Source organism: Macaca nemestrina, chromosome 9 (assembly GCF_043159975.1).
Source record: "Macaca nemestrina isolate mMacNem1 chromosome 9, mMacNem.hap1, whole genome shotgun sequence".
In the NCBI taxonomy this organism is placed as follows: domain Eukaryota; kingdom Metazoa; phylum Chordata; class Mammalia; order Primates; family Cercopithecidae; genus Macaca; species Macaca nemestrina.
Genome location: NC_092133.1, coordinates 117,357,609 through 117,578,545, shown reverse-complemented (window position 1 = coordinate 117,578,545; position 220,937 = coordinate 117,357,609). Strand labels below are relative to the sequence as shown.

At 41.1% G+C, this 220,937-nt stretch overlaps 1 protein-coding gene and 1 long non-coding RNA gene across 4 annotated transcripts; one reads left to right on the top strand and one right to left on the bottom strand.

Moving 5' to 3' along the window:
- Positions 1–78,189: 78,189 nt before the first annotated feature.
- On the bottom strand, positions 78,190–89,307 carry LOC105480005 (uncharacterized). Its single transcript, XR_986224.3, has 3 exons — positions 89,178–89,307; positions 79,267–79,395; positions 78,190–78,626 (listed from the first exon to the last, which is right to left on the bottom strand). It is a non-coding gene; the product is annotated as an uncharacterized lncRNA (long non-coding RNA).
- Positions 89,308–89,402: 95 nt separating this feature from the next.
- LOC105480006 (amyloid beta A4 precursor protein-binding family B member 1-interacting protein) lies at positions 89,403–218,815 on the top strand. Of its 3 annotated transcripts, none has more exons than XM_071070343.1 (15): positions 89,403–89,524; positions 89,721–89,922; positions 143,799–143,870; positions 146,770–146,857; positions 152,159–152,451; positions 154,550–154,627; positions 162,991–163,150; positions 165,102–165,223; positions 184,730–184,816; positions 187,201–187,344; positions 193,216–193,326; positions 210,900–210,998; positions 211,828–211,942; positions 213,341–213,444; positions 217,957–218,815. In XM_071070343.1, the coding sequence occupies exons 3-15, from the start codon at positions 143,799–143,801 to the stop codon at positions 218,494–218,496; spliced, it is 2,013 nt and encodes a 670-aa protein (XP_070926444.1). In that variant the 5' UTR covers positions 89,403–89,524; positions 89,721–89,922; the 3' UTR covers positions 218,497–218,815. The 3 variants fall into 3 exon arrangements, with proteins under 3 accessions (XP_070926444.1, XP_024648028.2, XP_070926445.1); XM_024792260.2 differs by having other exon boundaries at positions 89,408–89,524; positions 217,981–218,815; XM_071070344.1 differs by lacking the exons at positions 89,403–89,524; positions 89,721–89,922 and adding an exon at positions 143,269–143,387.
- The last annotated feature ends 2,122 nt before the right edge of the window (positions 218,816–220,937 follow it).

Here is a 220,937-nt window from a genome sequence, read left to right as displayed (position 1 = left end):
ATGAAGTAACACACCAGATAATTTTTAAATTATTATTATTGCTGTTATGGCTGATGTTTATTGAGTACCTACTATATGTCAGGTCCTATTCTAAGATGACCAAATCGATGCCCAGGAATAAAAGAGGAAAACTTGCTTCTGCCACAAGGAGGATGAGAAGAGAAGAGACAGGAGAATAGAAAAGGGTGAGGGGAAAGGGAGGCCCTCTGGCTAGGGCTACATGAGTAGTGGAGACAGTGACATGGCTCAGGGTCAGCCCTGTCCTCCCTCTTTTTCCACATTTGTCTTTTCTTCACTTTCCTCCCTAGCGCAAAAACAATTATTTTTTTCTTTTTTCAGGCACAGAAACTTAGTCAATCTTAAGTTTTGTCAATGTCCTCTTTTTTTATGGCTAGAGAGGACTTTTTGTTTTTGCTTTTATTACTTATGTATGTATGTATGTATTTATGTATGTATGTATGTATGTATTTTGAGACGGGGTCTTGCTCTGTTGCCCAGCCTGGAGTGCAGTGGCACAATCTTGGCTCACTGCAACCTCCGCCTCCCGGGTTCAAGCGATTCTCCTGCCTCAGCCTCCCGAGTAACTGGGACTACAGGTGCGTGCCACCATGTCCAGCTAATTTTTGTATTTTAGTAGAGATGGGGTTTCATCATGTTGTCCAGGATAGTCTCGATCTCTCGACCTCGTGATCTGCCTGCCTCGGCCTCCCAAAGTGCTGGGATTACAGGCATGAGCCACCACTCCCGGCTGCTTTTATTTTTTGTTTTGATTGTTGGTTTTCTTTTCACCATAAAAAAGCTTAAATTTTCACACAAGCATATTTATTAGCATTTTCCTTATGGATTCTGGTTTTATGCCTACTCGTAAAGACCTTCCATATCCCAAGATTATAAAAACAATTTTTATTCATGCTTTCTATTAGTACTTCTGTGATTGTATTTCTTACATTTAAGTCTTCACTGTAACCAAAAATTGTTGTGAGCTATAATATCATGCAAGTGTGTTAATAAAATGCAGTGTAAGTAATATAAGAATCCATGTTTAATGACTAACCACTTGGTCCAACATTATTAGTAATTCACCTTTCCTACTGATTTGAAATGCTACTTTTATTTATATACTGTAATCCTATTAGTTCTTGCATTTTTTTCTGAATTCTCTGTTCCTTTCCATTGATTAAACCATCTATTACAATGCAAATATCCTATGTTATTAATTGAGGTCACTCCATAATGGCAATGGTTAAGGTTTGTTGAATACTTATTATATACAGGTACGATTTTACATGTTTTACAAGTAGAACATAGGCATGGAGAATTTCAGTAATTTACCTAAGTGCACACACATATTAAGTGGAATAGTAAAGATTCGAACCTAGATTGTCTGGCCCTAGAGAATATCCCTTTGCCATTACATGAAACTGCCTCATAACACAGCCTAATATTATAAGGCTGTTCTACTCTTGTGACTCTTCTCTTTCCAAATTTTCCTTAATATTATTTTATACTTATTTTTATACATGAACTTTGGAATTATTGTTGATAAATGCCACCCCAAATCTAATTTTACATGGGGATCCTAAAGAATGTACACATTGGGCTGGGCGTGATGGCTCATGGCTATAACCCAGCACTTTGGGAGGCTGAGGCAGGTGGATGACTTGGGGTCAGGAGTCTGAGACCAGACTGGCCAACATTGTGAAACTTCATCTCTACTAAAAATTAAAAAATGTGCAGAGAGTAATGGCAGGCACCTGTAATCCCAGCTACTCAGGAAGCTGAGGCAGGAGAATTGCTTGAAACCAGGAAGCAGAGGTTGCAGTGAGCTGAGATTGTGCCACTGCAATCTGGGTGACAGAGCGAGACTCCACCTGAAAAAAAAAAAAAAGAAGAAGAAGAAGTAGAAGAATGTACACATTGATTTAGGAAGAACTGGTATGTCCAATAAGCCTTCCTATCCCTGAATAGAGAATACCTATTTGTCTTACTTTAAATCCCTCTGTAGGAATATTTGCAAAAATATTTATGGTGAGAAGACTTGATCTGTTCATTTTATTTCCTCACTAATTACTGCTGATATAAGAAAAGATTAACTTTTGTAAATTAATGTCAAATAGTGGTAGTAATAGTGGCATCTTAGCCTTATTTGTGATTTTAATGTGACTACTTCCAGTATTTTGCCATAAGTATAATCCTACACTTTGGTTGGAAGAGGTACTTTTATCATATTAAAGGAGTATTCCTCTATTCCTATTTTACCATGATTTCTTTAAAGTCTGGAATTGACTTTTATCAAATGCCTCTTCTGTACCTGTCAATGTGATTATATATTTTTATCTTTTGACCTATATATATGGTGAGTTACATTAATAAATATCCTAATATTAAACCTTTCTTAAAGTCTCAGAATAAACCCATTTGGCTTTGTGTACTCTCTTAGTCTATTGTTGGATTCTATTTGCCTTGTCATTTAGGATTTTTGCATAGATAGTCACATGTGAGAGAAGTCTATAATTTTCTTTTTGTGCTATTTTTGTCAAAATGTATATGCTGGTTTTATAAAAGTTTTTTCATGCTGTATGCTCTGGTACAGTTTTAAAATCATCATAATTATCTTAATTTCTTGAACATTTGAAAGAATTCACTTAGGAAAAAACATCAGAGCTCAGCACTTCTTAAAGGCACAACTTTCAGAAAACCTGAAGGGATCAAATACATAAATAAAGAAAGCTGATACCATGTTGACGCATGTCTATATTGGCTCAAATCTCCACAGTTTAGGAAGAGATTGACCTAGGTAAGTAAAAAAGGTTATTCATAGAAAGGACACAGAGTAAATTCATGACACATGGCAGAGAGATCAGCAATGTCATCCAGGACAGCTGGAGATGCAAGCTTCTCTTCTGGACTCCAAAACCCCTGACCAGCGGATGTACAACTGCAGATGGCCCTAGAAGCCTAACTCCCTCCTCCCAGGCTGTCCTCATCTGGAGTGTGTTAGAGATCACCTCACCTGTGCTGGGGCACCTTATTCATCATAGTTATACACGCAACAATACAACCTCAAGGACCAACACACTATCTTCCTCCTCCCCAGGCTCTCCCAGTGTGGTTCAAGTTCACTTCTGACTCTGTGTGAGAACCAGAATAAAGGTTAGTTTTCCAGAAGCCTCTGGGTCTCAAGCCAGCAACCTGTAGAACAGCCTGGGGTGTGTGTACTTCTACCTATCAAAGATAAAGAAAATACACTGTATTGTAAAATGCACTATTGTGGACAAAGTAATCATTGCATACTTGCCAGATCATAATCTTCTTGAGATTGACTCCAGGTCTCATATAATTGTAAAAGCTTCATAGTGGACTTGATAACCTAAAAATAATTTTCTAATATCCTTTAGACTTTTGTCCACCTTTCCGAATCTCACATAAAAATCCTCAACAAAGATGCACTTTAGCAATAATAACAACATTCTCAGATGACATCTATACCCACCCTTGCTCTGTGCTCTATGATCTAATAAAATTTTCTTCTTCCTGAGCTTGAAGGAGACTAGAAGTTGCATAGAAAATGTGTGGTAGGAAATATACTTCACAGCAAAGGATATAGAATGAATTAGGAAGGGAGACAAGAAAACAGAAAGCAAGTCCAATGAAAAGTTAATGGATTTGCGAGGTTTGGTTTGGAGAATGACGGGATATAAGTCCAAGTAATAAATTAGGGCCAGAAGGTGCAGAGCTTTGAATCCAGGCTTGCTTTATTTCATGCTTTCTTTTCATCAGGGAGTGACATAGATGGATTTACATTTTGAAAAGCCCTTTCTGACATGTTGCGGGAAGTCAGGGACCCCGAATGGAGGGACCAGCTGGAGTCGCATCAGAGGAACATAAATTGTGAAGATTTCATTTTAACATGGACATTTATCAGTTCCCAAATAATACTTTTATAATTTCTTAAGCCTGTCTTTACTTTAATCTCTTAATCCTGTTACTTTTGTAAGCTGAGGATGTACGTCACCTCAGGACCACCATGATAATTGTGTTAACTGTACAAATTGATTGTAAAACATGTGTGTTTGAACAATATGAAGTCAGTGCACCTTGAAAAAGAACAGAATAACAGCAATTTTTAGGGAACAAGGGAAGACAACCATAAGGTCTGACTGCCTGTGGGGTTGGGCAGAAAGAGACATGTTTTTCTTCTTGCAGAGAGCCTATAAATGAACGTGCAAGTAGGAGAGATACTGATAAATTCTTTTCCTAGCAAGGAATATCAATATCAATACCCTGGGAAAGGAATGCATTCCTAGGCGGAGGTCTATAAACGGCTGCTCTGGGAATGTCTATCTTATGTGGTTGAGGTAAGGACTGAGGTATGCCCTGGTCTCCTGCAGTACCCTCAGGCTTACTAGGGTGGGGAAAAACCCCGTCCTGGTAAATTTGGGATCAGACCAGTTCTCTGCTCTCAAACCCTGTTTTCTGTTGTTTAAGATGTTTATCAAGACAATATGTGCACCGCCGAACATAGACCCTTATCAGTTCTGCTTTTGCCCTTTGCCTTGTGATCTTTGTTGGACCCTTATCAGTAGTTCTGCTTTTGCCCTTTGTCCTGTTTCCTCAGAAGCATGTGATCTTTGTTCCATTTTTTTGCCCTTTGAAGCATGTGATCTTTGTACCTACTCTCTGTTCTTAGACCCCCTCCCCTTTTGAAACTCTTAATAAAAAATTTGCTGGTTTGAGGCTCAGCTGGGCATCACGGTCCTACCAATATGTGATGTCACCCCAGGTGGCCCAGCTGTAAAATTCCTCTCTTTGTACTCTTTCTCTTTATTTCTCAGCTGGCCAACACTTATGGAAAACAGAAATAATCTACGTTGAAATATTGGGGGTGGGTTCCCCCACTACTGGCAACTATAGGAAATGTGTATGAGGGATGGAAGAGATGAGAGGTGGGGAGACCAGAAATAACAAACAGTTCAGGAGAGGGATGGAAAAGACTGGGGAGAAAACAGCAGGCAGTAGGAATAGAGGAAGGAGAGGGAGCCCAGACTTAAGATGTACTAAGAGGAAAAATCAGTAGAACCTAGAGACGAGTTAGATGTAGGGAGCTAAAGAGACAAGGGTGCCAGAGTATATCCCAGTTTTATGAGACTCATTGAAATAAGAACAGGATGAGGAACTAGGCAGCTTGGAGTTCCATTGTGGTGACTTTAAGGTGACTGTGGACACCATGTGGAAATGTTTACCTAGGAATTCTGCTTAGAAATTTGGATTATTTTGTTGCTGAACAAAAAGGAACAGAAAAATCTCAAGGAAAGGGGAGATTCTTTCAAAGGACATGGGAAGCTGAGGCACACCAGAAGTAAAAGCTAGCAGGAATTTACTCTCTCCATTACCCACCTCTCAACCCTCATGGGCTTTGAGAGCCACAGGTGTCCACCCTCTACTCACTGCAGCAGATTTTCCACTCTGCACCCAGAGAGAACTTTCAAGAACAAATCTATTCAGGTCACTTTGGATTCATATCTTCCAGGACCCTGAGGATAAAGTTCAAAATCCTAAATTTAGCTTTTGTCCACCTTTACAGTCAAGCCCTAGTGTATCCCTCTGCCTCATCTCCCATAACCCTGTCCCTTGCAACTGATGAATGGTGGAAGATTGAAGGCAGAGTAAAGGAATGAAGTGGCTGGAGAGATGATCTCTCATCTTTTTCTTTCTGTGGATCAGATCCACTTCCATGAGCCTCTAAATTCCTGCTCTTCTTTAACTTTCTTGCATGTGGCTCTGTCTTATCATGGAACTTACCTTTATTCCTGACATCATGTCTCAGTAATATATACATACATATATATATATGTGTGTGTGTGTGTATATATATACGTGTGTGTATATATATATAGAGAGAGAGAGAGTTGGTTTTTTGTTGTTGTTTTATTTTGTTTTGTTTTTGAGACAGAGTCTCACTCTGTCACCCAGGCTGGAGTGCAGTGGCCCGATCTCAGCTCATTGCAAGCTCCACCTCCCAGGTTCATGCCATTCTCCCACCTCAGCCTCCCGAGTAGCTGGGACTACAGGTGCCTGCCACCATGCCTGGCTAATTTTTTGTATTTTTAGTAGAGACGGGATTTCACCTTGTTAGCCAGGATGGTCTCAATCTCCTGACCTCGTGATCCACCTGCCTTGGCCTCCCAAAGTTCTGGGATTACAGGCATGAGCCACCGCACCTGGTCAATTTGTTTATTTTTTGAGAGGAGTCTTGCTCTGTCACCCAGGCTGGAGTGCAGTGGTGTGACCTTGGCTCACTGCAACCTCCACCTCTTGGGTTCAAGAGATTCTCCTGCCTCAGCCTCCCGAGTAGCTGGGATTACATGTGCGTGCCACCACACTTGGCTAATTTTTGTATTTTTAGTAGAGATGGGAGTTTCATCATGTTGGCCATGCTGGTCTTGAACTCCTGACCCCTTGATCTGCCTGCCTCAGCCTCCCAAAGTGCTGGGATTACAGTGGTGAGCCACTGCATGCCTCTGTAATATTTTTTAACAGCATAATGCAAACCTCCCTTAGTCTTTATACTGCGGTTCCAGATTCCCATAAGAGATACTCTGATTGACTCATTTTGAGGGTCAGGTGACCACCTTTATTCTGATCAGCTTGGACAAGGGTCAATGTCACAGAGAAAGGAGGAGAGCCTCCTCAGGGAGAGGGGAACAAGCAGGCTTTCAGAGATGGAGGTGTAGGCATCAAATCAGTGATTAGCTCTTCTATCCCAAATTCTCTCCTTTTTGTTATGTGACCATATTTCTAATTTTTCAATTCATATTTAAATTTTGTTCTAATATCACAAAGAATCAGTGCAGTCCACCCTCTGTATCTGTAGGGAATTGGTTCCAGGACCTCTCAGATACCAAAATCCAAAGATGTTGAAGTCCCTTATGTAAAATGGCATAGTATTTGCGTATAACCCCTACACACATCCGTGTGTGTGTGTGTGTGTGTGTGTGTGTGTATACACACACACATATATATATATATATATATATATATATTTTTTTTTTTTTTTGTAGAGACAGGGGTCTTACTATGTTCTCAAGCTGGTCTCAAACTCCCAGCAATCCTCCCACCTTGGCCTCCCAAAGCATTGCTATTACAGGCATGAGCCACCAAAGCCTGGTCCTCTCTTATATTTTAAATAATCTCTAGATTCCTTAGAATACTTAATACAATGTAAATGATGCATAAATAATTGTTATATTGTATTTTTTTATTGTTTTATTGTTATTCTTATTAGATTTCTTTCCCAACTTTTTTCTATGTGTATTTGATGGAATCTGTGGATTTGGAGGGCCGACTGTTATAACTAAGGTAGTTTTAAAATTTCAGCTAATTCAGTGTCATCTGATAGGCATGTTCTTTCTTTTATCAGATTACTTGTAGAAATCCTATAATTTAAACAGAAATTTGGCTTTCTACAGTAGTCACAGAAGGCTCAGGGCTCTTCCAAAAAAAAAATTAGGTTTAGAATAAAAACATTTTTATAAATCAGGAAGCCAAAAAGCACAAGGTTATTGACTACATCTGTCTTTAGTAACAGATGGTAGTACTAATTGTTATTCAGGAGTGGCATATTGTTTTAATTTCTCAGGGTAAAATATGAAAGTAAATGTGCATAGATGTTTAGCTTTGAAAATGTTGTGACTCCCTTAAAACAATTCAAAAATAAGAAATAAAATGTGTTGTCTTTTTTGGGGGGGAAATGATGTGGCCTTTTTTAAGCAGAAACATTTTTAGAAAAGATCAGAAAATATCCCAACTTAGAAAAACTCATTTGAAATTAAGTTGTATATTTGCATTTGAATGAGGTGCTATTTCTGTTCATTTTGATAAAATCAGCATTCTGCTTCCAGTAATACTCAGAGATTTGTGTCAGGCCTCTGAGCCCAAGCTAAGCCATCATATCCCCTGTGACTTGCACGTATACATCCAGATGGCCTGAAGCAACTGAAGAATCACAAAAGAAGTGAAAAATGGCCGGTTCCTGCCTTAACTGATGACATTCCACCATTGTGATTTGTTCCTGCCCCACCTTAACTGATCGATTAACCTTGTGAAATTCCTTCTCCCGGCTCTGAACCTCCTGCACTGAGCACCTTGTGACCTCTGCCCCTGCCCGCAAGAGAAAAACCTCCTTTGACTCTAATTTTCCACTACCCACCCAAATCCTATAAAACAGCCCCACCCCTATTTTCCTTGCTGACTCACTTTTCGGACTCAGCCTGCCCGCACCCAGGTGATTAAAAAGCTTTATTGCTCACACAAAGCCTGTTTGGTGGTCTCTTCACACGGACGCACGTAACAATTTGACTATCAAACTTTCATTGCAAGTCACGGTGATGAAGAAGTTCTACACTTCTCACAATTCCAGAAGATTCAGAACTGACACCTTGTTCATGGGCTCCTTTAGTGCAGATAGGGATTTTATTAATAGTTGGAAAGATAAAGCATCTCCTTCTACCCATGGCAGCTGGATCATTCTCACTACACACAGCTAAAAATGTAAATAAATAAAGGAGAGTAAGATGGAGGTGTGCATGGACATTTCACAGTTCATCAGACTGAATGCTAACAGTATATAGCTGTATGTTTAACAAAGAGGAACTCTTGAGTTTTGAATTTGACACTTGCCAAACTTAAGCATCACCTTTGAAAGAACAGCTTTGAAATCTCCAGTTACATATTCAAATTCTATTCTATCTTGGGCATAAAATAAGGCCACTGGACACCCACCTACGTAGTCTGCTTTAGGATGGAATTTCCTGCCGATCACACTCCAAAATATTTCATCCTGTGCTGTGTCCTTTCAAGGTGCAGGTAAATTTAGCATTAAACGGCTACCCTTTCGGATTAAGCATTGGGCTTCGCAGGGGACCAATTTGAAAATGTCAGTTTTTCTGAGAGAGATCATATAGAACATCACTGGGATCTGCACCTGTAAGGATTTATCAAATAGCTGTGTAGAGTGTGGAGTAACAAGAGGGAGAACAAGAGACCAAAAACGAACCAGAGAGAGAGAGAGAGAGAAAGAAAGAAAGAGAGAAAGAGAAAATGCTATTCGTCAGCCCAGCATGAATTCAGTGATTACGCTGATGTTTCCCTCAGTGAAATATCTCTAACAACTAACAAAACTGTTGCAAGCTTGGCTCCTGCTTTGTTAGACTTATTTAAATCACAAAACTACCCCAATTAGATAGCCTCTGTGATTTGAATTATATTGTATCCGAAGGCTTGTCTGCCACATTAAATGAAGTCATTTCTATGACCTTCACTACACAACTACATGAAGAACACAAATAGCCTCTAATTTGCAACTCAATCACAATCCTGTTCTCATTTTCCAAACTGACAGAGCTAATTTGTAAAATGTATAGACACTTAGCGCAGTACCTGGCAGTGCTATTCGAGAACTTGGCATCAAATGAAACTGGCTTTATCAGATTTTTTTTTCTTCCCCAAAATTTGTGATTAGCGAGCCAGAAAGAGGAGATAGAGATCCCCCATGGCTGGGATTGAGAGATGTAATTGGAGAAGATAGGGTGGCCTGTTCTTCCCTTTGAACTCAAGAAGCAAGAGAAAAAGTCAGACTATTGAAAGAGAAAGGAGGACACAGTGAGTATACAGAGAGAGTCTAGACAGCTTGACAGTTCCTAGTTCCAGTTCCTTACTGAGTCTGACTTCACTTCTGATCCTGGGGTCTAGAAGACCCCTTGTGCCCACAAAGTAAATTCCCTTCTGCTACCTGTTTATTTTTGCTTTCAGTCAACCTAAATGGAATTCTGTGCTCGACAGAGTTGCAATTAATATGGTACTTGGGATGGTTCTGTAGACACACCCTAATCTGTAACTGTACCACGTCAGAGAGAATTTCCAAGAAGACTTCCAACAGAGGCTTCCTTGTTTTAATGAAAGGTCAAGATGCATTTCAGAAGAATGCCCTACATACCACTGAGAAGATCAAGCAGTTGGCCACTCCTATCATCAGTATATCGAGAGCATAAAAAGTAGTCAAATGGGATTGTCCTCTGAGAAGGCAACAGAAATGCTTCTTCCATTGCCAACTGCATATCTATGTGTGCACAGATTTTCTTCATATGCTTCCACTGAGGCAACAGATTACAACAGATCAATGGCTGAAGTGTATAGGTAAATCTAGCTTAAGGATATATATTTTATATGGATACAACTTTGTATTCTCCTCATCTGATGAATGAATATGTGGTTGATTTATGATCTGATGTTCCTCAGAGAAAAATCTATTTGGAGTACTCTTACATGGAGTGATCCTATAGTTATGACTTCTCTAAGCTTTAACAAGAACTTATATTTGAGAAGAAGCAGAGTATTCCTAAGTGTTGTGGGAAGTCAGGGACCCTGGATGGAGGGACCGGCTGGAGCTGTGGCAGAGGAACATAAATTGTGAAGATTTCACTTTAATATGGACATTTATATAATACTTTTATAATTTCTTATGCCTGTCTTTAATCTCTTAATCCTGTTATCTTCAGAAGCTGAAGATGTATGTCACCTCAGGACCACTGTGATAATTGTGTTAACTGTACAAATTGATTGTAAAACATGTGTGTTTGAACAACATGAAATCAGTGCACCTTGAAAAAGAACAGAATAACAGCAGTTTTTAGGGAACAAGGGAAGACAACCATAAGGTCTGATTGCCTGCAGGGTTGGGCAAAAAGAGCCGTATTTTTCTTCTTGCAGAGAGCCTGTGAATGGACGTGGAAGTAGGGAAGATATCACTCAATTCTTTTCCTAGCAAGGAATATTAATATTAATACCCTCGGAAAGGAATGCATTCCTGGGGGAGGTCTATAAGTGGTTGCTCTGGGAGTGTCTGTCTTATGTGGTTGAGATAAGGACTGAGGTATGCCCTGGTCTCCTCCAGTACCCTCAGGCTTACTAGGGTGGGGAAAAACCCTGTCCTGGTAAATTTGTGGTCAGACCAGTTCTCTGCTCTCAAACCCTGTTTCCTGTTGTTTAAGATGTTTATCAAGACAATATGCACACCACTGAACATAGACCCTTATCAGTTCTGCTTTTGCCTTTTGCCTTGTGATCTTTGTTGGACCCTTATCAGTAGTTCTCCTTTTTGCCCTTTGAAGCATGTGATCTACTCCCTGTTCTTACACTCCCTCCTCTTTTGAAACCCTTAATAAAAACTTGCTGGTTTGAAGCTCAGGTGGACATCAAGCTCCTACCGATATGTGATGTCACCCCAGGTGGCCCAGCTGTAAAATTCCTCTCTTTGTACTCTTTGTCTTTATTTCTCAGCCGGCCAACACTTATGGAAAATAGAAATAACCTATGTTGAAATATTGGGAACGGGTTCCCCTGACACCTAAGGCAATATTTTTGGGGTGAGAAATGAGTGTTAGGATCCGCAGATGAGTCCAAGAAGTCCCAGAGATGAAGCAATTGTCTAATTGGTAAAGAAAAGGGCCCTTTCTCTCAGAAGAAAAAAAAAGCACACTGTTATTCTTTGCTCTTGGATGTATTGTTCTGGTTTTTGGAGGGAAAATAGGTGTCTTAAATCAAGAGCTCTGTTATGTGTAAAAGTTTCTTTCAAAAGGATGGGGGCTGGAAGATCTTCTGGGGATATAAAATCTATCTTTAGGATGATGGAAAATGGAAACGTAAGAGAGATTTTTCAAGTAGTTGGTGAACACATCTGAGTTGAGAGCTTTGAGAAAGCAAGTGTCTTGTGTCCTTCAACAAGGTGGTTTCAGGGGAAGGTCTTGTGATGAGGAATTTCTCCTGTCTTTCTATCTCCACTTTTCTGCTTCACAGAATCCCTCTCCCAGACATCCACCTGTCTTTAGGTGGGAGTGCATGAGTTTGAAAGCAATGAGCATCAATCCTCTCTTTCTGGAAGACCTTAACTAATAACAAGTCTCTAATATATAGAAAATAAAACTATTTGGTATGATGAAGCAGAAAATACCTCTACACATGGACAAAACAAAATGGCCAATCTCACCATAACCAATGTTGAAAATTGGAAAAATGATAAGCATTTCTTACCATTCTGCATTTTTATGAGCTCTTTGTGACACAGACCTATCCAGGAGAAATATTCCTCAGAGAATTTATGAGATGAAAAGTCATAAAAAAAATCCTCTATGGTTTCTCTTTATCTTGCTATTTGAAACCCTTGTAAACATTTATGTGGGGTTTTCAGGAGACTTAAACCCCTGGTTCAATTTGAATTCAAGGTCTTTGAAGATAGTCATCAGTTTCTGCTTCCTTTAAAACTTCTAATTACACAAGCACAGCCTTTCCTGATATATGGCTATTGGTCTGATTTAAAACTTGCTCATTTCAGTTTGTACCTTCAGTCTTATAGCAGCCTGAATTCTAAATATAACCCACTTCGTCGCAGCCTGAATTCTAAATATAACCCACTTTTCTTGAAGACATGAACCCAGTGGAGGGTGAATTCTACATAGAATTTCACACAACTGTAAATATTAGTACTACATTTACTGCCTTGGTCCTAAATCTCTTAAAATATGAATTTTTAAATATACAATTAAGTCAATAAAGCAGTTTACTCTTAATGACTACTGCACTTACATGGTCAGAGACAACTATTTTTAAATCTCATCTTAGTGACAAAAAGTTTCCAATGGATTCATTTCAACAAGGATCGATACCCAACTTCCAGGAGAAGTAATACTCCATGGAAGACTGTCTAAATATGCTCTTATTTTGGATGCCATATTTTCCACCCTGTTAGCTACTTTCACATGCAGGCTCAGCCCTTGGTTTAGTTCCTGACTCCAGAGGAGTATATAAGAGGCCCCCAGTCTTCTGGTCTTCCTTTCTCTTGTTCTGTTTTGTTTTTGTTTGTTTGTTTGTTTGTTTTCTGTTTCTTCTTGGCATTTTATGCTCTTCGATTTTTTTCCCAGCTTTTTTCCTCTTTTGCCGTCACCAGCTTTTCTGTTACAACCAAAGCTTTAACCTAAATACTTGCCAGGCAATGAGCGTTGCCAAGTTTGTGGCTTTGAATCAGTAGACCCCATATCTGAGCCTTCTCTCTGGGAAACTGAGAACATACCAGACATTCCCAATGGTTTCGAATTAAGTGAGGTTTGCTGCAACCTACTATGAAGTGATCTTGCACCAGCATCCTAGGTTATTCTCTGGGCCTCTACACATCTCTGTTCTGATTCTCCATGAAAACCTCATTGGCCCTCGATACTGGAAACTTCCATGCAGGGAAGCACAGAGCCTGACTTCATGCCGCTGAATTCATATTAGTAATATCACTTCCTCAGTTATGCAAACTATTTTCCTTTTATACGTTTACTGTTTGGGACTGAGCTACTCTTGGTACATCTAATGCTACATCTATTTTTCCAAAGCTTGCAGAACTTTTAAAATGGCAATTCCATGCTGAATTATGAAAAAGAGGGTAGCATTCTAAAATGAAAACATTTTACATATATAATTCAGTTCTGAAAATCCTTGAGAAAAAGATTCACGGCAATTTGTTTTAGTGTGAAACTTATAGTAGCATTGTGGCAAGGCTATTCTAAGGTACCTAATATACACATGAGTATCCTTAGATGTACAGGGAAATGATTCTGTAGTTTTTGCGCCAAATTTTGCCAGTCAAGAAAAATGACCTTATAAAGAAATTCAAGAAGCAGAGAGTAGCCATGACCCTCCCTTCCACTAAGGTGGTACCAGCTTTTCAGAAGGAGGAATGTTTCAGCCCATAACTACCTGCCACTGAAAATATGCTTAGACTGTTCCACAATATCTCAATTTCTAGATAAAAATCCAGTGTGGAAAGAATTTGTAGCATCATAGGCAGAAGTGATAATCAAAATATTTAGTGTCTGGTAGGGTGGGGATACGGGCTGCTCAGAAAGGTAGCCTAACCAATCAGACTAGATGCCATAGTACATACCTGTCAATATCAACTCTGGTTTTGGAAATCTAAGGAACAATGAATCCAAGAGACTAAGAGTATCAATATTTTGTATTGCATGCGTTTTCAGTATGCCTTTTGCTCATTTGAAAGAAAGAGATGCTTTGGGTAAGTGGAAATTTGGAAAGCCTCATTTCTTAAAGTAAAACTGAGTTGCACATTACGTCATCATGCAAGAGTTTCCTCCTAAGTTGAAGGTGCTGGACACAGTGCCTGAACAGGCAAAATAGGTAGTTAAAATAGTACTATTTGTATTGTATGGTTTTTTTTCAACAAATGCTTATCCAGAATTTTTTGAAAATCCGTGACCACCCTGAGGACCTGTCTAGGTAATTTAGAGGCTTCACAGCAATAACTGACTATACAAAAAAAAATCAGTTGAATGCTCACAGAAAATGATAATAAGGAAGAGAAAATTGATAACTGTATAAAGTAGAAGATACCAGTGGATAGGAGACAAAGAAAAGAAAGTCAACATAGAACTGCCAAAATAGAAGAGGAAGTAAAAAGGGAGCTGGAAAAACAAGGTAGTCTAAAAATAGGCTTTGTGAAAACGCATAGCACTAGGATGGGAAGTAAACAAGTTTGGGCACACGAATGTAAGAACTACAGTGACTTAGATGATAGAAAGCTGTACTCAGAGCACCTTTCCTTTTCTTCTCTTGTCATTCAGGACAAGAGGAGTCTTTTTTGTTTTTATTTTTATTTTTTAATTTTTTGAGACAGAGTCTTGCTCTGTCACCCAGGCAGGAGTGCAGTGGTATGATCTTGGCTCACTGCAACCTCCGCCTCCTGGGTTCAAGTCATTCTCCTGCCTCAGCCTCCCCAGTAGCTGGGATTCCAGGTGCGCACCACCATGCCCAGCTAATTTTTGTGTTTTAGTAGAGACAGGGTTTCACCATGTTGGCCAGGTTGGTCTAGAACTCCTGACCTCATGATCCACCCACCTCGGCCTCCCAAAGTGCTGAGATTACAGGCATGAGCCCCCACACCTGGCCAAAAGGAGTCTCTTAAAAAGCCAAATGAGCAGGGCCTCCAGGAGCCTTGGGTAGGCTCAACAAATGTATGGATCTTGAAGCCCTTTCTCCACCACTCACACCCACACTCTAGCCCTGGGATTTAGCTAGTACCAGGAGTCTGTGGTCCTTTGTTAGCGTTAGATGATGAATAATAAAGTGAAAAGAGACAGCATTTAAAAATAACTGTAGCTACCAAGAAAGAAAGTTTTGCCCTGTGGGAAGAGGAGGGAGAAAGGGAAGAGAGGAGGAATGAGCCTCTTGTAACCACAGTGCCATGCTATACTTACAGCAAAGGACGTTTTCTAACAAAGATGTTCAGTCAACTTGAATACATAAATGTTGAAGGATGTGTATGCAGTAGTCAAAAGTCTACCTGTAAATCGTGTTTCATTTTTTAACCTAGTTACATATATACGTAAGTCACAGGTGATTAAAACATCTTTTAATTGAACAATGTTGATTTTTTTTCACTCTCATGTTCCATTAAAAAATTGTATTCAAACTGGGGGTGGTGGCCCATGCCTGTAATCCCAGCACTTTGGGAGGCCAAGACAGGCAGATCAACTGAAGTCAGGAGTTCGAGACTGGCCTGGCCAACATGGTGAAACCCCGTCTCAACTAAAAATACCAAAAAACTTAGCTGGGCTTGGTGGCAGGCACCTGTAATCCCAGCTACTCAGGAGGCTGAGGCAGGAGAATCACCTGGACCCGGGAGGTGGAGGCTGCAGTGAGCTGAGATTACACCACTGCACTCTAGCCTGGGTGACAGAGTGAGACTCCATCTCAAAAAAATTTATTTAAATTTGTATTTAAATTATCCACATGTACGTCTGACATCACTGTTGTCACCATCACTTTGGAATCGCTGAGCACAGTGTCTACATTTTATATGTATGATTCTGGCTCTGCAATCTTTATTCTAAGCCACAAATAAGCATTCATGAAATATTATCAGTTAGTTACTTCATTCATCTTTTAGATGCTTTCCTTTTTTTTTTTTTTTTTTTTTTTTTTGGAAACAGGATCTCACTCTGCCACGTAGGCTGGAGTACAGTGGCATGATCACAGCTCACTGCAGCCTCAACTTCCCAGGCTCAAGCAATTCTCCCATCTCAACCTCCTGAGTAGTTGGGACCACAGATACACATCACCACACCCAGGTAATTTTTGTATTTTTTATAGCGTCGGGGTCTTGCCATGTTTCCCAGGCTACTGTCAAACTCCTGTGCTCAGCGATCCACCCACATTGGCCTCCCAAAATGCTGAGATTCCAGGCATGAGACAACACGCCTAGCCCATTGATGCATATTCTTGATGTCTAAACATTACCACTCGATGCATGATTCTTCAGAGAATATAGTAAATATTGAATCAATACAAAATGTTTATAATATGTGAATGAGTTATAAGTCAAAAGAACTTATAAGTCAAAAGGACTCATAAGTCAAAAGAAAAATAACTTATGCATCCTATGCTTAGCTTAAGACATGAACATTACCTGTCTTCTGAAGCTCTCTGTGGGCTTCTTCCTAATCTCATTGCCCGTCCTGCTCATCCATTTCATTCCCACTGGTAATTTATCCTTTTAAAATTTGTGTTTATCATTCCTTTGCTTATAGTTTTTTTTTCTTTTTTCTTTCTTTCTTTTTTTTTTTGAGAAAGAGTCTCGCTCTGTCGCCCAGGCTGGAGTGCAGTGGCGCGATCTCCACTCACTGCAAGCTCCGCCTCCCGGGTTCACGCCCTTCTCCTGCCTCAGCCTCCCGAGTAGCTGGGACTACAGGCACCCGCCACCACGCCCAGCTAATTTTTTGTATTTTCAGTAGAGACGGGGTTTCACTGTATTAGCCAGGATGGTCTCCATTTCCTGACCTCGTGATCTGCCCGCCTCAGCCTCCTAAGGTGCTGGGATTACAGGCGTAAGCCATCGCCCCCGGCCGCTTATAGCTATTTTTAAAGCATTATCATTGTATCCCTGTACAATATATAGTTTCATTTTGCACATGCTTTATCTCTTTAAAAAAGATACCATGCATATCCCAAAGCTGCCTTTTTGGGCTTAACATTTTGTTTATGAAATTCATTTATGTTGGGTGCACATGACCGTAGCCCTTGGTTTTAGTTGTTGTGCAGTATTCTATTACGATTATATCAGCATGTATTTATCCTTTCTACTATGGATAGCCATTCAGGTTGTTTCCAATTTCTGCCATTACAAACAATGCTTTTATCAAATATTCTTTTGGTATTTATTGGTGTACATTTGAGGGATTTCCTCGAGAGTATTTTATTGGTTTAGGTAGAGTTGCAGAAAGCAGAATTGATTCTATAAAATTTAAATGCAAATGTGTTTATTACCAAATAAGAAATATTATAAGTTAAATTTCCTATTACAACTGACACAACTATTTTAAAAAAATAGGGATTACCTTTATACACTACTGTGAAGTGATCATCAAAATATAACGTTAGGTGAAAAAAAGTAAGATGAGGAAAAATATATACAGGTCGAGCATCTCTAATCTGAAAATTCAAAATGCTCCAAAATCTAACTTTTGGAGTGCTGGCATGACACTCAAAAGAAGTGCTCATTGGAACATTTAGGATTTTGAATTTTTGGATTAGGGATGCCTAACTGGTATACATTCTGCAAATATTCCAAAATCTGAAAAAATCCAAAATTTGAAACACTTCTGGTCCCAGGCATTTTGGATAAGGGTTACTCAAGCTGTAGAGTATTTGTCTAATCAGGGAGAATATAAAAATAAATAAATATGTACATACACGCTCACTCACATACACACTTATACTCTTTTTATTTTGTTTTTATTTTTTGAGGCGGAGTCTCACTCTGTTGCCCAGGCTGGAGTGCAGTGTCGCTATCTCGGCTCACTGCAAGCTCTGCCTCCTGGGTTCACACCATTCTCCTGCCTCAGCCTCCCGAGTAGCTGGGACTACAGGCGCCCACCACCACGCCCAGCTAATTTTTTGTGTTTTTAGTAGAGACGGGTTTCACCGTGTTAGCCAGGATGGTCTCGATCTCCTGACCTGGTGATACGCCCACCTCAGCCTCCCAAAGTGCTGGGATTATGGGTGTGAGCCGCGGCAACCGGCCCACACTTATACTCTTAAAAGATAAACCATAAAACAAATTAAAGGATTCTCTGCAATGGGAAAGAAAAACCAGAAATAGGAACTAGACTTTCTTGAATATAAGCTGTGTTGTAGACTTGACTTTGGAATAAGTGAATATTTTACATATCTTTAAAACAAATTAAAAGGAAAATAAAGCAACCCTAAAATTTCAAAAGTAAAATGAAACAAATGAAGACATTTGTGTATAAAATTGGTGGCTTAACCACATGGAGTGAAATTATTTGAGAGATTTTAAAATACAGTGATACGGCCATATATCAAATCACTCATGAGACAACTTGAAGAGGCTCCCATTGGCCAAAGATGGAGCAATTTGACTAGCAATAAAAATAATAATACATACGCCGGGCGTGGTGGCTCACGCCTGTAATCCCAGCACTTTGGGAGGCTGAGGCAGACGGATCACGAGGTCAGGAGATACAGACCATCCTGGCTAACACGGCGAAACTCCGTCTCTACTAAAAATACAAAAAATTAGCCAGGCATGGTGACGCGCACCTGTGGTTCCAACTACTCAGGAGGCTAAGGCAGGAGAATTGCTTGAACCCGGGAGGCAGAGGTTGAAATGAGCCGAGATCGTGCTACTGCACTCCAGCCTGGGCGACAGAGAGAGATTCCGTCTAAATGATAATAATAATAATACATAAACAATATTTAAAACCCATTTATTCATAATGATACTAAAATAACTGATCTAAACCTACGTGTGAATTTAACAAAACATCCAAGAGACAATTAGGGAATGCCAAATGTTGACTGAATAGTTGATGGTATTAAGAAATTGTTGGCTGGGCATGGTGGCTTAACCCTGTAATCCCAGCACTTTGGGAGGCCGAGGTGGGCAGATCACCTGAGGTCAGGAGTTCAAGACCAGCCTGGTCAACATGTTGAAACCCCGTCTCTACTAAAAATACAAAAACTAGCTGGGCGTGGTGGTGTGTGCCTGTAATCCCAGCTACTCGTGAGGCTGAGGCAGGAGAAACGCTTGAACTCAGGAGGCAGAGGTTGCAGTGAGCCAAGATCACAACGCTGCACTCCAGCATGGGCGACAGAGCAAGACACTGTTTCAAAAAAAAAAGAGAGAGAGAGAAATTACTGTTATTTCTTTCAGATGTGACAAGAGTATTTTAGTCATACTGCTTTGTAGAAATACTCACTGAAATATTTATGGATAAAATAATATGATGTTATCTAAATCATTTTCCAAATGAGACCAAAATTCAGGAAACTCTATCTAGAAAAACAATATGACCATTAAAAATACACATTAGTTTGAAAAGTTCCACCATCAGATAAGATTTAAAATTAAAACAATGTGTTCTGGACATGAGTACTGATTATAAACAGCTTAATTGTTTGTTTGTTTTGAGAACTGGCCTCCCTCTGTCGCCCAGGCTGGAATGTGGTGCCACAATTATAGCTCACTATAACCTCCAGCTCCTGGGTTCAAGCAATTCTCGCACCTCAGCTTCCACAGTAGCTGAGACTACAGTCATGCACAACCACACCTGGTTAATTTTTTAATTTTATATTGTGGAGATGGGGTCTTCCTATGTTGTGCAGGCTGGTCTAGAACTTCTGGCCTCCATCAATCCTCCCACCTCTGCCTCCTGAAGCCCTGGCATTATAGGCATGAGCCCAGAGAGCTTGCTTATATTTTAAGTACAACTGGTAAAACTTATCAACACACAAAAATAAAAACATATAAATGATCAAGGACAATTTCTAAAAGAGGCGAAATGCAGTCATGCAAAGTTACCATGAAGAAATTTAATTGATAATTCATTAGCAATGTGCTTACCCATTGATGTGCCAAAAACCAGAAAACCATCTTTTTCAGATAAGATTGGTGTGGATGACCTTCCAAGAGAACATCTCACAGTGCTCTCTGGAATCAATGAGTTACAGCATGAGTAGAGAGGCATGGTGTTCAAACACATCAGCAATGGCTCAATAACAAACCAACTAGAAGAACATGTTCCAGACCTGGTTCTGGAGGCTCCTCATTGGCCAGGCAGGACCTATTTATTCACTGACCAAGAAGAAGCCCTGGGTTGAGCAAGGAAGTGCCAAAATGCAGCAGGAGTCACTTAGAAGCTCTGTGTAACAGCTCTTAATGAACCAGTACAGAATTTGTTTGATATTTCAACACCTAGAGGATCCCTAGAAGATATTTGGGTTGGCTAAACATTAACTCTGTGAGTAGAAACACTCATATCATAATCATATCCAATATTATTAAAGTGAGGACTAAGCAACATTGTTTCTCACTCACAATGCTAGCTCACCTTCTATGTGTGACTGGGAGTAGCTCTGTGGCTAGCAAGCTTTGACTCTTAAATCTGTCTGTTTATATCTGTGTATTCATATGTATCTCATATATATGTGCATATATGTGTAGATACTTTTAGGCAAAAATCAACATACATAACAGAAATTCATTCTGCTCCTCTACCCACACTTATTGCTATGTTCAGCCAAAATTTTAGACTCCATTTAGTTTGAGACTCTTATCAGAATGACCTTGCCAGCCAGCCTTGTCTTGTAAATTCTACATACAAGATACTTTGTGGTGATATGACTCCCTAGCTACATTTTCAGCATTTTATCTTGCCATGACACTCTATGTTCTTGCCACATTAAATTATGTATAGATCCTTGAACAAGTCCTTTATTATTAATAAGATTTTTCTCTCCTTGGAATGTCTCTCAGGCCCCCTTCATTTATAGGTTATTTCAGGGGTCAATTCAGATTTTTAGCACTTCCTGAAAGTCTCTAAGGTCACAAGTATAGCATTATAGAAAGTTCTGGAGAGCTTACTTTTCCAAACAAGAAAACTTTCTTCCAGATCAATTAGTCAAAATCACCATTCACTACTCTCCCAAATTCTTAGCATCGCAGAGTCAATAATTTAACGGATTTATCTCCAACAGTCTGTTTATTCTGCTTACACCTATGTTCCTCCATTTCCACTGGCCCTTTCCTCATCTGGTTCAGAATTAGTGGGAGTAATTAGAAATCACTAGCAGCCAGGTATTGGGAAAATCTTCCTTACCACGGAAGGTGAAGGGATGGTTCAGCACCAAGGACAGAGGCATATGCACAGGCTTACTTTCCTGCCCTCTCCACCTCATGCATATTTTAGTCATGCTGTGTGATTATGTCTTAGATTAAGTACCCTTCCTCATTGCTGAGTCTAACTGTATTATCGTTTTCACTTTATGCTGAAATTTGTTTCTTATTTATCTCCTTTATCATTCCTTCTCCTTACCCTCACTTAGTACAATTCCTGGGGCATAGTAGGTTAAATAAATTTTAGATTAATTAATAATGAATCAATCACTCAATAAATTAACAAATATATTTCAGAAAAAGACTAAAATCCAAAGAGACACAAATAAAACAATTATGCCAGGAAGCAAAAATAATATATTTGTTATTACTCCTTCAGACATCACTTCTCACCCTGGTTTTGCATCAGAATGATCTGAAGAGATTATTGACAATGCAAAGTCCAACCTGGGGGACATAGGAAGACCCTGTCTCTACAGAATATTTTAAAACTTAGCCGGGCATAATGGTAAGGGAAGCGGAGGCAGGAGGATTTCTTGAGCCCAGGAGTTCAGAGCTACAGTGAGCTATGATCGCACCACTGCACTCCAGCCTGGGCAACAGAGCAAAAACCGTGACTCAAAAAAAAAAAAAAAAAAAAAAAAAGCAAAAGCAAACTCAAAGGTGCTTCCCCAGAAATACTAGAAATACAGAAAGTAAGAGAATTCTGATGGCGTGGACTTGGCATGTGTATAGAAGTAGGGGGACAGCTTCCACAGGTGATTTCCAAAGGCATGAAATAATTCTATAAATAATAGTTATAAGTTGTGCTATATTCCTAAGGAGAAATTAAGCATGTGGGAGGGAAAGAAAGCTCCAGCTGTCCTGCTTCATATGAGCAACAGGACCCAATCTTTTCAGCTGGATGAAATGAAAATCAGCAGGAGATGCATCTTTATTCTGATACCTGCTGGTCTCCCACTCATGATGTAATAGTACAGGCAAAGTTATTCTTTGATTAAGTTCCTTAATCAAAGTACAATCACTTAATAAAATTCTGGATATTAGACCTTTGTCAGATACATAGTTTGTGGATATTTTCCTTTCATTCTGTGGGTTGTCTGTTTACTCTGTTAGTAGTTTCTCTTGCTGTGCAGAAGCTCTTTGGTTTAATTAGGTCCCACTTGTCAATTTTTGTTTTCATTGCAATTGCTTTTGGGACTTAGTCAAAAATTATTTGCCAAGGCTGATGTCAAAAAGGCTATTTCCTAGGTTTTCTTCTAGGATTTTTATAGTTTAAGGTCTTACATTTAAATCTTTAATATATATTGAATTAATTTTTATATATGCTGAAAAGTAAGGGTCTAATTTCATTCTTCTGCATATGACTAGCCAGATATTCCAGCACCATTTATTGAATAGGGAGTCCTTTCCCCATTGCTTGTTTTTGTCAGCCTTGTCAAAGATCTGAAGATTGTAGGTGTGTAGCCTTATTTCTCAATTCCTATTCTGTTCCATTGGTCTATATGTCTGTTTTTGTACCAGTACCATGCTATTTTGGTTACTGTGGCCTAATAGTATAGTTTGAAGTCAAGCAGTATGATCTCTCCATCTTTGTTCTTTTTGCTTCAGATTGCTTTGGCTGTTTTGGGTCTTTTTGGTCTCATATAAATTTTAGAATTTTTTTTCTCTAATTCTACAAAGAATGACATTGGTAGTTTGATAGAAATAGCATTGAATTTGTAAGTTGCTTTGGGCAATATGGTCATTTTAATGATATTGATTCTTCCAATCCATAGGTATGGAATGGCTTTCCATTTATTTGTATTATCTCTGATTTATTTCAGCAGAGTTTTGTAGTTTTTGTAGAGATCTTTCACCTCCTTTGTTAGGTGTATTTTCAGTGTTTCATTTTCTTTGTGGCTATTGTAAATGGAATCGTGTTCTTGATTTGACTCTCAGCCTGAGCACTATTGGCGTATAGAAATACTATTGGTTTTTGTACATTAATTTTATCTCCAGAAACCTTGCTAAAATCGTTTATCAGTTCTGTTAGCCCTTTGGCAGAGTCTTTAGGGCTTTCCAATTATAGAATCATGTTGTCAATGAAGAGAGAGAGTTTGACTTCTTTTCCTCTTTGGATGCCTTTTATTTCTTTCTCTTGCCTAATTGCTCTGGCCAGGACTTCCAATACTATACGAATGATATAGTATAGGAGTGGTGAGAGTGGATATCCTTGTCTTGTTCCAGTTCTCAAGGGGAATGGTTCTGGCTTTTGTCTGTTCTGTAAGATGGCAGCTATGGGTTTATCATAAGTGGCTCTTATTATTGTGAGGTATGTTCCTTTTCTTGCCAAGTCTGTTGAAGGTTTTATCATGAAGAGATGTTGGATTCAATAAAAAGTTTTTTCTGCATCTATCGAGATAATCATATGGTTTTCACTTTTAATTGTTTATGTGGTTAATTACATTTATAGACTTGCATATGGTGAACCAACATTGCACTCCAGGAATAAAGTCCACTTGGTTATGGTGAATGAATGTTTTAATGTGCTGTTGGATTCAGTTTACTAGTGTTTTGTTGAAGACTTTTGGGTCTATTAACATAGATCAGGGATATTGGCCTGAACTTTTCTTTCATCGTATCTATGCTGGATTTTTGTAGTAGGCTGATACTGGCTTCATAGAATGAGTTGGGAAGGAGTCCCTCCTCCTCATTTTTTTGGAATAGTCTCAATAGGATTGGTGGCAGTTCTTTATACATCTGATAGAATTCAGCAGTTAATCCATCTGGTCCAGAGATTTATTTGGTTGGTAGGTTTTTTGTTTGTTTGTTTGTTTTGTTTTTTGTTTTTTGTTTTTTGTTTTTTTACTGATTCAATTTTATTGCTTGATATTGGTCTATTCAGGGTTTCAATGTCTTCCTGATTCAATCTTGGGAGATTGTGTGCTTCCAGGAATTTATCTATTTCTGCTAGACTTTCTAGTTTGTATAAATAGAGTGGTTCACAGTATTCTCTGAGGATCTTTTGTATCTCTGTGGGATCAGTTGTAATGTCATCTTTGTCATTTCTGATTGTACTGATTTGGATATTGTCTTTGTTCTGTGTTAATTTAGCTAGCAGCCTATCAATCTTGTTTGTTGTTTTAAAGAACCAACTTTTGGTTTCATTGCTCTTTATGGATTTTTGTATCTGAATTTTATTTAATTCTCTAATTTTAGTAATTTATTTTCTTCTGATAGCTTTGGAGTTCGTTTGTTCTTTTTTCTAGTTCTATTAAGTGAAAAGTTAGATTGTTAATTTGATATTTTTTAACTTTTTGATGAAGGCATTTAGGGCTTATTAATATTTTTGAATCCCTAGTTAATATGGTATGAAGTTGTTTTCTTGCAGGACGGTGATCAAACTCTAAAAATTATAATTGGTTTTAAAAATAACATTTGGTGATACACTGAAAATTTCAGTGTATTTGACACCATGTTGGAAAAGATAAAAATTATTTTAAAGTATATCTCTACTTTAGTTAGTACAAAATTTATATTTTCTTCCTTTAAAATGAAAAATAATATTTTCCATATTCCTGATCTTTCCAGAAAGTTTAATCTTCAAAATATAACAAAAGATCTTTGTTAGTTAAGGTATTCCCATTGTTTAAGGAAGAAAATCCTCTCTTAAATACAACTAGAAGCAATCTGTTTAGAGTAATATTACTAAGGATTGTGACATATGGCTTCCATGTCCTGTTTTGTCAAAATAGAAAGAAACAACGCTGGAAGAGAAATGAAAATGAGAAAGACCATTACAAATCATCTATGGATAAACATAAAATTTATAGCTAAACAATTTGGGGTGTAAATTATCAAAGACAGAAAAGCTATTCAAGGTCTAATCCAGAATCACTTCTGTACTGGTTTATGTCTTAGGAGTTTAAAATGTAAGGCATTGCAAGAGTTGTACGTGTGAGCAATGGAGTTTCTTTTGTATTAAGAAAGGAGTCTATACTTATCGAAACTCAAAAACTTCCTGGTAATTTAATTCAAAATGCTTTGTACAACCCATCAGCCATCCCTTCATCTTCAGACTGGTAAGATATTTTCCAACCAACTGTTTTTCATAACTGGGTCTGAGGTCATGTTCACATCCAGACCTGTATTTTTCACCTTGCTGGATACTTTGCCCCGTTTAACACTTCTAAATCAGAAATAAATAAGTTCTGCCACACCATTCTCAGAGAGTGTCTCTCTGAGGTTGTTAGAAAGTTTTCCTAGAGACTTCCTTGAAATTGTATTGTCCTGTACAACAAATAATAGACTAGGAGTCAGGAAAACCACATGCTGAGCAACTCACCTAACATCTCTAGGCTTCAGATATTTTCATCAGCTTCCGTAGAAAAAAATTTAACAAAGTAAAATTGCTACATTATTGTCCATTTTTTGAGATTTTTGAGATTTTTGCCAGTTATCAATTTATTGCCTCTCAGTTCCAAATCCACCCTTTTTTAATTAAAAAAAATTTTTGTAACACTGCATTGAGATGTAATTCACAAACCATACAATTCACCCTCTTAAAATATTCAATTTCATAGTTTTTAATACTCACAGAGTTGGCAATTATTACCACAATCAACTTTAGAACTTTTTTATCAACCCAAAGAAATCCCATACCTTTCAGTAACACCTCTCAATTCTTCATCCTCTTCCCATCAGCCCTCAGCAATTGCTAATCTACTTTCTGTCTCTACAGTTTTGCTCATCCTGGACATTTCATCTAAATGGAACCATACAATATTTAGTCTTTTGCGACTGGCTTCTTGCACTTGGCATCATGGTTTTGACTTTTACCCATGTTGTAGCATACATCAGTACTTCATTTCTTTTATTGCCAAATAGCATTCCATTGTATGGATATGCCCCATTACATTTATTCTACCAGTTGATAGACATTTGTGTTGTTTCAACTTTGTAGCTGTTAGGAATAATGCTGCTGGGAACATTTCTGTAGAGGTGTTTATGTGGACATGTGTTTTCATTTCTCTTTTTTGTTTTTATTTTTATCCCTGGGAGTGAAACTGTTGAATCATATGCTAACTGTATGTTTTAACCATTTGAAGACCTCCCAGACTATTTTCCAAAGCAGCTATACCACTTTCCCTTCCCATAAGCAGTGTATGGGCACCAACTGCTCCACACCCTCACCTTCACTTGTTACCTGTCTTTTTGACATCTTTTGGACAGTAACAGCTATCTTAGTACATGTGAAGTGGTATCTTATTGTGGCATCCACCCTTCTTTGCAGTGCTCCATGAAAGAGAGCATTTTTTTTTCTTTGCTGCCACAAAGTGAAACTTCCTGTATAGGCTGTGGAAGGGATGCCACAAGAGGTAGGAGCTTCTTCCTGATTCTGGTATGCTTTTCTTCTCTTTCCTAAGACAAGGCTGCCAGTGGCATGCAGGAGACCTACTGATGTCCACCTTCCTCCACGTTTGGCTGACTGCTAGGCAGGCAACTTCCTTCTTACCAGCCCCAGCCCACCTACTGCAGACCAGCTCTGGTCAGAGACAGCTCAGGAACCTCATTGACATAGGCTACCAGTGCTTTACGCCAGAGCTGGTCCGCAGCAGGTGGGGAACCCTCTTCCAGTTTGTCCTTCCTTGGATTCTCTTTCCCTTAGCCCTAAAGGGTATAACTGTCCCCTATCCTTGCTATTGCTGTGTCATTTGGGATTTTCCTTTTTCCCTTTTACTAATTGTAATTCCTAGTTAATAATATTTGTTTTTAAGAGATGGGGTCTCACTCTGTTGCCCAGACTAAAGTGCAGTGGCACAATCATAGCACACTACAACCTCAAACTCCTGGGTTCAAGCAATCCTCCCATCTCAACCTCCTGAGTAGCTGAGACTACAGGCACGAGCCACCTTGTTAGGCCCTAGTTAATCATCTTTCTCTTAAATAGTCCTTTGTGTGTATTACTGATGTGATCTCTGTTACCTGTCTGGACCCTGACAAATATAAGATTCACCATCTTTTAATGCAACTAGATATATTGAATATTTTTTTAAATTAATCATATCAGCACTACTCTAAAACAGAGTTTAATTATATTTTAGAAACTTAGGTGCATTAAACTACCATTGTAATGCAGTCTAAATGACTTTTACAAATTTTCCACAGGATTATAATGTAAAAATATCTAGTAAACAAATGTAAAAAGAAAATTATAAAGGAAATTCTAAAACTGCTGAATTGTTATCATTTCAATGAAAAAACTATAGTTTTATATGATATTTTACTTTCAAATTTTCATCAGCTATCATTTGAAACAAATGCAAACACATGTGTCCAACATGAAAACAAAAGTTGGAATCAGTTGCTTCATATATTTGCAATATGTGTGTCCCTTTAGCAGCTACTTTCTATCACATTCAGTCTAAAGGTTATGATCTGTCTTCAAATTACAGGTGAAATGAGAGCACTTGCTTATGATACAGAAGAAAATGGACTAAGGAGAACTTTCTCTGGCCATTAAGATCAAATTACAATGGAAACTAAGGAAGTGGTTCTGCATTGTCATCAGTTAGAACTGCCAAGTTTATAGCGAGCCAGTCTGGCATAGGCACAGCCCCAAACTGGGTGGAACTCTATTCATACTTCTCTAATCTATTTTTATCTTGCTACTTCCTTAAAGCTGCCTTAAATCATGTCAGAAGTCCACATCCATGCTCAATACCCAGCGTTTGTTCTGGCACCTGCTGACCTCTTGCTGCTATGACCTCTTGCTTCATTTGACACTTTCTACTCAACATATAACTGTTGATAAATCCTGATGTGAATGTCCATGCTACAGCATTGTGGCCCTGAGATACTACCAGATACCAGAAAAAAACTGACTTTAAATATTAAGAAGCCATTAACCTGGGCCACTCAAGTGAAAAATAAAGCACCAATATTTTACTCTCAGGTCAATGTGAACGTGGCTATCAAGGCATTCAAACTAAGCTCCAGATTGCTCTGCAGAAATACAGCCTGACCTTCATTACCATGATGCTATCATTGAAGTTCTACACAGGCTACAATTATCAAGATGGCTCCTCGAAAATTTTTAAAAATTTCTTTTTAAAATTTATCTAGAATAACAGTGTTGGGCATCTGTTAAATAGAGCAGTCTTATGGCTCTCCCAAACAGTTAACAGGAACAAGGCTATACAGCCCAGAATCCCAAAGTAGGAGAATCCCAATGCAGTACTTCCTTTTGTTCCATTACATCCCCAGACATATAATACTTCCCCATGAGACTAAGAAAAGGGCACAGACTTTGAGATGGCCAAACAGGGTTCAAATCAGGCCTCTACCAGAACAAGCACCATGAGTTTGCCAAATCATTGACTTCTCTAGACCACCATAAAGAGGGCAAAATACTACCTACCTAACACAGTTATCATACAGATTGAAATAAGGAAAATAAAAATTGTAGGTAATTCCTGGCACATGCGAACTATTGAATAAATGGTTATTAGGAGTGTGAAGAGAAGAAATGAGATAGCACTCTTTTTAAAGTTGGTTAGCTCACGCACAGTGAAAGAATGGCATTGATATTACTGCATTTGGTGTAAATGGCTAAAAAATAAAAGCAACTTCATATAAATTTGTGGCATGTCTCTGCCATCATTCAAACATCAAGTATGACACTGTCTCATAAGTCAATGTTCCCAACTATACGTGAAAGTTCCAGACAGCAGTCATATAGGGTAATTTGCCTTCTGTAGGTGAACCTGCAGATTATCAATTATTATTAACTAAATATCTATCACCTCTTGTCCTCCCAAAATGTATATGTTGAATCCCTAACCCCTAGTATGACTACATTTGGAGACAGGGACTTTAAGGAAGTAATTAAAGTAAAATGAGGTCAAAAGGGTGGGGCACTGATCTGATAGAATTAGTGTCCTTAGATGAAGAGACACCTGAAAGCTTCCTGTCTTTCCTCCCCTTCCAATGATTTGTGCACCTGAGAAACGGCCCTGTGAGGACACAGTAAGAAGGCAGCCACCAGCAAGCCAGGAAGAGAGCCCTCACCATAAACCAATTCAGCCAAAACCTTGATCTTGAACTTTCTAGCCTCCATAACTGCAAGAAATTCAGCCCAAGCTGATTGAGATACCAGTCAGTTCCTAAAGTGTGCTTGAAAGAATGACAAGTCTCAGAAAAAATTATGTATTCCTTGAACGTCTTAAATTCTTATGTATAGGGGTTGAGCTCACTTAAATGCATAACATGCACAACTTAGCATTCCTGATGTTTCAACAGATAATTTACTGTTTATAACCCTAATAGATTCCTCTTATTACTAAAAGGCTAGAAATATTGAAATATATTTAATCAGAAACTGCTTGATGGCAAACTAGCTTTTATAAGATTAAATACATGAATAGGAGGCGTTGCATTAAAACCACTGAGAAATATTTAAATGTAAGAATTTAAATAGCCAGTTTCAAGACAATGATTATGTATTTTGAATAAAAATGCCCTAGAGTAGACTACTTCCGGTACATCCTATATTCCTATCTTTGATATTTCAAAACGTGTAGTTTTTTAGTGACTTTAATATTCACGGATTGAGTGTGCTAGTTGATGTCAAACGTGACTGGCAGGCACATTGCCACTGAATGTGGCGGAAAATAAGCCACACGGAGAGCCAACAGCATCATCATCAGCGGGCTTAAGAATCACAGCACCACAGATCAGAGATTGACTTCTTATCAACCCTCCAGCTCCATCTCAAGGCTTTATTTCACAGCCACATCCGGGACACAAGCCCTCCCGTATATGTCCGTAGTGTTCAGTCCAGAGTTACTGCACAGTGTTGAAATTTTGCTTATTCATGGGTGAAACCAGGAATAATTTTTTAACTTGGCTTTGGTACCGAACATTTTAGTTTGGCATATAAAGCTCCTTTATTATTCTGCGGATATGAAGTCTGCCTTTTTTTGCTCATTATCTGACTTAAAGGCTAGGGGGGAAAAGGCACTTTGCTGATTCTCTAAGTATCAGTATAACAATAAACAAGTCAGAGTTTGTAGACACAAACAGGAATGCTCACACACTACTGCGAAAACATCAGTAATAAGTAACCACCATCTTTCAAATAATCTGATCTATGCACAGCTAAGCTGGATACTACAGTTTCTCCATAGTGCCAGTCTTATGACAACTTTGCAAGTTTCATGAATTTTAAAGAAACAGTGGAATGCTATAGGGCAGATTCAATAGAAAGAAAAAAGCATGGCAATTATTATAACCACCTGTATACTATAAACTAGCTATCGAAGACTGACTTGCAGGAAGGAAAAAATGCAAAGAAAACAATAAAGGTAAGTGGCAAAAGGCAAGAGTCCTTGAGAATTCTACAAATAAGCAAATAATAAAAGTATAACCAACTGTTTGAAAGAAAGCCCAAAATACTCTTAAAAAGTAGAGAAGGATTGAGAGTATAAATAAATGTGATAAAAAGTAAATAAAAGTCAGCAAAACAAATATCAGTAGTTTCAGCATTTAGATGTTGAACTTCATTGTTAAATACAACCATAGTTTATAAAAAGCCTTATCATTGGTATTAATACGGTAGTTAACAAGTGAGAAGTATACACTTGTCTTACAGCTAAAGTGTTCTTACGAGGTTTGCTTAAACAAATAGAAGTAGATGTTGGCTTGACTTGAAGTTAGGTGAACATAATTTCTGTGGCATTTATTTAGTAACATATATTTTTGTCCAGTAAATGTAAGAAAGTCCTGAATTTACTGTACTAGTTGAAGTTAGAGCTTATGTTTAATCCAAATCTCTTTAGCTGTAATGCTCGGGAAATAAGACCACATTTTGTATAGATTTCTTAAAAGAGACCGGTCTTTTTATGGAGTGGATCCCACTGACAATGACTCAAATATATTTCAAAAGCCCAGTCCTATTAAGTGTTGATTTCACAATATGTAAACATCAGGTAGTGCTCTTTTGGGACAATTCAAAATATTTCAGTAGGGTTTTACTAGTCTCCCAGGACATTGGGTAGCAATCCGTATAATAGACATGCTAGTCCCATGTCCTGAGCAAACTGATAGGTTCTTCCAAGAACACAACCAGGAAAAGCAGCGATCATGGTGTAGTTGTGAGTCTCAAAAGAAGAAAGAAGGCTTACATCATCGTCCAGGCTTCCCTTGGGCATCTGGCCACATTTGCTGAGCAATTGCAACTGGCTGGATGTCATCACGAGCCAACTGATTTAAAGCAATGTGAACTATATTACACTAATGGATCAACTATGTTAACAACACGCTTTGCAGAAAATCTAACATACTTCAAAGCAAATCAACCAGAACAGACCAGATGTGTCTGTTTCTCATGAGATTTAAGTAGATAAGGAAATTGAAACACAAGAATTTGTCAGGACATAGTCCAGTAGGTAATTCTGTCTTGGAAACAGTGGCTAAAAGAGCCATAGAAATTGCTGATGGGATCCAGATGAGATTAAACATCTCACATCAGAGCTGTCTCCAAAACGCACACAAGACCCTGAGCAGGGGAGAGAATCTCAACGTCCATCAGTTCTCCGGCCTGGACCCCAAGCTGCTCCAAAAGTAGAAAGTGCTGTGGCTCAGTAATTGACACCTGATTGCATATGTTCATCAGTTTTACATTTGTACCATCCCTGCTGATATAAGAGATCAAGGGAAACCCTTCATGGACACCAGAGGCACCTATGGAATAGAAAATCTTGTAGAAACAAACTTGTTATTGGCAAGCTTCCATGAACCATACAGCCCACCCAACATGGAATAGGCTGGTCTTGTGTGGGTAAGATATGGTTCATTTTAAACTAGGATGGTAGTTACTGACACTGCATTGCTGTTGAAATCTGTGCATTCATGTTCACCGCTCTATGTCATGAGACATCCAAAACAAGCTGAATAGGTATGTGAAGACAAACCAATGGCAGTCTTTGCTTTGGCTGCAAAGCTGATGAGGACTTCTGAGGCCTACTTAGAGGACATGGCCAGGCCTCACTTGGGCAAGCTGCTGACACCAGTGCTCCAAGAGTGCCTCCCCGCAGGGGGCTTAATCCCAGCTCCACTGAGCTCAGATACCTCCTCACTGTAACTTAACTTTAAGAAGAACTAGAGAGAGTTTCTGCAGTTGTGTTTTACAGCGTAATTGAGGTCAGCCCATAGTAAACAGCTTTGCCTGAATGCCATCCTCACTGGATGCTACAAAACCAGCTTCCTTTCCTTTTACTTTGAGTTTTAGCCCAGGATAGGTTTAAGGAGAAGATCTGGCTGAGGGTAACTCAACAGCTGCAGCCAAGGTCTTGGCAAGCTGATTTTCCACCAGGTTCTGAATAAGCCATGCCTGACAAGCCTGACATTCTCGTACTTCTTTATTGAAGAAATAGCCACCACCACCCCATCCCAGTAGAGCATCTTTCTCAGCAACACCCAGGCACTGGAAGCCACCTATTTAGAAAGGAAATAATATGCATAGTATCTATACTTTTAAATAAGTTTCAAGATAATAGTTCAGTTAGATTAAAAGGCTTACTACCATTTATGTGAGAGGAAATAAAATATTTTAAAAAACAAGTGGTCTATAAACAGCCTTGCTTGCAGAAAGTATTAAAATATATTAGAAAAAAAGAAGAATTTAGATAGAAGGCATAAAGAAGTCGTAGGGTTTGGAAGAATTGGAGATTATATTTCTGCAAAAATTCAGAGAGAAAAGTTAAGAAAAACCTACCAGGACCTGAATACTGCACTTTTTTCTGTTGTTGATAAGAAAAAAGTGCTTGAGAAAACTGATGGTGCCACGTCACAATATTGTGCTAGATTCTGCTCTGCTTTGGCAGGGAATTTCCAGGGAATCATTACTCTGTGTCCTGTGGGAAGGGGTGGGGGTAACATCCCCAGGCCTATCTGAAAGCTCCCTCTGAGCTACGCAGCATGGATATGTGAGATAATACAAAGCCTTTTTTAGCTTAGTCACTGAAAATGCTCTTGCCCACTCAAGGTAAAAATAGTCACTTCCTGTTTGAAACTTTGGGTAAATAGTCATTTCAAGACAGTCTCCCTCCCTCCCTCTTCCTCCTCTTTCTCAGTCTTTTCTTCCCAGAGATGATATAAGTTCCTGAGGGACCTGGGTGGCCCTGACCCTAAACATTCCTCTATGTCCGATCACAAGAATGACATTAAAGTTGTAGTCTAACATCAGAAGAGAATAAATGTAGATTTGAAGCCCTGCCAGACAGAAACAGTTGATTCATATTCTACAGATATTTATCAGGTACCTCCCATGTGCCAGATGCTGTCTGGGTACTAGACTCCGCAGTGATTAAAATAGATAAAAACCTGCATTTGTTGAGCTTTCATTCTAGTGGGAGGGAAAGCAGAAAGTAAATAACATGAGAACGTATTTAATTTTCTCAATCAAATTATCTTATATGTCTAAACACAACTTGACTAATTGTAACCAAGCCACTTTCATTGTTGCCACCAGATAGCTCATGACAGAGAGACATTCAGTCCAAATGCCATTTTTTTTTTTTTTTTTTTTTTTTTTTTTTTTGAGACGGAGTCTCGCTCTGCCACCCAGGCTGGAGTGCAGTGGCCGGATCTCAGCTCACTGCAAGCTCCGCCTCCCGGGTTCACGCCATTCTCCTGCCTCAGCCTCCCGAGTAGCTGGGACTACAGGCGCCCGCCACCTCGCCCGGCTAGTTTTTTGTAGTTTTTAGTAGAGACGGGGTTTCACAGTGTCAGCCAGGATGGTCTCGATCTCCTGACCTCGTGATCCGCCCGTCTCGGCCTCCCAAAGTGCTGGGATTACAGGCTTGAGCCACCGCGCCCGGCCCCAAATGCCATTATTACTATTAATTCTCCAAGGCCCTTCTCCTCTGAGCCCAGATACTACCTAAGGATCCTTCTTAGCACAATTCTCCAGGTATTTCTTACCAATAAGAGCAGTCATCCAAGAAATAATTGTATTCTTTTGACATCCAGAATATAGCTCAAACTAGCTGCTATGGTCTTAATGTTTGTGTTATCCCAACATTTTCATGTTGATACCTAATCCCCAATGCAATAATATTAAGCGGTGGGACTTTGGGGAGGTGATTAGATCATAAGAGTTCCACCCTTGTGAATGGGATTAGTGCCCTTATAAAAAAATCTCAAGGGAACTTGTTTGCTCTATCTTTCTGCCTTGCTAGGACACAGCTCAGAAGGTGCCATCTTTGAAGCAAAGTGGGAGCCCTCACCAGACACCAAATCTGCTAGTGCCTTTTTCTTGGACTCTCCAGCCTCCAGAACTGTGAGCAAGAAATGTCTGTTATTTATAAATTATCCAGTTGATAGGGTTTGGCTCTGTGTGCCCACCCAAATCTCATGTTGAATTGTAATCCCTAGTGTTGGGGGAAGGGACCTGGTGGGAGGTAATTGGATGATAGTGGTGGTTTCTCCTTGTTGTTCTCTTAATAGTCAGGGAGTTCTCACAAGATCTGATGGTTTAAAAGTGTGTGGCCCTTCCCCCGTGTATTAGTCAAGGCTCTCTAGAAGGACAGAAATAATAGGATAGATGTATATATAAAGGAGAGTTTATTAAAGAGGATTGACTCACACAATCACAATCACAAAGTGAGGTCCCACAATAGTCCATCTGCAAGCTGAGGAGCAAGGAAGCCAGTCCAAGTCCCAAAACCTCAAAAGTAGGGAAGACAACAGTACAGCCTTTAGTCTGTGGTCAAAGGTCCAAAAGTCCCAAAGCTGTAGAACTTGGAGTCCAATGTTTGAGGGCAGGAAGCATCCAGGACAGGAGAAAGATGGAGGCCAGAAGACTAAGCCAGTCTAGTTCTTCTGCCTGCCCACCCAGATTGAGGGTGGGTCTGCATCTCCCAGTCCACTGACTCAAATGTTAATCTCCTTTAGCCACACCCTCACAGACACACCCAAGAGCAATACTTTGCATCCTTCAATCCAATCAAGTTGACACTCAATATTAACCATCACATCCCCTCACTCTCTCCTTGTGAAGAAACTGCTTGCTTCCCCTTCACCTTACATCAAATTTGTAAGTTTCCTGAGGCCTCCCTGTTAAGCCTGTGAAACTATGAGTCCCTTAAACCTCTTTTCTTCATAAATTACCCAGTCTCAGGTAGTTCTTTACAGCAGTGCGAGAACAGATGAATACATGGTATTTTGTTACAGCAGCCTAAATGGACTAAGACACTAAGGTTCAAGCTTAATTCTCCAATGTACCATCCCCCAGATTTTCACAGTTATCTTGAAAGGTAATGACTCTCTTGACCCTGATAATTTTCAATCACTGGCTAGGCAACTTTATGATAAAAATATTTTGGAAGAACTTTTGGATAGAGTAGAAATTCAGAAAAAAAAGACCTTGTCATTTCTTTCTAAATTTAAGATACTATTCTACTATTAAACACTGAAAGCCAGATGTATACATCTTGATATACAAGCGTACATATGTGCTTTATGTATGTTATGCTCATATGTGTTTTATATGAGTATGCAAGGGAAAGAGTTGAAAAAAAGGCTGAATCAATGATTTCCGATACTGTAAAATAGAGACATTATACATTAATTCAAATTCTCTGAGTTAACATAAAATTATCTAAATCTGCATAATGAAAGCTAAAGCATTATCTAACCCTAACCCACTACAATTCAATTTAGGGAAAAATAAACAAATCTGAGAAAAAGGTATTATCCTGAGGGGGTTAATTATTAGCCTTCAGAAGTTCAACACAGGTTTTTTTTTTTTTTTTTGAGACGGAGTCTTGCTCTTTCACCCAGGCTGGAGTGGCTGATCTTGATCAGCCACTGGAGTGGCTGCATGATCTTGGCTCACTGCAACCTCTGCCTCCCGGGTTCAAGCAATTCTCCTGCCTCAGCCTCCTGAGTAGCTGGGATTATAGGCATGTGCCACCTTGCCTGGCTAATTTTTGTATTTTTAGTAAAGATGGGGTTTCACCATGTTGGTCAGGCTCGTCTCGATCTCCTGACCTTGTGAGACACCCTCCTTGGCCTCTCAAAGTGCTGGGATTACAGGTGTGAGCCACTGCACCCGGCTCAACATAGTTTTATAGAAGGGCTACATAATACAGTCATTATCTTTCTGAGCAAATCGTATCCATAGAGACTCATATGTTTAACATTTTTCTATCATAACTCAGAGGTTAAGGGTCCTACTTTAAATTTAAAAGTATTGGATGTGACTGTAACCACAATGGCTGACCACTATAAAAAATTTAATATTCCTATTCATTAAAAAAGATAAAACAACATTTGGAAGCAAAGCTTGTCAGGAGAGATGTTTCTTAACCTTACCCTGACCCCCCTAATAATTGAGTACACTAGATGCCCACATCCCCATTTGTATTTTATTCATTACTTCTGGTCTCTTCTTCGTGGCTCCTTTCACCATCAATGGGAGGTAGGCCTGGGCTTGGCAGATGATGAGGGAACTGATCTAACTCCTCTCTAAATAATAAACAGCATCCCTTCAGAACATATCAAGTCCTTTACTCGTTGGCCTCTATCCTTTATTAAATATTTATAAAAAGTACAATAGTTGAATTACCAAGATCTAGCCTTTCTCTCCTTTTTTGAGTTTTTTTAACCAAAAGATTCTAAAGCTACTAACTAGCCTGAAAGACAGCAAGCCCAAAGACAGGGAAAGAAAACAAACAACAAAGTTTAAAACAAAAACAACAAAGCTTCTGAAGCATAAAACGCCAGTCTCTTTTATGCAAAAAAATTTGTGAGCTAACCATATTGTAAATTCTAGAGAACTCTTCTAAATGTATCCTGATTCCAAGTAAATATGCTTCCAAATTCAGGCAAGACTCCAAAAATGGCAGACACAGACCACTGGACAACTTCATCGAATCAGACAATAGGCTTAAACAGTAACAGCTGTCCACTCCCAGACTGGGCTTGTACGGTCAGGTAATTCACAGGTCTTTTGTTGATCAATGGGAAAAGAATCACAGGAAGTTCAAGGCATTAATCAGTCTATACTCACTGCAAGCCCTAGTCAGCCTTCTCTCTAATGGAAATGCACTCCTCTCTCACATTTGTGGTTTTCTACCTTGCTTCCTAGCAACTAACCATGGGCTAGAGTGATGGCAGGCAGAGACCTTTGCACTAGTCCATGAAGTAAGATGGGGAAGCAGAATCCTCCTGTCTCTTTCATCAGCTCAATGAGCTCATTCTGCAAAGGGAGGGGAACCAGGACCACACTCATTCACTCTCCTTTACTGTTGCTGAGAACCGGACTCCGCCCCAGGGAGAAAATACTAATAGCACAGACATTTAACCCTGTTAATGAATTCTTGCTATCTACCAAGAGGGAGTTCCCACTTAATCACAGAACTAATCCTGACCTGGCCGGGTGCTGTGGCTTATCCCTGCAATCCCAGCACTTTGGGAGGTCGAGGCGGGTGGATCACTTGAGCTCAAGAGTTCAAGACCAGTCAGGCCAACATGGTGAAACTCCGTCTCTATGAAAAATACAAAAACTAGCTGGGCATAGTGGCATGCCTGTGATCCCAGCTAGTCAGGAGGCTGAGGCAGTAGGATCACTTGAACCTGGGAGGCAGAGGTTGCAGTGAGTCAAGACTGAGCTACTGCACTCCACCCTGGGCAACAGAGCGAGACTCCGTCTCAAAAAAAAAAAAAAAAAAAAAAGAACTAGTCCTAACTTTTTGACCTGGGTCAGTCACCTACATTTATTAAAAGAAACCTCAAGGAATAAAAATAAAAATTAAAAATTTTTTAAAAACCCTAACTCCTTTTTTTTGACTTTCAAATGCACTATTAAATTCCTTTGACCCCAATTTATTTTCTGAGCTGCATTCTGACTTGATAACTCTTAAAACATCTTTAGATTTCCTAAGAAGTCACAGGCAGATGATAGGGGAACTCCTAAAGGAATTCTCAGAGGTGTCTGGGTTTTTTTTGTTTGTTTTATTTTGTTTTGTTTTGAGACAGTCTCACTCCATCACCCAAGCTGGAGTGCAGTGATGCGATCTCGGCTCACTGAAACCTCCGCCTCCTGGGTTCAAGTGATTCTCCTGCCTCAGCCTCCCAAGTAGCTGGGATTACAGGTGCCCACCGCCACACCTGGTTAATTTTTTTTGAGACCCAGGCTTGTTTTGTCGCCCAGGCTAGAGTGCAGTGGCACAATCTCGGCTCACTGCAACCTCCACCTCCTGGGTTCAAGCAATTCTTGTGCCTCAGCCTCCCTAGGAGCTGGGATTACGGACTTGTGCCACCACGCACCTGGCTAATTCTTTTGTATTTTTAGTAGAGATGGAGTTTCACCATGCTGGTCAGGCTGGTCTCAAATTCCTGGCCTCATGTGATTCACCCCCCTTGGCCTCCCAAATCAGCCCTCGGAAGTTAAAGGAAGTTAATTTGCAACAAGAGTTTTCCCCTAGAAAGTCCAGAAATTTACTAACCAGCACAGAAATAAGTAAGGGTTAACTGCTTACATGTTTGAGTTCATGTGAGTATGTATGTGTTTGAAAAGACCTTCAGTGATCAAATCCAGGCCTATTATCCTTTCTCACATTTTTATAAAAAATAGACACTTCTTCAATATATTACACAGGCTATTGAGATATTTTATCTTTTTACCACATATATTTGGAGATTTAATGCATTTATTTCTATCCTGAAAAGTATAATCACGTTGTGAGTCATGAAAACAGAAATTATAGAAAGACACTATAATGTTGATTGGATCACCTTGTTTGGAGGAAATTGTGTACCTTCCTTGTTAAATTATGGAAAGATACACTTAGAATTGGAAACACTAGGGGAGTTTAGAAACATTCTGTTTGCAAATATGAATATAAGAGGTTATTTAGGTTACACCAGTTTGACCACTATATTTTTGGCAAATAAAAATGTTAAAATTGCTCATTATATATCATTTAAACATTAACGCAATAGATTTTACTTTTGCTTTTTAAAAATCGCATATAAAATTGAACTTAAGAGTCATAATTACTTCACAGCGCAGCCCACCACCTTACAGAGGTATTTTTAAATCACTAAGTATAAAAGTTACAATATTTGACCAGACAAATCCAATCTGCATTTGTGGAACATTCAGACATGTGATGGGGCGGGGTTGGCAGGGGCAGCCCTGCAGGGCACAAAGTATATTTTTCTTTTCTTTTTCTTTTTTTTTTTGTTTTTGAGACAGAGTCTCCATCTGTCACCCAGGTTGGAGTACAGTGGCGCGATCTCGGCTCACTGCAAGCTCCATCTCCGGGGTTCATGCCATTCTCCTGCTTTAGCCTCCCGAGTAGCTGGGACTACAGGCACCCACCACTACCCCCGGCTAATTTTTTGTATTTTTTTTTTTATTAGAGACGGGGTTTCACTGTGTTAGTCAGGATGGTCTCGATCTCCTGACCTCGTGATCTGCCAGCCTCGGCTTCCCAAAGTGCTGGGATGACAGGTGTGAGCCACCACGCCCGTCCACATTTTTCACACTGTGATAGTCTCTTTTGGAAACTGCAAAATTCATCAGTTTCACAAAGGCCATAGTCTAGGGAGCTTGCTCCATCATTAATCACTTTCACATCACCTTCAGCTTTCTGCACAGTGTATGACTTCTAGAGATGACTTTCAGACCCGGTTTTGTGGTCCATTAACAGGAGTTTCAAAAATCACACTGAACGTCCTCCCACAAGCTACAGAAGACATATACTCTTCACAGTATCAAAGAGTATACTCTACCGGATTTTCTTTCAATTCATTTGCTCATATATTTTCTTTTGCTGGTCTAGAATAGCTTGTTACTAGCTAATCAATATTTGCTATATTTCTGTGAGTTTTTGCTGCAAATCAGCAATAACTGTGTGCTGACTCTTTCGTATCTCAACCAGTTTTTCTTATTCCTTTGCAAGTTCCAGATATAGGACTAGTGCATCCCAGATGGGTCTTCATCTTCTATAACATCACAGGAACAACAAAGATGTCTCCAGGCCGGGCATGGCAGCTCACATCTGTAATCCCAACACTTTAGGAGGCTGAGGTGGGCAGATCCCTTGAGCCCAGGAGTTTGAGACCAGCCTGGGAAACATGGTGGTCTCACAAAAAAAAAAATAGCCCGTGGTGGCATGTGCCACGTAGTCCAGATACTCGGGAGGCTGAGGTGGGAGGATTGCCTGAGACCAGGAGGTCGAGGCAGTGAGTCCTGTTAACGCCACTGCACTCCAGCCTGAAGGACAGAGTGAGACCCTGTCTCCAAAAACAAACCAAAATAAAAAAAGATGTTTCCAGTATAACAATTCTTCATCTTCCATTCCATCTTCAACACTGTAAAACGCTTTATGTTAAATTTAAAATGACCATGTTAATAACATAACTTCCTATTTCAGAAACTTTAATCTTAAAGAAATCTTAAGACCGGGCGCGGTGGCTCACGCCTGTAATCCCAGCACTTTGGGAGGCCGAGGCAGGCAGATTACGAGGTCAGGAGATCGAGATCATCCTGGCTAACACAGTGAAACCCCTTCTCTACTAAAAATACAAAAGATTTAGCCAGGCGCCTATAGTCCCAGCTACTCGGGAGGCTGAGGCAGGAGAATGGCGTGAACTTGGGAGGCGGAGCTTGCAGTGAGCCGAGATCGCGCCACTGCACTCCAACCTGGGTGACAGAGCAAGACTCCTCTCAAAGAAAAAAAAAAAAAAAAAGAAAGGAAATCTTAAGCATTTCACCCGTGCGCCAACATGAAAGTTTAGGCTCTCTGCTTAATTGCATGTACAACAATCTTAGATTACTTACGGCTTTAGAGCATCAAAATTTAATAGATGCTTCCTAAAATCAAAGGTAATCGACTTTTTGATACAAAAATTGTCTGGTTGTGTGTTTTTTTAAATTTCACACAAAACCACAGTCAAAGCACAATGCCATTTAGCCTGTGAGTCCCCAAAGCTATGCACAGAATTGAATTATTATGGAGAAAATGTCAACTTTGTAGTTAACCCTACGCAGCCTTTAGAGGAGAAGGATAGTAGGATCATAGCTTTTGCATGTGTTTATTTGTGTGCCCATGAGTGGTAGTGTGTGTGTGTGTGTGTGCTTTTCACTGAAGCACTCCTCCAGAGAGTGACCCATCTGATAAGACATCCTCTGCTCATTTGTTATTCGTAAATAAATGGCTTATTTCTGGAATTCTTATTTAAGCACACAGCTACTGGATGCTAAAAACAACCTAGAAAGGAGTTAGGAAGTTAAACTAAAAAGATGAATTTAATGTAATAACCATAACATACTACCATTCCCTCTTTTTTCTACCCACGACTTTTATTTGTGCGACTAGATGGCTAGCCATTTGATTGCTAACATTTCAGACCATTATGGCCAAAATGAATCACTCTATTTCAGAAAAGAGAGAGATTGTGCCTAATACTTATGATGTAAAGTAACCAGTAACTATACTTACAAACCAATTCTCCAGAAATATCAGGAAATAACTAAGTGGGCCTAACAACAGAACTAATGTTCAGAGATTTAATAGGCCTTTTACGGGAAGGAAAACGACAATATGAGAGCCTACTATGTGTCCCAATAAAAGTCTCATTATCCCACCCATAGATTTATTTTAAATAAAAAGCCTACCTGAGGAGTTTTGTACATAAGTTTTTCTATAAAACATTTTATGGAACCACTTAGCCAGCCCTGAGACGCTGAAAGAAATTATATAATAACATCTGGGGTAACAAATCTCTATCCTCAAAGCTGCCATTTGATAGCACAAAAAGCACTCACTTAAATAGTAGAAGACAATAAAAAGTGCCAGAGTTCCTATCAGCAATACTTTTAAGTTTCTCTGATGAACATTTCTTTAAAGGTTTTCTCTTCACACTAAGGAGATGATTATACTTTGCTAAAATTCAGTGACGTTTTTGCACACAGTACTCGGCCCTCTGCATCTGTGGATTCAACCAACCTCAGAAAATATAGTATAAAAAATGGATGGTTATATCTGTACTAAACACGTACAGACTTTATTTCTGGCTATTATTTCCTAAACAATACAGAATAACACCTATTTACATTTAGAATATATCTAAAAATGCTTAAACAAAAAGTCATCAATAAGTCAACTGTCCCTATACAAATGGCCAATGGGTATATGAAAACGTAGCCAACATCACTAATCATCAGGGAAATGCAACTCAAAACCACAGTAAGGGATCGTCTTACCCCAGTTAGAATGACTATTACTAAAAAGATGAAAGATAACAGGTGCTGGCAAGGATGCAGTAAAAAGGGAAGTCTCATACACTGTTGGTGGGAAGATATATTAGCGCAGCCACTATGGCAAACAGTGTGGAGAGTTTTCAAAAAACTAAAAACAGAACTACCATAACGATCCAGCAATTCCACTATTGAACGTTTATCCAAAGGAAAGGAAATCAGTATATACCTGCACTTTCTTGTTTATTGCAGCACTACTCACAATGGCAAAGACAGGGAATCAGCCTAAGTGTCTATCAACAGACAGATGGATAAAGAAAATACAGTATATATACATAATAGAATACTTATTCAGCCACGAAAAAAAAAAATGAAATCAGCCAGGCATGGTGGCTCACGTCTCATAAGGTCAGGAGATAGAGACCAGCCTGGCCAATATGATGAAACCCTGTCTCTACTAAAAGTATGAAAATTTGCCAGACGTGGTGGCGGGCACTTGTAGTACCAGCTGCTCGGGAGGCTGAAGTAGGAGAATCGCTTGAACCCGGGAGACAGAGGTTGCAGTGAGCCAAGATCGCACCACTGCACTCCACCTGGGTGACACAGTAAGACTCTATCTCAAAAAAAAAAAATGAAATCCTGTCATATGCAGCAATGTGGATGGGATTATGTTATTATGGAATTATGGGTGGAATTAGATCATTATGCTAATGAAATAAGCCAAGACAAATATCACATGTTCTCACTCATATATGGGAGCAAAAAAGTTGATCTCATGGAGGTAGAGAGTAGAATGATAGATACCAGAGGCCAGGAAGGGTGTGTAGGTTGATAGAGGGGATGAAGAGAGGTTGGTTAATGGGTACAAACATACAGTTAAAAGGAGTAACTACAGACATACAGATAGATGGAATAAATCCTAATGTTCAATAGCAGAGAAAGGTGACTATAGTTAACAACAGTGTATCATATATTTTAAAATAGCTAGAAAAGAGGACTCAAAATGTTCCCAACACATAGGAATGATAAATACTGAGGTGACAGATACCCCAGATACCCTGACCTGATCATTACACATTCTATGCATGTAACAAAATGTCACATGTACCCCACACATATCTTCAAATATTACATATCAATTTTAAAACTAGGCCTGGCAAGGTGGCTCATGCCTGTAATCACAGCACTTTGGGAGGCTGAGGTGGGAGGATCACTTGAGGCCAGGAGTTCGAGACCAGCCTGGTCACCATAGTGAGACCCCCATCTCTACAAAAATAAAAAAAAAAAAAATAGCCAGGCATGGTGGCACATGCCAGTAGTACCACCTACTCGGGAGGCTGAAGCAGGAGGATCACTTGGGCTGAGGAGTTCAAGGCTACAGTGAGTTATGATTGCACCAGGGCACTCCAGCCTGGGCAAGACAGTGAGACCCTGTTTCAAAAAAAAATTTTTTTTTAATAAGTCAACTGTCCACACAAAATAATCCCTTAGACAACTTTCAGCTTCTTAAAAGTGGTCTATCCTGGGCATCCCCTTTGGCTAATTTAACACAAGCCAGCTTGCCTTGAACAGCGCGGAGGTCATACTCACAACGTTTTCTTTATTCTTATGCTTATTGGAGTCATGACATAAAATTCTCCTTTGCTTAGAGAAAAAATAACTAAAACCCCCATCCAAAGGCAATTGACTCGGGAGAGGTCTCTGATGACCTAGAACCCATGGGAAAATGCAGACCCCATCAGGTCCAGCTGAAGACAACCGGGTAGTTTTTGTTTTTTAACAGCTTTATGGCAGTGTAATTGACATACAGGGAAACAAACAAACAAACAAACAAAACCCTGCATATGTTGAATGTATACAATTTGATGAGTTTAAACACCGGACAGATATTTTAAACTCGTTTGCCAGTTGAATGTGCCGCGCGCCGAGGTTTGGAAACCACCAGTGAACTTCTATCCCAATCCACCCGAACGTAAGGGAGCTGATGGCCCAGGCCCGCGCCTTGCAGCTGGGCAGGCCCAGCGGGGACCAGTTTGGCTGGCGCCTCCTCCAAGTTGTAGGAGACCCGCTGGAAAGCTCGCAACAGCGCCCGCTCCCAGTCCTGGGCAGACCCAGGCTCCTCAAGACGCCGCGGCTACCTCTGCGGAGCGCGGCTGATCCGCCACCAGCCCCTTCCTGCCCCCGCAGCTCCGCTGCACTGGGGGCCCCGGGCGGTGCTGTGCGTCCCTGGAGCGCGCGACACTCTCGGGCCCTAGGGACCCCCGGAGGCCGGGATCTGGCCTGGGGTGGAGGGCGAGGCCAGCCGGCCTCCACCTGCTCGCCGGGCCGACTCTACCCGGGAAATGGCTCCCCGAGCCCCGGCTTTTTGCGCGAAGTCCCCTGCAGGCAAATTCGGCGTAGCGCGTGTTGGCTGGCGCGCTGCGGTCTCCGAGCCCCTGGAAGCAGAGGCCTAGGTAGCCAAACCCACCGCCTGATGGCGTCAGCTCATGTGGGCCTTGAGTCCAGCATCGCGGCCACATGAAAGAGGATGGCAGTGAGTCCTGGGCAGCGCTGACCACCAGGTGCCGGAAACCAGGGGTATTCCTGTCTCCAAACGCCCACGCAGGAATCCCTTTAGCTCTTGGTTCAGCCAAGAAAGCTACTAAGCCGTGTGGCTCGGAAGCAGCGCCTCGTGGGTCACTTTCTGCAGGCTCTGCTGGGGAAACCGAATTCTTGGGGCCCGGAGATGTCTCTCCAGGACGACACACCCCTCTCAGGGGAGCCGTTTGGGGAAGCACCCTCCCCATCGCTCCTTCCTGTGTGTTCACCCACAGTCTGGAAACTTCTCTAGTTCCTCTGATGTCCCTCCATCCCAGCCGAGGCTCTCTGGGGAACGGAGCGGTGTCTGTAGGGGTGCGAGTTCCTCCCCTGCAGCCCTGACTACTCAGCCTAGAGGTGCTTACTGAGGGATAGAAATCCGAATTTGCACCCAAGGCAGCCGCGGCCGTGTGAGCAACCTCCTCTGAAAGCTTCTGGAAGAATGTCTCACTTGTGTAACATTCCTGAGACTTCCCTTTTTTCTTTCGTTCTTTTTTTAGAAATGGGGTCTGGCTGTGCAGACCAGGCTGGTCTAGAACTATTGAGCTCAAGCAATCCTCGAGTCTCAGCCTCCCCGGTAGCTAGGACTACAGACATGCACCATCATGTCCAGCTAATTTTTAAAAATGTTTTGGTAGAGAAAGGGTGTCACTATATTGCCCAGGCTGGGCTTGAACTCCTGGCCTCAAGCAGTCCTCCCACCTGGGCCTCTCAAAGTGCTAAGATAACAGGCGTGATGAGCCACCCCGCCTGGCCCTTTAAGACTTTGTTAGCATCAGATTTCCAAAGCACCTCTCTTCAAGCCTTAGAAGATTTGCGAGAAGCCCAAAGAAGCACAATGCCACCATGATGAACGGGAAAACGGGGCTGCAGTGAGACCGCCTCAAATTCCAGTGTAGTTCTAATTTTGAGGCCAACCTATATAGATCCATAAATGATGCCCACTACTTTGCCCACCACACACATTATTTTTTTTATTTTTATTTTTTTTTATTTGTTGATGACAGAGTCTCGCTCTGTCATCCAGGCTGGAGTGCGGTGACATGATCTTGGCTCACTGCAACCTCTGCCTCCCGGGTCCAAGCAATTCTCCTGCCTCAGCCTCCCAAGCAGCTGAGATTACAGAAGCCCACTACCAGGCCCGGCTAATTTTGTATTTTTAGTCGAGACGGGATTTCACTCTGTATTTTTCTTTTCTCAATTCTGTTATGGTAAAATCCATCAAGATACGCTAAAAATCAATCAAGCTGTGCTAAAAAAAAAAAAAAAAATCAATCAAGTTATGCTGTTACTGCTCTCTGGGAAATACTTATGTCAAAAAAAAAAAAACTAAATATATACTTTCTTTTTTTTTTTTTTTTTTTTTTTTGAGACAGAGTCTCCCTCTGTGGCCCAGGCTGCAGTGTAGTGGTGGGATCTGGGCTCACTGCAAGCTCCGCCTCCCGGGTTCACGCCATTCTCCTGCCTCAGCCTCTCGAGAAGCTGGGACTATAGGTGCCCGCCACCACGCTCAGCTAATTTTTTGTACTTTTAATAGAGACGAGGTTTCACCGTGTTAGCCAGGATGGTCTCGAACTCCTGACCTCGTGATCCACCCGCCTCCGCCTCCCAAAGTGCTGGGATTACAGGCGTGAGCCACCGCGCCCGGCCTAAACATATACTTTCTGACTGCCAAATCCCTGACTCTAATTGTGTAGGTCACCTAAACCAGAACATCTTATACCTTGCATTTCATGAAAATAGAACAACTTATAGGAAGAATGTTTTTGCTACATTTCAGGCAGTGACAATCCAAGTGCTTTTCAAAGGATTTTTGCCAGTTAAAAGCTTAAACTTTTGTAATCATAGCTGAGCACATGCTCTCTCTCTCCTCTCTAACACACACACACACACACACACACACACACACGATGAATCTCATTAAGCACTTTTTCTCTAGCTACCTTTATTGTTCATTAATAGCACCCAAACTGAAAGCACCTTTGATGTCTTACTTAAAACTAAACATTAGTGCTATGGTGTTAATGTTTGTTTCCCCGCCTCCAAATTCATATATTGGAACATAATCTAGAATGCAATAGTATGAAGAAGTGGGGTCTTTGGGAGGTGTATTAGTCGGTTTTTACACTGCTATAAAGAACTGCCTGAGACCAGGTAATTTATAAAGGAAGGAGGTTTATTTGATTCACAGTTGAGCATGGCTGGGGAGACCTCAGGAAACTTACAATCATGGCAGAAAGCAAAGGAGAAGCAAGGCACCTTCTTCACAAGGTGGCAGGAAGGAGAATGAATGGAGGAGGAACTACTGAACACTTATAAAACCATCAGATCTTCTGAGAACTCACTCACTGTCAGGAGAACAGCACAGGGGAAGCCGCCCCCATGATTCAATTACCTCCACCTGGTCTCTTTCTTGACACGTGGAGATTATGGGGATTGCAATTCAAGATGAGATTTTGGATGTGGACACAGTCAAAGCATATCAGGAGGTCATTAGGATATAAGGGCTTTGCTCTCACCAATGGGATAAGTGTCCTTATAAAAGAGGCTGGAGGGAGCTCATTAGTCCTTTCCACCATGTGAAGACACATAGAAGGTGCCACCTCTGAGGAACAGGTACTCACCAGATGCCGAATCTGCTGGTGCCTTTGATATACGAGTTAAGAAGAAATTATTTAGGCAGAGAGGGTAGGAAGTCTTTGGTAAGGTTTTCATTTTAATGAAAAGCAGCCCCCAAATCATGTTCTTTTCTAACAAAGAGCAGCCCGTAAAATCAAGCTTGAGACATAGAAAGGCAAGCTAGAAGCTTGCACAGGTAAATACCGGCCACTGTGCCAATAGGGAAGGGGCTACCTAGGGGCTAGGCATGTTCAAAATGGGGACTCCATCTTCCTTTTCCTTGACAACCACGTGTGCAGTCAGGAGCAGACAACATTGCCCCCAGGCAAAGACCCTATTTGCATATAAGATTAGGGTGGGTGGCTAGCTTCCCCGCGAGCTGGTAAATGTCACACCTCGTCCAACCAATCTTTGGGTCCTATGTAAACCAAACACCACCTCCTCAAGCCTGCCTACAAAACCCTGTGCTCTCCACTGCGGGCTGGAAGTCCCCTTTGGGCACCCCTCTCTCCCACAGGAGACAGAGTTGTTCTCTTTCTCTTTTTTTGCCTATTACACCTCCACTTAGAAACCCACTTTTTGTGTGTTCAAATACTTTATTTCCTTGGCACGAGATGACAAACCTCAGGTATATATCCCAGACAACAACACTGCTTCACCTTGATCTTCTACTTCCCATCCTCCAGAGTCATAAGCAATAGAAATTTCTGTTGTTTATAAATTACCCAGTCTATGGTATTTTGTTATACAGCCAAACAAAGACAATTAGGAACAGGAAAAAGAGTCAGTATTTTCTCCTATTTTGGATTATAGTTATGTAATAACCACCGTTTATTAAACAGCAATTATGTACCAACTATTTTACATAACTTTCCTTCAAGTCAAACTGTAACCTTATGATGCTATTGTTTATTGTGTGTGTGTGGTTTTTTTTGAGACAGAGTCTCGCTCTGTTGCCCAGGCTAGAGTGCAGTGGCGCCATCTCAACTCACTGCAAGCTCTGCCTCCAGGGTAAACGCCATTCTCCTGCCTCAGCCTCCCGAGCAGCTGGGACTACAGGTGCCCACCACCACACCCGGCTAAGTTTTAAAAAAATATTTTTAGTAGAGACGGGGTTTCAGCATGTTAACCAGGATGGTCTCGATCTTCTGACCTTGTGATCCGCCCACCCCAGCCTCCCAAAGTGCTGGGATTACAGGCGAGAGCCACCGCACCTGGCCATTTATTGTATATTATGTTTGCTATGTGCCGGGCACTGTACTAATTTATATACAGTATACTACCTGACTTTTTCATCATAATAGCTTTAGCAGACAGCTATTCTTATCCCTACTTTATAAAGAAAATGAACTTTCAATTAATAATTTGGCCTAACACCTATTATGTGGAAGTTCTGGAATTTAAACCCTGATCTGCCTGAATCTGAACTCAGTTCTATCAGGATCTAAAAGTCTGAGTTTTTTCTAGAATATCATCCTTTCTCTCAATGTTGCCCAATTTTTAGTTGCTTAGGAGGGTTATAAATAAATATCCAGCTTACACTACATTTGCTTTATCCCCTGAGGAAATTTTTTTAAAAAGCTGCTACTTGCTAAACACCAGAATGAGGAAATGTAGTGGAGGCAAACTATGTCCTTCTGTAAGTTGGGAGCAGAGTAAATGTAGGCTGATGTTCAATACAGATTCTGTCTTAACTATTCTGTGTTTTCATTTAATCTGTTATTGTACTGCCCAGTTTACAAATTACACTGTAATTTGGTTTGTCACACAACTTTGTAATACAAGTGTGAATTACCCATTCAGGGCTACTAAGAACCTCAACAAGATCTCGTGACTTGAGCCAGGTTACAGGTGGCAGAGCTGATTCCAAACAGGACTTCAGGCACCAAAACCTGGGTCTTCTTCACCAATTAGAATGGCGATCATTAAAAAGTCAGGAAACAACAGGTACTGGAGAGGATGTGGAGAAATAGGAACACTTTTACACTGTTGGTCGGGCTGTAAACTAGTTCAACCATTGTGGAAGACAGTGTGGCAATTCCTCAAGGATCTAGAACTAGAAATACCATCTGACCCAGCCATCCCATTACTGGGAATATACCCAAAGGATTATAAATCATGCTGCTGTAAAGACACATGCACACATATGTTTATTGCGGCACTATTCACAATAGCAAAGATTTGGAACCAACCCAAACGTCCATCAGTGATAGACTGGATTAAGAAAATGTGGCACATATACACCATAGAATACTATGCAGCCATAAAAAAGGATGAGTTTGTGTCCTTTGTAGGGACATGGATGAAGCTGGAAACCATCATTCTGAGCAAACTATCGCAAGGACAGAAAACCAAACACGGCATGTTCTCACTCATAGGTGGGAATTGAACAATGAGAACAGTTGGACACAGGAAGGGGAACATCACACAGTGGGGCGTGTCATGGGGTGGAGGGAGAGGGGAGGGATGGCATTAGGAGATATACCTAATGTAAATGACGAGTTATTGGGTGCATCACACCAATATGGTACATGTATACATGTATACATATGTAACAAACCTGCACATTGTGCACATGTACCCTGGAACTTAAAGTATATTTTAAAAAAAACAAACCTGGGTTTTCTTATTTGAATTCCCTGCTTATTGATACCACTTCTTATCATTTCCTCTTATTTATACTGGGTTTTTTTTTCCTTTACTGAAAAATTACCAAGCTTTGAATTATCCTGAAAGCTACTCTTTCAGATTCTTTTTTTCTTTTTCTTCTTCCTTTTTTTTTTTTTTTTTTTTTGTGGTGGAGTCTGGCTCTATTGCCCAGGTTGGAATGCAGTGGAATGATCTCAGCTCACTGCAAACTTTGCCTCCCAAATTCAAATGATTCTCCTGTCTCAGCCTCCTGAGTAGCTGGGACTACAGGTGCCCACCACCACGCCCTGCTAATTTTTGTATTTTTAGTAGAGACGGGGTTTCACCATGTTGGCCAGGCTGGTCTTGAACTCCTGACCTCAGTTGATCTGCCCAACTTGGCCTCCCAAAGTGTTGGGATTACAGGCATGAGCCACGGTGCCTGACCCTCTTTCAGACTCTGATTCAAATAACATTTATTTAACACCTCTGAGATCCCGTGCCAAATATTCTTGTGTGCATTCTTATCCCTACCTTATGATAACCATTTAAGGTAAGTATTGTTCATCTTATAAACTATTAGTTCTCACAAAAAAAGAATCTTTTCAAAATAAGAATCCTTGGCCTCCAGGACTTTACAGTGTGGGAGGCTGACAGTAAAAGCCATGCTGATTAGAGGTGATGATATTCCCTTGGGACGCACCAAGTGTCCGTGCCGTCTCTCAACCTGTCAGCTCCCTCTTCTCTTTGCTTCATCCTGCAAACCCCATCAGCCATCATGTCTACATCACTCCTCCTGAAATTCTCAAATCCCTCAGCCCTCCGTCCTCTCCATGAGCCCCTAAGCAAATGCACCCCCGGGGCTGCGGAGCACACAGCCACTCACACAGGTGCCAGTCATCATTCAGTTTCCACGTCCACTGGGCCCGTCTAAGTCCCCACTCCCAGTTCTCTACATGGTTCTCCACAGCAGCTTTCTGAAACTTCTGACCTCTCAGAAGTTGATCCCTCAGTTCCTCATTGATCAGGTCCCAACTCCCTCAGCATTCAGCCATTGCAAAGGCATGTGTACCTGTGTTCATCCCTGCCTTTGTCCTCATTACCAGGGTTTGGCATCTCTTTCCCCAGAGCTCCGGAATCCATCCTTTTCTGCCCCTATGCACCATCTCCCTGTCCCTTTTAAGTAGCTCCTTTTATAAACACGCATTCTCTATTCTCTGCCCACCCACCACCCCTACTTGAAAGGGTCTGATCCTGTCACCAGGCTGGAGTGCATAGGCACAATCATAACTCGCTGCAGCTTCAAACTCTTAACTCAAGCGATCCTCCTGCCTCAGCCTCCTGAGTAGCTGAGACCACAGGTGTGCACCACCGCACTTAACTGATTTTAACATGCTTTTGTAAGGACGAGGTCTCTCTATGTTGCCTAGGCTGATCTTGAACCCCTGGCCTCAAGTGAACTCCTGCTTCAGCTTTCCAAAGTGCTGGGATTATAGGCATGAGCCACCGCACTGCAACCTCTGTTCTCTCTCATAGTAAATAACAACAACCTAAAAAGGGCTCTTCTTTAACTCTCTACCTGTTTCTAGCTAAAGTCCCTGCATTCTACCCCATCACTCCACTGAAACTTCTCTTGCCCAAGTCATTCATGATTTTCCTGTTTCTAAAACTAACAGATGCTTTTAAACCCTCCTCTTTCTTGATCCTACTGGAGCATTTGATACCATTCCTCACTCTATTCATTTTCTTTCCGAAGCTTGAATGGCATTTTTCTCTGACTTCTCGGGTTGGAGGAAAACATCCCTCATGAACTCATCTTCCTCTGCCCATCTGTTAGTGTTTGGTGTTTCCGAGTCTCATGCTTGGTCCCTAGCACTGTACTGCAGGCTCACACAACTATCTATGATGGTCCCTAAGCTCACCTCCTGCCATGCACTCCCATAAATTTCATCCCTGGCTATGGTTTCAATTACTGTATATGCACTGACAACTCCCAAATCTATATCTCCAGTGCTAGGATTCCTGTTAACCTGCAAACCCATCATCTTGAATATCTCAAGTAAACAGCGCCCTCTTCATCTGGCTCCACATCAAATATTCGCTCTCTCTCAAGGAAAGGTACTATCAAGGATAGCATCCTTGTCACTCATAAGGTCCTTCCAAAGCATCAGTTGCATTTAGCAACAGACACCCAATTCTGATGATTGGGTATGGGGATAGAATTTCCCCATATTTCTCAAGTACCTGAGACACTCCTCCACAAGTGCATTTTCTTCCCACTCTACAATCCCAGTCCACCAAACATGACTATTGCTTTTCTACCTTGTGTCAGGAACTACCTGTTCTCCACTACCACCAGCGATGGGGTTCTCATTTCAACACACCTGGCAGGTGAGCCCGTTCAACAATCTCATTTTAGCCTCTACTTTCTTCGCCTTTCCTGTCACCAGTGGTTGTAGGTTGAGTTACCTGGAAGCAGAGACTGGGATGGAGATTAGAGTTCAGGAAGTTTATCAGAGAATGGTTTCTAGGTAAATACTTTGGAAGAGGATGAAACAGGACTGGACAGGGGGAGAAGCTGTTCTACTACGCAGTCTCAAAAAAGTCTCAGCCAACCCCACAGGGAGCAATTGGGATGGCCCTTCAGAGTTGTCCCAGGTTGCAGCAAAGGGGCCAGAACTTTCTGCTCACATATGGACCAGTTATTGGATGTAGCCAGTCCTCTGAAGTGGGCGGTGATCTTAGGCCAGATGGCTCTCTCCAGATGAGGGCAATTTCCAGAAAGAGCTGCTGGCTGCTGGCTATTCACTGGCAGCACTCCAACCTGCTGGGGACCTGGGCATCTTAGCGACCACTACACCACTGTACTATTGAGGAAGGTACTTGATTTCTCTGTTTCCTTGTCTGCGAATTGGAGAGGAATAATTGTATTATCTAATAGGGGTAAGAATTAAGGGGGAAAAAAAAAACAATGCAGTACCTGGTGGGGCACATGCTAAGCCCTCAATAAATGTTAAGCTATCATTGTGATTATCATTACTTTATAGGTATATTTTATTATAATATTTTATTAGTTTCATTTTTCACACCTCATTCATTCAGAAGCACCTAAGATTTGGTTATAAGTTACTCTCTTTTTTTGTTTTGTTTTTTGAGACGGAGTCTTGCTATGTTGCCCAGGCTGGAGTGCAGTGGCGTGATCTCCGTTCACCGCAACCTCCACCTCCCGAGTAGCTGGGACTACAGGTGCGTGCCACCATGGCCGGCTAATTTTTTGTGTTTTTAGTAGAGACAGGGTTTCACCGAGTTAGCCAGGATGGTCTTGATCTCCTGACCTCATGATCTGCCTGCCTCAACCTCCCAAAGTGCTGGAATTACAGGCATGAGCCACCGCGCCCGGCCTAAAAGTTACTCTTGTATGCTCTCATAGCACCCTACACTTAACATACTGTATTATTATTGCCTTCTCATCTGTGTCCCTTACTAGAGTATAAATTCCTTGGAAGCATTCACCTCTTAGCCTTACCTACCACCTGGTTGGTCTTGCAGCACGCCCAACCATGGCTACCCATTCTCTCCTACCTCACACAACTCTGCACAAGGCTCTGCCATCTTTTCCCCTCCTTGCCGCTGTCATCCACCAGCCAGCCTCCAGCCCATCCCACTCACTCACTGAAGGTTTGAACGACTGGCTCACAGTCACCTTACATCTCATTTCCTGCCATCATGTGATGTGACCTTAGTGTCCACAAGGACAATCCAGACAAAATCCTGATCCCTCAGTTCCTTGATCTCCTTACCTCTAATGGTCATTATCTCAACTCCTCCTCTCCTGCCCATTCCCGTATCAGGTGTGCAATTCAGGCTGCACCCACCTGTGTGGCAAACTGAGTGTTCTGTGCCAATTGACCAGGCGTCATTCCAACTTCTAGTGATCTAGACATCATTCTGATTGGTAGCACCTTTTTTTTTTTTACAGTCATTAAATATTTTTAATATTACCCCCACCCATGAGCATAACCTAAAACATGTTCAACTTTTTCCACTATTATTCAGTCTCACTGAAGCCAATTCATTGACTGCTCTGGTTTCCCCAAATTGTTGTCCTCTTTCCTTCCTTTTTATACTAAATCAGTTTAGAGCTAATGGTCTTTCAGTAAGATGTTCAAAAAAAAAAAAAAAAAAGCTTTAACTCTGTGTCTTTTTGTAGCACCGTTTAGGGCTTGTAAGATGCTGCTTTCTCCATGGCTCAGGAAAGCCCTGCTAGAGAGAGTCCCATGCCAAGGTTTATTGGTTGTCTCCATTAATTCATGATCCCCATCTTCAAATGGTCCCTCAATATGTCCTCAAAATTCCTTACGTTTCCTAGTCAAATTGCGCCCTGGCTCTTTGCAGTCTCCCAACGTGCTTCTCAAAATCTCAAATTCCTTCCTCCTGTCTTCCCTCAGTGAGCAAATAAATGAGCCTTTTAACGAATCTTATGAAAAAATGAGTTAAAATAATACATGCCTATTATAATAGGGGAACATCCGAGATACATAAAGAAGAGATGACATAATATCTCTGATATTATCCAACTATAGGCCCATTGCTCTGAGGAAATCAATGTTAAGAAGCAGGTGGGAGTTTCTTGGCAAATTCCTTCAAACTCGTATGAACAAATGCAAATACATGGAGACAAGTATATGGGGCATGTATCTGTTCTGACAACAGTGGGATCATGTTATAGCTATTGCTCAGCAGTTTGCTTTTCATAGTTAACCATAACAATGGACATTTCCCACCTTTGCCAATACTTATCATATATATATGTATATATATGATATATATCTCATGTCTATATCAAATATATTGTGATATATAGATGCATGTCAATATGTCAATTATATCTTAATACATATAAATATATTATAGAGATAAACCACCCCTGTTTAGCCTGTGCAAAACTCCAGGATAATTTAGCTGCATAGCTACTCAAAACTCCCTCTATCACAAAGAATTTCCAAACTGCATACCAAGCAAGGCAGAACAGATTATGATTAACTCAAACACTTAAATGCGTTCATGTCTAGAGAACTCAAAGAACTAGACCTTATAGGATCTAGAACCAGAAATGCCATTTGACCCAGCAATCCCATTACGGGGCATATTTCCAAAGGATTATAAATCATTCTGCTATAAAGACACATACACACGTATGTTTATTGCAGTACCATTTACAATAGCAAAGACTTGGAATCAACCCAAATGACCATAAATGATAGACTGGATAAAGAAAATGTGGCACATATACACCATGGAATACTATGCAGCCATAAAAAAGAATGAAGTCATGTCCTTTGCAGGGACATGGATGAAGCTGAAAGCCATCATCCTCAGCAAACTAACACAAGAGCAGAAAAACAAACGCTGCATGTACTCACTCATAAGTGAGAGTTGAACAGTGAGAACACATGGACATAGGGAGGGGAACATCACACACCCACACACTGAGGCCTATCGGGGGCTGAAGGGGCAAGGAGAGGGAAAGCATTAGGACAAATCTAATGCAGGCGGGGCTTAAAACCTAGGTGACGGGTTGATAGGTGCAGCAAACCACCATGGCACATGTATACCTATGTAACAAACCTGCACATTCTGCACATGTATCCCAGAACTTTAAACTAAAATAAAAATTAAAAAAGTAAAAATTAAATAAATAAATACATAAATTAAAACTAGATCTTGTAAAATATTGAAGTTAGAGTCAGGGCACTTCCACCCGGAACAATTTCTGCTGCACTAGCAAGGTCACACGACATGGATCCCTATTAGTATCTTTTTATGAAGGGATTTGTCTTTGGCATGTTGACATTATTCTAATTCAGTCATTCACTACTTGATAGACAGCTTATTCATTTTCAGTTTTCTTGCCGTGACAAACAAAGCTGTAATAAATATCCTGGAACATATGGTTTTTCATAATGCTGCTGTTATTTTCACAGGAAAGATTTCCAAACTGAAATTCCTGTGCCAAAGAGAATGGATTTTTTTTATTTCATAGAGATGTTCAGATTACATCCAGAGAGGATGCAGCAATTCACTGCTTCAGAAGCCAGGTAACAGAACACCTGCTTCCCCACACTCCTGACAGCACAAAATGGGATCTCTCCCCACTTCGTTTCTTTTTAGTTTTTTCTTCTGTCAATTTGATGATTAAAAATGTATTTTCTAGAGAAATAGGAATGCTTTTATATTGCTGGTGGGAATTTAAATTAGTTCAACCGTTGTGGAAGACAGTGTGGTGATTCTTCAGGTATCTAGAACCAGAAATACCATTTGACCCAGCAACCCCATTACTGGGTATATACCCAAAGGAATATAAATCATTTTACTATAAAGACACCTACACACGTATGTTTATTGCAGCACTATTTACATTACCAAAGACATGGAATCAACCCAAATACCCATCAATGATAGACTGGATAAAGAAAATGTGGCACATATATACCATGGAATGCTATGCAGCCATAAAAAGGAATGAGGCCATGTCCTTTGCAGGGACATGGATGAAACTGGAAGCCATCATCCTCAGCAAACACACACAGAAGCAGAAAGCCAAACACTGCATATTCTCACTCATTAGTGGGAGGTGAAAAATTAGAACACATGGACACAGGGAGGGGAACAACACACACCAGCACCAGTCAGGGGGTGGGGGGTGAGGGGAGGGAGAGAAACAGGACAAATGGCTCATGCATGTGGGGCTTAACACTTAGATGACGGGTTGATAGGTGCAGCAAACCACCATGGCACACATACACCTATATAACAAACCTGCACGTTCTGCACTTGTATCCCAGAACTTAAAGTTAAAAAAAAAAAAAAAAAAAGGATTCTCCTGGTTTAATTTTACTTACTTGACTTCTAGAAAGTGTGAGTATCTTTTTATATGTTTATTGGATATTTAAATTGTATCGTCTATGAATCACTTCTGCCCTTTTTCTTATGTGTTTTCTCTTACTGATTTAGAGAAATTCTTTCTATTGTGAATATTAATAGTTTTGTCTGTCATATCTGTTGAAAATATATTTCCCATTTCTTAGTATTTTTATTTACTGTTTGTTCATTTGTTTGCCATGAATTTTTAAAAGTATTTATGTACCAAGACAAATATATCTTTCTGATTTCTGAGTTTACTGGTTTGTTTGAGAGCACTTCACCATTCAAAATTTGCTCTCCAAAGTTTTATTCTAATCATTTGTTGTTTTCTGATATTAAATATTTGTTATTTTTGTATATGGTAGGAGAAAGGGCTCTAGCTTTGAGTTTCTTATCATTCGTCTCCATATATATATAATATATTAATTTGATCTATATTTAAATATATACTTCTACCTATATTCATCTGTCTATCAATCAATCAATCTATCTATCTATCTATCTGTAGATAGAGTGAAAATGCCATCTATCTTAGTCTGTTTTCTATTGCTGTAAGAGAAGACCATAGACTTGTTTTCTAAGAAAAGTTATTTCATCACGTTTCTGGAGACTGGGAAGTTCAAGAGCATGGTTCAGGTACCTGGTGAGGACTTTCTTGCTGCATCATAGCAGAGCAGAGTGCATCACATGGCAAGAGGGCAGAAGCAAGAGAGTCAGAGAGTGCTCGCTTTTATAAGAAAGCCACTCCTGCAATAATGAACCCACTCCTGTGACAGCAGCATTAATCTATACATAAGAGCAGGGAGATTAAGTTTCCAACACAGGAATCTTTGGGAGATACATTCAAACTATAACACCATTTTTGCCATGGGTCAAAGTGTCATATATATTTAGATCTGTTTCTGAATTCTTCAGGCTGTTCCACTAATCACTTTATTTCTGTCACCAATTAAAATCTTAGGAAAGCTTTAATAGCCAATAAGCCAGGTTTTTACTTATTAGTATTCTTTATTTTTTCATTATGTTCTTAGATTATTTTGGATATCTATGCTTCAATACTAATTTTTAAATTATTTTTATCCAGTTTATTACCAAAAAGTTAACATTCTAATTGGAATTTTGCTAATTTTGAAGTATTGACCTATTTATGATACCATGTCTTCCCATCTAGCCCCTGATTTACTTGTTCCTTATTATTTATCAAGAAGATATTAAGGTTTTTTTTTTTTTTTAAATAAAGGTCCTGTGCCTTTTTGTTAACTTTTTGGATACAACTATGAAAAAAAAAAAATGTATTCTATTTTAAAGTCTATTTGTAGCTGTCTGTTACCAGAAGGAAAAAACTACTGGGCTTTGTATGGTTACCTTACATCCAGCTGCCTCGCCAAATAATGTTAGTAATTCTAGATGTTTCTTAAGTTTACTGCTTATACTATTTGTATGTATAATTTTGCTTCTTTCATGTTCATACTAACTATTGAGTTATTGTTTTTTCATATTTTATATTTATTATTATATCAGCTATAATGATTACTGTGTTATAACTTCAAGAACAATATTGACTAGTTGCACTAGGAGTGGGCATATCTGTCTTATTAAATTTAAAATGGCTTCAGCATTTCACAATTTAGTATCATTTGTCAATTGGGTTTTGTGACTTTATTTTATTACGTTTAAACAATGTATTTCCATTCCTACATTACTAAAAATTTATAAAATTTATGTTAGGAATGACGGCTGTGTTTTATTAAATGAATTTATGAGATTTGGAGCTAAAAACATGTACTTGTCTTTTCCTGCATTGATATACGGAATTATGTTACTAGGTCTTCTAACACTAAACCATCCTTGCATTGCTAGAATGAATTCTTCTGAGCATGACACAGTCTTCTTTCAATATACAGCTAGATTTGATTTTCAATATTTTATTATTTTATATCTAGATTTAAAATAGAAATGCATTTGTAGTTCTTGTATCTTTTATACTATCTTTTCAGAGTTTGATATTGGAGTTATTCTAAGATAAACTGCATTAGAGACATCTCCATGATTTCTGTGGATTAGAGTGGATTAACATAGGAATAGCCAATTTTTTAGAAGTTTGAGTTAATTCAATTATAACAGCATCTGAGTCTGAACCTTTGTGTTAAGTATAGAAATCAGCATCTCCCATATCATCCATGACAAATAACCTCTTAAGGTTTTCTGCACCCTCATGGAGTAATTTTAAGAGTTAATATATTGGTAATCCATTTTCTTTTGATTGCCAGAAGTATTTGATGGAATTATTTATTATATTCTAATGTACTTAATTTCTTCCAAATCTCATTTCAAATATTATTTTTTTGTCTCTTTTTTTCCCCTAAATCAGGATTGTCAAGGTTTTATTTTTACTTATTTGAGGGTTTTGGTTGGTTTTTAAAAAAGTAAAACCTGTTGTCCCAGCTACTTGGGAGGCTGAGGCAGGAGGATCACTTGAGCCCAGGAGTTAGAGTCTGTAGTGTGTTATAATCACACCCGTGAGTAGCCACGCCATTCCAGCCTGTGCAACATAGCAAGACTCTCTCTAAAAAAATAAATAATTAACTAAAAGTAAATTAAGAAACAAGTATTTGTTGTAATTTACATTTTCTAAAAAATATTTATTTTTATTAATTTCAACTACCCTTATCCATCAGCCTACTTTCTTTTGGTCCATTTTCCTGATGTTTTAACATTTCTTAATGTTGGACTGTTGCGCCAGCTGAATATGTGGAAGGCAGGAGCCTGGAGGCCAAGCTTAGCTGCCCTCCATGCTCCCTTTACGTCTTCCCTCTGTGTGCCTATCCACAGTGAATCACGCATGAGAAGGCAGACTGAAGAGAGCAGAGGACCCAGCCTGGAGGAATAGAGTCTAGAAGGGATCCCATGATCAGTTAGTCATCATCAAAGGTCCCTGCAAGTCACACATTCTAATTGATGTTTTTAGTAATGGCTCACTAGCAACCCTTCCCCTGACAACTAGTAAAAAGCAAACAAAATATTTTTGAAAGCTTTTACAGACATAGAAGGCACAGAAACAGTACAAAAGTAACAAGCACTTGAGAATGCAAGATTGCAGAAAGAAGGGACGCATAGAATTCCATATTCAAGCAATTATTCCTCTTGAGGGATTTGCTGATTAACAAACTGCAATTAGGTCAGAAGCTGAGAAACTGACACTCTTACTGAGGTGGGAGACCAAATTGGAGTTGAGAACCCAGCAAACAAGAGAGATTGAAAGGGATATTTCAGATTCTTCATGGGACTCCCCAAGATTCCTAAAGGACTGCATCCAGGAATGGATTAGAAATAAATCAGAACTCAAAGGACTATGACGTCACCTAAAGGCTCAAATGATATCTACAGCTTTTTTTTTTTTTTTGCAACGCCCATCATTCAATCAATTACCTCTCATACCACAAATAAGACCACATGACCCCCAAAAGTGTGAGCATTAAACAGACCCACAGGAAATTACAGATATTAGAGGCATAAGACAGTTTTTAAAGTAATTATGATTAATATGTTCAAGAAATGAGATAGCATGTTGAAGAAACTCAGTAGAGAACTGGAAACTGATCTTTAAAAAAACAAGAGAAAGGAGGGGAAAATGTAAAAGTCAGTCGTAACAGTTTTTGCAGTACCTCTTATTTGCAGACCACGGGGTTTATATTATTGCACTCTTGGTGCGACTTATCCTATGTAGGTAATAGTTTTTATGAATTGTTTGAGTTGTGAATTTCTATACCTTCTATTAAAATGGACCTAATTTTTTAAATGAATTATAGAACTGGAATTATAAACAAAATCAATTGGGTTTAACAGTAGATTACAGAGCTGAAAGGATGAATGAAGATCAAAGCATAGGAAGGTAAAAAAGAATTTAGAACTACAGAAAGGAGCCAGAGAAACATTTAACACAGTAAAACCTTTTAATATACATGCAATCTGGATCCCAGAAAGAGAGGAGTGAGGGAGCAGGGCAAGAGTAATTTCTGATGAACTAAAAGCTCAGAATTTGGCCGGGCACGGTGACTAACAGCTGTAATCCCAGCACTTTGGGAGGCTGAAGTGGGCAGATCACTTGAGGTCAGGAGTTTGAGACCAGCTTGGCCAAAGCTGTGAAACCCTGTCTTTACTAAAAATACAAAAATTAGCTGGGCGTGGTGGTGTGTACCTGTAATCCCAGCTACTGGGGAGGCTGGGGCAGGAGAATCACCTAAACCCGGGAGGTAGAGCCTGCAGCAAGCCAAGACCACATCACTGCCCTCCAGCCTGGGCGACAGAGTGAGACTCCATCTAAAAAAAAAAAAAAAAAAAAATTAAAATATTTTAAAAATAATAAAATCTCAGAATTTGTTCTGAAATTGACAAAAGACATGAAACCACAGATTCACTTCCTCACTCATCTCTCACTGGGGGCATTAGCTCACCCAACATCCTCTTTCCCATTCTCAGGTAGGCTTGCCCTGAGGTCGGCTCGCCCTGAGGTCAGCTTTGTTCTGCCCTCTCCTCTCCACCCTGAGGAAACAGATCCGCCTTTGTAATGATCAAGCTCCATGGTCCTCAGCCTCGGAGGTTCTCAGTACTCACTGAGAATCATTTAGGACACTTTCTAAAAATACAGATCCCCAAACCCCTTCTCCACCCCTGAGATTATGATTCACCTGGTCGGGAGGTGGGGCTCTGAGTATCTGGTATTTTTTAAAGATCCCAAGATAATTCTAATGTGTAGACAGCAGCTGCTCAGCCTGGTACCAGATGAGTCCAACTCTGTGGGAAACATTAGAAAGATATTTTTTCCCCAAGTCAAGCTGAATTCTACAATTCAGACTTGCTAATTATAGAGCTGCTGTTTTTATCTCCATCTGTCTGATTCCTACTATTCTTCATTCAGCTTAGAATTCAAGAGAGAGAGAAAGGGGTATTATTTATTGGCAGTGAAAAACTTAAGGATTCACTAGTTAAAGATCCTAATCATAATTCATTTAATATGAAGAATTACTTCAATCTGACATTTTAGTCCTTAGTCTGTGTCAATGTATGTCTATTTTGATTAAAATTGTAATTCATGGCCAGGCACGGTGGCTCACACCTGTAATCCCAGCACTTTGGGAAGCCAAGGCAGGCAGATCACTTGAGGTCAGGTATTCGAGACCAGCCTAGTCAACATAGTGAAACCTCGTCTGTACTAAAAAAGATACCAAAATTAGCTAAGGGTGGTAGTGGGCACTTGTGATCCCAGCTACTCAAGAGGCTGAAGCAGGAGAATTGCTTGAACCCAGGAGATGGAAGTTGCAGTGAGCTGAGATCACACCACTGCACTCCAGCCTGGATAACAGAGCGAGACTCCATCCCTCAAAAAATACAATAAAATAAATACAAATAAAAAAATTGTATTTTACCAATTATTTTTTAATTGGTATTTGTCAAGAATGTGTAAAAATTATGAGGCCTCTGTGAAAATGGTACATAAAAAGACCAAGGGTGTCCCCATGGTGGTCCCTGTGAACTTTGTGTTCCTCTCTCTTGAGTTTTACCTGCTTTTCCTGAAAAAGAAGTCAACCACAGTAGATTAGTGGCTCTAACTGGCTGTAAAAGTATGTGGAAGATTTAGGGGGTGACCCTAGGAGACAAAAGGAAGAAGCACCACTGTATGACTACTCGACTGGGATCTACTGCTATCTCCTCCACAAAATGATAAATGTATAATGAGGATGAATGCCTCAGAATGCAGACAGATGAGCTAAACAGCAAACAAGGGCAGTGAAGAATGAGTGATAACTGAAGTGGCCCCTGGCCTAGGAGACAAGGAGACTCACTTGGCCCTGGCCCAGGCATCACTAGAAAGACAAAGTAAAAGCGATAAAGAGGGTGAAAGGTTGGAGACATGCTGGTCAAAGGGTACAAAACGTCAGACAAGAGTGCTATGGTACAACATGATGACTACAGCTAACAACAGTGTAAATTAGCCAGGTGTGGTGGCACGCACCTGTGGTCCTGGCTACTAGGGAGGCTGAGGTGGGAGGATAGCTTAAGCCCAGGAGTTTGAGGCTGCAGTGAGCCATGAGTGTGCCACTGTACTCCAGCCTGGGTGGCAAAGCAAGATCCTGTCTCAAAAAAGAAAAACAAAATGTAGTGTATACTTGAAAATCACTAACAGAGTAAATTTTAAGTGATCTCACCACACATAAAAATAAGCTCGTGAGGTAAGATGTATGATAATTAGTTCAATTTAGCCATTTAATAATGTAAACGTATTTCAAAACATCATGTTGTCCATCATAAACATGTACAAATTTGTCAATTTAAAATTTATTATTATTATTATTATTATTTGACTCACTCCATCACCCAGGCTGGAGTGCAGTGGCACAATCTCGGCTCACTGTAACCTCCACCTCCCAGGTTCAAGTGATTCCCACCTTCCAGGTTCAAGTAATTCTCCTGCCTCAACCTCCTGATTAGCTGGGATTACAGGTGCCCGCTACCACCCCCAGCTATTTTTGTATTTTTAGTAGAGATGGGGTTTCACCATGTTGGCCAGGCTGGTCTCAAACCCCTGAACTCAACTGATGCCCCTGCCTTGGCCTCCCAAAGTGCTGGGATTACAGGCATGAGCCACCATGCCTGGCCAATTTAAAATTTTTTTAAAAAAGAAAGAAATAGATGGAAAGAAGTTAAAATTAAAATCCTACTAAACTTTTTTTAACTATAAATTTCTTTCTTAGCAGTCAGTGAAAGTAAACTGGCTCAAAGCTGTGCCACAGGGGACTCCGTAGTGCCCATCCATACTTGTTAGCACCAGGATGTCACTGCAGAAGGAGCTGCTGAAACCCCACTCTTTGTGGCTCCCCATTAGCTCTCCTCTCTGGATTGTCGTGACCACTGAACAGTAGCAACCAGGATTCCCAGGAGAAAGTGAAAGATTAGGGTAAAGGAAGTGTTAAAGAATTAAGGATAGAAAATATTGTTTTGTAAATAAACAGATCTTCCCTCTGGAAAGAGTAGAGTGTATGTTGGGGTGTCATTATTTAGCAAGTATTTGGGTACCTACTGAGTGTTTTATGTAGATGTGTTATCTCAGCTCATCTTTGTGGTTACCATATACTAAAAGTGTAAATAGGTCAGGTACGGTGTCTTACACCTATAATCCCAGCACTTTGGGAGACTGAGCAAGGAGGATCACTTGAGTCCAGGAGTTTGAGACAAGCCTGAGCAAGAAGGTGAGACTCCATCTCTACAAAAAAAAAAAATTTAAAGATTGGCTGGGCATGGTGGTGTGTATCTGTGGTCCCAGCTACTTGGAAGGGTGAAGTGGGAAGATCACTTGAGCCCAGGAGGTGGAGGCTGCAGTGAGCTATATTTGCACCACCACATTCCAGTGCAGTGCTCTGGATGACAGAGCAAGACCTAGTCTCAGAAAATAAAATAATGTGTAAATAACAATATAACACTCTAATGTAGGCTATACCTGATTCTATTTAGTGACTTTCCTTTCAGTTTTCATGATAAATTAAATTACTTCAACTGAATGTTACAGTAACAAATGTTGTTGAGTTCTGCTTAGATAAAAAGCATCACATACCAGGAGCCTATAAGATCACATACATTTCATCATTTACCTGCATTTGACAAGAATGACTCTTTAAAGATAATGTCTTTTTAGCTACCAACTGGAATCATCAAGTTCATTTGCCAAAGAAGAGAGAACATTTACTTTCAAGATGTCAATCAAGATCCTTTAGCACGGATCTAAACATATAGATGCAGTGAATAACAAGTCAAGTATGTGAGTCTCGCAGCTTCACTGTGCAAAGACTCCGTTAACTTGCATGTGTAGGGGCTGCTTTTCCTTGCTTCATGGTTGCTTCCAGAACAATTCAAAAGAAACATACTCTGACACCCAAACGCCTTGGCAAGTGACATAGGTCTTTCCTGAGGATTTCTTGTGGACACCAGGGAAAGATAACACAGCAGGACTTTCCCAGTAAATCTGAAGACCCAACATCTTAGTTTGTTAGATTCAAAAGTCGAGATCCAGGTGTCAGATACAAGTTATCTACAAGTATATATAATCAAGATTAGAAAATAGACAAGTCAAATTCTTGTCCCTTAAGCTTAAAAAATGAAGATCCCTGGGTATATTAGATAACAATCATGTTTGTGTGTAACAGAAATCTTAAAATTAGAGATTTAATCGCACAAGGGTTGATTCTCACACATACAAACAATCTATAAGTAGCTAGTCCAGGGCTAATGAGGCTATTCCACAGAGCCTTCAAATGCCAGCCATCTTCCACTTTGCTGCTCTGATGTCCAAAGCTTCTAAACTCAAGGTCATCTCATGGTCCAAGAGGGCGGTAATTGGGCTTGCATTCCAACCAGCAGGAAGGAGGATATGAAAAAAAGGCACATTTCAAGGGCACTTCCTGAAAGTTCCAAATAGTACTTTCATTTATCTCTCTTTGGGCCAAAATTTATTCACATGGTTGCAAGTAGCTACAAGGGAGGCTGGGACACAGACCCGCTAGCTAGACACATTATCCAAGATTCTGTGTTAAGGAAGAAGACAATGGATTTGAAGTAATATGCAATTGAGCAGAATTCATTTTTCCCACCTATACTTTCAGCTTCCAATCAAAGCTTGGGATGGGAAGAGAGCCTTTGAGAGAAGAGGATCGGAAAGGGAAGTTGGCATGGATTTCCCAGCCTTTTGGCCAACTCTACAGGGATCAGAGTTCTGAGTCAGGTGGACTCATGCCCTGATGCTCATCTGGATGCCCTTGGAGGATACCAGTGTCCCCCATACCCTCACAGCTGGTAAATATAGTTGCATGGCAAACTGAAGCCAGTAGGCTGGAAAATGCCATTCACAGTCCCCGAGCCCCAACATGACGTGGAAAGCCCCAGCACGACATGTTTCTCCTCTGTGTCCAGAATAATGAAGAAAAGACACTGAGAGCTGAAGTCAAGACACTTAGAGATGCTAAGACCAAGGAGGTTTGCTGGGATTAACTTCATAAGATTCAAATGCAAGAGAATTATATCACCATGAAAGATAGTCTGAAAAAATTTGATAAAGATTCCTTTTGAAAGAATAACAGAAATAACTTAGAATCAGTTGAGATTTTAAAAAATGAAAGCTGAAATCATGGAGGACTGCTGACAGAAACGAAGATTTGACTAAATATTATCTCATTGACTAATTGTAAATGTGGTTCCAGGAGAGAACAACAAGATGGTTTCATTGAGAACAAATTACAGTTAAGAAGTGGAGAAATATTTTTATATGGGTCTAGCTAAAAAGTTAAACTTTTAGTAATGAATGATTTTATACTTTTACCTGAAGTTGTTGGATATAAAACTGAATTAAGCAAACCAAATGAGAAGTAACTGAGGTAGCGTTTTTGGGGTCTGCTTGGTGTCATTCAATTACACCAACACCTTCTAATATCGTTCATGGTTAATATTGAAAATATCTACTACCACATATTTTTCTGTGCTTGAAATTCATTTACTCATATGGAGTTTTCCACTTTGACCAGATTCCTTCTTTAATCTTAGCAAAGATGGGAGGGAATGAACAAGGGGAGGGTGGGAGGAATGAGAGAAGGTAGGGAGAGAGGAGAGGAAGGCAGAGAAATATACTAAAGAATAGAGGGTAGAAGGGAATTCTAGACTGATGTAAACTAGAGAAAAGTTTCTCATTTAAAGTGTATTTCTGGGCCAGGTGTGGTGGCTCACACCTGTAATTCCAGCACTTTGAGAAGATGAGGTGGGTGGATCACCTCAGTGCTCTGGGAGGCTGATGTAGGAGGATCATTTTAGGCCAAGAGTTTGAGACCAGCCTGAGCAACATAGCGAGATCCCAGCTCAGCAAAACATTAGAAGAATTAGCTGGGCATGGTAGCATATACCTGTAGTCCCAGCTACTAAAGAGGCTGAGGTGGGAGGGTCGTTTGAGTCTGGGAGTTCAAGGTTACAATAAGCTATAATCGGGCCACTGCACTCCAGCCTGGGTGACAGAGCAAGACTCTGTCTCAAAATAACAATAATAATAATAAAATAAAATGTATTTATTTGCTATGTTCATTGGAAGAATATTGCATAGTGTCTGAAGATTGCTGCCATGAGCAGAAATAGATTGCAGAGCCTTTGAGGTCCCCAGAACGGGACAGTGACATGCTCATAGAGGTCTTCTCTAAGCATGTTGGCCTCACTGCCTGGTCCTGGGCACAGTTCACAAGAGAAGGCACCACTAGAGTGTGAAGATCACATTCGCCTGAAGTTACTCACATCTGTTCCTGTTTACCGTTGTCAAAGCAGTCTTGAATATGTTGCCATCTGCACACCAACCTTGTGATGAGGGCGGGAAGGCATTGTGATCGGCGTCATTTTCCAGTTCAGGTGCGGGTAAGACCACAGAGTCATCTTCTGACCTCTTTCTCCTTGTGTTTCACAGTCTGATCTGGGTGTTTAAATTGACTACTTCAGACTACCTCTCTTAGAAAAGGAAGAACCAGTTTAGAACAATGTGCTCGGAGAAATGAAGACTCCCTATGTTCCCTCAGCTCTCTACCTCCCACACACCCACTAACCCCTACTACAGCTATGCCCCGGTGTCTTCAGGGAGCTTACCCAACAGGAGCAAGAGACCTTCTTTAAGCTGAGACCGAAAAGGTCAGAGACACCGCTCAGCAAAGAGTCAGGAGGTATGCATTCTAAGCAGCAAAGAGGTTCCCAATATTCAGGAAAAGGTCAGATGTGGGGGCTCATGCCTGTAATCCAAGCTCTCTGGGAGGCCAAAGTGGGAGGATCGCTTGAGGTCTGAAGTTTGAGGCTGCAGTGAGCTATGATGGCGCCCCTGCACTCCAGCCTGGGCAACAGAGCAAGATTCTGTCTCTACATAAATAAATACTCAGGAACAGAGAAGAAAATGCCAGTACGGCTTGAATTTTGTTTGTTATGGGGAGAGACAGCTACGAGATGAGGTTGGAGAGGTGGAGTTGGCATCAGATCTTGTAAGTCTGGCAAGGAGACCAAGTTTTATTCTAAGCACAAGGGCAAGTTGAAATTTAATGTAAGCAAGGAATGACAAATCTAACTTGTTCAGTGAAGCAGGACATACAGTGGTTAATAGTCCAAGCTCCAGAATCAGACGACCTAGATTTAAATATCATTGCTACCGTTTATTAAATGGGTGAGTGTAGGCATATTATTTAAAATCCACATATCAGTTTTTTCATTTATAAAAGAAAGAGAGCAACAATAATAGCCCAGCATAAGGCTGTTTTAAAATGATTTATTTGCCAAGCATGGTGACTTACCCCTGTCATTGCAGCACTTCGGGAAGCTGAGGAGGGAAGATGGCTTGAGCCCAGGAGTTTGAGATCTGCCTGGGCAACATAGTGGGACCTTGTCTCTACAAAAGCATTGGTAAATGTTACTTGTCTATATTTTTTAAAGCTAATGCAGCCTGCTGTGTGGAAAATGGATCGAGGGTGAGAGGGTAAGGGACAAGACCAGCTGAGAAGTTATTGAAGCGGCCCAAGGAATAGTTCATGGGGCTTTGTCTAAGTAAGTGAGGATAGAGACAAAGAAAAGGGTATATATAAAGCCCTGCTAATTCATTAGATGAGGAACAGGAAATAATCAATGATGGTTCATGGGTTTCGGACTGAAGAGATGCCTTCTACTGAGATGAGAAAAACTGGGGGTAGAATTGGCTTAAGAAAAAAATCAAAAGTTTTGTTTTATCCATATTCAGTTTGAGATGCCTCTTAAATACTCAAGTGGAAAAGTCAAGAAGGCAATTAAAAAAAACTAAGTAAATGTAACTGTAGCTGGCTAGACTTCTTGTAGCAGAGAACAGGACTAAGCTCATCATGTGAAGCTGGGTGAGGGTAGAAAGTGTCAGGAAAAATTACAAAAGACTTCGAAATGGATAAAAAAGATTAGTGGGTGTCCTGTCTAGCTTTACCATCCTGGTTATCTCCATCTTTCACTATCTTTGGGAGGCTTTGCACCTCTCAAAGACAGTAAATTCTAAAAAACCAGTAATAATGCAAATGATTCTTGCTCACAAAAATGCAATTGACTTGTGTCTGGTGAAATGTAATGGATTATGGTATTGGAGATAAACCAGTTTTTTTATCTGTTTGTAAATTCATTTCAACATTTCTTTATTGCATATAAACATGTGCTTCTTTGAAACAACTGTAACATCTTTCTCGTTCCCTCATTAGTTAATGAATCAAATAAAATCTTCGACGAGCATGGATTTTATATTTGCATGAGAATTGTAGTTTATTATTTTTAAAACTTATCTGTTAACAAGGACATTTTCCAATGAAAAGAAGATGAAGGGGAAAAAAGTGCTTCAACCAAACACTACGTAGAGCTGTGGCCTGTATGTAACTTAACAACCCAAGGAGGAAGAAGGCAACAGAAACATCGTGGAGCCTGGACCTGTAACTAGTTAGCCTCTGGCTTTGAACCTGGGCCCCTTCATGGGAGGGGTTGTAAGTAGCATCTCGCTTCCCCACCTGAGTTCTGAATATATTGAACAAAAGACAAGTGAATGATTATTGGAAACCAAAATATCACCTTCTTAATCATAAAAGCTAGACTAGAGGTGGGGTGTGTAGCTTTGTGTGAGAGCCAGCTGGGCTTTCTATCACTGAACTCTAGAATTAGACCAACTCACCCAAGCCACAGCACTGCTAAACCAGAGAAATCCTTTCAACAAATGATGCTTGGACAACTGAATAAATGCATGAAAATAGATTGAATCTCAACCTCTACCTCCCACCACTCATAGAAATAATTCAGGATTGATCTTAGGCATAAATTTAAACTATAGCTAAAACTATAAAAGTTCTAGAAGAAAACAAAAGAAAATCTTTGTGATCCTGCAGACAGCAAAGATTTCATAGGTAGGACACACACAAAAAACAACCATAAAAGAAAAAATTGATAACTTGAACTTCATCAAAATTAAAAACATCATCAAAGGGGAAAAACCTTCAGTAAATTGTACACTTAAAAAAGATGCACTTCTCAGTATGTAAATTAAAACTTAAAATCTTCTATTAAGAATAGATTTATTGTAAAAATGAAAAAATCATAATTCATAAAGTTAATGTTCACAGAAGGAAAATAATAATCAATAATAGTTACTGTTACATGCAGAGCCAAACTATTATATCATAAATTTGCAACACAAATCTACCAATATCTTCTTCTACAAGCCTCTCATTGAAATAGAAATTTATTTCATTTTATTTATTTATTATTTATTTTTTTATTTTTTTCAGATGGAGCCTCGCTCTGTTATCCAGCCTGGAGTGCAGTGGCGTGATCTTGGCTCACTGCAACCTCCACTTTCTGGGTTCAAGCGATTCTCCTGCCTTAGCCTGCCCAGTAGCTGGGATTACAAGTGTGTGCCACTAAGCCCAGCTAATTTTTGTATTTTTAGTAGAGATGGGGTTTTGCCATGTTGGCCAGGTGGGTCTCGAACTCCTGACCTCAGGTGATCCACCCACCTCAGCCTCCCAAAGTACTGGGATTACAGGTGTGAGCCACCATGTCTGGCTGAAATAGAGATTTCTTTTAAAATGCAGGAATTTTCTCAAACTAGTTTTCTTTCATTTCTAAGAAAGATAAGTAAAATAGTTTAAGGTAATGAAAATCATAATTTAAACACTTTAATTGAATAAGACCTGCTGATAACATTAAGTGCCTTAGGGAAATAGTTTGTATTGACTTGTATCCAACTCGACAGTGTTTGTGGCCAACATTTGAAAATGACTCGGTCCCCATTAAAAGCTATCAAATACTAATTTGAGGTTCTAAATTAGTGAACAGACCTAATATTCAGGAGGCTGAGGCAGGAGGATTGTTTGAGTCCAGACATTCAAGAATAGCTCGGGCAGCTTAGTGAGACCCCCATCTCATTAGATAAATAAATAAACAAATAAATGAAATATGAAACAGGGTCAGTATTGCAGCATTGCAATACATTCTCATGCACATTTCTTTCTTACGTTAATCAAACTATGACAATCTTGACATACACACATACAGAAAAGTATTTAAATTGGAACTGGTAGGAACTCTCCTATTATTGATGGAGTTTCACTAGACAGTCTGAGGAGTTTGTATGCTTTGGCTTCTGTTACCAGAAGTCGTAGAGATCTAGCAAAGAAGACAATACAGGTACTTTAAGTTGGTTGGATGAAAAAGCCCTCTAATAAAACTTGTGTTCTAAACTTTTTAAATAGGTAACATTAGCATTTCTTAAATCTTCTCCTTTTTTGTTGTATTCAATTCCGATACAAAAACCTCTTTGCTGTAGTAAAGCATGTATGATTACTTCAACACCCTCCTACAGTAGGTATAAGGCAGCAAGTCTCCACAACATCCCACTGCCTTTTGTAGCCTACGGTATTGGACTGAACTTCCAGAAAATTCATAGTATTTGATTTCACATTTCTTCCAATACAGTTTTGACTTTTCACTCCTTTTCTCTCTCTTTGATTTATATTTCAGATGAAGGCTTTCAACAACAAAATGTTAAGTTATAAAAAGTCTAGGCCAGTGCAGTGGCTCATAGCTATAATCCCAACACTTCGGGAGGCTGAGGGGGGCGGATCGCTTGAGGCCAGAAGTTTGGTACCAGCCTGGGCAATATAACAAGATCCCATTTCTACAAAAAAATAAAAAATTAACCAGGCAAGGTGGTACACACCTGTGATCCCAGGTACTTGCAAGGCTGAGGCAGGAGAAGTGCTTGAGCCCAGGAGGTAGGGGATTTAAGTGAGTTACGTTTGCACTACTGCACTCCAGCCTGGGCAACAGAGCAAGACCCTGTCTCAAAAATTAAATTAAATTAAATTAATTAATCTATACCATAGATTCTTCTCTATTTATGAATATGTGTGAAAAATATTAATATTAAAGAGTTTTTTCTTTTTCACCTTTTATTTTAGATTCCAGGGATATATGTGCAGAATTGCTACAAAGGTATATTATATGATGCTGAGGCTTGGGGTCCAATCGAACCTGTCACCCAGACAATGAGCATAGTACCCAATAGATAGTTTTTCAACCCTTTTCCCCCCTCCCTCCCTACTCCTGTAGTGCCCAGGATCTTTCATTCCCATCTTTATAATCATGTGTACCCAATGTTCCATCCCACTTTTATGTGAGAACATGAAGTGATATTGCAGATTTTTAAATTCTCCCTTATTGTTGATAAATAAGATTGTAACTAAAATTTAGCTTATAGATTTAAAACATTAGATTTTTTTGACAGCATGAATTGGATAACAGGTCAAGGTACAAAAATATATTACACAGTTTTATTGAGGTCCAATTGACATTTAGTAAACTGCACATATGAAAAGTGTCCGGTTTGGTCAGTTTTGACATATGTACACCTGAGCAGGTGGGACCACAGGTACACATCACCACACCTGACTTGATCAATGTTTTTTATTGTAGCCATTCAAGTGGATATGCAGTAGTGTCTGATATGGTTTTAGCTGATGTTGAAGTCTTGATATCAAGATCCCTGGAAACCATCACAAAAAAACGAGATAATGAACATGTTCATTACTTCTAAGCCCTCTTGTGGCCCTTTGTCATCCTTTTTTTTTCCCTCATCTCTCCCCTTCCCAGTGCTTTCTGTTACTATAGATTAGTTTAAATTTTCAAAAATTTTATATAAATGTGATCACATATTTATGTCACGCATGTGTAATTTATATAAAATCGCACATGATCCTCTTACGAACTGGCGTTTTTCATGCAGCCTAATTATTTTGAGATTCATCCACGTTGTATCAGAAGTTTACTTCTTATTATTGCAGAGTAGCATTTCACCATATGAATATCACACACTTTGTTCATCCATTTGCCTATTGATGAACACTTGGGTTGATTCCAATTTAGGGCTCTTACAAATAATGCTGCCATGAACATTCACGTACAAGTCTTTGTGTCAATGTGTGTTTTTCTTTCTCTTGGATAGATACCTAGAATTGGAATGGCTAGGTCATATACTGGGTGTATGTTCAACTTTTTAATAAACTGCTAAACTGTATTCTGAAGTTGCACCATTTCCATTCCCACCAGCCTGGATGAGAGTTCCAGTTCCTCCATATCCTTTTACAACACTTTGTGTGATCAATATTTTTTTAATTAGACAAGGTCTTGCTGTGTTTGCTATGTTGCCTAGGCTGGTCTCAAACTCCTGGGCTCAAGGAATTCTCCTACCTCAGCCTCCTGAGCAGGTAGGACCACAGGTACACAACACCACACCTGACTTGATCAATGATTTTTATTGTAGCCATTTAAGTGGATATGTAGCAGTGTCTAATATGGTTTTAGTTGATGTTGAAGTATTGATATCAACAATTATTTTAAGATATTGGGCTGGGTGATATGACTTGCACCTCTAATCCCAGCACTTTGGGAGACTGAAGTAGCGGGATCGCTTGAGGCCAGGAGTTTGAGACCAGCCTTGGCAATATAGGGAAAATTCCATCTCTACAAAAAATAAAATAATAAAATAAAGTAAAATAAGCCAGACCTGGTGGTCAGGAGGCTGAGGCAGGAATATTGCTTGAGCTCAGGAGTTCAAGGCTGCAGTGAGCTATGACGGTGCCACTGCACTCTACCCTAGGTAACAGAACAAGACTCTATCTCTAAAAAAGAAAAAATTATAAATAAAAAATTTTAAGATATTGGCTAGGACATCAGTATTTTTAATAGTTACCCCGGTGGTCCTAATGTGCACCCAGAGTTGAGAACCACACTGGATGAAACCAATGGTCCCTTTAATAGAGGAGGTATTTTAAGTAAAGATGTTATAGCCTGCCTTTTCACACGTTTTACAGCCCTAAACCACCTTTTACCAAATCTGGTCTTTCATACAAAAGCTAACTGATGGTAGCTGCCATTTGCCACCACTGTGTGAAAGGAAATGAGGGTGGGAGAAGAAGCTTTTCAGGCCTTGCAGGGTTAATTCTAAGTAAGCAGGAATCAAATAGCAAAAATCCAGTCATCTCAAAATATCCAAAGAACTCTTACAAACTCATCAATAATACAATAAAGCCAAGTAAAAATGGGCGAAAGATCTACAGATAGCAATTAAGCACAAGAAGAGATGCTCAATATCATTTGTCATTAGGGAAATGCAAATTAAAGCAACAATGAGATACCACTGCATACCCATTAGAATGGCTTAAATCTGAAAAAAGCCACAACAGCAATTGCTGGTAACAGCACAGAGCAACAGGAGCTCTCATTTATTGTTGCTGGGGATGCAAAATGGTACAGCCACTTGGGAAGACAGTTTGGCAGCTTCTTACAAAACTAACCATAGTCTCCTTATATGATCCATGTAGAAAGTAAAAGTTCCTCTTCAAAGTTTCCCTTCTTGTTAAAGAATAAATCATAAGAGTTAAAAATAATAGTTTCTTTTAAAAACTAACTTCCTTCAGGCCTCCTTGCTTTGTGCTAATAACTCTTTGTTAAGCCTATCCTATGTAGCTGTTAAACATGCTCGCAGGCATGTAGTACGTTCTATGTCCTTGTACCTTAACCAAGATATTTGTGCTGGACACGCTCACAGGTATGTTCTAGCTTGCAGCCTATGCCCCTTCCTTTTTTGACATAAGCAACTTCCTCTTTTCCTTTGTCTTTCCATTACTTTCACCTATTTAGAAAAGTTTTAAACTGTTAACCAATCGGGTTTTAGTTTAGATTGTGAGGTCTGGCTCCAGCCAATGGAGACAGGACACAGTAGCAGAGACAAACTGCATAAGGGATAAAAATCACTTCCTTCCTTTGTTCAGGTGTGCTGTAGCCACTGTTAATCTGCGATGAGCACCCTTTCTGCAGAAAGTAAAATTGGCCTTGCTGAGAGAATTAAATTTATGTTAAAGTGCTATATATTTGCAGCACCAGGGAACAAGCATTCTGTTTCTAAATAAACATTTTACATATAACAATCCAGCAATCACACTCCTAGGAATTTACCCAGCTGATCTGAAAACTTATGTCCACACAAAATCCTGTGTGTGATTTCTTATAGCAGTTTTATTCATAATGACCAAAAGCTGTGAGTAACCAAGATGTATTTCTGTTAGGGAAGCAGGAGCCTAGGATGACACCTTTTCTTTTCTTTTTCAGAGAGTCGCCCAGGCTGGAGTGCAACGGTGCACGATGTTGGCTTACTGCAACCTCCACCTCCTGGATTCAAGCGATTCTGCTGCCTCAGCCTCCTAAGTAGCTGGGATTATAGGCGTGCACCACCACATCAGGCTAATTTTTGTATTTTTAGTAGAGATGGGGTTTCACCATGTTGTTCAGGCTGGTCTCGAACTCCTGACCTCATGATCCACCCGCCTCAGCCTCCCAAAGTGCTGGGATTACAGGCATGAGCCACAGCTCCTGGCCGACACCATTTTTAAATCACCTCCATCTTAAAACTAGGAGGATGATACCATTTTAAAATCTCCTTCATCTTAAAACTAGCATTGCTTACCAGTCACTTACAAAGCTAAGGAGGTACCTTGGTAATGCCTGCAAGAACAAACTCCTACAGCAAGAGAAAGTCCAGATGTTCCAATAGCCATAACGAGATATGCTTTCAAGATAACTATAGTTATGCTTTGATGTACTTACACACTAAACTGTCAAGATAGTTTTCTTTCAATCAATCAAATAATAAATTCTGTCATGCTGTCAACCCACCCACACATAGGCACAGCTTAGTTTAGTCTCGTCATAGACAAGACCTCTACATAAGAAAAATCTCAAACAAAGATGGTGCATTCTTCTGTTTGCTTTCTGAGACACCCTACTCTGTATCTAGGTAGCTTTCAATAAACCAACTCTTCTCACTGCATTCTGCAACTTGCCTTGAATTCCTTTTTGTGCAAGATCCAAGAACCCTCTCTTGGAGTCTAGCTCGAGACCCCTTTTCTGGCTTTCTATAGATGAATGGATAAACTAGCTGCAATATATTTATATAACCAAATATTATTCAGTAGTAAAAAGGAATGAGCTATCAAGCCGCACAAAGACGTGATAAATCCTCAATGCACATTGCTAAGTGAATTAAGCCAGTCTGAAATGGTGACATGCTGTATGATTCCAACTCCACGGCATTCCGGAAAAGGCAAAACTAAAGATGTTGTAAACAAAAGGGTAAAATATGCTGTTAAAAGGTAAATATTAGCCAGGCCCAGTGACTCACGCCACTCTGAGATCCCAGCACTTTGGAATCCCAGCACTTCGGCAGGCCAAGGCAGGCAGATGACTTGAGGTCAGGAGTTCAAGACCAGCCTGGCCAACATGGCAAAACCTCATCTCTACTAAAAATACAAAAATTAGCCAGGTGTGGTGGTGTGCCTGTAATCCCAGCTACACGAGAGGTTGAGGCATGAGAATCGCTTGAACTTGAGAGACAGAGGTTGCTGTGAACCGAGATCATGCTACTGAACTCCAGCCTGGGTGACAGAGCAAGACTGTCTCAAAAAATAAATAAATAAATAAATAATAAAAGAATTAATAATAAAGATAAGTATTCACTTGTCTTCTGGATAAATGTGGGCTTGCTTGTTTTTACATGACTTATCACCCCACCTATCTGACTTTTCAAAATCATATTTTTCTGAATGTTTGCCACCATTTCAATGTTTGCCACTATTTCAAAAAAGTCATAGCTGCTCTTGAACGAAAAATGTTAATAAAGTAATATCTGCCCTAAAAACTGATTATCCAACCTCTGCTGACTTGCATTTATTATTAAAAGACAAATCTGCATTTATCATCAAAGACAAATTGTTTTTGCTAATTGATTATTAGCAAATGTGTTAGTTAATACCCAGTGGGTAATGTGTCTCGTGACCTGACTTTCAGGGCGAGAGCTTATCAGAACAGGAAAAAGACACCTAATCCAGTGAGATGCTCATGGGAATTTGGAAGTGGAACACAGGGACTCCCTTCAGTCTCAGTTGGTGTTTGAGATGAGACATGAGGTCAAGCTGGGCTGGGCAGCTGAATGATGAACCCAGGGCTCATCATCCCCCTTGCAAGGGTGCTAGCTACTGACTATTCATAGCAGAGATTCTCCCCAGAAATCACCCTTGACCAAAGGGATTCACTTTGTCTAAAGATATGTCCCTCTAGCCAGGGACAGCCAGCATCCAATGGCTGGTCAACGGGAGCAGTTAAAAGGTATGGCCTAGAACTCCCTGAAGAATTGGCTGGGGACTCCGTTGCTGCTGCACCATAGTTTAATTTCTCCCAGGATGCAATCCTTCTTCCTGCCCTACGTTACAGATATTTTTCCTGAAAGCTCTCCTAGGGAACTTTCTGCACCATCTCCATCTCCACAAGTCTGGAGTCCAGGAAACCTGATCCAGGGCAATGGCTGTGGTAGACCAGAGAAAGCTGATCTGCAGAAAAAGGATAAAAAGGTTGGGCAGAGAATATTAGAGAATATTAGATATCAATCATGTAAGCACACAAAGAAAGAGAGATGGAGAGACTCCCTGGGGGTCCTGGAGTTCTTGGTCTTGTCCCTCAAGACCTGGCTATCCTTCCTGCTGTTCCATGAGCTATCAGAGCTTCTCTCCAATAACTTCCCTTTTGGCTTGAGCCCATTTGAACGGATTTTGATCCTTGCAAATCAAACAATCCCCATGTGTTTTGTACTTTTAATCAATTATACTAGGTAGTCATGATAACTGGTTTACAGACACATGCTCTAGGGAGAGACAGTGTATGCATATACAGTTGACCCTTGAACAACATGCCTTCGAACTGCATGGGTCCATTTACACGTGCATTTTCTTTTCTTTTCTTTTCTTTTCTTTTCTTTTCTTTTCTTTTCTTTTCTTTTCTTTTCTTTTCTTTTCTTTTCTTTTCGAGACGAGTCTCGCTGTGTCACCCAGGCTGGAGTTCCGTGGTGCGATCTCAGCTCACTGCAAGCTCCGCCTCCCAGGTTTACGCCGTTCTCCTGCCTCAGCCTCCCGAGTAGCTGGGACTACAAGCGCCCGCCACCCTACCCGGCTACTTTTTGTGTTTTTAGTAGAGACGGGGTTTCACCATGTTGGCCAGAATGGTCTCGATCTCTTGACCTCGTGATCCACCTGCCACAGCTTCCCAAAGTGCTGGGATTACAGGTGTGAGCCACTGCACCCAGCCTTATACATGAATTTTCTTCTGCCTCTGCCACCCCTGAAACAACAAGACCTCTTCCTCCTCCTCAGCCTGCTCAACGTGAGGATGATGAGGATGAAGACCTTTATGATGGTCCACTTCCACTTGATGAACCTAATAAAGGTTGGATAATCAGCTTCTAGGGCAGATATTATTTTATTAACATTTTTTTCAAGAGCAGATATCATTTTATTGAAATGGTGGCAAACATTCAGAAAATATAATTTCCAAAAGTTAGAATATTTGTGCATATAGAGATGGGTGGAGTGGCTAAGTCATGTAAATATATTTTCTCTTCCTTATGATTTTCTTAACATTTTCCTTTCCCTAGCTTACTTTATTGTAAGAATACAGTATGTCATACATATAACATACAAAATATGTGTTAATTAACTCTTTATGTTATCGGTAAGGCTTCTGATCAACAGTAGGCTGTTAGCAGTGGAGATTTGGGGGAGTTAAAAGTTACGTGTGGAATTTTCAACTGCACAGAGGTCGGTTCACCTAACCCCTGCCTTGTTCAAGCACCAAATGTTTATCTCAGAGTTTCACGAATTTAATGCTTATTTAGTGCCCTGACTAACACTGGGCCCCCTCCCATGGGCACAGCCTCTGTGCAGTGTCTGTGCAAAGAAACCAGCAGCCAATTTAATTTTAGACCAAGTCCATACTTCTTAAAACCCCCTTCCTCCCTTTCTTCTCACCTCCACCCTTCTCATATCCTGCAGTTTCCCTCGAACCCTTTTCTCCTCACCTTGCTCTTAGCTCCCCATCAAAGATTCTCTCCTAAGCCTTCTTGAACTCTCTCATGTCTTCTCCACTCCTCTCATCCTGCTGCTGGTCTTCATCCTTTCTTTTCTCGTTCTCCTCCCGCTGACTACCTCTGGAGTGTGTGAGAGAAAGAAGAGTTGGCTTCAAACAAAGGTCAGGGACAAGTAGCAGGTAAGGAGGCAGGTAGAGGGAGGATCTTGTTAACAGGCAAGAGAAAATATATTCACTATATGTAAAACATGTAATTAGTAAAAATATACTAATTATATATCCCTGATGTGGTTAAAATCGAAATCATGAGCAGAGTTATTTTTTATTGCCAGTTTATAATATTTAAAAAGTTAAAGCATTGAAACTTGACTGTGACAGAAAAAGTGAGACGCACAAATACCCAGGATGGTGTCTTGGGTGTCTACTTCTGTGAAGAAACCAACACTTAGAGCAGGGGTCCCCAAGCCCCAGGCCACAAACTGGTACCCATCCGTGGCCTCTTAGGAACCAGGCCACACAGCAGGAGGTGAGCAGTGGATAAACGAGTGAAGCTTCATCTGTATTTACAGCTGCCCCCCATCACTCACTGTATTAGTCCATTTTCATATTGCCCTTAAGAAATACCTGAGACAGGGTAATTTATAAAGAAAAAGAGGTTTAATGGACTCATGATTCCACGTGGCTGGGGAAGCCTTGCAATCATGGTAGAAGGCGAAGGAGGAGCAAAGGCACATCTTACATGGTGGCAGGCAAGAGAGCATGTGCAGGGGAACTGCCCCTTATAAAACCATCAGATCTCATGAGACTTATTCACTATCATGAGAACAGCACGGGAAAAACCCACCTGCATGATTCAGTTACCTCCTACCAGGTCCCTCCCATGACATGTGGGGATTATGGGAGCTACAATTCAAGATGAAATTTGGATGGGGACACAGCCAAACCATATCACTTGCATTACTGCATGAGCTCTGACTCCTGTCAGATCAGCGGCAGCGTTAGATTCTCATAGGAGCACAAACCCTATTGTGAACTGTGCATGTGAGGGATTTGGTTGTGAGTTCCTAATGAGAATCTAATGTCTGATGATCTGTCACTGTCTCCCAACACCCCCAGATGGGACCATCTAGTTGCAGGAAAAGCCTAGAGCTGCCACTGATACTACATTATGGTGAGTTGTATAATTATTTCATTATAAATTACAATGTAATAATAATAAAGTGCACAACAAATGTAACGCACTTGAATCATCCTGAAACCATCCCCCCCACCCCCCACCAATCTGGAAAAATTATCTTCCACGAACCCAGTCCCTGGTGCCATGAACTTAGTCCCTGGGAGACCATTGACTTAGAGGCTTATGACAGCCATTTATCATCAGCTCTCAGGGATATGAGGCTCAGCAGGATGGTTCTCCCTTGGTCTCTTATGCAGTTGTATTTAGAGAACAGCTGGCACTGGAATCATCTGAAGTCTTCCTGGGGCTGGGTGTTGAAAATGGTGTCTTCACTTCACATCTGATGCCTCCATGCCCCACCATGTGGCTTCATTGCCAACGTAGTAGTCAGGACTTCTTCATGACTGCTCAAGGCCAGAAGAGGCAGGATTTAAGTGCTATGTTCACCATCACTTCTACTCTATTCTATCAGTCAAAGTACATTCAAGGGAGAGGGAGAGAAATAGATCCTACCTCTTAATGGGAAAGGAAGATGTGGCCACGGCTATCTTTGGGAAATACAGTCTACTCCAGATGGCATACAAGTTAAATTTTTAAAAATAAGCTAGATATTTAAATCAGAAACTAATATCAACTACAATTGAGGTCAAGTCAAATAAAATAAATGGACAAAGCTTTATAAAATGCTAAACTAAAGAAAAAGTATCTGTTAAAAAAAAAAAAAAGAAGAAGAAGAAGAAGAAGAAAGAAAAAGAAAAAGGTTGCAGGATTCTGATTTCAAGTCAACCCAGGTCCCCTTACAGAAGGTGAATGTTATCTGGCCAGGAAGAGATTGACCAGAATACATGTTGGATTTGATGGTCTTGCCAACAGAATGAGGTAGTGAGACAGTCAAATTCCAACTCAATGTAGACTGAGTTTCTTTACAGTTCCATAGCACACATCTTTTAGCCACTAGCCATCTTCTTCCAAGATACCTAAGGAATTCTGCTTTTATTTTCTTGAGACAGAGTCTTGCTCTGTCACCCAGGCTGGAGTGCAGTGATGCAATCTCAGCTCACTGCAACCTCTGCCTCCTGGGCTCAAGAGATTCTCCTGCCTCAACCTCCTGAGTAGCTGCAATTACAGGCATGCACTACCACGCTAATTTTTGTATTTTTAATAGAGATAGGATTTCACCATGTTGGCAAAGCTGGTCTCAAACTCCTGACCTCAAGTGATCTGGCTGTCTCAGCCTCTCACAGTGCTGGGATCACAGATGTGAGCCACTGCGTCTGACTGAAGTCTGTTTTCATTGGTCACTCTCCAAATAGAAAGTCACCTGGGGGTTTTTCCCCCACACCCTCATCTTTATGATGGGCTCTTCATCTGTGTTCATGGCCCCATGGGTCATTCTCTTCCCCACCTCCCAAACTCTTTCTTGCCACTCCTGTATCTTGAAGCTATTTCTGGAGTGTTCTGCTAACCTCAGGCTTTAACTCTGCCCTGAGGACACCATTTCCACTGCAGCTTTCTCAAAACAAAGTGGTTTATTCTCTTAAATTCCAGCCACCTTAAGTTTGGAAGGTGGGTTTGTTGTTCTCCATGTTCCTCACTGCTACTTGCAAATCATAATTGACTAATCTTTTTATTAAAAACAAAACTAAAAGCAAACGAAAAAAGCTTTCCCTTTTGAGGCTCATGCCACTTAGCTAAACAATCCATTTCTGCTTTCTTATTTCAAAACCCTGACACGTGACTCCCTGTCACCCTTTAAGATGACCTTAAATCCTGTCATCATTCTGTTTGCCTGAGACAGTCATGAATTATAACTGTTTCTGTCTTTTTTTTTTTTTTTTCTTGACAGGGTCTTGCTCTGTCACCTAGGGTGACTGCAGTGGCATGAACACAGCTCACTGCAGACTCAGACTTCCAGGCTGAAGCCATCCTCCCACCTCAACCTCCTGAGTAGCTGGGACTACAGGCACACACACCACACCCAGCTAATTTCTTATTTTGTGTAGAGATAGTCTTGTTGTGTTGTCCAGGCTGGTCTCAAACTCCTGGACTCAAGCGATCCTCCTGCCTTGAACTCCCAAAGTGCTGGAATTACAGGTGTGAGCCACTGCACGTGGCCTACAACTGTTTCTTAGCTTCCTATCCAGTTGGAGATTTGGTACTCTCAAAAGTGTCCCAGTCTTGAGATAATAAATGATGTGGCCACCCCAATACTGACTGACTTAAACAGTTAGCTGGGATTATGCGCATAGCCCCTTAGCCTCTCATTTCCTTGGTCATCTCAGCCACGCAGGCCCACGGTCACCCCTGGACTACGTCAGCACCCGTTATCTCACTACCTCCAGAAGCAAGTTCACCCTGCCTACCTTCTGACCACAATTTCCCATCCTTCCATCTGGTTTGTTTGGCCACTCCCGTGGCGGCCACACTTTCTCCAAACCTAGCCCTGCAGGAGAGAGGCACAACCGAGCAGATGGCTTCCACCTTAATTCATGATCGCCAGTTTCAAACGGACGCGCAGTCTGCCTGGAAATCCCATAACATGTTTCTGATCATCTCTCTCTCCCATTCTCTGCAATGACCTTATCAAACTTTCTCCATCTCCCCAAATTCATGCCTGGCCTACCTCATAGTTCACTCTCAGCAGATGACCCTGCTTCTCACAGGGAAAACAGAGGCTTTAGATTAGAATTTCCTTATCTTACAGCCATATGAAAGAAAATCCTTATCTACTCCAAACCCACCCTTCTGCCTTTCCAGTAAAATGAAGGAGGTCTCCTTTCTCTTATCTAGGGGCCCATTCATTTACCTACATTTGGACTCAACCCACTTCCTCCATCTTGAAAACTTTTCACCATCAATTATTTCTACTCTCTTGTTAATGTCAACTCCTCACTCTCATCTCAATTCTTCCTGTTTGAAAATCATTTTAAAAAATACATAAACGGCTGGGTACAGTGGGGCTCATGCTTATAATCCCAGCATTTTGGGATGCTGAGGTGAGAGGATCGCTTGAGCCCAGGACTTAGAAGCTGCAGTGAGCTGTGATCGCACCACTGCACTCCAGCCTGGTCAACAGAGCAAGACCCTGTCTCTAAAAATAAAATAAAATAAAATAAAATAAAATAAAATAAAATAAAATAAAATAAAATAAAAATAAAGTAAGTAAATAAATAAAATCTTTCTCAATTTCATATCCCCCAACCACTGCCTCCCTGTCCCCTTTCCCCTCTTCATAGGTGGTATGGTTTGGCTGTGTCCCCACCCAAATCTCACCTTGAATTGTAATAATCTACACGTGTCAAGGGCAGGTCCAGGTGGAGATAACTGAATAATGGCAACCATTTCTTCCATACTGTTCTCATGATAGTGAATAAGTGTCATGAGATCTGATGGTTCTATAAATGGGAGTTACTCTGCACATGCTCTCTTGCTTGCTGCCATGTAAGACGTAACTTTGCTCCTCATTTCCCTTCCACCATGATTGTGAGGGCTCCCTTGCCATGATGAACTATGAGTCAATTAAACTTCCTTTCTTTATAAATTACCCAGTCTCAGGTATGTCTTTATTAGCAGTGTGAGAACAGATCAATACAATAGGCAAACTATTGACAAGTGTTGCTTTGCTCACCATCTTCATTTTTTCACACCCTATTCACTCCTCAACCCACTTTGGCCTCCAGCCCCATCACGCTATTACAATTGGTTTCTGAGGTCACTAACATTGCTAAAGCCAATTACCATGTTGCCGTCTTGTCCAACTTGTCCTTGCAACATCTCTGGATATGGCTGACCACATCCTCCCACATTGTGGCTTCCACAGCACTTTGCCCTGGTTTTCCATCCACCCCTTTAACGCTCTTCCCTCTGTGTTCTTTGTGGGCTCTGTGTCCTTTGCTTTGGACAGTGGAGTTCCTTAAGGCTTAGCCTGAGGCCTCTGTTCCGTCCCACACCATCGTCTCTCTATGCAAACTCATAAATCACCACCTATATGATGATTACTTAAAATGTATATCTCTAACTCTGAACCACACTTCTCTGGGCAAAGGATTCTTATATACAATTCTCTACTTGAAGTCTCCCCTTGGATGTCCTAAAGATTTGTCAAATTCAACTTGCAAGCAATAAAACTCACTATCTTCCCCTGCCCAAATGCTCCTCTTCCAGAGTTCCCCATCTTGATGATGGGACTGTCAGCCACCATCACATAAACCTGATTCTTAGGAGTCATCCTTGCCTCCCCCACTCTTCTCCCTCTGCCTATATCCAGTCCTCTTAATCTCTGGCCAACTACCTTCTAAATATCTCTCAGGTTCACCCATTTCTTCCCATTTCCACTGCTGCCAACCTAGTCAAAACCATTATACAGTTGATCCTTGAACAACATGGGTTTGAACTGCATGGGTCCATTTATACTTGGATTTCCTTCTGCTTCTGCCACCCCTGAAACAGCAAGATCAGCCTCTCCTCTTCCTCCTCCTAAAGTTGAGTAACGTGAAGAAGATGAGGATGAAGACCTTTATGATGATCCACTTTCACTAAATAAATGGTAAATATGAGGTCAGTCACAGTGGTTCATGCCTGTAATCCCAGCACTTTGGGAGACGGAGGCAGGAAGATCGCTTGAGGCTGGGAATTTGAGACAAGCCTGGGAAACATAGCAAGACCTCATCTTACAAAAAATTATTTAAAATTAAATTAAATTAAATTAACTGGACATGATGGTGCATGCCTATAGTCCCAGCTGCTCAGGAGGCTGAGGCAGGAGGATCCCTTGAGCCCTGGAGTTTGAGGTTACAAGGAGCTACGATCTCACCGCTGCGCTCTAGTCCAGGAAAAGAGTGAGACTGACTCTGAAAATAAATAAAAAATAAATAAATAGAAAATCTATTTTCTCTTATGATTTTGTTAATAACAGTTTCTCTAGCTTACTTTATTGTAAAAATACAGTACTTAATACATATGATATGTGTTAGTCGACTGTATGTTATCAGTAAGGCTTCTGGTCAACAGTAGGCAATTGGTAATTAAGTTTTGGGGGAGTCAAAAGTTTTACATGGATTTTCAACTGTGCAGCACTTTGGTACCCCTAAAACCTAGCATTGTTCTGTTACAGTAGGTAGCTAGTCAGGCATGAGCAGGGTAGGAGAGGGCTCCCCTCACCCCCTACCAGGAATGTCAGGCGACTATGAGGTGATGGTCAGGGGATTGTTAACTGTCTCTCTAAAATAATAATTGATCGCAGACGGCACCAGGGAAAGGCAGTCTCCCGATAGATAGAAACACCTGAAACTGGTGATCAGCATCTTCTGGATAAGATCTCAGGAGATGGGCGAGTGGGCTCAAGCATGTGCACTAAGAGGTAAAATGGTGGAGTTTAACTGGCAAATGACCTTCCAGGAACATTTGACTGGTAAGGGAAGAACATGTCAAGTGAGCATGCATACAACTCCAGTAAACACACTGCGCATGCTCATCTCCCAAGTGCTGGCAGGCCACTGCTTACGTGGACAGCCCACCCCATGGGAATAATCGGGAGGAGGAACACAAGACCCTGAAGCATGTCAGTGTGTAACGCCCCAAGTCAAAAGTCAAACAGCGCGCTTCTCTCAAGTCACCCGCTTGGCCCTCTTCCAAGGGTACTTTACTTTCTTTTGTTACTGCTCTAAAGTTTTCTAATAAACTTTCACTCCTGCTCTAAAGCTTGCCTCAATCTCTTCAGTTGCCTTATGCCCCTCAGTTGAATTCTTGCTTTTGAGGAGGCAAGAAATCAGGTCGCTACAGACCCATAGGGTTTCACCAAAGCTAACATACTCTGGTGCCATGTCTCAGATATATTCTGCTGCTAGTAGCTCAAAGGCCAATTGTATTTTCTTTCCCAACTTAGCTCAGAAGTCTTCCTGCACCCATTCTTTTCTTCAGCTGATCAGTTCCCCAAATTATAGCCAGAGTGATTTTCCTGAAGCATAAATCCCATCATTTGCCAGCTTAAAATATTATTTAATATATTCTCATTGTTCTTAGGATGAGAAAATAATTCTTGACGTACTCCACATGACCCAACATGGTTTGCCCCTACTGACCTTACCTCTAACCAGACCTTCCATAACTCCATTCATACCGGTTTCCATTCAGTTTCCAATCCCTCTGCCACTCCCTTACTCCCACCCCATTTCCCAGCCCACTCATCAGCAAAAGCTATTGGTTCTACTGTGCTAGGTGTTTTTTCTGTTTGTTTTTTTTTTTTTTAAATAGTCTTGCTCTGTTGCCCAGGCTGGAGTACAGTGGCATCATCATAGCTCACTGCAGATTTGAACTCCTGGGCTCAAGCAATCCTCCTGCCTCAGTCTCCCAAGCAACTGGAACCACAGGCATAAGCCACCATGCCCAGCTAATTTTTTCACCCATTTTTGTAGAGACAGGGTCTTGCTACGTTGCCCAGGCTAGTCTTGAACTCATGGCCTCAAGTAATCCTCCCATCTTGGCCTCCCAAAGCACTGATATTACAGGCACGAGCAACTGTGCCAAGCCTTGGTTTTATTTTGAAAACTATATCTTGATTCCAAACTCTTCTCACCATCTCTACTGTTAGAATATTAATAAAGCTACTATCATCTTTTATCTGGACTATGACCACAGCCTCTGAGCAATCTCTCTTCTCTTGCTTCAATCGATTTTCCGAACAATCACCAACTGGCAGGATGGCTTATTGCTTAAGTCAAATCCTGCACTCAGTTGCTAAATACATTCCAGTAGCCCCCCATTGCAATTAGAATAAAACCTGAAGTTCTCAACGCTGGCTACAAGGTTCTGCTTGTTCTGGTACCTGCTTACCTGTCTGTCCCCATCCACTATCGCTGCCCTACTCTTTAAGAACATTCCAGGCACACTGGCCTGCCTTCTTTTGAACTTCCTGTGTTCCTATCTCAACCCCTCTTCTTGCTCTTCCTTCTCTTAGAATCCTTTCCCAAGTTTCTGAATGGCTGCCCCTTCTCATTACTTTGTAAAGAGGTGATCTGATCCTTGACCACTTTCCCTGCCCCACGAAAGTCATTCTCATTGTTTGATTTTACATTCTATGTGGCACTTACAACTCTGCTCAGAACCTTCCACTGGCTTTCCATCTCACTCACATCAAATTCTCTTCCACAGCTCCCAAATAACACAAAATCTGGGCACCATTTCCTCTTTGATCCCATCTCCTATCTGTCCCTCCCATCTCACTCTGCTCAGCCGTACTAACTTTCTTGGTGTTTTTCCAATATCTTAAGTGCTCTTCTAACTCAGGGTCTTTGAATGTGCTGTTCCTTCGGCCTGGAATATTCCCATCTAAGAACCCAATGTGGATTAATCTCTCATGCCATTTAGATCTAGCTCAAGTGTCACTTATCAGACAGAAACACCAGTTTCAGGTGTTTCTATCTATTGGGAGACTGCCTTTCCCTGGTGCTATATTAATTAGGATAAATAAATAATATATTTTCTCTCCTTATGATTTTATTAATAATAGTTTCTTTTCTCTAACTTATTTTATTATGAAAATACAGTATTTAATACATATAATATGTGTTAATCGACTATGTTATCTGTAAGGCTAATAATTGGCTATGTCCAATTATTATTTTAGCGATAACAACCGCTTGATCATCACCTGATGGTCACCTGACATTCCTGGTAGGGGATGAGGGGAGCCCTCTCCTGCCCTGCTCATGCCTGACTAGCTACCTACTGTAACAGAACAATGCCAGGTTTCAGGAGTACCAAACTACCGCTCAGTTGAAAATTCATGTATAATTTTGACTCCCCCAAAACTTAACCACGAATAGCCTACTGTTGACCAGAAGCCTTACTGATAGCATAAACAGTCACTTAACACATATTATATGTATTTAAATAAATACTGTATTTTTACAATAAAGAAAGCTAGAGAAAAGAAACTTATCAAGAAAATCATAAATTTTATATTCTATTTATTTATCGTTTATTTACCCTAATATAGCCACTCCATCACCATGCCCATCACTCTCTGTCCCTCAGCTTTTAACTTTCCTCAAAAACACTTACATTCCTTGACATGTTAAATATTAATTTGTTTATTGTCTGCTGTCTACCAAATAGAACGCACCATGCATGAGAGCAGAAATTGTTCCCTCTATTTTCATTGTTCTTAGAAGTGTAGGTGCTTAGGAAATAGTTTCTCATTAAATAAATGACAGAACTATTTGAAATTGCCTAATTAACACATGCGTCTAATTTCTTTCTTTGTATCTCCACCACCTTCCCCGACATATAAGCCTTTGAAAACACAGCTGTAAAGGAGAAGAGGAGGGTTATTCAACCGCATTTACAAATCATAACTGATTTTAACTTCCGTATTTTCAGATCTCTCCAGCAACTTTCTCTCAGGAAACTCCACTCCCAACTGACAGGTGCTATTTCCAGCCAGTCCTTTGCTATTGCAAATAGTGAGTCCATGAGTGCCCTGTGCCGTGTGCGTTACTTATTTTCATCAGCAGATCTTCGTTTTTACACTCTTGGAAGTGGGATGACGGGGTCAAAAGGCGAATCCATACATAAGTTAAATAGATACTGCTCAATTCTCTTCCACGAGGTTCAGACCATTTTGGATTTCTACGAGCAATGCATGATAGTGCCATTCCTCTACACCCCGGCCCGCCAACTGAGCGTGTTTAAACGTGGGGAGGACGGAAGAGGGTGAGGTTACCAACCTGATGGCTGAGAAAGGGCCTCTGCCCAGTGTGCCCTTCCTCCACTCCCACCCGAGAGACAGCTGAACTCCGGGCCGGGACGCGCGTGTTGCCAGTCTAGCCCTGCACCACGTCCCCTGAGGGCGGGCTGCAGGCGGCCGGGAAGCCTTGCACAAGCGGCCCAAAAGAGGAAGCCCAGAAAGTGCTAAAGTAAACACTTAGGCAGACCGTTGCAACATAAATCGGCCTCTCAGTCTTTGGTGGAACCATCACTTGGCCCCAAGTCCCTTAGTCCCTCTTGCATCTAGGCTGCAAAATGGGTCCATTCGCCAGGAGACGCTCCTGAGAGAAGGGCGCGCGCGGCTCAGGTAGGGGAGGGATGAGAGAGGAAGGCGCAACGTTTCCCAGAATTAAAAAAAAAAAAAAAATCCCTTCAAAGTTGTTGTGTAGTAGGGGTGGGCTGGGGGATAGAAAATCAGGCGCAGACTCCAAGAGTTGGAGAAAGCAGCCCCTAACTCGGAGTCCTGTACACGAATGCTTGTCTGTCCCACCGTCTCTAACCAGGGGCCCTCCTTGCACCTCGGAGCAAAGCAGCTCGGATAGCGCCACACGTCTGCGCGCTGCGTGGGAAGGGCAGGGCTGACAGCACTTCCTCCCCGGGGTAGCGACCTGGAGCCCGGGTGCGGCCGCCTGCACCGCACTTCGCTTTCCCAGCCAGAGTCCCGCCGCCTTCCCGCGCCCCGCCGCGCCTGGCAGAGCAGTCGAGGTAAGTGGCGCTCCGGGTCCCGGGAGCCCTGGGAGCGCCAGCACGGGCCCCTCGGGGCTGTAAGGAACCCGTTCGTCAAGCCCATGGGGTCCGATGCCGGGCGCTGCTCCAGGCTCTGGCCTCGTGAACGCGCGCCCCCCGGCGTGGCCCTCGAGCACAGCGGGTCCCCAGGGTCCCCTCCGCTGATCTCCACACTGGACTCGGCTCGCGAGGGTCGGGGTGTGGGGGTTTGGGGTTCGGGCTTGCCTTTTCCCGAGCTATTGCATCAGATTTGACAGATTTCCTGCCCAGGAAATTGCTGCAAGGTCAAACGGGGAACTGCTATGAGCTCTTGCACGTCCAGCAGGTCAGCAGGTCAGCAGGTCCAGGAGCCCTAATCTACCCTAATCTGGAGGGATTCTTGAGGGGCCTTTTCGGGCACTGTAGATTAAATGCCAGCCGTGTGAGAATTTGAGTGTGGCTCGCCGTCTGATGCATTTTAGAGAGTTTCCTTCCTCTAAAACTTTTGGACAACTCTTTCTTCTTTTTAAAAACAACGTTTTCCCCTGAATTATTCTCGTTTTCATTTTAAAATACCATAAAGGTAGATTTGGACACAAGGCATAAGTTTCGTAATTTGGCTTGAAATGGATATTCAGAGGGCCTTTTATAGAATGAAGGAAACTAACTAGGGTGTCCCGTTGGCTCCAAGAATCTCTGCGCAGGTGTTCCGCCAAAGACCTAGCCTGGTGTACCTCTTACTTTCCTTCCAGGAAGATATTTCTTAGCATTCAAACCTCTGTGGAACGTGAAATGTGTTTCCTAGAGCCACTCAGGGCACAGCGGTACAAAATGAACTTTTCATGCGATCCTTAACGAGACGGAGTACTAGAGGAAAGTAACGCAAGAAAAAGGCCCCTTAGTTTATTACGCCTCGAGATGTTTTTTTCTGGTGGCATAACGTGGTTTAAACAAAGGCGCTGGTACTAGCTAGTATTCTTTTTAAAATCTGGGTCTCCAGACAGAAATTTCAGAAAAGAAAAGTTTGTCGTTTTTCATAAACCTAGAGCAGCGATTTTCCCTCTGGCCTCACTGGAATAATGGATGGCACATGGGCCAGGACGATGATGCTGGCTGGCGAAATTAGCAAGGATCTGCTGAGAAATACTTTGTAACGTCTTCTAGTGGCATTTCCTGTCTGCTCAACATGTGTTGTGAAAGGTCTAAGAAATTTAACTTCATCCTTAAACTATTAATAATGTGTGTCCTTAAACTATTAATAATGACTTAAACTATTAATTCCTGAACTATTAATAATTACTCATATTTGTGTCTTTTCTTAGCACTTGGGAGACCTGGGTTCTGGCTCTTATATCTGCCCCAACTAGATAAGGATTATCTTGATTAACTTGCATGACTTCTCCCTGGACTTCAGATAACATCAGTAAAATGAGATGATTGGACTACATTATGTCTGTCCTTAAAATAGCAATTGAGGAGTTGCTATAATTCTTTGAACTGGTCCCAACTGGAATACTGGCAACATTAGAATTGCTGATAATGAATTTTTTTTTAATGGAGAAAATAATTATAATCGTGATAACAGATTTTCTTACATTCTGAAATATCAACATCTTTGAGATCTTTTGTTTCTGAGAAGTTCCTGTAAAAGCACAGTCAATATCTGGCCTATAGATAAAAAGGCAAACTTTCGTCTTATTTGAAAACTGAGATAAGAAAGAGCCCAAACTTGAACAGGTCAATATAATATTTTGAAATCCTTCAATTGCCATTTCTCAAGAAATATAACTTTGTAATAAGAATTACTTTATGGCATTACTTTAAATCTTAAACACAATACTTACTAGATTTTATAGTATTTATTACATTTTTTGTATTTTTATATCCTAAGAATGTTCTCCAGTTATCCATTATTGATTTGCCCTTTTTCACTCATCAATGAAAGTTTTAAATAGTTCCATATTAATATTAGAATGAGCTACTTCTAAAGTTCATTGCCATAAATGTCTGTTTGATATGCCACTTTGAATTTTCTTTAAGCCATCTTACTTTCAAAGAGCATTATTATTTTCATTTACTTCTAATTCTCTTCAATTTTATTTTAATTATTTTTAATTAATTATTTTAATTAAAACATTTTAGTGAGTCCACAAATCTTATAATAAATTGTCTGCCTGCCAGAGCCTATTGGACCACAATCATTACAATTTTATAGGACCTCATGAGTTTATTTTATGGGGACTAGAGTGATCTTAGGAATTCTCACCTCAAAATACAACAATTTTTATTAACACGACTGGTATTTTCTCAGTATGAAAATGTATGTGTGTGTTTTATGTCACTGATGTCATCTAAGAGGCAAGTCACTTAAAGCTTAAGCATTTATTATAAATTCGTGTACATAATAAATGCCAGACTTTAAGGTGTAAGGTTTCTACACTGGTTGCATGGGGATTTTTTAATATGTATCACACTTTTAATTATCATGAGAAACATGACTTTTAGAGAAAACTGCTAGATATCCGGAACAGTGATCATTAGATTTCTCTTGAAAAGAGAGAACTAGCCACATGAAGGAATACCTTTACACGTATACCCAGTTAAAGAGACTAGATTGTACCTGCAGTGTGGAAGGGCAGACCCTGAGGACTGCTTTGGGGGACTGGAAGATGTGACCTGCCACCACTGCATCATCATTTCCTAGCCAGTTTGTGACTCCAAAATGAGGACTCTGAAGATGTTGACTAAATATGCAGAATATATTAATTTCACTGAGTGGTACCATGGAAATGTCACAAGCCCCTGAGATCCCATTGGCTCCACTGGTCCCAAACCTCAGGCATGAGCAAGCAGAGAGGTAACATTCTTATTATCCCACATATTCTGGAGCTTGATTCCATGACTCAGTTTTCAAACATTTCCTGAGCATTGACCATGAACTTGAATAATATTTTCTTTCTTCTCTGTCAACTCAGTTTTCTCTTTGATCATCATATAGTAATAGTAAATAATAATTATTATAATGTTTACTTATAAATGCTACCAGGCCCTGTACTAACTAATTTAGATGTGTCATCTTGTTAATCGTCATATCACGATGAAAGCACAGAAAGGGTAAGAAACTTACGCAGGAAGTAAGAAACAGAGCTGTTGTTTGAACTGGGCCATCTGATAGTAGCACCCATGAAAAAACCTGGGGCCTTTCCACAATGAGTTTATAGTCTGGAAGAGGAGATGTAACTAGATGTAAGAGGACATGTAGAATTCCATGTGGAACTAGAGTTGAGTGCTGTGGGACTACATATCGGGGTCCCTGGTCTCCCCCAACCAGGGTCAGGGGAGGAGAATGAATAGAAGGAAACCAAGAAAGAACTTGTCTTGTTATTCTTGGGAAGACAAGACATTATAATCAACTTTGAAGTTATTATCTTTACATGTGTCTTGAAAAAAGAATCTGCTTTGTTAGCAATCGTGTGTTTTCATTTTTGTGTTTATTTTATTCTAATCCCATGTGACAGCCGGCTAGGTGGATTAAATCAACAAAGCAGTGAATTTAATATTTTTTTCTGATTCTGTTGGGGATCTGTTTTATTTAGTCTCATGTCATAGACTCATCAGTGAGATGGTTGTGGGCTGGGATGGGGGATACACGCTAAATCACCCGGCACTTGTGTTTCCGCAAACTGACAGGAAGGTTTGCATCCAGACAGCTACATCACATCAAACTGGAGAGAAATAAAAAATGATATTAGAGCAAGTGGATCATGACTAGATTCATTTCTTCCTTCACGTTTTATTATGAAATGTTTCATATCTACAAAAGATGATGTATACCTATAAATCATAGCAAATAATAATAAAGCCAACATCTAGGTACCTATCACCCAGCTTAAGAAGTAGAATATTTTCCAAGGCATTTCCTGGTCTCCTTCCAATAACATTTCCCCATTTCTCAGCTAGAGGTGATCATTCTTCTGAATGTGCTAATTTTTACAAAGCTTGTAGGAAGCCTGTACATACATTTGTAAAGGATGGTGTCAAACTGGGGATTAATGAACACCGGCATGGTAGACTGGTGTCAGGTTCCCCACCGACTCTGGGTGGTCACAAGTAGTGTGTGCTGTTCAGTAAAGACAGCTTACTTTAATTGAATAGCATAAAAACAACATGTATTAGAAATAGTTAATAGTAAGTACCACAGAAATTGTGCTACCTTAGACATTGATAAAGTGACCAAGAATCATCAGTAAATAACTATGATTTTTAAGTGGAATAAACAATATGTGGCTGGGCACGGTGGCTCACACCTGTGACCCCAGCACTTTGGGAGGCTGAGGCAGGAGGATCACTTGAGGTCAGGAGTTCAAGACCAGCCTGACCAATGTGGTGAAACCCTGTCTCTACTAAAACTACAAAAAAATTAGCCGGGTGTGGTGGTACATGCCTGTAATCCCAGCCACTCAGGAGGCTGACGCAGGAGAATCACTTGAACCTGGGAGGCAGAGACTGTAGTGAGCTAAGATTTTGCCATTGCACTCCAGCTGGGGCAACAAGAGTGAAACTCCATGTCCAAAAAAAAAAAGTAACTTATATGAGGAAAACAAATAAAGGAGGCAAAAAAAAAAAAAAAAAAAAAAAAAAAAAAAAAAGAATATATAACCTAGGAAGTGATCACCACTATTTATTTACTTATTTATTCACTCATTCATTCATTTTTGAGACAGGGTCTAGGCTACAGTGCAGCGGCATGATTAAGGCTCACTGCACCTTAACCTCCTGGGCTCAAGCAATCCTCCTGCCTCAGCCCCTCAGGTAGCTGGGATTGCAGGTGCGTGTTACCATGCCCAGCTAATTTTTAAAAGTTCTTTATAGAGACAGGGTCTCATTTTGTTACCCAGGCTGGTCTCGACCTCCTGGGCTCAAGTGATCCTTCCAACTTGGGCTCTCAAAGTCTTGGGATCACAGACATGAGCCACTGTGCGTGACCAGATCTCCAGTTTAAATACGATTCAATCATTTTCAGTCAAAAATGTTTGCTAAGCACTATGATAGATGCAAGCAATGTCAGTGAACAAGAGACAAAGATGTCTGCATTTATGGAGTTTGTATTCTGGTGGGCAGATACAGATGCTAATCAATAAGCATAATAAATAAGTCAATAATATAGGTATTAGTAAATGAAAAGCAAGGTGAAGTTGCAATATGAAATAAGTGGTCAGGCCGGGCCTCATTGAGAGGATTTCAGCAAAAGTTTGTAGGAGACAATGGAGTTAACCAAGTGGCTATCTGGGGGAACAGTGTTCCAAGCACAGGGAACAGTCAAGGCTGTAGGGCAGGGGCATATCTGGGGATTTGAGAAGCAACAAGAAGGTCCACGTAGTTAGAGGTAAATAAGCAAGGGAGAGAGAAATAGATGTGGCTGGAGAAGTATGAGAAAGGCAGGGAGATAGCAGATCATGTGGGGTTCCAGAGGCCATTATAAAACTTTGACTTTCACACCGAGTGAAATGGAGGGGCCATTGCAGGATTCTGAGAAGGCGAATAACATGATCTGACTTAAGGCTCACTCTGACTGCTCGAGAATAAACCTGGGGGAGCAGAGGTGAAAGCAAGGAACCCATGACAAAGCGTTGGATTCTGCGTATATTTTGAAGGTAGAGCCAACAAGATTTCCCAACAGAAGGAATGTGGGGGGTTTGAGAAAGTGGAGTCAAGGATGACTTCGAAGTCTGTGGCCTAAACAAGTGGAAGGATGAAATTGTCATCAACTAAAGTGGGCAAGTTGGAGGGTAGATGATTAGAAGTTCAATTCTAGATGTAGATATGAAGTATTGATTGGGAATATTGATGTGCTTATCATATATAAGGTTAAGAGCAGGGTAACTATTTGAGAAGATACTGTTATTGCTCCTATTTTGCAAATTCGAAATGGCAGTTAAGGGAGTTCAGGAAATTTGCCCAAGGCTACACAGTTTAAGAAATGGGACATAGGCTGTGTGGTGGCTCAGGCCTGTAATCCCAACACTTTGGGAGGCTGAGGTGGGCGGATCATGACATCAAGAGATCAAGACCATCCTGGCCAACATGGTGAAACCTCCTCTCTACTAAAAATACAAAAATGAGCTGGGTGTGGTGGTGCACGCCTATAGTCCCAGCTACTTGGGAGGCTGAGGCAGGAGAATTGCTTGAAGCCAGGAGGTGGAGATTTCAGTGAGCCAAGATCACACCACTGCACCGCAGCCTGGTGACAGAGTTAGACTCTGTCCAAAAACAAAAAGGAAAGAAGAAAGGAAGGAAGGAAGGAAGGAAGGAAGGAAGGAAGGAAGGAAGGAAGGAAGGAAGGAAGGAAGGAAGGAAGGAAGGAAGGAAGGGAGGGAGGGAGGAAGGGAGGGAGGAAGGGAGGGAGGGAGAGAGGGAGAGAAGGGAGGGAGGGAGGGAGGGAAGGGAGAAAGAGAGAAGGAAAGAAGGAAAGAAAGAAAAAGGAAGAAAGAAAGAAACAAAGAAACAAACAAAGAAAGACGGAAAGAAAAGGGGATATAAAACAAAGTCTTTGCAACCCTAAAACCTTTAATTATTCTTTCAAAACTTGGAGAAGGAGTTGACCAGAAATCTTTATTAGGTAGGTAAAATAAGAATATAGTTGGCTAATCAGCAATGTTCTACCTCCATAATAATCAAAACAATGGAAATTATTTTTGAGAAGTGGAAAGCAAGAAATGAATACTTAAAAGCCCCATCCATAAAATTTTTTAAAGTGTTTTTAACCGAGATGGGGTCTTGCTATGTTGCCCAGGCTAGTCTCAAACTCCTGGGCTCAAGTGATCCTCCTGCATCAGCCTCCCAAAGGGCTATTACAGGCATAGGCCACCATGGCTGACCACATACATTCTTGACCTGTGATGTAGACATTATGAAATACAAGTCTTCCATGACTGTGCATTTTGAAAACAACATTCTGGAGAAGGGAGGACAGAGACCTTTCCCACAAAGAAGTTTTTTGTGCCTGGAGGTTTAAAATGTTCATATTTTCAAAATCCAAACCAGATTTGGAAGATAGGAATGTTTCCCCCTCACACAGCTGGATTTCAAATGGATTCAAGTGTTAGAGCAGGGCTAACAATTCTCTAGAAGCTGTTGAAGAATGTTGGATAACACTGTTAAGATATTTGGAAGTTGAAAGTGGTTAGGAAGTAACCAGCGATCGAGATAGCTGACATTTCATTTATCTTAGTTATTAACTGCTATCAAGCCAGTGTAATAACGAAATAGTAATATTCAGTAGAATGCTGCTAAAAGCTATTCATTACCACCTGGTAGACTGTTTTCCATGGGGCAGAAGTTCAGTCTTTCAAGTGTGTTTTTAGGATTTCATTTCAAAAAGAAAAGAACAAATTAGTTATGTGGGGGCAGAAGCGGGGAATCCCACAAAATCTTTTTCAGGTGATTTCACATCATATTATAGTGTATTATCACAATTAGGTTACTGAATCAGTAAATTTACCTAAGGCCACTGTTTTTATAGCATTGACAAACTCATGCATCTCTACTGATCACATAACATTCACAAGTGACAGGTAGGGCAATGAACTCATTAGGTTTTGGATGCAGTATTGTTTTCCTTTTAAGATAATGGCTTCCTTCTGATTAAATTTCATAAACGGTATGGCTTAGCAAACCAAGACTGTTTCTTCATGTGTTTACTCATTCTGTGGCGTTGTATTTCCCCTGTTGTAAGCAACACACAGGATTGAAGCTGCTTGGGCCATGAATGTGGGTAAGTGCTGTGCAGTGTGGTGAAAAGACGGCCATGAGACCACTGCAGAACGCCCAAGCTAAAATGAACAGTACTTATTGTTCCTCAAGACCGGGTTTACAGAGTGGGCCACAGTACTGAAACATACACTTCAACTGAATCAGACTCTGCTCAATGTAATATAATTGGAACTTTTTCCAGTTTCACCACACGTCTATTGATGGCCAACCCCACGCCAGTGTAGGGGGCATGTGTAACTAAAATAGGGTAAGATATGGCCCCCTTCCCAGTGTGGTGGCTCGCACCTATAGTCCCAGCTACTTGGGAGGCTGAGGTAGGAGGATTGCTTGAGTCCAGCCGTTTGAGGCTGCAGTGAACTATGATCACGCCACTGCACTCCAGCTTGGGTGACTATCTATCTATCTATCTATCTATCTATCTATCTATCTACCTGTCAATAGATAGATAGATAGATAGATAGATAGATAGATAGATAGATAGATAGTCCCTACTCTCAAGAAGCTTCCAGTCTAGTGAGAAGGACAGGCATATAAAAAAATACATGACAGTGCAGAATGTGCAATGTTTGATACAGAAATAATATGGTGCAGACAGTGATTATAGGGCATATATTATCTGGGGATGATCAAGAGGTGCTTTGAGGGAGAAAGGTATAGACATGCCTTTCTAGGCCAGGCGTTGTGGCTCATACCTGTAATCCCAGCACTTTGGGAGGCCGAGGAGGACAGATCATGAGGTCAGGAGATTGAGACCATCCTGGCTAATACAGTGAAACCCCGTCTCTACTAAAAAAAACACAAAAAAATTAGATGGGCATGGTGGCGGGCACCTGTAGTCCCAGCTACTCAGGAGGCTGAGGCAGGAGAATGGCGTGAACCCAGGAAGCGGAGCTTGCAGTGAGCCGAGGTCGCACCACTGCACTCCAGCCTGGGTGACAGAGTGAGATTGTGTCTCAAAAAAAAAAAGAAAAGAAAAGAAAAGAAAAGAAAAGAAAAGAAAAGAAATGTCTTTCTATACCTTGTGGCCAAATAGAAGAAAGATACACCAGGCACCAGATTTGTAAAACACTTTAGCAGTGCTGAAGCATAAAATGCAGTGGGAAAGGAAACGGTGAGAATCTAATGTAACACAGAATGAGTAATATTCAGATTACATTCACACGATATGGTCCCCGCAACCCGACATACTTGAGTCAAATACTGAGGCACTTGCAATAACAGAACTGTAGCACTCTGGACCAGAGCTGTCCAGTAGAAATACAATGGAAATTACATGTTAAACGTTAAATTTCCTTGGTGCCACATTAGAAACAGTAAAAAGAACCATGACATTCTTTTTTTTGAGGGAGTGCCTCACTCTGTCACCCAGGTAAGAGCGCAGTGGCATGATCACAGCCCCTCCCATCTCATTTTTTGATTTTTTTGAGAAACCAGGCACTATGTTGCCCTGGCTGGTCTTGGACTCTTGGGCTCAAGCAATCCTTCCACTTTGGCCTCCCAAAGAGCTGGGATTACAAATGTGAGCCACTGTGCCCAATTGTGATGTTAATTTTAATCACTTATTTTATTAAATGATATATCCAAAAATGATAATAGCACTGTGGATCAAATGATTATTTTTGGATATTTCGTTTAATAAAATAAATTATTAAAAAGTGGATTGTTTGAAGTTATATTAAATTTAATATGTTTGAAATTAGACTTAACAGTAAAAATCAAGTGACATAAATTTTTACTAAAAATTTTAAAAATAATATCTTAATTTTGATATACTTCAAATTATATTACATTAAAGTAATAGTAAGATTAATATTTTTTTAATTTTTGTAGAGATGAGGGTCTCACCATGTTGCCCAGGCTGGTCTCAAATTTCTGGCCTCAAGTGATCCTCCCACTTCAGCCTCCCAAAGCACTGGGATTACAGGCATCCTGCCAGTAATAGTAAAATTATTAATGAGCTATTTTATTCCATTTTTTATTACTAAGTCTTGCAAATCCAGTGTGTTTTCACACTTACAGCACATCTCATTTCAGACTAGCCACAATTAAAGTGCTAAATGGCCTCATGTGGCTAGTGGCTGAACTGGACAGCATAGATTGAGATAAATTCACAAGTATTGCATCCTATACTATGTGTTGACTATGCACTGAAAGGAGGATATTAGGTGAATTCTAAAGTATTCAGAATTTTCTAGGGTAAAGGAAGTAAACAACATTTGCAATTAGTTTGGGGCCTGTCCCTACAATCTGATTTTAATTCATCTTTAAACCTACACCCAGAATGCATTATTTGCCCTCTGGTAACAAAAACAACCTCGAATAGTCATTTGCTTGCTTTCCTTTTTATCCTCTTTCTCCCCCAACTCGCCACCACCTTATATATTATGGATTCTGCCTAAAAGTAAGAAGGACTGAAAAAGAACTGGAAACAAATGGCGAAGCAGGATGCCCTAAACCCACATCCGGCAAAATGTGATCTGTTGCCCTAGGCAACCGTGGTGGTCAACCCTTCTGTTTTCTTTTTTTTGCTTCCACCTGCTAGTTCACAAGCATAACACACTCTCATCGACAGCCACTCTCTTTGTGGCGGTGCTCAGCTCCAAAATTACGCCTCCCTTTCAGGGGAGGGCGGTAGTGCTAAGATTTGGAAAATGGATTGGAGATGCCTAAGATATGACTCAAAAAAGACTTGAGGAGATTCCAGGGCAGTTCTTTCCTTGTTAAGAATGGTTACGAATCCCTGTTCTAGAAACTATACTTACAGATGTCCTTCCAGTGGCTTGGTCTTTTAAAAGTGTGCCTGACCTACAAAAAAAAAAAAAAAAAAAAATGGCGGTTTAACTCAGTCTCCAGGTGCATGAAAACGCAACAGACAGAAGTAACCATCCCCTTGTGGACTTGGGTGTGTGTTTATGTTTGTGTGTGTATATATCTGGTGTGTGAAAGAGAGAGAGAGAATAAATGATTGACACTTTTTTTCCACTGTTGGTTTTAGAGGGAAAACACAATAATAAAAATGATGATGATGATGATGATGATGATGATGGTAGAAATAATAGCTGATACTAATATGCACCAGACATTATAATGAGTACATTACAGGCACTAACTACCTCATCCCTATGAAGCAGGAGCTGTTGTTTTGTTTTGCGCGTGTGTGTCTGTGTGAATCTTTAGTTTCTTTCTACATTCCAGTTGAATAGAAATATTGGCATTTGTTTCAATGGGATATCATCTTGATTGACTAGAAGTGTTCCAGATATCAAATCATTACTGCCAATGTGATTCCATATTCTCCTATATAGTTATCCAATTTTCTCATCAGAACTCACTCAAAGGTGCTTGAAGGCCAGGCACTGTGGTTTATGCCTGTAAACACAACCTTTTGGGAGACTGAGGCAGCAGGATCCCTTGATCTCATGAGTTGGAGACCAGCTTGGACAATACAATGAGACCCTGTCTCTACAAAAAAAATTAAAAAGCCAGACATGGTGGCATTCTCCTGTGGTCCCAGCTACTTGGGAGGCTGAAGCAGGAGGATCAGTTGAGCCCAGGAAGTCGAGCTGCAGTGAGCCATGGTCATGCCACTATACTCTAACCTGGGCGACACAGCAAGACCCTGTCTTAAAAAAAAAAAAAAAAAAAAAGGGCTTGAGTATCAGCAACATCCTGTCAGAAATGGTAGTAAGGAAAGTAAAAATATGGAGAATGGTTTACAGCATCTCAGAGAAGGGTATAAGAGGGCAAAGGGGGTTTCGTTAAACTCTGGACAGTTTTGCAGTGGATCAAATACGGGCATTGGAATTGGCATTATATTTATTGGAAGGCTTACAAATACTCAGCCATTAAATGAGTCTGTACATGCAAAGCACTTAGAATAATGCCTGGCACGTAGTATGCACTCAAAAATAAAATATCTTGTTTCAAACATTTAGAACAAAATAAAATTAAACCCCCCCTAGAAGTTACCCTTGAAAACAACTCAAGTATTATCTATCTTCCTTGTATTTTGACATTTGAAATAAGCCTTTGTTATTCACATGCCTCTAAGGGCCTGAAACATTGTAGATTAAACACAATTTCACAGCCACCATATTTTAGTCAAATAGTCCATAGGTAGATGATAAGGGTATACACTAATATTTCTATTCTTTTCTTTATTCTTCTCCTTCTCTTTGTTGAGCGGTTTTGGACAATTACTCTTTGTGGAACACTCCACCATGGCTGTGGAAAACGAGTAAATGTAGAGTTGTTTCCTGCTCTCTGCCCTCCTAGAACTCAGATCCTTTTTTTTTTTTTTTTTTTTTTTTGAGACTGAGTCTCCCTTTGTCTCCCAAGCTGTAGTGCAATGGCTCGATCTAAGCTTACTGCAACCTCCGCCTCCTGGGTTCAAGCGATTCTTATGCCTCAGCCTCCCGAGTAGCTGGGACTACAGGCATGTGCCACACAGCTGGTTAATTTTTGTATTTTTAGTAGAGATGAGGTATCACTATATTGGTCAGGCTGGTCTCGAACTCCTGATCTCAGGGGATCCACCCACCTCGTCCTCCCAAGCTGCTGGGATTACAGGCGTGAGCCACCGCGCCTGGCCTAGAACTCAGATTTCAAGCAATGAGATGCAGCTGTGTGAAAAGTGTTAACTATTATAGATTGGCAAAATATACAGGACGATAAGAGACAGTAACTATTTCTAAGGAAAGATAAATTGTAAGAAATGAAAGGGGTGTTTTATTTTAAATAATCTTTATCATATGCAATTAAGGTGACATGGAAGGCATGAAGGAAAGAAACCAGGTTGGGAGTCACATTAGAGCTGCCTTTGTTTTACTTTATTTTTGACAGATGTGGGTTCTCACTATGTTGACCAGGCTGGTCTCAAATTCCTGGGCTCAAATAATCCTCTCGCCTCAGCTTCCCAAAGTACTGAGATTACAGACAAGAGCCACTGAGCCCAGCCTAGAGTTGCTTCCTAATTAAGAATGTCTTACTAGTGGATTGAAGCATTTCTCTCAGTCCTCAGGAGGAACTCTGTGCTTTACTTAAGATCTGATGTAACTCAGAGGCACCTTGGATTTTGCAAAGGATGCATTCTACTTTTGCCATTTAGACATCCAGAATCACATTTGGACATCCAGAATCACATCTATGGCCAAATTCCGCCACTGTTGAGATCCTATTCTATTTTTTCTTCTCTTGTCTTGTATCTGTAAATTACCTTAAGCCCTTTTTCAGGAGATGTGGAATAAATAACTAATAAACACTGTAAGAAAGCCATTTATCTTCCCTACCTCTAAGTTTTCTCAGTTATAAAATGAGATGCTTGGGTTAAGTTAAACTGAGCTTACTTTCCTAGTTCTGTTTTAAGACTATATGCATGAAGACAGGATCGTGCATGAATGAAGGCAATCTTCAGTCAATCCTCAAAAGCAGTAGATATGGAGACATCCTATATAAGAGTATAAATAACAATAACTTGGCTTAAAACCATTGAATGAAGTCAGTATATTAGATCTCAATTATCAACACTTCCTCTCGAAACAAGGCATTTATCTGGTTTTAAAGATGGTTAGAACATGTAAATGTACAAATAAATAAAAGCCCTTTTGTGCTGTATATGGTGGCATACATGAAGACTTAGGAGACATCAAATTTACCAATGATCCACTTCAGTGACAGACATTTTTTTAAATAATCAGTAATTTTAAGGTTTTATTGATTATATCAATCATATATTCTTAGAGGAAAAAAATGTATATTTATTCCTTCCCTAAAAACCAATGAAACCTTTAAAAAGTGTTCCAGTCTTGCACGATTATCTAAGGTAGGAATTGTTTTCATTGTACAGATGAGGAAACTAAGCCAAGAGAAAGGTTAAATGACTTGCTCAAGATCATCCAGCAGCTAAGTATATTTACAAGTACATGGTGTGTGTCACATACTTGAATGAAAATACAAGATGCCATGCCTGAATTCACTGTGTGATGTGAAAGACAGGCATGCAAATTATATTAGATGTGGACATGTAGACACCATCACAAACGTATTAACAAGGAAGCCACCAATTGCCACCTCTTAATAATCACAATTCAGGTGTTCAGAAGACAATGTAGTTATCTAATTATCCAATTTCTCTAGGCCTGATTTTCATAACCTATAAAATTGAAATCATGCCACTGTCTCATAGAATTGTTTTAAGAATTAAATGAGATACTATAGATGTCTGACCTGTAGTAGTTGTTCCATATTTATAACTCCTACTATTCTTTTTAAATTTTTACATATTTAGGAGGTATGAGTGTAGATTCCTTACATGCATATATTTCATACTGGTGCAGTCTAGGCTTTTAGTGAACCCGTCACCTAAATAGTGAACATTGTACCCAGTCGGTAATTTTTCAACCTTCCATATTTTGTAGCCCCCAATGTCTATTTTTCCACTCCGTATGGCCATGTGTACTCATTGTTTAGCTTCCAATTATAAGTGTGAACATGCAGTATTTGATTTTCTGTTTCTGAGTGTAGCTCCTCCTATTCTTATTTTAAAGTAGGTGCTGATTATGTATTAATATGAGCTAGCATATATTTCATTTTAAGTGCCAGTGGTGGTGCTGTGCCAATACTAAGAGAGTTGAGGTATAACTATTGCTCCTGTAATGTAGCTGAAGAGATTTAAAAATGTCTATAGATTGATAAACAAGTCATAAAGCAGGTCATGAACTGTCAAAGTCATGATTCTGACACTGCCAGAATGGAGCTGTGGGTCTTGAGTTGGCTTTGTGTAGTGGGTAGGACTTATCTGAGTGGAGAAATAGCACAGAGGTAATGACCATGGTGTGTTTAGAGGAGGAGAAATAAACTCCTTTCACTGTAAGCCAAAGTTTAATGAGGAGAAGATGGAGATGAACTTGGAGTGGTGCGCTGGACATGGATTGTGGGTGAGCCCATCCTATGAGATATTTGCTCTGAGCTGGGAGACATGAGGACAGCCTGCATACACCGTTGACAGTGAGGGTGGGACAGGGCTTTCCTGCCAGGTCCCTGCTCCTGGACTAGAAGCACTGGCCTTCCTCCTCCATCCACTCCTTCATCTCCTGCTTGCCTTTCTCTGATGATGTGGACTTGCCAGACTTGGTGTTTGTCCCCTTTGGACCTAGAATGCTCAGATATCCTACTGACCTGGCCATGGAAACCACTAGTGTTCCTCTGGGCTATAGCACAGACTCTAGATCTCCTGAAAAAGGCCTCAAGGGATGGTTGCCCCTGGCGGATACTGACCAATAAGCACAGGGAAAACAATGCTCAACATCATTAGTCATAAAGGAAGTGCCGATCAATACCACAATGAGTACAACCACCATGGAGAACAATTTGAAGTTTCCTTGAAAAACTAAAAATAGATCTACAATATGATCCAGCAATCCCACTGCTGGGTATATATCCAAAAGGAAGGAAATCAGCATATCAAAGAGATATCTGCACTCCTGTGTTTGTTGCAGCACTGTTCGCAAGATTTGGAAACAACCCAAATTCCATCAACAGGTGAATGGGTAAAGAAAATGTGGTACCTATACACAATGGAGTACTATTCAGCCATGAAAAAAGAATATTATCTTGTCATTTGCCACATGGATGGAACTGGAGATCATTACAAGTCAAAAAATCCAGGCGCAGAATGGCAAACATGGCATGTTCTCACTTATTTATGGGATCTAAACATAGAAACAGGCCCAGTGCAGTGGCTCATGCCTGTAATACCAGCACTTTGGGAGGCCGAGGCAGTTGAACCACTTGAGGTCAGGAATTCAAGACCAGCCTGGCAAAAGCCCATCTCTACTAAAAATATAAAAATTAGCTGGGCGTGGTGGTGGGCGCCTGTAATCCCAGCTACTTGGGAGGCTGAGGCAGGAGAATCGCTTGAACCAGGGAGCCAGAGGTCAGAGGTCACAGGATTGCAGGACTTTATTCCGGCTGCTCAGGAACCTGATGGGACAAGGAGCTGAGATTGTGCCACTGCACTCCAGCCTGGACGACAGAGTGAGACTCTGTCTCAAAAAATAAAAAATAAAAAAATAAAAACAATTGAACTCCTGGAGATAGAGAGTAGAAGGATGGTTACCAGAGGCTGGGAAGGGTAGTTGGGTTGAGGGAGATATGGGGTAGTTAATGGGTCCTAAAAAACCAGAAAGAATGAATAAGACCTAGTATTTGCTAGCACAACAACGTGACTATAGTCAATAATAATTTAATTGTACATTTAAAAATAACTCAGAGTATAATTGGATTGTTTGTAACACAAAGGATAAATGCTGGAGGGGATGGATACCCCATTCTCTGTGATGTGATTATTATGCATTGCATGCCTGTACCAAAACATCTCATGTATCCCATACATATATACACCTATGTACCCACCAAAATTAAAAATTAAAAACAAACAGAGTGAGATACCACCTCACACCCATTAGCATGGCTATAATCCAAAAGAGAGACAGTAATAAAATATTGATTAGGATGTGGAGAAATCAGGAGGGCTTTGAATGGCTCTCCACAATCTGACAACACATGATGAAGCAAAGAGGGAACGATTTCATTTTTGACGGCTGTCTCTGCTCAGAGGCTGTCTCTGATGCAGGACTTTATTCTGGCTGCTCAGGAAATGGATGGGACAGGATGCTAAATGGTGTTGAGTAGTTCCGACTTTTTGCCAAGAGGCAAATGAGAGAGATGCCCTCAAAAACAGTACATGATATTGCTCGGCTAATTTAAATATAAATATGGGCCATGGAGTTAAGTACTGTTAGTTTATCATTAAGAAGAAAAAAGTCAGGGCCAGGCGCGGTGGCTCACGCCTGTAATCCCAGCACTTTGGGAGGCTGAGGCAGGCGGATCACGAGGTCAGGAGTTTCAGACCAGCCTGGCCAACATGGTGAAGCCCTGTCTCTACTAAAATACAAAAAAAAATTAGCCAGGTGTGTTGGTGGGCGCTTGTAATCGCAGCTACTTGGGAGGCTGAGGCAGGAGAATTGCTTCAACCCGGGAGGCAGAGGTAGCAGTGAGTTGAGATCGGGTCACCGCACTCCAGCCTGGGTGACAGAGCCAGAAAAAAAAAAAAAAAGAAGAAGAAGAAAAACATCTTTGGGGATGCTCACATTAACTGAGTAAAGTTACATGGTTACTGTCATGCAAAACACATATGAAATGCAGACACTTCCCGAAGTTGAATTTTACGCTATCTCTGCTGATTTAGCTGTTGAGAGTTTTGGTGGATTTCTTTTTTTTTTTTTTTTGGCTTCTGTATTTTTAAGGCAAAGATTCCATGCCAGATTAATGAATAATCGTTCTATGGAGGGACTCAATCCAAACTGGGTTTACCAGAGTCTATTTCTTTGAAGGAGCAATCGTAAAATGGCTCTAAATTCATTTGAATTGGTCTTGGGTTGTAGTACTATCATACTTACTATAATCTCTTTGTACTTTATCATGGAGACATACAAACGTTTGCACAAATGACTCGGCAAGTATTGTTTATCAAATGGCAGAGACTGTTTGTTATCAAACCACAGAGAGAGAAAGAGCTTTTTTCCCTCCCTTTAGGTATTAAAAACAAAAGCCCTCTGCTCTCGGTAGCATTTGTTAAAAAATAACTCACATCCTACACAAAAACCTAACCCAAAATGGATCATAGACCTGAATGTAACAGCTAAAATTATTAAAATTATAAAACCCTTAGAAGAAGATGTATGAGTAGATCTTCATGAACTTGATCTAGCAATGTTTTCTTAGATAGAACACCAAATGCAAAATAAACTGGACTACATTCAAACTTAAAACTTTTGTGCTACAAACAATGCCATCAAGAAAGTATAAAGACAATATACAAAATGGGAAAAAAACATTTGAAATCATATATCTGACAAGAGTTGGTATCCAGAATATTTAAATAACTCCTGCAATATAATAATAAAAAGACATATAACCTATTTATAACTGGGAAAAAAATCTGAGCCAACATTTCTCCAAAGAAGATATAGACGTGACCAATAAGCCCATGAAGAGATGCTCCACATCATTAGGCATAAAGGAAATGCCAGTCAAAACCACAGTGAGATACCACTTCACACCCATTAGCATGGTTGTAATAAAAAAGAGAGGCAAGAACGGGTATTGATGAGGATGTGGAGAAACTGGAACCTTCATAGACTGCTGGTGGAATGTAAAATAGGCCACAGCTTTGGAAAACAATGTGTCAGTTCTTCAAAAGTTAAATACTTACAGAGTTACCATATGCCCCAGCAGTTGCACTCTTAGGAATGCCAAGAGAAATTGAAACATACATCCACACAAAAGTGTGCACACAAGTGTTCATAGCAGCATAATTTGTATTAGCTGAAAAATTGGAAATAACCCAAATGTCCATCAACTAATAAAAAGAAATGAAATGTCAGCACATATTACAGTTTGGATTGAACGTTGAACACATGATGTTAAGTGAAAGAAGTCAGACACAAAAGACCTCATTAATGTATCATCCCATTGATAGGAAATGTCCAGAATAGGCAGCTTTATAGAGAGAGAAAGTAGAATAATGACTGCTTAGGAATGGGGAGGGGAGGAGTGAATGGATACGGGGTTTCTTTTACGGGAGAAGAAAATGTTCTAAAATTAGATTGTGGTGATAGTTGCACAACCCTGTGAATATGCCGAAACCATTGAATTATACACTTTAAATAGGTGGATTGTTTCATTTCACTTGCATTCAAGGAGCTGCTCTATCCACGGGAAAATGGAAGGATGCATTTGGTACAATTTGTGCTCTGAGGTCAGTACATTAAGTAAAAGCCTTTAGCATGCCTGGGAATTATAGGGAAAATAGCAGTGATAGCAGCGGAGTAGGTTTTAGGAGAGAACAGGATGGATGTCTGAAAGATGAGGTGGGAGGGGTTGATGCGGGTTGGACTATGGAAAAATTTAAAAGCCACCTTATGGAGTTTATATTAAATCCCACGGACAGTAGAGAGCCACTGAAAAGTTTTGCTACTTGAAAGAATATGACAGAACTGGGTTTTAAGAAGAAAACCCTGGTGGCATTATAGAAGCTGATTTAAGGACAGACTGTGGTGAGCCTCTGTAGTCCCAGCTACTCAGGAGGCTGAGGTGGGAGGATGGCTGTGTCCAGAAGGTTGAGACTGCAGTGAGCTGTGATCATGCCACTGCACTGCAGCCTGGGTGACAGAGCAAGACCCTGTCTAAGAAAAAAAAGGAGAGACTGTTTGAGCCTCTGTAGGCATATGAAAAATAAAAAAGAAAAGAAAAGAAGGAGAAATTGGAGATAGGAAGATGAAAAGTAAGCCGAGGGCAGAATCCTGATAAGATGTGGAAGACCTGTACTAGAGTGGTAGCTGGGGAAAGAGTGGGACAAGTTCGAGGGCATTAGGAAGGCTAAACTGACCAGACAAAGTGATCACATGTGGGACTTCCAGAATAGGTGATGCTTCTGAGAACACTGGCTTAGTCAAGGTCATCAGGCTACAGGTCAAGATAAATGTAGGCTGGCTTTTTGGGTGTTTGTTTTTTTAGCAAGAGAGGGATACTATCTGGGAAGAGGAGTTCTTGTGTCCAAGTGGCTCCTTTTAGAGACTTGCAGCACAGGAGCTAGGCTGTGCTTGGTCATTGCAGATGTTCACAGCCATCGAGTCAGCCCACCGGTGTTTCTTCTCCGAGGCTCTTCTTCCCTTTCTCTGGTTTGCTTTTTCAAATGCTAATGTACACTTCTTTTTCAGTTCCCCAATTTCTGGTAACTATCACATTTGAATTTTTCTTTTTTAAGAGACAGGGTCTAACTCTGTTGCCAGGCTGGTCTTGAACCCTTGGCCTCAAGCGATCCTCCTGCCTCCGCCTTCCAAAGTGCCAGGATTACAGACATCAGCCACTGTGCCTGGCCTCACATTGGATTTTGCTGTCCTTTGCCCAGACATCCAGTCACAGCCTCACTTCACTGCACTGTTCAACTCCTAAACCCAGGATCTGATTTTTATCCAGGGCTTCTCTGTGCTGACTTTGTCCCCAGTTCCCAAGATAACATCTGGCTTGGATCTCCCTATACCAAAACCTATACTGGCAAGCCAGGGGACCTGGGAACAGGCTGAAGAGGAGGCTGGATTGGGGCCATGTTGCATATAAACCACTGGTAGGGCTGCCTGGTGGAAATGCTCTGTGTGCAATGCAAAGTATAATTGCAGGGCTTAAAAATGAGAAGAGAGATGAAGACACAGATAAGTAAGAGTTTTATGCTTCCCTCTGAAGCAATATCTACAGAGATTAGATAACAGGAAAAAGTATAATACCAAACAAAGATCAGGGCAGATTTATCCCAAAGATAATCTGGATCATAGCTACAGTGACTAAATTATTTGCTCTGAAAGGGTAAACTTGTTGCCACCATTTCTTCAGAAATCGCTTAAAGCTGGGTCTTTTTTGGCATTTATGAAATTTGGGTATTTTTACGACCTGACTAATACCTTTGTCAAGACAGCCCCCTTGGACAGCAGAGAAGATGTATGGAACCGAAAGTGCAAGGACTTAATGAATGATTTCTTGAAAGTATTACTGAAACTGGGTGTGATGTCTCATGCCTGTAATCCCTGCACTTTGGGAGGCCAAGGCGGGCAGATCACCTGAGGTCAGGAGTTTGAGACTAGTCGGACCAACATGGTGAAACCCCATCTCTATTGAAAACACAAAAATTAGCTGGGCGTGGTGGCAGGCACCTTTAGTCCCAGCTACTTGGAAGTCTGAGGCGGGAAAGTCGCTTGAACCTAGGAGGTGGAGGTTGCAGTGAGCCGAGATCTTGCTGTTGCACTCCAGCCTGGGTGACCGAGCAAGACTCTGAAAAGAAGGAAAGAAAGAGAGAGAGAGAGAGAGAAAGAGAGAGAGAGAGAGAGAGAAAGAAAAGAAAGAAAGAGAAAGGAAAGAAAGGAAGGAAGGAAGGAAGGAAGGAAGGAAGGAAGGAAGGAAGGAAGGAAGGAAGGAAGGAAGGAAGGAAGGAAGGGAGAGAGAGAGAAAGAGAGAAAGAGAAAGAAAGAAAGGAAAGAAAGAAAGAAAGAAAGAAAGAAAAAGAAAGAAAGAAAGAAAGAAAGAAAGAAAGAAAGAAAGAAAGAAAGAAAGAAAGAAAGAAAGAAAGAAAGAAAGAAAGAAAGAAAGAAAGAAAGAAAGAAAGAGAGAGAGAGAAAATATTACTGATACCTTTTCTGGTAAGATCCATGAACACCTGACCAAAAAATTAACAAAGCTCATTTCCCAGTATCACTTTTTTCTTTCACTGTCTACATCATAACAAACCTAAGTTGTATCTTAATACATCATTTGCCTTTTATATCAGAACATCACTGGACCATTGGAAGGGAGTAGTGATTGATAAGTTATTAATGATAAAATAGGTACAAAACAAAGACTATAATATGCTATTGCCAAAAAATTAAGGCCATATTTACTTTATGTTTTGGATTCCGGTAGGATTTTAAAGGACCAAATTCTTTGATATTTTTTAATATATTTTCACATAACTTATGTTCTATTTTCTACTTTATTTTTATTTACTGTCCTGTTTTAATTATTTTCTGCTTTCATTACTTTTTTCTCCAAAATTTCCTCTGAAATTGACTCTAGTTAAATTGTGTATAAGTGTGTATTTTCTTTACTGTGGTTATTTTCTAGATAGTTTGAAATTGTCCTTTTGAAATTTTCTTCTCTGTTTCCTCAGCTGTTAAGGAAAATGTTTTCTACTTAAGGAGTTTTTTTTTTTATTTTTTTTAGCCCTTATTATTCATTTTCATTATTATTGTATCTTGGTCAGAGAATGTGGCTATTTCTCCTTTGAGAAATTTATTTAGATTTTCTGGCATATAACTAGTTTTCAATAAATAATTTATAAGCTAAGCCTATTTTTTACTCAAATCCCCTATAACATATTTATATCTTTCCCCTATTAATCAGTCAAATGTAGAAATTAAATTTATTACTATTGTTAAGGTCATAATTTTGTAAGCCAAATTTTTACTATTATTTTCTATCGATTTAGTCTTAAAAAAATTTGTATAAACAAAATAATGTATTTTTGCATGGAAAATTTAATGATGAATCAGTTCTGAACCAAGACAAATAATGCTAAATTCTTAATTACAGTTCAGCTGTTGCCTCCAGAGAAATAAAGAAAATAATTAGCTGATGACAAGAAGAACACTCTGTAAAGTTACTGAGCATAGTAACAAATAAATAAACAAATAAAACACCCTTCTTAGAAATAATTATAAAATTTGCTAGTCAGAAACAATACACGAAGGATACATTGTAGTATGCATTTTGTTTTCCCTAAGACATTATTTGCCTTTTATATCAGAACATAATGACTCTAAGAATTTCTAGAGTCATTTAGAATTTTAGAATGTAGTCAAGAAAGACAAGGAATTTGTTGCAGTGCACTTGTCCATCTCAAATTGTCCTCCTCACATGGACTCCCCAGCAATGTTTAGGAGAATAAAGCCACAACAGGAAGGAGTGGAGAAATCTCTTTCCCCTTTTTTATGAGCTGCCCTCACAGTAGGATGTTATATTTTTGCATGCATATGTTCATTGTTCACAATAGCACTATTCACAGTAGCAAAGACATGGAATCAGCCCAAATGCCTATCAATGATAGATTGAATAAAGAAAATATGGCACATATACACCATGGAATACTATGCAGCCATAAAAAGGAATGAGATCATGTCCTTCGCAGGGACATGGATGGAGCTGGAAGCCATTATCCTCAGCAAACTAATGCAGGAACAGAAAACTACACACTGCGTGTTCTAACTTATAAGTAGGAGCTGAATGATGAAAACACATGGACACATTGGGGGAACAACACACACCTGTCAGAAGGTTGGATGGCGAGTGGGGAGAGCATTAGGAAGAATAGTTAATGGATGCTGGGGTAAAAGCTCACTGCTGCCAGCACTCACTCCTTGGTCTAAGACGGTAGGGATAGAACTGCCCCCAGAAGATTCTGGTTTTCCACGTTGGCTTTCACTTCATGTTGTTCATTTCCACCTCCTAGGTCTCGTGTCAATGTATCTGCTTGACTAATCACAGGTAGAACCCTAACTGCAAGGGAGCCTGGGAAATATCATTTCTAGATTTCCAGCTTCTATATTATAGGAACACATCATAAAAGGCACTTGGAGAGGGTGTTCAGAGAGCCAGTCAAAAGTATTTACCACAAAAGTATTATAAAACGAAGGAAGGGAGAGAAAGAAAGAAGGAAAGAAGGAAGGAAGGGAAGGAGGTAGGGAAGGAAGGAAGGACACAAGGAAAAAAGGAAAAACTCTTTTTTTCTTATATAACTTATACTTTTGCTTTTATGCATAGATTCATAATTCAACAAGAATTTATTTTGCATATGGCAATGAGGATAGGGATCTGAGTTTATTTCTTCCAAATACATAGCCGATTGCTTCAATACCACTCATTAAATGCTCCATTATTTTTCTACTGATTACTAACTGCCAACTTTTTCATACATTAAATGTAAATTCTGAAATATTTGTCTTTTTCCAGTGGTTTATTTGTGTAAATCCTGAAATGCCAAATATGTTTATTTTTATTTAAAATACATTTTTATTACTTAGGAATAATCTTTTTTTTCAGGAATAAGGTTTTATTCTCAGATAAAGTTGAGAGTCAACTTGTTGACTTTCTTTACTTTTCTATAAATACATTTTGGGACCTAATTGAAGTTGCAAAAAGTTTCTTATTCATTTAGGAAGAGTTACCATTTAACATGGTAAAGATGTCTCCCTACATTAATTCCCATAACATGGTAGTTCCCTTCATTTTTTCGTCTTTTATCCATATAGTTTCATTATTTTCTCTATCTTGAATTGACAAATTGCTTATTATTTATTTCTATGTTTTTCATAGTTTTTTGCTGTTGTAAATCTGATCTTTTGCCATGTCATTTTCTAATATTTATTGGTGTATATATAGGAACACTATTGATGTGTATATATTTACTTTACATGGGCCACCTTATTAATTCTACTTTTCACTACATAAAAAATTCTCTTGAATTGTTTATGTAGACAATTGTATCACCTCCATATTTTGCTAACTTTGTTTTTTCTCCGGGGTCTGCAGGCCAAATCCACTTGGCTGATTCTGTAGATAAAGTTTTATTGGCACTAGCCATGCTTATTTGTTTGCATAATGTCTACAGCAGCTTTCCCTACAACAGCAGACTTGCGTGATTCTGACCAAGACCATCTGACTTGCAAAACCTGAAATATTTACTATCTTGTCCTTTATTTAAAAAGTTTCCCAAGTCCTGCCATAGACTGTTTATAAATGTGAGATCTTTTTCTGGACCTCTTACTGTTTAAGACTGCCAAAACAAAACTAAATAGTAGCAATAATGGCGGGACCCCTTTGACTTGTGTTTTACATAGGAACATTTTTGGTGTTTTACATTTAGAATGATGGTTGCCATTGGTTTCTGGTAGATACCCTCTATCGAGTTAAGGAAAATACCAACCGTTTCAACCTTACTAAGAGATTTTTATCAGGAATGGGTATTTAATTTTAGGAACTTCCTGCTCACCATGCATTGAGATGATCATATAGTTTGTCATTTAATATTTTAACTTAGTGAATTATTCTGATACATTTCCCACTGGTGAGTTGTTCTTGTACTCTTAGTTATTATGTACTATCCTTTTAGAGTATTTATGGGATCAATTTTCTAAAATTTTATTTAGGAGTTTTTCATCTATATTTGTAAGTAATCATGATTTGTTGTTTTCCTATTTTAGGAACGCTTTTATTTTTAGTGGCAACTTATTCTTGTTGCTGTCATCTGAAATCTGTCTGAAGACAGCAATCGGAATTGTTTAAAAGGCTCTCTTCTATTTCTTTCTTCCACTTAGTTTCCTCTGGGGTCAATATCTTGGTTTTTAATCTTGATGCTTCATGCTCTTGTTACTCCTCAAATATTTGATGACCCTGATTGTCGATTCATAATTTTAATGAAACGGTTAGAATGATATAGAAGGTGGTATAGATTTACTTGGGGACTAGAGCAAGCCTCCTTCCGGACTGACAGGCAAACTGTGGCATTCTGTAGATGAGCATGGGCATTTATAAACAGGCAGATCTCCCCTTTGGGTTGGATGAAGATCAAACAATAAGCTTCAGCCATTGTTGAGTGTTATTTGCTGAAGCCAGCAAAAATATGTACTGAAAATGGAGCACGCAAGAGTGCTTAGTAAAATTCACTAGAAGCCCAGGCATGGTGGCTCATGCCTGAAATCTCAGCCCTTTGAGAGGCAGAGGCAGAAGCATCATTTGATGCCAGGAGTTCAAGACTAGCCTGGGCAAGATAGTGAGATCCCATCTCTACCAAAAAATTCAAAAAATTAGCTGGGGATAGTGGCACACACTTGTAGTCCTAGCTACTCAGGAGGCTAAGGCGAGAGAATTCCTTGAGCCCAGGAGTTTGAAGCTGTAATGAGCTGTGATTGTGCCACTGCACTCCAGCCTGAGTGACAGAGGGAGACTCCATGTCTAAAATAAAATATAAAAATTCACTGAAATGTGGAAATTTCTTTTCCCACTCCCTTCTGATTGATTGATTGATTGGATGCTTGACTGGTTGGATGGGAATCTGCCTGACTGTTACGGTGTCCCAAGCTTTCTGGGCACTGCTCTACCTTTTTTTTTTTTGGCTCAAGACCCACCTTTGGAATTAATGAGGTATTTTTTCCACATTATTTAAGGCAAGGGTTCTTGCTGATTGTACACTGGGGGCGATTATGGCAGCCCATTATTCCTTGTGACAGAGAAGTTAGATGGCCCATAGCATTTTAAAAAGATTTTTACTATAAGTTCTGGGATATATGTGCAGAACGTGCAGGTTTGTTACGTAGGTATACATGTGCCGTGGTGGTTTGCTGCACCCATCAACCCGTCATCTAGGTTTTAAGCCCCGCATGCACTAGGTATTTGTCCTAATGCTCTCCCTCCTCTGGCCCCCTACCCCGACAGGCCCTCATGTGTGATGTTCCCCTCCCTGTGTCCATGTGTTCTCATTGTTCAACTCCCACTTATGAGTGAGAACAGGACCATAACATTTTAAATAGTGACTCCTCTGGTTGAGTGTCCCTGGATTCCCATCTTTGCTGACCTGGAGCTTGGGTGTCCGCCTTGGCTGTGTCTTCAGCAGCCCTCCTCTAGACCCATACTGGACTCCACATTTTTGCTTTAGTTACTCAGTATCTACAGTCCCTTCTCTGGAGCATCTTTCAGAAGTTTCTCAACATTTTGATCTACTGATACCATCCTTCCATGCTTTCCAGACTGTTATAAAGTCTTTTCATTGGAATTTTAGGAGACAGTATATAGTCACTCCCACTATTTGGAACTGGAAGTTTTCAGTACATTTTAAATGTATTAATACCCACCTATATGCAAACACCACTATGTACCAGTTGCTGTGCGCAGGCCTGACTGTGCTCATTTAGTCCTCATGACAAATTTATTTTATTTTATTTTTTGAGACAAGGTCTCACTCTGTTGCCCAGGCTGGAGTGCAGTGGCACAATCATGGCTCATTGCAGCCTCAGATTCCCAGGCTCAGATGATCCTCCCACCTGAACCTCCTAAGTAGCTGGAACCATAGGAACACGCTACCATGCCCAACTAATTATTATTACTTGTATGTGTGTGTGGAGACAGGTTCTCGCCATGTTGCCCAAGCTGGTCTCAAACTCCTGGCCTCAAGAGATCCTCCCACCTTAGCTTCCCAAAGTGCTGGGATTACAGGCGTGAGCCACCATGCCCAGCCCACAACAATTTTATGAATTTTCCCAGCCCTGTTTTTCAGATGAAAAAGCTGAGGCTCAACCAGGTTAAGTAAGTTAGTCAACATCATGCAATAGTTAGCACTGAACCTGAGTTTCACTCATTCGGTTACCACATTCACATCTAATAAGTGTTCTGATGATACAGCAGAGCCCCAACAGGTACCATCTGAAGGACAAACAGGGATAAATCCAAGTTCCTTATTCTCTGTTTTTATTTTATTGATACATGAATTAAATAGAGAATTCACTTTTGTGGTCTAAGCAAAACCAACAGAGAACTCTGGGGCATTCTGTGTTTGCAAAGACATTATTTCCATTCTAGACATGTGCTTTCTCGCACAGCTATAAGGGAGAAATGAAAAATAAAATAGCTGCAGACCAGGTATGATTCCCATGTAGACTGTGCAGAGAAAACTATGATTAAATGAAAAGGTTCTCATTTTCCATATATGAAAAAAATACCCATAGGAAAGTGTATGTCAGTATCCTTCACAAAGAAATTGAAGAAGCTCATGTAGAGCATAAAATGTGATCAGATGTCCACTGAATTGACAGGCACCCTTCATTGCTTCATAAATGTGCTCAGATCTCAACCAGTTTGCTGTTTGTGACACTCTGTAGACAGGTAAATGTCTAGCTAGTTGACATATTCAAGGACACAAGTTTCTATTTTTTTCATGACAAACATCTCATCATTATGGCAAAAGAAAATAAATTAGTAACAATGCAGACATTTTATATATTACGTGTCATAATGATATAATAATTACTCATTGTAATTAATAATAAATTAATGATTTTGCACCTTCTGATGGGCAGATACAATGCTCAAATTCTCCATAGAAAAGACATTCACATTTTTAAAGAAAAAAATGTATAATTATGTCATTATTAATTTTTAATGTTCATCACTTAGTAATTATCATCTTTAGGTGACTAAATGACATTTTGGGCATGTTTAAGCACCGAATTTTGACATAAACATGTCATTCACCAGATGTGTGTCCTTGTGTGATACCTATCTTCTCAGAGCCTTCATTTCTTCACTTGCACAATGAGGATAATATATTTTGCAGAGAAGTGGAAAGGATGAGAGGTATAACCTCTAAGGCATAATATAGTGCCAGATGCAGTTGCCCTGGAGATGGTAGGTATTAGGATAATTTGTTACACTTACCAATTTCGGCTCAACAAACCACCCCAAACTTAGAGGTGTAAAACAGACCATTTTATTATGGTTGCAGGTTCTGTGGGTGAGGAATTCCGAGATTCCACAGCAGGGCTAGCTTGTCTCAGCTCCATGATGTCTGTGACCTCAGCTGGGAAGACTTGAGCAGCCGGGGGTGACCCAAACAGCAAGAAACTGGGCTCATCTGGAGGGTTTTTTACTCTTGCTTGGCCCTCGGCTGAGCTAGGACTGGTGGTGATGAGACCCCCTTCTACAGCCCCTCCGGGTGTCCTGGGCTTCTACTATCGAGGCAGCTGGGCTTCCAGAAGGAATGTCTGGAGAGTAAATGTTCTGAGAGGCCCAGATAGATGGCTTTTGATGGTCTGACTTCCAGAGTCACCTGGTGGCATCCACCACAGCCATCACAAGGCTGGTCATGTTCAAGGGGATGGGACACAGACCCCACTTCTTAGTGGGAGAAGTGCCAAAGAATAGGAGGCCATCACCATCATTATCATAACACTGTGAATATGTTTCTTGAATATGAAAAAGAGAGTTTTTCACCATCCAACAGGAATTAAGTGAATATTTGCTTCAAGAACTTATGCAGTCGACTGGATGCAGTGGCTCACCCCTTTAATCCCAGAACTTTGGGTGGCTGAGGTGGGAAGATCACTTGAGGCCAGGAGGTTGAGACCAGCCTGTGCAACATAGCAAGAGCTCAGCCCCACAAAAAAATAAAAATAAAGATAAAAAATTAGCCAGCCATGGTGGTACACACCTGTAGCCCCAGCTACTCAGGAGGCTGAAGTGGGAGGATTGCTTGAGCCTAGGGGTTTGAGGCTACATTGAGTCATGATCACACCACTGCATTCCAGCCTGGGTAACAGAGCAAGACCTTGTCAAAAGAAAAAAAAAAGTTATGTAGTTGCCCAGAGCGGGAACATTAATAATGAGAATGAGTTTCAGTCCCCAATACATAATGTAACACGAGATTTTTTTTTCATTCTGTACCTCTGAACAACAAAAAGATGTGTTCCTTTGTAATGGTTTTTTATATATGTAGAGATGGAGTTTCACCATGTTGGCCAGGCTGGTCTCGAACTCTTGGCCTCCCGAAGTGCTGGGATTACAGGTGTGAGCCACCATGCCCAGCCTTCTAATGCATTTTTAACATTGAGAATAGAAGTATGAGGGATGCCTTTTTTTCCTCGTGCTTGACATGAAGCAAAAGCAAGTTTTGCCTTCACTAAAGTGTTTAGTTCTCATAATCCCTTTACATTCTTACTTGCCTTTACCTTTAAATTAAAACAAAACAAAAAAACAGTTGTCGTCTACCTGTACAGCGGTGGTTCTCAAACTTTAATGTGCAATAGAATCACATAGAAAGCTTGCTAAACACAGATTAGTGGGCCCTAGAGTTCTGATTCCATAATTGTGTTCAAGACCAGCCTAGGCAACATAGTGAGACTTCATCTTTACAAAACATTTTTTAAATTATCCCAAAATGATGGTGCACGCCTCTAGTCCCATCTTCTCGGGAGGCTGAGGTGAGTGGATCACTGGAGCCCAGGAGCTCGGGACTGCTGTGAGCTACGGTCATGCCACTGCACTCCAGACTGGGCAACACAGCAAGACTCTGTCTCTAATAATAATAATTTTGAGGTGGGGCCCAAGAATTTTTATTTTCAGCAAGAAGTGTCTGGGTGATGATAGTCTGAAGACTCACGCTTTGAGAACCACTGTTTCAGAGAAAATGTAGAACCAAACCCAAAGCTTAGCTTTGATCTCACCAAATTACTCAACTATGCAAACCTGCAAGAGCTTTTAAGTATCTGGTAATCGCTTACGAGATTTATGTACTAACTATAAGAGCAACAGCAACAATGATAGAAACTACAACTGCTGTCACCACTTACTGAGTGTTTAACACACATCAGACATTTGGCAAGCACTTTGCACACGTTATTTTATGGAATCCTTCCTTACAAAACCCACTGACATATTCCCATTTTATAGATGAAGAAACTAAGGTCATACTATGGCTAAGTTTCCCAACATCCACAGTAAATGAAAAGTTGAGCCCATGTCTTTCAGAATCCAAAATCCTTGCTCGTGCTCTTAACAGCTAATATTCTCCCCATCCTCTCAGGTGGCCAAGAAGAAGCAACTCTTCATCCCGAGAGAAGTAACAGTCTCTCTTCTTTGGCTCCTTATTATTTTATTTATTCCTTTTATAAAATTATTGTTACATAGTATAGTGCATAAGTTATTTTTATGTCTGTCACCCTCTTTAGACTTTGAACTTTATTCATTCATTTAATAAATATTCAAGGTATGAATTCTAGCAATGATCTAACAGAGAGTTTGCATTCCGTAAATGCTTCTGGAGCTAATGAATGAATGAAATCAGAAGGGAAAATCATGTCAGAAAACCTTGACCCGTCACTGTGTAGATGAACGAGTTTCTGTGAAATGAACAAGTGATTGTTATGTGTATATGTTCGTGGGTTTCCTGTTTCTCTAGGTCACACCAGACTAAGGTACAACTGGGAAACATTAGGTTGGTACAAAAGTAATTGCAGTTTTCACAATTAAGAGTAATGGCCAAAACCACAATTACTTTTGCACCAACCTAATATAATAGTAACTAAATAATAGCCACTGGTCCCGCCATCCTTGGTGGAGTCTCTGCAACCCCCGCTCATCAGCTCTTTCTGGCTTCTGCCTGCTCCTGTTCACAGAGTCCTGGATGCTTCTCAGTCACTGCCCTGTGCAAAAGATTTCATCATTCCTGTTGCACCTTCTGTGGCTCCCAGTGGCAGGACAGGCGTGTCCCCACAGGCTTATGCACTGCTTCTGGGGTTGCCTGGATTTGACCCCTCCTGAGGTGGCAGCGTCTGCCTTCCACTGACCTCTGTGCAACTGCTGCGGGCTGAGATGTTACTCTAGGCACTTCCAACATCAACCACAAAACAGAAACGTGTGCTTTTGACTTCTGTTAGGGTCTCGAAAGGTAGTTCTTTTCTTCTTTTTTTTTTTTCACTTTATAAGCTTTTTAATTTTTTTAACTTTTTGACTCTTGAAATAAGACAGCTGAAAAACACATACATTGTTCAGCTGTACAAAAATATTTTTATATCCTTATTCTATTTATCTAAGTGTTTTCTTTGTTTCTTTCTTTCTTTCTTTCTGTCTTTCTCTCTCTCTGTCTCTTTTTTTTTTTTTTTTTTTGAGACAGAGTCTTGCTCTGTTGCTCAGGCTGGAGTACAGTGGCGTGATCTCGGCTCACTGCAACCTCCACCTCCCTGCTCAAGCCATTCTCCCAACCTCAACCTTCTGAGTAGCTGGGATGACAGGCATGAACCACCACACCCGGCTATTTTTAGTAGAGACTGGGTTTCACCATGTTGGCCGGGCCAGTCTCAAACTCTCAACCTCAAGCGGTCCGTCTGCCTGGCCTCCCAAAGTGCTGGGATGACAGGCGCCAGCCACTGCGCCCGGCCAATGTAAGCGTTTTCTATTTTTTAATTCTTTTTTTGACTTCCTATTTTTATTTTTATTTTTCAACTTTTGTTTTAGATTCATTGGGTACATGTGCAAGTTTGTTACCTGGGTATATTGTGTGATGCCAAGGTTTGTGGTACAGATGATCCCATCAGCCAGGTACTGAGCATCGTCCTGAGCATTAAACCCAGCAGTCAGTTTTTCAACATATCCTCTCCTCCCTCCTTCCCCACTCTAGTGGTCCCCAAGGTGTATTGTCCCCATCTTTATATCCATGAGTACCCGATTTTTAGCTCCTAATTATAAGTGAGAACATGCAGTATTTGATTTTCTGTTCCTGTGTTAATCCACTTAGGACTTTACTTTTTTTAAATCCTTTTCCCTTTTATTTCAACTCACGATCTCCCCTTCCTCACTAACTACAACCAAGAACAACCCCAACCAGCTACAACACAGGGGCCAGGTGGTTTCTCTGGTGGACAAAGGATGGGGCAAGTGGCAGGGACCCTAGTCAGGAGACTGTTGGATCTAATAGTCCCTGACTCACAATGTTCCACTTAACGATTTTCCACTATATGATGGTGCAAAAGCAATACACGTTTAGTAGAAATTGTATTTCAAAGACCCATAGAGCCATTCTGTTTTACACTTTCAATAAAGTATCCAGTGAATTACTTAAGATGTTCAACACTTTATTATAAAATAGGCTCAGGCCAGGCACAGTGGTTCACACCTGTAATCCTAGCACTTTGGGAGGTCAAGGCAGGTGGATCACTTGAGGTCAGGAGTTTGAGACCACCCTGACCAATATGGTGAAACCTCATTGCTACTAAAAGTACAAAAAATTAGCCGGGCATGGAGGCAGGTGCCTGTAATCCCAGCTACTCGGGAGGCTGAGGCAAGAGAATTGTTTGAACTCAGGAAGCAGAGGTTGCAGTGAGCCGAGATTGCACCACTGCCCTCCAGCCTAGGTGACAGAGCAAGACTCCGTCTCAAAATAAATAAATAAATAAATAGGCTCGTTAGATTATTTTGCCCAAATATAGGCTAGTGTAAGTTCTGAATACATTTAAGGTAGGCTATATTAAGCTACAGTGTGTGGTAGGTTAGGAAATGCATTTTCGACTTAGGGATATTTTCAATTTGCGGTGGGTTTTTCTGGACATAGTCCCATTGTAAGTTGAAGAGCGTCCATAATATTCCACGCAATAGTCTACCATCCTGCTTCTCTCCAAAGCCATGATCAGAGTCACTAACCTCAGCCTGTGTCCTTGCCCATCATCTCTCACCAACCCCAGCCTGTGTCCTTGCCCATCATCTGTCCAGGCATCTGGGGTAGCTCCATGATTACTGCAGTTCCAACGGCTTCATGATATTAAGAGTAACACTTACTGAACTTTCAGTTCTAAGCCGGAGCCTCCTCTAAGAACTTCACATGCATTAACTTATCAGATTCTCACCTTGACCTCATGAAACAGCTTATCATCACACCTTTTCTAAAGATAAAAAAAAAACTAAAGCACTGAGAGGTTAAATAACTTGCCCAAGATTACACAGCCAATAAGTATCAGGGCTGGATTTTGAACTCTGTCTTCACCTCTGGACAAGGGTTTTGGCTGCACCATGTGGCTCAGTGGTCCTCTAGACCGAAGCCCACCTAGATGGCCCCACCTATCACATGGGATATGTGCACAAAATAGAGACCCCCACCCTGCACATGCGGCTCATTCTGCAAGATAATTTTGGAGAGAAATCTTAGCTATTACTTTTTGTTTTATGTTAACAAATGAATCATTCTGAATGTGGGAGGTAAAGACTCAGTTCCTTTCTTGCTTCCAAATAAGAGAGTGAAAAATATTGTCCGTAGCATGTTTGAGGAGAAAGAGAGAATATTTACTAAGAAATGCAGGAAAAGAATTAAAACTGGATTGTCACTGAAAAATCATAAATGGTAGCTCAGATTTGCCTGATATAAATTTTTTTCTATGGTATGGATCACCCAATGTATTGTGGACATACAGACTGTCACAGAAATGACCATAAATCCTTCCTTCCAAACAGAGAGAAATAAACGGCACCTTGGGACCTGCACTGTTTGAGCTTTTTTTTTTTCTTTTTTTTGAGGCGGAGTTTCCCTCTCGTTGCCCAGGCTGGAGTGCAGTGGTGTGATCTTGGCTCACTGCAACCTCCACCTCCCGGGTTCAAGCAATTCACCTGTCTCAGCCTCCCAAGTGGCTGGGATGACAGGCACGTGCCACCATGCCTGGCTTATTTTTTATATTTTAGTAGAGACGGGGTTTCCCCATGTTGGCCAAGATGGTCTCCATCTCCTGACCTCGTGATCCGCCCGCCTCGGCCTCCCGAAGCGCTGGGATTACAGGCATGAGCCACCGCGCCCGGCCTGTTTGAGCTTCTTCATGCAAGCTTTAGCACACTTGACTGGGATCTTTACTAACAGCTCCAATCCTCTGGGGTTTTCGGTGACAGGTGCAGAACATTGACCAAGATGGGCAGGGGCTGCAGGGGGAAGAAAAATAGAAAATCCTTCACCCCACAGAAAAGCAAGAGTTGGTTGATAGTTCCAGTTTTATCCTTGAGCCACACTGCGTATAATTTTTCTGCACATGAGAACATCTGGCTCAGATCATCGTGTCTTGAAAAGAAGAGCAAGCTACACATTTTCAACAATAGAGCTGATTAAATTATAGTGTAGTGCATCCACAGGAAAGAGGCTTGGAGCCATGAAAGTGGCTTTGGAAGAGTGCTCAATAATAGAAAGGAAAGCATTTTACAATTGCTACGGTCTGTGTGGACCCACCTTCTCCTCATGTCTTTATCTCTATTTCCCATCCATTTCTGAAGGCGTTCAGTTTGGCTTCCACCCTCAACACTCCTGCACTGATAACCAGGGAGGGTATCTGTGCAGTTAAAGCCAAAGGTCATTTTTTTCATTTTCATCTTGAGAACATTCAGTATCCTCATCGTGTTTGTTTCATTTATTCATTCACTCATTCATTCATTCATTCATTTACATTTTTTTTTGGACGTTGGGGATGATGCATTAAATGTTAAAAAAGATCTTGGCCAGGCGCAGTCAAGATCACACCTATAATCCCAGCATTCTGGGAGGCCAAGGCCGGCAGATCACCTGAGGTCAGGAGTTCGAGACCAGCCTGGCCAACATACTGAAACCCCATCTCTACTAAAAATACAAAAATTAACCAGTCGTGATGCCACACATCTGTAGTCCCAGCTACTCAGGAGGTTGAGGCAGGAGAATCACTTGAACCTGGGAGGCAGAGGTTGCAGTGAGCTGATATCGCCCCACTGCACTCCAGCCTGGACGATGGAGGGAGACTCCGTCTCAAAAAAAGAAAAAAAACAAAAAGAAAGATATTAAGAGATAACAGCATACAGTTATTCATAGAGGTACGTATCATTTCTTCTTAGGATTACGAATAAAGTGTGTCTTTGCTTCTTTACATTGACAATACAAAGATTCTAAGGCATATGGAACATGCTAGGACACTCAACTCTTTGTTACTCAAGCACTTAGTCTTGTTCCTCACAACTTTTAAAGCTCACAACATGATTTTTAGGTTTATCAAAGAATGTTATGAATGTTTCTACATTTCTTGGTTTCTCATTATTGAATTATATATTGCTGGAAGTTTTAACAATTTCTCTTGAATTCCAACAGGAAGCATTTGCTAGGTAGGCATTTGGTACCTGATGGATAATCTTTCATGATGGATAAATCTGCCACATCAATCTCTCTTGACTTTGAAAATTAAAATCAGGGTGCTTTGGGAATTTCTGCTCTCTTTATTGGCTGTCCTGTCCTGTGAACAGCCGTCTTCTCTAAATGGTATAATAAGTTTGCATTTCAGCACTGTCTCATTGTGAGTCTTTTTGAAAGCCTTTAAAATGATGTTGTGTGATCCAAATTTAAATTAAGAGTTAAGCAGTGTGTTCTACCACCAATGCAAATAACTCAACTGAATGACAATTGGATTCTGCTTCACTCATTTGCACATAAATGGTTGAGGAAAAGTACGTCGTAGGTGACCCCAGTTGGTGGCTGCCAAATTTCATAGTCTACTGTGTGAACCGTCATGATTTCAGAAGCACTAAAATATAGAAACATACATTCTTGGCCGGGCGCAGTGACCCGTGCCTGTAATCCCAACACTTTGAGAGGCTGAGGTGGGCAGATCACGTAAGACCAGGAGTTTGAGACTAGCCTGGCCAACATGGTGAAACCCCATCTCTACCAAAAATACAACCATTACCCGGGTGTGGGGGTGCACGCCTGTAATCCGAGCTCCTTGGGAGGCTGAGGCATGAGAATCACTTGAATGCTGGAAGCAAGGATTACAGCCAGCTGAGATCACACCACTGCACTCCAGCCTGGGTGACAGAGCCACCCTGTCTCAAAAAAGAAAAAAAAAAAAAAAAAAGTATGTTCTTGAATATAAGAAACACGTTGCCACTATTTCTCCTTTTGGTTTCAGCAATTTTTTAAAATGTTCTGCAGCAATTTATGGATTTATTTTGCAATTAGAAACAACTCACAAAACGACTACCAGTTCTAGCGTAGGCTGTGGTAGATTGAGCCTTTCAGAGAGTACAGAAAGTGGTAGTTGCAGCTCTCCAGTGGCTGTATCCTGCCTTCTAAGCAATGCCTGGAATTTGTGCTCTGCCTAGGGCTGAAGCCCAAACCTCAATGGACATGCCTGGTTTTCATTACTCCAGTAATAGGCAAGTTCATGACTTCATTGCTTGGAATCTTTAGCAAATATCCCCTCTGTGCTCCTGGAAGTTAAAAAGCCATTTGACACCAATATTTTAATGCTAAGTAAAAGAATTTTACTAATCGCCCAGGAAAATCTTCCTTGCACTAGAAAACGTTCATCCTCCAGTTGATGTTAAATGTTCTCTCCACAAAAATAATCACTGAGGTAAAGCATTTGTTAATTAGCTAGAACTAAGCATTCAACAATGTACACATACTTCAAAACATCCTCTGTTTCACATGATAAATACATATAACTGGATCTGTTGGCTTAAAAAAATAAGTTTTTTAAAAAGTAAAAAATAAATTGGCTTCCTTGCTGAAGCAAAATGAAAAATTGAGTCTAAAATATTTTTAAGTTCCCCCGCTTCCTCCTTCTTCATTTTCAACTTGGAGTTGGAAGGAGAGAAAAGATTAATTTTTCTAAATCATTGCTCAAAATCTTGTGATTACCAGAAAAGTTCCACTTCAGCCTGTTTATTAAGCAAGACATCTAGACCTAGGCATCTGTTTGCATCTCCTTTTTAACCAAGATAAAGGTAGGTCTCAAGGCCATGGCCAGATCTGGACCTTGGCTTAACATTAACTGTTCTAGAGGGGAAACGCCATCATGTCCATGAAGACATAACCCAGTTTTAGAAGTTTCTAGAAGCAGTGATGTGACAAACACCCCCCCTCCTTTGAGATGAGAACGTGGCTCTATGAAAGCAGGTTTCTGTTTGACTCTCGCTGATGTGTCTGTGTCTTCCCTTGTTTTTTCTTTTCTTTTCTTTCTGTTTTTGTTTTGTTTTGTTTTGTTTTTTTGAGATAGAGTCTCACTGTCACCCAGGCTGGAGTGCAGTGGTGCAATCTCGGTTCACTACAACCTCCACCTCCTGGGTTTAAGCAATTCTCCTGCTTCAGCCTCCCGAGTAGCTGGGATTACGGGCACCTGCCACCATGCCCAGCTAACTTATATTTTTAGTAGAGACGGGGTTTTGCCATGTTGGCCAGGCTGGTCTTGAACTCCTGACCTCACGTGATCTGCCCACCTGGGCCTCCCAAAATGCTGAGATTACAGGCCTGAGCCACTGTGCCTGGCCTTCCCCTGCTTTTTCTTTGTGTGGATTTGAATACATGTCAGATGTGCTGTGTGGGTCTAAGTGAATGTTCCACCTGTGTTTTTCCTTCACACAGTCCCAGGCCCTGATATGTTGTCTATATGACTTACTTTCTGGAGCAGACAGGAACAGTGTAATGAAAGAGATCAGACTTGGGTTTATCCCATCCGGCAACGGATGTCCTGTGTGATCTTGGGCATGTCATTCGAACTCCTGACCACAAGCTCCTCATCTAAGAAAGTAGTGATATTATCTACCCCCACAAGGTTTCTATGAGATTTAGACCAGATAATATATCAGCAGTACACAGGAGAGGTAATATTTTTTTTCCTTTGCATAGTCTTTTCCTGCAACTGCTTTTCATTCTGCTCTTCTTCCTTCTTCCCCTTCTCTGTTTTTTGTTCATTTGTTTTGTTTTGTTTTTTAACCCAGGTCGAGTCAATTTCAAAGGCTGGTTCTGCTTCTTTTTTTCTCCGGCTTTTCATTTTGAAAAGTTTCAAACCTTACACCAGTGTGGTGGTTCATGCCTATAATCCCAGCACTTTGGGAGGCCAAGGCAGGTGGATCGCTTCAGGCCAAGAGTTCAAGACCATCTTGGGCAACACAGCAAGATCCTGTCTTTATACGAAAAAAAAAAATTTTTTTTTGAGAGAGCGTCTCCCTCTGTGGCCCAGGCTAGAGTGCAATGCCACAATCACAGCTCAATGCAACCTCCACCTCCCGGGTTCAAGCTATTCTCCTGCCTCAGCCTCCCGAGCAGCTGGGATTACAGATGCCCGCCACCACGCCTGGCTAATTTTTGTATTTTTAGTAGAGACAGCATTTCACCATGTTGGTCAGGCTGGTCTCAAACTAAAAATTTTTTAAATTAGCTGGGCATTGTGGTGTGCACCTGTAGTCCCAGCTACTTGGGAGGCTGAAGCAGGAGGATCACTTCAAATCAGAGTTCAAGGCTGCAGTGAGCTAAGATTGCACTACTGCACTCCAGTCTGTGTGACAGAGCAAGACCCTGTCTCAAAAAAAAAAAAAAAAAAAAAGGAGAGAAAAAAAGAGAGAGAAAGAAAACAGAAAAGAAGGGAAAAGAGAAAGTTTTAAAACTTAAAAAAAAATAAGAATCACGTAAGGGACATGCATGTACCCTTCATCAAGATTCACTCATTGTTTACATTCTGCCACATTCCTACTTTATTTTTTTCACCATTTATCTCTTAAGAAAAAGACATTCTGTCTTTGTTGCACAATGCATGTATTACAGTACAATGATCACATTCAGTAAATGTACATGATTTAATACTATATTCTGATATATAGTCCATATTCAACTTTTCCAATTACCCAAAAATGTCCACTTTTCTTTTTTTATTTTTATTTATTTATTCTTTTTGAGATGGGGTCTTGCTCTGTTGCCCAGGCCGGAGTGCAATGGCACAATCTCAGCTCACTGCAACCTCTGCCTCCCAGGTTCAAGCGATTCTTCTGCCTCAGCCTCCCGAGTAGCTGGGATTATAGGCATGTGCTAGCATGCCTGGCTAATTTTTGTATTTTTAGTAGAGGCGGGGTTTCACCATATTGGCCGGGCTGGTCTCGAACTCCTGACCTCAGCTGATCCACCCGCCTCAGCCTCCCAAAGTGCTGGGATTACAGGTGTGAGCCACCACGCCCAGCCCTACTTTTCTTAAGAGTCCAGACCAGTTACTTTGTTCATTTTGCAGGATATTCCTCAGTTTGGATTTAGCTGATCTATTCCTCTTGATTGTGGTAGCAGTATCGCGGAGGTGAGGCTGTGTCCTCAGGGCATCGCATCAGTGGGGCACATGATGTCGCATTGTCGCATTATTGATCATTTTAAGTTTGATCATTTGGTTAAAGTCATGTCCACCAGATTTTCTCAATTAAAAGTATTTCTTTGATAAGTGTTAAGTACTAGTTTTCATATAGTTTTAGTTCTGAGTCTTGTTGTGCATTTTGAGGTCATATCCTCATTTTTTCACCTACCCCGGAGTTTGACTTTGCAGAGTGGAATGCTACTTCAAGTGAATACCATGTTCTCCAACCATCTTTCACCTAATGGTCTATTCATTCATTGCTTATTCTTGCCACCCACCACGGTGGTTGTAGAATTGTGTCTTTTTAAAAAAAATTCTATCATTGTCTCTTCTACGGCTCTCCCTTAAGCTGTTAACCTACTCGGCAAATACTTTTGAAGATTTTTCATGACCAAGGTAGGCACTATGCTTAGCAACACACACAAAGGCGAATAAGACGCCTCGACCCCTGCCCCTGTGGAGCTTGAGTGAATACAGCATGTTTCTAATTTTTTTGAGTCAAGGTTTCACTCTGTCACCTGGACTTGAATGCAGTGTTAGATCACAGCTCACTGCAACCCAAAACTCCTGGGTTCAAGTGATCCTCCCACCTCAGCCTCCCAAGTAGCTAGGTGCATGCCACCTCATCCAGCTAACTTTTTAAAATTTTTTGTAGAGACTGTATCATGCTGTGTCGCCCAGGCTAGTAGTTTTTTAAATGTATCCATTTACTTAACAAATATTCACTCAGAGTCTATCATGTACTTATATTGTTCTATTTACTGAGAATCCAACAGTGAACAAAAACAGTCAGATCCCTGCCCTCATGGGGCTTACACTCTAGTTGATGAGCGGGAAGAGAGTATAATTAGAGAAAGCCTAGGTGGTAGAAAGAGTTGATTTTGAAATAGGTCAGAGCTCATTAATGAGGAGACATTAAAGCAAAGACCTAAAGGCAGTGAGAGAGCAGCTGTTTGGGTAAATGGGGAACAGGTGTTCCAGGCAGAGAGAAAAGCATGAGCAAATGCACGCTCACAGGGTTCGAGTTACAGCTGGGAGGCTTGTGTGAGCAGAACACAGAGATAAAATCCAATGGGCCAGTGATTGCGGGGGCGGGAGGGTGGAGGCAGTTGAGAAGGTAGCTGAATGTGTGAGTTAGAAAGAGGCATTTGAGGCCAGGTGTGGTGGCTCATGCCTGTAATCCCAGCACTCTGGGAGGCCAAGGCAGGTGGATCACTTGAGGTCAGGAGTTCAAGACCAGCCTGACCAACATGGTGAAACCCCGTCAGTACTAAAAATACAAAAATTAGCTGGGCATAGTGGCGCATGCCTGTAATCCAGCTACTTGGGAGGCTGAGGCAGGAGAATCACTTGAACCTGGGAGGCGGAGGTTGCAGTGAGCCAAGATCACTCCATTGCACTCCAGCCTAGGCAACAGAGTGAGACTCCGTCTCAAAAAAAAAAAGAAAGAAAGAAAAGAAAAAGAAAGAGGCGCTTGGGTTGGAGAGGTGCTTTGGGGGTTGGCAGCATATGTATGGTATTTAAAGCCCTAAGAGCACCTAGGGAGTGAGTGTAGACCAAGGCCAAAGACAAAGAGGTCAGGAAGGATGAGGAGGAACCCACGGAGAAGCCTGGAAGGAGAAGCTGATGAGGTAGATAGGGATGGAACCAGAATCTCTGGGGCCTGAATCTTACACAATTTTGGGAGGCTCCCTTTTAAAAAGAAGGGATTATTTTAACCTTGGGATGGGAGATGAGATTTCCCTTTAAAAAAATACAAAATAATCAACGAAAAATTAAGGACAAGAGGGAGTATTTATTTAGAGCCAGAAAGGAAATCACAATGAATTACCACTTTTTATATAACAAACCTGCACATGTACCCCTGAACCTAAAATAATTTTTTAAATAAAATAAAGAAAAATATTTAAAATCATGGCTAGGGTAGGAGACAGTGATAATTTATAAAGCATATTTGTTATTAATCACTAGAGATCACTGAACCCAAAAAGACTTTAGTGTGATACTTTACTGTGAAAAAATAGTTTTCACTGCCTAAAATGAAACTCTTTATTTTCCAGTATTATTAAAATATGCAGACATTTGAAAAAAACACTCAAAATAAAAATTGACAAATAACCATAAACATCTAAAAAGCAACATTGCAATCTTTATGATGATTAAATAACTTGCTGATGTGTTTTTCCTATACTTTTGGTTGCATATTCTTTTATCTTCTCTTCCTATAGGGCATACAATTTTCTGTAAGTGATAGATGATTTGGTGTTTCCTCCAGCATGGCTGTTCAAACTTAATTTTTAGGACTGAGAGTTGAGAAGAAGTTGACTTCCGTTTGACAGCTCTAGATGGTAATGCCCCCCTCTGTAACTTCCTCTGTGGTTTCTAACTCTGGCGGTGCTTCTTGCCAGGCAACAAGGCCTCAGAGAAGTGCAGCTTTTGTTCTTACTAACATGGCACCCCATGGCATCCAATGGCCAGGCCACAGCTGGACTGCTTGGCCAGGACCACAGAACCATCAGTTCCCACCACCCTTCCAACTCCTGGGCTGGGACTGGGGGTGACATAAGGTAGCCAGGAAGCTTGGATCAAGGCGACCCCCGGGCAAGGAGTGGAGCAGCGTTTCCTTCAGACCTTCTCCTTGGCATGGGACATGAGATCTAATGTCTATGAAATGCATCATGGGAGGGCTTTTGCTGGACTCCAGGTAAAGTGGAGATAGTGCTGGCAGTCGCCTGGCCCCACTCCAAGACCTAGGAACTCCTACCCAGGTGACCTCCCAGCCAGAGAACAGTGTTGTGTGCTGCTGCTGGGGTGCCAGAGGAGACATGCGAAGGGTCAGACATCAGAAGGGTCCTGCAAGTGAGAAGCCCTGAAATGTAAGCTTCTTTATTGGCTTCAAGGTACATTGGCCTCTGTGAGGAGGAAAACCAGGAAAGAAAACTGTCAGGAAAGCCAAGTGAAGAAAATATTTCCAGGAGGGAGTGATCAATAATATTAAAGGCTGTATAAGGTGCTGACTGTGAACCAACCATTGGATTTCACAACAGAGAGATCATTGGTAATCTCTTTTTTCAAAATAACTTTAATACTAGAATGCTTGAGCTGCTTCTTCTTTTTTTTTTTTTTTCTTTTTTTTGGTAAACGTGGGATTTCGCCATGTTGCCCAGGCTGGTCTTGAACTCCTGGGCTCAAGTGATCTGCCTACCTTGACCTCCCAAAGTGCTGGGATCACAGGCATGAGCCACCGCACCCCACAGGTTGTTGGTAATCTTGACACACAGTTTGGTGACATAGTGCAAGCAAAAGTCCAGTTGGGGTAGATTCATGAGAAAAGAGAGACAAGTAGGGGAGAGTGAATAGATCCAACTATTCACAGGACTTTTGTTTCTAAAAAGAAATGTTCGTGATTTTTATTTATTAACACAACATGATAAATACAATATTTTCTATTTGCGTCTCTTCAAATAATTCTAAATTGCATTGTCCCTCTGGTTTTAGGTCACAGTGGGTTCTATGTACGAAAGCAGTTCCCCATTCCTTATATAAACACTCAAAGTAGAAAAAAAAAGGGGGAACTTAAAATAATCTAGAGACTTGGCATTCTTTCCAACCCATGGGCATCCAAGTGAAACTAGTCTACAACTTGTCTCCCAGAGCTGGAGGCCAGCCAGACAGAGGGAAGCCAGACAGGGTCTTATTCAGTTCTCTCATTTTTTTTCTAGCTGAAGCTTGACCTCGCAGAGTGCCTCCACCTTGTCCCACCCACTTATTTCCAAATTGCTTCGATTTTATGCAAAACATAAATTTTTCACTGACTTTATGCTTTGCATAAAATCACAGCAATTTGGAAACAAGCACATTTTTAAATCGTATCTTTTATTTTTTGTTTTTATTTTTTAATTTTAGAGACAGGGTCTCACTTTGTCACTCAGGCTAGAGTGCAGTGGTGCCATCATAGCTCACTGTAGCCGTGAGCTCTTGGGCTCAAAGGATTCTTCCACCTCAGCCTCCTGAGTAGCTGAGACCACAGGTGCACACCACTATGCCCGGCTAATTTTTTTTAGCACAGGGGATAGAGATGGGGTCTTGCTATGTTGCCCAGGCTGGTCTTGAACTCCTGACCTCAAGTGATCCTCCCACTTCCGCCTCCCAAAGTGCTGGAATTTCAGGTGTGACCCACCACACCTGGCCTAAATCATATTTTTAAAGATGTGGTAGCCCATCTCATTACGTGTGAGTGTGTGTGTGAGTGTGTGTGTGTGTGTATGGGTGTGGGTGTGTGTGTGTGTCTTTACTGCAAAATTCTAAGACTTTTCAAAGGATTCCCTTAGTATTTTTTTAAATCACTGAAATAAATCATGTCATTTAATAATTAGTTTTTATTTAAAATGTTATTTACAGGTAACTTTTGCCATGACAATATTGCTTACAAAAGAACCCTGGTGTCTTGGTTGTTCCTTCTATGTGACCCTAGATATGCATATACACATGTCCATATGAATTTTGTTTGTGATTCACTGCATATTAGTCTGAATTGATCATATGACCACAGTCATCGTCCTTTTGATTCAATAACTACTTGCTAGCCTATTAAGATTTTCACTGATCTCAGGGGTACAGCGCAAAGTCGGTTAAGTTGGCCCGAGAGGTTTCTTCATCTTAGTTCTCTGCTGAGTGAATTATTTGATATAATTTGTAACTTTAGAGATGCTTCTGTTTCCTGTTTTATGCCACACAGAAGCCTCGGCTTCCCCTTCCTCCTCCTCCAAACATTGCAAGAACCTTTAACCATATGCTGTGTTATTCTGTGAACCACTTCCTCTTGATAAAACGCTTTCATTGCATTTTGAAAAAATACAACACTGAAGGAATCAGGTAAAATTCAATATTCTAAGTTATTTTCAATCACACTGTACACAGGTGATTTCACAGTTTCCACCAGCATTTGCGAGCATCTGAATTCTGCAGTGCATATTTCATCCTAAGTGCAATCCCATTCATAAGCTTTTTTAAATTTTTTCCTCCTCTTTTGTATCTGTAGTTGTAATATGTCGACTGATTTATTTCCTAGAAAAAAAATTGCCAGATGGTATTTAATTTAAAAATAATAAAAATATTAAAGTAAATTGATACTTGGAGAGCCTCAGATTTTTTAAACTTATTTCTCATCAATTCCAGTTCTCTTTTAGTTTTGGCAATCTAGTAATAAACTCAAAACACTGTAGGGTAAAAAAAACAGCAGTCCCTGTAACTCCAGCACTTTGGGAGGCTGAGGCGAGTGGATCACCTGAGGTCATGAGTTCGAAACCAGCCTGGCCAACATGGTGAAACCCCTTCTCAAGTGAAAAAAAAAAATTAGCTGGGCATGGTGACGGGTGCCTGTAATCCCAGCCACTTGGGAGGCTGATGCAGGAGAAACGCTTGAACTGGGAGGCGGAGGTTGCAGTGAGCTGAGATCACACCATTGCACTCCAGCCTGAGCAACAAGAGCAAAACTCCATCTCAAAGAAAAAAAAAAGCAGTCAATACTAGGATACAAACATTTTTCTTTAACTATCTTTAACATAGAAAGATGTACAGTATGCAGATAAATTCATTGAAGAGAAGAAATATAGCTGAGGAAAATCCACACAGAAAAATCTTCCAGAAATTTGTTTAAGCCTCCAACCATGTCTGGGATCAATAAATATTTGATGACTGACTTACGTTGTGTAAACTCGATTGAGTTACTTATCTCTGGATGCCTCAGTTTTCTCATCTAAGAGGAACCTAAAAGTGTTTTCATTTCACCTAGGGAATGAGGATGGATTTAATCAGTCAATGCACATAATGCACCAGGACAATCCCTGGCACGGAGTGAGAACACCTAATAGTTATCCGCTATTATTTTTATTGTTATCAGGCAGGTAAAGAGCAAGGGGAGATTTCTGTCTGTCTCACCCCCAGCCATGCGCAGAAACAATTGAATGAGGAGTTTTATTCTTGGTAGACAGACAGGTAGCAACTTCTCTGGTGAAGTACTGAAGACTAATTCTAACCTTCCTGAACTTCATTGACTGTGACTCATTTTAATAATCGGAAAGTCATTTTTATACCTCCTCTGTTGTTTCATTTTTTTGTATTATTTATTTTGAGCCAGGGTCTCGCTCTGTTGCCCAGGCTGGAATGCAATAGTACAATCATGAGTCACTGCAGACTTTGCCACTCCTGGGCTCAAAGGATCTTCCTGCCTCTGCCTCATGAAGAGCTGGGACTACAGGCGCATGCCACTATGACTGGCTATTTTTTTTATTTTTTGTAGAGATAAGGTCTTGCTTGCAAATATTCTATTTGGTCTTTTCTTTTCATTCTCAGTGCTCTGAAATTTTCATTCGGTTATTCGTATTAGTATTTTAATCCAAGTAAAGACTAAGCATAACTAAAAATACAGCTGAAAAGGTGAAATTTGCAACCATTCAAATTAGCTTAGACAACCCGTGAGTTTGTAACATCTTAATATGGTGCCATAAGAAAGCAGGGTTTTGACAGATAAGCTCCTTATAAAAATGTAAATAATATGTGTTTCTTCGTTGTATTGACACTTGCTGCCACTGAAAACAACTCTGTAAACCCAAAACTTGATAATTACAAGAAGAAAAAAATCTTAACAACTTTTTTATTTCATGTAGAAGTTGTTAGGACCACTTGTTTGTTTTGTTTTGTTGTGAGGTGGAGTCTTGCTCTGTCGCCCAGGCTGGAGTGCAGCACAACCTTGGCTCACTGCAACCGCCACCTCCTGTGTTCAAGCGATTCTTGTGCCTCAGACTCCCAAGTAGCTTATAGGCGAGCACCACCACGCCCAGCTAATTTTTTGGTATTTTAATAGAGACAGGGTTTCACCATGGTGGCCAGGCTGGTCTCAAACTCCCGACCTCAAGTGATCCACCTGCCTCAGTCTCACAAAGTGCTGGGATTAGAGGCATGAGCCACCACGCCCAGCCTTGTTTTGAACTTATATGAAAAATAGTGTTTTTTTGTTTTCTGTTTTATTAAAAAATTCCTATTATAAACAATTTTATTATTACATATTTAATTTAATATATAAAATGGTATGCTTTTATGAATAAATCTTTTAGTTTTAAGAGCATCAAATAATCCCTTAATTTAATATCATTCTGCTCAAAATTCAGTTCCTAGCACAAAATTATAACATATTATTGTTATAACAAAGGAGTACTTAAGCATGTTTATGTGTTCACTTTCGTTCTTACCGATCAGCAAATTTAAAATAAACACATGAAATTAGTTATAGGACGTGAATTAAGAAATAATTAAGATAGAAAACATAATGTGTTTTTATTTACTAAATAATGATTAGCCTATTACTTGAAATGTTAGCTGGCTTTAGATTGAATTAGAAAAGAAGAAAAGTCATTGATATTGTCACTCAAGTTGCCTCAAGTTGCATGGTAGTTATCAGAATTTTTCTTAAAGCAACTACAATTTTTGGTTTGAAAACGGATTCAGGCCTAAATAGATGCGAGCCCCAGTGAAACTTTTGTTTATCAACACAACATATCTGTGTAAGTATCAGTATTTACTCACTTGGAAATAGCATTGGAAAAAGAGAAAGTATTATAGTGAATGAGGTTCCACAAACCTGTACCTATAGCAGCAGCTTAGAAACAGACTGTTTAATTGCTCTGATAGTTCTTGGAAACATGTTATTTGGCAGCCTCTAAGGACTGCCCGGCCCTGGAATGTGACATTTCTAAGTGTGTCACACCAGGAGCCTTGTAGAACGTGTAGCCAGTCAAGTGAGAGAGAACGTTCTATGAGGCTTCAGATCTGGACTCTAGCCCAGTTCTCATTAGTCTGGGAAGTTACTTAATCTCTCTGGGTTTCCAACGAAGCATTTCTGAACACAAACATCAACAAGATCTGATTCTTACTTAATAACGACTCCCAGTTTTCTAAGAGATTCTAACACCATAACAAAAAGAGTGTGATTCAGTGTGGCAAATGCTGATTGCAAATTTATGCCAAGTATTGTTGGCTATTTTGTTTAAATGTCGCAACAAGCCTATGAATTCGGCATTATTGTTTTTCTTATTTTACAGACAAGGAAACTGAAGTCCAGGGAGATTAAATACCGTGTCAAGTTGGTTGTTAAGGCCGGGATTTACTGACATGTTTACCAAATGCAATAGACAGCAAATCTCTGCTGTAAATGAAGATACCATTGAAGTGTTAGCATGACAGCTGGATTTTAAATGATCAGTAGGATTTTATGAAGGAGATATGGACAGAGGAGAATGTTATTTAAAGGGAATAGCATATACAAAGACAAAAGAGTTCTTAAAAGCCTGTTCAGAAAACATCAAGGGTCCTGAGGCCAGACCTGGTGGCTCATGCCCGTAATCCCAGCATTTTGGGAGGCGGAGGTGCGAGGATCACTTGAGCCCAGGAGTTTGAGACCTGCCTGGGCAACATAGCGAGACCCTGTCTCTGCTAAAAATAAAATAAAATAATGTAAAAATGTATAAATGAATTAAAAAATAAAAGGCCCCGACTGGGGCAAATTAGGAAGGACTTTGAAAGACACGCTGAGTGCCTGAACGCTCTCCACTTCATCATAAGCAGCCAGGGAAGGCTTTTAAACAGGAGCGTGGCATGTTCACATTTGTATTTGCAATTTGCAGCAGTGGTGGTGGTGAACATTTCTAGGGAGTCCAGAAGGCTGGAGACTGGGTGATCTGGTGAGGTATCAACTGTGACTTGATAGAGAGAATGAAGACAAGGAGAAGCCTTCTACACGAAAAGCCAACAGATTCCCTGACCTACTAGATGGAAAAATGGGAGGAGTAAGGGACTTTGCCGAGGGTTCTAAGTCAGACTGATATGTGACTAATGGCCTTTTACCAAGTGAGGGCGCATAGGAAGAGAATGCATGAGGGGGAGTAACGAGTTGGAGCTGCTTAGAGGCAAATGCCTGGGGGATGTTGAATTGGCTGTTTTTAGGCAAGCTACTCTGACCGATGCAATAAGGGCCGCCCTCATCCAGGTCCAAAATTCCAGATTCCATGGCCGGAATTGCTGATCTTCACGGCATCCCAAACTCATGCAAACTGAGTTAAATGTGTGAGATTAACTTTGCCGTCGATATAAACATATCTCCTGTAAAACACGTGCATCACAGGACTCAGGATAAATGTTTAAAAGACATATTTTTGAAATGTATCCGGGTGGAAAAGAGAAACAATTTAAGGATAAAAAAACTAAAGCCTAGAAATATTAAGCATTAGGGAAAATTTCCTTGTCGTTTAAGGAACCTAAGGGAAAGTTTTAGCCTGGACGAGCGGCTTCAACCACTTCACCCCACGTCTATCCAATAATAACAATAATGATCACAAAATCTAGCTGATTTTGTAGTATTTCCATTTATTTTTCATCAACAACTTGTGGTTCTTCCCAAGACATAAAATGAACTCAGAAGTGACATACTCACAAAAAGATTCTAACTCCACCCAGTCACGATGTGAGCACGGCTTGTTTGCAATGCATTGCTTCACTGTGAACTCCACCCCGGCTCTTTCTGGCTGCTAACCCAAATAACACTTTTAGCTGTCAGGGCTGGGTGTTTTTTTTTTCCTCTCTCTCTTTTAGTCTTTATTTTGACCTTTGGAAAACACCACACGTACCTATAGGCACAGCCCTGTTTTCTTACGCTTGTGTGTGTGTACACTGTACACATGTGTATAACTCTTGTTTGTCCATTCCAAAAATAAAGTTTTCTTGCAGAGAGGTCAATTATGTCACATGATTGCATTTACAGATTAATAATTTTTGTTACAAACCGCCCTTAAGTCAAATGTCTTTTTATTTTCACCGTGCGTGCAACTGTGATCCATTCACTAGCAAGTTTACTTATGACTGTAGGTTTCAGCACAATTTTGATATTGACTCCACTTAATAACGCAATAACAGACTCTGGGGGAGAGGAATGAAAGGGCAGGGGAAAGGGCAGGGGGAAAGATTTTCAGCAGATGAATGCAGGGAGAGGTCACGAGAACGCGCTGTTGTTTTGAGTTATTTCCATCTTAGGTGGATGATTCACTGTGGCACGTCATTAACCTGTTATGTAGCAGTGGTGTGCACAGCCTGAGAAACAAGGCCTTTGGGTTCAATGGGTTTTTCTGACTCATTGATGTCACATTTCAAGGCTTTATTTTAGTGCTTTTCCAAATTTAAGGGTTCAGGAGAATGAATCAATGGCAATATTCTTGTTACTCAAATTATCTTTGGTTCCTATAAGCTTATTGTAATGCTGGTTGGCAGTTTTGAGGTCAGCAAACAAATCTATATTTATTCTTATAAAATGGATTACTCTCATAAAAAAATCTGAAATGTGTTAACACCAATAATTACTCTTAACTTTTTCTGTTAATAGTAATTCATCTGAAGGATTCCTTTATTTTCTCACATTATTGTACTCAGGAAGAAATTCACATGAGCAGTTCTGGAATTTTATTATTTATTCCAAGAATTTCCCCTTATTAAAATAATAACTTAAAAACCCATGACAAGATTTTTAATACCATATTAGTTGTTTTGGGAGACAGTTTGTGAAACCATGGAGATAATGTCTACTTAAATACTTTCTGCCATTTTGTAGGAATTTTTTTTTTTTTTTTTTTTTTTTTTTTGAGAGAGTCTCACTGTGTCACCCAGGCTGGACTTTGGTGGCACCATCATAGCTCACTGCAGCCTCGACCTCCTGGGCTCAAGCCATCATCCCGTCTCAGCCTCCTGAGTAGCTGGGACTACAGGCACGTGCCCCCACACCTGGCTCATTTTTTAATTTTTTGTAGAGAAGTCTATGTTGCCCAGGCTGGTTTCAAACTCCTGGCCTCAAGCACTCCTCTCCCCTCGGCCTTCCAAAGTGCTGGGATAACAGGCATGAATCACCATGCCCAGCCTTGTAGGACATTTAAAGAAAGAAGGATATGATTCAGATACTTTGTAAGCAACTGTGTGGGGATAAAACCGCATGGAAAACATTCCTCATGCTGACTTCCCTCCTGAAACAGGGGCGGCGCCCACCTGCAGCCATCTTCCTCTCTTCTGGCTGCCATAAACACTTTTTTAATCCCAACAATACACACAAAATAGGCCAAGTATCTTCTATCATCCTTCACTGATGCTGTGTTTGATTCCTCTCTGACTTTCCCTGCACACATAGACCTAGACCTTTGTTTTCTTTCTCACCTGTTGCTTCTATACCTGGGTGCTCACCTGTCAGCTCTGTGTGGTCTGACCTTCAGCATTCACTGAGTGGCTTCCTTGGATTCAAACACACACCTCCTTGTCCCACGTGTATGTACACCTGATTCTTTGGGATGCATTTGCTACTAGGAAATGTGCTAGTTCGATGGAATCTAGACCTCTCTTAACTAAAGACCTCTTCATGTCCCCTCCCAGTGACTCCTGGCCAACACAGTTTTACAATTTCCTGTGCTCCTGCAAGACACCTCCTACACTGGATGCCAGATAGGGCACTAGAGAAAATTAATGCATCTCATAGCAATTCAAGCATCCGTCCTCCAAAATAAAACATGCAAAACTTAAACCTCGAAATGACCATGCAATACCCTCAGTGACCCGCAGCTCAGGGTAGCTTTTGTGTTTCTCACGAGGGAGAGACTAGAAGGAGGGCAAAAGAAAAGCCGCTGCAGGGGGCAGAAAATTCAGATGGAAAATGTTTTCAGTCCTGTTCGGCGAGGGTGATAAAGTTATGTAGGAGAAGAAAATAATTTTTTTCTTCTTAAAATAGGGAGAGGGGGAAATATACGATGGAAAAATTAAGCAAGAAGATTTCATTATGTCAGATTTCCTAAGTGATAAACCCAAGATAATTGTTGAAGATAATTTGGGAAGATTAAGTGCTAGCTTTGCAGGGTGGATATTTGGAGGATATGCACTGATTCACCCAAAATGATTTTACAGCCTCATCTGTTCTGATTGCTCAGCGTCAATGCTATCCTGGGTGCTAAATGTTGCTAATAGCAACTCTGTTGCTCTTGCAACAGAGTTAGTGGCAGATAAATATTACTGTTATCATCATCATCATCATTTACATCACTTCACTTTTAAGAATTGTGATATCTTAAAAATCATTTGGCCGGGTGTGGTGGCTAACGCCTGTAATCCCAACACTTTGGGAGGCCTGGGTGGGTGGATCACTTGAGGTCAGGAGTTCAAGAATAGCCTGGCCAACATCATGAAACCCCATCTCTACTAAAAACACAAAAATTAGCCAGGCATGGTGGCGGGTGCCTGTAATACTAGCTACTCAGGAGGCTGAGGCAGGAGAATTTCTTGAACCCAGGAGGCAGAGGTTGCAGCGAGCTGAGATCAAGCCATTGCACTCCAGCCTGGGAGACAGAGTGAGACTCTGTCTCAAAAATAAAAGGAGGAGGAGGAGGAGGAGGAAGAGAAGGAGGAGAAGGAGAAGGAGAAGGGGAAGGAGATCATTTGAGTCATTTTTAAGAAAGCAAAGTTAGTGTGACAAAGTTTGTTTCATAGACATATTTAATAAAGGACTAAGACACCCTGATAACTAAAGCTATTAAAAATAAAAATATGCGACTGCTAAAGTATTAAAGTCACTTAAAGGGTGAACTACAAGTTTTCAAGATAGTTTATTCAAGGAAAGGTAGATTTGCCTCGACTTGGCCTATTTCAGCCAAGTAGTTTATCTTAAATACACACACGAAGGGATAATAGTATTATGGTTATGATTTAGAAAGTATCTTTATCGGCCAGGCGTGGTGGCTGACACCTGTAATCCCAGCATTTTGGGAGACTGAGGCAGGCGGATCACCAGAGGTCAGGAGTTTCAGAACACCCTGGCCAACATGACGAAACCCCGTCTCTACTAAAAATACAAAAATTAGCCAGGTGTGGTGGGACATGCCTGTAATTCCAGCTACTCAGGAGGCTGAGGCACGAGAATTGCTTTAACGTGGGAGGTGGAAGGTGCAGTGGCGTGAGATGGCACCACTGCACTCCAGGCTGGGCGACAAGAGCAAAACTCCATCTCAAAAAAAAAAAAAGAAAAGAAAAGAAAAAAGAAATAAAGTATCTTTAGCTTTTAGTACTGCATGTTGAAATATTTGTGGAAAAATAATATTTGCTTTAAAATATCTGTTGTAGGAAGATATAAATGGAAAACGATCAGTCCAGTTGAAAATTATTAAAGCTGGACAATGTGTACATGAAAATCATTATTCTCTCTGCTTTTGTATATATTTTTAATTTCCAAATTAAAAGAATGACATAAATATGCATGCATGTACATATTCAAGTAAATATTGTGATTTGGCTTAAATATTACATACTGATTCTCTAAACCCACCAGACTTCTAAGTATGAGCTATAATTGGCATTAATCTTACAGTGTTTTAGAGCATTTTGAAATGTCCTTAGAGGCTGAGCAAGGTGGCTCAATCCTGTAATCCCAGCACTTTGGGAGGTCGAGGCGAGTAGATCACCCTCAGATGAGGTCAGGAGTTTGAGACCAGCCTGGCCAACATGATGAAACCCCGTCTCTACTAAAAATACAATAATTAACCAGGCGTGGTGGCAGGTGCCTGTCATCCCAGCTACTCAGGAGGCTGAGGAAGGAGAATTGCTTTAACCTGAGAGATGGAGGCTGGAGTGAGCTGAGATCGTGCCACCACACTCCAACCTGTGTGACAGAGCAAGACTCGGTCTAAAAAAAAAGAAAAGAAAAGAAAAGAAAAAAGAAATGCCCTTAGAAATGGTCTGCAACAAATTCCTCATGTTACAGATGAAACAATTGATTACCGTTGCCAAACTACATACTGCTAGTTAGTGGCCAAAGGACTAGTAATGTCTCCTAACTTCCCAATTTAGCCTTGCCAAAAATGTCAGGAAACAGAGCAGCCAGTTGCGACTCACAGTGCATCCCACCCTATTTTGTCGCAAACTTTTCCGCTTCTTGGGCAATTGCTTCATTTGGTTTAGGCAAAGAAAGTTGAAAATGTAAAAACATGTTTTCTTTCTATCTCTTTTCACTTGACAGGGTGGCCATTTAAGTTCTAAGTGTTTGTCCACTCGTACTTCTAAGTAAATGTACTAAAAACTATTGTTTCAGAAATATCTTTTGAAAGCAGGAAATTGTTGGGTAAATATGCTTAATCACTCCTCACATCATTTTCATGTAAGTTTGTTTGTTTGTTTGTTTGTTTTTTGAGACGGAGTCTCGCTCTGTCCCCCAGGCTAGAGTGTAGTGGCGCGATCTCGGCTCACTGCAACCTTTGCCTCCTGGGTTCAAGCAATTCTCCTGCCTCAGCCTCCCGAGTAGCTGGGACTACAGGCGCCCGACACCACACCCAGGTAATTTTTGTATTTTTAGTACAGATGAGGTTTCACCATATTGGCCAGGCTGGTCTCAAACTCCTGACCTCGGGTGATCCGCCTGTCTCGGCCTCCCCTAGTGCTGGGATTACAGGCATGAGGCACCGTGCCCAGCCTGTTTCTTTGGCCCCAAGAAGACTAGTTTAGCCTGGAAAATTACAACTGTGGCTCTGAGGCGTTCCCCAAGGTTTGGCACAATCTTAGATCAAGCGGATTGGATAGAAGCCAGGCATGAAATTTCAGGCTAACATGAGCCTTCCTCTCAGTAGAGTCCTCTCCCAACTTAGCTGCCCACGGATGGGGCTCTTAGGGGAAAGAGAGGGATGCAAAGAGTATCCTAGGATCAGGCTTTTATGAGACTGCTAATATCTCAGTTTCTTCCTTTTTCAGATGGGTGAGTCAAGTGAAGACATAGACCAAATGTTCAGCACTTTGCTGGGAGAGATGGATCTTCTGACTCAGGTAAACTTCCCTTTTTAACTGGCAAATTAGAAAACAAAAATAGAGTTGCTGAATTTCATTATAACATGACAAGGGAGCTGTCTTTTTTAAAACCCTGAAGATTGGCAACATTATATAGTTCTGATATAATATAATTGTGACAATGACAGATTAAAAAAAAAAGTTTGTTCCTGACTATACACTTTTGAGATCAGTAGTTTAATACATTGATCAGACATACATCAAACTTGTAGTATCCAAATATTTACCAATAGAGAAATTTACCCCCAAGTTTACTACCCTACAACCACCAGCACTGAGCCATTTGCCTGTGGTTACCTTTATATAAACTCACTAAGAAAATATTATCTTTGTTTGATTTTGGGGTGTTTTTGAGACAGAGTCTCACTCTGTTGCTTAGGCTGGAGGGCAGTGGCACAATCATGGTTCACTGGAGCCTCAACTTCGTGGGCTCAAGTGATCCTCTGGCCTCAGCCTCCCAAGTAGCAGGGACTACAGGTGCACGCCACCACACCCAGCTAATTTTTTTTTCTTTTGTAGAGATGAGATCTCACTATGTTGCCCAGGCTGGATATCATCTTTAGTAAAGACTTTTTACCAACCCTTGAGGAAATGCTATATTTTAAATAACTAAGGGGGAGTTTTGGTGCCTCGTGATTAGACTGTAAGAACTTAGTACCCTCAAAGGAATGTGAAAACCACTCAGCCATAGACATAAAAAAGCCCCTGGCATCAAGATCAGATTGACTCAGAGGTCACTGAGCCCCACTGTCAGCGCCACTACAGCCAGGCAGCTGCTAACCCAGGGGCCACTAAGCCAGGTTACAGTCAGGTGCTAACCCAGGGGCCACTAAGCCAGGTTACAGTCAAGTGGGCTTTAGAGCGTCTCAGAGTGTGCTCGTAAATGAGCCTTTGACTAAGAAGGTAACCAGCTCATCACTTTGCTGCATAAAATGTCAAAAGAAGAATAAGCCAGTATTCCTAAATAAGATAGGGGTCTTCTAAAGCTTTCTTAAAAAAAAAAACCAAATGAATAGTCTGTGTTTTGAAAGACTATTTATTTTAGGAAAAATAAACCAATTCTAGACTGGGCGCAGTGGCTCACACCTGTATTCCCAGCACTTTGGGAGGTCGAGGTGGGCAGATCACAGGTCAGGAGTTCGAGACCAGGCTGACCAATATGGTGAAACCCCATCTCTACTAAAAACACAAAAATTAGCCGAGCCTGGTGGCGGGTGTTTGTAATCCCAGCTACTCAGGAGGCTGAGGCAGGAGAATCGTTTGAACCCAGGAGCAGAGGTTACGGTGAGCCAAGATTGTGCCATTGCACTCCAGCCTGGGCGACAGAGTGAGACTCTGTTTCAATAAAAACAAAAATAAAAAAATAAACCAATTCTAGTTAGCATCTACTTTATATTCCCAATAAGATTCAGAAAAGTTTAGATTCTATGAAAGAAGGGATAAGATACAAGACAGTTGGCTTAGAGGAAAGGGTGCTGGTTAAAAGGTGTTAGGATGACAACCACATTTATTTATTTATTTATTTATTTATTTATTTATTTATTTATTTCTCTTTCTCTTTCTTTCTTTCTCACTCTCATTCTTTCTCTCTCTTTCTTTCTTTGTTTCTTTCTTTCTTTCTTTCTCTCCCTTCCTTCCTTCCTTCTTCTTTCTTTCTTTCTTTTTTTTTTTTTTTTTTTTTGAGACAGAGTTTCACTCTGTCAGCAGACTGGAGTGCAGTGGCACAATCTCGGCTCACCGCAACCTCTGTCTCCCAAGTTCAAGCGATTCTCCTCTCTCATCCACCCTGCCCCCGCCCCCCACATTATCTGGGGTTACAGGTGCATGCCACCACACCCAGCTAATTTTTGTATTTTTAGTAGAGAAGGGGTTTCACCATGTTGGCCTGGGTGGTCTCTATCTCCTGACATCGTGATCTGTCCACCTTGGCCTCCCAAAGTGCTGGGATTACAGTTGTGAGCCGATGGCAACCACATTTCTAAAGATGAGGACTGTGTTTTCTCCTCCCATGGCGGAGGAAAGTTTAAGGGAACGTGTGTGGTCTCTCTGTACCGGTTCTCTCATTCCTGCAGCCAGTGGGGGAAGTGTTCTGATGGGCCAGAGTCTGGGATTTTTGCAGGACCACATTTAAGTATTGTTACTGTAAGGCAAGAACAGGAAAGAGGCTGGGCATGATGGTTCACACCTATAATCCCAGCACTTTGGGAGGCCAAGACAGGAGGCTCACTTGAGCCCAGGAGTTAAAGACCAGCCTGGGCAACATAGTAAGACTCATTTTTATTAAAAAAAAAAAAAAAAAAAAAAAAGGAATAGGAAAAGGCCCCTTTTAGTCTCTTGGACCTGCCTTCACACAAAGCCCTTTTGGTTTTTGCTGTTTCTTTGTTGCGGCCAAGTGGATGCAGTCATAGGTTTGCTTGGCTAAACAGCCCTGCCAACCGGTAGGTTCTCAAGATTTTAGGCTAAAGAAGTATTTTACTACAACAGACTGCATCCTCAAACAATTTATCTCCTCCAAGTAATTGGATATTTATTTCTTTGATGTCATGACTTAAGTCATTACAGAATTATTTGTATACATGTATATGTATAGTGTGTGTGTTCACCATTACAAGACATTATTTGTTCTTTTTAAAAATTAACTACCTCATTCTCATTGACATGTTCCATTTCAAGATCTTCCTTCTAGAATAATTTTTAAGCTCTAATTTTCTATAGGAGAAAAATTACATAAAACATTTTCAAGTTACAATATGGTTTTCATAGAACATGCTAAGGGAGAAAATGTGTAAATAATACATGGTTTTTGACTTGCTGAGTAAAGTGTGCTACAGAAATGTTTGTATCATGAATAACTTTGACGGGGGTCTTTTTTTCACAGAGTTTAGGAGTTGACACTCTCCCTCCTCCTGACCCTAACCCACCCAGAGCTGAATTTAACTACAGTGTGGGGTTTAAAGATTTAAATGGTAAGCATAACCATTTCTTTTCTTAAGCAATTCAAAATCATGATGATGATTCAAATCAGTATGAAACTATAATTTGAAAACTAAATTAAAGGAACCTAAACATCATGATAAATATCATTGTTAAAATCATGGATTTCAGACTGGGTTTTACTGTGTCTTGATTGAATTGAGAGAATCAAGAAGATATTTTTGCCAATAACGAAAGGGAACACCATTCTGCATTTGTGAAAAGTCTCAAAATGATCTTGCACTTTAAAGTAAGGGGAGTTTCTTCTTATTACTAAGCCCATAGAGTAACAAGGAGTAGTATATGAAAATATTAATAAGGAAATGACCCTTCAGTGATAGAAATCAACTATTTCATAATGATTAATAAATATGAATGGATACTTCATATTTTATTTAAAATATTTTTAAATTTATATGTAATATATACTTATATGTAATTTAGTCTACTTGACATTTTTTCATTTTTCCTGAACTTGTCACTTTATTTTATTACCAAAAATCTCTCAGCCATGCATGGTGGCTCACGCCTGTGATCCCAACACTTTAGGAGGCCAAGGCGGGAGGACTGCTTGAGCTCAGGAGTTTGAAACCAGCCTGGACAGCATGGCAACACCCCATCTCTACGAAAAATAAAATAAAAAAAGAGCCAAGTGTGGTGGCATGTGCCTGTGGTCTCAGCTGCTTGGGAGGCTGAGGCAGGAAGATCAAGGCTGCAGTGAGCTGTGCTTCTGCCACTGCACTCCACCCTGGGCAACAGAATGAGGTTCTACCTCAAGAAAATAAAAAACAAAACAAAACAAAAACTCTCAGTTTATTTAAGTGGAGACATCTTTAGGCCACATGCTATTCATATTATAATAAGTCTTGAGGCCGGGTACAGTGGCTTAAGCCTGTGATCCCAACACTTTGGGAGGCCAAGGCGGGCAGATCACGAGGTCAGGAGATCGAGACCATCCTGGCTAACACGGTGAAATCCCGTCTCTACAAAAAATACAAAAAATTAGCCGAGTGTGGTGGCGGGCGCCTGTAGTCCCAGCTGCTCGGGAGGCTGAGGCAAGAGAATGGCGTGAACCCAGGAGGTGGAGCTTGCAGTGAGCCGAGATCACACCACTGCGCTCCAGCCTGGGTGACAGAGTGAGACTCCATCTCAAAAAAAATAATAATAATAAGCCTTGAAGTAATCACTTTCAAGTTATTGAAAACTCCCTGCAACTCTGGAAGAAGATTTCCCAAAGACTTGCAGTGCCTACCAAAAATGTGAAAAGCAAGATAGGAGAGAAGTTCAATTATAGAAATCCAGAATTCCAAGTTTTATTTCTGTGCTTCTCTGGATTTTTTTTTTTTTTTTTTTTTTTTTTTTTTCCGGGCAGAGTCTCTCTCTGTCACCCAGGCTGGAGTGCAGTGACGGGATCTCCACTTAGTGCAACCTCTGCCCTCTGGGTTCAAGCGATTCTCTTGCCTCAGCCTCCCAAGTAGCTGGGACTACAGGCAAGAGCCACCACGCCCAGCTAGTTTTAGTAGAGACGGGGTTTTGCCTTGTTGGCTAGGCTGGTCTCGAGCTCCAAATCTCAGGTGATCCACCTGTTTCAGCCTCCTAAAGTGCTGGAATTACAGGCGTGAGGCATGGCATCCAACCAGGATTTCTCTGTTTCTATCATTTCCAGTAATTTTGTAACAAACCATTAGGTTCCAGTGACTGTTTCTTGATAAATTATAATATACCTCTTTTGATTTTCTCTTTTTCCTACACTCTTTTTATTTGCCACACAAATTTATTATTCCTGCCAGTCATTTCCACCAAGATGGTAACATTCATGAAGTTTTTTACAAAAGCAGGCCAGGCATGGTGGCTCACGCCTATAATCCCAGCACTTTGGGAGGCCAGTGCTGGTGGATCACTTGAGGTCAGGAGTTCAAGACCAGCCTGGCCAACATGATGAAACCCCATCTCTACTAAAAGTACAAAAATTAGCCAGGCATGGTGGCAGGCACCTGTAATCTCAGCTACTTGGGAGGCTGAGGGACCAAAATCACTGGAACCCAGAAGGTGGAGGTTGCAGTGAGCCAAGATTGCACCACTGCGCTCTAGTCTGGATGACAGAGCAAGACTCTGTCTAAAAGAAAAAGCAAAAAAAAAAAAAAAAAGCAATACATTTTTGTAAAATTATGATTGCAATAGATAACATACACTTGCACATATGAACAATGCAAATTTAGCCTTTTATCCTCACTACATCATAACAGCCGCATGCTTTATAATCAATTCAATTAAAATTAAAATTTAATCAATATTTCAGTTTAATTATAGTCATCTCAACTGACGCTTTCTAAGCACTAACTCAGTGCCTGGTATCACAACACTGACAATGATAGGAGCAATGATACCCAGACACCCAGCAAGATATAAACACAGTGATGTTACATCACAGTAATAAGACACTATTCTCATTAAGGAAACAAGATGTACACATGTGGTCTAATTTGGATACGGGACAAGACAATTAAAAACTACTGCTATGTATGGAAAATTAAATTTGTATGGAATTAGATTAAGAATAGATTTCTTTTGTCTTCACTTTAAAACACTGCTAAAATGAGTTCAAAATATTTTGCCCAGGCTGGGTGCGAGCCTGTAATCATGCTTGTAATTCCATCACTTTGGGAGGCCAAGACAGGAGGATCACTTAATCCCAAGAGTTTGAGACAAGTCTGGGCAACATAGTGAGACGACTGTCTCTAAAAAAATTTAAAAATTAGCCAGGCATGCTCGTATGTGCCTGTAGTCCCAGCTACTTGGGAGGCTGAGGTGGGAGGATTGCTTGAACCCATGAGGTGGAGGCTACAGTGAGCTATGATCCTACCACTGCACTGCAGCCTGGGCAACAGAACAAAAGCCTGTTTAAAAAAAAAAATAATTGCCCAAAGTCATTCAGAGAGTCAGTGACTAATTTCAGAATAAAATCTATTTCTATCCCATTCCCCAATTCCATATTACTCAATTCTATATTCATAAATTTAGCTAATCTTTATTAAAACATTTCATCTCTATTGATAAATTTAGAAATCTTTAATATATTAAAAATCTATTAATAACTAATATAATAATTCAATTTATTAAATTTGCTTTGGAAATTACTAATATAAGTATTATTATGGAGGTTTTGTCCCCAAAATTTTTATAATAGAGTAAAGGTTTATATGTCAACAGTCACAATGTGATTGATTACATTAGAAAATTATAAATATGCTTCTTTAGTTCTATATATATTTTCTCTGAAAACATTTTAAATTAATTTAACTTGATTTTATAAAGAAATTATATATAAGCTGGGCCTGATAGCTCTCGCCTGTAATCTTAGCACTTCAGGAGGCTGAGGCAAGGGGATCACTTGAGGCCAGGAGTTCGAGACCAGCCTGGTCAACATGGCAAAACCCTGTCTCTACTAAAAATACAAAAATTATCGAGGCAAGGTGGTGCACACCTGTAATCCCAGCTGCTCGGGAGACTGAGGCAGGAGAATTGCTTGAACCCAAGAGGCAGAGGTTGCAATGAGCTGAGATCATGCCACTGCACTCCAGCCTGGGTGACAAAGCGAGACTCTGTCTCAAAAAAAAAAAAAAAAAAAAGAAGTTGTATATAAAAGTGATTTACAGTAAAATAAACTCTTTTTTTTGTAAATTTTTTTTTTTTTTTTTTTTTTTGTATTTTTAGTAGAGACGGGGTTTCACCGTGTTAGCCAGGATGGTCTCGATCTCCTGACCTCGTGATCCGCCTGTCTCAGCCTCCCAAAGTGCTGGGATTACAGGCTTGAGCCACCGCGCCCGGCCAAAATAAACTCTTTTAACACATTGAGGAAACCCAAACTTTAGTCCCAGTACTGTAAACTAGCACTACTAGCATTACTGTAATATGCTGTGTGGCGTTTATGATGATGATGTCTGACAATGTATCCTTTCACAAAGCTTATTTGTTACTGAATAGGCTTCATTCCGGCTGCTCCCATTTCCTCAGTCTGGTTCATCATACCTATAGCAGCTAGAATTCTCCTCATGGATCACTTCCTTCCTGCCCATCCTTTGTTCATTATATTCACCATATCATATATGCCTGATCATCAAAGTACTCCACCAGGACTACTCACTGACACCACCTCCACTACACCACATGATCTAATCAATGTTCAGGATCACACAGATTACCATAGTAATCCCACACATGGAAGAAATCCTAAGGTGATCTCTCCTCCCTCCCTCTCACTCTGAAAATTTTTGTCTTTCCTGTCTTTTAAAAGTTAACTCCCAGCTTACTATCTTCATTAAGTTTCTACCATTTAATCCCATAATTTTTTAATTCCTTGCCACCTATGGTGCTTTAATTTCTGCTATTTATCATTAATTGCTCTTGGCTGGGCACAGTGGCTCTTGCCTGTAATCCCAGCACTTTGGGAGGCTGAGTTGGGAAGATCGCTTTAGCCCAGGAGTTTGAGACCAGTCTGGGCAACATGGCGAAACCCTGTCTCTACACAAAATACAAAATTTAGCTGGACCTGGTGACATGCACCTGTAATCCCAGCTGCTTGGGAGGCTGAATTGGGAAGATCGCTTGAGCCTGGGAGGCAGAGATTGCAGTGAACCGAGATCACACTATGGCACTCCGGCCTGGGCAATAGAGTGAGACTCTGTCCCAAATAAATAAATAAATAAAAATTTTTAAAAAATTGCTCTTTCTCCGAATGTGAAGTTTTCTACAGTTAGGTGGTGAGCCTATAGAAGCTCCATCTTCACCCCAAAGTAACAGGCACATTAAACCCCAGTTGGTTGAAATCCAGTTTCTTCTAAATAGCAGCAGTACTCTATTTGCCCTCCAAATGCTTAGGGAAAACTCCCCTTCCATCCATTTCCAATGCTCTCCCCTCCCCTACTTTTCTAAAACTCTGAGATCTTACACTATAATATGCAAGGATTTCCTACTTAAGCATCTATTCATGGGCTTGGATTTGACTTTATAGCTGGTGTGTCAGGTGCCCCAGTGTAGAGAACACATTTCCTCCATTTATTTTCTTGGTATTAGAAACTCACTCGGATTAACCATGCAACAAATGCAGCAACAGTCCTTTAGGAATTCCTATACTTGTGCTATTGAATTAAAATATTCTCAATCTTCTCACTATATCATAACCAATCAAAATAAGGATTCCTTTCTACTCAAATATTATGCTTAAAAATTATCTTCTTTCTGTTTTTCCAGATGCAAGTAGTTGTTTATACCATTAATGTGATTTTCCCTACTAGAGTCCTTAAATGCACTGGAAGACCAAGACTTAGAGGCTCTCATGGCAGATCTGGTAGCAGACATCAGTGAAGCTGAGCAGAGGACAATCCAGGCACAGAAAGAGTCCTCGCAGAATCAATATCATTCAGCATCTCTACAGGCATCAAATTTTAGTGGTGCAGCCCCTCTTGGTCATGGAACAAATGTTGCTGCCACTGGTATCAGCCAATATGAGGATGACTTACCACCTCCACCAGCTGATCCTGTGTTAGACCTTCCACTGCCGCCACCACCTCCTGAACCTCTCTCTCAGGTAAGTGCGTGGGACCAGAGTCGGCAGGGCCATCAGCCTCTGCTACCTATCACTGATGTTCTCTGAAGTGATCATTACATTCCAAAGTTTGTGCATCCAAAGATCTGACATACTAAAAAACCAAGATACAGAGCATGCTCGTTGCAAAGCTAGAACACTGCGTAAACAAGCCACATGGGTGTATATCAAGAATGTATTAGGGTCATATTCAGGATTTACTATAGTTTGCTTAAAAAATATTTGTATGCAAACACTCTTTGATAAAACTCAGTCTTTTGGGGACATGTTTTATTAATATCATATTGAAATGTGGAACTGATTGTATATTTCCATGTCCCTGCTCCTAGCTCAGTACATAGAGATTGGACGGCATTCATTATACATTTTCTGAGTAGAGTGAAATTGAATTTTGTTGAACTTGGCAGCCCTGTTCAGTAGGACAGGCACATCCAAGTATCACTTGTAATGTCATAGTTGGGGAGGGTGTTACAAAGCAGGCAGGTGATGGGTGCTTGATATTGATAAATTTCTGAATATTGAAAAACAGACAACTGGAAAGTTTAAATTATCATTATTTGGGATATTAACTCATAGTATGTCTCTCATAAAAGTAAAAAGAGCACTTTTAAGGATTTTCTTTATAGAGTAAGCCAAATGTTTTAGAGGAGAGTCCAGTTCAATTTCTGCTTCCACAGTTGTCACACTGTGTCATGATGTTTGGTCCTCACAAATAAGAGCCTAGGGACCCTGAAGGTCATACAATGCCTTTTGAATGAACAAATATTGAACATAAATCAAATATTAAATTATACTCTATCACACACAGTGCTCTACTGTGTACTTATTATAGAAAATTTATGTGAAAATGGAGATCAATATAGAACAGAGACTCTTAATGTAGGGTCCATGAAGATTTCGAGGGGGCCATGCGACCCCTGAAAGTAAACAAAGTACGAAGTTGAATGCACTTGTGAAGCTTTATGGGCTTTCTTAAAGGGGCTTGTGGCTCAAAAAACAATTTGAGAACCACTGCTATAAAAAGATACATGCCTATATTCAAGTAATTAGAATGTAACCAGAACAGCTCCTTTCCTTATCATTATAAATAGAAGAGAGACTTAACTTGCCAAACTCAAAGAACTTTGGGCTCATAAAACACTTCACTCACTTTTCTGCCTGTTCATATGAGCTTGTCAGTGTTCATATGTTTTTTGGTGAATTGTAAGTTTAAATTTCATTCTCTTGGGCCTGGTGCAGTGGCTCACGGCTGTAATCCCAGTACTCTGGGAGGCCAAGGCAGATGGATCACAAGGTCATGAGATCAAGACCATCCTGGCTAACACAGGGAAACCCCATCTCTATAAAAATACAAAAAATTAGCCGGGCGTGGTGGCGGGCACCTGTAGTCCCAGCTACTTGGGAGGCTGAAGCAGGAGAATGGTGTGAACCTGGGAGACAGAGCTTGCAGTGAGCCGAGATCGCACCACTGCACTCCAGCGTGGGTGACAGAGCAAGACTCCATCTCAAAAAAAAAAAAAAATATATATATATATATATTCAGTGTCTCTTAACCTTTGGGGACATTAAGAACCCCTTTAAGAATCTAATTTAAAAAAATAGAAATCCCCAAAAAGACATCCTGATCCAAAAGTGTGTATATAATTTCTGAGAGTGTTCAAATCCCTGGAGATGTGTCAATCTACAGATTCCTTAGGTCGGATCCCAGTTTGTGGGCCAAGCAGATTTTTGTGATCTAAATATACGAACCACTGTTAAAGTCATCATTTCATCTTTTAAGTTACCATTCCCAAGCTATAAAGAGTGGCTGCCTTCTATATCTTTGAGCTGAAGAATTTTGTTATAGCCATTTAAATTCTGAAAATTGAATGTTTCGGGTGATGGATACCCCATTTATCCAGATGTGATTATTACACATTGTATGTCTTTAAAAAGTAATTAATACATTCTGAAAATCAAGCATGTGAAATTTGGTAACTTTTGCTAACATAAAGTAGCTAAGACACTAGCAATGACAGAAGTGATTACTCACTGGTATTATTTAATGGACTGTAATGAAGAATATCTTGCCCTTTTTCAGGAAGAGGAAGAAGCCCAAGCCAAGGCTGATAAAATTAAGCTGGCGCTGGAAAAACTGAAGGAGGCCAAGGTTAAGAAGGTGAATCATGAATCCCATTTGCATGGGGGCAGTTAAATTAAGGACCTGTGGTTATGCTTAATGATAAAAACAAAATGAAGCCAGGCACGGTGGCTCACACCTGTAATCCCAGCACTTTGGGAGGCCGAGGTGGGTGGATCACGAGGTCAGAAGATCGAGACCGTCCTGGCTAACACGGTGAAACCCCCTCTCTACAAAAATAAAAAAAATTAGCTGGGTGTGGTGGCAGGTGCCTGTAGTCCCAGCTACTTGAGAGGTTGAGGCAGGAGAATCACTTGAACCCAGGAGGCGGAGGTTGCAGTGAGCTGAGATCGAGCCACTGCACTCCAGCCTGGGAGACTCCGTCTCAAAAAAAAAAAAAAAAAAAAAAAAGAAAGAAAGAAAGAAAGAAAGGAAAAAAAGAAAAAAGAAAAAAAAATGTTGAGTGATACTTTCCAAATAGTTGTAATTTTCAAAACCTTTTAAGGACAAAGGTAGAGAACAATTGTTCTTTCTATATCATCAGTTAGCTCACTTGTGATTGATAAATAAGGGATTTGTGTTACTATAAACGTAGAGGTTTCCTTGGCTTGTACATGATTTTTTTTTTGCTGGCTTATACATGAATTTTCCTGGGAGCTGGAATGGTGGGAGTAGAATTATACCTTCAACAAGAAAGGAAAGGACCTTTGGCTTGGCTGCTGTCCAGGCAGGGGCCCTTTCAGCTCTATCTTAAGAAATTTTAAAACAAGTTTGCACATCCAGGGCTCCCTTCCTTTGAGCCGGCCTCTCCGGGATTTTGCAAAGTTCTGGGTTGATAGCAGGTGGCGCCACCTTTGGGGACTGCCTTAACTGGGTCAGAGCTCAGCTTCTTTTGGCCTGGCCTCCGCTTTTCCGCAATTGCTCTTGTGCCCTTTTCCTATGCCCTGGCGCAGCTGTCAGCCCTGCTGCTGCCCTAGATGTCCAAGTTATCTCCCAGGGTACCAAATGCTGTTTTTGCTGGTGCTCTGGTTTCAAAATAGGTTTTGAGTAATCTGCCCTTAACCCTACTTTCCTAATAAGCCTGTAACTTGATCATGCATGTTTTTTTTACAGAGTATAGGTTTTTGAAGAAGACATGTATTGTATTATAGCAAGAGATACAGCTGCATTTAACCTCACTAGAAGAATATACCTAATGATAATAAAGTGTTAATAATAGTTAGGCTGGGCGCGGTGGCTCGCACCTATAATCTTAACACTTTGGGAGGCTGAGGTGGGTGGATCACCCGAGGTCAGGAGTTCAAGACCAGCCTGGCCAACACAGTGAAACCCCGTCTCTACTAAAAGTACAAAAATAAGCTGGATACAGTGGTGTGCACCTGTGATCCCAGCTACTCAGGAGGCTGAAGCAGGATAATCATTTGAGCCCAGAAGGCGGGGGTTGTCGTGAGCCAAGATTGCACCACTGCACTCCAGCCTGGACCGCAGAGCGAGACTCCATCTCAAAAAAACAAAAAATTTTTAAAAATAGTTAATTTGGTAAAGTAAGGGAAAGATGAAACAGTCTTCATCATGTTTTGTTTCGAGACAGGGTCTTGCTCTATCACCCAAACTGATCATGGCTCACTGCAGCCTTAAACTCCTGGGGTCAAGCAATCCTCCTCCCTCAGCCTCCTGAGTAGCTGGAACCACAGGCATGTACTACCATGCCCGGCTATTTTTATTTTTTGTAGAGTTGAGGCCTCCCTATGTTGCCTAGGCTGGTCTTGGACTCCTAGGCTCAAGCAAGCCACCCATCTCAGCCTCACAAAGTGCTGGGATTACAGGTGTGAGCCACGATGCCTGGCTCTTCATCTGATTTCAACTGCTGAAGCAAATAACATCTCTGAGACTCATTCAGAATTTTCTGTTGAGAGTTGCATGAATTGTCCTTTTCACATAGGGCTTTACACTTTCTATTCCCATGGCACCTATCACAGTTCTCTGAATGAAGGCGTTCAATACCTGCTGATAGATGGATATTCAGGAAGTATTCCTTGGCTGCCCCTGGAGCCAGACTTTCAAGGTTCATCTAGGGGACTCTTCCCAGATTAGTCTGGTTCCACTCATTCCAAACATGCCCAAATTTCCTTACCATTTTCTCCCCGTTTTCCACAAGTGATTAATTCCACAGCCAATCTTTGGAACTCCACATCCTCATCTGCCTTGCCCTTTTCTCAAACCTTGGTTAAATTCAACTTTCCTCCTGCTCAGTCCTGGGCACTCAGTGAGCTACCCTGGTTCAATCACTCTCTCACCGACAAAACCATTTTTTTTTCAGAGACAAGGGTCTCATTCTGTTGCCCAGGTTGGTCTCAAACTCCTGGCATCAAGTGATCCTCCCACCTGGGCCTCCCAAAGTGCTGGGATTACAAGCATGAGCCACCACACCTGGCCTCAGCTAATGATTTTGTTGCCCGTGTCGCAGGGAAAATAGACGCACTCAAAACAAAAGTTGTGCAAGCTCCCGCCAAGACATCTACCTATCTACCTGCGTGCATCTCTACCCACATATCCCATATTCTTTCCTTAATGATGGATGAATCATTATGTGTCTGCCGAGGGCCAGCTTCTTCTCTTGGGCTGCAGTCTCTCTTCTTGTCCTCCTGTGCTCAAAAGTCTCTGATGTCTGCCCATCTCACACATGAAGCCAGAATGAATCCTCCCGGTGGCCTCCAGTCCTGCATGACATGGCGACCAGTCACCTCCCTGGCCTCACCTCCCAGCATTCACTTCTTCATTCCCCTCATTCCAGCTGCTGGTCTCCTGACTGCCCCTCAAGCACTCCAGGCCTGCCCTTGCCTTGGGACCTTGCCGCCCACATCCCCAGTACTCCCAATCCTTCCCCCACTTTAGTGTTCCCCTCAGTGCTTAACACTACCCTATTTGTGTGTGTGTGTGGGGGGGGGGTGTGTCAAGGTCTTGCTCTGTCACCCAGGCTGGAGTGCAGTGGTGCTATCACAGCTCACTGAAGCCTCAAATTCCTGGGCTCAAGTGATCTTACCACCCAGCCTCCCAGGTAGCTCGGACTACAGGTATGCACCACCATGGCCCGCTATTTTTAAAAATTATTTGTAGAGAAAGGGTCTGGCCATGTTGCCCAGGCTGGTCTCAAACTCTTGGCCTCAAGCAATCCTCCCACTTCAGCCTGTCGAAGTGCTGGGATTACAGGCATGTAATAGTGGTTAAAATAGTTAATTTGGTAAATTAAGGAAAAGATGAAACGGGCATGTAATCCAGCACTTTGGGAGGCTGAGGTGGGAGGATTGCTTGGCCTGGCCTACTTTACTTATTTGTCCTATGTATTGCCCGTATCCCCTCCCCACCACCCCATAGGATCTTCCCCAGGGATCTTTGTCTCTTTTCCCCACCAATGCATCCCCATCTCTTAGAATAGATGCCAGGATCACACAGAGGTGAATAAGTCAAGTGTGGTCCCTGCTTGTGGAGAGCTAGAGTCTAGTTAGACTCTAGCTCTGAAGAAAATAAACCAGGGAGAAGTGACAGAGAGTACACAGGCAACCCTTCCGGATGGATTTGGTGCCAAGGAGGCCTCTCTGAGCAGGCAGCCCTGGAGGGAAGGCCTTTGGCCAGAAGCAGCTGGATGCACATGGGTGTGGTGCTAGGGGGCATTCCAGGCAGAGGAAACGGAGAGTGAAAGATGGTCCAGCAAGAATGAGCTCCGGGAGGTGGGGAAAAAAGGAAACAACTGAGGACAGAGAGGCAGCCGGGAGACACGGGGTCTCATAGGTCCACGGAGAAGTTTGAGTTGTATTGTAAGTGCAATGGGAAACCATTTGAGGGTTTTAAACAGGGGAGTGTAAGATGAATATATGGCTTTTAAAGGTCATAAAGGGCCAGGCACAGAGGATCACACCTCTACTCTCAACACTTTGGGAGGCCGAGGCAGGAAGATTGCTTGAGGCCAGAAGTTAAGACTAGCCTGGGCAACAGAGCAAGAGCCCATCTCTACAAAAATAAAAATTGTTTTTCATTAACTGGGCATGGTGGTTCACACATGTAATCGCAGCTACAGGAGGCTGAGGTGGGAGGATCCCTTGAGCCCAGGAGTTCAAGGTTGCAGTGAGCTATGATCACACCACTGCACATCAGCCTGGGTGGCAGAGCAAGATCCTGTCTCTAAAATAAATAAGCATGGGTCATACTGGCTGCTTTGTGGAAAATGGATTGTAGGGGCAAGGTATGAGAGCAGGATTCTAGCACAAAATCTCACACATGGATAAACGTGTTGATCACACGTGGCTGGCAGCTGAGGATGAGCTGTGCTGAGTCATTGACTTTACCTCTCAAGATAAAAAGACAAAAGAAAAAGGTAACAGTAAACTTCATAATTAGACTATTTCAAGCCCCTGGATTATGTATAAAATATATTATTTATATATTTTCAGAAGCGGAAATGAAAAGAGAAGTTGTTTCTTAGATTAAAAGATAGAACAACCAGCAGGTTCCATCCATTCGCTTCAGCTGGAGATTAAGAGAACAGAAGGAGAGGGCAGGTATCTCCTGCCATATATCAGAAAGTGAGAGTGTTGCCATGATTTAGTTTAGATGAATTATAATGGTACACACAAAGCACAAGCTGCCTTGATTCAACAAGGAAGATGGAAAACAGAAGCCACTCTGATCAGTGAGGAAGGAAAGAAAATTACGAAGACAAGTTATGTATTTGCTCTGATTTCAGACACTCCGAATATATTTGTTCTGTGATGCAGAATATTAAGAAAATAACTGAGACACACTCATGCATTAAGAGAATAACTGCAATGTACTCATGCGTAATCTACAACATGTTTTTAAAGGATGGAAATCAAATCTATCTGTCATACTTTGCCCTCAAGTATTCTGTGGGCTGTTGACATCATTTTGAATTACAAATGATGTACACAGCTTGTGCTACAAAGATTTTGGAACTAGAAACAGAATCAGACTCATGCATTACTTTTATTGTTTTTTTAAAAGCCCTGTGACACCAGAGAACAGTTCCATCTGTAAATTTTATTACAGAAGCAAAAAAACAAAACTGTAAATGACTTAGGTCTAAGATATTTTTGTATTTAGGAACTTTGCCAAAAAAGAAGAAATTATAAAAGCTATAAAATCTTTAACGGATTATTTCAATTTTTTCACCCTTGAATCACTTTGCCCCATACCATATAGTGTAAATATGAAAGTATTTAGCTTCCTAAATCACATAACTGTGATTTAATGTTATGTGTTGGTATAGAGCTACTCTTTAGCTTGCAAATGTGAAGGAAGCTGTGAAGAATAGTAAATGTAATTTCTTCTTGTTAAACATCACAAGACTTCTCTTGGTTGTGTGTGTGTGTGTGTGTGTGTGTGTGCATGCGTGTGTATGTGTGTGTGTTTTCTAAATTCTATAATTGTGGACATTCATAAGTACATGTGGATTAACTCTAGTTTCCAATTTCTGCAAAAAGAAACCTTTAATCATCGCCAAATTATGTGGTTTAGTATTTTTTCTCTATATAAATGTTTTTATAGAACATAAAAAACAGCAACACGTGTTTTATTTTCTCAAGAATTCCTAAGCGGGATTGAAATGTAGTCAAACATCATTAATCTTTCCATCAGAAACATTAAATTTTCTAAGCCTTAACATTGGTAGTGTGTCTTAGCACGTGTAGCTACTTTACAGCAGTAATTCTCAGCAGAGAGCAGCAAGTACGCCTTCCACAGAAAATAAATCCTAGTAAAGACCGCTATTTGAAGAATTCTTCTTTTTCCATGCAACCCTCCATGACTCATTTCTAAGGTCACATGAATGGATCTTTGACACTGTGTTAGTTGGGCCTACCATTTTATCATCAAAAGACAAATACAGGGAAAAAGCAACTATCCAACTACAGATGTCTGAGTTAGAGATTTTCAAGGGAAAAAAAAAAGTATTCTTTAGGAAACCCTGGGATAAGGCTCTGATTTAAACGGTCCCTGGAGGAAGAAAGTATTTTGACTGCCCCATGTCTACATTTTGATCTTGGGGGTGTATGTGAATGTTGGAAATAGAAGGTGTTACATGAGTGCTTCAACTTTTGGTTGCTGCCTGCAACTCATCCAAATGGTTACCACCACACACACCCTTCCGTTGCTATCAGTAACTCTGCAGAACCATCTACAGGAGCTACACTCTTCAATCTGTTAACTATAGAGTGTTAGGAAGGAATGAAGCTACAGCCATACAACCCTGATCATGTTCCATCTCATCTGATCTCAGAAGCTAAACAGGGTCAGGCCTGGTTAGTACTTGGATGGGAGGCAGGAATGGGACAGAACCTCGCTGCTCAGAACCTAATCCAAACTTGTGGAGAGAAAGAAATGTTATCAAATTTATGGTTTCTCTCTCCCTTTTCAGTCCATCTAATTACTTTTTTTTAATAACGATGCGTCTTATTGGTGAATAACCAGGACCAACCATAAGCTCATATGCTACAAATACACAGGTGTCAAAGAAAATCCAAAGCCTAGCTGCATTATTTCACGAATTAATTCTGTTACATTACATGAAAATCAGGGTCTCTCTAACGAATAAGATTTTAGTTGTTGTTGTTGTTTTCTTTCCTTTTTTTTTTTTTTTTTTTTGAGACAGAGTCTCACTCCATGCCCTAGGCTGGAGTGCAGTGCTGCAATCTCAGCTCACTGCAACTTCTGCCTCCCAGTTTCAAGAGATTCTCCTGCCTCAGCCTCCTGAGCAGCTGGGATTACAGGCACATGCTACCACACCTGGCTAACTTCTGTATTTTTAGCAGAGACAGGTTTTCATCCTGTTGGTCAGGCTGGTCTTGAACTCCTGACCTCATGATCTGCCCGCCTCAGCCTCCCAAAGTGCTGAGATTACAGGCGTGAGCCACCGTACCCAGCTGAATCAGGTGTTTTAATAACTTTGACAAGTTGCCAAGAAAAAGTCAAGGATATTCTGTGTTTTTGTTGAAGATAAGTAAATGCAGCTTCCTCCAAACCTACAGATTTGGAATAAGATTACTATCAATTTTATTGTGAATTTAATTCAATAGAATATTTTGAAAATGGAATAAAAAATAAATTAGGGGCTGGATACGGTGGCTCATGCTTGTAATCTCAGTACTTTAGGAGGGTGAGGCAGGAGAACTGCTTGAGGCCAGGAATTTGAAACCAACATGGGCAACATAGTGAGACTTTGCCTCTACAAAAAAAAATGAACAACAATTAGCTGGGTGTGGTGGTGCACACCTGTGGTCCCAGCCACTCAGGAGGCTGAGGTGGGAGGATCAGTTGAGCTCAGGAGGTCGAGGCTACAGTCACCCAAGATGACACCACTGCACTCCAGCCTAGGCAACAGAGCAAGACCCTGTCACACACACACACAAAACAACCCCAAAATTAGATTCATCATGTGCCTGCAAAACAGCTTATTTCTCAGTCTACATTCATTTCACTTAATCCAATTCTGATCTCAAATGTGCCCTGCTGTAACTATCTGTCTCTCAGTGGGGTCCCCTCATTGACACTGTGTTGAGATATGCCCTGTGGACCTTCAAAGAATTGTGGATTAACCAACTTGGTGTCTTCAGACTCTTGGGTTGCATGAAATGGGACTCAACTCCAGCTAAGCAAAAGAGAAGAGTTTATTATAAAGAAACAGGTGGCCGGGGTGCTGGCTTATACCTGTAATCCCAGCGCTTTGGGAGGCCAAGGTGGGTGGATCACCTGAGGTCAGGAGTTCAAGACCAGCCTGGCCAACATGGTGAAACGCCATCTCCACTAAAAATTAAAAAAAAAAAAATTAGCTGGGCATGGTAGCAGGCACCTGTAATCCCAGCTACTAGGAAGACTGAAACAAGAGAATCGCTTGAATCCAGGAAGCAAAGGTTGCAGTGAGCTGAGATCACGCCACTGCACCCCAGCCTGGCCGACAGAGTAAGAATCCGTCTCAAAATAATAATAATAATAATAATAATAATAAAGATACAGGCATAGCTTTTAATCTAGAAAAGTTTCTGGGCTCCAGGATGGAATAAGAAAAGGGAAAGATTATTGGGAAAGAAAGAAGCTAGCACTTTTTTTGTTCTCTTTGTTTTCTGTCTCTGCCACCAGAATGCCCTGTCTCTGAAGGCTAAACAAGGACTTTGTTTATTATCTGTTTTCTCTTTTTGTGAATTGGTTTCTCCACCTCTATAATCCTAGCACCTAAAACAAGTGCCTGGCATGCAAGTGAGTTTAGATGGAGCAAGTTCACCAAACACATTCTCACATAAATGTGCAGAAACAGTAGCAACTTTGAAACCTTTATCTTAGTAGCCTTCTCCAGTTGCTGAAATTTACTGGCTGCCTCATGGTTCTGTCCTCAGCTCGTCGTCAAGGTGCACATGGACGACAACAGCACAAAGTCACTGATGGTGGATGAGCGGCAGCTAGCCCGAGATGTTCTGGACAACCTTTTCGAGAAAACTCATTGTGACTGCAATGTAGACTGGTGTCTTTATGAAATCTACCCGGAACTACAAATTGGTAAGTCCCATCCGCAGCAATGGGCTGTACTCCAAAAACCTTGTGGGTTTGCTGTATTACGGGCCTGGGTTTATTCTCTTTTTTTCTCTTTAATTTTACATAGAAAATAGACACGGGGTCTCACTATGCTGCCCAGGCTGATCTCAAACTCCTGCGCTCAAGCAATCCTCCCACCTGGGCCTCCCAAAGTGCTGGGATTACAAGCGTGAGCCACCATGCCTGGCCTGGTTCTTCCTTGAGAAGACTTTGGTTCAAGGCTTTCACTTCCCTTATATGAGATTTAGTGCTCAACTCTTGATTTTGTTGTAGTGAAGAGAGTTGGATTCTAGCAGGTGGTGGCCAGACCTTGGGGGATATAAGCATTATTACTGCTGCTTCTCTAGTGGTTCCATTTGGGAAAGAAAGCGACTGGATGATACTGACTAAGATACTGCATGGTTAATAAGCTGAGCAGGTGGCAGAAGAGCCTGGGTATCTGTCGGCTAATGCCTCTTTAGTGGTTGCTTCCTTAACCGACCATAACCCTGCCACAGTCTCCCACCAGTGCTCATTTCCCCCTCCTCCCTCCCCACTTGCTTAATCTCTGACACTTTGTCTTGTGGAAGAGGCTCAGCCTCAGAGTGCAAAGAACAATTGGTAGAAATTGGTGGAATTTTTCAAAAGCGGAAAAAAGGTTAACTGAAGATATACTGTTACTTCTCATTCTAGATAGTGGTGGTGGTGGTGTTGAGACAGGGTCTTGCTCCATTACCAAGGCTACAGTGCAATGACGCAGTCATGGGTCACTGTAGCCTCAGCTCCCAGGCTCAAGCGATCCTCCTGCCTCCGCATCCCGAGTAGCTGGGACTATAGGCACACATACCACATTTCTCATTTTTAATAATGGGACAGTCGTCCCTCAGGAGAGCTGGGTGGGACAGAATTGCCTGTGCTGGAAGCTTTAGGAGCAATTTTTTTTCTGGATAAAATGGTTTACACTAAAACAGTCCCTTGAAGTTGTCTTCAGTTCTATGTGTCAAGGGAAGAAATGAAAGCCTTTCTTTATGTTTTAATTCAAGCATTCACACGTTGCTTTTAGAATGTTAAGGAGTGATGTTTTGGAGTACACACTGTGACTCTCACAATTTCATTCAAAGTGTTCCACCAGTCATTGACTGACTGTCCACCTCATGTAGAATGTTTGCCACCATCTGGGACTATTTAAGGTAAAAAATGTCGGTATGAAAAAAGTATGTCTCCGGGTACACTGGCATATGCCTGTAGTCCGAGCTACTTGGGAGGGTGAGGCAAGAGGATTGCTTGAGCCTTGAGCCTGTGAATAGCCACTGCACTCCAGCCTGGACAACACAGTGAGACCCCATCTCTTAAACAAAATGAAAGAAAAAAGTGTGACAGCTGACCATTGTCACTGTGTTATGGGTTTTTTTTTTTTTTTTTTTTTTTTTGAGATGGAGTCTCGCTCTGTCGCCCAGGCTGGAGTGCAGTGGCCGGATCTCAGCTCACTGCAAACTCCGCCTCCCAGGTTCACGCCATTCTCCTGCCTCAGCCTCCCGAGTAGCTGGGACTACAGGCGCCCACCACCTCGCTCGGCTATTTTTTTATATTTTTTTTAGTAGAGACGGGGTTTCACTGTGTTAGCCAGGATGGTCTCGATCTCCTGACCTCGTGATCCACCCGTTTCAGCCTCCCAAAGTGCTGGGATTACAGGCTTGAGCCACCGCGCCCGGCCTGTGTTATGGGTTTTTTCATCTTATTTTTAATGGAAGATAACTTGAAGACAATGAAAGATAAACATAATAGAAATATTACAGTGTGACATCATGTGAGAATTATTAATAAGAATCCTAGGCACCTGATGAAACTCATGAAGATTAACTCAGTAATAGCTTGCTTCTCACTTGGAACCCCTGATGTCTTGGGTCTGAAAGAATACCTTTTCTTATTTCATCAGAGAGGTTTTTCGAAGACCATGAAAATGTTGTTGAAGTCTTATCAGACTGGACAAGAGACACAGAAAATAAAGTACTATTTTTGCAGAAAGAGGAGAAATATGCTGTATTTAAAAACCCCCAGGTAAGATGACCTGCATATTATTAAACCCTATAAAGTATGAAGGATTTTCTTTTTTAAGACAGAGTCTCACTCTGTCGCCCAGGCTGGAGTGCAGTGGCATGATCTTGGCTCACTACAGACTTCGCCTCCCAGATTCAAGCAATTCTCCTGCCTCAGCCTCCCCAGTAGCTGGGACTACAGGCATGCACCACCAGGCCCAGCTAACTTTTTTGTATTTTTTAGTACAGACAGGGTTTCACCATGTTGGCCAGTATGGTCTTGATCTCCTGACCTCGTGATCTGCCCGCCTCTGCCTCCAAAAGTGTTGGGATTACAGGCACGAGCTACTGCGCCCGGCCAAGGATTTGTTTTAATGTCACCTGTATACTAACCACACCATTCATTGTCTCACAAAATATTACAAATATATTATTTTCAAATAAACACAGACTCAGCTCTTAAGCTGTATGTAAGTTAACAGCCCTTTGAAGGATTCAGAAAGAGAAGAATCCATTTTGCTTTTTTTTCATTCCAAATCCAAAATGTATCTCTCTGTGGTTGTCTGATTCTCTTCTGTCCCTGTTTCTGTGTGGCTGTATTAATCTGATATATCTTCATGCACTCACTGTTGGTTCTTCCTGCTTCCTGCTTGAAAGATGCTCTTTTCTTTGTTGTTTGTATTTGGTGCTTATATTTGCCAGGAAAACTAAAAGGACCACCTGGAAAATGTGCAAGTTACTGTGATTTCGTTACAAACAATTTGTGCAAGTAAAAAGCATAAATTTATATGTGTTCTTTTTTTCATATTTGTTCTTCATATTTGAAAATGCTTCCTTCAAGTCATGTGTACAAGGATTTCCAGGCTTTTTCCCAACTGAGGCCTCGAGCAACTATAATTGTGTGAGGGTCATTACCTTCTTTTTGAAAATCAAAGAATGTTAAAGGTGAAGAAGTTCCTCTCCATTTTCCAAACACCTTTCCCTTTTACAGGTTTTTTTTAAAAAAAGTGTCATATCATTAGAGGGAGAATTAGGGCAGCTTCCTTGTGGGAAAATGTATCCTATAAATGCTGTTTTCTGGGGTCTTCCTTAGGTTGTATGGTGGCTGACTGACAACAAAGCAATTAAATAGTATTATTTGTGATAAATATTAAGCAATAAAAATACAAAGTTTTCCACCCGTAACTACCTTCAACGCCATGCTTTTTTTTTTTCTTTTGTTGTTGTTGTTAGACAAAGTCTTGCTCTGTTGCCAGGCTAGAGTGCAGTGGTGCAATCTTGGCTCACTGCAACCTCTGCCTCCTGGGTTCAAACAATTCCCCTCTCTCAGCCTCCCGAGTAGCTGGGACTACAGGCACATGACACCACCCCTGGCTAATTTTTTTTTTTTTTTTTTTTTGGTAGAGATGGGGTTTCACCATGTTGACCAGGATGGTCTCGATCTCCTGACCTCATGATCTGCCCGCCTCGGCCTCCCAAAGCGCTGGGATCACAGGCGTGAGCCACTGCACCTGGCCCAATGCCATGCTTTAACAACTGCATTAGTGAAGGTACCATCTAAGTTGCTGTAGCAAAGAGACTCTTAAATCAGTGGTTCAAACAAGCTACAAGCTTATTTCTCTCTCACACACTGGTCCAGGCACAGGTACACAGGTAGATAGACCTAGTAGAATGGCTCTGCCATTTTCAATATGCGGCTTCCATCTTTGGTTCCATGGTAGCTTTTCTGCCTCGCCATTTTCCAGTCCGTAGGAAGTGAGGGAAGAGCCGGGGAAATGCACATTCAGGCTTATGCCTCCATCCCATTGGCCAGAAGTTAGTTCCATAATGACACTGAGCTACAAGAAAAGCTGAGAAATGTAGTGTCTATCTGAACAACCATATGCACAGCTAAAACTAGAGAGTTACATTCAGGGCCACCACTTTGCATAACTCTTCCATGAGGCACCTTTCCCCTTGAATCTGTAAAAATAATGCTCAGGAGTCATGCAACATGGCTATGCTATTGTATAAGAGAAGGTATAGCTATTGTCTAACTAAGATTAGCCGTGGTGGGAGAGTCAGAGATTACCTCCATACCCCTTTAGGCTGGATCAGAGATTACCTCCACACCCCTTTAGGCTGGATTTAGAAACCAAATTGACACCAGAGAGATTAACAAGAGAAAGCATACACATTTTTATCAGTTTTACATCTACATGGGGATCTTCACAAGACTCCAAAGTCTAAAGAAGTCGCCGAGGCAAGATGCTTCTATACTTTTTTAACAAAGAACAATAAATTTGAGAAGAAATGACAGAACAAAGAGGATCTGGCTAGGGGCAGTGAAGTTTCTAGGGGAGTGTAAACCAGAAAGTCTTTGATAGGTCTCAATCAGTTTAGAAGTTTCTTTTGCCAAGGCTTAAGGACACGCCTAGAAGAAAACAAACAAACAAACAGAATCACAGAAACAGTCTGTGGTCTGTGCCCTTCTCCAAAGATGAATTTCAGGGCTTCAACATTTAAAGGGGATGCCAGGCACGGTGGCTCCCGCCTGTCATCCCAGCACTTTGGGAGGCTGAGGTGGGCGGATCACTTGAGGTCAGGAGTTCGAGACTAGCCTGACCAACATAGTGAAACCCCATCTGTACTAAAAATACAAAACTTAGCCGGGCATGGGGGTGGACGCCTGTAATCCCAGCGACTTGGGAGGCTGAGGAAGGGAGAATTGCTTAGATCCAGGAGGCAGAGGATGCAGTAAGCCGAGATAGCACCACTGGACTTCAACCTGGGTGACAGAGCAAGATCCATCTCAAAAAAAACAAAAACAAAAAAAAACGTAAAGGGGAAAAGTCAAGGAGGGGAAAGAGGGAGGGGCATGGTAATGCACATGTTGCAAGAGAAAAAGAGCAGGTAGGGAAAGAGTGAATAACTGTATTCCTCTCCCGCTCAGTAAGTTGGAACTTTACAGAAGATAAGATGAACATAGAATTGCTCCTTGTGGAGATATTTAACCTTTTATTTGTAGCTGTCTGTTTAGCAACAAAAGGGTGCAAGGCAGCGTCTTCCATGACTCAGCTTTCAGCTTACTTTATTCCTTTGGGCAGCACAAACTGGGGTCCTGCGTTTTTATATTCCTTTCACTAAAGGGCATCACCAGAAGATCTATGGGGGGAGACAAGGGTTACTTTATCTATAGTGGAAGATAAAGGTTACTTTGTTGAGTGTATTTATTCAGCTCCTTTGCAGCCCAGTTCCCAGTCTCTGGTGATAAGGGCTATTTTCTCGCCCTGAAACGCTGAGGGTTCCCCTTCAGAGGAATCCTGATGGCTTGCTGCCTGCAGGAAGAGAAGGTCGGCTCACCCTTTCTGGGACCCCAATTTCTCCAATGTTTTCAACTAGAAGTAATCAGTGCACCAATCTAGCATTTTGGGGGATGGCATGTCTTTCAGTCCTTCAGTGGGCATCTGCAGTTTGCCATGGTAACTAATGAATTAGTGCACATATCATAATGGTACACTCTGAATTTTTACAAAGTGAACCACCCACATGAAGATAACAGCATTCAGGGAGGTGCAGCAGCCTTCCTCATGGCCCTTCCAGTCCTTACTCCCCGTTACAAAGGTCGTCATGATTCTAGCCTCTGTCTCCTTAGCATTTCCTCTTTTTTTTTTTTTTGGAGGCGGAGTCTCGCTCTGTCGCCCAGGCTGGAGTACGGTGGCCGGATCTCAGCTCACTGTAAGCTCCGCCTCCCGGGTTTACGCCATTCTCCTGCCTCAGCCTCCCGAGTAACTGGGACTACAGGCGTCTGCCACCTCACCTGGCTAGTTTTTTTTTTGTATTTTTTTTTTAGTAGAGACGGGGTTTCACCCTGTTAGCCAGGATGGTCTCGATCTCCTGACCTCGTGATCCGCCCGTCTCGGCCTCCCAAAGTGCTGGGATTACAGGCTTGAGCCACCGCGCCCGGCCATCCTCTTTTTGAACTTTATATATGAAATGGAATTATATCACAGTACTTTTTTCTTTTTGAAACAGGGTCTTGCTCTGTTGCCCAGCCAGATCTTGCAGCGGCGCGATCGTGGCCCACTGCAACCCCGCCTTGCAGGCTGAAGTGAGCCTCCCGCCTCAGCCACCGGCATAGCTGGCAACACAGGCGCAGGCCACCACACCCGGCCAAGTTTTGTTTTTGTTTTTTTTAAGAGACAGGCTCTCACCATGTTGCCTAGGTTGGTTTTATTTTGCTTTGCTTTGACTCAACTCTCATTCATGCTACTGCCCACAGCACTAGCTTATTCTTTTTCACCGTTAGTATTCCATTGTGTGACTATACCAAAACCTATTTATCCATTGTCTTGTTGATGGATATTTGATTTGTTTCTAGGGTGGGGCTTTAACCAGTAATGCTGTTGGGAGCATTCTTGTACAGTACATGTCTTTTGTTGGACATGTGTAGACATTTCTCTTGCATATATACCTACGGTGCAATTGCTGGACCACAGGTTGTGCATATGTTTAGTTTTATTTTTTTATTTTATTTCATTTTTGAGATTGAGTCTCGCTCTGTCAGCCAGGCTGGAGTACAGTGGTGCAATCTCGGCTCACTGCAACTTCTGCCTCCCGGGTTCAAATGATTCTCCTGTCTCAGTCTCCTGCGCAGCTGGGATCGCAGGCCCCCACCACCACGCCTGGCTAGTTTTTGTATTTTTAGTAGAGACGGGGTTTCACCATGTTGGCCAGACTGGTCTTGAGCTGCACTTCAGCCTGCCTCAGCCTCCCAAAATGCTGGGATTACAGGCATGAGCCACCGCACCCAACCTTTTTTTTTTTTTAATTAGAGTCCTTCTGTCACCCAGGCTGGAGTGCAGTGGCACAATCTCAGCTCACTGCAACATCTGCCTCCCTGGCTCAAGTGATTCTTGTGTCTCAGCCTCCCAAGAAGCTGGGAGGCACTCACCACCACACTTCACTACTTTTTGTATTTTTAGTATAGACGGGGTTTCACCATGTTAGCCAGGCTGGGTAATATGTTTAGTTTTAGTAGATACTGCCAAGCAGCTTCCACACAGATTCTATGATTCAGCCTCCCATTAGTATTGTATGAGAATTCCTGTTGTTCCACATCCTTGACAGCCTTTGGTGTTGCCATTAGTTTTTTAATTTAGCCATTCCAGGGGTTTGTAGTGGCATCTTCTGTGGTTTTAAGTTGAATTTTCCTGATGCCAGCGATTGTAGCATCTTGTCAAATGTTTCTTATCCATTTGAATACCCATTTTTGTGAAGTGCCTGCTCAAATCCTTTGCCATGATTCCCAGTCTCACCCTAGACTAAGCATCAACAAATGCCCTGAGGGGAAGTGTGGCTTTCTAGAGACCTGAACACCTCTTTATGGTTCATTTCTGTCTTGGATCTTGACCCCTTGAGTCCTAATTGCTTCAATAGCTCTCCAATGCCTTCACACAGATTTTTTTTAAATCCAGCATTTCTAACTTTTTGTCTACTGCAAGCTACTTGTATTGGGCCATTCTCACACTGCTATAAAGAAATACCTGAGACTAGGTAATTTATAAAGAAAAGAGGTTTATTTGGGAGGGTGAGGCAGGTGGATCACCTAAGATCAGGAGTTGGAGACCAGCCTGGCCAACGTGATGAAACCCTGTCTCTACTAAAAATACAAAACTTAGATGGACGTGGTGAGGGTAGGGGGGCATCTGTAATCCCAGCTACTAGGGAGGCTGAGGCAGGATAATCACTTGAACCCAGGAGACAGAGGTTGCAGTGAGCCAAGATCGTGCCACTGCACTCCAGCCTGGGCAACAAGAGCAAAACTCCCTCTCAAAAAGAAAAAAAGAAAAGAGGTTTAATGGGCTCATGGTTCTACAAGCTGTACAGGAAGCATGGTGGCATCTGCTTCTGGGAAGGCCTCAGGAAACTTTCAGTCATGGCAGAGGGTGAAGGGGAAGGACAGTGAGCACCTCACATGGCTAGGGCAGGAGGAAGAGAGAGAGAGGGCATGCAACATGCTTTTAAATAACCAGATCTCCTGAGAACTCTGTCATGAGATAGCACTAAGGACATGGTGCTAAACTGTTAGAAATTGCCCCATGATCCAGTCATCTCCCACCAGGCCCCACTTCCAACACTGGGGATTACAATTCGAGATGAGATTTGGGCCAGGCTATGAACCCAAACCATTACTATTCTACCATAGCGGGAAGCAGAAATTCTCCTGATGAATTATTTTGCATAAGAATATGTTCTTAAAAGCCAACTTTTATACATTCTCCTAATCTACAATCAAATGTAAAGACCAAAATTGAAGTGGAGGCATTTTTGAAATGGCCAATTTTAAGTAAATGTATTTCCATTTTCTCAGTGTTTGGTTGAATCCATCTTCTGGCCAGTGCCCTGCGTACATAGTGGCTTCTGCCTGCTGACCTTAGAGTGAGAGAAGTAGGCTGTGATCATTCTCATCGATGTCATGACTCCTAAAAGGGAGGCTTTGTAATTTTGAAGTACCTAAAGCATTCTTGTCGAAGCTCTGTACTAATACCCTTTGATAGTTTGTTTAAGGCTGGGCACAGTGGCTCACACCTGTAATTCCAACACTTTGGGAGGACAAGGCAAGGGAATTGCTTAAGCACAAGATTTCAAGACCAGCCTGGGCAACATGGTTGTTATAAAAGTGAGCTCAGCTTGCTCTTGCCATCTTTTTCATGCCTGCTTACTTGCTTTCTGCTTTTCCACCGTGTTATGACACAGTCTGAAAGCCCTCCCTAGAAGCTTCCACCATGTCCTTGGACTTTCCAACCTCCAGAACCATGAACCAAATAAACTTATTTTCCTTGTAAATTACCCACTGTCTGGTATTCTGCTATAGCAAGAGAAATAGACTAAGACAGATTAATACTTGCAGCTTAATTAAGAAAGAGCTTACCTGACCCAGAGTGTCAGTTCTTCTGGAAAATTATCAAACTGTACAAAACTCTTTAAAACTTCATTCTTAAAGTCCCAATACTGAAGTCTTCAATACTTAACAGAAGTCTTTTACAAATTATTTGTCTTTGGGGATAGTGCCTGGGAGAGGCAAGAAAGTGAATGCAGAGGGAGGCTTTGAGCTCCATTTTCAGAAGCAACAGTAAGTAAGAATTTGGAGACATTAGTGATATGCTTGTGCAGGCATAATTACTAGGCATCCATTTCCAAAGGTGACTGGAAAAGTGGCTTCACGCACCCGGGTTTCAAATGTCACCTGCTGTGTGATCTTGGTATGCTCTTTGACAACACTTCAATTCACTTCTCAGTTTGTCAAATGGTTGATGCTGCTGTACTTCCTACCTCACAAAATCAAATCCAGCATGAAAACCACTTGTTACATTGTGGAGTTATGCATAAAAGTAAAGTGGTTTGATCCCAACTGAAATTCAGCAGTCATCTGCAGTAAAGTTCTATGTAATAGATTATCTAAAATGAATATAGAGAAACCAAACTCTGCAAATTTGTGAACAGAAAGATGCTTAATTAGGAATTCCAAAAGGATAACTTGTCTACATTTGGGGAGGCAATAGCAGATCACCCCATTTTTAAATGAAAGAAAATAGAGTTAACTCCTAATGAATTCTCCTGATGGTTGCCGTTATGCACTGTTCCATTTGAAAGTAACTTACCAGCTTTTTGGAACGGTCACTGTTTTAGCTTCACTCCCAAGAGGTAAGAGCCAAGTATGAGTCTAACTATTGAGATTTGGTGAGGGTGCAAGACCATCACTGGTTTTCCAGAGGCACTGCTGAAATCTGAGTGCACAAATACTGTTAGCTCCTGCCGTCAACTGTCAGTGGTGATCCTTGGGTATAAAAACAGATACTGCTCTAATTAGAATTTTTTCAGAGTGATTACTGAAAGGATCCCGAGGCATCTCATTGGAATGAAAGATAGGAAGTACAGTCAGACCTCCCAGGGACTGGTGTAGGGGTTGGAGCATTGCTGGGATCATGATGGCAAGCATCTTGGCCCCAGCCCTCCCTTGGGTGTCCATCTCTCTCTGTCACTCTCTGTCCCTGTGCACAGCTGTGTCATTCTTCTCCCCTTTGGTGGACTCCTTTCCTCAACTTACTCATCTGTTCCCACATAGCCCCTATAGCCAACCTCAGATGATGGCTGCCTCTATAAATGGATCTCAAACTTTGTGCTTGCATAACCCTAGAAGAAGTTTGAAAATCCATGTGCCACCTCACACATTTGTTTGCTGACATCTAAATTTTTTCATCACAAGTTTATTTATTAATTTTTTTTTTTTTTTGAGATGGAGTCTTGCTCTGTCGCCCAGGCTAGAGTGCAGTGGTGTGATCACGACTCACTGCAACCTCCGCCTCCCAGGTTCAAGCGATTCTCCTCCCTCAGCCTCCCAAGTAGCTGGGACTACAGGCATGTGCCACCATGCCCAGCTAATTTTTGTATTTTTAGTAGAAATGGGGTTTCACCATGTTGGCCAGGCTGGTCTTGAACTCCTGACCTCACGTGATCTGCCCACCTTGGTCTCCCAAAGTGCTGAGATTACAGGCATGAGTCACTGCACCAGGCTTACAAGTTTAAATAGATACAAAGAATTCCATGTCCAACATATTTTAAATGTTGACAGTTTTAAAAAACTATTCAATGGAATCTAAATACAGTTCCATGGCAATCTGATTCTCACCATCATCTTTTTAAGAAGCACATGAATAAGCTTTTTTTTTAATAGACTTTATTTTTAGAACAGTTAGATTCACAGTCAAATTGGACAGAAATAGAGTGTCTATATATCCCCTGCCTTCGCACACATGCAGCTCCCCCCACTATCAACACCAGCATGGCACATTTGTCACAGTTGATGAATCTACGTTGACACATTATTATCACCCAAAGTCCAAAATTGACATTAATGTTCACTTTTGGTGATGTACAATAAGCTTTTTTCAACATTTGGGACATTTTATATTGTTCCTTTTTTCCCCCCTTTGAACTGTTTCCATTTCATTTTCTCCCCAAAGATTTATCCTATTGTAATATATTGATATGCTTAAAAGTCTTTTATTATTCTCTGTCCCATACTCCTCTTCAACTAATTATGTTTATAAATTGATGGGTGAGCTTTTCTTTTCTGTCACCATAGGAAACTTAAGGGTTAAAAAATTACAGTTGACCGAAACAACATAGAAACCTTTTTTTAATTATAAATGTTGATACTAAGTAAACATGAAAAGTAAAAATGGGAGGCCAGGCACAGTGGCTCATGCCTATAACCCCAGCACTTTGGGCGGCCAAGGCAGGTGGATCACCTGAGGTCAGGAGTTCAAGATCAGCCTGGCTAACATGGTGAAATCCTGTCTCTACTAATAATACAAAAAAATTAGCTGGGCATGGTGGCACACACCTGTAATCCCAGCTACTCAGGAGGCTGAGGCAGGAGAATCACTTGAACCTGGGAGGTGGAGGTTGCAGTGAGCCAACACTGTGCTGTTACACTCCAGCCGGGGTAACGAGAGTGAAACTCTATCTCCAAAAAAAAAAAGAAAGAAAGAAAGAAAAAATGGGGAGAAGGGACATCTCTTAATGTTAGAAACAGATGGAGCCATTTTCCCCCTGGTTAATTCCAGGATCAAAGGATGAAGTTCCTTATCAATTATATTCCAGTTTTTCATTTTTACAGATGTTAAGTACTTTGTATACTGAGAGACTTTGTTCATATAAATAAGTAGATGGGAACAGAAGAATTCCATTCAATTCTTTGAACTCCTTCCAAGGTACTAGCCAAAAGCCACAGGAGGATCAGTGATGATTCTTTTCATCCATCAGCTGACCAGATAATTAGGTACCTTCTATTATGTTGAAAGCAAAGAATTAGAATCCGCATGACTTCCAAAAGCATTTGTGATGAGTCGTCTTCTTTCTCTGCGCTGGTGTTTCAAGTTGTCCTTTTGTTTAGGGCCTTTGAGCCTTACCCTGGGGCAGTAAGATTCTGTGTGGGTGCAGGTGCAATTTTCCTTTCTAACATGTGAAAAGGCAATTGTGAAAGGGGCCGTCCATTCTCAGGCAGGTCCACTTTAGAAAATGGTACACTTCAAGACTGAGGATGTGACAATTTACACAGCACGTTCTTGGAGGGGCTTCACGTAATTATAGGACATGGAGGGACGGGGGGACACAGCTGAAAGACCCTTGGCCAAGGCCAACTATAGTGGCTCACATCTGTAATCTCAGCATTTTGGGAGGCCAAGGTGGGAGGATCAGTTGAGGCTAGGAGTTCAAGACCAGCCTGGAAACACAGGAAACCCCATCTCTATAAAAAATCAAAATATAAATAAATTTCTCAAAAAAGGAAGACCCTGGCCTTGAATGTTGGCTCACTGTGAGTGGCTCAGGCTCCCCCATGGTTAACTGTCCTCTGCTTTACAAAGCCATTGTGCCTATTATGAAATAATAATTTATGACATCATTTCTCATCTTCAATAGTCAGTAGGACCTAGGTGGGTGCCAGCACTCCGAACACAGTGCCCCCAAAATATGGCACCGTGGCATGCTGAGTACTTTAAACCGAAGGAGATTAGAAGGACCCAAGATGCCAGACAATCTCTGTGACCTTCTCCCACCCTCCTTTCTCCTTCCCCACTTATCCCCTGAAGCAGGTTATAGAAACTCAACTTCTTCTCCCCAAAGCAAGCCATGAAACCTAGAAGGATCACTCATTGACCTCCTCCCTTTGCCCCGGAAGGTCCTCCTGTGGCAAGCGTCCTGCCCCATACCTGGTTGGGGGGGAGAATGTCACGCAGAGACACAGAAACAAATCAAAACAAACAGACCTCGCTGAGCTCCCCCAGTTTATTGCCATTGGATCATGTTTCTCCACAATTAACCACTTCTTTCATCAGATTGATGATGGAAAAAAACAAAACAAAACAAAACAAATTATGCCAAAATATTTAAAGAATATTAAATAATACCAAATAAAGAAGGTTATTCTGAGCCAATATGAGTGACCGAGTCCAGATGACACAGTCTCAGGAGGTCCTGAAAAGTATGCCTATGGCAGTTGTGGCTTGCAGTTTAGTTTTGTACATTTCAGGGAGACAGGAATTGCCGATAAAATCATAAATCAATATGTGGGAGGTATGCATTGGTTCCCAAAAAGGCAGGGCATCTCAAAGCAGAGGCTTAACATGTCATAGGTGGATTTTAGGGATTCTTGAGTTATCAATTGGTTGAAAGAACTGAGCTTTGTCTAAAGACTTGAAGTCAGTAGAAAGGAATGCCTACGTGAAGATGAGAAGGTCTGCTGTCTATCATGTGATACTGTACCGGAATCAGGTTGGAAAGTAAGCTCCACTCTACAGAGTTAATTAAAAACACATTTCATGAGATTTTGTGGTTTGTAGGGTATGACTCCCCTGGCCCCTTAGAAAGGATTTGGGCAAGATTGCATATAATCTATGCATTTATTTTTCTTTCTTTTTTCTTTTTTTTTAAAAAAAACAAAAGGAAAGAAAAAAGGGAATCTTGGCAAGAGAAAAAACGTCAGGCACAGTGGCTCACACCTGTAATCCCCGCACTTCGGGAGGTAGGAGGATCACTTGAGCCCAGGAGTGTGAGACCAGACTGGGCAACATGTGAGACTTCATCTCTATAAAAAAATTTAAAATTAGCTGGGCGTGGTGATGCATCCCTGTAGTCCCAGCCACTCAAGATGCTAAGGTGGGAGGATCACTTGAGCCTGGAAGGTCGAGGCTGCAGTGGGCCATGATCATGCCACTGCATTCCAGCCTGGGTGACAGAGTGAGACCTGTCTCAAAAAAAAAAAAAAAAAAAAAAAAAAGGTCAGAGTTCAGTCTTCAACTTAGCGTAAAAATACGTAGTTTGCTTCTTTGGATATTGACTTCTGAAGGCTCCTATGTCATATAAAACTTTGGTTAGATGAATTTGTGTTGCGTTCCTCTTGTTACTCTCTCTTGTTATAGGGGTGTCAGCCATGACCTCTGCAATGGATGAGGAAAAGGTAAGACTTTTTCTCCCCTACAGAGGCTCTCTTGCCCAGGAGATGTGGTCTCTTTTGGGAAAGTGGGCTGGGGCAGTAGAACAGCGTTATCCTCATAAAGGCAGTTTTACTTTAAAAGCCTACTGTACAAAAATCAGTGACTTTGCCTGTGTAGGGGAGAAAGAACCATTTTCTAACCCATTGCTAGGCTTATGGCTGAGGTCACTATTGCAAAAGACAGATTAACAACAACCAAAAGAGCACACAAATTTATTTAATGTAAGTAACATAGGAGCTTTCAGAAATGAAGATCCGAAGAAACAGGAAGAACTGGGTATTTTTGCGGACAGTCGTGCAGAAGTGTGATTGCAGGACAAAAGTGTATGATCTAATGGAAATAAACTGGGGGAACTTGGCAAGGTGGGTTCCAATTCTTCTCTGGGTCCCTGTGTCTTCAGAGATAGGGACATCCCTTTCCTCTGGGTATAGGGTGGGTGCCTGTCTCACGAGGATCCTATGACTTACTTTAGAGAAGGGTCGGAGGATTCTTTTAAGACCTGCTTCAGAGGAGAAGGACAGGAAGAGCTCAGAGGGCTCTTCTTGCTTCTTCTGTTTTCTCAAATGACAAGGTGCCATAGTTTGGGATAGTGTGTCCTAAACCCTGTCACCTGAAACCAAAATAGAGGTCTGAGAATTGAGGAAGGAGTATGAACATGGAAAATCATTCCAGTATTCACACAAGCCATTCTTACTGCTAGAAGCCTAAAGAATCTCTTTTTCAGAAAAGGAATCTGTAAAGTCAGTTCATGTAAGGTACAACCTTATAAGAGGTAAAGTCAGTTCATGTAAGGTTGTGCCTCAAGTTAAGTTCCTCAGATAAGTTCCTTATTATGCTACTTTTTATTTCTTCTAATAACTTTCTTTTGCTAACTTAAAAATAATATCTGGCCGGGTGTAGTGGCTCACGCCTGTAATCCCAGCACTTTGGGAGGCCAGGCAGGCATGTCACAAAGTCAGGAGATCAAGACCATCCTGGCCAAAGTGGTGAAACCCTGTCTTTATTAAAAATACAAAAATTAGCCATGCATGGCGGCGTGTGCCTGTAGTCCCAGCTACTCAGGAGGCTGAGGCAGGAGAATCGCTTGAACCCGGGAGGTGGAAGTTGCAGTGAGCCGAGATCGCGACATTGCACTCTAGCCTGGGTGACAGAGTGAGACTCCATCTCAAAATATTAATAATAATAATATCAATTTATTATAAAAGGAAAAGTTGGAAAATTCAGGAAAATATAAGGAAGAAAATCTAAATCACCCATAATCTCACTCTTTAACAATAATCACTATTGATATTTTAGGCAACTCTTATTCCACAGATTATTCTGTTTCTTAACTGAAATTTGATGGTGATTATACTCTACTGGTGGCTGCATGAGTGAGGAGCAGAGACAGAAACACAGCTTCTTCTGCTCAGGTGTGGAAGGGTCTCAGCCACCAGCCTGGCAGCTATTGTGGGAGAAAAGTATTAATACCTTGTGGCATCATTCTTCCATTCCCTTCCAGCCTCCCTCAGCCCACCAAGGGCAGTCTCTGACCATCCAGGACCAGGCGTGATTAGAAGGAAAGTTACATAGTAATCACCTTTATGGTCCCCAGCATGGGCTACTGTGTTAAAGGAAGGTCTACCCATGACTTCGGTGCCCTGGATCTTCTCACCACCCAGTGTGGATATGTGCGATTAGTCAGTGTATTGAGGCATGAAAGGCAACCTTAGAAGCCAGGCATGGTAGCTCACACCTGTAATCTCAACATTTTGGGAGGCAGAGCAGGAGGATCACTTGGACCCAGGAATTCAAGACCAGCCTGGACAACATAGGGAGATCCCAGTTTTGGCAAAAAATCAAAAAATTAGCTGAGTGTGATGGCATGCACCTGTGTTCCCAGCTACTCAGGAGGCTGAAGTGGGAGGATCATTTGCGCCCAGGAGTTCAAGGCTGCAGTGAACTATGATCCACTGCCCTCCAGCCTGGGCAACAGAGCAAGACCTTGTCTCAAAAAAAAAAAAAAAAAAACAAAAACTACCTCAGAATCCCACTGGTTTGCAGAAACAGACATTTCCTCTCTCCTGGATCTGCAGGTCGCCTGTCTTTAGCTCCAGAGTATAACTTAGACTTAGATTTAGGTAGTTCCATGTCTTTTTTTTTTTTTTTTTTTTTTTTAAGACGGAGTTTTGCTCCTGTGGCCCAGGCTAGAGTGCAATGGCACCATCTCAGCTCACTGCAACTTCTGCCTCCTGGGTTCAAGCCATTCTCCTGCCTCAGCCTGCCAAGTAGCTGAGATTACAGGCATGCGCCACCAGGCCCAGCTAATTTTGTCTTTTTAGTAGAGACGAGGTTTCACCATTTTGGCCAGGCTGATCTCGAATTCCTGACCTCAGGTGATCCACCAGCCTTGGCCTCTCAAAGTGCTGGGATTACAGTCCTGAGCCACTGCGTCCGGCCCCATGTGTCTCTGATTGGCCCTGGACAGCACAGACCTGTGACATATTCTTCTCACAGTCAATGACAAGAGTACAGGTGAATGACAGAAACACACTCTGCACGTCAAGCCCTCTGCTCAGAATCCATGCATCGTCCCGTCTGCCACATTCTATCGGTCAAAGCAAGTCACGTGGCCAAACCTAACATAAGTGAAGCAAGGAAATAAGCTTCACCCACTCTGGGGAAAGTTACTGCCCGGTCACCTGACAGCGAGCAGAGAATTGGGAGTGATGGTCTGATCTGATCTTCACTCAGTGAGCTGCATTCACCCCACAGCTCTAGCCTGACTGGCTGCTCACTGGTCCTCCAAAGACACCTGTGTGCCTCTATGCATGCTTGTTCTCCTCCCTGGAAATCTATTCTCATTCTTTTTTCCCCCAGCTGAACATTGAACAACTTTCAAGGCCTCCTTCAAACTTTGACCCCCTCTGTAAAGCTTTTCTTGACCATCTCAGTCCATAGTTATTTTTTTCCTTCCTGAAAATCTCTAGATGGTGGCTCATTTTGAATTTTTGTAGTCTCTTATATCTTCCCCATCAATAGATAAAGAGTCATCCGTCCATCTCGCTATGCTCTATCTGTATTTATCTTCTCCATGTGATAGCAGCCTTCTTAAGAACAGGGATTTGAGGCCGGGCATGGTGGCTCACGCCTGTAATCTCAGCACTTTCGGAGCCCAAGGCACGTGAATCACTTGAACTCAGGAGTTTGAAACCAGCCTGGACAACATAGCAAGACCCCATCTCTACAAAAAAATTTAAAAATTAGCTGACCGTGGTGGCATGTGCCTGTAGCCCCAGCTACTTGTGGGGCTGAGGTGGGAGAATTGCTTGAACCTGGGAGGCGGAGGTTGCGGTGAACTATGATCACGCCACTGCACTCCAGCCTGGGTGACAAAGTGAGATCATGTCCCTCCCCAAAAAAAGAACAGGGATGTTTTACATGTACAAAGGGCACTCGCAAATATTTCCTCATGACCTGATAACTGTTTGCCTGATTTACTCTTTATTCCAAGAAGATGTTTAAAAAGTATTTGCTGTTTCTTTCCTATCCAGCTGTTCCCAAATGTTGCACTCCCAGAAGCTGTGAGAAAAGACAGCAAGCTGTGACCAAGAGTCTCATTTCCTATTTTAAAGTTCCTTTATTATTCGACTCAGGTTTACCCAGTTTCCATTTGCAGGATATAATGACTAAATGTTGAGTTCTGCTCACTACTTCTCCAGAGCAGCCCGCATTGAGTGGGCGCCCACACCACAGGCGGAAGTTCTGATCCGAAAGCAATCAGTCTTATTATTCTAAGAATTATTCTTATTCTAAGGACTGCCCTCCTCTAGCACAGATTTACTTTGTGTTTTTTGCTGTTTCTTTAAAATAAAAAACAAAAATAGTGTAGCATGGTCACTTAGAAGGATATTCTGGAGCTGAAAAAGTCAGAAGTATGTCAGAGAAAGTTCTCAGAGAAAGGTACAGCTACGTATCCTGCCTCTTTAGGGCACCCTGGTGAAATGCGGCCCTTCACGGTTTAGACAGGTTCTTCCCTGCAGAGAGTGACAAATGTTCTGTCTTTCCCAGATGATGACAAACACTTGCTCTGGAGTCTTTTTTTTTTCTTTTCTTTTCTTTTTTTTTTTTTTTTCTGAGACCGAGTCTTGCTTTAACACCCAGGCTGGAGTGCAGTGGCACAATCTCAGCTCACTGCAACCTCCACCTCCCAGGCTCAAGTGATTCTCCTTCCTCAGCCTCCCTAGTAGTTGGGATTACAGGCGCCCACCACCAAACCCAAATAATTGTATTTTTAGTAGAGACAGGGTTTCGCCATGTTAGCCAGGCTGGTCTCGAACTCCTGACCTCAGGTGATCCACTCACCTCGGCCACCCAAGGTACTGGGATTACAGGCCTGGGATTACAGGCGTGAGCCACCGCCCCCGGGCTTGGAGTCTTCACTATGCTCTCTGTTCACGCTTCCAATTCATCATACATGATTCAAATATCTGGCCTTCCTAAGCCAAGGTTTGCTTTCTAGCAGCACCCTGAAATCACTCTTGTATGAATGGGCAAACTCGTGTTGGATCACGTTTTTTGTTATTGTGGAAAAGTATATGTAACACAGGACTTATCATCTTAACCATTTTCAAGTGTACCTTTCTGTGGTACTAAGTACATTCACATTGTTGTGCTAGATTCTCCCCTATGGTACTTAAAGCTTTCTTTTTCTTTCTTTCTTTTTTTTTTTTTTTTGAGGCAGGGCCCCACTGTGTGGCCCAGACTGGACTCAAACACCTGGGCTCAAGCAATCTTCCCGCCTCAGCCTCTAGAGTAGCTGGGACTACAGGTGCATGCCATTGTGCCTGGCTCTGTACTCAGAGAATTTTAATGCTGAGAAAAAGTATTTAATAACTTGGCCAGGCATGGTGGTTCATGTGTGTAATCCCAGCACTTTGGGAGGCCGAGGTGGGCAGATCACAAGGTCAGGAGATCGAGACCATCCTGGCCGATATGGTGAAACCCCGTCTCTACTAAAAATACAAAAATTACCCGGGCGTGGTGGTGCATGCCTGTAATCCCAGTTACTTGGGAGGCTGAGGCAGGAGAATTGCTTGAACCCGGGATTTGGAGGTTGCAGTGAGCTGAGATCGCACCACTGCACTCCACCCTGGCAACAGAGCAAGACTCCATCTCAAAAAAAAAAAAAATTATTTAATAACTCGACGTTCTGCCACTAATCGGCCTTGGGAAAATCACCTAATCTTCTGTTTCATCGTCTGTAAAGTAACAAGGGCAGTGGTACCTGTGTTATCGGGTTCTTGTGAGGATGAAATGAAATCATGCCTGTAAAGCCTTAGCACAGGTTTCTGGCAGGTGCTACCTAATATGGCTAGTCGTGGTCTTCAAGCAAAACATTTAAAATTTAAATAGTTTTCTGAATTCTATATTATGACTGCACTAATTCATAATATAACATCCTTTCAAATAACAAGTAAAAGTTTAAAAGTCTTGGAAAAACATATTAAAATAAACTTTTTTCAATAAGAATTACCAAAAGAATTGTACTTGACCAGGCATGGTGGTTTATGCCTGTAATCCCAGCACTTTGGGAGGCTGAGGGGTCAGTGTGAGACCAGCCTGACCAGATAGCAAAACCCATCTCTACTAAAAATAAAAAAAGTTAGCTGGGCATGGTGGTACACACCTGTAATCCCAGCTACTCGGGGGGTGGGGGATGAGGAAAGAGAATCCCTTGAACCCGGGAGGCAGAGGTTGCAGCGAGCCAAGATTGCACCACAGCACTCCAGCCTGGGCAACAGAGCAAGACTGTGTCTCAAAAAAAAAATTGTACTTGACATATTTCCTCCTAAGTAGCTGGGACTACAGGCATGTGTCACCATGCCTGTAGTCCCAGCTACTTAGGAGGCTGAGTGGGGGAGATTACTTGAGCCCAGGAGTTCAAGGCTGCAGTGAGCTATGATCGTGTGACTGCACTCCAGCTTGGGTAACAGAGTAAGACCTTGTCTCTAAAAAAAAAGCAAAGGAAAAGAAAAACTCAAACTTCAGTGTGCATAAAAATCATCTGGAAAGCATATTGGAATGCAGATTTCCAGGCCTCATCCCAGAGATTCCAGTGTAACCCAGGAACATGCATTGTATCAAGTTTCAAGGTGGTCTGGGAGTTATACTTGGAGAAACACTCCTATGGTGTAAATAAACACTTGTGCCTAGATTCGGGAGGGTCCTTAATTTAGTCACAGTGCTTCTGTGATACATTTTCTGCCTTTAATACATTTGTTATGTATGATTTTGTAAAACTCCATGTTTTTACATAAAATCCTCAGCACTTTAACTATAACAGTGGTCACTCATTATCTTCACTGTGCATATGGATACCTCAGCTGCACTTATTGTGTAAAAATTAGTCCTTGAGTGCTCGTGATTTTTTGGAAACTCACACACTTCATTTTTAGCCATCCCGTTGATATTCAGTATTAACAAAGTATGATCCAGAAATTAATACGAACCATGCTCAGAGACCACGAATCCACTTGTGAGTTCTTTTATTTTTTTATTTTCTTTTTTTGAGACAAGGTCTCACTCTGTTGCCCAGGCTGGAGTGCAGTGGCATGATCATAGCTCACTGCAGCCTCGAACTCCTGGACTCAGGCAGTCCTCTAGCCTCAGCCTCCCGAGTAGATGAGACTACAGGCATGCATGCCGCCATGCCCAGCTAATTTTTTTATTATTATTTTTAGTAGAGACAGGGTCCTACTATGTTGCCCAGGCTGGTCTCAGACTCCAGGGCTCAAGCAATCCTCCTGCCTCAGCCTCCCAAAGTGGTGGGATTATGGGCATGAGCCACACCCAGCCTATGAGTGCTTTTAGCTCATAGTCCTCCCTGTCTTTGTTTAGGCTGGTTTTCTTTCCAGAAATGCCCTTTCTGCTTCTTTCTGTCCTTAGAAGTTGCTAAATAGTAAACCTTGTGTTGTGATTAACCCAGGTAGTTCTTCTAAAAAATAAAAGAGGTCACTAACATTTACTAACATCTATATTTCTGGATTCTCTTGATAAGCCAGAATCCTGCTCCCCTACAAGGCCTTGAGCTGCCATGTGGCATCTGCCTGCCAGAGCAGTTCCCCTCTTGAGCATAGGACATGAGTTTGACCTTCACTCCAGCCTCCAGCTCTTGCCAGTGCCTTGAGGACTTCCAGCTTCCAGCATTTAACATGCATGGTGCACGCATGGACTTCAGCAATTAAATGAAGTATTTTTCACTACTGTTTTCTATCTTCATTTTTTCATCGATTGTACACTATGGGAGGGTGAGGAGGTTTCAATCCTGCCTTGCCATGCGGTATCAGCATTTGGGAAGGCCCTGATGATTGATTGATAGCATATGCTCTGATTCCCTGTTTATTTCACACAATTAACATCTTCTTTCCTGCAAGACTGTGAGTTCCTTTCAGCGTCTAGCATGGTAATGAACACTTACTGATCTGATCTTTTAACATTTTATTTAGAATTTCTACTTGGATAACAGAGGAAAAAAAGAAAGCAAGGAAACCAATGAGAAAATGAATGCTAAGAACAAGGAATCCTTACTCGAGGTAAGGTTAATTTTGCAGAATGGAAGAAAAGAGAATGACGTTTGTTCTATCTATTTTTAAGTCATTTTCTTCCCAGAACAATGGAAAAATCTAAAGACACACTGAATTTCAAGTTGGGGTGTTAAAATCAAATTATTACTAAATTATAGCTGTTTAGATCATTCAACTGTTTTTCTTTTTTGAGTCATTTGTTACAACATGTGGCTTTAGACAAATGAAGTGGGATTCATAATTCTTGACTTTTAAAAAGACTTGACAAATCCTCATAAAACTCATCTTCTGGCATTCCATATGTTTCATTACTTAAGTGCTCCACGGAAGTCAGACATAAGACTTCCAAATCTTATTTAAAGGGACCTCTAAGATGCTCTCCCAACATCTCAGATGTGGTAGGAAGCATGAGATTCGGAGTCAGGGACCTGTTACAGGAGGTGGCCCTGCCCAACACTGTTCATTTGCTAATGGGACAGTCCCCGCCCCCCTGAGAACCTCAGTTTCCGAATTGTATTGAATCATCACAGAGATTCAGGGAGCTGGCGAAAGCACTGTGTTGATGACCATACAGATGTCTGTGATGACCACTATTAGGGCGTGTTCCAGAAGTTCATTTGGCAATTGATTGTTTGGAAACTTCTAGTGAGTTTTCACGTGCTAAAAATCAAGGCTCTGAGCCTCGCATGGGGGCACACACCTGTAATCCCAGCTACTCAGGAAGCTGAGGTGGGAGGATCACTTAAGTCCAGGAGCTCAAGGCCAGCCTGGGCAACAAAGCAAGATCCAGTCTCAAAAAAAAAAAAAAAAAAATCGAGGCTCTGCAGCACATAACGCAGCTGAAATGAGTGCCAGATCTCAAGTCACAAATGGCCATGCTAGAGTTGCCCAGGTTGTATTTCCCTGAGACAATCCATGGACCTTTTCCTGAGTTAGTAAATTTTGGACCTCCCTTGAAAAATCAGAAGACCTGGTGATGCCCTCGGCCCCATTACCTGGAGCCAATTGGCTCATTCTGAAGAGCGCCCTCTCGCGTTCACTAAGGTTCCGTCCAGACCTTGCGCATGTCTATTGCCTGCCTGCGTTCACAGCCCAATACCAAAGCAAGCAGCTACCACAGCCAGCTGCCACTCCCAAGATGCTGAGCTCAGGTGTTGCAGGTTCTGGTTCCTGGGAGCATGAGCACAGCGGGCATTTCCCAGGGAGGCACAACAAGAGAGTCCTTGTCCCAGGACTTCAGCAATGTTTTACAGCTGCATGTAAAAGAAAATACAAAGCGTGCTGTGCTATGAAAAATCATTATCCTGCTGTCTAATGGGGGTAAAAACCTGAATTTAAGAGACTATTAACAGGATGACTAATACTAGCCAAATTTGGGGAGAAATTGGGGAGTGTGAACAGAAATGTGTTCCAGCTCTACTACATAAAAATGTACTTGGAGGATGCAAAATCCAGTTATTTTGCATTTATGAAACTAAATGAGAAGATATTGAAAGTTATAAAAAAGAAAGTGAAATCTAAATTTGACTATTTGAATTGTAAAATAGAATAATATATAATTTTATTCTATTGATTTTTAAGACAAAATTTATTAAGAATTCTGTAATTCTATGCAACTATCCCAAGAAAAAAATATTAACTTATTTATTTTTATTCTTTTTATTTTTAATTTTTGTGGGTACATAATATGTATATATTTATAGGACACATAATATATTTTGATATGGGCAAGGAATGTGACATAATCACATCATAGAGAATTGGGTATCCCTTCCCTCAAACAATCCAATTACACTCTTTTAGTTATTTTTAAATGTACAATTAAGTTATTATTGACTATGGTCACCCTGCTTTGCTTTCAAATAGTAGGTCTTATTCATTCTTTCTATTCTTTTGTACCCGTTAACTATCCTCCCCAATTTTATGTGTTGAATTATATATAATAATTGTTCTATTTACGAGCAATGAAATAGTAACTATTTTACTTACCAGGAAAGTAATAATTTTTCTGTCTTCCATTTTATAATAACATTAATTGCTTTTATTAAATGCTTACTTTTACAACATGCCAAGACTGTACCTACCTTATGAAGTTGGGCTATTATTATTCCATTTTGACAAGTAAGTGGACTGAGGTTTAATGGCCCACAGTCACAGAGCTAAGTGGTGAGGAGGCCTTGAGGCGTAACTCAGGAGCCAGGATTCTTGACCGATGTGTTGTTCTTCCCCTTTTCTGGCAAAGAGCATATAATATAAACAAATGCATTCGATCAGAGCTGTACACACAATTGACTTTTAGTCTAAAAGCTAATTTGCGAGTTTGTTTAAATGTGAATAAAAATGCGTGCTTTATCTTTCATGTGTGTCCTGTGTCGTCGGAATCTCAATTTCAGGAAAGTTTCTGTGGAACATCTATCATTGTACCAGAACTGGAAGGAGCTCTTTATTTGAAAGAAGATGGAAAGAAATCCTGGAAAAGGCGCTATTTTCTTTTACGGGCTTCTGGAATTTATTATGTACCCAAAGGGAAGACTAAGGTCAGAAAAAAAAAAAGCACTTAGCAATAAAGCATTTCATAAGCGTCAAACTAAAGAAATCCTTACGTGGCAAGTTAAATACATTCGCTGTTGCTGCAGATTCCATAATCCTGCAACATGTATACAAATAGAACAGTATTACTGAAATCTTCTTGAGTTTTTCCATAGCTCTCTTGAAGGTAAAAGTATTTTATCTATTTTAAAGTCAGGTTTCAAAAATGATGGCAAAAGCACTTTTCTAGAGATTATTTTGTTTCTTTACCTATCTATTTCCAAGGACTTTTTACCCTTATAGTTCTATAGTCATTATAGTTAAATTTATTTTATCTGGAATCATAGAGGTATTAGAAGTCTTGATAAGGTTTTTTTTTCTTTTTTCTTTTGAGATAGAGTCTCACTCTAACCAACAGGCTGGGGTACAGTGGCATGATCTTGACTAATTGCAACCTCTGGCTCCCAGGCTCAAGCCATCCTCCCACCTCAGCCTCCCAAGTAGCTGGGACTACAGGTGCATGGCACCACGCCCAGCTAATTTTTCATATTTTTTGTAGAGATGGGTTTTCACCATGTTTCTTAGGCTGGTCTTGAACTCCTGAACTCAAGCAATCCGCCCGCCTCACTCAGCCTTCCCAAGTGCTGGGATTACAGGCATGAGTCACTGCACCGGCTCTGGACTAGATTTTCCTTGAGATTTTAGTCCTTAGACTCTGAATATTTTTTTTTTTTTTTTTTTTTGAGACGGAGTCTCACTCTGTCCCCCTTGCTGGAGTGCAGTGGCCGGATCTCAGCTCACTGCAAGCTCCGCCTCCCGGGTTCAGGCCATTCTCCTGCCTCAGCCTCCCGAGTAGCTGGGACTACAGGCGCCCGCCACCTCGCCCGGCTAGTTTTTTTGTATTTTTTAGTAGAGACGGGGTTTCACTGTGTTAGCCAGGATGGTCTCGATTTCCTGACCTCGTGATCCACCCGTCTCGGCCTCCCAAAGTGCTGGGATTACAGGCTTGAGCCACCGCGCCCGGCCGACTCTGAATATTTTTAAATCGTTCTCTGAGGTGTACTCTGAATTTCCCTGCTTAATTTAGCAGGATATTTTAGACATCATTTAACTTTTACTTGGTGATTTGGGATTATTGCCTCAAATTTATATGTAATAAATTATTCCTTGAAATGTAATTTTAACTCTTATTCTGACCATCAACTCTCTCTAAGATCTTTCTTAGAGGATTAGGACATTTCACTCTTTTGTTCACCATTAATATATGTCTAATCTGTATCTTGGGTACGCAGAAGCATTTTGCCTTCCCTTCCAAATGCAGGGCACCACCAGTGGTATATTCATGCATTGCCAACTTCCTCTGATAAAGCTTAACCCACACTTCCAAGCCGATGAAGTTATGGTGAACATCCAGGTCCGCTACCTCCAGTAAGGAGACTCTTGTCTCTGCCGGAAGGCAGGAGGGGCATTATGGCTAACTCTTGGTCCAGGACAGCTACTGTTCTCCTTAGCCTCTTCCATTCTGCTCCCGGCCTTAGATCTGATGCTTTCCCATCTCTGCCATGTCATTCCAGTCCCACGCTGGGCACCTCACAAATGACCCACAAATAATTTGTGTTCTTTTTGAAATGTTTATGTCTTAGGCATTTGAATATAAATGGTACATATAAATAAACGTGTAACAAACAATATACTCTGATGAGAATTAAAAGTGTTTACATTTGGCCAGGTGTGGTGGTTCATGCCTATAGTCCCAGCACTTTGGGAGGCTGAGGCAAGGTGAATCACTTGAGGCCAGGAGTTCTAGACCAGCCTGGCCAACATTGTGAAACCCCATCTCTATTAAAAATACAAAAATTAGCTTGGTGTGGTGGTACACACTTGTAATCCCAGCTACTGGGGAGGCTGAGGCACGAGAATCACTTGAACTTGGGAGGTGGAGGTTGCAGTGGCCTGAGATCACTCCACTGCACTCCGCCCTGGGTGAAAGAGCAAGACTATGTCTCAGAAAAAAAAAAAAAAAGTGTTTACAGTAGAGTCGGACAAGAATACCTTCTCTCACTGTTACCATTAACACTGGGTTGAGGAACTAGTACATTAAAGCAAAGAATAATAAGTATAACCAATAGAAAGGAAGAGGCAAAGACTGATTTTTCACAGTTGACATGATTGTCTACCAGCAATATGAGATACTCAGCTGAAAAACTGTTAGAACCAAATAAATGCATTAACTAAGAAAGTTTTTCTTTACACAAACAATATATATAATGCAAATTACAATGCAAAAGAATCCATGCAGACTAGAAACAGAAAATGCAAAATTCCTAACAATAAACTTAACAAGAAATGTTCCAGATCTATATGGCATAAAATTTAAAATTTATTAAGAGGAATGAAGTAGAACTGAATCAATAGAAAGGTACCATGTTGCAGGCCGGGCGCGGTGGCTCACGTCTGTAATCCCAGCACTTTGGGAGGCCGAGGCAGGCCCGAGGTCAGGAGTTTGAGACCAACCTGGCCAATATGGTGAAACACCGTCTCTACTAAAAATGCAAAAATTAGCTAGGCATGGTGGCGGGCCCCTATAATCCCGGCTACTTGGGAGGCTGAGGCAGAAGAATTGCTTGAACCCGGGAAGCAGAGATTGCAGTGAGCCAAGATCACGCCACTGCACTCCAGCCTGGGCGACAGAGTGAGATATCATCTCAAAAAAAAAAAAAAGAAAAGAAAAAAGAAAAAAAAAGTAGAAGAAAAAGAAAAGAAAGGTACCATGTTGCTAAATGAAAAGTTATTAATTCTTCCCAGTTTTCTATAAATTTAAGGTAATTTTAATAAAAATATCAGTAGGATTTTATTTACTTGAAATTCACAGATTGATTCTAAAGTTCATGGAAAAAAGACACTCTTCCAAAATAGACCTTCCCAAAATTGTGAAGAACATCCAGGTAGATTTCCTGCCGTGCCAAAACATTAGATAAAAACAGCACGGCTAGAGACAAACAGGTCGACAGACAGCCATCTAATATAAGAGAAGTTAAAGTTAGAATTTTATATCACAGCAGTGGGGAAAGAATATGGTATTCAACAAATAGCATTGAAATAACTGTATATCCATTTAGAAATATAATTTCCTACCTCATTCCATGTACCAGACTAAATTATTGATTGGTTAAAATATCTTTAGAGAAACATGGTATAAAATTCTAGAAGAAAATAGAGGTTCGCTGGGTGTGGTGGCTCATGCCTATAATCCCAGCACTCTGGGAGGCCCAGGTGGGAGAATAGCTTGAGCCCAAGAGTTCAAGACCAGCCTGAGAAACATAGGGAGACCCAGTCTCTACAAAAAAAATAAAAAAATTAACAAGGATGACGGCACATGCCTGTAGTCCCCACTACTTGGGAGGCTGATTGGGGAGGATCACTTGAGCCCGGGAGGTCAAGACTTCAGTGACCCGTGTTTATGCCACTGTACTCCAGCTTAAGTGACAGAATGAGACCCTGAAAAAAAAAAAAGAAAGAAAGAGAGAGAGAGAAGGAAGGAAGGAAGGAAGGGAGGGAGGGAGGGAGGGAGGGAGGGAGGGAGGGAGGGAGGGAAGGAAGGAAGGAAGGAAGGAAGGAAGGAAGGAAGGAAGGAAGGAAGGAAGGAAGGAGGGAAGGAAGGAAAGAAGGGAGGGAGGGAGGGAGGGCAGGGAGGAAGGAAGGAAGGAAGGAAGGAAGGAAGGAAGGAAGGAAGGAAGGAAAGAAGGGAGGGAGGGAGGGAGGGCAGGGAGGAAGGAAGGGAGGGAGAGAGGGAAAGAAAGAAAATATAGGTTAATGTTTTTATAATTTTGAGCTGGAGAAAGCTTTCCTAAGCAAGAATAAAAACTCAAAATTATAACGGAAAAAATGGACAGATTTGACCTTATAAAGTTATTTTTAATACCTTTTGGCCAAAGATAACAAACAAGAAGTGAAAGACTGACTACAGTGACAGAGTACATTTGCAACATGTACAAACAAGTATGAATATCCATAAAATATAAAGATTTCCACGAATCAATAAGAAAAAGATAAACATACTTACAGAAAAATGGCAAAGCATTAAAGGGAAAATTTACAGAAAAAGAAGTACTGGTAGCCACCGCATAACTAAAAGTTGCTCCGTCTCACTAGTAATCAGGAAATGTAAATTAAACATGAGATTGATACAATAAACAATATAGACAATATCCAAATTTTGGTGGAAGTGGGTAAGAAAAAGGGACACTCACACCTAGGAGGTTGGAATGGAAACTCATACGGCCAAACTGGGGGACAATTTAGCAAAATCTATGTAAATGTAAAAGGGAGGAAAAATCCTTTCAATTGGCAGCTCCATGCTTGACAAATCTATCTCACAGAAATATAAGCGCATATGCACAGTATTTGTTGTAATAGCTAAATATTGAAATAACTTCTAATCCTCTGTAGTAGAATAGTTAAATAAATCGTTACCCCTGTACAGTAGAATTCTCTGCAGTCATAAAATGAATGTCATCTATTAATTCATGTGTCTTGATATAGAAAGACTCCTAGATGCAATGTTAAGAAAACGAAGGCAGGGGACAGTGGCTCACAGCTCTAATCCCAAACACTTTGGAAGGCCAAGGAAGGCGGATCGCTTGAGCTCAGGAATTCAAGACCAGCCTGGGCAACGTGGGGAAATAGAACAGAATAGAATACTACCAAACTATTAACTATGGTACATTTGGAGAAAAGAACAAAATAAGAAAAAGTGGTGGTAAAGGAAGATACGCATTTTATTATTTAAATATATATATATTTTTTTAATTGTGACTAATATGCCTTAGTTTGTAACTTAAAAACGTAAACTTTGAACATCCAGAAGAAAATATCTTGTAAGAAAAGAATGTACAAGCATATGTAAAGAAATAATTGTGCACTAAGGTGTAAATAGTTCTGCCATCTATTCATCTATTCACTAACTAGGTAAAGAATTATAGAAGGCAAAAGAAAAAAATAATACAACACATTTGTAATTGAAGTGTAACCAAATCTGTAGATTACAGGCTGCAGCCTTCACAGTGCCTGTTATCCGTGGAGGAGAGGTCTCTGTTTCCATGGCAACACTGCCTGCAGTAAAGAGAACTTGTGAAAGAAATCCTTTTTCTCAGGAGGAAGAGGAGGAAGTGCATGAAGTGTGTGCTAATTTACTGAGCATAAGTTTATCTCTCATTGTTCGTCCTGAGGGGGACTTTTTTTTTTAAATGCTCAATCACAAAATCCATCACGGACTTAGAATGGCAAAAGTCAAAATGAAATTTCTGGCTAAGCGGTCACCTTGTCTCGACTGCATCGATAATGACATCTGAAGGACAGTCCATCCTGACTCTGGGAGTCCCCAGATAGGCATTAGAACAGCAGTATAATCTTTCACTCCATTTCTTGGTCAGTGGCACCGATTTTCCTTGGCTGTACTCTTTTTTAAAAATTAATTTTATTTTTTGACTGACAAATAATAATTGTACATATGCACAATGTACACAGTGATGTTTTGATACATATAATGTATGGTGATCAGATCAAGGTAATTAGCACATCCATCATCTTAAACATTTATCCTTTCTTTGTGTTGGGAACATTCAATATCTTTCATACTGGGAAAGATTTATGCATAGATCTTACTAAATTGTCCCCCAATTTGGCCGTATCTGTTTCCATTCCAACCTTTCAGACTTGCCTTTGAGAAGAACCATACATGGCAGATGTTTATATAAGCTACCTAAAAGTCAATATTTTCTTTACTAAAATGTAATCCTTAGTTATGCCGTGAAGGACAACTCTGGAAAATTGTTAACTGTCATCTCAGTTGAAGTTTTATTTTTTTCCCTGTCTTTCAGACATCTCGAGATCTGGCATGTTTTATACAGTTCGAAAATGTCAACATTTACTATGGGACTCAGCATAAAATGAAATATAAAGCGCCCACTGACTACTGCTTTGTTTTAAAGGTATGTTATAAGAAGTCATTCATTTAGATTTATAAGCAATTTTAGTTAATCATTTTTTCAAGGAAGAAAATGTTAAATGTTATATAGTTAGCCACATGTGTAACAATAAGAAATTGTTCAACCAAAATAGGAATGAGGGAAACATTTCTATCAATTTGGGGCATTTTCCTCAAAGCCTCCTATCTGAACCTAAAACTTTAAGGTAAATCTGTCTGGGGATTTCTTCACTTCTGAAAATGAAAGTTCCACATTTTAAACAAATTAATTTATAATTTTATTGATAAGACTAAAAAAAGTTTTCAGTTCTTTATTTATTGGGCTCATTCCAACATAGTAAGTTTTTAGAAATTAGAAACTTGCAAGATGTCCTAGAAAATGTATAGAAAATAACAAAAAAAAATTGTTTTAATTACTGGGTCATGAAACTTAAGGTGTATATTGTCAAAAGGCAATATGTATTATCAAATGTTAGATATGGTTTATGTTTTTTTGAGACAGAGTCTCACTGTGTCATCCAGGCTGGACTGCAGTAGTGCAATCATAGCCCACTGAAGCCTCAGCCTCCCAGTCTTAAGCAATCCTCCTGCCTTAGCTTCTCAAGTATCTGGGACTAGAGGTACACACCACCACACCAGCTAATTTTTGTATTTTTAGTTAAGACAGGGCTTTACTGTATTACCCAATCTGGTCTCAAACTCCTGGACTCAGGAGATTCACCTACCTTGGCATCCCAAAGCGTTGGGATTGTAGGCATGAGCCGCCACTCCTGGCCAATTTACATTTTTTAAAATTAGAATCTCAGATCAGTCTGATCAGGAGACGAGTTATTACAACCACACATGTGATGTGTTAGAGCCTTTCTGTATGCCTACAGAACTCTGGATTGAGGACTATGGTAAGTTTTTGTCTGTGTTTCTTTTTAGTCAAATACAGTAACCAGGCCAAATCAATCATGTTTAGTAATTTTGACTCCCTGAACAATTACAACCACTTATTGTAATCATCAAATAATAATTGGTTGAAATTCTTGGCTTTATCAAGGACTCAGGATATTCAGTGGCTTTCATTCAGATGTCCTAACCTTTTTTTTTTTTTAATTCCTAAGCATCCACTTTTAACTATTTATGGATAATATTAATAATAAAAACCATTATACTAGCTCAGTGAGCCTGATACTCCCCCAGTGGTTCTCAACCAGGCATTTTGCCTCCAAGGGTTGTTCGGCCAATTCTAAAGACATTTTTGATTGTCATAGCTTGGGGCATGGAGCAGGGACTACTGACATCTAGTAGGCCAGGTATGCTGCTAAATGCCTTGCAGTGCACAAGAAAACCCCCATGCCAAAGACTTCTCTGGCCCCCAGTGTCAACAGTGCTGCTGTCAAGAAACCTGCCCTAGACAGAAAAGCCCCAGAATAATGACTGTGAAGGCACTGAAGGCAGGGAGAAGGCTAGATCCATTCACTCACTCATTCATCTATTCATTTAATATTTGTTGAATGCCGGCCGGGCGCGGTGGCTCACACCTGTAATCTCAGTACTGTGGGAGGCTGAGGCGGACGGATCACTTGAGGCCAAGGATTCTAGCCCACTGAAGCCTCAGCCTCCCAGGCTTAAGAGCAATCCTCCTGCCTTAGCCTCTCAAGTATCTGGGACTAGAGGTGCGCACCACCACACCAGCTAATTTTTGTACTTTTAGTTAAGACAGGGCTTTACTATATTACCCAGGCTGGTCTCAAACTCCCGGATTCAGGCGATCCACCTACCAAGGATTCTGGCCAACATGGTGAAACCCTGTCTCTACTGAAAATACAAAAAGTAGCTGGGCGTGGTAGTGCATGCCTATAGTCCCAGCTACTTGGGAGACTGAGGCAGGAGAATCGCTTGAACCCGGGAGGTGGAGGTTACAGTGAGCCGAGATCCCACCAACGCACTCAGCCTGTGCGACAGAGAGAGACTCTGTCTCAAAAAAAAAAAAAAAAAAAAAAAAAAAATTTTATTGAATGACAACTATTGTTGAATGACAAGGATTATTATTATTATTATTTTTACTGCTGCATTCCCATCACCTGGAACAGTGGTGGGGCAATAAAAAAAATACAATAATTCCTGTCCTCATGGAGTTTACATTCAACATGAGGAAAATGGTAAAGAACGAAAACTATGTAATGTAAAGTCAGGTAGTAACAAGGAGCAATATGAAGTAGGCTGGGGCCAGGGCTCCTTTGGATGGGGTGTTCACAGAGAGGCCCTCTAGGAAGTGACATTTGACAAAAGATGTGAGTGAAGTGAGGGAGCAAGAATTACCCGCAGTACGAGCCCTCCAGGAATAAGAACGGGAAGTGGAAAGCCCTGAGGTGAGAGAGGTCTGTTTGGTCAGAAGGAAGAGAGATGAGGAGCATGCCCTGCCTGCTTCTGGTCCTCGCCCCTCCTTGTCTGTTCCTGATATAGGAAAAATAAGAAGAACGGCAAGCAATGACATCGCATCGTCTTTATAAATGTGGTATGTGTGCAGAGAGACTCCCCAGCCAGGAAGTGGCCAAGTCAGAATGAGAAATCAGGCAGCGTGGCTCAGAGGCCGTTCTCTCAGACAGTTTCTCAGGCCCCCAGAGATCTGGACACGAAGCGTTGCCCACTACCCTGCCCCTCCCACAAGGCCACCTGCCCTTGGAGCCACGTCTTCCCGTGTTTGGAATCCTAAGACCCTGATAAATCACCAAAATGGAGCATTCCAACACACTTTATCACCAAAGCACTGCCCACACTTCTTAAATCAGGAGAAGGTTTTGGAGAAAGTTTCTGAAACGCGGGTCAGTAAACTGGCTGAATCAGAGTCACTGGAGACTCATTACAAATGCAGGTTCCCAGGCCCTAGGCCCACTAAATCAAAATAATGATGGAACCTAGGGTTAGGGTTAGGGTTTAAGGATGGAGCCTAGGAATCTTCATTTTTCCTAAACATGGTCAAGTTTTCTACCAAGTGTTAGAACGTATCCTCACTCTAATGAGGATTCATGTAGTAGTCATGGCTCAGCTGATGATGAAATGGCCTTCAGAGTGGGCAGACAGGATGAAAGTCTAGCAGAAGGAAGCAGGAGCCAAATCCCAGGGCTGGGGTCCAGAAGCCAGAGCAGGGATGTCTGTCAAGAAAAAGACAAGGTCTCTGACTAGAGGTTCCCAGCACGGGGATTTAGACACAGTGAACAGGGGAGGGACTCAGTTTCTCAAACTGACACATAAGTTTGGGATGAGGACCTACAATCGCCAGGACTTGAACTGTCTGACCTAGAACGTGAGGTTATCCTGAGATTACACCAAGAATAGAAATCCTGGGTCCCAGAATATTGAACTAGAATTTCTAAAAATTCCTACTCTCCAAGGTCTGGGTCGTCAAGAGAGAGTTGAGGATCTCCCCAAAGGAAAAAGGGGGCTCAGAGGTGGAGAAACCAGCAGGATCGATGGATCTGGGAGTAAGAGTCATGAGCAACCCTTGCAGAATGTGTATTTCCTTTTTTCTCAGGATGATTATCAGTTCTGTTCTGAAGCCAATTTCCTCATGTGCAATCACCCTGCTCATTTTGTTCTTAAGCATGTTTCTCAGTTCCTTCCCAAAATATTGAGAATTCTTATTAACTTGCTGAGTAAAAGGGTTACTGTTGAGGTTTGGAGAACCTAATTTGTTTATGAACATTGTGGTCACTTATTTCCCTTTTTGTCTGCTGTTTTAAAAAAGTAAAAACTCTTGCTATTCTTTATTAGGGTGAGCCAGTTTCCAAAATGCAAAGAATGTGTATGTAGATGGCAAGAGGGATTAAGGATACAGGGAGGAATGTTAAGAGATTTAGGCCAGGCGCGGTGGCTCATACCTGTAATCCCAGCACTTTGGGAGGCCAAGGCGGATGGATCACCTGAGGTCAGGAGTTTGAGACCAGCCTGGCCAACATGATGAAACCCCGTCTCTACTAAAAATGCAAATATTAGCTGGGCATGGTGGCATGCGCCTGTAATCCTAGCTATTCGGGAGGCTGAGGCATGAGAATTGCTTGAACCTGGGAGGTGGAGGTTGCAGTGAGCCAAGATCACGCCACTGCACTCCAGCCTGGGTGACGGAGTAGGACTTTGTCTCAATAAAACAAAACAAAACAAAACAAAAGAAGATTGCATTATTTCATTTCGTGGCCTGATAAATCCAGGCTAAAGTTTATCCTTCAATATGAGCTTGATGACTATGGCTGTTCATGAGAGGTGCTGTCAGAAAGATTGGTGTCTGAGTCCTGGCCCTGTCACCTGGTAACTGGGTCACTATTGAGATGCTAAGCCTCATTGCATCATCTTCAAGAGATAAGAGCAGCCAGCCCTTCTTTTGAGAATTAAATATGATACGCCTACAAAATCATTAGTGCAATGTCTAAAAATGTATCAGCACTGAGTAAGTGGTAGTTATTATTGCCATCTAGTATTAAATAAATCTCTTTATTAACCAGTGTTTCTCAAACTTTAGTATGCATCAGAACCATTTAGATTGTTAAGACACAGACTGCTAGGCCCCCAGGGTTTTTTATTTAGTAAGTCTGGGATTGGGTGCAGAAATTTGCTTTTCTTTTTTTCCTATGTATTTATTCATTTACTTTTTAATTGACACATAGTAATTGTACATTATGACACACAATGTGTTGTTTTGATATATGTAAACATTGTGTAATGACCAAATCATGGTAATTAGCACAAACATTTATCATAAAATCCTCTCCTCTAGCTATTTAAAATATACAATGCATTATTGTTAGCTATAGTCACCCTACCTTGCAGTAGGGTACCAGAACTTATTCCTCCTAACTATAACACTGTACTTGTTGACAAACCTCTCTCCCCATTTGCTGCAGTCTCTAGTAACCACTATTCTACTCTCAACTCCTATGAGATCATTTTTTTTAGATTCCACATATGAGTGGAATATAAATGTTTTTGTATTTTCTTTATTCATCCACTGATGGGCATTTAGGTTGATTCTATATCTTAGCTGTTGTGTACAGTGCTGCAATAAACATGTGAGTCCAGATGTCTCTTTGACATACCAATTTCATTTCCTTTGTATATATACCCAGCAGTGGAAATACTGGATCATATGGTAGATGTATTTTCAGTTTTTTGAGGCACCTCCATACTGTTTTCCGTAATGGCTAGACTAATTTACATTTCTGCCAACAGTGCATAAGAGTTCTTGTTCTTCCACATCCTTGTCAGCATTTGTTATTTTTTGTCCTTTTATCATAGTCCTTCTAGTTGGGATGATGCAAAATCTCATTGTAGTTTTGATTTGCATTTCCTTGATGGTTAGTGATGTTAAGCATTTTTAAAATTTTTATTGGCCTTGTGTATGTCTTCTTTGGTGAAATGTCTATTCATGTTGTTTGTCCATTTTTTAAAAAATGAATTATTTGGGTTTTTTGCTAGTGAGTTGAGTTCCTTACAAATTCTACTTATTAACCCTTAGTCAAATGTATAATTTGCAAATATTTTTTCTCATTCTGTAGATTGTCTCTTTACTCTGTTGATTGTTTTCCTTGCTATGCAGATTCACAGTTTTGAGTCTTTCTTTTTGTTGGTTTGTTTGTTTGTTTTGCTTGTTTTGTTTTGTTTTTTTGAGACAGAGTTTTGCTCTTGTTGCCCAAGCTGGAGTGCAATGGCGTGATCTCGGCTCACTGCAACTTCCACCTCTCAGGTTCAAGCAATTCTCCTGCCTCAGCCTCCTGAGTAGCTGGGATTACAGGAGCACGCCACCATTCCTGGCTAATTTTTTGTATTTTTAGTAGCGTTGGGGTTTCACCATGTTAGCGAGGCTGGTCTCGAACTCCTGACCTCAGGTGATCTGTGCTCCTCAGCCTCCCAAAGTGCTGAGATCACAGGCATGAGCCATGCCAGTTTTGGGTCTTATATTAACTATTTAATCTATTTTGAGATGATTTTTGTTTATGGTGAGAAATAGGGGTCAAGTTACATTCTTTTGCATGAAGTTATCCAGTTAACCCAACACTGTTTATTGAAGACGCTATCTTTCCCTCATTGTGAGTTTTTTGGTTTGTTTTTCTTGTTCTTGTTCTTTTGGGGGGGTGGGCACCTTTGTTTAAAATCAGTTGGCTGTAAATGCATTGATTTAGTTCTGGACTCTCTGTTTTGTTCCATGGGCCTATGTGTCTGTTTTTACACCAATACCACACTGCTATAGATTTGTAGTATATCTTGAAATCAGTTTGTGTGACTCCTCCAGCTTTGTTCTTTTTACTCAAGATTGCTTTGGCTATTTAGAGTCTGTGTTTCCATATAAATTTTAGGATTTTTTTTTTTCTATTTCTCTGTGAAGTCTGACATCATAATTTTGATAGGGATTGCTCTGAATCTGTAAATTACTTTTGGTAGCATGGACATTATAAAAATATTAATTCTTCCAATTTATGAACATAGAATATCTTTCTGTTTATATCCTCTTCGCCTTCTTTTATCAATGTTTTATAGTTTTCTTCATAGAGATTTTTCTCCTCCTTGGTTAAATTTATTTCTAAGTATTTTATTTTTGTGTAGGTATTGTAAATGGGATTGCTTTCTTGATTTTCAGATAGTTGGCTACTGTTACATAGAAATGCTACTAATTTTTGTATGCTGATTTTGTATCCTGAAAATTTACTTCATCTGTTTATTAGTTCTAACAGTTTTTTTGGTGGAGTCTTTAAGATTTTCTACATATGAAATCATGTTGTCTGCAAACAGGGACAATTTGACTCCCTCATTTCCAATTTGGATGCCTTTTCTTTCTTTCTCTTGCCTCATTGGTCTCGCTAAGAGTTCCAGTACTATGCTGAATAGGAACAGTGAAAGTGGGCATCCTTATCTCTTTTGAGATCTTCGGGGAAAAGCTTCTAATTTTTTCCCATTCAGTGTGATGTTGGCTGTGGGTTTAACATATATAAACTTTATTATGTTGAGGTATGTTTCTTCTACACCTAATTTGTTGAGACGCTGAATTTTTGTCAAATGCTTTTTCTGCATCTATTGAAATAAGCATTTGGTTTTTAATCTTTATTCTGTTAATGTGATGTGTCACATTTATTGATTTGTATATGCTAAACTATCCTTGTATTGCTGGGATGAATCCCACTTGATCATGATGAATGGTCTTTTAAATATGCTATTTAATTCAGATTGCTAGTATTCTGTTGAGGACTTTTATATCTACATTCATCAGGGATGTTGGCCTGTAGCTTTTCTTTTTGGTTGTGTCCATCTCTGGTTTTGGAATTGGAGTAATGCAGGCCTCGTAGAATGAGTTTGGAAGAATTTCTTCCTTTTCAATTTTTTGAAATAGTTTGTGAAGAATTCGTCTTTATATGTTTGTAGAATTCAGCAGTGAAGCCATCAGGTCCTGGGCTTTTCTTTGATAGGAGCCTTTTTATTACAGCTTCAATTTCATTACTCATTATTGGTCTTTTTAGGTTTTCTATTTCTTCCTGTTTCAATCATGGTAGATCATATGCATCTAGGATTTTAGTCATGTTTTCCTAGGTTTTCCATTCTGTTAGTGTGTAATTATTTATAGTAGTTTTTATGATCTTTTGTATTTCTGTAGTATCAATTGTAATGTCTTTTTTCATCTTTCATTTTCTTTCAGTCATCTTTCTTTTTTTCTTAGACTAGCTAAAGGTTTCTCAATTTTATTTATTTTTCAAAAAAACTTACTCTTTGTTTTCTTAATATTTGTTTTTAGCCTCTTTTAGCCTTAATATTTCTTTTCCAAATGAATGAAATTAATCTCTATTTCATTTATTTATGCTCTGATCTTTATTATTTCTTTTCTCCTACTAATTTGGGGTTTAGTTCTTATTTTTTCTAGTTCCTTGAGATGCATCATTAGATTGTTTATTTGAGATCTTTCTTTGGCTGAAAAAGTCTTTATCACCTTCGTTTCTGAAGAATAGCTTTTCTGGGTACAGTATTCTTGGTTGACAGGCTTTTCTTTATCTTTCGTCACTCTGAATATATTGTCCCACTCTCTCTTGGCCTGCAAGGTTTCTGCTAAGTCTGCTGCCAGGCATATTAGAACTCCCTTATGTGTTATTTGTTGTTGTTGTTTTTCTTGCTACTTTCAGGTACATCTCTTTGTCTTTGACCTTTGAGAATTTGATTATGATATATATTGGGGTATTTTATTTGGGTTGAATCTGGTTGGTGACCTTTGACCTTCCTGTGCATGGATATTTGTATCTTTCTTCTAATTTGGTAACTTTTCTATTATTATTTATTTGAATAAGCTTTCTATCCCTTTTCATTCTTTACTCTCTCTTTAATGTTAAGGATATGTAGATTTGCTCTTTTGATGGTGTCCCATGGGTCTTGTAAGTTTTTCTTTATTCCTTCTCATTTTTTTCCTTTTTTCTCCTTTGACTATGTGTTTTCAAATAGGCTGCCTTCAAGCTCACTGATTCTTCTGCTTGATGAATTCTGCAGCTGATGTTTTCTGTTTCATGTTTCATTTTGTTTGTTACACTTTTCAGCTCCAGGATTTGTTTGTTTTTTTAATTATTTCTATCGATCTGATGAATGTTTCTGATAAATTTCTGAATTGCTTCTCTGTGTTTTCTTGAAGTTTGCTGAGTTTTGTCATAACAGCTATTTTTGAATTCTTTGTCTGCCAGATAGCTGGCACCTCTTTTTGTCCATTTAGAGAGACCATATTTTCTAGGCTATTCTTACTCCTTATAGACATTGGGCTCTGTCTTCCCATTGTTGAATTAGGTATTTGTTTCAGTCTTCCCTGTCTGGATTTGTTTGTGACCCTTCTTTTTCAGTGGGCGTATGCAGAAATTGTGAGCAGATTGACTATTGTATATTATTTCAGCACTAGAGGGCCTCCTAAGTCCAAGTTAGACCCGAATCCTACACTAACTCTGCCGAGGATACACTGTCCAAACTGCGTGGGCCCTGGGACACCCACAAAGGGCCCACCAGATGGTGTGGGAAAGCCGGTCAGGCTCTCAAGTCCAGAGGTTCTGTGGACCATGCTTCCCACAGTACAGCATAAACAGCACATCTGGTGCATCATTTCATCTGGCAGGGATGGTGAGCCACTGCCAAATTTATCCACCTGGCTGCTGCTAGACCCACCCCCCTCTTTGTCCCTTGCTAGCCTCATGTGTTTCAGTCCTGTTGGTACTTGGTACTCACAGTGCTCTCCATAGGCTCAGACAGAAGCAAGCCTCCCACAGAGGGACCCCGTATGGTAAGAAACCTGAGTGTGAGTCCGGGGGGACTTTCCATGTGTGGGTACTGCAGTGGCTCAGGGGAGGGGCAACATAGTCAGGGAAACCATCCCCTTACCGTCCAACTGCGGTTTCACCCATTTTTGCAGTCCAACGGGGCTTCCCAGTCTCACTCACGTTCAGTTTCCTTAGCCCGCATAAAGGCAGTTTTGTGCATGGATAGAAGCCATTCTTTCCTGCATTCTTTCTCATTCCATTCTGGGGCTATATGCAATGGGGCAGAAGTAAATATCCTCCAGGAGAAATTATGCTTCTATGGAGACCTGTTAGGAAGTAGTGGAATATCGTGGAAGGAGCGCTGGAATTCTGCCCCGTCGCTCACTTGCTTCCTACCCTTACTCAGCTATATTTTTCTTTACAGTATTTTTCACAATGAAAAATTACATTACTTTAGTGTTTTGTATTTTTGTTGGCTTTCTCCCATAGTAGAATATAAATGTCGGAGAGCAAGGACTTTTTCTATTGTGTTCATTATTGTGTTCCAGAGCTTGGAGTGATATTTGACACATTGTAAATTCTCGATACATATCAGATGAATGGAGAGATTAATGGATGGGTGGATGGACAGATGAGTGGGTGGATCGATGGATGGACAGATGGATGGAATGCAGATCAAAGCCCCCTGCACCACTGTGCCCTTTAAAACATGGTTCAGGCCAGGCACAGTGGCTCATGCCTGTAATCCCAGCACTTTTGGAGGCCAAGGCAGAAGGATCGCTTGAGCCCAGGAGCTCGAGACCAGCCTGAGCAACATATCAAGACCCCATCTCTACAGAAAAACTTTTTAAATCAGCAGGGTGTGGTAGCATGCACCTACAGTCCCAGTTACTCAGAAGGCTGAGGCAGGAGGATTGCTTGAGCCTGCATTCAAGGTTGCAGTGAGCTATGCTCCAGCCAGGGCAACAGAGTGAGATCCTGTCCCTAAAGAAATGCTTAATTATCTGGGCACTATGGCTCATGCTTGTAATCCCAGCATTTTGGGAGGTCAAGGCAGGGGGACCACTTGACCCCAAGAGTTCAAGACCAGCCAGGCAACATAGGGAGACCCCCATCTCTACAAAATATTTAAAAATCAGCCTAGTGTGGTGGTGCACACCCATAGTCCCAGCTACGCAGGAGATTGAGGCAGAAGGATTGCTTGAGGACAGGAGTTTGAGGGTGCCGTGAGCCACAGTCACACCATTGCACTGTGGCCTGGGCAACAGAGCAAGATCTCTAAAAAAGAAGGGAAAGAAAGAAAGAAAAAGAGAGAGAAAAAGGAAGGATAAGAAAGAAAATAGAGAACAGGATTGAATGTCCCAGTTTACTTCCTCTTTACTTCTAAATTTATCCCACGCAATAACTCTCCTACCTCCTGACTCTGTATCTCAGAGGAAGATGGCTCCCATCTGCAACATGGCCTCTGGAACCACATTGTCAGCCACTCCCTTTGGCTTCAGCATCTTCGAACCCCTCTCCAAACAATTCTTCTCTTTTCTTTGGGCCACAAACATTTTCAAATATTCCTTGGTTTGGGGGCTCTAACTCACTCACTCACTCCCCTCAGTTGTATCTGCCCCACCTCTTCAAGCAGCACCTTTGGCCTCTGTCTTCTCTTTAACTCAGACTTCATGAGAAAGTGATGATGCGCTCCATGTCCTCACTTTGGGAGGCCGAAGCAGGGGGATTGTTTGAGAGCAGGAGTTCAAGACCAACCTGGGCAACATTGTGAAACCTCCTCTCAATAAAAAATTTAAAAACATTAGCCGGGCATGGTGGTGCGCACCTGTGGTCCCAGCTCCTCAGGGGGCCGAGGTGGGAGAATCACTTGAGCGCAAGCATTGGAAGTTGCAGGGAGCCATGATCGCACCACTGCACTCCAGACTGGGCAACAGAGGCAGACCCTTTCTCTACGAATATATACATATATCTTTTGAATTTTCTTTATTCAGACCATGGGGTACATCAGTAAACAAAACAAAGGCCTCTGGCTTTGTGGAGTTTGCATGCTACCAGGCTTCTCCCTGCACCCCTGTGGAAACTGCTATTATTAAGATTTCCAAAGAATAGTGGCTTTCTCCAGTCCTCACGGCATCTTTTGCATTGATGATGGCATCCTCATTTTATAATCTTCAGCCTGGACCGCTGCTCTGTTTCTGCTGGTGCCTCCTCCTTCCCTACACACTGTAATGCCCTCCAAGGTCCTAAATTCAGTTCTCACCAGATTCCCTGTGCTCTGGCTGAGATCATATTCACAGCCACAGCTGCAATCATTGTCTGTGTTGGAGACAAATAATTCCCAATTCGTAGTGGACAGTCTCACCTTCTTCCCTAGCCCTACACATGCGGTAACCACATGTCCGAGGGGTACCTCTATTACAGACACTGATTTCAACCTTTCCTCCATGCCCTGCTTTCCACAGTCCCCTAAAAATGAATGGCACCATCACCTACTCTATTCGTTTTCTAGAGCTGCCGTAACAAACTGCTGCTAACTAGGTAATTTCACAGAAATTTATTTCTCACACAGTTCAGAAGTCCAGAAGTCCCAAATCAAGGTGATATTGGAACCAGAAGTCCAAAATCAAAACCAGAGTTGTGTTCCTTCTGAGGGCTCAGAGGCAAAATCTGTACCCTGCCTCCACACCTCTCCTAGATTCCGGCAGCTCCCAGCAATGCTGGCATTCTTTGGCTTGCAGCTGCATGATGCCAATCTCTGCCTCCCTCAACACATGATCATCTTCTTTCTGTGTCTGTGTCTGTTTCTTCTCTTCTTATAAGAACATGTCATTTTGGTGGTGGTTTTTGTTTGCTTGTTTTTTGCTGGTTTTGGTGTTTTTTGTTTTTTGCTTTTTTTTTTTGAGACAAGGTCTCACTCTGTTGCTCAGGCTGAGTGTGGTGGTGTGATCACAGCTCACTGCAGCCTCAACTTCCTGGGCTCAAGTGATCCTCCTGCCTCAGCCTCCCAAGTAGCTGGGACTACAGGTGTACACCACCATACCTGGCTCATTTTTTGTATTTTTGCAGAGACAGGGTTTCGCTATGTTGCCCAGGCTGATCTTGAGCTCTTGGACTCAAGCAATTCACCCACCTTGGCCTCCCAAAGTGCTGTGATTACAGGTGTGAGCCACTACACTCAGCTCACACCAGTCACTTTGGATTTAGAGCCCACTTTCATCCAGGATGACCTTATCTGAACTTTATTACATCTGCAAATACCCTATTTCCAAATAAGGTTACATTCATAGGTACCAGGAGTACTTCAACATAGCTTTTAGGGAGGGGGAGATAATTAAACCCATAACATTCACCTGCTCTACCAAGCTAGAAACAGAGAAAGTATGCTTGATTTTCTTCCTCTCCCCATTTCTCATTAATCTATGAGCAAGTTCTTTTATTTCCCATCAAGGTCTCCCCCTGAGCCCTCCCTCAGTTCGATCTTATTCTTCACTCAAGATCCATCTTCCTCATAGCGCCCAGTGACTTCCTGTGTCACTGTGCTGTTTTAAAACTTCCAGTGCCCCCCACTGCCCAGGGGATCATGTCTAGATTCTAGTTTGACTCAAGGGTCTTCACTCAGATTCCTCTCCAGCTTAATTTCTGCTTCTTCATTCCATGGTTTCCAGACCTTTGCCATATAGAATTTCTCCATGTTCTCCATGTATATTACAGCATTCTGTCACTTCTTCCAAAGACCCTTACTTGGCCCATTTTCAAACTTTTAGTATGGAGCATACTATTTCATAATCACATTACATATGTGATTTGATTACACATTTGATTACATCATGTGTTTACGTACATCTCTCCCTAAAACACCTCCAGCGAGCATTGCCCAGTTATCACGTGAGCTTTCTTATTCCTCTTTTTGTTGTTTTTGTTTGTTTGTTTGTTTGTTTGAGGCAGGGTCTTCTCCAGCCCAGTCAGGAGCGCAGTGGCACAATCATGGCTCACCACAGCCTCGAACACCTGGCTGCATCTATCCTCCCACTTCAGCCTCTCCAGTAGCTGGAACTACAGGTGTGCACCACCACGCCCGGCTAATTTTTGTACTTTTTGTAGAGACAAGGTTTCACCATGTTGTCCAGGCTGATCTCAAATTCCTGGCCTCGAGTGATCTACCTGCCTTGGCCTCTCAAAGTGCTGGGATTACAGGTGTGAGCCACTGGCCCCTGCCTCTCTTACTCCTCTTAATGTACCTAGGAATTAGCATACTTCTTAGCACCCAGAGATATTTGTGGAACAAAATAGGACCTTGGTTCTTTCACTAGCTTTGGCCTTGGATAAATTGCTTAGCCTCTGTCACCCTGTTTTCTCATTTCCTAAGTTCAGAGGGTCTGTAAGAGCCCTTTAAGCAGTGGCATTCCACAATCGCCCTGCCCTCTGTGTGCTGTTCTCATGTCCCAAGAGAGCTTCTCTCTCTTTATGGTCAGGAACAATCAAATCAGTTGCAAAAGAGCCTGGCCAGTGACATTGCACCAGCATTTTCCTGAAACCTCTTTGCAAATGATTATTCAGCAAAAGGCTCGGTTAGGCAATAATCTCCTTGGCAAAGTCTCAATCACGGTGGAGAACAAGCTCAGTGACTTGCTCTATGATGTCTGCAAGCCTGAACGACTTCTGTGTCACAAGGGAGCCAGAAAGGAGCTTGTTCCCATTAGGTAGCTCATCTTAGAACCATAAAATCTGAGGATTGCTAGAGAACTTAGAGGTCATATAATCCTCCTGTATACATCCACAGCACACATGTAGTGTAAGGAAGGAACTTGGTGAGACCTGACCTATAGCAACGTCTATACATCACCCCATCATCAAGGGACTATTTTATGTTCAAAAGTCATTTTCTTTAAGGGAATGACTATGTTTTACTCTATTTCAATGAATAACATACTTAAGAAATTGTTTATGGTGCTTCTTAAATGGATAATTGTCGCTTTCTGCGTTTTGTTGCAAACACGATGAGATTTAGTCTGCTCTGGAAACTTGGCTCTCACATGACATCTACCAAAAAAAAAGTAATAGATTAACTTGAAGGTCGCAATGTCAGCTTTTTAAATATCTGGGGAGTGGGGCAGAATAGTTGCTTTCTAAGAACAATTGTAAACATTTAATTGCTGAAGAGACCAATGCTTGCCTCTCTTACATGACAATCAGAACACAAATGCTGTTTGTCGGCCAGAGAGCCGTGTTTCTGGTGCTGAAAGACAAGGGCGTTGGTTTGGCTTTGCACGTGTTATCGTTGAAGGCAATGCTGGCGGCATTTGTGGGCTGTTACATTCCAGCCAGTGAGTGCTGGCTTTAGTATATTTTTCATCAATACGTCCTTCAGGTTAATTAAGACAACAAATCCTTTTGGCTATCGGGCCATATTACCTGAGTTGATAGATATTTCCGATTTTAAGGGCCTCCAAAGAGGATCACTATTGGAGTAACATTTGCAAAATTAAAATCTAGCATTCAGGATGAGGGAATAAGCATTGAACCGCAAAAACAATAAAATGCCCAGCAGCCATTCGAAAGTGTTTCCTGTCATCTGCTGGCCAGACTGCAAAACTACAGCAACATTCAGGCGCCTGATGTGAAGTTGTCGCCGTTGGTAGAGAGAATGTCTGTGTTCCTGTTTGCTCTGCCCAAGCAAATAGGAACTGATCGTTCTTCGAGCAATGGTGATGCAATTTCTGAAGCCTGAGCGAGCTACATAAGCAATACATATTTAAAGGCAAAAATATGAGTAGACCTTCCTCAATTGCCTGAAAAAACCAAAAAGAGGAATTTTTTCTGTTGTCTCTTCCAAGTCTGAGATTTGGGTGTAATAGCTTAATACAAACACAGAAATTCTAGGTGGTTAGTCAGGAGACCCCCAGGTTCTAGTGGGGGTCACAGGGTGGAATGTATAGTAACGTTTCTGAACCTCAGTTTTCTCATTCGTGAAACCAAAAATTACTAAACTCTCGTCAAGCTCTTGGAGTCTATAAAGGTCTTGTTATCTTTTCTGGACAAAGGTAACAATCCCACAGGTTCTTGCAGGCTGAGTCATTAGAAAGTCCAGCAGAGTGACTAGACGCTGCCAGTCAGATTCCAGCTGAAGTTTAAAGACATGAGACCCTTTGCATAGATCAACTTTGAGAATAGCCATTTCCTTGGAGGTCAGTGATTTAAGATGGAAAGTGAAAGAGAAGTGGAGAGGTCCGTGCAATACCCGAAGAGAGGAATTGGACAGCTTTCCACCTTTCCTGCCAACTGAAGAGCAGACAGATGCTTCCAGCTCTCTTTGCTTTCCTTTCCACTTTCAGCCCCACCAGCAAATGAGGATTATCCTAGCAGGATTAATAAATCCTCTGAGGACAGGAGGAAAAAGAAAGAGGTGGTACCATACCCCTCCACACACACACACACACAAGATGCTTGTGGTTGTTAATTATTTTTCTACATAATAAAATGTATTATAATAAACCTTATAATGACCTATGAAAATTTACATGGCACATATTAATATCTTAGAACCTATGTTTGGTTGCCGGCCCCTCGCCTGATGACGGCAAGATTTCTAACTCAACACGAAATGTTGTGCTTGTTTCTTTTCTTCAAGTATTCTGACATCTGGACTGGAACACCTGCCATGTGCTGGCCATGTGCTAAGCAATGAGGGTCTTCAGCAGTGAGTAAGACAGATGTAGTTCCCACCCTCATGGAAGACACAGTCTATCTGAGACAGACACATAAAACAGAAACTAACTGGGCTTGGTGGTTCACGCCTGTAATCCCAGCACTTTGGGAGGCTGAGGTGGGAGGATCACTTGAGCCCAGGGTTTCAGCACCAGCCTGAGAAACATAGCAAGAGTGTTTCTTTAAAAAAAAGAAAAAAAGCCAAGCATGGATGCATGTCTGTGGTCCCAGCTACAGAGGAGGCTGAGGTGGAAGGATTGTGTGAGCCCAGGAATTAGAGGCTGAGCCATGATGGCACCACTGCACTGTAGCCTGGGCGGCAGAGTGAGATCCTGTCTTAAAAAATAAAAATTAAACCAGAAACAACAAAAGCAATGAGGACTAAGAGGAATGCAAGGTGTTTCTCTTTCACACTTGCCCATTTCCTTGTTATCTTTGTGAGCTCCTAAAAGACCTGTTCAGCAACCGGAACCACTGCTTAGTGCCACTGGCACTAAGTGTAATAGACAGAAATAGTCCTCCAGGGTGTCCATCTGGAAGCCACTGGCCCATTTGAGCAGCAGATAGCAGTTAAGAAGGAAAGGTCATCACAAAACTCTGAATTTTTAGAAGCAGAAATAACCCTAGAATCAGTTTTTGGGAGTTATAAACCCACAATTCTCATAGCCTTTAATTCTATGACATAAGAATTACTTCAGGTAAGTTCCCTTATCTGACAAATGGAGAAGCAGCTCAGACTTCTCATGGGGATAGAGACATGATGGATGTGAAAACCTTCCAAAAGTTAAAAAGTCATAAATGAAAATTATAGTAATAATAATTAGTAAAAAGTTCTTACAAGCAAGGCATGGTACCTCATGCCTGTAATCCCAGCACTTTGGGAGGCTGAGGCAGGAGGATTGCTTGAGGCCAGGAGTTTGAGACCAGCTTGGCTAATATAGTGAGACTCCAATTCCACAAAATATTTTTTAAAAAAAAATTTCAATTAGCTGGACATGGTGGTGTGCACCTGTAGTCCTAGCTACTCAGGAGGCTGAGGAGTGAGGATCTCTTGACCCCAGGAGTTCAAAGTTTGCAGTGAACTGTGATTGTGCCACTCCAGCCAGGACAACAGAGTCACACCCTGTTTCTAAAAAATTTTTTTAAAAGATGTGCTTATGATAAATCATAAAACAAATTTCTTTTTCTTTTTTTTTTTTTTTTTTTTTTTTTGGGCAGAGTCTTGCTGTGTCACCAGGCTGGAGTGCAGTGGTGCAGTCTTGGCTCACTGCAACCTCCACCTCCCAAATTCAAGCAATTTCCCTGCCTCAGCAGGAATTTTTTTTTTTTTTTTTTGTATTCTCAGTAGAGGCGGGGTTTTACCATGTTGGCCAGGCTGGTCTCGAACTCCTGACCTCAAGTGATCCGCTCGCCTCAGCCTCCCAACATATAACAAATTTCTCAAATCCTTTCAAAATTTAGTCATTTTTAAAAGTTACCTTCCTAATTTTACAACCAGTAATTTTTACCACATAAATCACATATATTTTTAGAGATTTTTTAAAAATTTCCTGACAGGTGCTTTGACTTCCTAATACATGACAAGTGAATACATTGTCTTGAAACTGCTTCTTTCTAGCACCCCCAAATTCAGAAGGAGTCCCAGTATATCAAGTATCTCTGCTGTGATGACGCAAGAACCCTTAACCAGTGGGTGATGGGAATACGGATAGCCAAGGTGAGAGAGTGTTCGGACTTCACCCTGTCTTGCATTTGCCAGCCCACTTAGTGACCCGGGCGCAGCTTTCCTGGTACTGTGAAACAGTTGGCCCACCCTTGGGTTCAGCCACAGACATTATCAAGTGTATTCGCCAGTGGGTTTTCTAAATGAGGAGAGCGATAGAAACACCAACCTCTCCAGTAACCGGATATTTACTCATGGCGAGTATTGCAAGCTTAGTGTGCAATTAAAAACGCAAGATGGGGCCGGGCGTGGTGGCTCACACCTGTAATCCCAGCACTTTGGGAGGCCGAGGCTGGCAGATCACGAGGTCAGGAGATCGAGACCATCCTGGCTAACACGGTGAAACCCCGTCTCTACTAAAAATACAAAAATTAGCCAGGCGAGGTGGCGGGCGCCTGTAGTCCCAGCTACTTGGGAGGCTGAGGCAGGAGAATGGCGTGAACCCGGGAGGCAGAGCTTGCAGTGAGCAGGAGATCTCACCACTGCACTCCAGCCTGGGCTGCAGTGCGAGACTCGATCTCAAAAAAAAAAAAAACGCAAGATGGAATCTATGATCGTGTTACATAAAGACATACGTAATCAGAACTGAGTGGCCAAAGCTCTCTCTAATATGTTGGTGAAAAAATTAACTGACTCTGCCAGTCTGGAAAATGATTGAATGTGTATTTGTTAAATTTTAATGGAAATATCCAAAATCACCAACTCAGACAAGTGGTGAACAGAGTAGCCGTGGAGTATTTATTTCTTCTCTATGTTTATATTGCAATTGAGTGCAGAATTTGGGATAAATGGATTCCTTTCCTTCTTTGTGTTCTCTCCCCAGTATGGGAAGACTCTCTATGATAACTACCAGCGGGCAGTGGCAAAGGCTGGACTTGCCTCTCGGTGGACAAACTTGGGGACAGTCAATGCAGCTGCACCAGCTCAGCCATCTACAGGTACTAAATGGAGGAGAAATTCCAACACATATTCAAAGCTCAGTGCTCCTGTTCAAAACGTATCCAACACATCTATACAAACAGAACTTTGTAGACGGCTTCGGAATATGTTTTCTTTTTCTTTTTCTTTTCTTTTTTTTTTTTTTTTTTTTTTTTTTTTTGAGACAGAGTCTCGCACTGTCGCCCAGGCTGGAGTGCAGTGACTCAATCTCAGCTCACTGCAAGCTCTGCCTCCCGGGTTCCCGCCATTCTCCTGCCTCAGCTTCCCGAGTAGCTGGGACTACAGGTGCCCACCACCACGCCTGGCTAATTTTTTGTATTTTTTAGTAGAGGCAGGGTTTCACCGCGTTAGCCAGGATGGTCTTGATCTCCTTACCTCGTAATCCACCCACCTCGGCCTCCCAAAGTGCTGGGATTACAGGCATGAACCACCACACCCAACCTGTTTTCTTTTTCTTCTTTGCTTTTTTTTTTTTTTTTGGAGGTAAGGTCTTGCTCTGTCGCCCAGACTGGAGCCCTGTATCTATTTTAAGTGACTTTTAAGAAAGCTTTGACCACTTATTTTATGATATTCTGTGGATAAGGTGCTGATCTCCTGTTTAGGGTGAGCTCGTAGGTGGATGTTTCTTATCAGAGTACAAATATTATATTAATCCAAGGCTCCATTAGTGCCCAGAAAACTGTCCACATGAAGAATGAGATTATGTCCCAGTGTTTTGACACCTTGCACCCAGTCCTGGACAGCATATTTGAAGGTAACATGAGTCAAAGTTTCATGTCAAAGGGACAAATTAAAAGGCAGGAAAATAAAATAGCATACCAGGACTTTTGAGGGGGAAAAAAAACCCATCTAATTCCCGATTATTCCAGGGACCTGCACATTTTGCCCAAATTTCTGTCTATTATTTCTGTGTCCAATGTACTTTTTGTTGAGGACAATGTTGAAGAGTTGTTCCTGTATTCAGTGTGGTATGAAACTGGATAGATACATTTTTAAAAAATCAAGAAGAATTTTTTAAAATATGTTTTCAAGGTTTATTCTTCAATTACTGAAACGTTTTTAAAAGTAAAATATATTGTTACTCTCCAGGATCCCAGTTAATCCAGACCCTCCTCGGTGGGCTTTATCAAATACCACCCTCACCTTCCTGAATCTTTTGCTGAATCTCATATAAAGTTTTGTCACAGAACCTCAGATTTTTCATAAGGTTTTGTGTACCATCCCATGCCTGTGAATTGCTCTCTTTGCTTTGTTTTTATTTTTTATTTTTGTAAGAAGTAGCCGACAAGTATCTTTCTTTGCTTTAGAGATGTAAACAGCTTTGTATTTTCAGATTAACTTTCAAGAATGTTGAAAATGCTTTGCTCACTCTTCGTTTCTCGCTTCCTCCCTCTCAGGACCTATAAATGGCACCGCCCAGCCCAATGGACAGATGCCCCAGGCTGCGCATTCTGTCAGTGCTGTTCTCCAAGAGGCCCAGCGACATGCTGAAACGTCAAAGGTAAAACCAGCAAGCAGCTGATATACATTCCATCAGCCCATGTTTCCAAAGCCCATGTTCTCAACCATTCGCATTGTTCCAATAACTGCTCTTTTAAAAAGCCGGGTGCAGTAGCTCACACCTGTAATCCCAGAACTTTGGGAGGCTGAGGCAGGAGAATTGCTTGAGCTTCAGTTCGAGACCAGACTGGGCAATATAGAGAGAGCTTGTCTCTACTAGAAAAAAAAAAAAAAAAATTAGCCAGGTGTGGTGGCATGCACCTGTAATCCCAGCTACTGGGGAGGCTGAGGTGTTTGACTGGCTTGAGCCCAGGAGATCAAGGCGGCAGTGATCTGTGATCACACCACTGCCTCCAGCCTGGGTGACAGAGTAAGATCCAGTCAAATAAATAAATAAATAGAAAATGTAGTTCCAACAACTGAGACGTTACTACAATTTAATTTAGTTCATTGCTTGATATTTGTAATCTTAAAGTTACACATGCTAGAATCAAAAGTTAAAACCAGCTATCATCACACTGCCTAGGAAAAACGTAAGCATTTCCTTAGCACTCTGAAGTTAATTAGCTACGTTTACTTTGACCAAAGCGGTTTTCTCGGTTTAGTCAAGTGATCTTAGCCCTCTCTGATAGTAAGTAGCACATCCAAGTTTTAAACGCTTGGGATTTTACTTGCCTTTTTTGAGTAAAATAGGGCAACTAGTAGTCTGAAGCCCTATAGGAAGCGTTAACTGGCCCCCAAAATCAGATTAGAAGACTGTTAAAAGAGTTACACTGTAAAATAGGGCTGGGCACAGTGGTGAGCACCTGTAGTCCCAACTACTTGGGATGCTGAGGCAGGAAGATCACTTGAGCCCAGGAGTTCAAGGCTGCAGTTGAGTTCTGGTTGCACCACTACACTGCAGCCTGGGTGACAGATAAAGACCCTGTCTTAAAAAAAAGAAAAAAGACAAAAAAGGGTTTCACTAAAAATGTGCATTTTCTATTTTCCCCATTCGTGTCCTTCCTACATACATCCCCAGGTGATGGAGGAGAAAATACATTGTAAAATAATAGCCAAATTGGTATAACATTCTCCATAAAATTTTTCAACCAAATAGATCAATGAGGATTCCTTTAAATCTATCTTAAAATCATAGCTAATAATTACGATTTAGTTACTAATTTAGTTCAAAACTTCTCAGCTGACTGTATAAATTCTGTTGAATATTTCTCATGTGTGAGTCAAAACAACCTTAAATAACTGTGACAACAGCATGTCACCCAGCTAGGACAGGCAGGGTGCTTCACTTTAGCAATTTTTCACTTCTTTTGCCCCTTCATTTTGTCCATCAGCCAGTCATGAAAACAACTAAATCTTGGTATTTATTGAACTTCTTATAATTTTGACAATCACTGCAGGCCTTTGAAAGTTGTATTTCTTTAATGTTCTCATTATCTTCTCAAGCCTGACAATCTCCTCATGCAATGTGCTTTCAGCTATTATTATTTTCATTATTTCTATAATGCCAGTTGAAGGAAAGCATTTAAAAATACTGAAATAAATAAAAGAATCCTAGAATAGAAATCACTTACCTATATGTGAACACCAATTCCCAAGCTGCCCGTTCAGAAATTTAAATAAAAAGAAAAAATACATCACCAGTTAAATAGCTTATCATGCGAGGTAAATAAACTAAATAAAACAGAAACTAAATCAGAAGGCACTTTATTAGAAAAAAATTCCAAATTTAATCTTCAATGGTAAGAGGCTACTAAGCAGAGAACGAAATAAACTGGAACCCTGATAAACTGTAAATTGAAATGATAATTATTACTAAAACGGATTCAATCCAGTTGCCTGGGGATGTTTCATTATGTAAATTATTATTATCTATTCCAACATTGGCAGAGGAAGGGCTATGCGTCTATTAGACTTAGGCCAAATTTGGCGTGCTAGTTTCTACCAATAGCACATACTGGTGATATTACTTTTCAGAACTCACATATTTATCTCATTTGATCTCATCACAACCTGAGACACAAGTCATAATAAGGACTATGGGGCTAATTTTATATCCAGTGAACCAGCCAACTTTCATGCAGTTGAGAAATGGTAAACTGTCCAGACATGGTGGCTCATGCCTATAATTCCAACACTTTGGGAGGCCGGGGCAGGCAGAGCACCTGAGTCCAGGAGTTGGAGACCAGTGGCCAATATGGTGAAACCGCGTCTGTACAAAAAATATGAAAATTAGTTGGGGCTGTTGGCACACACTTGTAATTCCAGCTAACCGGGAGGCTGAGGCATGAGGATTGCTTGAACTCGGGAGGTGGAGGTTGCAGTAAGGGGAGATCCTGCCACTGCACTCCAGCCTTGGTGACAGAACGAGACTCTGTCTCAAAAAATAAATAAATAAAAATAAAAATAAAATAAAATAAAGAAAAAGTAAACTTATAGAGACCAGATGCCTTGTTCTGATTTCTGGCCCACCACACTGCCTTCCCTGAAGCTGTGAGGCCAGCTGGAGCCAAGCTTGCAATCGGCTCCTCTCTAAAAGCCCACAGTCCTGGCGAAAGGCACCTGTGTTCTCAGCTCACCAACACAAGGAGACATTGTCCCCAAGATCAGGCAAAAAGGTCTTTGCCAGGAAACATATCCTTTGTGCCTACGTTTGCACAAAGCTGTAGCCAAGAGAGAACTGTTTCCATTCACTTCTCCCCTTCCATCTCCTTCATCCTAATCAGAGTAGTACATTTAAGCCAGGAGACTGTGTGGAGGTTTTGGGAAGTCCTCAAGCCCCAGGAGTTGCCGTGTGTTTCTACTGTGTGTTGTGTGGAATAGGAGCAAGATAATTTTACAGATGCTTACTCCTGACACGAGCTTCACAACCAGCTCAACTCAGACCAAGAAAAAATGCATCCCTTCCTATATGCCGAGGACTCTGGTGGCTTGGCTTGGGAACCAAAGAGTGAAGTCATTTGGCTTCCATTTTGAAGGAATGAATGAGTCGAGGGTGGTTTATAGACTGAGGCAACCCCACAGGAGATACACCATGAAAGCCCCTTTAGAGACACACAGCAGCTCCTGGATAAGGCAGGTTCCAAGGAGGTGATACTCGTATGATCTAAATACAACACACCTCATTGAACATGGCCAGATCTTCCATTTAGAGTAGACTTGGTAGATGAGTGCCACAGGGTAACTGAACCCAGGTTCGGCTGCTCACCACTTAAAAGCCAGACTCAAGAGATTAGGGATGATGGGAGGAAAAGCTGGTTTATTTGGAAAGCCAGTAACACTATGAAGATGGTGGACTAGTGTTCTGAAGTACAATCTTAAATTTTTCAGGCTAACTGGAGGAGTTTAATGGGTGTGGGATATGGGGAAGAGGAGTGAGTTGGGGAAATAGTTGAGATCAAGGGATGACCAGAGACTGCAGACATCTGGGTGCCAACAAGGGTCCAAAGAGGTTGGGAACTTCTCTGTCCTTGGTCAGGTCACAATGGTCATATAAATCTTTAACAAAACATAGTTGTTTACTTCTCTAATCCCAGAGTTAGTTTTTAAAACTACGTGATTGCTGGGTTTGCATGTTTATCTCAATGCTCTAAAATTATCCTTGCCTATGTGCAGGAATGGGTAAAGGCCACTTTAAATAAAAATGAAGTTAGTTACATTCGTTTTTATGCTGTTCCACTGTGACAACAGGAAATACTGTTAAAGGCCATTTGGGCCAAGTGGGGTGGCCGTAATTCCAGTTACTCAGGAGGCTGAGGCAGGAGGATCACTTGAGGCTAGGAATTTGAGACTAACCTGGGCAACACAGTGAGACTCCGTCTCTAAAAATATATATATAGAGGGAGACATATTCTGGCTGTGTTGTCCAGGCTGGAGCGCAGTGGCATGATCTCAGCTCATTGCAGCCTCCACCTTCCAAGTTCAAACAATTCTCATGCCTTAGCCACCCCAGTAGCAGGGACTACAGGCGTGTGCCACCATACCAGGCTAATTTTTGTATTTTTAAAAGAGACAGGGTTTCACCATATTGTTCAGGTTGGTCTTGAACTCCTGGACGTAAGTGATCCACCTGCCTGTGCCTCCCAAAGTGCTGAGACTATAGGCATGAGCCACCATGCCCAGCCAAAATATTAAAAAATTAGAAAAATGATTATTTTTAATTTTAAAGACCATTTAGAATAATTGCCATATTCCAGAACAAAGACGAGCTCATGAACAACCAGGAGTCTCAGTGACTGAGGGACAGAGGCTCCCCAGGGGGCAGACAGAGACTCACATATCTATGGCATGGTCCTGTCCACTAGGGCTGTTTTGTCCACTGGGGCTGTTTTGGGAATAAAGAATGCGACTCGGGAAGTTGAGACGGGAGGAGCGCTTGAGCTCGGGAGGTCGAGGCTGCAGTAAGTCCAGATCGCGCCACTGCACTCAGCCTGGGCGACAGAGTGAGACCCCGTCGCCATTAATTAATAACAATAAATTTAAAATTTCAAAAATTAAAAAAAAAAAAAAAAAGAATGCTGCTGTCATTCGGTTGCAGGATAAGAAGCCAGCCCTCGGGAACCACCACGACCCGGCAGCGCCCCGGGCCCCGCACGCCCCCAAGTCCAGCCTGCCCCCGCCCCCTCCGGTGCGGAGGTCCTCGGACACCAGCGGCAGCCCCGCCACGCCCCCCAAGGCCAAGGGCACAGGCGGCGGGGGCTTCCCCTCTCCACCCGACGACTTCCTGCCGCCGCCGCCACCGCCGCCGCCCCTGGAAGACCCAGAGCTCCCGCCGCCCCCCGCGGAGTTCATGGAGCCGCCCCCGGACTTCGTGCCCCCGCCCCCGCCGTCGTGTGCAGGGAACGCGGGCTTGGAGCTGCCCCCGCCGCCGCCGCCGCCGCCCGCGCCCGCCCCCGACTCCGCCAGGCCGTCTCCTGCGGTGGCCAAGAGGCCTCCTATGCCCCCCAAGAGGCACGAGAACCCAGGGACCCCGGGCGGGGCAGGAGGCGGGGAGCAAGATTTCATGTCAGACCTCATGAAAGCTTTGCAAAAGAAGAGAGGTAACGTGTCCTAGGGAGGGGCATGGTGAGTGTGCCAGAGGGAGAAGCACCGCTGACCTGGAGCGCAGGTTTTGCTAGTAGATTACCCTGACATTTTGTTCATTTCAGATAAAATGTGATGGGAAACTTCTCACTGTTGTGCTCAAGTGCGGGCATAAACATTAGCCCAATAGAGTTCAGAATATCTGCCCAAATGTACATATTGTTCCTATGTATTTTCACCTAAATGGAATGTATCTTCCCTTCCAGGTTACCTAAAGTGCTGTTTTAGGTTCATTTATTTTATTATGTTAAGAAGCATCAAATGAATAAAAGTTAAACGTTTTTCCTGAAGATGGTATTTCTAGAAAGATTATTGGGTCCATCTATCTTGAAATCAACACTGAAATTAAAAATAGCTTTCAACATTCCATGCCTTCTTAAGTCTTGGTGACCTCAGATAGATTTTTCATCTCTACCTCTATAACCTTCAGAATTTGCAGGAAAATCGAGAGAGGAGAACGAGAAAACGTGACAAGCAGAGCCTGTTTCCTTTCCCTGGAATTAGGTTGCTTGATTGATTGGAGTCCTGGACGCAGGCTGTTTTGGTTTTGCTTTTATAATGCTTGAATAACAGTAATTGAAAAATACAGTTATTTAGATAGTTTTTGAATTCTCTTATTATTACAATGCTGTAAGTATCCTGTAAATAAAAATGTAGGGGCAGGAAAAGGCAATCCTATGTATATTCTTCAACCTGAAATGTTTTCCCTCAGAGATAAGTTTAACGCCCAGTTTATCCTAGGTTCTTGGTACCTATATCTCTTCTCTTTCAAATTGGCTACTGATAGGCCTTTTACATTTTCTTAATTTTATTTATATGGCTCTATTTTTGTTTTTGTATTTTTGTGTTTTTTTTTTTAACTGTAAAACTCCTCAAAATCTTCTTAGAGTGGAAAATAATAATGCATTTTTTTAAATAAAGGAAGATAATGCTATGTTTTAATATTTGGAGAAAAGTAAGCTCTAAATCATGCTGTCTCAACTCACGGGCTGCAGGTGGCCCAGGACCCGTTCGAATGCTACCCAACACAAATTAAAATATTAGGAGCTCTTGGCAGGGCACGGTGGCTCACACCTGTAATCCTAGCATTTTTGGGAGGCGGACTCAGATGGATGAATTGAAGTCAGGAGTTTGAGGTCAGCTTGGCCAACATGGCAAAACCTTGTCTATACTGAAAATACAAAAATTAACCAGGTGTAGTGGCGCATGCATGTAATCCCAGCAACTCCAGAGGCTGAGATGGGAGAGTCCCTTGAATCCAGGAGGCGGACACCGCAGTGAGCTGAGATCATGCTACTGCACTCTGCTGGGAGACGGAGCCAGACACTGTCTCAAAAATATTATGAGATTTTTCTCAATTTTGTGTGTGTGTGTTGTTGTTCATCACCTATCATCACTAGTGTTAGTGCATTTTATATGTAGCTTAAGACAATTCTTCTTCCAGTGTGCCCCAGGGAAGCTACAAGATTGGACGCCCCTGAAGTCTAAATGAACCTTTAAAAAGAAAAAAAAAATAGTTTTAAAAGCAAAATATTTAGTAATTAAAACTGGCAAGGTGCTCTTAATTTTTTCTGGGGCATATGCTTGAAATAGGATAGAAGGTAAATTTGCTTTACATTCAATTTAATCTCATCAACAGTAACTCCAGTTCTCATTTTATTATGTTCCTTTTGATATCAGATGCGGTAAAAACACCATTTTTCTGATACCTAACTAAATCATGGTCATTATGCAGATCTCTGGTACAATACAGGAAAGATGTCAGCAAAGAGAGGTGTGAAAATTGTCAGAATCAAAATGGAGTCACTTACATTAAGAAACTGCTGACAGACAGAGCCAGCCAAGTCCAGGAAAATAGTTTTCGTGAGGATCCTATTCTGTGATTTTCATTCAAGTGTAATGCAATCTTTGGTGTCTGGCTGAAAGGTCTTTACAAGTATTACCCATACCTGAGTAGGATTATTTAGATCCTGAAAATGCAGCAAAATTTGTTTCTTTATGAAAAGTTTAGTGAGATATTTGCATGTGGTGCAGGGAGTGGAAAAACTGGAGTGAAATTGGGAACTAGAGAAGGAGTATGTGGATAATATATGTTATGAATAATAATGTATAATCAATAATACAGGACAGTAATCCTGTATCACAACTTATAAAAACTCCATAATTTCTTGTATAATGCTACTAATGGGCAAAGACCCATGTAATAGGCCAATTGCAACACAAACCACAGCATTTGGTAGTTTACAGAAGACATGATTTAACCTGCCACATGATAGACTATGAACTAAGATTTTACAGTAGGTCCTCAAGGAGGAGAATGAACATTTAAGCCTCATATTTTGTTTGATCATAGGAATCTTGGCTGGTATGATACTGAAATGACCCGAGTCCATGATAATTGAGCCTTTGAAG

Excerpts from the sequence above, each read along its gene's own strand:
- LOC105480006 (XM_071070343.1), top strand. The coding sequence starts at position 143,799 with ATGGGTGAGTCAAGTGAAGACATAGACCAAATGTTCAGCACTTTGCTG. Across the intron at positions 165,224-184,729 it reads CTGTATTTAAAAACCCCCAG|AATTTCTACTTGGATAACAG; the intron begins GTAAGATGACCT and ends CATTTTATTTAG. Across the intron at positions 210,999-211,827 it reads TGGGAATACGGATAGCCAAG|TATGGGAAGACTCTCTATGA; the intron begins GTGAGAGAGTGT and ends TTCTCTCCCCAG.